Below are 227,984 nucleotides of genomic sequence, written 5' to 3' on the forward strand. Positions count from 1 at the left end.
AAAGAAATGAAATTTTGGGGATATATTCACATTACGATGTAGGTGCTCGCTAAGAGAGGATTTTTTGATATTCCATCGCTAAGGGGGTGAAAATGTGGGTGAAATTTTAAAATGTGCGTATCTATATCTCAAAACTCTAAAAGTTTACAGATGTAAAAATTGGTATTTAGAATCTTCTTTAAAAATTAGGAAACACGCATTTTTTGGCTTTCAGAAAATACCAATAGCAGGGGTGAAAAGGGTGAAAAGAGGGTTGAATGCCTTTAATCAGGATACCGGTACTTATATCTCAGAAACTGAATATATTACAGACCTGAAAATTTGCACTTGTGATCTCTTTCAAAAATAAAGAAGCACGCATTTTTTTGTTTTTGGAAAATCCAATTAATGGAAGGGTGAAAAAGGGGTGAATTTTTAAAATGAGTGCAACTATATCTCAAAACTTTTAAACTTTACAGATGTAAAAATTGGTATTTAGAATCTTCATTAAAAATAAAGAAACACGTATTTTTGTTTTCGGAAAATCCCAATAGGAGGGGTGAAAAGGGGTGAAGAAAGGTTGAATGCCTTTAATGAGGATACTTATATCTCAGAAACTGAAGATATTACAGACCTGAAAATTGGTGTTTGGGATCTCCTTTAAAAATAAAGAAATACGTATTTTTTTCGTTTTTTGAAAATCCAATAAATGGGGGAGGTGAAGGGGGGGGGGTGAATTTTTAAAATGAGTGTGCCAACATCTTAAAACTTTAAACGTTTACACATGTAAAAATGGGTATTTAGAATCTCCTTTAAAAATAAAGGAACACGTATTTTTTTTTCTGTAAATCCCAATAGGAGGGGTGTAAAAGGGTGAATAATGGGTTGAATGACTTTAATGAGGAGACATACCTCTCAGAAACTGAAGATATTAGAGAACTGAAAATGTGTATATGGGATCTCCTTTAAAAATAAAGAAACACGTTTTTTTGTTTTAGGAAAATCCAGTTAATGGCGGTTAAACAGGAGTGACAAATTGGGGTGAATTTTTTGAAAGACTATTTCTACAGAACATCTGAGAAACGTAAAATGTTACAGTCATTAAAAGTGGGTATTTGGAATCTCCTGTAAATGTAAAGGAACACAGGTGATTTGTTTTTGAAAACTCCACTTAAGAGGAACTAAAAAGGGGTGAAATTTCAAAATGAGAATTTCAACAGTATATCTCAAAAACTTAACAAGTTACAGAAGTGAAAAATGTTTTTTATCTCTATTAAAAATAAAGAGACGTGTATTTTTAGCTTTCGGAAATACAACTTGGGTGGAGGGGGGGGGGTAAATGTGACTGAAAATTGTGTTGAATTATTTTAGTTAGGCTACTGATATCTCAAAAATGAAGATGTTACAGGCGTGAAATTTGATATTTGGAATCTGCTTTAAAAGTAAAGAAACACGTATTTTCGGAAAATCCAATGAAGTGGGGGGGGGGTTGAAAGAATTGAAAATTGAATTGACTTAATTGTATGAGAATACATACATCTAATAAAAATTAAAGTTGTTACAGACGTGCAAATTGGTATTTGGATCTCCTTTAAAAACAAAGAAAAACGCGTTTTGGGGGGAACCATCTTGGGGGGCGGGAGCGAAAAGGAGTTTTATTCCTTTCATGATGACACATAAATCAAAAACTGAAGAAGTTATAGTTGTGATAATTGGTACTCAGAAGATCGTTTACTATTAAGGAAACAAGTATTTTTTGCCGGAAAAATCACTTGGGAGGGGAGGAGTGTGAAAGGAAGTGAAAAAAGTGTATTATTTTTATTGGGATACTGATATCTCAAAACTGAAGGTTATAGACGTGAACATTGGTGTTTGGAATCCTTAAACATAAAGAATCACACCTTCTCTTATTTTTTCGGGGGGGGGGGGGGGAATGAACTTAATGGCGGTGAGGTGTAAAAGGAGGTGAGACCAATTGATTTTACTGTTCATAATGTACTTATAAGGAGCCTCTGTTTATCAGGCGGCAGCGCGCCGGCCTCTCACAGCTGGGTTCCGTGGTTCAAATCCCGATCACTCCATGTGACATTCGTGCTGGACAAAACGAATGCGGGACAGGTTCTCCGGAAAATCCGGTTTTCCCTGTCATCATTTATTCCAGCAACACTGTCCAATATTTCATTTCATTTGTCATTCATCGATCATTGCCCCAGAGGAGTACTTCGGCAGCCGGCATAATTCCTATTGTCGCCGCTATATGGGATTTATTCATTCCATTCCTCACCCTGTCGAATGACTGGAAACAATGACAATGGCAGCAGATGTAATTTACCGCCAAGTAGCGCTCTTGCATCTTGCTGTGGTATCCAGAACATCTAATAATAATAATAATAATAATAATAATAATAATAATAATAATAATAATAATAATAATGTTCTGGACAGTCGTCAAATGTGCGGACCGGGCTGGAAACGGGTCCCTGGATGGGTAATGTCTAAGAATTCAGTCCGGCCGCGGGTTCAGTATCGCCAAGGCACCCAAGACGACACCACGCCAGATCTCCTGAAGGATTTGATCCATATTAAAAATGCTTATAGGAAAAGATGACAAAGATTTAGGGACCCAACCGACCGGGTGGAATACCTGGGCCTAGCCCGGGAAGTACGAAATCGATTGCTGGACAAAAAGATTGAAAAATGGGATGAAACTTGCCGTAATCTATTAGAAAACGAGTCAGATCGCGAATATTGGCGGATTCTCTCAGAAAACGAGTCGCATTGCGAATTTCGGCGGATTTTATATAAAACAATAAGCGTCCAATTATAAATTTCAGTATAATACCGTAGCGAAGCACGGGTATCTTGCTAGTCTCTTATATGACTTCAGAGAAGTTGAACATTTATCCAACAAACCGCTTTCTGTGGTAGCTCGTCTCCTCGCTCCCTCCGTCTCCTTGCGTCTCTTATCAACACCATGACTGTCTTCTGTAAGAAATAGTTTCGTGTTACAATAGCACTATCTCCCTTGAATTGCCCTGGGCACTTAATATATGGAATGGACGTGGGCCATCTTTTCACTAAAAAGCAGGTTCGTCTATGTTTCTAAATAGAACGATGCCTTTTTTGTATCCAAATTTGACTAACTGTGGATGACACATAACTTGAGGATTCTTGACCTTTCTTCTCTAGTTTGACTGATTTATTAATACACAATGTATAATAAAAGGGGGAAGTGATTTATTATTTGAGCCTGGATTGATAGGTTAAAATGCAAATTCAATGAAGCTAGTAACAAGCACACTCACACCAGGGGCCTATTCCACAAAAGTATGGTCTTGTACATTACAAGTAAATTCTCTAGTAGCTAGTAAAAATACCACATTTTCTGTTCCACAAAAGAATTTTCTACAGTTGTACTTTACTACTCCATACTTACAAATTACCAGTGAATTTTTAAGGGTGTGTTCCACGAAATTACTAGTACTTGTAACTTACTAGTGAATTGAGAAGTATTCTCTACCAGTGAAAGGACATTAATACGTAAATGTACTAGTGCTATTTAAATATGCTTATTTCAGATACATTTTGATAAATATGTGGTCTAGCAGAAGTGATAGTGATGGTGATGAAAATGAAAACTACCGTCTGTACAGGGAAAGAATAAACTTACAGTTTAACACTGTATTTCAATACAATGAACGTTTTAGGTTAAGCACAATACAAGTGGAATAACTTTTGATAGATATTGGGCATAGGTTAAAACATCCTACGAACAGAAATAAATCTCTCTCTGCTAAACAACAGTTACTAAATAATCTTCGGTCTGTAGGTCAATACATTCTGTGGTAGCTGCAATAAATGATGTCAAATTTCCTCAAATTGTTCGTTGGCCTGAAAATACTGAACAAACATGTTCCAAGAAGGACATCCCTGGAATCATTAATGAGCAGAATATCCCTTACATACGCCCAACTTTTCCCCTCAAAAGCTCCATGAGCTTTTCCGAAGTCAAATATTTCCATCCAACCATTTATTTTGTCTTGTTTTTTCAGAATCTCGCTGAATGCACCTAAACCAATATCTTTCCTTTTTTCTATTTCCTTCAAAATGAATAACTTCCTTTTTCTTGACATCATTTTAACAATTCATGCAGAGTTTGCAATTTCGTAACAATTAAGTTTGGCGGCCGAATATCGTTATTAGCGGCAAGGCAACTGATTCCTAATTACAGACCAAGGTATGTCAGACTATCGTGTAACATATGCGAGGATCACGGAAGAACAGGATGGGTGATAATAACGGAGTAATTTCATATCATCAAAGAAATAAACTGAAAAATAACGTCGTAGCATTAAGAAATTCACAGGAATATTATTTCTTTGAATCTTTGCTGCATAAGTTACCTTAAAATACGATATTACGATAAATGCGGCAAGCATCACCTAATTCAACGAGTGGAATACGAAGATAAACAGCTCATTCATGCTATGAACAAGTGCGTTTATTGATATGTCGTCACTTGTAAAACTTGTAATAATTCACTGGTAATATACAAGAGACTTTCAATCTTTTGTGGAACAGAAATGTACAACTCCATACATTACAAGAACCAACACTAGTAACTTGTAATGTACAAGACCATACTTTTGTGGTATAGGCCCCTGGACAATGGTTATGCTATGAATCTTGCATAACCATTAGGAGTACGGCCCGAGAGAACTCCTAGAATTTATGTTACTCTCGGTACATTAATGAATAGCGTGCTAGACCACACTTTCAAACAACCAAGAATTTTCATTCTAATCTATAAATGAGTAAAAATCCAGGATCTGTTTATTATGTAATGCCCAGTGGAATATCTATGTTGCCTCTATCAGTGTGGGGGAAATAGAATGACCTATCGAAAATGGATTTCAAAAACGAACAGTGAGTACGCTGGTCTGGCCTTACTGCAGTGTCTGCTACAAGTGACGTTCTAGCTAAGCATTATTTTCGGGATGCCTCGTTGTTGAAGAACGGTGGCGCTGTCGGCGGTCCATTCAGCGAAGACAAAAGACGATTAGCACGCGTCTGCAACAGACGCCTGGCGCCTAGCCAGATGATAAAAAAAAGTGCAAGTGACGTGATGCGGCAGCATTTGGGAGCAAATAAGAAGTACAGCAACTGAAATGAATATGGAACTAGCCATTGTATCGTACTGAATTATTCAAAGGTTTGTTACGTGTGTTGTGTGGCATGAGCTGTCCCGTCCAAATGAGGCGAGTCATTTGATGGATTACGTATGAAGTATGCTTCATTCTGTTTTGTGAGCATTGGCGACTCAGCTGCTCTAGTGATTAAAGTTCTCATGTTCTGATAATCTTGTGGTTCTTAAAGCTAAAAATACTACACACAGTGTTCGCGTGTTTTACTATACACTAATTTATTTAAACTACTATTTACAGTTTTTTTTTCAAGTTCATTAGTGTTTGATTTTTCCAGTTCTCCCCGTCAGTCATTCACTCACACACTTGGCCGATCACACGGCATTCCCAGCACGTCAAAATCTTATTCTCCAGTACGGTTTCTTACAGCGTAGTGTCGTTTGACGAACTCCTTACTCACTGAATGACTCATCACGGACTAGCGAACGTCTCGTAACTCACTCAAGACTCACTACCCTCATCGAGTTCGCTCTTTATATAGCCCAGCGGAAGATTCTAGTAGTTTCCACTTCCAGATCATTCTAGGCGCCTGCTCCCTTGTTAATCAGCTTCTAACATCTTTCAATAGCTTCCTTATCACGAGCCTGAACAATTCGCTAGCATTGTCGCATCTCGCCAGATCACCTGCAGTCTTGACCTTCATTGTCACAATAATAATAATAATAATAATAATAATAATAATAATAATAATAATAATGGCATGTGGCCTCCGGAGAGGCCCGGTTCAAGGCTTTCGAGATGGCGCGGTATAGGCAACCTGCGTATCTGTTAGCTACCTAAGATGAATTCCAGTGATGAAGACAGCACAAACACCCAGCCCCCGAGCCAAAGGAATTAACCAATGCAAGTTAAAATCCTCGATGCTACCGGGAATCGAACCCGGGACCCGTTGGTCTAAAAGACAGCACTCTAACCGAACAGCCATGGAGCCAGACATAACGGCAACAAATTACCACAGATCTGCATTTAAGACTGTCGCCCAGGTGGCAGGTTCCCTATCATTTCGCCTAGTCTTTTCTTAAAATTCGAAGAATTTGGAAATGTATCAAATATCCCCCTTAGTAAAATATTTCAATTCATAATTCTTCGTCCTATAAACAGGTATTTGCCCCCTATTTTTCCACTTGAATTCCAATTTTATCTTCATATTACAATCTTTGCTACTTTTCAAAGCTGCACTCTAGCTTATTTGTCTACTAATGTCAGTCAAAGCCATCTCTCCACTGACGGCTCGGAATATACCGCTTAGTCAAACAGCTCGTCTCTTTACTCCCAAGTCTTCCCAGCCCAAATTTTGAAAAATTTCCATAACACTGTTCTTTTGTCAGAAATCACTCAAATATATCGTGCTGCTTTCTTTTGCTTCACTTCTCGATTTCGAATCAAGTAATCCTGGTGAGGGTCATATACACTGGAACCATACTGAAATAGGAGTCTTACCCGAGACTAATACGCCCTCTCCTTTACATCCTTACAATCTCTAAATAGCCTCATAACCATATGAAGAAATATGTAACCTTTATTTACAATGCCGTTTATGTGATTGTATGTCCTTATATAACACTTACAGGTAGTTACTTTCACTCCATCAACAGAGTAATGAAAAGTGACAGGACTTCTACTCTTGGTGAAACTTATAATATTCATCTGATCTCAGCTTAATGCCGTCTGGGTCGTCTGCGAGTCCGTTTCAACGTTTTTGTTTTACTCTACGGTAACTGATATTAATTGTGTATAGTGATTCCGGGAGAGATGGCGCACCGGGTGAGATGGCGCAGGGTAGGCTAGTGCGGCAATCGCCCGCTAGATCGCTCGACCACTGCTTCTCGTGTATACAGTGTGTACGTGAGAACAAAAGCTATGTGTAGGATGTCACATGGTGCGAGTGATTTCGCCTGAAATCCTGAATATTTCTTGCAAGTACGACTTCTCTACCTTCAAAGTTTTGCTACGGCATGATATAAAAGCCCACTGACTGGGTTGTTCAAGCTAAATTAACTTTGCATTGGCACAGGCGGGTGACTAGGTTAGTCAGCGACTATGCTGGTGTGATATACGCCATGTTGGGCCAACGCAGTTCCTGTGTCAGATGTGCGCCAACTCTCCCCAAACGTCGGGTGAGATGGCGCGCTACATTTCCGGGAGAGATGGCGCGGTATTCTTTGAACTCCCAATTAGGTGTAAAATGTGTTTCCATTCTCCGATCAGTTTGTTAATAAAATATAAAGTATATTATATTGTCTTTATGTGTTTTGTTTGAATCTGTGTCAAATTATACTAATTGTGGAGAAGAGGAAGCAGCTACAGCCTAATCGAAGTTTGTGGTACATGCATTCAATGCAACTTTAAAGCGTAATATCTCCAACAAAAGAGAAATCTCAGCGAACCAAAAGAACAAAGTGCAAAGAAAAATTGCAACCACTGCCACAATGAGAAAGAGTAGGGAAGGAGTAAAACCTCATTCCAATGAAACAGCCAAAATTATTCAAGATGGGCAAAATAATGCAATATCTGATGATTGCAACAAGTGTGTGGAGTGCTTGGAGAAAAAAAAAAAGAAGGATGATTGGATTAAGTGCACCGTCTGCAACAAGTGGCTGCATGAATTGTGTTCAGTGTAATGATTGTGGACGAGAGAGAGTAAGGAAAAATATATCCTAAAAGAACTGAGGGAAAAATCTTGAAGTGTAAATAATTGGGTCATTAATGACCAAGGAATAATAGACAAGTGAATGTAAATAAGTTAAAAAAATGTACTAAACCTGTAATCATAGTTTACATCTTAATTTCTTCCCTCCTTAGCATATCAAGTACATAACACCATCTCACCCGGACACTACGGGAGAGATAACGCAGGTGACACACTTTCAAATAAACGATCTCTTTCTGTAATCTACTTACATTAAGACCATGTCCTTCAAAAGTCAGTGAGGAGAGACATAAGGAATGACGTCTAGCATAAAAATAAGCTAATCGAAATGTTGACGAAGACTTGCTGCACGACCATTACAAAATGTGCGCCATCTCTCCCCGACTTACTCTATATAAGTGTGTGACGGCTTCCCACTAAGGTGTCTGTGGCTTAAATCCCAGCCTACATGTGGAATTTTCGATAAGATTATTCACATCCCTGTGATTCGTATTTCATGTCAAGCTGGAGTTTCCGTAGCTATAATCAACAGTCACGCAGACACACAGTCACGTAAAACTTGCTTTTCCAGGAACTGTATGAACATTTCACGTCGGTTCCCTTCGATTTCACAAGTTTTTGAAACGGGTAGCGAAGAGATTTCGTACAACAAAAGGTTGCTTCCAATGGCAAAGCCCAATCGATGCTGTTATTGCGAAGGATTTGCGAAACCTTACGGATGCGTGTGGTAATTTCAGGAATCCAGCTGCGTCTCTCGCCACGCCCCTCTAGTTATTCATCTTCAATATCACTTTATCAACTGTTGCTCTTCTCTGTTTCTTATAGAGTAAGTTACGTTAGACCCAGGGTGTATTGGGTTTACTCACCATTCTTGATATATCCTTTCTTATTCTTATTCTTCACGTTCCATGTCCGGTCCTCAGACGTTGGCAATCACCCTAGAGAGAGCACCCCTTTTCTTAGCTAAGTTGAAGAGTTTTTCAGTGTTGTTGATGCAAGTCCAGTCTTTGATGATTTGGAGCCATAACATCGGTGGTCTATCAGCTTCTCGCTTGCCTGCTATCTCTCCTTGTATTATGAGTTGTAGAAGCCCGTACTTTCTACCTCGTAGAACATGGTCTAAATACGCTTTTTTCCTGACTTCCATGATGTTTACCAACTCGCGCCCATCTCTGGCTCTCCGTTATTGGTTACAAAATCTGTCCTAAGCATTCTCGTATGTAACCACATATGAAAGGCCTCTAATCTGCTCACGCTCACAACTCATCACCGTTCTGTTAATATTAACGCAGTTTATTTGTTTCTATTAAGTAATACAATACCTCAATGTAGTTATGTACTGGTGATCTAATTGGTTCCGACTGTAGCCTTGGAGCTCCAAGCTGACGAGTTCGATCCTGGCTCAGTTGGATGGTACTCAAGGAAGTTAAGAGTACGCTAGCCTGTCGGTAGATTTTACACCACAGAAAATAATTCCCGCTGGTGAACATTCCGTCCTATCGACGCTTCCCGAGACCATAAAAACTATTAATGCAACATAAAAGTAATAACGTTATTATTATAATTTCATACTTCGAGGAAGTGTGAGTCATATGGTAAAGTACTGGTTGAGAGTTTGATCACACCGTATTCCCGTGGTGCTTGAAGGTGCCCACATACGCCGGGCTAGTAACTCCTGTGAGAGAAAATTCGAAATACCTAAGCGTCTCCGAGACTGGTGAATCAAGTTAGAGGGGACGTAGCAACAATAATATTATTATTTTTCTTAATGCATCAATTCATAGATTGGTTTTATTTTCTCCACGCTACCTTATCCTGATATAACATTTTTATTTCTACTACATCCTACATCTATTCTAACCTGCTTATCAAATTCATGCCTTGGTTTACCTCTACTGTTCATGCCGCCTACACTTATCTCAAAAACTAATAATGTTCCAAGATGTGTCCCATCGATCTATCTCCTTCTCATCAAATTTTGCCAACTCTTTATCTCCTCACCAACTCCATTTACTAGCTCTTTATATGGCATCCGTTTCAAAATCTGCTCTTATTATTATTATTATTATTATTATTATTATTATTATTATTATTATTATTTGCTTTACGTCGCACCGACATAGATAGGTCTTATGGCTAGGATGGGTTAGGAAAGGGCTAGGAGTGGGAAGGAAACAGCCTTAAGTAACTGCATTTGCCTGGTATAAAAAGGGGATAACACCGAAAACCATCTTCACGGCTGCCGAAAGTGGAATTCGATCCCCTTATCTCCCGAATACAAGCTCACAGCTGAGCGACGCCAACCACACGGCCATTTCGCTCGGTTTATTACTATTATTATTATTATTATTATTATTATTATTATTATTATTATTATTATTATTATTATTATTTACGGCCATTAGATACTACGTTAGGTAACAGTTACATGTTTCTGGAAGCCTTCTTCACAGCCCAAAACTTTAGCATCCTTTCTCTGGCAGTCTGTCTTCTTTCAGACGTCCACCCGCGGCTAAGTTATGGTTCGGTATGGAATCCCTGGAATTTGTCGATCACTGACCTAAACTTTGTTCAGTTTGAGATGTCTTCTGAATTTAGTCCCACCTGTTTGAGATCCTTTCTCACCTCCCTGAACCATTTGCCCGACACTTTAGGTCTGCTGTCTAGTATTGTGAAAATCCTTTTCGTTAGTCTCCTCTCATCCATTCTAAATAAATGCTCATAGAATTTAAGTCTCCGTTTTTTCGTGAACTCAGCCTTTCATTGTCACGGTAAAGTTCTTCCCTTCCTCGCAACCTATACTGTCCATCCACAATCTTTTGACCCATTATTTTGCGAAGGATCTTTCTTTCGAATTTCGCAGCTTCTCTCAGTAACGCTTTCCCTGTTATTTCGAGGCATTCACCAGCGTTCAGACATTCCGTTTTAATCACTGTATTGTAGTGCCTTAGTTTAGCTCGTCTGGAGATGGTTTTCTTCTTGTATATACGATTTATGTCCTACGAAAAGCTGCAGCCATCTTCTCCCGTCTGGTGTTGTTTGCTTCTCTTTCATTAGTTTTCAGTTGCAATATTTCATCCAAGTACTTAAAGGTATCAACTCTTTCTATGTTACAGTGTTCTGTCTTCAGGTACCGAGGGGCTATTTTGATATTTGTTATATATTTAGATTTTTCAAATGTGTAGTCCAGCTTTTTCTGCTTGTAGTTTTACTACATTCAGCTGTTCTGTTGCTGTGTCAGTATTCCTAGATAGCAGCACAAGGTCATCAGCAAAGGCAAGGCAATTAATCATGATACCACTTCCTGATCCTCCAATGTAAACTTGGTTATTATTCTTATTACTATTATTTTTCCTATTGGCTTTACGTCGCACCGACACAGATATATCTTATGGCGACGATGGGACAGGAAAGGAAGGAAGCGGCCGTGTCCTTAATTAAGGTACAGCCCCAGCATTTGCCTGGTGTGAAAATGTGAAACCACGGAAAACCATCTTCAGGGCTGCCGACAGTGGGGTTCGAAACTACTATCTCCCGAATACTGGATACGGGACGCACCTTATTACTATTATTAGTATTGTTATTATTACTATCATTATTTTATAACTTTACGTAACATTAATTGGTACTTCGGTATTCGTTCATAATATAACACGCCCATCAGTGGACCGAAAAAGCTTATATTTGATCAACTAATCACTGCGGTAAATGACGAAACCATATCACTTCAACAATATTCTCGCTAGAATTCTCATGGACTCCCTTTGGCACTGCAGTGTCATGTTACTTTAAAATAAGACATCGGATTGTTGTAGCAACCGAAAGTGTAAAGTTGTGTTCATGCGATATCCTCCCTAGAGGGTGGACACTCCCCTCATGGCGGCAGAAAGTAACATCTGTTGTACGCTAGTTCACTCCCGTCGAATGCCTTTCACTGTTCGCTAGCACTGGGCAATACATTTCAGATCAAAAATGTTAATGTATATACCCTAAAACTCTCATACCTAACCAATCCTGGACCAACTACTTTCAACGCAATGGTTTTTTTTTGTTTTGTTTTTTTTTTTTTTTTTTTTATAGATCACTTTCATGCGTTTAATTTGAACTCGGCATATCTTTCAGGCTAAATTTAAAACTTGACGAAAGCAGCCCTGAAGATGCCTTGACTGTCTCAGGACAAAAGGCCCAGATGATCTCCCTTCATACCCCACTCTTTGTCAGCTACCAACACTACTATAGTATTCACTGCAGAGTGTGAAGGAATGTTTAGTTCAATGAATGAGATTGTCAGTCTTCTCACAAGAGTGCTCTTTTAGTGAAATACTATCGTAAGAGAAAATACTATAAGGAGTGCGGCGGACGGCATGAGGTTGAACTCTTGTGTGATCACTATACCTAGGATTTTTAGGTGGTAATAGGTTAGAATGCAAAGTAATTTGGTTTGTAGGTAGTGTCATGAACACGTTGTACCATAATGTAGGAAGAGTAGCATAAATTCAAGGAGTTCTATAGGCTGTACCCCTAATATATATGCAAATCTCCTGGCATAACCGTTGTTCAGTGTAGGGTTTACTTGTTACTGGCTTAAATAACTTTGCATTCTAACCTATTAGCACCTAATAATCCGGACTCTAGTGATCACTTACCATTGTTTACTGCTGTGTCCTTCTTGCACATACAATAGTATCACATAGCTTGTCTTCATTCCTGCGAAACATGCAACAGTGTACCCATAAGAAGACACGATCAAAACAAGTCACACGAAAAAAATCTCAAAATCATCGTTTTTGCATTTACGGTAGCTTATAAATATAACGTCCCACGAACCTACTACGCTGGCGTAGCAGGGGAGAGGTGATACTCCCACGTGGCGCGTCCCAGGTGGTGGATAAGGGGGTCCTAACCGGTTTGCCGGCGGACTTGAGCGAAATAAAATAGCTCTCGCGGACCAAACACACATCCACCTGTGGGTGGAGGACGCAGGCAAATAATACACCTACGATATCCCCTGCCTTTCGTAAGAGGCGATTGAAAGGGGCGACCAAGGGATGACCGAATTATAACCATGAGACAGCCCGTACCTTGCTGCCAGTATTCTGATAAACAAATCAGCATATTGTTATAAACACCGGTTATATGTCTCAAAAATATTGTGCAAAATTTCAAGGAAGGATTCATTAGTACGTAAATAAGTGAAAGGGGGCGTAATTAGAAGAGTAGTCCACCACCAGGCAGGGAACACCATGGGTCGCCTTTACTTGCGCGTAGTACCATTATGTTAGGTACACAACAGGTTTGTGATTGGTAGCAACAGTGTGTGAATCAGGGTGAGTTTTACAGTACCTGTGATCAGTGATGAGTGACGTCATGGGTCTGCCTTGCCTATGATTAGTACCCACAATCTGAGGATCATCACGGGATAGTACGAGTCCCTGTGATTAGTACACCTATCTGAGGAACACCATAGGTTTGCGTTCCTGTAAATGGCTCCGCAATGTAAGAAACAACCATAGGTCTGTGTTACATGTGCGTATTACATTACCTGTGAGTAGTACCATAATGTGTGGAATAGCCCGAGTCTACGCTACTTTTGATTAGTACCGCAATATGACAAATGCCAAGGTTCTACTTCCTCTTCTTTATCAGTTTACCCTCCAGGGTCGGTTTTTCCCTCGGACTCAGCGAGGGATCCCACCTCTACCACCTCAAGGACAGTGTCCTGGAGCTTCAGACTCTGGGTCGGTGGATACAACTAGGGAGGATGACCAGTACCTCGCCCAGGCGGCCTCACCTGCTATGCTGAACAGGGACCTTGCTTGGGGATGGGGAGATTGGAAGGGATATACACGGACGAGGGAAGAAAGCGGCCATGGCCTTACGTTTGGTACCATCCCAGCATTTGCCTGGAGGAGAAGTGAGGAAACCACGGAAAACCACTTCCAGGATGGCTGAGGTGGGAATCGAACACACCTCTACTCAGTTGACCTCCCGAGGATGAGTGAACCCCGTTCCAGCCCTCGTATCACTTTTCAAATTTCGTGGAAGAGCCGAGAATCGAACCCGGGCCTCCGAGGGTGGCAGCTAATCACATTAACCACTACACCACAGAGGCGGACTACTCTTCTAATTACGCCCCCTTTCACTTATTTACGTACTAATGAATCCTTCCTTGAAATTTTGCACAATATTTTTGAGACATATAACCGGTGTTTATAACAATATGCTGATTTGTTTATCAGAATACTGGCCGCAAGGTACGGGCTGTATTACTGTGAGCTTGCATATGGGAGATGCCGGGTTCAAATCCCATCATCATCAGCCATTAATATGGTTTTCCGTGGTTTCCTATTTTCCCACCAGCTGAATGCAGGAACTGTAACAATTACGGATACGGCAACGTCATTCCCAGTTATTTCTCTTTCCTATCCCATGGTCATCGTAAACCTAGTCCGCCTCCGTAGCGTAATGGTTAGTGCTATTAGCTGCCATCCTCGAGGAGCCGGGTTCGATTCCCGATCCTACCAGAAATTTAACAATGGCAGAAGGGCTGTTATGTGGTTGAAATGGTACATGCAGCTCACCTCCATTGGGGTGTGCCTGAAAAGAGCTGCACCACCACGGTATGAGGGCACGTCATTGTCCGGCTCCATGCTTAAATAGTTAGAGTTTTGGACTTTAACCCACGGGGCCTGGGTTTGATTCCCGACTGGGTCGGATATTTTAACATACATTGGTTAATTCCAATGGCTCGGGGGCTGGGTGTGTGTGCCGTCGTCAGCATCAGAATTCATCCTAGGCCGGGCTCCATCCTAAAAGACGTGCAAGTCTTCTATACGGCGCCAACCCGTAAGACCTGCACCAGACCTCTTCGGAGGCCATACGTCATTATTACTATCGTAAACCTAGAGCAGGGCCTCTCAGGGTGCATGCACCAGTGCATTACGTGGCGCAAGGTGCAAAAGACGACTTCGCTAGGTTGATCAGAGTGCAGACCCTCCACTCCTCGATTTGTCTCGCCTGTCTCCCTCTTTTCGCTGGCTCCGTAGCACTCCAAATCCTAGCCGAGTTGAGTCGAGCTTAGCTGTGTCGTCCCCAAGACAAAGCACTGGTCCGAGCTGAGCCGAGTGGGACCGATGCACGGTGCACAGAACCTTTGGGCCTCAGTTTGCACGCGTGAGAATTTGAGCGTTTGAGAGGCCAATGACCTAGAGGATCGCTGACCGGTTGTATTTCCTCCTAAAATAATAACCTTTATCACCACTACTAACCTATCTGAGCAACAACGACCTGCTAGCCCCATGGTATAAGGATGCCGTTCCTGCATCTAACCCGAAAGGTCTGGGTTCGATTCCCTACCACTTCAGCTATTTTTAATTCTTCTGTTGCAGAATTTACTCAGCCTCGTGAGACCAACTGAGGGGCTCCCTGACACGACAAGCTGAGCTGGCAGTACAGCATACAAACGCCATAAAAAGGGTTGGGCAATACAAAACCCTAAAGAACTGTTAAGTCACATTTTCGTTTAAAGCGATATTAAATCGCCAGCAAAAACAAAAGTTTATCAGAACGCAGATTGTTCTCTGCTAGGAAAAGAACCTATCGTGGACCCAAGAAGTTCCACAAAAGTCTAATTAGGATAACTCAAGAATTTTATTTCATTTGCTTGTCCCTTGCTGAAGTGAATTACGCTAACGAGAGATTGCGGAAAGTTTATTTGTAAATTTTTGTTCGCTCCATGTAAACTCAACAACTAACAAGTGATTACTTTTCATAAAATTGCTACTGAAAAATCTACTCTTATTTAATAAGTAAAGCTTTTTAAACTTCTAGAGATCTCTACAGTGCGCAGCTCTACAATATTCTACTAATGAGGATATATGACTTTTGTGTGTACAAATGATAACATAGTCCATAGCTGGAACTCTGGGCAGCGTGAATAAGCAACATGCGTTCAATCGTACTCTAATTAGCTAATTAAACCAACACTAACCGAAACTCCAATAACAGCGCCCTGAATGCACACAAATGAGATTATACAGAAATATCTGACCTTTCATTGTCCGGCCCCTCGGCTAAATGGTAAGCGTACTGGCCTTCGTTTCTGAGGGCCGAGGATTCGATTCCCGGCCGGGCCGACGATTTTTAACTGCATATGGTCAATTCGTCTGGGTGTTTGTGTTCGACTTTGTACGCTTCTCTTAATATAAACACAACACACCACAGAAACGTACAGTAATGAATAGGCCTATATCCCTCTACATAGGTTTGGCATCAGGAAGGGAATCCGACCGTAAAACTTGACCAGCCCCACGCCTAGAGCCGACTCCAATAAATTAGGAGAAAAATGTCTGGAACAAGAAGAATATGTGATCTTTAAAAGTCACGAGTGTTCTTTTAGAACCAAGCAAGTGGCTGAGCATTCGGGAGATAGTGGGTTCGAACCCCGCTGTCGGCAGCCCTGAATATGGTTTTATGTTGGTTTCTATTTTTTACACCAGACAAATGCCAGGACTGTAACTTAATTCAGGCCACGGTCACTTCCTTGCCACTCCTAGACCCTCCCTGCCCCGTAAGACCTATCTGCGCCGGTGTGACGTAAATCAAATTGCAAAACAGAAACAAAAAAAATGGTTTACCGGGCGAGTTGGCCGTGCGCGTAGAGGCGCGCGGCTGTGAGCTTGCATCCGGGAGATAGTAGGTTCGAATCCCACTATCGGCAGCCCTGAAAATGGTTTTCCGTGGTTTCCCATTTTCACACCAGGCAAATGCTGGGGCTGTACCTTAATTAAGGCCACGGCCGCTTCCTTCCAACTCCTAGGCCTTTCCTATCCCATCGTCGCCATAAGACCTATCTGTGTCGGTGCGACGTAAAGCCCCTAGCAAAAAGAAAAAATGGTTTGTACTGGTCTTGCCTAGGTAATACTATCGATTAGGTGCCGGCTCAAGGTTGAAGAGATCGAATAATGACGCAGTCGGTTATGTTGAAGAGCGGGTCATCAGTTATACTGAACCAAACGTGTGTGCTTTTCCCGAGGTGGTACAGCCCTACTCAGACACAACCCCAAAGGAGGTAAGCTGCATGTACCGTTATAACTACATATCAGCCCCCCTGCAGTTACAAAATCTCTACACCTATTGAGAATCGAAATAAGCGCCGTCTTATTGAGGTGGACAAGGGTTACAGCTGGAATATGTTAACACTGGTACTCACCTAACGTTCCGGCAATTTCGTCATGGATTCACCAAAGTGAGTTTCGGCTGCCATTTTTCTATTCAGGGTGATACGCTCATCTGCTGAATCGTCTGGAAGACGACAACCTAGTCTTCATACATATAGCAATTGATCGAACTGCTGAAGTGTGTGTCCAGTAGATAACATTAAGTCCGCTACGTATTTCACTAAAACAGCATTTGTAGTAGGAGACACAGTTTTATTAATTGAGCTGAAGACTCATTCACACTCTGCTGTGGACACTGCAAGAGAGTTGGTTGCTGACGAAGGGTGAAGGGTGAAGGGAGATCATCTGAGTATTTTTGTACTAAGACATTCAAGCCATCCTTGTATAGGTAAGAATACTACTTCAGTGGGAATCACAAAACGGAAGGATTTCTGAGACTGTGGAGAACAACGAATAAAAGAGAAAAAATCACATACTTATTAATAGAATATATTCATGAATACGGCGCAGCTAATCCACTGTTTAAGAGTGCATAAATGCTAGATTCGGGTCAGTAGATTTAAATTGTGCATAAATGAACAATTTTTTTTTAGGGAAAGACCTCAACATTCTGGCGTCTCCTAAAATGTGTAACAATTAACGATATGGTGAACACCCTTACATGTTTATTTATTTCTTATTACTTCTTTATATTCTTTTTTTGCTAGTGGTATAAATGCTAGATTCGGGTCAGTAGATTTAAATTGTGCATAAATGAACAATTTTTTTTAGGGAAAGACCTCAACATTCTGGCGTCTCCTAAAATGTGTAACAATTAACGATATGGTGAACACCCTTACATGTTTATTTATTTCTTATTACTTCTTTACATTCTTTTTTTTTTTTTTGCTAGTGGTTTTTCAGTAGCAATTGTATGAAAAGTAATCACTTGTTAGTTGTTGAGTTTACATGGAGCGAATAACAATTTACAAATCAACTTTCCTCAATCTCTCTTTAGCGTACTTCACTTCAGGAAGGGCCTAGCAAATGAAATAAAATTCTTGAGTTATTCTAATTAGACTTTTGTGGAACTTCTTGTCGCACTAACGCATCGGGTCAACACACGTGCTGGGGTCACTTTTGTAGCTACTACAAGACGCTTGGATGAAACATAAAAACAAAGTTATGAGTACCAACGAACTTGAACGAAACATTCCTCTCAACCAGCCAGACAAATCAGCAATACTTGAGCACGCTCTATCGTCGGGTCATGACGTCGTGTTCCAAGATGCTCGAGCTCTTACCATACTAGACACTGTAGGTCCAGGATTGCATGGGAAGCTGCGGAAATACGTAGAAATCCTAATAATTTCGTCAGGGACACTGGCTATCAATTAAGTAATGCCTGGTTGCCAGCCATTATGGATTTGCATAGGTAATTCCCTTCCCTGTCCCTTCACTATTGTTATTTCGTTTCGGTGTTTTCCAAATTCGTACGTTCTTCATCGCCAGATGTTTCATTCCAGGCTTGTGTCAATGTCATACTTTCATATGTGTGTACATCTGTTATGTTATGTGACTCCCTCTCAGACTGATTCTGATGGTTCCGTTAGCTTCCGCTTCGAACGCTAGCGCTGTAACGCGTGCGGTGAGCCATCTGGTGATGAATGAACGTACCACTTCGACTTCTATTATAACGTCTAAATTCAAATCTCATTCTTTGAGAAGCCTTTCTCGTCAACAGTCGAGATGTTCTTCTCAAGACGCAGAGCGAAGTTCTCTGAGAAACGTAAAGAATTTCGCCTTATTTTCTTGACACTGCTTGCCCAAAATCCTAGACCATATCTATTATTGTTGTTGGTATAATTATTTGATGACATTTACTAATTTTATTCACTTCATTACGAGTTATATGAATAATGAACTTTTTCCTTTCTCTTTTCTTTCTTTTTATCTTTCTTTCTTTCACAGAGCTCGATAGCTGCAGTCTCTTAAGTGCGGCCAGTGTCCAGTATTCGGGAGATAGTGGGTTCGAACCCCACTGTCGGCAGCCCTGAAGATGGTTTTCCGTGGTTTCCCATTTTCACACCAGGCATACGCTGGGGCTGTACCTTAATTAAGGCCACGGACGCTTCCTTCCCACTCCTAGCCCGTTTCTGTCCCATCGTCGCCATAAGACCTATCTGTGTCGGTGCGACGTAAAGCAGCTTGCAAAAAAAAAAATTCTTTCTTTCTTTCTTTCTTTCTTTCTTTCTTTCTTTCTTTCTTTCATTCATTCATTTTTTCCTAATCCGTTTAACCTCCACGGTTGGGTTTCCCCTGGGACTCAGCGAGGGATCACACCTCTACTGCCTCAGGGGCAGTGTCCTGTAGCGTGAGACTTTGGGTCGGAGTTACAACGGAGGAGGAGGACAATTACCTCGCTCCGGTGACCTCCCTGTTATGCTTAACAGGGATAAGAAGATTGGAAGGGATAGACAAGGAGGAGATACAGAAGTGGCCGTGACCTTAAGTTACGTACCATCCCGACATTTGTATGGAGGAGAAGAAGGAAACCACGGATAACCACTTCGAGTATGGCTGAGGTGGAATCGAACTTCTCTGCTCAGTTGACCTCCCAAGGCTGAATTCATCCCGTTCTAGTCCTCGCACCACGTTTCAAATTTCGCGGTAGAGCCAGGAATCGAACACTGGCCTCCGAGGATGGCTGCTAATCACACTAACCACTACATCACAGAGGCGGACCACATATTTACTACTTTGTGTAAATACCATTTTCTCGCTTCTAAGTCTCTCTTTATTTTTCTGGGTCATTTTATAGTAATTTTTGGGCATTTGTTAGGTCATCAATATTCGGGTTCTCGTAATCACTCTATACCAGAAGGTGAGTTTATTATGGATAACTATGCTGGAAATAGCCAGTCTTGTCGCGTTAATGTAGCCTAGCTATACAGGATTGTGTTCGATTTGTCTTCCTATTTCACACTCTCATCGTCTGGTTTAAGGCAGTGGATTAGATAGAAGAAAAGCGCTCATGTACTTTTCACTTCACACGTGCTGGGGTCACTTTTTTAGTTATTACACGACGCTTGGATTAAACATAAAAACAAAGTTATGAGTAAACAAGAACAGAAATGTAATTGGTGAAGCGCCGGATAGAAAACAACCGATCGCTGTGAGGGAGTGAGTGGTCTTCCTCATCATCCAGTCAATGGCTTGCATTGGACGGGATTAACCTTCCTGCAGCGAGGACATGAATGCAAAATTCCGTTCGATGCCCATGCTGTATTCCTGAATCATGAAACTGATGTCCACAGTATCGACGCCGGTAAGTCGTTATCCTCATGGGTTTGAATTTGCTTAGGTTCATGGCATTTAAGTGTCTTCGACACATTAAGAAACTCGTACAGGTGTATTCCCTTGAAGTCTATGGAAACTGAAAATATGAAAGAATACATCATCCTTAGTAGTAGTAGTAGTTGTAGTAGTAGTAGTAGTAGTAGTATTTACATTCGTTTTGGCCTTCCATGGACCACGCTTAGATTACCCTTCTGCTTCTCGGCTTCCCGTCTCTTCTGCTCCCGAAACCTCTTCGTGTTTTGACTTCAAGCCTCCATCTATCAGTCTCTTAAATTTCGTTGTTGCCACTCTGGTTTCTGAAATTCCCTGTGTCTGTCAACTATTTTCCGAAATTTGTTTCTGTCCAACATGCTTTTAATGTTTAGACCTAGTTCAGTTACATCTTTGATAACTTATTTCATCCAGGTTATGGTGTTCTTGCATTTCATGGTGTACTCACATATCCTCTTAGCCAATCTGTAGTTACTCACCCGATGAATGTGTCCAGTAAATTTTAGTCGTCTCTTTCTCATTTCATCAGTCAGTTCATTAATCTATTTGTACAGTTCTTCATTCCTTCTTTTCTTTCATATGTCACCTGTCTTCCTACTAATATCTTACGTAAAATTTTTCTATCTTCCTCATCTCCTCATCTTCTGTTTTTCTGTTGTGGATTAGACATTCCGATGCATACAGTGCTTCTGGCCTTATTTCTGTATCGTGATGTCTTAATTTTGTTCTTATAGACAATGATTTTTGTAAGAAGATTGTCTCGTAACATCTTCTTAAAGCCTGTTTCAGCGTATGCATGAGGTGAACCACTCGTGAAACTACCCCAGGAGGTAACCAATCCTTCGTCGACGTATGCAGGAAAGAGTCGGAGCTTCCCGAAACCACGAAACTGACACCCAAGAAGAAACACCTTATGGGCACATTTAATATAAACACGAACTAAAGTTGAGAAACTTAAACAAGGCATCAGAAAAAAAGGATAAACATAACATTATTATTAGTAGTAGTACAATTGGTTCTGTGACCAATTTACTATCTCAAACTTCTCCGGAAATATTACCTACGCTGTTACAAAATTTATAGTACATATTTTTATGATATCGTGTTTCAGACCATATTTCTTACCCTGAAACCGATAAACACCGACATTGGCCTTTAATTAACTCATATCACTCTCTATATATCTCTCTATTTCTGTCTCTATCTCGCTCCCTTGCGTCTCTTCTACAGCAGAGCAATTAATCTCCTAATTACACCTTTTTCCACTCCTCCGGGATTCAAACCTCCGTCATACAGCTAAAGCACTATAACTGGAAATGATTTTTATGTTGTAATAATATGGATTTCAACGAGAAGCGCGTGTCATCTAAGAGGCCGTGCAATGAACATTAGGGCTAAAATCTTTTGAAATCCCTGAAATTTACTGATTTTCTCCACACAATATGAGTAGGTCTACAGCCTACGGGATCCCTAGAGCTACGTAAATATTAGTGTAAACCATTCTGTTATTGCATAAAGTCCACTCCGTTCACTTCCCCATCCTTTAACTTCCGCTCCTGAAATGATTCTTCTTCTACCGCTTTTCCCACACCTTGTGAGGTAGCGGGTGCGAACTGTGTCGCACATGTGTATTTGACCATGTTTTACGACCGGACAACCTTCCTGACGCCAACCCTATGTTTACGGGTGTAACCCCCAATGCGTGTTCCTGTGGCGGTTGGTTGGCTGGTGTGTTGTGTGACTATGAAGCGTAGAGTGTTGGAATAAACACAAACAACCAGTCCCCGAGCCAGAAGAATAACTCACATGTGATTAAAATCCCCGACCCGGCCGGGAATTGAAGCTGGGAACCTCTGAACTGAAGGCCTCAATGCTGGCTATTAGGCTAAATAGTCACGCTCCTGAAATGATTAGATGACCTAAATAATAATGATAAGAAGAAGAAGAAGAAGAAGAATGACATTGATTTTACGTTCTACTATGACATGACTTAAATGACCTGGGATCGAATCTGCCAACCGGAGCTGCCAACAGTCTGAAACACTCAGTCTGGCAATAATAATAATAATAATAATAATAATAATAATAATAATAATAATAATAATAATAATAATAATAATAAAATATTTTGTTTCTTTCTTTCTTTCTTTCTTTCTTTCTTTCTTTCTTTCTTTCTTTCTTTCTTTCTTTCTTTCTTAATCCCATTAAGCTCCAGTGTTGGTTTTTCCCTCAGACTCAGCAAGGGATCCCACCTCTACCGCCTCAAGAGCGGTAACTTGGAGCGTGAGACTTTGGGGCGAGGTCGGGGATACAAATGCAGAGGAAGACAAGTACTTCGTCCAGGCGGCCTCATCTGCTATGCTGAACAGAGTCCTTTTGAGGGGATGGGAAGATTGGAAGGGATAGACAAGGAAGAGAGAAGGAAGCGCCCGTGGCCTTAAGTTAGGTACCATCCCGGTATTTGCCTGGAGGAAAAGTTGGAAACCGCGGAAAACCACTTCGAGGATTGAAATGTGAAATGTCGTATGGCTTCTAGTGCCGGGACATCCCAGGACGGGTTCGGCTCGCCAGGAACAGGTCTTTCTATTTGACTCCCGTAGGAGACCTGCGCGTCGTGATGAGGATGAAATGATGATGAAGACAACACATACACCCTGCCCCCGTGCCATTGGAATTAACCAATTAAGGTTAAAATCCACGAACCGGCCGGGAATCGAACCCGGGACCCTCTGAACCGAAGGCCAGTACGCTGACCGTTCAGCCAACGAGTCGGACATACTTCGAGGATTGTTGAGATGGAAGTCGAACCCCTTCCCGAGGCTGAGTGTACCCCGTTTTAGACCTCGTACCAGTTTTCAAATTTCGTGGTAGATCGGGAATCGAACCCGGGCCTCCGGGGGTGGCAGCTAATCACACTAACCACTAAACTGCAAAGGAGGACGGTTGGAATATTACTCGTATGGTTCATGTTTGTGGGTTACTGTAGTCACGTCCTAGTTCGTGAACCATGGGCAACGGCTGAGTGGCCTAGTAAGTGGTCCTGAGAGTCGGGATACCAGTTGCTATGGAATGGGAGTGGGCATCTCGGACATATTCTGAGTCGTGGCCCTCCTTGTGCTCAGGCGGCTAGGACTATACAATTCACCGGTGGTCCATAACCCGTTAGAGGAGAGATCCTCACTTGGACTATGTGCAAGTAGGGCACCATCCTGCTTCATGAATTTACCGAGCTCAGAACACTTTAAGCAAGCCTCGGACCTATGGGAGTAATGGAGTCCCACTCCCATTTGACAGGCGAGGGACTCCTTGGAAACAACTTGGCGAACGAAATGGAATTCGATGGGGAGCTATCAATATTAATGGGGCTTATGGAAGAAATAAGGTAGAACTGGCTGAGTCAGCAAAGAGGATGCATCTGGATGTGCTAGGAGTAAGTGATATTCGGGTAAGGGGAGATAATGAGGAAGAGGTAGGAGATTATAAGGTGTACTTGACGGGTGTTAGAAAGGGAAGGGCAGAGTCTGGGGTAGGGCTCTTTATCATGAATACCATTGCACGCAACATAGTTTCGGTTAGGCACGTAAATGAGCGAATGATGTGGGTAGATTTGTCAGTGGGAGGAATTAGGACAAGAATTGTGTCTGTGTATTCACCATGTGAGGGTGCAGATGAGGATGAAGTTGACAAGTTTTATGAAGCATTGAGTGACATTGTGGTCAGGGTCAACAGCAAGGATAGAATAGTGCTAATGGGCGATTTCAATGCGAGAGTTGGGAATAGAACTGAAGGATACGAAAGGGTGATTGGTAAATGTGGGGAAGATATGGAAGCTAATGGGAATGGGAAGCGTTTGCAGGACTTCTGTGCTAGTATGGGTTTAGCTGTTACGAATACATTCTTCAAGCATAAGGCTATTCACCGCTACACATGGGAGGCTAGGGGTACCAGATCCATAATAGACTATATCTTAACAGACTTTGAATTCAGGAAATCTTTTAGGAATGTACGAGTTTTTCGGGGATTTTTCGATGATACAGACCACTATCTGATCTGTAGTGAACTAAGTATCTCTAGGCCTAGGGTAGAGAAAGTGAAATCTGTCTGCAAACGAATAAGGGTAGAAAATCTCCAGGACGAGGAAATTAGACAGAAGTACATGGATATGATTAGTGAGAAGTTTCGAACAGTAGACAGCAAGCAGGTTCAGGATATAGAAAGTGAATGGGTGGCATACAGGGATGCTGTAGTAGAAACAGCAAGGGAATGCCTAGGAACAACTGTGTGTAAAGATGGGAAAAGGTGAACATCTTGGTGGAATGATGAAGTGAGAGCAGCCTGTAAACGTAAAAAGAAGGCTTATCAGAAATGGCTCCAAACAAGGGCCAAGGCAGACAGGGATTTGTACGTAGATGAAAGAAACAGAACGAAACAAATAGTTGTTGAATCCAAAAAGAAGTCATGTGAAGATTTTGGTAATAACCTGGAAAGGCTAGGTCAAGCAGCAGGGAAACCTTTCTGGACAGTAATAAAGAATCTTAGGAAGGGAGGGAAAAAGGAAATGAACAGTGTTTTGAGTAATTCAGGTGAACTCATAATAGATCCCAGGGAATCACTGGAGAGGTGGAGGGAATATTTTGAACATCTTCTCAATGTAAAAGGAAATCATCATGGTGGCGTTGCAAACAGCCAAGCTCATGGGGAGGAGGAAAATGATGTTGGTGAAATTATGCTTGAGGAAGTGGAAAGGATAGTAAATAAACTCCATTTTCATAAGGCAGCAGGAATAGATGAAATTAGACCTGAAATGGTGAAGTATAGTGGGAAGGCAGGGATGAAATGGCTTCATAGAGTAGTAAAATTAGCGTGGAGTGTTGGTAAGGTACCTTCAGATTGGACAAAAGCAGTAATTGCACCTATCTATAAGCAAGGGAACAGGAAGGATTGCAATAACTATCGAGGTATCTCATTGATTAGTATACCAGGCAAAGTATTCACTGGCATCTTGGAAGGGAGGGTGCGATCAGTCGTTGAGAGGAAGTTGGATGAAAACCAGTGTGGCTTCAGACCACAGAGAGGCTGTCAGGATCAGATTTTCAGTATGCGGCAGGTAATTGAAAAATGCTACGAGAGGAATAGGCAGTTGTGTTTATGTTTCGTAGATCTAGAGAAAGCATAGGACAGGGTGCCGAGGGAAAAGATGTTCACTATACTGGGGGACTATGGAATTAAAGGTAGATTATTAAAATCAATCAAAGGCATTTATGTTGACAATTGGGCTCCAGTGAGAATTGATGGTAGAATGAGTTCTTGGTTCAGGGTACTTACAGGAGTTAGACAAGGCTGTAATCTTTCACCTTTGCTGTTTGTAGTTTACATGGATCATCTGCTGAAAGGTATAAAATGGCAGGGAGGGATTCAGTTAGGTGGAAATGTAGTCAGCAGTCTGGCCTATGCTGACGACTTGGTCTTAATACCACATTGTGCCGAAAGCCTGCAGTCTAATATCTTGGAACTTGAAAATAAGTGCAATGAGTATGGTATGAAAATTAGCCTTTCAAACACTAAATTGATGTCAGTAGGTAAGAAATTCAACAGAATTGAATGTCAGATTGGTGATACAAAGCTAGAACAGGTCGATAATTTCAAGTATTTAGGTTGTGTTTTTTCCCAGGATGGTAATATAGTAAGCGAGATTGAATCAAGGTGTAGTAAAGCTAATGCAGTGAGCTCGCAGTTGCGATCAGCAGTATTCTGTAAGAAGGAAGTCAGCTCCCAGACGAAACTATCTTTACATCGGTCTGTTTTCAGACCAACTTTGCTTTACGGGAGCGAAAGCTGGGTGGACTCAGGATATCTTATTCATAAGTTAGAAGTAACAGACATGAAAGTAGCAAGAATGATTGCTGGTACAAACAGGTGGGAACAATGGTAGGAGGGTACTCGGAATGAGGAGATAAAGGCTAATTTAGGAATGAACTCGATGGATGAAGCTGTACGCATAAACCGGCTTCGGTGGTGGGGTCATGTGAGGCGAATGGAGGAGGATAGGTTACCTAGGAGAATAATGGACTCTGTTATGGAGGGTAAGAGAAGTAGAGGGAGACCAAGACGACGATGGTTAGACTCTGTTTCTAACGATTTAAAGATAAGAGTTATAGAAATAAATGAGGCCACAACACTAGTTGCAAATCGAGGATTGTGGCGACGTTTAGTAAATTCTCAGAGGCTTGCAGACTGAACGCTGAAAGGCATAACAGTCTATAATGATAATGTATGTATGTATGTATGTATGTATGTATGTATGTATGTATGTATGTATGTATGTATGTATGTATGTATGTATATTTTGGATATGTTTGCTGTTGGTTCTAACACTGATCAAAAATCAGATGAATACCCTCAAGGAACGTAAGTGCATGACTCCAGGGAATGACTCCACGGAACTTGATTGTGGGGTTTGGAGAGAATGACGTAGCCTGTGCTGCTTTTTACTTTCATGGGCCATTATGAAGTTGAAGGTAAAGAAAAGTAAAATAGAGCAATATTCAAAGTAAAGATTACGTTAAGATGATAATTGAAGATGCAGAGAGCAAGGTAGAAAAATTACTCTTATACCAATTCACAGCACATTCTCATTATGAGAAAAAGAAAGCAAGTCTGTCTATCACTAAAAATACTTCCTTTTGAAATTACTAACACTTTTTTTCAATTTCTTTAGCAGAACTAACAAATTCCGTGAAGAGAGCTCTCTGAAGAGCAAGCAGTGAACCTTTTTAACTTTCAGATTAAATGTGATGCACCAGTTCAATATGAGGAGACGAGCAGGGAAGCCTAGCAATGAATGAAAACGCTGGAACTGCGACGAGAAGTTGGAGAACTTAGATTGTCTCCCGACTCTCATGAATGTAGGGCAAACAGAAATGGTCCGTGACCATTTCTAAGCATGGTGGCCAAGATATTCTCGAATAAATATGTTTAAAGTAAATCTTCGATAATAATTTAACTGTATATTCTAGCTCACAAGTACAGCGCGTCCGTTTGGGGTCCTGGCTGGACGAGTGCATGTAAACGTGGTGGGTGGACTGGGACCGAAACACAACACTAGCGCGGGGATTTATTATATTTGGGTAATAATAACATGCGATATAATGAGTACTAACCGTCTCACAGGCGATGTTGAAAGCGGTGTCGTACATTCACACATTCCTGACATTTTTATGTATTTTTTATGTATTTTTACTTGTTTATTCGGGAGATGGTGGGTTCTAATCCCACCATCGGCAGACCTCAAGCTGTAATTCCGTGATTTCCCATTTTCACACAAGGCAAACGCGGAGACTATACTTTAATGATAGACACTACCGCTACCTTCCCAGTCCTAGCCCTTTCCCATTCTTTGCGTCGTGGAATGCTTTCGATGTGTTAGTGTGACATTAAAATATTTATTTATTTATTTATTTATTTATTTATTTATTTATTTATTTATTTATTTATTTATTTATTTATTTATTTATTTATTTATTCAGACATACAAACCTGACATTTCTATTAACACGCTTTAGTTGTGCTTCCGTAATTCTCCTGATTTCTGTTGTTATATTGTCTTTAAGTTTTTCTACAGCAGAGGATCTCACGCAGGATATTTCGTCCCTCGGGCACACAGTACTGAAAGCGGGCGGGCAGGCAGGCTAAGAACGTATTCTGTTCGACCACAGTGACGTTGTGGTTACGTCACAGGCCGTGAAGGTTGGGCGAAGTTCTCCCAGTCACTCTTGATCACTGCGGTCATACCCGACTTTGAAATGGAGGCAGAAAATAATGAGAGAAAGAGGGCAGAAGTATACGTCATAATAAATAAGTTATTTCTGTTCATTGCCATTTATGTAATTTGACCGAGTACAAGCTAAGATTAAAACGTTTGCTATTAAATATTAAGAGGTGCGTTAGAAATATTTATAATATAATACTGAGTTAATGTGCCTGTGTCTTGTGCTTGCTTGGTTTTAAATTATCTGGTAAACTCACTAACTATCCAATCATGCTTACCGGGAATAATATCACTTAGATCATTTATTTGAAGGCATACTCTACATCTGTTTGGTAGATGCATTTACATTGTTGTTGTGCTTTGATCTTGGATAGTAAATATCAATGTCCTCACTAGTATTGAAACTCTCTCGGCTATTAATATTAGACACCTCATCAGTTTTAAATATTGAATGAATGAAAACCTACTACACTTCTTAGTGATAGATTTTTGTACTCAATTGAGGAGTAAGAAGGGAGCACTGCCGGTTCCGGTAGTACTGCCAACTGAATGGAAATGAAATCTGAATTGAATCGATAATTATGATCGATCGATATGAATTTTCTAAACTTGTATTATCTTACGCCAACAACTGTGTCACACACATTTCCCGATGCGAAACGTGTTCCTAGCATGAATTCTATAGTTTGGCTTTGCTGTGTAAACAACAACAGTACGAGTACTTAAAGTGTACGCCAGATGTCGCACAGCGATGATAAGCGATTCTTAGTTTGTGTTTCAAAGGTTGCCAATACGAATCTCGAAGATAACCGAAGTCGACCGATTCAGTACTGGGGTGTAAATCTATCGCTAAAAAGTGCGCAGATAGTACAAACTGTTATCCAGTTAATGACCGGGTCAGGGATGCAATGAATGAAGCCACCATCTTGCGGCGAGGATAGGAATTGTGCCGGCTGCCGAAGACTGTCGCACTCCTCTGGGGCAATGATTAATGACTGAGAGATGAAATGAAATGATAGTGGAGAGTGTTACTGGAATGAAAGACGACAAGGAAAACCGGAGTACTCGGAGGAAAACCCGTCCCGCTTCCGCTTTGTCCAGCAACAAATCTCACATGGAGTGACTGAGATTTGAACCACGGAACCGAGTGGCGAAAGGCCAATGCGCTGCCGTCTGAGCCACGGACGCTCCTCATAAGTTTTAAATATTATCTTCATAAATTTAGTTAATAAGGGAAGTCGCACAACACTACAACGCTGTGCAAATTCAAGCAGTAAACTTGTTGATTTAAATAAATATATAACTTTCTGTTGAATAAAAAATAGGAATTTTACTTTTTTAATGGAAATACTGCCATTCCCATCCAAGGAATTGTAAATAGTAGCTTGTACCTTTGAAAATTGTAACACAAAAATTATAAGGTGTTAGTTTTCTTTGAATGTATAAATATACGAAAATAAAACTGACTGTTTATATCGCACGCAGTATAAATCAAACTGGAATATCTTGAGAAGGTCGATTTTCATGCGATTATAGAGTTTTTTAAATATTATACCCCAGACTGTATTTCATTGATTAGTGGAGGAGAGCTCCGTAATCACGATCGGACGTCATCGTTGCCTTCCTGAAAAGTGTGTTCGCTCTCTCGTTTCACTCTGATGTTTGCTTGCTACGTAAGCTGCCCGCATTTACGTCACGCCAGCCCGACCGCACTGGGCTAGCCTCAGAGGGTGCCCAGTTGAGCACCTCTGTTATACAGTGTTAGGATTATTCGTGTACAATTAAGTTTTTAGGTTTCCCCACAAATAAGAGTCACACGCGGTAAGGTCAGGAGGGGGCTGGAGAACGGGTGAGGGTGGCATAACCTTTAGGAAATGATCCTGTCATGAAAAAAACTTCCTCATATTGTCCATGGAATTAGCGCCATTATGGGCGCTGTAGAATCTTGTTGGAAATATCCACTTTCTCTCTGATTATCTCACAGTTGAAAAATGGTGCAAGTACATTTTGGGGTACCTCACTGATTACAATAGAGTTAAAATAATGTATTAATAAGGTCCACCTTTTCAATGCAAACTGTACAGAGTTTAAATTACATATATGTTTAGGGACTAGTTTCGACCTGATAGTAGGTCATCATCAGCCTAAAACAAATTAAATACATAAGCCTTTCTAGCATCCATATGTTATTACATTTACGAATATCTTAGGAAGACGACGTGAGTTCGGCCCAGTTGTTCTTTGAATGAATAACAGCATCTTTAAGGAGCAAGCATATATTGAATTCCTTGACCAGCAACTTAAGGATTTCTATATTTTTAACAACTTCTTTAATGTTGTACGCAGCACTGGACTTTTTACGTATCTCTATCAAAGAGCTATTTTTTAACATAGTGCAGCACGTCTCTCAAATCTTATCTCAGTTTCTCACATGGTATGTACAATTTTGAGACCTTATGCGTCTTTACATTGTTTAATTTCTTCGATACTTATGTATTTAATTTGCTTTAGGCTGATGATGACCTACTGTTAGGTCGAAACTAGTCCCACAACATATACCTATGTAATTTAAACTCTGTACAGTTTGTATTGAAAAGGTGGACCTTATTAATACGTTATTTTAACTCTGTTGTAATCACAGTTCAATACGGATCTATTACCATGAAATGTATTTCCTTTAAGTACCTCACTGAATTTACTGTATCATTAAGCAATATAGACCCTATTGGCCGTTGGGCTGTTGAAGCGCACGATACTCAACTTTAGCATAATGCAATGGAACTTCATGAATTAACCAGGGATTTTCTGTGCTCTAGCATCTATTGTTTTATGAAGCAACATGATCGCTTAAGCGAAACAATGCCTCATCAGAAAAAATATTATATGCGGATCAACAATTCCGTCAGCAATGCTTTGTAAAATACACTTACAGAAAATGACTCGTTTACCATCGTCAACTGGTCAAATTTCATGGATGATAATCACTCTGTAAGGTTTCAAATGTAGAAGTTCAGCCCATGGTAATGGAGCCATGCCACATCACCAGTCACAAGCCTAGTCATGAAGTCGGCTGGATCTTGATCATGGCGTTGCAGAAGTTCTCTGCACACGTCCACACGCCTCTGCTTTTCGTCTGCAGACAAGAGTCTAGGTACCCATGTAGATGACACCTTCCCCAACTGTAAGTGGCCGTGCACGATCCGCTGCAGGGTGTTTCGGCTAATTCCCGTGGCAGCCTCCGTTTCCGTAAATGTGATGCATTTGTTTCCTTGGATGGCCTGTTCGACCCGGGCAATGTTGGCTGATGTTGACACTGCCACATTCCTTCCAGAACTGGTTCCCTTGTCCACCGATTTTCTAACCTTCCACCCAGTTGTAAACTGTTTCCCGTGACGGTGCATATTCTCCACAGACTGCCATCAAGCGCCGAAGAATTTCTGCAGTGATCACGCCTTCTTTCTATAAGGAACAAAGTCGTATAGCGCTGTCCCTGACAGTTGCTTTCCATGTTGTCTGCTCCTACGCTGGTGTTGTTATGAAATGACTATGACGAGTCCATTCGTTGGCCCCTGTGCGTATGCTGCTACCAAATGGTAGAGCAAGACACTAGTTACACGTCAACACCTTCAAAAGTGAAATGTGAACCATACTTGGTCGTACAAAAAATAAAGTGTAAAACAATGTAGTACGCCCTTCGTGCTAATGTAATGTAATTCACTGCACTACACTCCGCACAGACAAGCGGAGACTGTTTGCGTACGGACATTGCCAGGCTAGGGCTACCTCGGGGGCTGCTCCTTGCCCCATCGTGGTATAGATAACACCTTTTTTCCGCTCAGCTCGCATGCAGGCGATCGTCCGGCCAGGACGGACGCACTGCAGTAGCTGAAAATGCATGGAATTATGTTATGATAACATGATGATGAGAGCCCCCGTGGCCCAGACGGCAGCGCGTCGGCCTCTCGCCGCTGGATACCGTGGTTCAAATCCCGGTCACTCCATGTGAGATTTGTGCTAGACAAAGTAGAGGCGGGACAGGTTTTTCTCCGGGTACTCCGGTTTTCCCTTTCATCTTTCATTCCAGCAACACTCTCCATTCTCATTTCATAGCATCTATCAGTCATTAATAAATCACTTCGGGAGTGGCGACCCCATCGTACTAATAGCCTATATATGATTCATTCATTACATCCCTGACCCGGTCAATGACTGGAAAACAGGTTGTAGGTTATCATTTTCATTCATTTTCAACATGATGATGAATCGTCCAACAGAGATCTGGTTCTTCTGTCATCAGGTAAAATAAACAGAACGTCAAAATTGACACACAACCAGCATAAACTGTGTCAAATTATATAACTACACCCAGTACCTGAAGCCATGATAATAATATTATTATTATTATTATTATTATTATTATTATTATTATTATTATTATTATTATTATTATTATTATTATTATTATGTCCACCTCTGTGCTGTAGTGGTTAGCGTGATTAGCTGCCACCCCCGGAGGCCCGGGTTCGATTCGCGGCTCTGCCACGAAATTTGAAAAGTGGTATGAGGGCTGGAACGGGGTCCACTCAGCCTCGGGAGGTCAACTGAGTAGAGGTGGGTTCGATTCCCACCTCAGCCATCCTGGAAGTGGTTTTCCGTGGTTTCCCACTTCTCCTCCAGGCGAATGCCGGGATGGTACCTAACATAAGGCTACGGCCGCTTCCTTCCCTCTTCCTTGCCTATCCCTTCCAATCTTCCCATCCCTCCACAAGGCCCCTGTTCAGCATAGCAGGTAAGGCCGCCTGGGCGAGGTACTGGTCATTCTCCCCAGTTGTATACCCGACCAAGAGTCTGAAGCTCCAGGACACTGCCCTTGAGGCGGTAGAGGTGGGATCCCTCGCTGTGTCCGAGGGACCCGCCGACCCTGGATGGTAAACAGATGATGATGATGATGATGATGATGATGATGATGATGATGATGATTATTATTATTATTATTATTATTATTATTATTATTATTATTATTATTATTATTATTATTATTTAGCCAGTTTACCATGCAGGTCTGGTTTCTCCCTCGCACTCAGCCAGATTTTCCACCTCTACTGCCTCAAGGACAGTGTTCTGGAACGTGTAATATTTGGTCGCGGAAACAAGTGGAGAAGAGGACTAGTTCCCCTCCTAGGTGGCCTCACCTTTTATGCTGAACAGGGGCCTTGTGGGGAATGAGAAGAGAGGACAGGGTAGGCAAGGCGGTGGCATTTGCCTGGAAAAGAAGTGAGAATCCACAGAAAACCACTTCGAGGATGGCCGAGGTGGGAATCGAAACCCCTCTACTCATTCGACCTCCCGAGGCTGAGTGGACCCCGTTTCAGTCCTCGTACCACTTCTCAAATTTTGTGATAGAGCCGGTAATCGAACCTGGGCTCAGGGGGTGGAAGTTAATCACATTAACCACTTCACCACAGAGGTGGATAACTAACTTGTATTGTTATTATTTTAACATAATCTATCTATATATATATAAAAGTCATTGTATGTATGTGGGTGGGTGGGTGGGTTTGTACCACATCTCCTCCCAAACCATTGGAGCGATTTCAACCAAATTTGGTACACTTATGACTTGGTATCAGGAGACAAACCGCGTGGGGGTAAGACATCCCAAACACCCCTGGGGGCGGGGGGGCGAGGGGGGTCATATATCAAAATAAATGAAAATAGTGTCGAATCCATACTTTTCGGGGTCGCTGAGAAGAATAGTGACACTCCATTTTTTTAAAGTCCAAGTTTAGCCCCCCTTTGGGGTGGGGGCGAGGGAGGAGTGATATATACAAATAATCGAAAATAATGTCGAATACATCGTTTTCGGGGTCGCCAAAGTGAATAGCGACACTCCGGATTTTTGATATCAGGAGACAAACCACGTGGGGGTAAGACACCCCAGAAACCCTTAGCGGCGGGGGGCGATGGGGGTCATATATAAAAATAAATGAAAATAGTGTCGAATCCATACTTTTCGGGATCGCTGAGATGAATAGTGACACTCCAATTTTTTTTAAAGTCCAAGTTCAGCCCCTTTGGGGTGGGGCGAGGGGGGAGTGATATATATAAATAATCGAAAATAATGTCCAATACATAGTTTTCGGGGTCGCCAAAGTGAATAGCGACACTCCGGATTTTTGGTATCAGGAGACAAACCACGTGGGGGTAAGACATCCCAGGAACCCTTAGGGGCGGGGGGCGAGGGGGGTCATATATAAAAATAAATGAAAATAGTGTCGAATCCATACTTTTCGGGATCGCTGAGATGAATAGTGACAGTCCAATTTTTTTAAAGTCCAAGTTCAGCCCCCTTTGAGGTGGGGGCGAGGGGGGAGTGATATATACAAATAAACGAAAATAATGTCGAATACATAGTTTTCGGGGTCGCCAAAGTGAATAGCGACAATCCGGATTTTCAGTATCAGGTAACAAACCACGTGGGGGTGAGACACGCCAGGAACCCTTAGGGGCGGGGGGCGAGGGGGGTCATAAACAAAAATAAACGAAAATAGTGTCGAATCCACACTTTTCGGGGTCGCTGAGATGAATAGTGACACTCCGATTTTTTTTAAAAGTCCAAGTTCAGCCCCCTTTTAGGGTGGGGGCGAGGGGGGAGTGATATATACAAATAATCGAAAATAGTGTCAAATACATAGTTTTCGGTGTCGCCAAAGTGAATAGCGACACTCCGGATTTTTGGTATCAGGAGACAAACCACGTGGGGGTAAGACACCCCTGGAACCTTAGGGGCGGGGGCGAGGGGGGTCATATATAAAAATAAACGAAAATAGTGTCGAATCCATACTTTTCGTGGTCGCTTAGGTGAATAGTGACATCCCGGGAATTTTTAAATTCCAAGTTCAGCCCCCTTTAGGGTGGGGGACAAGGGGGGTGTGATGTATAAAAATAATCGAAAAGAATGTCGAGTACTCTTCGGGGTCGCTGAGATGAATACTGACACTCCGGATTTTTACTATCAGGAGACAAACCACGTGGGAATAAGACACCCCAGGAACCATTAGGGGTGGGGGCGGGGGGCTTGAGATATGAAAATCATCAAAGTACATACTTTTTTGGGTTGCTGAGATGAATAGTGACACTCCAATTTTTTAAAGTCCAAGTTCAGACCCTTTGGCGTGGGGGCGAGGGGGAAGATATATATACATGTAATCGAAAATTGTGTAAAATACGTAGTTTTCGGGGTCGCCAAAGTGAATAGCGACACTCCGGATTTTTAGTATCAGGAGACAAACCACGTGGGGATAAGACACCCCAGGAACCATTAGGGGCGGGGGGCAAGGGGGGTCATAAATAAAAATAAACGAAAATAGTGTCGAATCCATACTTTTCGGGGTCGCTTAGATGAACAGTGACATCCCGGGAAATACTTAATTTCAAGTTCAGCCCCCTCTAGGGTGGGGGGTAAGGGGGTGTGATATATAAAAATAATCGTAATTAGTGTCGAATCCACAGTTTTTAGGGTCGCTGAGGTGAATAGTGGCACTCTGGACTTTTAAGGTCCAAATTAAGGCCCCTTTTGTGGTGAGTGGTTAGGAAGGGAGTTAGATATAAAATAATCGAAAATAATGTCACATCCAACGTTTAAAGTGTCGCTTAAATGAGGAGTGACACTCCGGTTGTCGTTTAAGTCCAAGTTGATCCCCAATTGCCAGGCGGGTGAGAAGGAGTCAAGAACAGAAAATATCCAAATGACCGAGATTAAGGATGTTTTTTTCTACGTTCCAGTATAACTTGGTCACTTATGACTTATTATCAGGAGACAAAGTGCTTGGAGGTATGACAACCCTAGCACACCTACGACGGGATGAGGTGTAGAAATAATCGAAAATAGTGTCGAATCCATTCTTTTCGGGGTCCCTGAGATGAATAGTAACGCTCCAATTTTTTTAGAAGTCAAATTTCTGCCTCCTTTCGCATAGCGGAGAGAAAAAGTGAAAAACAAAATTTCGAAAATGACCGAGAGAATGGACGCATGTGTGTATACTGGACCTACTGTCTCGAGAAATATACCCTAGGGGTAAGAGACTCCTAGCCTCTAAAGTAGGGGCGAAATGTAAATATTAACCGAAAATGACCGAAATTTGTGTCTAATCCATATTTTTCGGGGTCGCTGAGATGAACTGTAACACTCTGGATGCCGTTTAAGATAAAGCTCAGTCCTACTCGGCAGGCGGATGAGAACTGGCAAAAAACTGAAAACGTCCAAAGGGACAGAGTTTAAGGATGTGTGTATGTTTTAGCATATCTCTCAATCAAACTTGGTATACACATGACTTACTGTATAGAAAACATTACTGTGGAGGTCAGATACACCTAGCCCCCGCTGGTGTTGGGGAATGAGAGGGGCTGACGTGCAAAAATAAGGAAAATAACCAATATTAATGCTCGAAATCCATTGCTTATGTGTCGCTGATACGAACTGTGACGCTGTGGATAGCGTTTAAGTCCACGTTCAGCCTCCATCGGGGCAGGAGCTGAGACGGGCTTAAAAGTAAATAGTAAAAAATGACCGAGAATTGTGTTTACTCGAAAATTAAATAATTTAAAACTTGAAGTCAGATACATCTAAATAACTATAAAACTACATGATACCGGGCGAGTTGGCCGTGCGCGTAGAGGCGCGCGGCTGTGAGCTTGCATCCGGGAGATAGTAGGTTCGAATCCCACTATCGGCAGCCCTGAAGATGGTTTTCCGTGCTTTCCCATTTTCACACCAGGCAAATGCTGGGGCTGTACCTTAATTAAGGCCACGGCCGCTTCCTTCCAACTCCTAGGCCTTTCCTATCCCATCGTCGCCATAAGACCTATCTGTGTCGGTGCGACGTAAAGCCCCTAGCCAAAAAAAACAAAAAACTACATGATAAGTCGTAAAATCAACATCTCAAAAAGAATTCTATAAGCATTCACTTCACACTCAACATTCAAAAACTATCCGGGCAACGCCGGGTACTACAGCTAGTATATATATAAAAGTCATTGTATGAATGTGGGTGGGTGGGTGGGTGGGTGGGTTTGTACCACATCTCCTCCCAAACCATTGGAGCGATTTCAACCAAATTTGATACACATATGACTTGGTATCAGGAGACAAACCGCGTGGGGGTAAGACATCCCAAACACCCCTGGGGGTGGGGGGGCGAAGGGGGTCATATATAAAAATAAATGAAAATAGTGTCGAATCCATACTTTACGGGGTCGCTGAGGTGAATAGTGACACTCTAATTTTTTTAAAGTCCAAGTTCAGCCCCCCTTTGGGGTGGGGGCGAGGGGGGAATGATATATACAAATAATCGAAAATAATGTCGAATACATAGTTTTCGGGGTCGCCAAAGTGAATAGCGACAATCCGGATTTTTAGTATCAGGAGACAAACCACGTGGGGGTAAGACTCGCCAGGAACCCTTAGGGGCGGGGGGCGAGGGGGTCATAAATAAAAATAAACGAAAATAGTGTCGAATCCACACTTTTCGGGGTCGCTGAGATGAATAGTGACACTCCGATATTTTTAAAAGTCCAAGTTCAGCCCCCTTTGGGGTGGAGGCGAGGGGGGAGTGATATATACAAATAATCGAAAATAGTGTCAAATACATAGTTTTCGGGGTCGCCAAAGTGAATAGCGACACTCCGTATTTTTGGTATCAGGAGACAAATCACGTGCGGGTAAGGCACCCCAGGAACCCTTAGCGGCGGGGGGCGAGGGGGGTCATATATAAAAGTAAATGAAAATAGTGTCGAATCCATACTTTTCGGGGTCACTGAGATGAATAGTGACACTCCAATTTTTTTTAAGTCCAAGTTCAGCCCCCTTGCCCCCTATGAGGTGGGGGCGAGGGGGGAGTGATATATACAAATAATCGAAAATAATGTCGAATACATAGTTTTCGGGTTCGCCAAAGTAAATAGCGACAATCCGGATTTTCAGTATCAGGAGACAAACCACGTAGGGGTAAGACACCAGGAACCCTTAGAGGCGGGGGGCGAGGGGGTCATAAATAAAAATAAACGAAAATAGTGTCGAATTTTCACTTTTCGGGGAAGCTGAGATGAATAGTGACACTCCGATTTTTTTAAAAGTCCAAGTTTAGCCCCCTTTTAGGATGGGGGCGAGGGGGGAGTGATATATACAAATAATCGAAAATAGTGTCAAATACATAGTTTTCAGGGTCGCCAAAGTGAATAGCGACACTCCGGATTTTTGGTATCAGGAGATAAAATCACTTGGGGGTAAGACACCCCAGGAACCCTTAGCGGCGGGGGGCGAGGGTGGTCATATATAAAAGTAAATGAAAATAGTGTCGAATCCATACTTTTCGGGTATAACGTGCTCCGAATTTTTCTATTGTTTTATGGATTCTACGTTTACTACGCTGCATATGCCGCTACTAACCTGCCTGTGCTCTCTTCGCCCGTCCAGCTTCAACTGCTCGTGCTGCTTACCCTCCCTCTTTCCTTCCCCTACCGCTTCGCTGCGCATTGGGTACTGTATGCTCTCGTCCTTTCTGGACGCTTCTACTTGAATATAAATTGGCCTGCTCTGGGCTTGAGCAGCGAGTTGGGATGAATACGACGATTTGTGTGGAGGGAGGACTTGGTTTTATTTTGCTACCAGCTGGACTGTGTGCAATGTTTCTTTTAAAATGTGCTTTTGTGTACCATTGAAAAGCTACGACTGCTGGACGGGTGAGCGAAAACTTTAATTTATTTCATTTCCATGTTGTTCTTTGAACTTTCTTTTAATGCTGCACTTCCTTAATTTTCAAATTGCCGTTACTGGCTACCAATGACAGTTCATGTTGATAATAAGCTAACTGCAGCTATTGATAGCGGTACCTTACTTTGGAATTTACATTACCATCTCACTCCGAAGTTGGACTTTGTGATACGTCTAGTGATTGCTGCGATATGAACCATTGAAATTCAACTGTTTTCCCGAGCAAACGCATGAATAGAATCAATTGAACTATCACCTAGCTTCTGTTTGCTATTTTGGAATTTCATCGATATTGGCTGGTCCTATTTTCCAAATCCCTGTTGGCAGCCATTGGTACCGTTTTCTTTCACGTCCCTCCCCTTTCCCCACCTTCCTATTCCGCATCCCTTCCCCCCCTTTTTTTTCTTCTACATGTATTATTGTACAGTGGCCCATATGTCTTTCAAATTTTAATGTTTTTTCATGTTCATACGTAAATTTCTGTTTTCCTTGTGTAGGACACTCCTCATGTAAAAGAGGTTGTATTATTATTGAAGGTTTCGAGTCTAGCTGTTCTCTTTGAAAAACAGATCTGAAAATTAGCATGGTTGTCCCATCTGCATTTTCTCTTTTGGAAGTCAGAACTAACTGACCTTTGGATGATTGTTGTTTTCTTTGGCTTGTAAAATGTTTCTTCTGGGTGTTTTTTGCTAATATATTGTTATTATAAAAAAACTATTTCTTCTTTCCCCTTTTTTTTTTGTTGTCATACGCCTTTCCTTGCCCTCAAAATTTGGTACCTACTTCGGTTCCTCTGAATATATGGACTCAGTGAAAATGCTTCCATTATGCGCTCTGCTGAAAACCTTTCACCTTGAAAATTGAAATAACTACCTGTGAACTAGTGCACGGACGGACATATATATATATTTTTTTGGAGTGTTGTTACATCCCTTTTGCTACGCCATCACGTGCGTTGATTGGTACTGCGTCAGTTGGATTAGTATCCTGGTTTATGCCTTGTGTTTTTCTTGGTGAATTGTCTTACCATTCCCATTCTGGTGTATGGCGAGGTCATATTCTGAGCGTACATACTTTATCTAAAATACAACACGACACCTACCCATACCAACCACCACGTCACACGTCACGCACACTCCAATTGACACCACACGGGGTCACTGAGATGAATAGTGACACTCCAACTTTTTTAAAGTCCAAGTTCAGCCCCCTTGCCCCCTTTGAGGTGGGGGCGAGGGGGGAGTGATATATACAAATAATCGGAAATAATGTCGAATACATAGTTTTCGGGTTCGCCAAAGTGAATAGCGACAATCCGGATTTTCAGTATCAGGAGACAAACCACCTGGGGGTAAGACACGCCAGGAACCCTTAGGGGCGGGGGGCGAGGGGGATCAAAAATAAAAATAAACGAAAATAGTGTCGAATCCACACTTTTCGGGGAAGCTGAGATGAATAGTGACACTCCGATTTTTTTAAAAGTCCAAGTTTAGCCTCCTTTTAGGGTGGGGGCGAGGGGGGAGCGATATATACAAATAATCGAAAATAGTGTCAAATACATAGTTTTCGGGGTCGCCAAAGTGAATAGCGACACTCCGAATTTTTGGTATCAGGAGACAAACCACGTGGGGGTAAGACACCCCAGGAACCCTTAGGGGTGAGGGGCGAGGGGGGTCATATATAAAAGTAAACGAAAATAGTGTCGAATCCATACTTTTCGGGGTCGCTGAGATGAATAGTTACACTCCGAATTTTTTAAAAGTCCAAGTTCAGCCCGCTTGCCCTTGGGGGCGAGGGGAGAGTGATATATACACATAATCGAAAATAGTGTCGAGTCCATACTTTTCGTTGTCGCTTAGGTGAATAGTGACATCCCGGGAATTTTTAAATTCCAAGTTCAACCCCCTTTAGGATGGGGTACAACGGGGGAGTGATGTATAAAAATAATCGAAAAGAATGTCGAGTACTCTTCGGGGTCGCTGAGATGAATACTGACACTCCGGATTTTTACTATCAGGAGACAAACCACTTGGGTTAGGGCACCCCAGGAACCCATAGGGGCGGGGGGCGATGGAGTGAGATATAATAATCATCGAAAGTAGTGTCGAATGCATACTTTTGGGGTCGGTTAGATGAATAGTGACACCCCGGGATTTTTTTTAAGTCCAAGTTCATCCCCCTTTGGGGCGGGTAGCAAGGGGGGTGAGATATAAAAATAATAGTATTTAGTGTCAAATATACAGTTTTTGGGGTCGCCGAGGTGAATAGTAACACTCCGGAATTTTAATATCGGGAGACAAACCACGTGGGAATAAGACACCCCAGGAACCATTAGGGGTGGGGGGCGGGGAGCTTGAGATATGAAAATCATCAAAGTAGTGTCGAATAAATACTTTTTGGGGTTGCTGAGATGAATAGTGACACTCCAATTTTTTTTAAGTCCAAGTTCAGACCCTTTGGCGTGGGGGCGAGGGGGAGTGATATATACATGTAATCGAAAATTGTGCCGAATACGTAGTTTTCGGGGTCGCCAAAGTGAATAGCGAAACTCCGGATTTTTAGTATCAGGAGACAAACCACGTGGGGATAAGACACCCCAGGAACCATTAGGGGCGGGGGCAAGGGGGCGTCATATTTAAAAATAAACGAAAATAGTGTCGAATCCATACTTTTAGGGGTCGCTTAGATGAACAGTGACATCCCGGGAAATTTTTAATATCAAGTTCAGCCCCATTTAGGGTGGGGGGCAAGGGGGAGTGATATATAAAAATAATCGTGATTAGTGTCGAATCCACACTTTTTAGGGTCGCTGAGGTGAATAGTGGCACTCTGGACATTTAAAGTCCAAATTAAGGCCCCTTTTGTGGTGAGTGGTTAGGAAGGGAGTTAGATATAAAATAATCGAAAATAATGTCACATCCATGGTTTTAGGTGTCGCTTAAATCAGGAGTGACACTCCAGTTGTCGTTTAAGTCCAAGTTGATCCTCAATTGCCAGGCGGGTGAGGAGTCAAGAACATAAAATATCCAAATGACCGAGGTTAGGGATGTTTTTTGTACGTTCCAGTATAACTGTCAGCAGAACTTAATACAAATATTACCTACTACCTGAAAAAAATACTAAGGGGGAAAGACACCCCTTGAAGCCTTAGATAAGGGTACGAAATGTAATTAAGACTGAAAATGACCGATATTAGTGTTGAATCCATACGTTTCGGGACTACGGGAACAATTTCAAACAAACTTGGTCACTTATGACTTATTATCAGGAGACAAAGTGCGTGGAGGTATGACAACCCTAGCACACCTACGACGGGATGAGATGTAGAAATAATCGAAAATAGCGTCGAATCCATTCTTTTCGGGGTCGCTGAGATGAATAGTAAGGCTCCAATTTTTTTAGAAGTCAAATTTCTGCCTCCTTTCACATAGCGGTGAGAAAAAGTGAAAAACAAAATTTCGAAAATGACCGAGAGAATGGACGCATGTGTGTATACTGGACCTACTGCCTGGAGAAATATACGCTAGGGGTAAGAGACTCCTAGCCTCTAAAGTAGGGGCGAAATGTAAATATTAACCGAAAATGACCGAAATTTGTGTCTAATCCATAGTTTTCGGGGTCGCTGAGATGAACTGTAACACTCTGGATGCCGTTTAAGATAAAGCTCAGTCCTACTCGGCAGGTGGATGAGAACTGGCAAAAAATTGAAAACGACCAAAGGGACAGAGTTTAAGGATGTGTGTATGTTTTAGCATATCTCTCAATCAAACTTGGTATACACATGACTTACTATATAGAAAACATTACTGTGGGGGTCAGATACACTTAGCCCCCGCTGGTGTTGGAGAATGAGAGGGGCTGACTTGCAAAAATAAGGAAAATAACCAATATTAATGTCGAAATCCATTGTTTATGTGTCGCTGATACGAACTGTGACGCTGTGGATAGCGTTTAAGTCCACGTTCAGCCTCCATCGAGGCAGGAGCTGAGAAGGGCTTAAAAGTAAATAGTATAAAATGACCGAGATTAGTGTCTACTCGAAAATTAAATAATCTAAAACTTGAAATCAGATACATCTAAATAACTATAAAACTACATGATAAGTCGTAAAATCAACATCTCAAAAAGAATTCTATAAGCATTCACTTCACACTCAACTAACTGGTAATACAAATATTAAAGGTAAACATTCAAAAACTATCCTGGCAACGCCGGGTACTACAGTTAGTGTTATATTATATCTTAAAATAATGGATTTTAAGGTACAACGGCTTAGAATGAGGAGTTGAAATGGCAACAAAGCAGAAGAAATCATCGATAGACACACGGATAACCGACGATATGTCTAATTCAAAAATCCCATTTTCAGTTTCAACTTTGGTATCATTTAAAAAATGATCATCAGTGTTAAAGTCCGGCTCCATGGTTAAATGGTTAGCGTGCTGGCCTTTGGTCACAGGGGTCCCGGGTTCGATTCCTGGCAGGGTCGGGAATTTTAACCATAATTGGTTTAATCCGCTGACACGGAGGCTGGGTGTATGTGTCCTCTTCATCATCATTTCATCCTCATCACGATGCGCAGGTCGCCTGCGGTCGTCAGCTCAAAAACCTGCAACTGGCGAGCCGAACTTGTCCTCGGACACTCCCGGCACTAAAAGCCATAGGCCATTTCATTTTTATCAGTGTTAAATACTTGCCGTTTGCTCCTAAATATTTTATTCCTTTGTATAGACTATTACCGAGAAAGTGGCTGCGCGGTTTGTATCACGTAATATGTCTACATTCTTAAATTCCTATTTCCCAATCAGCTTGTCATTTCGGTTTATTTTGCTATTATTAAATTATTAAAATTATTATTAAATTAAATTAAATTAATTGACTTTTGCTTCAATGCCTAACTTCATTATTAGAGCGATTGTTAACGAAGATTAAAGAGGTTGATCTGTGTATGAGCAAAGAAAGCTAATATGTTGCACAAAACTCATTAGCCGTCCTGAAAGGTGAGAAACGTCAAAATTTTCTCAGCTGTGAAGTGTCATATTTTTAGGAGATGGATGGCAGAAGAGTCATAGCCTCCTACTTTGAAACCATCAATATTTAGTCACGTCAGCTCAGTAACCATGGCAACATAGATGGATTCCACTCAGTTCCCAATTTCTTAAAACCTCGATCTATTTTAATCATTTCAGCACAGTTAAAATCTTACTATGGGCTGTGCAGTTAAACGTGGTCATAGATACATACAAAGTCCACCAACGTTAAAGGAGTTTCAAGAGAAACTAAATTAAATTATCTCAGAAGAAGATAGGCTTTCAAAGTGGAAAACACTAAATGTGTTTTAGATCAAGATTGCACATAGGTAATTTTTAGAGTTTCCTACAACCTGGCGATGCCCAAAGTTATCCATTTTCTCCCCTTAAAATCAGCGCACTCTGTTAATTGAGATTATAACCGTAATTATAACATCTTGAAACACAAGGTGCTATAATATTCTCCTTTATTCCATTCTTGTTAATGCCATGACACTACTTCACCATCGGAGGCTTTCACTCGCTGGTGGGTATAAAAACTGTCCTCCAAGTGCATCAGTCTTGTCGATTATAAGTTCTTAGTTTGCTTAAGAAATCAGGTCTAGAAACACAAGCTCTGCTACAATACTGGTACAAAAATGCGGGCATTGGTATAATTTAAAAGACTATATCATTGTTAAATACTTGCCGTTTCTTTTGTATAGACATGTTTCCCGACATATTTCCCGTGACTTTTACATGAATTTTATGCATTAATAGGTTAGAATGCAAACCTACTAAAGCGAGAAGCAAGTAGTCTACCTTCACAATAATAACGCTATGGGGTTTGCATAAACATTAGGGGTATGGCCCATCAGAACCCCTATAATTTATGTTACTCTTTCTATATTACGGAAGAGCGGGTGGCCGACATTTCCTACTAACCAAATTAGTTTGCAATCTAACCTATTACCGCATGAAAATCCGGGCTTTACCCATGACTAATGTACTATGTAGAGATATAGAAAATGAGTTTTGACATGGAAATAAAGCGCTTCCAGACTTATGTCCATGCAACATGTTTTCTTCTTCTAAATGTGTCACGAAAGTTTGGTTGTACCTTATTATTACACCTTCATAAACAGCTTACAGTATAGCTGCAAAGTGGTGGTGGTAGTGGTGGTGGTGATTATTGTTTTAAGGGTAAATATAACTGGGTGACAATCCTCTATTAACATTAATCAGACGGAAAAATGTTGAACGGGTCCGACACTTCGAAAAATAAAGATATCATTCAAAAAAGACAAGAGCCGGGAAGGGCGTGAAAATGAAAAACTCCCCAGGCCTCGAATACTCTAATATCGTCAGGGTCGGAAAATAATCAGAGTTGACCATGGCAAGTCGGATAGGGTGGATGAAATTGACGAGCCTGGAACAATTAAGTGAAAGCAAACTCAGGACTCAGCTATGGGCCCCGCGGTAACCAACCCACGCTTCCAAGTTAAGAGCCCCTGGGGCCATATAATTCGAAAGTTATGACCATGAACTTTTTATACATTCCGATGTGTCGCTCGAAATTCTATGCAGAGCACAGAACACGAACAAAATGAAGGACTTATTCTATATCAGAGGAAAATAAAATATGCATGGATGGGTTTTAAGTATATTCCCAGTTGTAATTATGGGGGCATATAGCAGCGCCGTAGTCTGAGAGCGCAGACGACACGTGAACACCTGTCACGGGGCGACGGGTGATATAAATAGTGCACTTCCTTTTAGCTGCTGCTCTGCTCCACCCCACACGGTTTTAGAGGAATTAAATCTATTATTAATGCATCCTTAAAGTGTGAAGAGGGACAACTTTTTTTGTTTACGGCATAGGTAAAATTTCACAGCACAATTCTGGTTGTTTAAAATGATTGCACAAAGGTATTTATGGACATAAATTTTTGCTGTTCTTGTAGAATTATTGAAATTATAGAGTAAAATAAAACTTCGTACCCATACATTTTCTCCGCTACACGGAATAACATGCCGTGGACATGTTTTTCGCCTTAGAAGATACGAGAGCGAGTACGTATTTTTTCTCGTTGTTCCCCACTTAATAGCCTCTTAAGACAAGCAGAAGGTACAGATAATGCATCCTTTGATTCCAACCGCAGGGGAGATAAAGAGTCCAAAAATCGAAAGAATAATGTGTACATCAGCAAAAGAATGGTAAGGTTCATGACTTGTAAAAATAAAGGCATGCTATCCCTCGTAAATACATGTATTATTATTATTATTATTATTATTATTATTATTATTATTATTATTATTATTATTATTATTATTATTATTATTATTATTATTATTATTATTATAAGCCTTGCTAATGTACTCAGTAGTTACCGATGCAGGGTTTTCTTGGAATCAAACGTAACAATGTGGTAAGGACTTTGCAGACTATTGTACTCAAGACAAAAATTCATTAAAAAATAAGCCTTGCAAATCAAGTTGACCTCTGCAACTTTACGTAAGAATCTTAAGAGCAAGTTCTCATGAAAAAATCCACAGCCTGTTTCCAGTCATTCTACCTGGTCAGGAATGGAATGAATGAAGCCCCCATCTAGCGGCGAGGATGGGAAATATGCCGGCTGCCGAAGCCTGTCGCACTCCTCTGGGGCAATGATAAATGACTTACTGATGAAATGTAAATGGATAGTGTTGGTGGAATGAAAGATGACAGTGAAAACCGGAGTACCCGGAGAAAAACCTATCCCGCCTCCGCTTTGTCCAGCACAAATCTCACATGGAGTTACCGGGATTTGAACCACGGTATCCAGCGATGATAGGCCGCCGCGCTGCCGCCTGAGGCACGGAGCTCCGGAGTTCTCATAGACAGCACAAAACGGAACGAAATCTCTCTCACTTTCTTAACAAATCTTTAGACATATATTACCTCACGCAGTCACTGAAAAATGTAACTCAAAATAGTCTAGACTGTTGTGTTATTACTGATGTTGTTTTCAGAGATCTAGAGAAAAATAAGAAACAAAATACGTTCGTACGAAGCATAAACTATGACCTCCCAAGAAGTATTATTTTTACATTCAAGCAAGCTTATTTTCGGTTCAAACGGTTTCCTCTCATCCCAAGATGGTGCTTCGAACCTGGCTCAGTTCGGCGGTGTTCGAAAATGCTTAAATACATAAGAGTCTTGTCGGTAGATTTACCGGCACTTCAAAGAACTCCCGCGTGTTAGAATTCTGATTCCACGGTGTCTCTGAATAACCAAAAAGTAGGTAGTGGAAAATATGAAGCAATGCGAATTTAACTTTCCTTTTTCGTTGCACCGACAGGTTGTATAGCGACGATGGGATAGGAAAGGAAGCGTCCGTGGTCTTGATTGAGACACATGGAAAATGAGAAACCACGGATAACCACTGTCTCCCGAATGCAAGTTGGGAGGCGCGTGACCCAAACCGCGCATCCACTCGTTCGGTCATGGTAACTATTGAACCATGTCTCTAAGTACGCTGTCACGTCAAAGTGTCATGCCATTGACCGGTGCTGCATTGGTGCTTTGTTCATCTGTTTGATTCAGGTGAAACATAAATACCCTGCTGCGTCGCTTGATTGCATTTCCTCGGTACACTAGCCTTTCTCTGAACCGTCTGTCACTATAATGTGTACACAAGCGGATAATTCTTTCGCACGTTGCCCAACCATAAACTGAATAGATCGATTCGAGCCTGAAAGCAGATACTAGCATATTGTTTTCTATAACAGATAGGGAAAGGAAAGAGTCATTACATCAAAATGTTTGTTCTGGTCTACCTCAACACTTCAGAAAGTGTGAGCACAAGTGTTTTGGAAGGACTACAAAATATAAATATTAGTGATTCCATCAGTGCCCTAACAAATTTTGTTGGCTGTAAGATAATGGGTGTTTTCCTCTTACCATCATTGAATAGGCGTTCGGGTAAATATGAGGGGTACATTACTTCAACCGAGAGATTGGCTGCGTGGTTTGGATCACGTAGCGGTCAGCTTGCATTCGGAAAATAGCGGGTTAGAACCACACTATCTCGTCGCCATAAGACATATCTGTGTCGGTGCGACGTAAAACAAATAGAAAAAACCACACTGTCGGCATCGTTAAAAACAGTATTCTGTAGATTCCCCTTTTCACACTGACCTTAATTAAGGCCACGGTCGCTTCCTTCCCTTCCTAGACCTCCCAGCCCTTTGCTATCACATCGTCGCCATAAGACCTACCTGTGAAATTTAACAAGTATTAGAATGATCAAGCCTCCGTGGCTCAAGCGGCATCGTGCCGGCCTCTCACCGCTGGGTTCCGTGGTTCAAATCCCGGTCACTCCATGTGAAATTTGTGCTGGACAAAGCGGAGGCGGGCAGGTTTATTTCTCCGGGTACTCCTGTTTTCCCTGTCATCTTTCATTCCAGCAACACTCCCTAATGCCATGCCATTTCATCTGTCAGCCATTACTAATTGCCCCAGAGGAGTAAGACAGGCTTCGGTAGTCGGTGCAGTTCCTATCCATGCCGCTAGATGGGGGATTCATTCATTCTATTCCTGACCCGAATGAAACTGAAAAAAAGGCTGTGGATTTACATTTCATTAGCATGACTATATTTATGTTTACGGACTAAGCGTGGATTCTTTACTTTGACGTTGTAGGGGCGAATCCTGACTCGGTCATTTGGGAATAAAGAGTAATTATTTAATTACGAAAGATGCATAGCAGGGACCGTATATAAACTCATTTCTTCGTCCCGAGGTGGTGCAGCTCTTTTCATGCATACCACCCCATACCAGCCTTCCTGCCATTCTTAACTTTCTGGCAGTACCGGGAATCGAGCCCGGACATCTGAGGACGGCAGCTATTAGTGCTAACCGTTATGCTACTAAGATGTCACAAGAATCAATAACAACAATAATACCTGACCTATGGCGGTAAAAGAATTGATTTGTTTACATACACACATGCATCTTAATTATAGACTTTTATGCCTTTCAGCGTTCAGTCTGTAAGCCCCCTGTGAATTTACTAAAATTCGCAACAATCCTGGATTGTTTGTTATTTGTCTATACTCGATTATCAGTGCAATATTGTCCTGCTCGATGGCTGAATGGTTAGCGTGCTGGCCTTTGGTCCACAGGGTCCCGGGTTCGATTCCCGGCCGGATCGGGAATTTTAACCTTAATTGGTTAATTCCGATGGCTCGGGGCTGGGTGTTTGTGCCTATTCGGCGTCAACTTGAAAGACCTGCACCTGACCTCTTCGGAGACCACACGCCATTTTAGTGCAATATTCTAGCACTCCGGTGTCCGTGCAAACCGGTACTAAATGAAGGACGTGACCAATAGCATGGAATTTGCGTATTTCTACTTTCTGAACAGATTCCATAGTATAACTGATTAATGTATTGTGGATAGACCTATATATTCACATTATTGCTAAAGTAGTCTCGATACAAAACTCATCAGCCTTTTCCACCAGAAAATTAAGGAAATAATATCAGTAATAACATTATACATTGTGCAGGCTCTCTGTTGTAGTGATGGGATAATCGAATAACCTCTATCCGGTTATTTAAATAATTGAATAAAATAATCGATTGAGTTTCAAACATCATTCAGCTGTATCGCATAAAATAATCGGATACGTCATGAATACATTTTTCGGTTTAAGTGTGGTGGATGGATAATTTAAAATAAGCAAATACAAGGTGGCCCACTTAAACATTTCACAGCAGATATATCTGGAACAACAATAGATATTGAAAAATTACTTTCACGGGCATGAAGGCAGGGAAGGGGCTAATTAAAGTAAATACTATGAGCCAGTCAAAAACGTAGGGAAATGGTATTTTCATCATTTTTTTAAATGGACACCCTGTATTATTTCGTGCGCAATTATTAACATGAAAAATCACATAAGTAATGGCGTTTGTTTCATCGCAATAGGTCAATTACATCCCGAGATATTGCAACGTGAAGTTGACGCTTGTGATAAACGAAACGTTCAGCAGTTGCACATCCCGAGATTCCAGCGCGAACCTCACGGTCCTCTTACTCGCGATATGATTGCCGTACTACGATGCGACAGGCGCTGTACTTAATGCTATTTGCACTGTTATCAAGAGGGATGATAATAAGAGAATTTCGTTACAGTAACTTTGCTGTACGAATTATGCACATTCTGAAGTAGTGCAAGACAGAGTACTGACTGTACTTTGTAGGTAAATAAAACACGTAAGAGAGAAACCGTTATTTACATATCCTATTGCTGTGGCAGGAAACAATTCTCTTATTTTCATCCCTCTTAATAACAGTGCAAATAACATTAAGTACAGCGCCTGTCGCATCGTAGAACGGCAATCATATCGTGAGTAAGAGGACCGTGAGGTTCGCGCTTGACTCTCGGGATGTGCAACGGCTGCGCGTTTCGTTTATCTCAAGCGTGAACTTCACGTTGCAATATCTTGGGATGTAATTGACCTATTGCGATGAAACAAACTCCATTAATTATGTGATTTTTCATGTTAACGATTGCGCACGAAATAATACAGGGTGTCTATTTAGAAACGTAAGTTGTTGTTGAAAATACTATTTCCCTACGTTTTTGACTGGCTCATAGTATTTACTTTAATTAGCCCCTTCCCTGCCTTCATGCTCGTGAAAGTCATTTTTCAATATCTATTGTTGTTCCAGATATATCTGCGGTGAAATGTTTAAGTGGGCCACCCTGTATATGAACTCTTACTAAAAATAGATATATGCCTTATTTCTTAATGAATCTCCAAATGTTGAAACTAAATGAATGAATTAACTGTCCTAATCTTTAATATCTGTATTTCCATACGAGTATCTTAATTACCATCATAGGCGAGTTGCATACGATCGTGTATGCTCGACGATAATTATAACTCTATTTTTTTAATATTCATAAATTTCTGTCGAGATGTCACTTGACAGTTGAGTTTACTGAACAGAACGCAGAGCGCATGCGCTGGGTTATTGATTTTCCGTGAGTGGATCAGAGACCTTGACAATGTCATATGTTTTCAGAGCTTTGATAGAAGGTTATTATAACCTAGCTTTATTTCGAATACAAATTATTTATTGTACAGTTGGTGAAGTGAATTTGCGGGAATGTGCCGTGTGGTTGTGGAATATTGAAAGTAGAAGGTGCATTGATGTTAATATGTGTGTCCGACATGTTTGATTTTGGAAACACGTGCGACGCTAGTGACCTGAGCGCAGATGCGATGCTATCCTTACCTAATTGGTCAAACAGTTGTATTATAATGAAAATCTGAACTCTGATTGGTAGAGAACCTGTATCGTAATGAAACCTGAACTATAATGAGCCTCATTAAGATTCATTTTTCTGACATATAATATTTATATTTCGGCATCGTCGAGCATAAAGTGACTTATTTAACCAAATGCCGTCTTCTGGCCACATAATGAAACTCAGGCCCAGTAATACCAACTGACAATTTCCTTTAACTATAGCAGCAGGCAATATACCTGCTTTAACTTTCTATCGTCCGGCTCCATGGATAAACGGTTAGCATGCTGAACTTTGGTCCAAGGGGCCCCGGGTTCGAATATCGGTCCGGTCGAGGACTTCAACTATCATTAATACCTATGGCTCAGGTGCTGGGTGTTTGTGCCGTCTTCAGCCTTAGACTTCATAGACTTCATTTTAGGTAGGAACCATTTTCAATTTTTTTAACTTTACGTCGTACCGACACAGGTAGGTCTTATGGCGACGAGGAGAGGGAAGGCCTAGGAGTAGGAATGAAGCGACCGTGGCTTTAATTAAGGTACATCCCCAGCATTTTCCTGGTGTGAAAATGGGAAAACACGGAAAACCATCCTCAGAGCTGCTGACAGTGGGGTTCGAACCCACTACCTCCCAGATGCAAGCCCACAGCCGCGCGCCTCTAACCGCACGGCCAACTCGCCCGGTTCTTAGCAAGTTTTTTTGCCATTTGCTTTACGTCGCACCGACACAGGTATGTCTTTTGGCGACGATGGGATGGGAAAGGCCTAGGAATTGGAAGGAAGCGGCCGTGGCCTTAATTAAGGTACAACCCCAGCATTTGCCTGGTGTGAAAATGGGGAAACCACGGAAAACCATCTTCAGGGCTGCCGACAGTGGGCTTAGGAAGATTAAGAAGTAGTGTGTTTCAATAGTTTTCGTAAGTTTCTATTACATGTGTGTGCTATTTTTCAACTTTTATAGTACTTGTTTACCGTATTCATTGATTTTTATAACTTTACGTGTTATTATTTCGATCAGAAACATACTGTACGTTTCATTTCTCTGAAGGTTTTAAGTTTTCAGTGCGTGTATAGTTTCAAAGTTCCCCATGAATGTCATTGTGAAGTTACGGTGTATGTGAAGCTAACGTTCTGATACTGAAGTTATTTGTACAGTGGTACTAATATTTAGTTCCTTTTTGTGTTATACAACAAGTGTATGTTAAATTTACATTTTTCGGGTGCAATGATTGGTTTCTTTGCTTTGGTATGGTTGAATGAATTTCAAGTGTATTCATTGTTATATTTACAAGTTCTCAAAGTGTATTCTTTTTACAGAAGTGTGTGTCTTGTTTTATTGTTTTGGATATGCTAGCATTTGTAGCTCTTCGGTCATTTCTATTTTCTCATTCATACCATCTACCCTTTTCATACAGAAGTGTTTGGACCGGATACACGTAGTTTTAACATTTGTGTTACGTTTCAATAAGTTTCAATCGCGTGTATATGTTTAGAAAGTTTATGTTTTACAGGTTTTTGATAATTTCGTGTGAAATTGTATATCGTATATTTTACGTTTCTGTGAATTTTTTTAACAGCATCTTCGATTCTTTGATTCCTATTTGTTTAAAACTTCATGTATATTCTATAAATCTATTTATGTTTGGGAAACGAAAGGCAGATATTCACAAAAGTAAAAACATATTTTTATTCTTCTTTAATTTAATATTATGTAACATTTGATAATGAGTTGCTGTGATATTCTGCAGTATGAGCTGTTTTTAAGTTAAATTTCAACTTTATCTATTCCGAAACTGCGAGGAGAGTGATTAAAGACTGAGTTTCAATTAGTCAAAAAGCCTAGTTTCCAATATTACGTGGCTTTCAATCTTGCGACTGCAAGCCTCGAGTCACCGTATTTTACGTGGATTTCGAATAACACCAATATGCAATGACCGGCAATCGAACCCAGTCGGTCGTTGTGGGGAGGCAGTGATTACGTCACTGAGCTAATAACGCAGCGTCAATCAGTCAATTCGGTTACTGATCATTTACTTGACAACGGGACAAATCGTTGTTGATTCGATTATTCCTAAGAAACTGTTCATTGAAAAGTCTCATTCGACTGTTCCAGCAGAATCACTCATTCGGCTGGAGCGAATGAATGTTAAAATAATCACTTTCCATTCTATTATTTCCAAGCCATTCACTATTAAATTGCTCTATTCAACTGTCGCAATGATTCGAATGGAGTTTCGGATGAATAAGGGAAAAAATTGAAAACTAATCGAAAGGAAGAAGATATTCACTATTCGATTACCTCATTCATTCTAATGGAGTTTCGAATAAATAATCGAATGAAAAAGTATTCACTATTCGATTACCTCATTCATTCTAATGAACATTGGAATAAATAATTGAATGAAAAAATATTCACTATTCGATTACGTCATTCATTCTAATGAAGTTTCGAATAAATAATCGAATGAAAAAATATTCACTATTCGATTACCTCATTCATTCTAATGGAGTTTCGAATAATTAATCGAATGAAAAAATATTCACTCTTCGATTACCTCATTCATTCTAACGGAGTTTCGAATAAATAATCTAAAAATAATCGAATGAAAAATATTCACTATTCGATTACCTCATTCAATCTCATGATCCTTAGAATTAAAAAAATGGAATGAAAAAATATTCACTAATCGATTACCTCATTCATTCTAATAAACTTTCGAATAAATAATCGACCGAAAAAATATTCTCTATTCGATTACCTCATTCATTCTAATGAACATTCGAATAAATAATTGAATGAAAAAATATTCACTATTCGATTACCTCATTCATTCTAATGAAGTTTCGAATAAATAATCGAATGAAAAAATATTCACTATTCGATTACCTCATTCATTCTAATGGAGTTTCGAATAATTAATCGAATGAAAAAATATTCACTCTTCGATTACCTCATTCATTCTAACAGAGTTTCGAATAAATAATCTAAAAATAATCGAATGAAAAAATATTCACTATTCGATTACCTCATTCAATCTAATGAACCTTCGAATAAATAATCGAATGAAAAAAATATTCACTAATCGATTACCTCATTCATTCTAAGAAACTTTCGAATAAATAATCGAACGAAAAAAATATTCTCCATTCGATTACCTCATTCATTCTAATGAACGTTCGAATAAATAATTGAATGAAAAAATATTCACTATTCGATTACCTCATTCATTCTAATGAAGTTTCGAATAAATAATCGAATGAAAAAATATTCACTATTCGATTACCTCATTCATTCTAATGGAGTTTCGAATAATTAATCGAATGAAAAAATATTCACTCTTCGATTACCTCATTCATTCTAATGGAGTTTCGAATAAATAATCTAAAAATAATCGAATGAAAAATATTCACTATTCGATTACCTCATTCAATCTCATGATCCTTAGAATATAAAAAATGGAATGAAAAAATATTCACTAATCGATTACCTCATTCATTCTAATAAACTTTCGAATAAACAATCGAACGAAAAAATATTCTCTATTCGATTACCTCATTCATTCTAATGGAGTTTCGAATAAATAATCGAAAAATAATCGAATGAAAAATATTTACTATTCGATTGCCTCATTCATACGAATGAATAACTAGTCGACAAATAATTGAATCGAAGAATAATCGAAGAATAATCGAATAATTGAATAAAATGAAATAATCGAATAAGAGATTATTTTGTATTCGATTACCCCATCACTACTACTAGCGCTTTAGCATGGGAATCGTCAGTTTCAAGCAGTAGATTGTTTTTGTTTGTTTTTACAAGTTCCTTTACGTCGCACCGTCACAGATAGATCTTATGGCGACGATGGAATAGGAAACGGCTAGGAGTGTGAAGGAAGCGGCTGTGGCCTTATTTAAGGTACAACCCCAGCATTTGCCTGGGAAACCACGGAAACCCAGCTACAGGGCTGCCGTTAGTGGGGTTCGAATCCACTATCTACAGAATTTAACTCACAGCTGTGCGCTCTAACCGCGTGGCTAACTCTGTCGATGCAGTACAGTGTTGAAAGCAGGCTAAAGTTACTACGAGATATGAATTGAAACTTTGTTCTTACGAACATTTGGAGTTACCTTAGCTAAATAATATTTAATACACAAATCCACATACTGCTAGGGGACGTCCCCATAGACGCATTTGATCCAACAGAGATTCATCTGAGAGGAATACAGCCCATGATCACAAAGATCGAATGCTGTTTTCTCCCAGGTACCTTGGAACCATTATCATTTTCGCAGCATTTGCTGAACAGCCACTAGCCGCTGTAGATTTGGCCATGAACAGATCCAAAGGAAACCAATACGATTTCTTCTGGGTTATTTCCGACGAGAGAACAGTGCTATGAAAATGTTGCAGACTTTGGGCTGGGAAGACTTGGGAGCAAGGAGGCAAGCTGCCCGACAAAGCAGTATGTTCCAAGCCATCAGCAGAGAGATGGCGTGGAATGGCTTTAATAGACGAATAAGCTTGAATAGAGTTAACGACATTAAAAAGGTTCATAATATGAAGATAAATTTGGAATCCAAGGGAAGAAACTGAGACAAATACTTGTTGATAGGAAGAGCAATTCGAGAGATGTTCGTTAAATTTTCAAACTATTTTAAATATTTTTTAATACTAGATAAACAGTTGATGAAGAATATACCCCCTGGGCGACAGCTTTAAAAATAAACCAGTGGTGACTAGTTGTTTTAGGACAGACTAAACTAAAACCGAATAAGGAATTTGTTCCTGAATAAAAACGAAAACTGAAAATGAAATGTACGGACAGAAAGACAAATTTTAATTACAAAAATTAAAATGGTGTTTTCCATAATTAATTAACGACCTTTTTACATAATATATTTATGGAAATGACATACAAGGCTTTACATGACCACAGTGAGAATGTTTCGCGTACTTTAGAAACCTTATAAATTGAGCAAACATGCTTCTGTTTTGTCTTCGCATTTATTAACAAACTTTTTATTTGATTTGAGAATAAATAACGTCTTCAGTTGAATAAAACTGTTAAAACTATAAAGGAATTTAATTAACTCGTACATATTTGAAAGTTAATATCCGGTATTTGATCAGCTCCCAAACTTCGTGAATTAAAATTATTTCATTAATGTAAACACACAGACGCTCATAGGAGTTATCCAAGAATGCCTTCATGAAAAGGGATTAACGTTTCATAAACGAACTTGATGAGCACAATGTCTACCAAGTGCATAGGTTCAATGACGACGACGACGACGATGATGATGATTATTATTATTATTATTATTATTATTATTATTATTATTATTATTATTATTATTATTTCCTTCTTCGTTATGCCCAAGTAAGGAGCGTGATTGAACTTCTTTAGCTGCTGTCGTTGCGTTTTTCTTCTCCCAAAATTTCTTCATCTTCTCGCTGTGGCTTTCCTTGCAATCTTCTGACCAGGTTTTGTTGGTGGTATTGCTTGGATGGTGTGTAAAGTGGTGATTGTCGACTAATTTTCTAAACTCAGATCTGTCTACCACAATGTCATTAACACAATGTCATCTGCGATGCCTATCTCCTGAAGATCTTATCCAACTTCGAGCAACCAATTTGTTATTGGTTTCTCTTTACTTTCAATGATAGGGCAAGGTTCCGAATTATTTTGGCCAATCTCTGATTACTCATTCTGAGAATTTGTCCGTAAAATTTCAAACGTCTTTTTCTTAAAGTGTCTGATATTTTCTCTGAATGTTGGTACAGATCATGAGATGTCCTGATCATCCAGGTTCCCCCTGTATAGACAGGTATAAACATTTTCCTTGAGATTTTTCTTTCTTCCTTTTCTACATCTTTAATCAATGATTTGCTCCCAATAATCGGTCTTCCACATGCATATAGTGCTTCAGGCTTAGTTACAGTGTTGTAATGCCTTAATTTTGCATTTCTGTATATACATTGATTTTTTATTATATCGGTTCCATATGAGTCTGTATGCTCTTTGTAGTTTGGTGATCCTTCCTTTGCTTGCTTCACGATTCTGTCCTGAAGGTTGGATGACTTATCCCAGGTATTTTAATTTAGACACTCTGTATATTTTGTCATATTGGGTTTTAATTGGTTGTCCATCTAGGTACCGAAGAGATTATTATTATTATTATTATTATTATTATTATTATTATTATTATTATTATTATTATTATTATTATTATTATTATTATTATTTGTTAAACCTAGTTTACACGACGACACTAGGTTTCCCAACTAATTTTATGAACCAGATTTCATTGAAGTAATTTTATAGATGGTTGTTCACATGGAGACACTTGCAGATACTAGAGTACACTGTAGTTTCATTATATATTATGAATTTTACTTCAGTATTATCTAATTATTATAGATTTTCACATCCTTGCAACAACTACCGTCGTGGTAGATTTGTTGTTAGTGACTCTAAAGGCTGAGAAAAGAAACAGATGAATATGTAATAGGGAATATATAAATAGAAAGGGATAAAAATAGAGGGGGACAAAAAGAAAATCCAGGCCTTCGAAATGTGGTGTCGCATGCTAAAACTACCCTGGACCAGTGGGGTAAGCAATGAAGAAGTGCTGAAAAGTTTGAATGAAAAGTACCGGTACCAGCTGCTAAAAAGATTAGAAAGTAGAAGGATTAGATTCATGGGTCACCTGATAAGTCATTCAACCTGTTGCAACAATCTGATAGAGGGAAGTATGACGACCAAAAGCAGAAGAGTAAGACCAAAATAAGAATTTATCATAAAGAATCGATGAGCGTACACAACTGTAAAGAAGTTAGCACTGGAGTGAGGATGACAATGCCGCCCACCAACCATGTAAGGCTGAGGAGATAAGAAGTAGCAACCTTACTGAAAAAGAAGGATTGAATCTAAAAAAATATCTAACTCTATATCTTAATGTTATATTTTGTAAAAGTTAATAAATCGTGTATAACAAATTTATGAGGGGCGATCAAAAAGTTTCCGTTCGACAGCCGTACAGTCCTGAATCGGGATGCCATCAGACAAAATAGCCATAAGCATTGAGGCACTCATACTACCGACGCACCAAGTTGAAGATCCCCGTGTCCTGCTGCGTGATGAAGTCCGCAACCGCCTGCTGCACATCCTCGAACTACAGGAAACGTCGAAACTTCAAGGCTTTTTCGAGGGGACCGAAGGCGTGATAATGGCATGGTGAGAGATCAAGACTATCAGGACCGCTCGCTTGTTGCTGTCCATAATGGATGAGGCTGGCCTCCCAGATCGAGCGCCGTCCTGTGTCGAAACGTGACCAGGACGGGACTTGGTGTACCATTCTACAATGGTGGTTTTAGACAGAGGTGCTGCCCCATACACAGTCTTCATTCTCCAACGGTTGTCCACCACTGTTTGTTCTTCGTCAGCCAAGAATAGAATAACGGCACGTTGGTCCTGTTTGGACGCATTTGGTAATAACTCACCATTGTTCACATGACCACATTTAACGCTCGCACATCGGCACGACACGACTGCCACACTAATCCCTTTGCCTACATGTCCGTGCTTACATACCCGCATCAGAGTCGCGCTACGTTACATGTCCGCTGCAGCAACGCCCTCAAACGTAATTTTTTGATAACGCGTTATAAATAACATATTTTAGAAATTATTTCGTTTGGGGGGAGGGGTCAGCATTGTTAACCTAGGGAATTCTCGGGCTTATACATTTATTCCGTGCCACTAATTGACGTCTTACTATTCCTTATTGTGAGTTCATGCGTGTAGGTCAGGGCCTCTCAAACGCCCAAAATCTCACGCGTGCAGAGCGAGGCGCAAGAGCTCCGTGCACTGTGCATCGGTGCCGCTCGGTATGGCTCGGATCAACGCTTCGTCTCTGGGCTACTCGGCTATGCTCGGCTCTACTCGGCTATACTCGGCTCAACTCAGCCCGGATTTGGAGCGCTACGGCGCAAGTGGGGGAGAGGGAGACAGGGGGAGCGAGCGAGACAGGCGTGAGGAAAGAGAGAGTTAGCGCTATTGCTCCAAATCGAGGAGTGGGGGTCTGCACTCTGATCAACCAAGCCAAGTCGTCTTTTGCACCGTGCACAGTGCATGCACCACGCGCATGCACGCTGAGAGGCCCTGGTGTAGGTATTCCTAATAGAATGGATTTTGTTTTTGCGTTCACGAATTGTCAGTCAATCCATATTACTACCTTCCAGAATACATTCAATACAAGTAGTGCATTCGGCATTATTTTTAAAATAACATTGTTGAAATCTCATAAACACGTCCGAACTACGTACAAGTCGATACATTTTACTATTACTTCACATCCCAGCTTCGTTTTAGGGGTTCTGGTAAAGATGTAAAAGAGAAAGCATATAAATCACTGCTAAGACCACAAATAGAGTATGGTTCCAGTGTTTGGGAGCCTCACCAGGATTACTTGATTAGAGAACTGTAAAACATCCAAATGAAAAGTAGAACGATTTGTTCTGGGTGACTTCAAACAAAAGACTAGTGTTACGAAACTGTTGCTAACTTAGGGCTGGAAAGACTTGGGAGTAAAGAGACGAGCTTCTCGACTAAGCGATAGGTACTAAGCTGTCAGCAGCTAGATGACGTTCGGTGACATTGTTATATGCGTAAGATTGAGTGGAATTCTTAAAAAGAAAGGGAAGATCGTGATAAGAATATCAAGTTGGAAATCAGGAGAACAAATTAGGATAAATTCTCGTTTTTAGGAAGAGGAATTAGGGATTGTGATAATTTACCAAGGAAGGTGTTTGATAAATTTTCAGCTTCTTTGAAATCATTAAAAAAAGGTTAAACATTCGACAATGATCCTGCTACCTGGGCTACACCCCTAAATGTAGATCAGTATTTATTTATTTATTTATTTATTTATTTATTTATTTATTTATTTATTTATTTATTTATTTATTTACGACTCATTGTCTGAATGGTCAGCGTTGAGGCCTTCGGTTCAGAGGGTCCCAGGTTCGATTCCCTGCTGGATCTGGGATTATGATCGCCTCTGATTAATTCTTCTGGCCCGAGGACTGACTGTTTGTGTGCGTCCCTACACTTTACTCTTTATATTCAGACAACACACTACACTACCAACCACCACAGAGACACGCAATAGTGATTAACTGACATATTTCCATATAGGGTTGGCGTCAGGAAGGGCATCCGGCCGTGAAACAGGACCAAGTACACATGTTCGACACAGTTCACACACGCAACCCAACAGATGTGAAAAAAACGGTAGAAAAAGAAGAACTACATGGAGTAAGTAAACCCCTCTTACATCTAACCATCCGGGAAAGGCGGACAGATCTGCCTTTTCGAAGAATAAAGCCGATGACGAAGAAAAGGAAAGGTCATGATTTGCATGAATGGATCTTTCTTTAGACCTCACAAACCTAACACTATTCGAGTCTGAAAAGATTAATAGCTGAACAAGGGACGTCTGGAATAAAAAAGTATAAGTGAGGAGTCCACCTCAACTTTTACAAAATAATAATAATAATAATAATAATAATAATAATAATAATAATAATAAATAGCTTTACCATCAGCTGTCGTTAACAGCCTAGCCGTCTCTGAAGAGGAGTACTCGGAAAATGAAAACTGAGGTCATTTATTGTAGCTTCCCACACCGAACTAGAATGTGCTACTACTTGGCAGTGTGCTAGACCCACTGAAATGCATGCACCAACCGATCATATGCGCAGCACCTTCATACTATTGATACAGTAATAGGAAATGGCTGCATACACACCATCATTCATGCCTAAGTTATTTTCATAGCGGTGAAGACAAAGGTCATAGTCAGAGAGATCTATGTAAGTAATATCAAACTTGTTCTAACCCATACTAACAGATACACTGCTATATCTCTAAATCTATCCAGAAATGGATCCTTGCTTAAGTGACATACAGAAATTTTACATCTCTTAGTTTTCTTATAGTTGTGATTGGCAATGTATTTAAATTCAGCCTACAGAAGTACCACGAATACATTTCTTGGTAAAGTGAACAATTCCTTTCGTATACTAACTAATACGTGAGATTATTTTCGTTGCTCTGCTGTAATTGGAGAAACTTCCAGATGTCCAAGAGATTAAATCTAAATAAGTCTACCTCGCCTATTGTGCTTCTGTCTGCGTGATTTACCGAGCGAGTTGGCTACGCCATTTGGGTCATTTAGCTGTGAGCTTGTACTCTGGAGTTAGTGGGTTCGAACCCCAATGTCGGCAGCCTGAATATGTTTGTAGGTGGTTCACCATTTTCACACCAGGTAAAAACTAGTGCTGTACCTTCTATAGATCACGGTCAACTCCTTCCCAGTCCCAGCCTTTGTCTATCCAGTCCGGCATAAATCGGTTGGTAACACTAGTGTTGATTAGATTCAAATTTGAAGACTGTGAAAGGTGATATAGTAGTCTGCGTTGAGCGACCAGAGATGAAATCGAAACCCTAGAACAAGTTAACTGAAAAAATGTTAGCATCAGCTGAGACCCGATGGACTGGAGTGTAGATATAGAGGATTGTTTTCAGAAACCTCTGATAATGATCACTCCCGCGGCTACGATCAGGATGACTCCAGGACGTAAAGGACAAGTGTGTCAAGGACCTGTTGAAGACAGACGATGATAACATGTCTGTTTATTGCTCGTGTGATCATCACTAAAGCATTACGCCAATAAAAGTTGCATCACTACGTTACGGCGGATGGTCTCTTTTAATAAGTAGGGAGTATCAGCAGAACGATCTGCTTCCCGCCCAGATGCATATGCAAAACAACCGCTTCTGAGCGCGGCGAGAATCTACAACAGACGTGGAAAAGATCTGCGTCATAATTAAAAACAGATCATCTGCAGGGCCTCTTAAGGGTGGAAATGCAAATGTTTAGATCTAAGAATTCCACATTTCAACTTTTCATGTTCATTAAAAATGTATTTTCCTCTTTAATTTAGTGAGAAATAATTATCTTCACTTCTTCGAAGTATACGTGTGTAAATATCCATGTATGCCACTTGTGTCCCATTCTTTCACATAATTATTGCTCATATTTCGTAGCTTTCAGTTTACACATGATTTCAACATAATATAAAATAATTAAAAATAGCAATGCCTTTTATAATATGGTAGTATATTTATTTATTTATTTATTTATTTATTTATTTATTTATTTATTTATTTATTTATTTATTTATTTACTAACCAGGGTGAGTGGCTCAAACGGTTAAGGCACTGGCCTTCTGACACCAACTTGGCAGGTTCGAACCTGGCTCAGTCCTGTAGTATTTGAAGGTGCTCAAATACGATAGGCCCGTGTACGCAGATTTACTGGCACGTTAAAGAACTCCTGCGGGACTAAATTCCGGCACCTCTGCGTCTTTGAAAACCGTAAAAATGCAGTTAGTGGAACGGTAAATAAATAAAATTACTATTATCATTGTTACCTATTTATGTATTTATTGAATGCAGTCTACAACAGAGCATTGCTCTAATTACAGTAAACTAATTGAAGAAAAATATTGAGTCAAAATTGCAGAAACAAAATAACAACATAAAAGCATTTATAAAAAGCTAACAGCACTCGTAAAAATTAATATTAAAGGTTGTGACATACACCAAATATATAATACAGTCACATATCATGTTATAGTAACATGCGCAGTCATTTATAGACGATGATTTTTTTGCTATGGGCTTTACGTCGCACCGACACAGATAGGTTTTATGGCGACGATGGGATAGGAAAGGCCTAGAAGTTGGAAGGAAGCGGCCGTGGCCTTAATTAAGGTACAGCCCCAGCATTTGCCTGGTGTGAAAATGGGAAACCACGGAAAACCATTTTCAGAGCTGCCGATAGCGGGATTCGAACCTACTATCTCCCGGATGCAAGCTCACAGCCGCGCGCCTCTACGCGCGCGGCCAACTCGCCCGGTGATGATTAAATTAAGATTCGGTAAGCTACATAGGCCTACATTATCTTTACATAAAGTGTCGCATGGGTAACAAAGAAGAAAAATAGAACATTTCTCTTAAGAAGCACAGTTATATAAATTAAATGAATCAAATGTGCTAACTGTGACACTCGCACAATTTTAAATTCTGATCAGTTGTTTGATCAAAAAAAAATTGAAAATGTAAAATCACAACCAAATCATGTCCCTTAATGTCAGATTATTAAATACTCGTACATTCTCTGCAGTGTGGGATTTTTATGGTAATTTTGCTTCGATTACAACAGAAAAATTGCCTGGTGAGCTAGATGCTTTCGCGTTAAAATTAAACTGTTTAAACAAAACGCTATTTTCCAATATGCCATTCATTTGTACATAAAAACAAACTGGGATATTTCTCTTCGATTCCTTAAAGAAACAAAATCAGAATCTTGAAGGAGGTAATTACAATATTGTATGCAAACATGAAGAACGGTTATATCCTTTGAAGTATAGGAATCTTCACAATGTGTTTTGTATTCCCTCCAGTATGTCAATATGTGATTTATAGTGTGGCACCCAAACTATACAGGCATATTCCAGACGACTTATTATAAAGAAGAGTTGAAATTGAGATCGGCGCTTGTAAATCTCTGCTATTTCTTATAATAAATCCTAGTAGTTTATACGTATCGTTACACATGTTGTCAATATGCAGATTAAATGAAATATTCCGTGTTAACGTAACGTCTAAATCTCTCACGGAGTTTATTCATTTTAATGTTTCATTATTCAACTTATATTCGAAGTGGATCTCATTGCTGATTTTAGAAAACGTTTGTTCATATCAACAACATGCTCTATGCAATATTTGTTGACACAAGAAATTTCACTTTTAAAAAAAATAATTTGTATTTGAACAATGTAATGGCAATTAAAGTAACTGTCATAATCTGGAGCAGAACTCTGAGATGGCTTGGACATATTCTGCGAAATAATATCCTATTGCAACACGCCTTTATTCGACAGCCAGGCTGGAAGAGACTTCTAGGTAGACCGACATGCTGCTCGGGAGATAAAACCGCGCAGGATTTTCAGAATGCCAATGCAGAAGAGAAAGAAGCCTGAGACATGAGAAAATGGGAAATACTTGCGGGCGAGGCTAAAAAGAGTTCCTAGTTTTAAATGACCTTGCTTGTAGCTTCATTGAAAGTTAGGATTTTTTTAAAAATATTTTCTGAGGTTATATCTTAGAGATCACAGAGTACGTTGTTGATACAAGTATTCATTTTTACCGGAAAAGAATAATGAAAAGATTCTATGAATTGTAGTATTTATAGATTAAAATTCACTTATCTCCAAAACATTATTATTGATGAAATATTACGGATGTTTATTAGACACCTATTTCAAAGAATCATACAACATCTCCTGTATAAGGGTTGTAGGACATTTCATCGGAGCAAGAGGAACTATATCAAAATTCTTAGTTAAGTTCTTCAAAAGTGTGGGCATTCCCAAGAATCTGTACTGTGATTTAGCAGTCTTGGACATTAAAGGCTCCGCCCAGATGGTTAGAAATCACTTCTATAATATTGCATACGAGAAGGATTAACTCCGAAAACTCTTCATAGTTTCAAATGTTAAAGTATACTTTGTCAGATTTAGGCAGCCTATATTGCAGGAAGTACAAACAAATAAAAAGTGACGTTATTTCATAAATAGTAACATAATAATTGCGTGTGACTATTTCTAGCCGAGTGCAGCCCTTGTAAGGCAGACCCTCCGACGAGGGTGGGCGCCATCTGCCATGTGTAGGTAACTGCGTGTTATTGTGGTGGAGGATAGTGTTGGGTGTGGTGTGTGAGTTGCATGGATGTTGGGGACAGCACAAACACCCAGCCCCCGAGCCACTGGAATTAACCAATGAAGATTAAAATCCCCGACCCGGCCGGGAATCGAACTCGGGACCCTCTGAACCGAACGCCAGTACGCTGACCATTCAGCCAATGTGTCGGACATATAAATAGTAACGAATGTTTGTTAAAGTGTTCAAAATGTTTGTTAAAGCTGAAATTTTAATTTCTGAGCTCCGATTTTTTTTTTCGATTGTAAATAATGGTTACAGATCTCTTCATATGGTTATGAGAGTATCTAGGGGTTATACTAAGGAGGTACCCGAATTAGGGTACTGTTCTAGTGTATGGGACTCTCACCACGATTTCTTGATTCGAGACCTGGAAAATATTCTAATTAACGATTTGTTCTGGGTTGGTTATTTATGAAAAAATGAATAGTGTTACGTAAATGTTTCAAACTTTGGGCTGAAAAGACTTAGGAATAAGGAGACCAACAGCTCGACTACTAAGTAGAATGTTCCGAGCTGTCGGTGGAGAAATGGCTTGGAATGACATATGTAAATAAACAAATAAGCTTGAGAGATTGTTGTTGGTTAAAATGGCCTATAATCCAGGTCATCGGCCCAGTTGAATTTTTAAAAGTAGGAAAAATAATATGAAGATAAATTTGGAATTCAACAGAACAAATCAATCTGTTAGCATTGAACGGCATTCAGGTACATATTCGTCTATAGGAAGAGAGATCGGATATTAGAATAATTTACCAAGCGAGATGTTCCATAAAACTCCAACTTCTTTGATATCATTGATTGATTGATTGATTGATTGATTGATTGATTGATTGATTGATTGATTGATTGATTGATTGATTGATTGATTGATTGATTGATTGATTGATTGATTGATTGATTGATTGATTGATTGATTGATTGATTGATTGATTGATTGATTGATTGATTGATTGATTGATTGATTGATTGATTGATTGATTGATTGATTGAAGCACATAGCTTTTACATGATTGTAGTTTAACTTTTGGCAACTTTATACGAATAATAATAATAAAAATTTTAAAAAAATAATAAAATGAATGATGATGAATGAAATTGGGTAACGAGTTGAAACGGATCGACTGTGTCCAATGAATAGAAACTGTACTGGCATTTGTCTGGAAGAGAAAATGGAAAACCACAGAAAACCATTCTTAGGAACGCCGACGGTGGGTTTCGAACCCACCTGTCTCCCGGGTGCAGAGCTTAGCTCCATAGTTGTAGTGCGTTGACACGCGCGTCCACTCAGCTCATTGAAATGAAAACCTACAACCTGTTTTCCAGTCATTGACCGGGTCAGGTATGAAATGAATGAAACATACATAGGCTGTTATTACAATGGGGTCGCCACTCCCAAGGTGATTTAGTAATGAGTGATAAATGCTATGAAATGAGAATGGAGAGTGTTGCTGGAATGAAAGATGACATGGAAAACCGGAGTACCCGGAGAAAAACCTGTCCCGCCTCCGCTTTGTCCAGCACAAATCTCACATGGATTGACCGGGATTTGAACCACGGTATCCAGCGATGAGAGGCCGACGCGCTGCCGTCTGAGCCACGGAGGCTCCCGCTCAGCTCATTATTGTGTTTAATTTTTAGTATAAGTTAATATTAAATTAGTATTTCGTATTTTAATAAATTTGCTGCTCAAATGTGGTCATGGATTCTCCTTGCCAACTTCCCTCTCTGAGAGGTGGTTGCCTAATTGTACTTTTAAAACAATAATCACCACGACCACTTCCCTCTCTGACCATTCTTGATTAACTGTTCCATCCAAGCCTACCAGCATTAACGTGTATATGCTTTTAAAAGTCTACATTTTTGCATATCGCTTTGAATCATTGATTTCGTTTACTGTTTTATTGATCATTGGAGGAGTGTCGACTACCGAATTCACATATTATTATTATTATTATTATTATTATTATTATTATTATTATTATTATTATTATTACACCGGCCCCGTGGTGTAGGGGGCAGCGTGCCTGCCTCTTACCTGGAGGCCCCGGGTTCTATTTCCGACCTGGTCAGGGACTACCTGGATCTGAGGGCTTTTTCGAGGTCCACTTAGCCTACGTGATTAGAATTGAGGAGCTATCTGACGGTAAGATAGCGGCTCCGGTCTAGAAAGCCAAGAATAATGGCAAGAAGATTCGTCTTGCTGACCACACGACATCTCGTAATCTGCAAGCCTTCGGGCTGAGCAGCGGTCGCTTCAAGGGCTGTAGTTCCATGGGGTTAGGTAATTATTATTATTATTATTATTATTATTATTATTATTATTATTATTATTATTATTATTATTATTATTATTATTATATCGCCCTCATATTTGAAAACTCCCCTTGACTCATCAACAAAAGTTGTGAACGGCTAATACTTCACTGATTTTTTCTTAAAACGATAATCACCTCCACCAATAGTTCCTTCTATACAGCCACATTTCGAACGCTTGGAAAAAACTCGTGGGAATTATATTGAGGAATGGAATAAATCAATAGGGCGTACCATGTTACCGGGGTGACTGAAATACTGCGACTAATTCAGTGTTGTTGGAGTAACCCCTGCTTCTCTAAAACCCACTATAACCCTAATGAAAATCCCTTCCTTTGCTGAACACAAGCTAGTCCAAAGTTTTTTATCCTGTATTCTTATGTACTCCCTCTGATATTTCTATAGGTGTGCTACGAAGTTAATGTGCACCGCCATTGTATTACCGTATGCCTTTGTATGCATATAGTTGGTTTATAAATTGGTTGCTTATTCTGCTTTTATGAAAGGGAGCAGTGAGGCGTAGTGACTGAACCCATTTGTAACCAGTACTTTGCTTATATTTACCTTAAAAGTATGTAAAATGGAGTGGGAACGAACAGAAAGGGCACAAGTCATGAAGTTTGAAATGCTAATAATTTTACGTGACTTCCCATTTTTACGAGGGATGCGGAACGCCGCGATGTGAGTTTATACACTGGCGGAAAATGAACTCCCAACACCAAGACGGAGTTGTGCACGAAATTCGGTAGGTGTGATTGCACATCTGAGAGATGAAGTCTATTCACATTTGCGCACTAGTCGATGAGGACTGGTGCCAGAAGCGTCACTATGACTTTGAAAATCAAGCTTGCTTTAAATTCGCGCTGTACACCTCGTGAGCATTAGTCATCATCCAGTACTGGCGTTGTCAGATACATGTGAGTCAAACATGCCTTTAAGAAGACGAAGAAGGAGCAGCTGACTGGGCTTAAACGAGGTCTTGTAATAGGGCCACTAGAAGGTGAATGTTCATCCCGCGATATGTCAGAAGGACTTGCCAGGGATGTATCCCCCAATGCATCGGTGTTGGCACAATGGTCACGGGTAGACACTGTTTCAAGAAGACCGCACGCGAGCCACTGCGGAGAGGGAAGACGGCCGTATTCTCCGCATAGCATTGGTGGACAGCCGTCAGAGCTTCGGTTGGTACCAGAGTGACACAGCAAACTGTAACAAATCGATTACTTGAGGACCGAGCTCGATAGCTGCAGTCGCTTAAGTGCGGCCAGTATCCAGTAATCGGGAGATAGTAGGTTCGAACCCCACTGTCGACAGCCCTGAAGATGGTTTTCCGTGGTTTCCCATTTTCACACCAGGCAAATGTTGGGGCTGTACCTTAATTAAGGCCACGGCCGCTTCCTTCCCATTCCTAGGCCCTTCCTATTCCATCGTCGCCATAAGACATATATGTGTCGGTGCGACGTAAAGCAAATAGCAAAAAATAGATTACTTGAGGGAAAGCTCTGAGCCAAACGTCTTGTAGCGTTCATGCCACTAACTCCGAATCAGCGCAGTCTGCGACTTCAATAGTGTCAAGCTAGAGCTCATTGGAAGGCGGAGAGGAGATCTGTTGTGTTCTCAGATGAGAGCCGTTTCTGTCTTAGAGCCAGGTATGGCTGTAGCTTGGTAAGAAGAAGGCCAGGTAAGCGCTTGAAACCAAGTTGTCTGCGGCGTCGACGCACTGGACCTACACCAAGAGTTATGATCTGAGGAGCGATTTTCTTTGACAGCAGGAGCACTCCGTCGTTATCCCAAGAAGCTTGAGAGCGGATTTGTACGTCAGGCTGGTGATTGAAACGTTTGTAATGACATTCATTCTCAGTATTCAAAGAGCTATTTTCCATACCGCTGCTCTCACCAAGTGTCGACCGGTAACCTCGGCCTTCGAGAGCACCAGACCGTTTGCCCATTGAGCACGTATGGGAAGGCAAATCCAGCGCCATTCAATACCAGCATTAACCGCTGCTGATTTGACTGACCAGGTGCTACAGGCGTGGAACTCCATCCCGCGAAATGATATACGGCACCTCAACAACACAATGTATGAACGCTTGCATGCTTGCATTCAAAATCGTGGCTACTACATTAATGTACCACCGTGCGCTTACTTGAACCTGTGACCTGGAAACTTACATTAAATATATACGTTATCTAGACAATTGCTTAGTCTAAATTTCTTCTTCTTCTCCTTCTTTATCCGTTTACCCTCCAGGCTCGGTTTTTCCCTCGGACCCAGCGAGGGATCCCACCTCTACCGCATCGAGGGCAGTGTCCTGGAGCTTCAGACACTGGGTTGGGGGATACAATTGGGGAGGTGGACCAGTACCTCGCCCAGATGGCCTTACCTGCTACGCTGAACAGGGCCTTGCGGAGAGATGAGAAGATTGGACGGGATAGACAAGGAAGATGGAAGGAAGCGGCTGTGGCCTTATGTTAGGGACCATCCCGGCATTTGCTTGGAGGAGAAGTAGGAAATCACGGAAAACCACTTCCAGGATGGCTGAGGTGGGAATCGAACCCAGCTCTACTCAGTTGACCTCCCAAGGTTGAGTGGACCCCGTTCCAGTCCTCGTACCACTTTCGAAATTTCGAGCCGGGAATTGAACCCGGGCCTCCGGGGATGGCAGCTAATCACACTAACCATTACACCACAGAGGCAGACTAATCGAAATTTCATTATTCTAAACTAATGTTTTGGTGGTGTTGCGATTTCATTTTCCACCAGTGTATTTAAGTCCCCATTCATGCATAGGTTGGGAAGCCTCCTTGATGAGAAACCAGCTATTGTACCACTCAGCTGTCACACCTCACCTAGAAGATATGTTTGTTCCTTGGCCTTCTATATATCAGGTTCAGTCCTGGTTGAGGTCAATAAAATTAAAAGATTATTCTAAATTTATAAATACCATCATCATAAAGGACTATTGTGGGAGAAAATTCCGACCCACACCATTGCCAGTTAGGATGAACTTTAAACAAATAACATGAACTTTCCCTTGGTAGGTCTGTTTGAATGAAACTACTATGAATGATTGTCCACTAAGTGAAATATAAAATATGCTACCACCGGGCGAGTTGGCCGTGCGGTTAGGGGCGCGTGGCTGTGAGCTTGCATCCGTGAGATAGTGGGTTCGAATCCCACTGTCGCCAGCCCTGAAATGATTTTCCGTGGTTTCCCATTTTCACACCAGGCAAATGCTGGGGGCTGTACCTTAATTAAGGCCACGGCCACTTCCTTCCAACTCCTAGGCCTTTCCTATCCCATCGTCGCCATAAGACCTATCTGTGTCGGTGCGACGTAAAACCCTAGCAAAAAAACATATATGCATAGTCTACCGGAAATACAAAGCATTTGTTTTCCAATTAACAATAAAACCAACAAGTTTATTTTTACTTCCGAGCAAAAAAGTGCCAATAATTGACCAATTAGAGAGAGGTAGTGGATGATAAATTGCAAGCACCTTCCATACTACATTGTTACAAACTCGCTCAGCTCCGCTGACTTGGTTGAACATCTTAATGATTATTATAATTGGTCCCTTGTCCGCACGTGATAAACCGTTGGGGGCAACTACCTCAGCGACAGGATAAAGCATCCACTCCTTGATATTATTATTATTATTATTATTATTATTATTATTATTATTATTATTATTATTATTATTATTATTATTATTATTATTATTGCCCTCTTTCCCGGTGGACCCGGATTCGAATCCAGGCCAGGTCAGAGATTTGTATCTGGATCTGAAGACTGGTTCAAGATTCATTTAATGTCGGAGAGAAAATTGACGATCTATATCACTTTGAGATAGCGGGCCCGGTCTAGAAAGCTAAGTGTAACAGCCGAGGGGATTTGACGCCCTGACCACACATCACCTCGTACTCTGCAAACCTTCGGGCTGAGCAGTAGTCGCTTGGCAAGTCAACGCCTATCAGCGATGAAGTGCCATGGGGTTTTGTTTGGGTTGTATTATTATTATTATTATTATTATTATTATTATTATTATTATTATTATTATTATTATTATTGTCCGACGCCTTGGCTGAATAGTCAGAATTGAGGCCTTCGGTTCAGAGGGTCCCGGGTTCGATTTCCGGCCGGGTCGGTAATTTAAAGTGATCTTAATGGGGAAACTGTAAATAATACAATGTTAGAAGCCTCTGTGGTGTAGTGGTTAGTCTGATTAGCTGCCACCCCCGGAGGCCAGGCTTCGAATCTCCATTCTGCCACGAAATTTGAAATTTGGTACAAGGTTTGGAACGGGTTCCTCTTAGCTTCAGGAGGTCAACTGAATAGAGAATGTTCAATTCCCACTTCAGCCATCATCAAAATGGTTTTCTGTTCTCTTCTCCAGGCTAATGCCGGGGTGGTACCTCACATAAGGCCACGGCTGCTTCCTTCCCTCTTCCTTGCCTATCCCTTCCAATGTTCACATCCCCCACAAGGCCCCTGTTCAGCATAACAGGTCGGCTGGGTGCTGTACTGGTCCTCCTCCCAGTTGTATCCCTAACGAAATATCTCACGCCCCACGGCACTGTCCTCTAATATTCAAAACGTATGGATGTTTGTGGAATCCCTCATGTCATTTATTTGTACACAAAGAAGAATGCAAAAAAACGCAGTCTTGAAAAGTCGGAGAGTTTCTTAAACAAGTGGGTTACCACTTGCGATTTATTATCTGCCTTGTGTGGCAGGTTTACTTACCGCTAGTGCAAGCACTGTCTGCCAATACTACCTGCTAACAGTACGACTCGTTGACTGAATGGTCAACGTACTGGCCTTCGGTTCAGAAGGTCCGCGTTCGATTCCCGGCCGGGTCGGGGATTTTAACCTTCATTGGTTAATTCCAGTGGCCCGAAGGCTGGGTGTCTGTGCTGTCCCCTTCATCCCTGCAACTCGCACACCACACATAACACTATCCTCCACCACAATAACACGTAGTTACCTACACATGGCAGATGCCACCCACCCTTATTATTATTATTATTATTATTATTATTATTATTATTATTATTATTATTATTATTATTATTATTATTATTATTATTATTACCTGCTAGTAGTCTAGCCAAGTGTGACACAGCCTTTAATGTTTTTATCCTGGGACTCCCTGTGACAAATGGAACACGAACACACCACCTCTTCAATAGAGCTATGCGTCCCTTATGACGTAGCCAATTCGTGTGGTCACGTATAAAACTTAAGCTACACGCCGGATAACGATGCCGTTGACTGAATAATGTCCAAAGTAATATGGTATAGTGGATAATTTCTGCAGCGATTCCAGAAAGTTTTGTAGCAACTTTCGCTGCAAGAGCCTGACCACCAGAGAGCTGTGCCGTGTGTGTGGTTTACCACAACCCAGGAGGCTGGCTCGACCGTACGGTAGGTAACCTGCCAAGTGGAAAGCATGCCATTAGCGCGGTGTTAAATTACACGTCACTTGAAATCACATTCTCTTCACCGACAGAGGAATTTCCTCGTCTGGCTCAGGCACACATTTTGTGACCCCAATGTAAACCCTCCATAACGTGATATGCCTTATTTCCCCACGATGTTTACGTTAATGAAAATTACGTGGAAAGTGGATCTTAATGGTCGTGGAATTATTTATGGCACTCAGATTCTACCAGCTTTAAATATGCCATCGGAAACTCTGTTCAGTACGTAATAAATAATGAATACAATCCAAGGTGAGGAAATCAAAACTCTGAGTTTTGCCTATGACATTGTTATCTTATCTGATTCTGCAGAAGAACTGGAGAAATTGCTGAATGGTATGTACACGGTATTGAAGAAGAAGTGTAAGATGAAAATAAATATATCCAAAACAGAAGAAATGGCGTGCAGTTGCCTGAAGTTAGGTGATGCAGGAAATATTACTGTATAGCAGGAAATGAAGTAAGGAAGGAAGTAAATGATTTTCGTTACATGGGTAGTGGAATAACTAATGATGACAAAAGTAAGGAGGACACAAAATGCAGACTAGTACAAGTACGGAGGGCGTTTCTTAAAAAAGAAATGTATTCACTTCGAATATTGACATAGGAATTAGAAAGACGTTTTAGAAGACATTCGTCCGGATCATGACATTGTATAGAAGTGAAACGTGGCCGATAACGAGCTCAGAAAGAAAGATAATATAAGCTTTTGAAATGTGATGTTAAAGGAAAATGCTGAAGGTGAGATGGGTAGTTCGAATCACGAGGTAATCAAATTAGTGAGAGGAGAACCATTTCACAATTAGAATTAAAGAAGGTTCAACCTATTCAGTACAAAGTATGTTGTACAAGGTGTTCACAACATGTTATTTATTATTACTAGTACCGGTTTCGACGCTTAATGGCGTCATCATCAGCTAGAAATCACAAAGTGGGCAGGGTACATAACATAAAATTGTATACATGATACATGATTGACAGTTTTTACATTAAGAGCTAGATGAATAATGAGTAAAATATGATGGCATAATATAACGCATAGAGGCGTTATAGTCTAATGAGGTAGGTACTGTACAATAAAATTGGTCTGATGAATGAGAGTAAAAGTCTTAGTATAACAATAAAACGATGCGGTAAAATTGTCCACTCTTCTGTTGTTATCAATGGAGATATATAAGTCCAGGTCCAGGGTTGTGTGTGGTAGGCAAGACCATCAAATATTTGTTTAAGGCCGATACGCCTGACGTTGAGTGGTTGAATAAGGTTGAATTTTGAGGTGATGAAGCTTGGTCAGCGTGCTGGTTGTGTGTTGTGAAAAGAGTTGTTGACGAGAAGAACCATTTAGCAAAATTTGACCAGGAGAAGAGATAGAATGATAGATACCCAGGACTTGATCAGTTAGTTTTTGAGAGAAGTGTAGGTGGTAGGAAACGGCAGGGATAGATATAAATAGATTAGAGTATATGCAGATGTACGTAGTAGTTACACAGAAATGAAAAGGTTAGCACATGACAGAGTGGCTCGGGGAGCTACATCAAACCAGTGTATGCACTGCTGGCCTAAACAACAACAATTAAATAACGTCGTGTGGCCTCCGAAGTGGCCTGATACAGGTATTTCTAATGCTGCAGGTGACACACACACGTAGCCCATTAGAATTAACTAATGGAGGTTAAAATCCCCGAACCAACCTGGAATCGAACCCGCGAACTCCTGGACCAAAGGAGCCGAACTTTTTAGTACATGTAAAACAATTACTTCCGAGGAACACTACCTAAAGTGCACACTCCGATTTTGATAAAAATTAACATCATTGAAAATACTTGCACAATGGAGAATCATCAGCGCTCATTTCAGTGAATACAGTGATGAGCAATTGAGTTACAATTACCGGTTTATCATGTAGCACCACTTGTCTTCCAGATGAGGAATCGCCAACCCAGTTCAGTGCTTGGGAGGGGTGAGAACAGCAGAGTGAAAAACGGAGGGGAAGTTCTTAAAGTCATGCGTACCGAAGCTAGGGCTTTTTGAGTGACAATACGTATAAACACACTGATTTTATACAGATATTCCACAAAAGAGAATCTCTATATTGCACAAACTTAATGCAAATATAATGATAGGATCCACATGTTTGCATAAACAGCTGTTCTTAATAATGAAGATTTGTAAATCTAAGCACAGAAGTATCTAAAGCTAAATTATGCATTGCGGCTTGCTAGAATGCAAACAATAGTACCCAATATTCATATTATAAAATATCAAAGAGCCCGAGAAGGTTCCATGTAGCAGATGTACATCAAAGATTGAATTTTAATTTGTTTGTTTAGTTTGTTTCTTTGCTTTCATAATCTTCAATACCAAACATATTTTGAAATTTATGTTCCTTTAAGTATAATATGTAAACAAATTATCAAAAAACTACATAAATTGTATTTTCTTGACGTAAGTGCCCTAATTCTTCTGTTGGTAAGCACAATGACAATAAATTTATTCCTGAAATATATAATGCTATATATTTCCTTTGTCTGTGAATCATTTTCTCGTCCTCTCATATTCGTAAGCTCCGTAATATCTGTCCTATTGGTTCCACATGGGGCATACTCCAAAATATAAGAAGAAGAAGAAGAAGAAGAAGAAGAAGAAGAATGAAAAGTATATGTACAAACGAATTGTTATGGCAGCATTATCTCCGTGTACCAGTACAGTTTGAATGAAAATGACCTAGATAATGTTGTGAGATGGACAGTAGGCAATGGGTTAAAAGTCAGGTTGTGAGTTTCACAAATAGGAAATGTCCTCACAGTTTTAACTGCTGCGTTGATGGGGTGAAAGTTCAGTTTGGGGATCATTGTAAATACCTAAATATTAATGTAAGGAAAGATCTTCATTCGGGTAATCACATAAATATGATTTTAAATAAAGGGTACACATCTCTGCACATGGCTATGAGGGTATTTAGGGCTTGTAGTAAGGATGTAAAGGAGAGGGCATATAAGTCTCTGGTAAAACCCCAACTAGAGTATGGTTCCAGTGTATGGGACCCTCACCAGGATTACTTGATTCAAGAACTGGAAAAAATCCAAAGAAAAGCAGCTCGATTTGTTCTGGACGATTTCCGACAAAAGAGTAGCGTTACAAAAATGTTGCAAAGTTTGGGTTGGGAAGACTTGGGAGAAAGGAGACGAGCTGCTCGACTAAGTGGTATGTTCCGAGCTGTCAGTGGAGAGATGGCGTGGGAGGACATCAGTAGACGAATAAAGTTTGAGTGGTGTCTTTAAAAGTAGGAAAGATCACAATATGAAGATAAAGTTGGAATTCAAGAGGACAAATTTGGACAAATATTCATTTATAGGAAGGAATTTAAGGATTGGAATAACTTACCAATGGAGATGTTCAATAAATTTCCAATTTCTTTGCAATCATTTAAGGAAAGGGTAGGAAAACAACAGATAGGGAATCCGCCACCTGGGCGACTGCCCTAAATGCAGATCAGTAGTGATTGATGATTGATGATTGAAGCCTGCCTGGTGCGGCGCTCCCTCGATAGCCAGCCGTCATGAACGTAGCAAGTATTGCCTTTTCCCTAGAGCAACGAGCTGTTGACCCATGTTCCAGATGACTGCAGCGATGCAGGGTAGTATGAGTTCGACAGGGGACAGGAAGCGCTGGAAAGCCAGGTTCTGGACATTCCTCTCGACAACATCCCAAATTTGTTCAATAGGACTGAGTTCGGATAACCTTGGTGACTAGGTAACCATCCTCATGTTCATCAAGTGTTAATCGAACAAATTGGACACAATTTTTTGCTGCAGGTGTAGTCATTACGGGGTACTGAAGGCGAGCAAATAGGTGGACATTGTACTGGCCTTCGGTTCACAGGATTCCGGGTTCAATTCCCGATTCCTCTATCTCGGGGCTCAAGGTTTGTGATAATCTTGGAACACATCTTTATCCACTTACATATCACACTACCAAGCACCGAAGAAGCGTGCAATAGAGAATACATGTAAGGGTTGGCGTTAGGAAGGGCATCCAAACGTAAAACTGAGCATAATCCACATTACAGTATACTATTTTCAAATCGGGAGTGCGGCTGAGCGGTATAGTCTCAAAATTTCCGAGTCTCAAAATATCCGAGAAGTGTACGTCGCTGCATAAGTGACAGGGGCTTTAAAAACAAACACTTTTTAAGTTAACTAACTGGGTGCCCGTACTTCGGTTCGGTGAACGTAGATTTTGATTAATTTTATTTAATGTTTTCGATGACGTTGTCAAACAATGGCTGGACAATCCACAAATACCACTTGACCTGTGGAACTGTCATGGAAAACGCGACCGATCAAACAATACCGTCGAAGGATACTATTAGGGTCTGATAAAAAAGACTCATCCCTGTTTCAAGGAGTTGGTGTCTTGTTTGAAAAAAGAAGCTGAATATCTAATTTTCAGATAAGCAGGATGGACATGAATCTCGGGGGTTCGAAGAGAAGAAAGCAATATTGCATTTTAGACGAAAGAATCAAATGGTCTACACCTAAATATGGGGAAACTGGGGACAACTCAAAGTGTATAATTCATACTTTAAAAATTGCAAAATAGTAATATAGACAAAGAGCCTCCGTGGCTCAACCGGCAGCGCGTCGCCTCTCGCCGCTGGATACCGTGGTTCAAATCCCGGTCACTCCATGTGAGATTTGTGCTGGACAAAGTGGAGGCGGGACAGGTTTTTCTACAAGTTGTTACGTTTAATAAAACCGGTAATAAATTGTAATTAAAAAATCAAAACACTGTGATATTTATGATATAAATGAGAAAGTATAAAAGCGAAAGCTTATATTTCAGTAAATGATGCATTGTTTGGTGCAGTTTCTCTTGTAAGGGTGTGTGGAATTGATCTACAGTATGATAAACATTTTAAGATAAATATCAAACAAAATAAATCAAGGGTTAATCAGCTGAAGTCCACTGAAGTCCACTAAGTGCCCAATAGGGGGGGGACCGACGTGTCCTAATGCCGTGTGTGTGTGTGTGTGTGTGTGTGTGTGTGTGTGTGTGTGTGTGTGAGAGAGAGAGAGAGAGAGAGGGCCTGACCCTTGCCCAGCGCACTCCCTATTTGAATATAGTGCACTACTTACCCCAGATAATTGGTAGAAAGCCAGGAAAGAACTAAATTTGGAATTGCCAGTTGTGTTATGGATCACAATACTGTGAATGAAACTTCGGAACTACTGAAACTTACTCCTTAGCTACATTATAGTTGACTACAATGTATTTATCAAGGATCATAACTGGTACACTTCGTGCTACACCGACCCAATGGTTACCGGTTCTCAGCAACATACTACCTCCACATATCAGGAGATAGAAGGCCCTTTTTCAGCTATGGACCAGAATGCTAAAGAATGAACGTCTACCTGTTCATGAGGATATCAGACAGAAATGCACACGCCTGAAGTCTCGCCAGCCTGCTTGGAAGACTGCCGTGAAGATAACATCTAGCGAATTCAACCCCACCTCAAAATGGTTAACAGAATGGTCTTTATCCCCACCTCGGGCAATAGTGGATATTAATAATCCATCCACAAAGCTGGCAGGCTTCGATCTGCCACGCTGTACCTGGAGTAGACTAAATCGCATCAGATGTGGAGTAGGTAGAACAGCATCTACTTTACACACCTGGGGCTGGTCAGTTTCTCCATACTGTGACTGTGGGGAGGTTCGACAAACAATGAAACATGTAGTGCAGGAATGTCCACTCCGTGCTTTCACTGGCACCATGGAAGACCTCAACTCAGCAACACCCGAAGCAGTGAAGTGGGTGGCGGATTTGGACATTCACATTTTGTGAGATGTACATCACTCGCACTCAGTGTGTATATATGAACTGTCAGAGTTGATAGGTGGATAGTGATGTAAATATATTGTGTTTTCTTCTTGTTCTTTCAAACTTTGTAAATTGCTTTCTTTGACTGTTTATACATGATAATTTGTATTTACTTTGTACTCATCTTTCACTGGTTGTGTAAATAGTTTATAGGTTGTTATTATTCATCATACGCCAAATAAATACAGTGTAAATCTATGTCTCGTTTCAGTGAGGATATTTTTAAATCTAGATAATGTCCTCACAACCTCACAGGAATCGGGTGCCTAATCAAGGCTGTAAAGGCGCGTTTGGTTTATCCGGAAGGATGTGGGTTCGATGCCCTGACAGAAAGTCGACAAATTTAAGAAACGAAATTTCCTCTTCGGCACATGACCCTGAGGTTTACCCAGCCTACATAAAAAGTGAGTACCAGGTTAATTCCTGGGGGCAAAGGCGGTCGGGTGTAGAACTAACCACTGTATCCCAGTTGGTGCCGAGATTAAGAAAAGTAAATGTCTTTCACTCCTCAAGGGCCTTCAAAGCCCCGGCGTTGCATCGGGTTATACTCCCGACCGATCGAAGAGATATACCGGGGAGAAAAGGTAAGCATGCAGTCTTCTTCCCTCAAACTGGGCTGGGGATGTGATAAGATGAATTTGTATGGCATGTTTTACTGTCGGATGCCCTTCCTGACACCAACCTCAGTTAATAAGCTAATGAAAATTAAATAGATGATGGTGAATGGCATTGGGTGAGGAGGTGGAAGGTGGAAGTGAAAATAGGAAACCACAGAAAAGGATTCTCAGGACTATCGTCGGCGGCGTTTAAACCCGAACGTCTCCCGAATGCGGAGCTTGGATCCATAGCCGTAGCTCGTTAACACGCACGGCCACTCCGTTCGGATTATCGAAGCAAAGATATAAAATAACATTTTAAAATGTAAAAAGGAATGGTTTATGCGTCTAAATAAGCATTTATCACAATGTAGGCATTAAAGGTCGAAACAGGCATTTAAATGCACCAAAAAATGCCTCTTATTCATCATATTTTTTTATCTACCTTGTTGGTTCAGCAATGACTGCAACAAATAGGCATTTTAGGAAATAACTTCAGCTTAGAATACATCATCACCCCAAAGCCGGGAATTCAACCATAAACCATCTAATCCACGCCAAAGCCTTTATTGTATAAAATACAATAAACCTTCTATTAAAATAGTTGAAAAATATGAACTTTTGTGATATAACTTTGTTACCCAGATACGCTCATACCCCGAATTGATTGGTCATAACTCATGCAGAACTGGACAAAAGCATTTGAAAACGTCTGAGAGGAATTCACTATGTCCGCATTGACGAACAAGGCCTTGTTAGGAAGCCACATTTATGGTTACACGGTTCATAATACAAAAGTTGAAGCAGCTATAAATATGAGGTCATTTAATCATGTTCACAAGTGGTTCATCAAGGCTGCGCCTGATCGTGGGTGTCCTCATTTATCACGACTGATAGGAGGGTTGTATACATCGCTAGGCGATCTATCACAGTGCTCGTGTCACCTCCTCTGCGATACATCTTTGGACGAGCTCCATCCTCGGTGATTTTTTATTGCCGTTCACTTGTTCTCTCTCTCTTTGCAGCAATTACTTCATTGAAATATTTAGGAAGCTATATAAAGCAGTTACGAATTATAGAAACATTGAAGTTACATTTCCATTCAACAGAACCTTTTTACCTAAGGCGACTTAAATGCGCTTTCTTTGGCCTCCTTAGCATAATGGTCAGCGTACGAATCATCGGTTGATACAGTCCCGTATTCGGTCCCTGGTAGGGTCAGATTTTTTCCCCGTCTTTATGAAATCTTTCTCCATGCTCATCTGATACATCACTACAACTCTCTGGAAAGAAGTCTAGATGCGAGTCTATGAAATGTACTTTCAAGGACATATTGCACCCTAAATCTTCATAAGCTTTCATCATTTCTTTCAAAACTCTTCATATTTAGGGTCTCTTATACTTCCAAGGAAATGTTGTGTTACTTTCTTTAAACATACCCAGGCTCCCTTTACTTTGTTAGATATACAGTTGAAATACAAAAGAAGAGAATATTCACAGAAATACTCACTTGGTATATCTGAAGAAGCCAAATAAATAAATTTAAATTGGTAGAAATCGTTGCATTCTCGCTGTGAAGTTGAGGTTAACATGCTACACTACCTGAACAATGACATCAATGCTTGAAAGAGAATCAGAAATAGTAGAGTTAATGCTGTCAAATATTTAATTTTCTTTTTATAAAAGTACCATATCCTCCGCAAGCAATGATATCACATATGATATATATGTTCAAATTAATGGAAAACTGTCCCCGATAGCGCAAATCTGACTTCAGATTTGAATTTATTAGTGTAAATTCCGTTAGAATTACATATTTTTCATCCCAGAAATAAAACCTTTGTAGAACAGTGTAGTCGAATTAAATTATTATTACCATTATACGAGTGTTAAGTTTTGAATTATATTTGATTGGATTTAAGTACGTATTCAACAGGTTAGTAAAACCTACTGGTCTGATATATTGGTCTGATGTACTTTTAAAACAATAGCCAGGTAATACTGAAAAACGGTCTCCTTAGCAATTCTAGGCACAAACCCAAAGCATTTAAATACAGTACTCTTCTAGAAGAAACAACACGTGGCGTTATAGCCCTGGTGAGCCTTGGTGAACCAAGCGACCGCTACTCAGCCTGGAGGCCTGAATATTACGAGGTGACGTGTGGTCAGTGCGACGAATCCTCTATTCTTGGCTTTCCAGACCGAGGTCGCCATCTCACCGTCTGATATCTCCTCATCTGTAATCACTCGTACCAACCCTTAGATCTTGGAAAACTTCCTCACCTACCCGTGAATAGAACCCGGAGCCTTCGACTGAGAGGCTAGCATGTTACTCCTAGATTCTCTTAGAAGTACACTATTAAATTTTTCCAATAATGATTTTATTTCAGGTTTAATTTGTATGTACTATATTATGACAATATTTCTTTTCTATACAGGATTTCTATCATGGAACGTGGACAATGCACACGTAGACCTCGAGAAAGAGCTGCAAGCACTCACGAACCAGGCTCCAGAAGGAGAAGAAGCCAGAAATGGTGAGTGTTGCACGTTGTTGTGTTTAAGTTATAGATAGAGGTTATGATTTGTAGCGCTTTTCAAATAATAAATTTGGCATTTTGATTCGTACATATAGTATTTTGTAGTATATATTTTTAATTTAGTGCTTTATACCGTTTTGAAGAGAGACATAGTATTGGAGTTAATTCTGACAAATAGGTAACGCTGATAATATTAGTGTGAAATCAAAATCGCATTCGCATAGATCTAATAGAACTGCGTAATGTATAATAAAATTATACATTCATTAATTGATATTATTATTACTAATATTAAAAAATACTATGCAAATTGGAGATATCCGGGTGCCGATCCTTACTAACAGTACTATAGTATGACAAGGAAGTAAAACTGAAACGAAAATTACATGACGACAACAACCACAACAAAAGTTCAACAAAGAATTCAACTGAAACTAAATATTACAATAATTGATATCGAAACAAGAAATGTCACGATAAAGAAAGGAGAATAAAAAGGAACGAACAAAAAAACAGTCTTGATAATTAGAAATGCCATACGAGTAGTGCAACATAGTAATTAAAAGCAACCGGAAGGAAATTAACAAAAAATTGTCCGCAAAATAACTTAAAATATTCCCTTACAAATATCATAACATATTAACGATGCATTCACTATGAAATTCACCCAAAATTAAAAAAAAAATTGTTACACGTGGAGTGTACCACAATAATGACAACACAATCGCATACAAATTCACATGTAACTTAAATATTTCCACTGTCTTATAGGCTAAAGCATAAGAAAAGAACAAATTTATCTTGATGCAAAATCGCGCCAATAAAAATTAAATATAAAGAATTAACTTAAATCGTGTTCATGAATCAATGACACTGTTTTGAAGGAAGTCGTAGAACTTTTCTGGACATTTTGTGCCGTCATTCGTGTTCTCCGATCACTTACAACATTGGACAGAAATATCTTTCAGCGTCTACAAACTGAAATATATTTCAGAATCTCCAATTATGGTAGGACCCCATTTTTTGCTTAACAGCCAACCGCATATGCAGGCAGTACAAGGGTGACATCACAATCTCCACTAGGTGAAATAAATTTTTGGCTTGTTTAACTACCGTGCGGTGTAATTTTATGTTCGATGTAAACGACAGTTCGACAGTTTTTGAGCTGCAATGCGAAACTCGATCCCCTGATTTCATTATGATTCAGTATAAGAGCAAATTTTTAAATGTATTCAAGATGTATGAAACAATAAAAATACATAATTCCCTATATTTCAAAGTAAATACAGCTATTTTTAGGTTAAAATAAATACATAAACATTATTGTTATAGCAGGTAACTGATGGAGTAGAGGTGATTTCGTAGGATGGATATTGAAGCTCTCAGTGTGCGGGTACACGATGGCTCTGAATCTAATAGAAAGAAATATGTATGTGTATGTTCAGTCCGTCTGTGATGCCGCTGGTGAGACCCTCAACAGCTCTGCCCTCAGCTGTCATAGATGCCCTAGGCATCACTGAGGAGGCGTACTAGGGAAATGAGGAATGAGGTAGTTTCCCGTTGCTTTCCTCACCGAGCCAGAGTTGCTATTACATATCAGTCTGCCAAGCCCACTGAAATGCATACACCAACCGACCCTATGAGCAACATTTTCACATCATTCGTAGCAGGGACTGGCTGCATAAGGACTGGCATTACCAGCAACGCTCATACCTCAGTCACTTTCATATTGTCAAAGCCAAGGATAAGACAGAGACAGATCTATGAAAGTAACAAAATTGCTCTAGCCTATACCAGAAGACATAGTGCACTGTAAACACTAGGTCCTGCCAGCAAAGGCGAAGAAAGAAATATACGCCATTAAAATTTATAGATACAGATCATCGATTAATTGTAGGTAAAAAATCAAATGTTTCCATAATTCACATCACGTCACAGGGATCGTCTCATGAAATGCGTGGAAAATTCTTCATCATAAACTTCACGTGTTAATCCTCGTTACTGAATGTGTCAACTCACTAATGGTCAAATAGATAATCAGCAAACTTTTAGAACTACTTTGTCTGTAATCATTGGATTTCAGTCCAATTAAAAGATAAAAATTATTTGCCATGGTGTAAAGTTAAAAACCTACTACTTTTTACGATGACTTAACTTAAGCATCTATCACTGGTATGTAAGCTGAGATAATTAAACTAAGGAAATACAGTATGGCCAGTGCCGGATTACTCATTAGGCAGAATAAGCTGCTAGTGGCCTCAAGATAGCAGATAAAATTCACACCCCGTACAGTAAATTATGTGTCTGTGAGATCTGCGGATACGTTTACGAACAAACTTCCGAGTAGTTTCTGAATTAGGATGGCGAGCTGAGTTTCTTTAAAATAATGACTGTCGTGCGAATAGCACTTGTCTCTCATGCAGTTCATGAATTGTAGATATGAAGAGTAATAAGCATGCAGATTGACACATAAGGATGCCCTTAGAGACCTGTTTTTCCGTCGAAATTTCCTTCGGTATCATACACCATCATTTTTTTAAACAAAGTGGAATCAATATTTCCAAATGTCATGACAGCATTCAGGAATTATAGGAGCCCCGTTAAAACAAATATTTCTGCTGAACGGACATTTTTCAACTGAAACTACTCAAGGGTCGTCATCGAACTTCAATGGCACAAGAACGATTGATTTACTGAATATGAAACATTGCAAAAAAATTAGACTTGCGAGATAATTTCAATGATTTTAATGCAAGAAACAGTAGAATGTTTAAAGCGATGTTAGTTTGTTTAGATTTAACATGTTATTTTCTGTTCTGTTTGCTTAACCATGTTAATATTAAGTAATACTGCTTGCATTTGAAGTAATTGCCATGTAATAGAAACTTAATTATCCTCATAATATTGGCTCTGTTAGCTACTTTATTAAAATTTGGGGGTGAAATACGATAGCTGTTATGAGTTACTTATGAAGGATTCCCGAAGAGTTCAACTGCCTATAGGCCCATTTAGTATTTAATCCGGCACTGAGTGTGATTTATCAAAACAACCGAAGTGAAAAAATAATTGTCAGTTTTTAACGCTGATTGACAATAAGTTAAAAATATATTCAATAACGACATTTAGATAATAATTTTACTTGTTAAAGGGCTATTTAATGACGGCACTGAGCAATTTTCAAATGTATTTGCCACAAACGTCATTGGACATAAGTGATTGAAATCGACGATGCCAACATTCAACCCTTCCTTCCCAATACCGTGCGGGAGCAATGAAACCTTGAGCAACAATCACAGAAGATCCTCGCAACAGGCAACCTTGAAGCCGTATGAAGTGTAGCTGCAGGTGGAATGGGGGGCTCTGTGAAATTTGCGGGGACGATGTGATTTACGGATAATATACAATAGGTCGACTTAATTATGGTGGCAAGAACGTTTTCATAATATGGTAATTAAATGAGGCGCAGACTCAACTTCAAAACAGACAGTGCACCGCTGTTTTCAAAATGAAAGGCCGATGACCTATGCGTTAGGCCCCTCTAAACAACAAGCAAGTAAAAAAGCTTCAAAGAATTTGTTTCGGGAACCAGAGTCTTCAAGATGTGAAAGGCAGAAGACACAAGTCAAAATTGAATAACAACGCTTTAACGGCACATTTGGAGGGTCATCAACAAACCACTGTTAGGGTCCGGGGATAGGGCTAACCACTCTAAACCACGTATTGCCCTAGAAGCCTTTACCTCCCACTCATCCATAGAGCTTCATGACGGATATATGTATTTTATTTTTACTTTTTTGCTTTACGTCGCACCGACACAGATAGGTGTTATGGAGACAATGGGATAGAAGAAGGAAGTGGCAGTGGCCTTAATTAAGGTACAGCCCCAGCTTTTGCCTGGTAAGAAAATTGGAAACCATGGAAAACCATCTTCAGGGCTGCCGACAGCGGTGGATTCGAGCTCATCTGCTGAGCTATGTGGCGTTTATTTTCACTCCAGCCAAAATTATTTTCTCCTTAAATCCACAACTTATTTCCTGTCATCCAGGTACTTTTCGGCCTGTAGGAAGTTGACGTTGCTTATTTATTGGACCAACATTATCAAAGGAAGTATTTATTTATTTATTTATTTATTTATTTATTTATTTATTTATTTATTTATTTATTTATTTATTTATTTATTTATTTATTTATTTATTTATTTATTTATTTATTTATTTATTTATTTATTTATTTATTTATTTATTTGTGTCCTATCTAGTATCCAGGAGAGTAGGAACTTCAAAGAAAAAAAGAGCAGTGAAGAACAGGAAAGAGAACTACCTACCCAGACCTCTAATGGCTACCTACCAGGTATTGGTTAACAGGTAGCCGGTGTTCTTGTGAAAACTGGTGGGATTTTTGCGTATTTTTTCCGCTTCCCGTATTATCTTACCTACAGTACCGGTATCTATATGTGAACGAGTAGATTTATTAAACACACTGTGTACAAGTAAGTAAAATTAAACACCTAATATTTACACAAAATTCTCATCGTTTCCATAAAAACTCAGGGACAATGTTCTTTTGGTGCAGTCGAGCAGGTGATACAGGGAGCAGTGCTGTCTGAACAGGAAACGAAGTAAGAGGGGATCCACGTTTCCCTATCACGTCGCAGGCAAATTCTGTAATGGAATCCGTGGATAGCCGTTCTTGTGTATAGATGAAGTTCAAAATTGCTGTCTTTCCACATTCCTGTAGTCATGGCTGAAGTTGAGCAGAAAGCATTTCAGGTAAGGCGTAGACTAAACGTGATGGAGCTAATTTCGAAACTCTGAGGGCTCTTCGAAGATAGGCCGGAGAAGGCCATATTGTCTTGATGGCATATGAAGCAATAAGAGCTATCTTTAGTTTAAAAGTGCACATGCTTTTTCTAATGATAGCTGACCAAGTTTCTTAATAGCCCATATGGCTCCTATTATCGCTTTCTCTTCAGTGCGGCGAATAAATATTTTGCCTGTCACTTGGATGCTAACCCTAAGTATTTGAAATGATTTACCATCTCTAGACTTTCTTGACCGTATGTAAAGTAGTCTGCGTTGGATATACGTTTGCTCTTCTTGAATTTCCATCTATCTGTTGATATATGCGTAAAAACTCGAACATCTTAGAACACTGCATCATGACTCGCGGAGAGAGCGTGCTCTTCTACTGTTCATATATCTGTCTGGTTGAGAGGGAACCACCAAGGTGGCCACAGTTCGAAGCAAAGCCAAGTCCATGTGGAACTTTTTAGATTAAAAGTGATGACACTATGGTTCGGATTTAGGGATGAACTGAAGGCCCCGTGACAGTGATCATGTTAACGACATTCATATAGAACTACAAGCTTGCATTTCTTACTGCGACTGGTTGAGATGGATATTCCTTTCGTGTTCTTTGATGCTAACCTCAGTGTACCAGCATATTTTGCCTTTTTACAATCGCTCAACAAAGAAATGAGCGCACAGAATTGTATGGTCCTACTCTTTAATAGCTCAACACACAAATTTATTTACAGTGTTATCAAAATCCAAATTCACCTCCGCTGCAGATATAAATACTCTGGATACAAACAACAAAAATGACATCCATAGGTTCAATTACCGGCCCCACGGCATAGGGACAGATTGCCTACCTCTTACTCGGAGGCCCCGAGTTCGATTCCGACTAGATTAGGTGTTGTTGTTCATTTTGTTGTTATTGTAGTGGTGGTGGTAGGGGTAATTTTAAGAGAAACTACAACTAGGCAACCACCCTCTATTAACACAAACCAGAGAGGAAAAATGAAGGAATTGACCAAAGAAATACATGGGGCACGAAGGGCGTGAAAATAAAAGACTCCCTAGGTCTCCATACCTAGCGAGTTGGCCATGCGGTTAGGGGCGCGCAGCTGTGAGTTTACATTCGGGAGACAGTGGGTTCGAACCCCCGTCGGCAGCCATGAATATGCTTTTCCGTGGTTTCCCATTTTCACACCAGGCAAATGGTGGGGCTGTACCTCAATTAAGGCCACGCCGTTTAATTCCAACCCCTAGCTCTTTCCAATCTCATTGTCGCCACAAGACCTATCTTCGTTGGTGCGACGTAAAGCAACTTGCGGAAAAACCGAATACTGTCGGACTCGGAAAAGAACAAAAGTTGACCAAGGGAGGTCAGATAGGATAGATGAAAGTGAATATTCCGGCACAAGTAAGTGGAAGCAATGCCATGACTCAGCTGAGAACCCCGTGGTCGCCAACCCACGCTCCCAAGTTAAGAGCCCCTCGGTCCCATTTTAGTCACCTCTTACGACAGGCAGGAGATACCGTGGGTGTTATTATACCGCCCCCACCCACAGGGGAAGGCCAGGTCAGGGATTTTTACTTGAATCTGAGGGATGGTTCGAAGTCCACTCAGCGTACGTGAATGCAGTTGAGGAGATATCTGACGGTGAGATAGCGAATCCGATCTAGAAAATAGAGACCACACGACACATCGTAATCTGCAGGCCTTCGGGCTGAGCAGCGGTCGCTTGGTAGGCCATGGCCCTTCGGAATTCTTGCGCCATGGGGTTTGGTTTTATATAAGTTCAATGCGAAGAACTTTTACAATACAGTACCATACACTATTATTATTATTATTATTATTATTATTATTATTATTATTATTATTATTATTATTATTATTATTATCTGTTTGTTTTCGCATTAATATGTCTTACGGCTGGGGGTCATCTAAAAATTTGCGTCGCGAAATTAGCGATATGAAATGTGTGACGCGGTGTTACGTAGCAACCGTGCAGGCTGTCATGTGAAGTATTAATGGATGACCATGACTGGGAGACATATTTTCAGAGTAGCCTTAGCTTACAGATGGTCAAAATGATCTTGCAAGCTGTGATGTGCAGTATTAAGGGGCATATTTATGATCATTTGATTATCCCAAAGGGAAATTTGACACCTTTATTTGATTTTGTTTGCTGACTGCATCTCGCCTCAGTTGAGTTATTTATTTATTTATTTATATGAGCTTCCTAAATATCGGCCTCTCGTTTCTTCAAGAGAAGCCTATTTAGAACGCACTATTTTATGTCAAGGAAATATCAACATTTCTCCTTGGTTATGGAGAAACGTCCCATTTACATACTGACATCTTGTCGTTCATTCCATTTTTCCACCAAGCATTCCATTCCATCACTCGGAGGTAATGTGAGACTAACTAGTTCTGCTACATGTGTATAAAGTACAAACTATGAACCAGTTTTCTGCTTTGTGCGAATATGGTGGAAGTAATTATATCTGTTAACCGTACAGCTCAGTAATTAACTTAGTTTTATCCGAAAGAAACTAATTACAAGCCCCGAGTGAACATTTGTCGAACTGTGTTGCTTATATTGTTACCGATGTAAATGGCTTCGCAATTAAATTATAGTGTTCCTTTGTTGTTTCCTGATTGGACTGCCGTGCGCATGTGCTGTGCTCCATCCTAATATAAAGGACTGTTGCGCAAATTAATTCAATTATTAAAATCTATATTGCGAAAGTTCACACTCCGAATGTGTACTGACATCAAATTTAGTTACATGCGGTGAGATTACAGATGTACAGAAAGGCCACACTTCCATCCCTTTTATCATTCGACTGTACTTCAACGAGAGAGAATATTAATTACGTCAAACTGACCTTGAACAGTAAACGGTGTCGATGACAGAGTGATTAGAAGTCTTCTGTGTGTTTAGGATTGATCTTGATTGACTGTAATTTTTTAATAAGTAAGAGGAAGGGAAAATATATGGATATCGTCGTTATTGTACGTCCATGTGATATAACATAACACATTCCCACTCGAAAATTCTTCTTTTTAAATTCATCTTTAAAAATATACTTTTGGGATGGATCTACAAAAATGAATAAACACTAAAATAATTATTGCTACTACAGTGAGTCTCTCCCATTTGGCCGGCAGACGCGCCCAGCTTATGTAATTGCCACTTCGCGCCATATCAACATGGACAGCACTTCGCTCACTTTATCCGTGCATTACATGAGATAAAAATTAAAATTAAATCATAAATAAGAAAATAAGAATTAAGAAAATTAGTAATTATGAAAATAAGCTCGAACCTTATGACAGGAGATGTTAGAAATGTTCTCCTTTTGCATCCACATATTTCTGGCATTGTGTTAGGAAACTCTGATTCACACGCATAAGTTTTGTAGGCGTATGTTCTAATTTTTCTGCGATATAATTTACTTTTTCCTCGTTATTTACACGTGTTTTAACACTTCACTTCTTTTCGAATAAAGATCCAGTTTCCGCAGTCTCCCTATGTGGAGGGCGTACACCTGGAAATTATGTTACAAATCGCCAAACGGCTTTCTTGCAAGACTCTGTTTTCTCATAATTGTCGTACATATATACCCCTTCCTCCACCGTGTACACATGTGGAAGCATGAAGAGAATTATACCCCGAAGTAACACTTCACAACTCGAGAACAATTGGAGCGACTGATCGACACTTAATAAACGTTTTGAAGCACGGACCTGAACGGCGAAGTGCGGGCATTCCCGTGCTGTCACTGCGCTGTGTAACGGGAGGTGATTAGTCAACGTGAGACAGATAAGCTGGGCGCGCCTGCCGGCCAACCGATGAGAGAAACTCACTTGTCCTGGGTAGCAGCAAATTTGTACTGGTTGGAAGTTCATTGTGCAAATTTTCCCATTATTTGACATAAAACAACGATAAAACACATCTATTTTAAATGGCTCATAACTAGACACCCGGACTGTTGGGCAGTAATGGGTTAAAATGCAAACAAATAATTGCTATTTTAGGAAGTGTTGCTTAACTCGCTCCTTCGTAATGTAGGGAGAGTCACATATATTCTAGGGGTTCTGAGGAGCCGTACGCCTAAAGTTTACGCAATCCATTGTGCAGCCTAGAGTACGAAATTTCACTCGAATCAGTGAGTTTGCATTATTTATAACCTATTACTAGCTAAAAACCCAGGTTCTACTTTATAATTAATTATTTGAGGAGGAAATAGCGCATATTGTGAATAAATTTTCCTTCTGACAATTTTTAACATCATCGGAGCAATTTACATGAAAATGATTCACTCAGGCCCAGCAGGTCATTTTCCAATATTACTCACGTGTGTGGAATATTTTAAAACAGATAGTTTCCTTGAAAAGACACAATTAGACATCACACTTCACACATCAATTTTCGTTCTTCTTTTGCATTTTTTTAATGTAGGCCTGGCACCCACTGGCCAATCACAGGAATCAAAAAACAATAGAAACACACCCTGCAACACCCATACAATTATTGCTGTCCGGATTGAGGTAGCAAAAGCGACTCGTTATTACGCCAGACTTTTAAAGTAACCCGCACTATCATGCAGGTCAGGTGAGAAAGAAGGCAAGGGAGATGCTTTTCTTTGCCTGCAGGGTCTTAGTTCGATTTCCGGCCATTCTAAGTATTTTATTCCTGGACTTAAGGCTGGATTGGGGGTCAGATAGCCTTGTGAGACCAACTAGGGAAATGAATGATACAAGAGCCAGTGTACCTGGTCAAGAAAGCCAAGCAGAACGACTGAGGATACTGTTACGTTAACCATGGGGCACTCAAGTATCTGCAGGCTATCTGGATTTTCCTTCTTCGTGGTGTAGGACTTTCGAGCTGACGTCTGATCCTGCGCATCTGTGAGAATGTTACGATGAATGTTAATGCTGAAGGCGGCACAAACACCCAGGCCCCGAACCATTCAAATTAACCATTCAAGGTTAAAATCCCCCAAGCAAGCCAAGAATCGAACCCGGGAACCCTTGGACCAGAGGCCAAAATGCTAACCATTTAGCCACTGAGCCGCACGACTATTTGGATGATTAGTACTGAAGTCATCCCAGAAGCCCAAGACCCTAATGTGCTGTCGCACGGCAGGTTTAGCTATTTTTAAGAGAACTCCAGTGGAAGAAATTTTTGCACCTCGGCGTCCAAAAACCGTAAAGTTTAGAAAGAAGTAAAACCAATAATTCCATTCTTATTCTTATTCTTCCTACCTTTTCCCAGTTACGTAGCTCAGTTTTTGCCGCCGGATGCCTTTCCCGATGGCAACCCTTTGTGGAGGAATGTATCCACTATTGTGCGTTTCCGTGGTGGTTGTGAGCGTGATGTGTCTCATGCACTTCACTTCATGAGGATGAGTATTAAGACGAACACAAGAGCTAGAGGAATTAACTACACGCAGTTAAAATCCACGACCCGGCCGGAGATCGAAGCTGGGACCTTCTGACCATTCCGTTAAGGGGCTGGAAAATGCATAAGAAGATTTAGTAATATTTACTTAATCCGTTTACCCTTCAGGGTTAGTTTTCCGCCCACACTCAGCGAAGAATCTTACCTCTGCCACCCCAACGGCCGTGTCCTGGGCGTGAGACTTTCGGTCGAGGATACAACTGAGGAGGAGGACCAGCATCTCTCCCAGGCCACCTCACCTGCAGTGCTGAACAGGGACCTTGTGGTGGATAGGAAGATTGGAAAGGATAGGCAAGGAAGTGGGAAGGAATCGGCCGTGGTCTTAAGTTAAGTACCATCACGGCATATAGCTGGAAGAGAAGTGGGAAACCACTTCGAGGACGGCAGAGGTGGGTATTGAACCCCCTTTACTAAGTTGACCTCCCTAGGCTGAGTGGATCCCGTTCCAGACCTCGTACCAGTTCTTAAATTTCGTGGAAGAGCCGTGAATCGAACCCTGGCCGCCGGGGGTGGCAGCTAATAATACTAAAGACTGCACCTCAGAGGCGGACATTTGAAATTTTAGTGAGCTCAAATTAGAGAACTGTATCATCACATTTACCTCCACGTCAAAGAGACATTTTTCCGGGCAAAATTCCGGCACATGAACAACTCCTAGTACAATTGAAGGTACCTTTAAACGTACAGTAAAATTATTTGGTATTTTCGTAGTGTAGGCTAGTGTTTTTAATGTGGGAGGTGTACCAGCGAATGTCACTATTTGCTTCTTTAATCATAGCGGCCCTGCCGAACGTGTCTCGACGGCCACGATAGAGATTGTGGTACAATATTGAACACAAACAAGCGCGACCTGCTCTGTCACGTTCGAGCTTCACAGCGTCCCAGTTCCCAGATTAAGAACACATTGGTCATGGACCTGTCTGGAGAAGGGGAGACAGGGATGCAATCATAGTCATTCATCGTATTAGGAGGTATATTACAGCAATAGATTTCTTATTAATGATGGTCTGGTGAATCGCTGAGAACTAGTGCTTCTAGCGCCCGGTTCAACGGCTGCGTAGCCAGCGTCTTGGTCTTCAGTCCTTAGGGTCCTGGATTCAATTCCGGGCCAGATCGGGGGATTTCAATCTTTAAACATTTCATCCTCTTGGTGGCGGTGATGGTGGTGGTGGTTATTGTTTTAAGAGGAAGTACAATTGGGCAACCATCCTCTATTAACACTAATCAGAAGGAAAAAATGGAAGGGTTCCGACACGTCGATAAATGAAGATATTGGCTAAAGAAAGACAAGGGCCACAAAGAAACCCTAGGCCTGGCGAACCTAATACCGTCGGGGTCAGACAAGAACAAAAGTTGACCAAGGAAGGTCGGATAACGTAGATGAAAACGAGGAGTCTGACAAAAACAAGAGGAAGCAATGCCAAGACTCAGCTTAGGGCCCCGTGGTCGCCGAGCCACGCTCCAAACTTGAGAGCCACTCCGGCCCCTTTTAGTCACCTCTTTTGACAGGCAGGGTATAGGCCTACTGTCGTTATTATTTTATATCTCCCACCCGCAGAGAGATAATCCTCTTGGCTCGGGGACTGAATTTTTGTGCTGTCCCAAACATTCCTGCTACTCTCACACCATTCACAACATGTTCCTCCACCACACTAACATGCAGTTTCCTATGGACTGTAGACGCAGCCCACCCTCACCAGAAGGTCTGCCTTTCAAGGACTGCGCTACGATAACAGTACCCTATAAATTAGTAGTAGTAGTAGTAGTAGTAGTAGTAGTAGTAACTCCTTGATTCATTCATTCATCGATACGGCCATCTGTGGACCACATGTACATAATCTACCTGCCTTTCTCTTTGCACTCTCGCCAGAGATCCTTAAGTCTTTGGCTTCTCCTTTCTCGCTCTTCAGCCGAGATGTTTCGTGACTTCGCCAGTGGCTTTTCGGGTGCATCACTTACTCCCGAGACCTTTTTTCCTAAGTATTTTTTGCTGCCCTGTATCTCCTTGTAACTGACATCCACTTCTGACTAAGAGGAAAATTTAGTGCGCGTAAGATTTGCCAAGAACTAGAAAGCAAGTTACACAGATGTGAAAAGACCTCCAACATCTGCGTAAAATATGGAATGAAAATAAACAAAAGAAGTGTAAGTGGCGATCAAAATAGTTTCCATTCGACGGCCGTACAGTCCTGAATCGTGATGCCAATCAGGCAAAATCGACGTGGGCACTGAGGCAATCATCCCACCGACGCACCAGGTAGAAGATCACCGTGTGGTAAAACACCGTGACCTGCTACGTGAAGATGTCCGTAACCACCTGCTGCACATATTCGTCCGATATAAAGCGTCGACTCTTCAATGCTGTTTGAGAGGACCGAAAGCGTAATAATCGCTTGGGGAGAGATCAAGACTATCAGTACCGCTCACTTGTTGTTGTCCGTAATGGATGAGGCTGGCCTCCCAGATCGACAAGCGTCTTGTGTCGATTCGCGACCCGCAAGGAACTCGGTGCACCATTCTACAGGTCAGACATGCTTCCCCATACAAAGCCTTCATTCTCCCATGGATATCCACCGGTGTTTGTCCTTCGGCAGCCAAGAACAGAAAAACAGCACGCTGGTCCTGTTTGGACGCATTTGGTAACAACGTCACCAAAGTTCATGTGGCCGCATTTAACGCGCGCACTCCGGCGCGACACGACTGCCACACTTATCCCTTTGTTTACATGCCCGTGCTTATATACCTGCATCGGAGCCACGCTACGTTGCATGTCCGCTGCAGCAACACCCACAAACAGAAACTTTTTGATCACGCCTTATATTATCATAAGAGGAAAACAGGAAAATATCGCTATTATATTACAAGATAAGGAAATTGACCAAGTTTTTAACGTGGATTTGGAGGAAGATGATGGAGAGAGGGATTTGAAAGATACACCGAGAAACGAAGAGGAATTAAGAAGAGTGACAGAAGAAAAAGAGATGCTACGAAAGATCCGAAGGTGAAAAGATGAACTGGCTAAGGCACTGCATCAGACGAGACTGCTAGATGGAAGGGATGGTGCATGCAAAGAAAGAGTGAGAGGAAGAAACTTTTCCCCACTGGTAGGCAACATTAAAGTAGGAAGAAGACATGAGCTCACGAAGAGATAATATATGCTTAAGGCCCGGAAACATTAAGGGACAGAACTTGAGAATACCTGCCAACCGGCAGAACGACCCATGAATACGATGATGATGATGATGATGATGATGATGATGATGATGAATGTCAGTGCTTTTCAAATATCGTTTCTCCTTACATAGTTTAGTCATGCAATTCCAATCGAAGATCGCATGGAGTGACTCTTCCACAAATGAATACGAAGTACAGAAACAGAGCTAATGTACAGACATATTTTCGGTTCGAGTGACTACGCTTGGAAAACTGCAGCATCCGTCCTATTTATCCAACAACCGCAACAAATGATTTTTTCAAGTAAGTTTCCAGATCCAGATTGTTGTATTTATTAGCCAAGTGTCACACTGTTTTATAATTTCTGTGCATGTGTAAAGTATCTTCATAAAAATAAAGTCAAATTAAACTCACAAGGGAAGTAAATATTAGTCCTAAATTATACGAACTAAGCCATACATTGTATCAACGTAAATAAATAAATAAATAAATAAATAAATAAATAAATAAATAAATAAATAAATACTGGATTAAAGCCACTATATGTATTTAATGAATCAGAGCTTTCAGTCAAATTGCATTGGCCTTCATCAGGGCATGTTAACTTCTGCCACCGACAGTGAGCAAAGGAATTCTAAGAAACGTGGAAGTCATGACCGTACTATCCACGGCCTACCCCACTGACTAGACTCAAGGATCGTCGTGCTGCGTTTCAGCGCCCTCTGTCCACGGTTTCGCGACTGCGTCTCGCTGTTCCATGGTGGTGTTATGCATGTATTTCTGCAGTACAGGTCTCCATGTATTTGAGAACTTGAAGCCGTCTTCCCTGTTGATGTTATTTGGGCGGAGCTCTATCTCTATGGCTTCCCTTACCAGTCGAGCAAAGAAGTCTTTTACAGGCGTGATAACCTTCGCCTGGTCAAAGATGGTGATATGATGTTATTTTGTACAGAGTAATAAATAAATTGCAAGATTGTGAGCGGCTGCAGGGTGACCTCGATAGTGTTGTGAGATGGACGGTGGGCAATGGTATGATGATAAACGGGGATAAAAGTCAGGTTGTGAGTTTAACAAATAGGAAAAGTCCTCTCAGTTTTAATTACCGTGTTGATGGTGTGAATGTTCCTTTTGGGGATCATTGTAAGTACCTAGGTGTTAATATAAGAAAATACCTTCATTGGGGTAATCACATAAATATGATTGTTAATAAAGGGTACAGATCTCTACACATGGTTATGAGGGTATTTAAGGGTTGTAGTAAGGATGTAAAGGAGAGGGCATATAAGTCTCTGGTAAGACCCCAACTAGAGTATCGTTCCAGTGTATGGGACCCCCACCAGGATTACTTGATTCAAGAACTGGAAAAATCCAAATAAAAGCAGCTCGATTTGTTCTGGGTGATTTCCGACAAAAGAGTAACGTTACAAAAGTGTTGCAAAGTTTGGGCTGGGAAGAAGTGGGAGAAAGAAGACGAGCTGCTCGATTAAGTGGTATATTCCGAGCTGTCAGTGGAGAGATGGCGTGGGAGGATCAGTAGACGAATAAGTTTGAGTGGTGTCTTTAAAAGTAGGAAAGATCACAATATGAAGATAAAGTTGCAATTCAAGAGGACAAATTGGGGCAAATATTGGTTTATAGAAAGGGGAGTTAGGGATTGGAATAACATACCAAGGGAAATGTTCAATAATTTTCCAATTTCTTTGCGATCATTTAAGAAAAGGCTAGGAAAACAACAGATGGGGATTCTGCCACCTGGGCGACTGCCCTAAATGCAGATCAGTAGTGATTAATTGATTTGAAAGAGGATTTCATGGTCTGTACTGTAGAAATGTTCTGCTATGGCAGACTGGCTTATGGCATTCTCCGTGGAGGATGAAAGAGCGAAATTCCTTACCGACCTAACGTGTTGTTTCACACTGGTGCTAACAAGCCTTTTCGTCATGCCAATATATGAGCAACTACAACTACAACCACAACATTGCGTTAAATATTCGAAACACTTCTTACAGAAGTTACGTGAGCTACAAGAGGACGAAGGTAACATCCTGGTAAGCTTTGATATTACGTCACATTTTACTAATATACGAGTAGAAGAAACGCTTGCTTACATCAGACAATACCTGTCTGAGGACTTGACCAATCTGGCAGCAGTTTGTTTAAAATCTACTTACTTCTACTACAAAGGGGATTATTACGAACAGACAGAAGGAGCAGCAATGGGTTCACCTCTGTCACCAGTAGCTGCTAATATGTTTTATGGAACACTGTGAGTCTGCTGCATTACCTACAGCGGCATTGGAACCTAAGTCCTTCTATCGTTACGTGGATGACACATTTTCGGTCTGGCCACATGGAAGGTAATCATTAAATGAATTTTTGGAACACCTAAATTCCAAGATCAAATTCACGATGGAAGTAGAAAATGAAGGTAAATTACCTTTTCTTGATGTGCTAGTACACAAGAAGAATGATGGTACACTAGGCCATGCAATGTACAATAAACATACACATTCTGAAAGATATCTTCATAAGTCCTCACATCATCACCCTTGCCAAAAAGCATTTCTCCTTCGAACGTTATTTACTAGGGTGAATAACGTTGCAGACGCTGATAACCGCTCTAGTGCATTAAGAGAACAGACAACACCCATGGAGAAAAACAGCTATTCATCAGGAGACATATGACGAGTTGTGAACTCAAGGAGCCTAACAGGGATGGTACCAACCAGGACTACAATAAAGAGAAGAAAGTATTCCTTCCTTACGTGGCAGGTATAACTGACAGAATAGGACGCATTCTTAGGAAGTACAATATAATTCCAGTTTTCACCACAGACCGGAAGCTCAAATCCCTGTTTCGACCATTCAAAGAAAAACCACGTCTTGAAACACCGGGCGTGTATGAAGTTCCATGTGGTTGTAGTTGCTCATATATTGGCATGACGAAAAGGCTTGTCAGCACAGGGTGAAAGAATACATTAGGTCAGTAAAGAATGTCGCTCTTTCATCCTACACGGAGAATGCCATAAGCCAGTCTGCCATAGCAGAACATTTCTACAGTACAGACTATGAAATCCTTTTTGACCAGGCGAAGGTCATCGCGCTGTAAAAGACTTCTATGCTCGACTGGTAAGGGAAGTCATAGAGATAGAGCTGCGCCCAAATAACATCAACAGGGAAGACGGATTCAAGTTATCAAATACATGGAGACCTGTACTGCAGAAATACATGCATAACACCACCATGGAACAACGAGACGCAGTCACGAAACCGTCGACAGAGGGCGGTGAAACGCAGCACGACGATCCTTGTGTCTAGTCAGTGGGGTAGGCCGTAGATAGTACGGTCATGATTTCCACGTTTCTTAGAATTTCTTTGCTCACTGTCGGTGGCAGAAGTTAACATGCCCTGATGAAGGCTAATGCAATTTGGTTGAAATCTCGGCTTCATTAAATAAATATAGTTGCTTTAATCCGGTATACATTTTTTATTTACTTTAATACTATGAGCTACGAAAACCTACGTTCATACATGGTATCATTACAAAATTATTTTTTTCCTTTATACTAAATTCAGTGTTATGTTTTGTGGCTAAGGGGTTTTTGGACATGCTCAGGGGGCCTCAGAGAAACAAAGCTTGAGAAACCCTATTCTAGAGGAATAAACATAAACTAAGAAGTCCATGTCCCATCACTCCAAGTGTATCTGTGCTTTCGAATGTCAGTCTTGTTTATCATTCTGCGGGTGAAGATCAGTTTTACAGCATAACTATAGACCTATAAACATCTTTATTTGCCTGTGTAAAAGTTTATGAGTACGAAAATGATCCTTTCCTCCAAATGACTGTCTAGACTCCGGATATTTTTAAATAGAGCGTTCTCGTTTCCTGAGCTCTTTCTTGCCATTAAAATTTCTTCTGAAGTCATGACGGAACACTTGAATTAGTCATAAGTGTTCCGTCCTGCCTTCAGAAGTGATATGTAAAAATACAAAAAAGGTAATCTAAACAACATTTATTACTGTTTTATGAAACATGAAATATTTACAGCCGCAATTTACCAGGACTGAAAATACCGCTAAAACAGTTGTCATATTATCATATTATATGGACGATTATCCCGTGTGTCTTAATCAGAGTGGCATTAGTATCAGAGCACTCCGTGGAAAAGAAATTAAGGAATCAAAGTTATGCCCTGCAAAGAGAAAAATATGAAACGAAAATCCACAGCCTGTTTTCAATCTTTCGATCGGGTCAGTAATGGGATGAATGAAGCCCCCATCTAGCGGCGAGGATAGGAATTGATCCGGCTGCCGAAGGCTGTCGCACTCCTCTGGGGCAATGATTAATGAATGACAGAAAAAGGGGCAATTATTAATGAATGACAGATGAAATGATATTGGAGAGTGTTGCTGGAATGAAATATGACAGAAAAAACCGGAATACACGGTGAAAAACCTGTTCCGCCTCCGCACTGTCCAGCACAAATCTCACATGGAGTGACCGGGATTTGAACCACGGAACCCAGCGTTGAGAGGCCGGCGCTCTGCCACCTGAGCCAAGGGGGCTCTTCAAAAAATAAAAATGTATACGTGTGTGAAATATTACAATCTCTGTTACAATCTATTGATTTCTTTTTCAGAAGTTGAAAATTAATTCTTATGATATTTGACAATAAGAATGGAAATATGAGCACTTTTCTTCGAAGTAATAATATTAATGTCTTGGGCTCTCTCTACTACCAAAGACCAACTGTACAGGTTTTATATATTCTAAGTGTGTCCTATCGATCTCCCTCGGCTTTTTAATCATTTGTTGTCAAACTTTCCTCCTCTCGTCAAATTGTTTCAGTATTTCTTCATTATCGTGACTCTGTCTACCCATCTCACGTTCAACATACCGTTTAGCCTTTGACACATTTTAGTGAAGACAGGGAGGCGAAAATCTGGCTTATTATTATTATTATTATTATTATTATTATTATTATTATTATTATTATTATTATTATTATTATTATTATTATTATCTTTCTCATATCTCGGTATCTTGCTCTCACAATGATCTACTACGGAATCTGAAGTGCCTTTGTTCAGGCCTTCGGGCACGCCGGATACACTGTTCATGAGGAGGCACATGGTCATCAGCTTAATGGGAGCAGCCGAGTAGTCGATATGATAGCATTCAAGAATAGAATAATAAGCCTTAATTATTGGTGCTACTGTTCGGTTCGAATCCAACTCAGATCAGCCAAATGGAGTAAATGAACAGAAGAATAATTATGATATACAAGCCAACTATTCCCTTCTAGCACCAGAAGTATGGTACTGCAAACACTGAAGTTATCGGCTTGTTAATCGGAGCAAGAAATCATACCGAAGAGCTTCGCCACCTTCTATCAACTTTTTAATATACATTTGTCTTTTGTTGTTTGTGTCATCATCCATAGACTGGTTTGATGCAGCACTCCATGCCACCCTATCCTGTGCTAACCGTTTCATTTCTACGTAACTACTTCATCCTATATTTACTCTAATCTGATTTTCATATTCATAATGGGTCTATCCCAGCCGTTTTGCCGTCTATACTATCCTCAAAAACTAACTGATTGCCTTAAGATATGTCCTATCATTCGGTCTCTTCTTCTGGTCAAATTTCGCCAAATCTTTCTCCTATCACCAATTCAACTCAGTACATTTGTGATTCTATCTATCCACCTTACCTTCAGCATTATTCTGTAACACCGCATTTCAATAGCTTCTATTCTTTGTCTTTCTCAGTTCGTTATCGTCCATGTTTCACTTCCATGCAATGCCACGCTCCAGACGAAAAGATTCAAGAATATATTTCTAATTCTTATATCAGTGTTCGAAGTGAGCGAATTTCTTTTCTTAAGAAAGACCTTCCTTTCTTATGCTAGTCTGCATTTTGTGATTTCCTTACTTCTACCAATATTAGTTACTCTACTACCCAGGTAACAATATTCATTTACTTCCTTTAAGGCATATGCCCAGAAAATGTAGGATGTTATTCTATAGCAGTTTAAAGCTGTACTTTGTAAGTTTTTCTGCGAAAATTACTTCGGTGGACTCAGGATACCTTGTCTTTTTGCAGCCCCATTCTGGGGGAGGTGTTTATTCGTCTTACGAATGCATTTTATTATTATTATTAAATCATTACAAAGAACATTGTAACAGACTAGCTTCTCCCTATATACAGTAGAATGATGATATACCTCCCTCTCCTTTATATACCGTATATATTAAAGTAATACGATTCTCTTTCGAACCCATTCAATAACGAACTTTCCTTTTTATAACGTAGAGCTCTAAAAGTATTGGGAATCGCTGTAACTATTATTCAGGGAGAGAGAGAGAGAGGATTTCCTATCGATATCTTGTTGAACACATCATGCGTTTCAAATCCTCCTAGCTGGAATAATGAGGATAGCGAGATCGTATATTCTCTGCAGCAGCGCGATGTTGAGCCCGTTTTCCCAACAGCTGACTAAGAAACGCCGTCTTGACTGATACAGTTCAAAAGCACATTATGTATTTTTCTTCTCTTTTACTAGTATTACGTCGCATCCACTCCAATTGCTCTAACTCTTGGGAGACAATGACGTGTCGGAATTATGTCCTGCAAAAGTTATTTAACGTGGTGAAATCCAACGACACGAAGGTATATCATTTATACACCCTAAAATACCCTGCATGTCAGCCGGAATCGAACCCTCTTTTTTGGAAACAGAAGGACAACGACCAACAGAGACTTTCTGAAGTCATCTTTTCTCAAAGAAATGAAATTATCTAGTGAAAAAACAAGTCCGTTCGTATCATCATTTAGAACGCCTGGAAGGTATGCATATGTACGTAACGACGCGGACGGACAAGTTGCCGACTTAACTCCCAGCCATTCCAGCTCAAGCACATCTGTGTTATCGCTGCTGTAGAGCAGATTGTAGCCTCGCCAGGCTAAATATTCCTGCTGTGTGACTTAAAATGCGAACGGATTTACTGTACGTCACCACCAGGCAAAACGTCAACTTCGCAAGGAACACAATATATTGGTGTTCGTTTTTTTTAACTCTTCATCTGAAATACAATGTGTATTCTTTTAAACTATCGATCAGAGTTGAATGAATTCTACGGCAGTGTTTGAGTTAACTTCCAGTAAGTCTAGCGGAGCTCACTAAATTGTGACAGAAAGAGCTTCTTGCTTCTATAGCAGCTTGACTGATGGCCAGCCAGTAGCTCATATCTCCATAGCAGGGGCCATAAATCTTGTGTGTCTGCTGCTTTCAGACTTATCTTCAACACATTAAATGTCAGGTGATTAACACATTTCTTTGCTGAAACTGGGGTTCACTTTATCATCTTCGCGCTATGTTGTGATATTACTTTCGCCCGTCCAGTGAGCCAATTCTCCTTCCGTATCAAAGCATCCTCTCAGTATTCTTCTTCTTGCGGATGAGTGGCTCAGACAGTAGGGTACTAGATTTCTGAGCCCAGGGATGCGGATTCGATCCCGGCTCAGTCCCGTGGTATTTCGAGGTGCTCAAAAACAACAGCCTCGTGTTTGTAAGTAAAGATAACTTCTATGGAACAAAATTCCGTCACCTCAGCGTCTGCTTAAGCTGTGAAATTAGAAGGAAGTAAAACTAATAATACGTTTTATTTGCTATTTTTTGTTGAATGCCTCACTAACTTAGAGAGGTTTATGGTGACGATGGGATACGAAGCAGGGAAGGCAACAGCCGTGGCTGTTCATTACCTAGTGTGAACATACGAATACCACAGCTTCTTCTTCTTCCTATGTCGATCCGTTACCATATTTTAGCAGACTACGTGGTAATTATGCGTTTGTTCAATGCATTCAGAAATAGATCGTCAAATGAAGTGTTTGAAAGAAGTGCTTATATTTTTCAGACAGGAAACGTGGCGTCGTCCAGTTCTACTTTTACTACTAATTTTGCCATGTAGTTGGCTCTTAGTCCACATCTCTCACCATGTCTCATAGTATTAACCAAATATTCAACTTGGCAATTCTCACAATTTCTACGTGTTCTCTTAGATTATTTAACACTTAACGATGTCAGTCCAGGACATTGTTAATATAAGTCTATAGTAATAAAAAGGCCGTTCCATGAATGGGGGTTAATATTATTATGGAATTTTAATGATGTAGTTTCATGTTGAAACAGAGGCCATGTTTGTCGAAGAACTTTTTCAGGAGACGCCTCTGATGCGAAACTGTATTCCATTTTCCTTGAAAGTTTTTCTAGAGAGGTGGCTGACAAAGTTCTTTATTTTTTTTAAATATATTTATCGTGTGGCTTTCAGTACCGGGGGTGTGCGAGGACATGTTCGGCTCACCTTGTGAAAGCCTTCCTATTTTGACGCCCATGGGCGATCTACGCGTCTGAATGTATGATGATTAGGGTTCGGATGTGTAGGATCGCCCAGATGTTCAGGCAAATATGCTCTTAAAAAGTAGCTAAATATGACGCAAGAATGGAAAAATATGACCAAACATATATGCTTCCACAAAATGTTTTTTCACTAGTTATTTTATACTCAAGATACAGTCTTATTGTACTACTTCAATTAATTTCCCTAATATTTCTTTCAACTAAATTCCACTAGTCTCTATCATAAATTCATTATCAATAATTCTGCTGTGGGCAGTACCAAAGAAATTTTAAATTAATATTGCAGTCTTAGACAACCGGGACCAGAGATCACACCGCTGCTCCTGCCGACCTATGCAAATCGTATTAGTTATCAGAATTAAGAATGCGGCGACAGCCACAGTGGGCACAAAATATGTATGTATGTTCAGTCTTCAGCCCTAAGGCTGGTTGGATCCTCAACAGCTATGCCATCAGCTGTCATAGGTGGCCTAGGCATCACTGAAGAGGCGTACTAGGGAAATGAGGAGTGAGGTAGTTTCCCGTTGCTTTCCTCACCAAGCCAGAAGTTGCTATTACATATCAGTCTGCCAAGCCCACTGAAATGCATGCACCAACCGACCCTATGAGCAACGTTTTCACACCATTCATAGCAGGGACTGGCTGCACAAGGAATGGCATTACTAGCATCGATCATACCTCAGACAAAATATGTAATTGGAGTAAAATATAGAAAGTAAACAAATACATACCTCTTATTCTCCATTCATCTCAGCATGTGTGTGTCTAGTAGTGTAGCTATGCTGCCGGACGTTAAAATGCCTTGTAGCACTAACTTTAACTTCGCACACTTCGCTGAATATTTTTTCTTCGATAGAGCAACATTCCTCGAAAATTATCTCTCTAGACATTTTTAAGAAAGGTGAAATGGAGGAAGGTAATTCAGGTGCTACCTGGAGTGGTCAGGAGCCAGAAGTGGTAAGACATAAAAGAAGATAATCTCTTGTGGTTTTTCCTTCTCTCTTAACAAGGGTGACAATCCAATATTCGCACTGTAAGTCTTACTCTAAAGGAAGTTATTCTCAAACTAGTGATGCAATCTCAGACGAGATACAATAAACATGAACTGTTGTGAAGTCAGCGCGCTACACGGCGAGTCTTCAAGAACACGACGTCTTTCCCGGCCAGCACGCTGACGAGACTGTGTAGTCCGCTCGTCTACATATTAAAACATTAAAATATGTTAGTATTTGTTTGTCGTGCCACAGAAGACGTGTTCACGTGTCACCTAATGACACGCGTGTCGTAGGTTCGCCATCGCTGCGAGTCTAGCCTGTCTATCATCTGTCCTGTTATTCAATACATTTGGATAATGCGCGGACGATGGAAAGCCAGTTCAGTGCATTGTGAACTCTCCGGACCAGTTGTATGAAGACCAGTAACTACTAGAAATCATGCCCAAAGAATAAAGAGCATTTACAAATATTCTACTTCAGCAGTGGATATTTGTAGAACCAAAGAGGAAAGACAAGTATTTACCATAGTATGCTATAGTGTGTATATATGCGTGCATAAATTTCTGTTTTTAGTACATATGAATCAGCCCTCTAATAACGAGATAAGGACAGATGATTTAAACCCGGTACGGCCACATAGCCTGGTCCTGTCCAATAAAAACAAGGGGTCTGCTCTAGGCTTAACGTCCTAATCAGACGGACGAATCACTATTAAGTGAGAAGTTTGTAATTAAATACACACTTTTGGCTACAGCATACTCCCGATTATCCAGATGCGGATTATCTTGTTTGAGGGTTATCCGAGCATCCTCGAGGTTTATTTTATTATTACAGTATTTTTATTTTCTTTCCTTTGTTGTTTCTCAGTGTTTGAGTAGGAGTAACCTGCGCGCTTGGAATTCGAGCGCTCTCGAATCCAGATATGCTGGCGTCATGCTTTGTCCTAGAACTAAACACTATACTGTATATCAGTTCTTTGTTGGTGTTCTGTGATAACAGTTGTGGCTACGAAAAGAAAGAACGTGTTTTTAACTTTAAAACAAAAGCTTGAATTCATTGAAAATTTCGTGAAAGGAAAATCAGTAAAGACATGAGCGAATGATTATGGAATTAGTGTTTTAGACATTTCGAAGCATTAAAATAGCAAATTAACTGACGTTTTGTGAACCTTTTACATCTGTAGTATTTTATCAACGGTAGACGTTGTAAGTAATTTTATATTAGCCTACTTTATTGATGAAAAAAATGAAATGTCGTATGGCTTTCGGTGCCGGGATATCCTAGGAAGGGTTCGGCTCGCCAGGTGCAGGTCTTTCTATTTGACTCCCGTAGGCAACCTGCGCGTCGTGATTAGGATGAAATGATGGTGGAGACAACACATACATCCAGCCCTCGTGCCATTGGAATTAACCAATTAAGGTTAAAATCCCCGACCCGGCCGGGAATCGAACCCGAGACCCTCTGAACCGAAGGCCAGTACGCTGACCGTTTAGCCAACGAGTCGGACTACTTTATTGATAGAAGTGGTTATTTAATTTGTCAATTGTTTTATATTATTGCATTTTCAAACATGATTGTATTTTCTGTATTATTAAAAGAGTCACTGTGCAATAAATTGCAAAAATCGTATAATCCGTGTTTTCAACTATCCGTGCGAATTTTCCCGGTGATTATCCCGGATAATCGAGAGTTTGCAGTATAATGTAGAGGTTAGACATTGTATAACACCACCTCTCTCACCACGCCGGCCAACATTCTGATGGTGGAGTTCCTTTTATTTTTATCAACGGGACTCAACCCGGTTTACCACGGTGTGTCAGACCATTATAGCCTGGTGCATTAACGGTCAGGGCCACCAGGCGAGCTTGGCTGATAAAGTAAGAAAAGTGTTCAATATTGTGTAGAGTCTCGCCATTTACCGTGATGGAGGGAGTTTCCTTGTTGGAGTTTACTGTGAAAAGTAATCACAATCTAATTATGACAATACTCTTCACCATCAACAAATGGACTGAAGGAAGAAAAGATCAATACCTTTTATTAAATTGTATTATCCTCCATTCCTACCCCTCACCTCATAGGGGCACAACAGAACGATACATTCAGAACTGGAAACTATGATCCTGCATTGCCCTGTATGAAGTAAAAACTATTTTCCATCAGCTGTGTATCGAAGCATGAAATTGTGTGAACCACGGTATGATCATAAACGGGGTTAAAAGTCAAGTTGTGAGTTTCACAAATAGGAAAAGTTCTCTCATTGTTAATAACTGTGTTGATGGTATGAAAGTTTATTTAGAGGATCATTGTACAGTAAGTACCTAGGTGTTAATATAAGGAAAGATCTTCATTGGAGTAATCACATAAATATGATTTTAAATAAAGGGTACAGATCTCTGCACATGGTTATGAGGGTACTTAACGTCGGCAGTCAAGAATATTGACACTTCTGAGTTGTGATTTATTTCACTGAAACTCTGTGAAAATAAGACTATGATGAAATTGTGATGTAGAAGTAGCCTGATAAAATATGATACGGTGTCCAAAAATTGTAAACTTTTTTTCTCGGAAACGTTCATTTTTGAGTAGTCACTATTCTTGCGGACTTCAGATATGTGGCTGTGAGTAGTGACTATACAGGAAGAGCATTGTCAGATACGCAGAAATGCTAATTAAAATGCAGAATTTTCAAAATTTCTTTGAACATAGCGTACACGGATGATGATACAAAGTTAGGAATGTGCTTAATGGATGAAGCTATTCGTACAAATAGGATTCAGTGATGGGACCAAATGAGGCGAATGGAGGAGGATAGATTCTTAACGGAATAATAGATTTGTCCATTTGTGGTAAACGATAGGTAGAGGAAAGGCAAGGCGAAAATTATCGTTAAACTCAGTTATTATTTAATACGAGGAGTGCAACTTAACGAAGCCGCAGAGTAGAGGATTGTGGAGGTGCATAGTTAATTCGCAGAGGCTAGCAGACTGAACACTGAAAGTTTCTAGGTCTTTTATGAAGGTGCGTGTTTGGTTAATGTTCATTCTATGCATAATTTTTATTTTTAAATCTTATAATAATAAATATAATGATAGTAATAATGTTACTGGTTTTATATCTCACTAACTAGTTTTACGGTTGTTGGAGATACTGACATGCCGGAATTCTGCCCCGCAGTATTTCTTTAACGTGCCGGTAAACCTACTGACGTAGTTGGACACCTTGAAATACCACCGGACTGAGCCAGGATCGAACCCGCCAACTTGAGCTCAGAAGACCAGCTCTCTACCGCCTGAGCTCTCAGCCCGGCTTTTTAAACTTTTATTTCCTATTTATTTTCATTTAAATTCTATTTTCTATTTTTATTACTTATTTTTAGAAATATTACAATTTTATTACTAGGCCTATACGATTTTATTACTATAATTTTATAAAAACTAAATGCAGTAATCACAATGTCGCAAATTCTTTCATTTTATTCTGTTTTTATGGCTTCTTCCCCTCATTAACAAATCCTGCTACACACAATAAAATTTAGCTGCGATCAGCAGTATCAAAATATTCGAAGATATGATTCATAGACCTTGTGTGTCATAGTGTCCCGTCGCCTCGTCCCCTCCCTAGCAGTGATTTTTTGTTAATAAACCAATTACTCGACGAGGCATATTACCGACTTCTAATGAATTCCCAGCTGAAGCTTCTGATGTTTCACATTCATCCTCTTTTATCCCTTCACAGTTTCTCCCCTTTAGAGACTGCAGGCGCCAAATATTTTTCGTTGGAGCCAAACCGTGACCGCACATACGTTCTGCCAGAAACTCCATGATGTTTCTTCATTGCTATTACGCTATTAATTATTCTAAAGTGATATTTATCTTCCTCAGCGGTCTTTTCTATAACCCTTAAATTCATGAATTGCCACTGTGGCCTGCGTTGGTGCTCATCTAAATTCTTTACGTAGTTTGCCCTTTCCCAAAAGTAACATTCTTTGCACCTCCATTTGTTCTTCCTTTTTGCACTGCGGGAATATAGTTTGTGCAAAGAACGGGATCACGGAATATTCACTGAATCCCCCTTCTTATTCTTATTCTTATTCTTATTCTTATTCTTATTCTTCTTGGAGTCGCTCATTTTTACGTCTAGATTTCTTTCTTGACGTCAACGCTGTGTGGAGGGATATATTAACGATGACATACAACACACCTCACTGCAATCCATCACAGAAGTACGTAATCGTGAAAACATCCCTGTACATTGTGTTGTCGTCAGCAAGGGCTTCTGAACTTAAAACAGGGGCAAATTCACATTTGCGACACAATTCGGATCCGCGACCCCAGAGACGTGGTAAAATCGGTAGAAGGAGAAAAAGCAGATCCCCGTAAATATGACACTTTTAGTCCCTTCAAAGTGGGAACTTGAGTATTCTTTTACTGATGTTGCTTAGGTCATCAGCCCACACACTGCTTTGATGCTGCTCTCCATGACATCCTATCCTTTGTTAACCTTTTCATTTCTCTTCCTGATGATTGCCCCGGAGATCCGAATGGGGACTATTTTACCTCCGGAATATTTTACCCGGGAGAAAGCCATCATCGATGCATCATTCATTCGTACAGAGAGAGCTGCATGTCCTCGGGAGTTAGTTACGGTTATAATTTCCCGTTGTTTTCAGCCGCGTAGCTATATCAGCATAGCTAATCCATGTTAAATATTATTACAGGGCCATGTCAGTCAATCATCCAGACTGCCACCTTTGCAACTTCCGAAAGGCTACTAACAGGACAGGCTTTTACTGATATAAAACGCAATTGTATGTTTATTTTGCAGTCTTTCAAAGGAAAGGTAACTTAGGAAGACATTTTAAAGCAACTCATTGGAAAGTAAATTTCAAGTGTCCTCCACACAGCAACATCAGAAAGAAACAGGTTAATCAGGTTAAAAATCGAATGACTGGCCAATGATCACTTTTAACGAGAATTACTGACAAAAATAAATCACCGAGCTCGATGGCTGCAGTCGCTTAAGTGCGGCCAGTATCCAGTATTCGGGAGATAGTAGGATCGAACCCCCCTGTCGGCAGCCCTGAAGATGGTTTTCCGTGGTTTCCATTTTCACACCAGGCAAATGCTGGGGCTGTACCTTAACTAAGGCTACGGCCGCTTCCTTCCCAGTCCTAGCCCTTTCCTGCCCCATCGTCGCCATAAGACATATCTCTGTCGGTGCGACGTAAAGCCACTAGCAAAAATATATATATATATATCTGCCACACTTGCTGCCTGTAAAATATCTCAGGCTACTGTAGAGAGAAAAATAAATTCTGACAATGGGAATTCCTGTACGTTATATTAAAGTATGTAAAATATTACTAACACAAAAATGAAGAGACCTTGGAAAACCTGTACTCTTCCTACAAGTAACACCCTACAACATTTAGACAATCACTTCATACATGAGCTTAAACTAGTTTTGTACAACAACAGAAATAAAAAATCGGCAGTGTCAACCTTCGGATTGCTTTAAAAACTACGCCTCTTCTTCTTCTTCTTCTTCTTCCCTAACTGGGGATCAGAGTCAACTGGAGTAAACTAAGGTGTTGATCTCAGTTCGACTTTTTCTTTATAACGGCGGTGTGAGCGAAGGGACTTTTGAGTTCGTGCAAAAATTCTACATCCACTCTTGACGGATCTTAACGTTGCATACCACTAGATGTGGAGAAATGGAAGTTTTCGCAACATAACTGTGACAAGACGTCGTGGAGGCTTCTTCTTGAGGTATATGAACCGCAAACCTCGTCTAAAAAGACATTTCGTAACTTTCCCCATTTGAATCTGATGAAAATTACGAGTTATAGGATTATTTATTTATTTATTTATTTATTTATTTATTTATTTATTTATTTATTTATTTATTTATTTATTTATTTATTTATTTATTTGTTTATTTATTTATTTATTTATTTATTTATTTATTTATTTATTTATTTATTTATTTATTTATTTATTTATTTATTTATTTATTTATTTATTTATTTCCGGGCATTATTCCCAAATATTTGTGTTCAGAGTCACAAGTTATAATTTGGTACAGTTCGTATGCCTTCTTTTTACAATTTGCTTTACGTCGTACCGTCTTATGGCGACGATGGGATAGGAAAGGGCTAGGAGTGGGAAGGATGCAGTCGTGGCCTTAATTCAGGTACAGCTCCAGCATTTGCTGGTAGAGGTTTACGCCTGGTTTCCTTTCCTGATGCAAGTCTATGCTGCTATTATTATTATTATTATTATTATTATTATTATTATTATTAATAATAATAATAATAATAAATGCATTGCATTTAGGAGATATGCCGTTGGCAATGCCTGCCTACAGTAACAAGAAAATTAAATGAAAACACGAATTATGTAAAAATAACAAAATATTACGTGAAAACAAAATATTACAATAAATTGTAACAAAACAATAAATTCCCCAATAATGAAAGTATACATAATATATAATGAAGAATACAAAAGAAATAAATTTCAACAACAAACAAAGAATACATGTAGAGATGGGATCTCTAGTGTTTGGTAGTGTGGTATATACTGTATTAATGAAGAGATGGGTAATAAGAAAAGCACAAACACGTAGTCCCTGAATCAGAGGCAGTCCGGAGAAAGACATGTTTATGTTGAAAAATAATTACGATTTATTGAAATTTTTGCATATATTTCTCAGTTTGTCTAGTTTTATTTCTGGTTTGTTTTTTAATGGTAAAATATCGTGCGCTGCTTTTCGACCTTCCCTCGTTATTCATCATCGAGCAGGGTTAGCCTTCACAAGAATAACAAGACATTGGGTATTCAAATTGAAGAACGGAGGGTCCAGGCAAGGAAGAGAAAGGCCTAGGAGGGGGAACTCCACCTTTCATATCCCCTTCTCTACATATCGTGCTCACGGCTGGCGGTATCTTCTGAATGACCTTTGACAGATCAACTTTTAGGGGTACTCAGTGTGTGTGGCGATAGTGTCAAAGGTTAGTTGGGCGCTATGCTGTGATCTTTGTGATGGAAGTTATGAACCATACAACGACTACGTGATCTGCTTGCCCTCCGTACATCGCCCTGAGAGGGTGCGTGCGACATTGTTATTCCTTGCCGTGCGCGGACAAGTGGGGTGCAGTAATGGCTACTCCTCTCGAAGGGCGAAAAGAGGGAAAGAAACGCTGCCGACCAGCTACCATCTTAATTCATTTTCAGTCAGTTGTAGAATTCCCTTCCAAGATCTCAGACAAAAGTTTTCAACACTTGAATGTGAACAAGATGACTAACGAAAACGGGCCGCTGACCTAGATGTTAGGCCCCTTTAAACAACAAGCATCACTAATAAAAACGTTCTAATTTGAGTAAAATTACTCAGTATGTTTGGAAACAAGTTTGTATCCAGGGGGAAGGTTAGAGGGGTTCAACCCCCCGCCGCCCCCCCCCCGGAAATAAAGGTGAAATACAATAAATTAGACATATTATAAAAACAAGCATTTGCAAAATAAATAACTGAATAAATCCTGTGCCATCTTGAAATGTTTCTCTATAAATATTGTTAACAAATTTACTGAAAATCTAAATGGAACTTTTAACATTGTTGAGATATACGGATTGTTAATTTCTTTATGTCCTTAATACATTTTGAACCATAAAAATACATTTCAATAAACATTTAGAAATATTTTTTTGCTATCGAGCCGCTAGAAGATTTTTTAAGTGAATAACAGTGAAACATTAAACAAATGACAGAAATCATTGTGTCGCATTGGACGCACGTGTTAAAGCGTGTTCTGTCCACCAGACGCTATGAACGTACCTTTCTACTTCACCCGTTCAGTTGTAAAAGGTACTGCTCTGAAACTATTTCAAACTTTTCTTTCTGTAAATTCTATTTGAAAGTAAAAAAATTAAAAGTATAATTTTTGTTTTCAGGTGTCTCCATCCCCAAATCCTAACCCCTTCCGCGAAAAATTCTTGGGTTCGGCCTTGTCTAAAAATATTAAACTGAGTGGAATAATTTGTAATATTTTTAGTCACGTTCGATTGTCCCCTGCTAAAATTGTACAGATAAGACAGTTTTCCTCTCTCGAAAGCATAGTCACCATTGACTACAGAAGTATCCATGAGGTGAAAATTTATTTATGATAAGAGTTTCTTTGAGAGCAAAAACCATCTGCTTCCCAGTAATTACATAAATATCAAAATAAGGAAGGTATTTGTGAAGAGCTTTGTCTGGAATGCAGTTACATATCGATGAACTAGTTCTAATACCACGAAATGATAATGCTCTTCCTATCCATTATTTTCCTTAAGACTGGTCACGCCTCCCAGCCACATATCGATATGCAATCCATCAGAACAATTTTCTTTGTGCTCATTTTCCTATGAGTAAGTATAAAGGAAAATAGACCTTAAATACAGTATTCTGTAGGAGCGGTTGGCGTGCTGGCTTTGGTCACATGGGTCTCGGGTTCGATTCCCGGCATGGTCGGGAATTTTGACCATAATTGGTTAATTCCACTGGAACGGGGGCTGGGTGTATATGTCGTCTTCATCATCATTTCATCCTCATCACGACGCGCAGCTCACTACGGACGTCAATTCAAAAGACCTACACCTGGCAAGCCGAAATTGTCCTCGGACATTCCCGGCACTAAAACCAATATGCCATTTATTTTACTATAGGAGTGCGCAAAAACGTCATGCAAACATACATTCCTACATATGGATCATTGTTTTAAAAAGGAAGTACAACTGGACAACCATTCTCTATTAACACTAATCATAGGGAAAGTTGAAGGGGTCCGACACTTTGAAAAACGCTCCCAGGTTTAGAGCCAAAAGGGGACTTTCTTGGATGAATCTTAACCATACATTGAGAGATACATACAGTGAAATTTCCTTTGTAACACAACATCGACGGACAAAGTTCGTCATTGTTAGGATTATCGCTACAAATATTCATAAATGAGGAACGGGGACCCACAGTAGGGAAACTGAATGAAAATTGGTCAGTTAATGGATTGTTATTTGATAGTACGAGAGGTATTACAAAACACAACCGAAATATATTAAAAGGGTGAGGTATCCCCGAAATACAGCCAACAATATCATAATAGGCATTATCAAAGACTCATTAAGCATTCTGCTGTATAACCTCTATTTTTTGTCAATCTAGGCAATTTCGTCTAATAATCACGCAATGAAAATGTTGCAAATTCCTCCATTAAGTGTGAGATTTAATTGCGTCCAAACAGGTGATTTATTTTTGTATACGAATAATTGATTGTTTTTTCTAATTGTAACATACGGGCGTTGCTGTAAAATTCAGGAAACTTATGGTGACACACAGTTCGTGAGCTGATATTCTTATGAAAATAAACTGAAACAGGTGGCCTTCCAGCCCCTTACTTTCTTCTTATAAGTGTCCCGCATGCATTAATGATGAATGGGATGCCTCGTTGCTGGTTTACAAAGGAGCGCTACAACGTGTTGTATTTCGGTTGTGAAATAAATAACAGTCATTTTACTACTGTACACATGTTCTGTAACCGGGTGTATCTGTAAACACGCCAGAGGTACAGATGCAGAAAATTAAGTTTCATAATGCGCCAAACACATGTAAAGATATTCCACTCTATCAAAAAGTCCCTTGTTTATGTGCCTTAAATGATCCATTAGCTCTTAATTGCACATCTGTTCGGCGAAATACGTGAATATAAGGAAGGTGGCTATTTGGAAACTCCTGCACAAACCATCTGCGAGCTTCGGCTGCATTCGGACCAGATTCTCCGCAGATTAAAATTATGTCTACGCATGCGTCGTTGCTGAACACACCAGCGATTGTCGAGATGTTGACAGGAACTTTAGTGCTACTGATTAGACGGGAAGCGCTCAGGAACATTCAGCGACCGCCCAGTTGTTATCTCTTCATATTCTGACGTAAATACTGTAACCTGCAGGCAGTATTAGTGGTGCCAGCCCCCGTGATGTAGGGGTAGCGTGCCTGCCTCTTACCCGGAGGCTCCGGGTTCGATTCCCGACGAGGTCAAGGATTTTTACCTGGATCTGAGGGCTGGTTCAAGGTCCACTCAGCCTACCTGATTTAAGGAGCTATCTAACGGTGAGATGGAGTTCCCGGTCTAGGAAGAAAAAAAAATAACGGCCGTGCTGACCACATGACACGTCATAATCTGCAAGCTTTCGAAATGAACAGCGGTCGCTTGGTAGGCCATAGCCCTTCCAGGCTGTTTCCCTATGGGGTTTGGGTTTTATAGGGTGGTGGTGGTTACTGTTTTAAGAGGAAGTATCTTCTATTAACACTAATTGGAGGGGGAAAATTGGATGTGGTCCGAACTTCGAAAAATGAAGATATTGGTCAAAGAAAGGCAAGGGCCACGAAGGGCTTGAAGATGGAAGGCTCCCTAAAATGCTCTAATACCGTCGGAGCCGGAAAAGAACAACATTTGAACAAGGGAGGTCGGGTAGGATATATGAAAATGAGGAGCCTGGCACAAGTGAGTGAAAGCAATGTCAGGACTCATTTAAGGGCCCTGTTGTCGCCAAACCACGCTCCAAATTTAACAGCCCCTGGTGCACCTTTTAGTCACCTCTCGCGACAGGCAGGGTGTTATTCTACCACACTCACCCGCAAGGGAAGCAGATAGTAATACCCTCGTGAAAATCAGTTATTAGATTCCCCATTAATCATTACTGCATGCGGGACACTTGTAAGTAGAAAGTACAGTCTGGCGGGCCTCCTGGTATATATGCAACATTTAGAATATTTTGATTACAGAGTTCTCAAAACGTCATACGTTTCCTCACTGGATGTTCGAAAGTGTTCTCCATTCCTCCGACATCACATCATTTTCTGTTTGTTAGGTCATCAATCGGGAGGCTGGTTGGATCATCGAAATATACCACCAGAATGTGATTGATTGATTGATTGATTGATTGATTGATTGATTGATTGATTGATTGATTGATTGATTGATTGATTGATTGATTGATTGATTGATTGATTGATTGATTGATTGATTGATTGATTGATTGATTGATTGATTGATTGATTGATTGATTGATTGATTGATTGATTGTTTGTTTGTTTGTTTGATTGATTGATTGATTGATTGATTGATTGATTGATTGATTGATTGATTGATTGATTGATTGATTGATTGATTGATTGATTGATTGATTGATTGATTGATTGATTGATTGATTGATTGATTGATTGATTGATTGATTGATTGATTGATTGATTGATTGATTGATTGATTGATTGATTGATTGATTGATTGATTGATTGATTGATTGATTGATTGATTGATTGATTGATTGATTGATTGATTGATTGATTGATTGATTGATTGACCAGAAACATTATTATTATGGCCACTCGATTGTTGATCTAAGACAAAAACAGGGACATGGCGAATGCAGGATGCTCATAAAGAAACACGATACCTGCCCTCTGGCTCATTTTTTTATGTAAAACTCTTGGCCTTGTAATCTGTGATCACAGAACTAAGGACTGTCGAAAACAACACTATTCATTTTTTTTAAAGTGTCCCTAAAATTAAGAGTGAAATGCATACTTTATGCTCTACAGAAAGGCAAGACAACCTTCTTTGAAAATTTCATACTTTTTGCTTTAGGGACTCCATTTTGTTACAGATAAACTAATTAATATTATTTAGTAACAAAACTTAACAATCCATTAAGAACTCTTAAGGAATTTCGTGAAATAAATGGATGAAGTGAGCAAAGGGGAGACTGCTTTATATGACCATTATCATGTTATAATGTATTTATGCATACATCTTCTGCTTACAAACGGAGCTATATGCAGTACGTTTAAAGATTGCGTTTCTTCAAAGCTAAAGAAAAATCTTTATAGCATTTAACTTACTCGCTAACAGGCCGCTGCATTAAATATCAGGTCATTTCTCCTTCGGTAAAATAGTGCCAGGGAAATAAAAGAGAAAAGAAGAGAATGTTTAATCAGGTTTAAAAAATATCCTGGTCCTCTCAAAGTTGTGAAGTCTGTGAGGAAAGTTTCAGGGAGATATACCATTAGAAGGGTTTACTTAGTTCTATTCGGAAGGTTAAGCTCATAAAAAAGAAAGCGTTACAAGTTACGTAAAGAGTTTCTTCGTCAATGAAGAAATTCTTCTACTTTCTAAACTTATTACTTTATTTACTATTCCTTGTATTTAATTTGCTTCCGTTCTTGCCCTTTTCCTTATCCCATCAGGAAAGAAAGACGGGGGAACAGGAAGTTCCTTTCGCAAATATGAGAATACTTCAGTCTAGAAGGAAGCAATAAATGCTTTCGATTGAGAAAATTTAACATTTTGTCAGATATTTGATTATTCTCTGGAAATATTCCTTTGGGGTTATTTTATACTGCTTATTATCCTACGTGGCTTTACCCTCAGAATCAATGAAGCATAGTTATTCCTCAGCCCTTTACATTTTATTTTCAACGCTATCCACTTCACCCTTCAATTTCCTTGTGTTAGGCTGCTGCCCGCAATGCAGAGTCATATACAAGGATAGTATAACTTCTCTGAGTGAGGCGTAATGTCCAATTGTACCGTCATTGTGCGGGTAGTTGTAAACAGGTAATTCATGCGTCTCGAGCAGATCTCGTTGTTGATATCGCCACAAAGCACACATTCATAAATGAGCTCCGTGCGTCAATAGAAGCATCTGTGTCATAACTAGGGACAAATACTGTATACCCGCTTTTCAGCTGGAAGATACATCATAACACAGTCCTATCTGTATACAGTAATATCCTGCTAACCATATCAACTTCAAGGGAAATGAATAACTCACATAAATGAATGTCATATGTCCCGTTACATAAGTTTGTATTATTTACATAATTCTCTTTTAATTCAAATCATTTACGTCCTCAGCTTTCAACAATCTTCATTTTTTTCCTCTCAGTGCGCTGGTTAAATGGGATTGTATTTGTTTGTTTATTTATTTTTAATTTTATTTTATTTTCTTGTATTTTATTTTATCTTATTTGACTTATTTTTCTTGCCTTAGTGCAATCTATGAAGCCTTCTTTTACGCTAAACCAAGGTTAACAAATACCGAATCTAATTCAATTTATAGTTACCAGGGAATGATTTAAAAAATAACCTATATAATAATTACAACTGTATTAGGAATTTGATAATAATAATAATAATAATAATAATAATAATAATAATAATAATAAATAAGAAGTAAAATAAGAATTCATATCCTTTCCCCAAGTTATTAGGTTCGGCACTGGATGTAAATTTGTTCCAGTTTTACAACCAGATACCCTCCCTGACGCCAATTACCACTGAGTGTTGTTCTGTAGTAGTGTTCCACATATGTGTGTAATGTTAAGAAATGACCTGCTGCTAGTAACAGATTAAGTAAAGCGTTTGACTCAATCGTCCTCCTATACATTTCTCCAATTAGGTTTGAAATTTTCAGCAGTATAATTGATTTCATTATTTGGTACTCCCTTCGCAAAAAGTTACGAGCCATTTAAAGTACGTTACTTGTATCGTTCTTTTGTGTCAAATAAGGGGCAATTTGCTCAACCACCAGGCAAATGCTGGGGCTGTACCTTAATTAAGGCCACGGCCGCTTCCTTCTCACTCCTAGCCCTTTCCTGTCCCATCGTCGCCATAAGACCTATCTGTGTCAGTGCGACGTAAAACAACTAGCAAAAAAAAAAATTGCTCAACAAACAGCTAGAGAATGCGAGTTTGATGGAATCTTTCCGGAACACGTATCCCAGAAGAATTTTTAAGAATAATTTCCCTATTCCAGATCATGTACTCGTCCCAAAAAGTGTACTTTCGGAGAAAATATTAAGAAATTTTAAAAAATGTTTAAAGAAATCGATTTTATTTTTGCTAATGATTTAAGCTCGCACTGACACATCGAAGGTGTTTGGTGACGCAATGATAATAAAGGGCTAGGACTGGGAAGGTATGGACTGTGGCTTTTATTTTCTAGGTGTGAAAATGAAAAACCACGGAAAACTATCTTCAAAGCTGCCTACGGTGGAATACGAATCCACCATCTCGCAAATGCAAGCTCGAAGTTACGGGACCCAAAACGCACAGCCAATTCGCTTGAAAAAGAAATAGAACGGAAAGAAGCCAAAACAACTAGGATCTAAATCTTACACAAAATAATTATAATAATTGAAATATTATAATAATAATCGTAATAATATTCACAACTAAACAGAAAGTGAATATTTATAAAACTGTATTTGAATGAGAAAGTCGACATCTGGCTCCGTAACTCCCTAACGTGAAGGAGTGGGTGTACCGTTTAGTGGTGTGTGTAGGGATGGTCAGGAAGTTCCAGTTGTGAGAACGGATATTTAATTGATAAGTTTCTGAGAGATTAGTAAACGTGGATCCTAGGTACTCAGGTACAGACATACTTCGATGTTGTGCAGTAAACACTGGGCATGAAATTGTTTTTTATTTGCAGATTTACTTAACATTTTGTTTCATAACAAAAATGAAATTAATTCAGGCATTAAGAGCCTTTTTTATCCTACTGTCTAACTGTGAGCTAAGGTCGTTATACACAATACTATACAAGTATGGAAATTAGTATCCGACTCCATAGCTAAATGGTTAGCGTGCTGGCCTTTGGTCACAGGGTCCCGGGTTCGATTCCCGGCAGGGTCGGGAATTTTAATCATAATTGGTTAATTTCGCTGGCACGTGGGCGGGGTGTATGTGTCCTCTTCATCATAATTCCATCCTCATCACGACGCGCAGGTTGCCTACGGGTTGTCAAATGAAAAAGACTTGCATCTGGCGAGCTGAACTTGTCCTCGGACACTCCCGGTAATAAAAAGAAAGCCATACGCCGTTTCATTTGAGGGGAATTAGTAAAGTGTTGATTACTTTCTCGTGATCAATAGACACCAGTCACGTCTTGATTTATTTTCCTGTCCCCAAACCTAGGTTCATCAGATGGGTGTGGAAAACTGACAGTAATCATAGCCTCTTTCACTAGGAGCCCATCTAGGACGCATATTCTTCTGATTGTCGTGATATGGCCATAATAACTCAGTCGTATTTATGAGCATCTCACTTTCGTACACATGAACTTTCTTGCGAGCCCAGAATTCATTCAGGTTGTCACTCGGTGCCCAACTAAATATACACGGGCCATGGAAGATATGATTATATGACGAAGAAAATGGGAATGTCAAGAAAGTGGCACTTGTGATTGCGGTGCAAACGAACAAATAATCCTGAATATTGTAGAAAACTGTTCACTTTAGGCGTTTAAATGTGAAATTGAGACATAAACCTCAGACACGGTCTAAATTAGATATGAACTTTTAATTCTGTTTTACTGTTTGTACGCAGTGTGCTTGGTAAGTCATAGGACGACGATGATAATAATTATAACAATAATAACATTCGAACTGGGCTGTGACAGATGGTGATGGTGGTGATTATTGTTTTAAGAAGAAGTACAGCTAGGCAACCATCCTCTATTAACACTAATCAGAGGGGAAAAATGGAAGGAGTCCGACTCTTTGAAAAATGAAGGAATAGGCCAATGAAATACAAAGGCCACGAAGGGCGTCAAAATCAAAGACTCCGTAGGCCTTGAAAACCTAATAACGTCGAGTTCAGAAAATAACAAGAGTTTACCAAGCGAGGTCGGATAGGATATGTGAAAGTGAGGAGTCTGGCACCATCCCCACCCAGAGGGGTATGTAATTCTACAAATTGTACCTAATTATAGAAATCAATGCATATTAAACGGTACACACATGACGTGCTACCACTCCAGAGCTATACTACCTCTAGCCGCGCAGCACGGCGAATTTAGTTCCCTAAAATGGTGGTGCTACTGTATCGTTTGATGCCGTCATACCGAAGGCAGACTCTTGTTGCTAGGTGTTGTCTAGAAAATATTTTCTTATGAATACTTTCATGTTTGGAAAGATCACCGGCCCAATTACAGTAGTTCTTATTCTTGTCGTTGTTGTTTAATCAATGTTCATATTCCGTATTTTTTACTCACCCTATGTTATGCAGCTATGCGCCGTGACTGCTAGGATGGTAAATATATTGGAATGTGTCGGTAGAATAACCGTAGTAAATGGATCATGGTCTGGCCCCATTCGTTACCTCATGTAATGAAATTGCTGCCGACTCTTACACTTTGTGACCCTGCGCTCCTGCGTTTCCTTTTTTCGGCTCTCGAGCCTGCTTCCTCGCTCCTCTGCATCAATAAGTTAGCACGCAATTCTCCTGACGTCAGCCTCCTCCGTCTTTACTAGCACTTCATTCCCTGCGATCCTTCACCACGTACAAACATTTCCTTAATATAGTGATTTATTCAGGTAACGCTCTGAAACTTCTCACCAGGCGCTACTGCTAGGTATTCGAGCGTAGCTTCTCATTCAGTAATCTGAGTGTTCTTGTACCGTTGTATTATTAATTCCTGTTCTGCTCTCCTCCTTAAATGAATGGTCAGTGACACGGCCCTCGGTTCAGAGTGTCCTAGCATACCAAGATTTAATATTACGCACTGGGAGATAGGAATATTAATACCACAGTTCAAGCACCTGTGTCCCGCTGTTAGTAATACTACTTCCAAAAAAAATTGCAAATACAGTGGCATGAAAACTATTCACGTTATCAGTTCGATTGGCCGACTCCATGGCTAAGTGGTCAGGGTGCTGGTCTTTGGCCCAAGGGATCCCGGGTTCGATTTTTCCTACACGTAAACAACTCCCTTATTTCGTCTACTTCCCTCAGGGCACTTTCGTTTTACTTTTTCTCTTCCCAGCTTATTTTCAACATCCTCCTCCATACACACATTTACATTTCCACTGCGTTTTATATCCTGTTTTTAAGACCCGTGTTTTGCAGCCACACAACAAAACACTCTACACAAGCATTTTGAAAAATTATTTCCTAATTTTAATGTTTGTGTTCCTGCTTGTCACAAGCTGCTTATTGTTAATGAAGGCTTGTTTAGCCAGGGTAATCCTCCTCCTAATTTGTGTGGAGCACTTATTGTTCTGGGTGATACGATCAAATTGTATAATTAATTTTCTTTTACTCTCTTGTTACTAGTCACAGAATCTTTTAACTGTGCCATGTCGAGGTAAGAGTTATAAGCTACACTTTCTTGACTGTGTGACTTGAATTTTGTAGAAACTAGACATGCACTATCCTGAACGAAAGTAAAGGCTTCAGCTGTTAACAGTGTGAGGAATAAATACTGAATCTCATTAAAATATTTATAATGTTTATTTTGTGCTGAAAAGGGATACAAAACAAATATCAACTAACAAATGTTTTCTTTTGAAAATTGTTCTTTAAAATGTTCAAAAGTTTATTTGTATAATAAACGTCCGGGTTCAAAACAGAAAATGAACAGACAGTTACCTCAAATAATTCTCAAGATATTAACAAAGATGAAGCTCGTTATTTACAGAAATATATCTGGGTGACGTATGTAGGGGAATCTAAGAGATAATCTGACACTAAAAGATATGTTAGTCACGGAAATTGAACTAGGGCCAGCTGGGTGGTAAGCAACTATCGTAATTCGTAGTCCACAGCACGTAAGGAGATTTCTTCAGAAGCTAGAATGATGAGAATTGGTAACTACGGGTCTAGACAACAGAACACTGAACTCGCTAAACTATTACATAACCCGAAGGGAGACGACTGTTTTAATCCTTCCTTCATCCAGGAGCCCCAACAGGTACGCAGAGAGTGAAAACAATAGTCTGGGTCACAGCGCACTTGACAGGGATAATTCCTGGTAATCCTCCACTGCGCCACTCTACAAGTGTGCACGCACCAACACACTGTAGCTCCAATATAGGCCGTCCTCTAAATGATCCCTGCATTGTGCCCTCACATGCTCAGCGTACACGCTTCAGTTAAACAAGTAAGCGAGCAAGCTTGCAGTCTTACATAACAATGATAATTACAGCCACGATATGTCTGTCTGTCTGTCTGTCTGTCTGTCTGTCTGTCTGTCTGTCTGTCTGTCTGTCTGTCTGTCTGTCTGTCTGTCTGTCTCTCTGTCTGTCTGTCTGTCTGTCTGTCTGTCTGTCTGTCTGTCTGTCTGTCTGTCTGTCTGTCTGTCTGTCTTTTAAAGCATGTTGATTTCCAAAACATTGAATGTTACAATATGATTAGACACTAAAACAATCGAGCCCCTGACACAACAGCCCTTTACGACCTTGGTTTGCCGAGGCGATTTCTGCTCAGCATCATGATATCCTCAGCAGTCTGGTTTGTATCTTCTTAATCGAATCCACTACATCTCGTATTAGATAGCTCCTCTTGAGCCCTCAGTCCAGAATCATAATCAATATACTGGTCACGAACCGAAACCGAAGCCTCCGAGTAAAATTCTTTTAACAACTGTTAGGTTCTTCAGTCTGCTGAAACTAATTTCGAATAAATAAAAATATGAACTACCTGAGAAATAAACAACTTAATTAAAGTAGAATGACATTTTTCGTTCTTGAGAGAACATCATCAGATTCTATAAAATCACACTCAAAGTACTTAGAAGTGTATAAACATTTTGGCTATGTTTATTTCTGTTTAAATCTTTTAAAACCTAAAAGTACCGGTATTGCAATATCTCGCATTCTATGCTGGAGTGGAGAGAAGTGAGGACTTCATTAAGACAAGTTCCAAATTTCAAGTTTTAAGGATTTAAAAAGCAATAAACATAAATGTTTAAACATTTCTAAAAATGTTGAGTGTAATTTGATAGAATCTGATGATTCTTTTAATAACGAAACATGTTATTGTATTTTAATTAAGTTGTTTCTTTTTCAGGTAATATTAATTTTGGCAGACTGAATAAACTAGCAGTTAGTTAATTTATAACTGTTAGTATAACTGTTAACTAACAGTTAGTTCATTTATAACTGTTAACTAACAGTTAGTTAATTTGTAACTGTTAGTATAGCTGTTAACTAACAGTTAGTTCATTTATAACTGTTAACTAACAGTCAGTTGATTTATAACTGTTAGTATAACTGTTAACTAACAGTTAGTTAATTTTTAACTGTTAGTATAACTGTTAACTAACAGTTAGTTAATTTATAACTGTTAGTAGGCCTATAACTGTTAGTTTCTTCAGTCTCCCGAGACTAATTTTGAAGCTGAAAAGGGATGGCTTCAAATATCACCAAAAAATCTGGATAAGAGACAAGCACGCTACGCTTACACCACTAAGCTGAAAAATTACACACTAAAACTTGAATTCAGAGTAAACTTCCCCAATTTAGAGGCTGCGTAGAAGATAAAGTATACATTGTACCAACTTAAGGTATGTAATGGAAAAATAAATAAAACAATATAGTGAATTTTGAAGAAAATCACCGAATATGGTTCATTAAAATATTTATGGACGATTTTAGGACAGAAAGTACAATGTCACTAAGAAGATTTTGTAGGTGGGATATCTTGCAGAACTCAACGACCGAGTGATTTGCGGGTGCGGTTTGGGTCGCGCAGCTGTTAGCTTGCATTCGGGGGTTGGTCAATTCGAATGGCACCGTCGGTAGCCCTGAAGATGATTTTGCGTGGTATCCCAATTTTCACACCAAGCAAAAATGTTGGAGCTGTACCTTAATTAAGGCCACGGCCGCTACCTTCCCAGTCTTATTCCTTTCCTATCCTTGTGTCGCCGAAAAACTTCGATGTGTTAGTTTGGCATTAAACCGCTAGAAGGAAAAAGTAAATCAATGAATTTTCGAGGTATTGTTCCCCTACTTCCGATCAGAAAACCTACGACTTCGATCGCTTTCCGGTTATATGCGTGCTAGTAGATTAGAACTGTCGGCACATATATTTCGTTTGACGATCTACATTGTCAGATTGACTCGTGGAGGATTTCTTCAAGTGCTTCCATTCTCTGCCAAATCATGAATTTCTTCATGACCGGTGAAACCAGTTCTTCTGAGGGACTGCACGATGGATGTTTGATAAAGGATGTCTCTTGGTCTCCTTCATAGACATTCATGTTGAAATCTCGAGTAGTGTGCTCGACAGTTTGTCTATCAGCCCAGCATTCACACTGTGGACAAAGAAATTATTCCACTTGTAGGGCAGATCCCCACAAATTCACAGGCGTATCAAATTGTGATGTTTTTTTCAGTGATACATGTCTTTTTACTAAATAGTCCCGACAATGTCTTTGCTTTAATAACACATCAAACCACAATCTTTAGGTTGTGACATGGAGTTTTATGACATAATCTGGGGCTCTCACGGGACGAACATAGGTCATTTTATGGAAACGATAACTTTATACTCTATAACCATGGAATTAACTACGGTATATGATCCGCGTAAAGTTGAAAAGGAGGATATCTGGAACATAGCCGTCCAAGACACATGCCAGTAAAATCTTCACGAATGGGTACGTGTTGGTATCCTATGAGACAAGTATCTTATGTATCTTATGCTAACAAACAATGCCATCTCCGTACAGTCCATGAAGGCCCTTGGAAAGGTGGACGATTCCACTGTCCGTAGCGTCGGATAGAGTGGTTGGCAAAACGCCCGGCTGCCTATGCTCCCAGGAATGAACCTGGTGCTCATCTTGGTGTAGGCTTAGTGAACCTCAGGAACATATGCATCTCCGGAAGTGGAAAACTCATTTCTTAAATGTTCTACTTTAGTCTGAGACCTCTAATTTCATGTGAAATCCGAACCGATTACATTTCCAAAATTCCACATACATTAGCCAGGATTCGAAGAATGTTTTGCCGGGCTGAGTGGCTCTGGCCTTCTGACCCTAACTTGGCAGGTTCGATCCTGGCTCAATCCGGTGGTATTTGAAGATGCTCAAATACGTCATCCTCTTGTCAGTAGATTTAATGGCACGTAAAAGAATTCCTGCGGGACTAAATTCCGGTGCCTCAGCGTCTCCAAAAACCGCAAAAGTAGGTAGTGGGACATAAAAACAAATAACATTATTAAGTTTTTTTTTTTACAATTTTGCTTTACGTCACACCGACACAGGCAGGTCTTATGGCGACGATGGGATTAAAAAAAAGGCCTAGGAGTGGGAAGGAAGCGGCTGGAGTCTTAATTAAGGTATAGACCCAGCGTGAATATGGGAAATCACGAGAAACCATCTTCAGGGCTGCCGAGAGTGGGGTTCGAACCTAGCTTACAGCTGCGTGCCCGTAATCGCACGGACAGCTCGCCCTGTAACATTATTAAGAATGTTCCCAATGTTTCAAATGATAAGCGTACATTTTAAGGTAATATTGGAAACTACTGAGAGAAGAGTACATTCTGAGTCTTGAACATCGAACAGAGTTGAACGATGTTAAAGGTGACATATGAAAAGAAAAGGTTTCTCTTCATCTTTACCAACCCTCCTCGTCAACCGTTGGTGAAAGATATCTTAATATTTCACTCTTTTAGAATTATTCATACCTTACCCTTTTTTATTACTCGCAGCGGCGGCTCGTGACCAAATTTTTAGAGGGTTCACAACAAAATTTTGTGTTCAAGTCTGAAATATACCAAAGTTGAATTGAAATAAGTATAAAATCACTTACTTAAATCATTTCGCTAAAAGTTCCTCGCACGGTTGCTTCTCTACTCATAATATGGTAGAACCCTTATAACCAAGGATGTATTTTCCCGAGACTAATCTGTGAGTGTACAAGAAAAGTAAAATTATGACTGCCGGGCTGAGTCGCTCAGGCTTTGGTGAGGTTCTGGCTTTCTGATCCCGTGATTACGAAAACCCGTTCAGAATTAGCTACTAGCGAAATCTTTCGGCGATGTAATGCAATAGGACCCCTGGGAGCTGTGGCCAACAGTAACAGGGGAGGTGGCGGACCCTTGTGGTCAAATGTAATACTATCTCTGGTTTGAGGGTGATTGTAGACGGAAAGGCACACTCTTCGCTCCTCGCTTATGGATATAACTGTGCATAAACCATGACGTCATCTCCATGCGCATGCGTATAGTCTTAAGGTTCGTAGCAAAATCTCCAGTGTGCTCCCTGCCATTGTCAGTCGAAACGAACAGCTGTCAGTGTAACTGAGCTTCGATATAAGTCGAATGCTTTCGATCGATTGACGAAATCAGTTCGAAAAAAGGAAACAATTTTGAATTGCCGGTATCCATGAATGCGTGAATATGCGTTACAACTCGGTGTTCACGTGCTCATGTGCTCCTGAGAGCCCACCACCCCTGATTACTCGGTCTTACCAGCATCATATGCGCGGTTACGAGTGAACCGATTGTCTTCCAAACACGTCAGTGCTGCCATACATGGATTCTTAGATGGTGAAAAGAGCAGTTCCAGTGATGAACCAAAGTGACGCTAGTACATCAAATCAACTAAACCTCTTTGTTGTTGAAGAACCTGGAAGTCATTCCTTCTCTCACTTTCTCGTTCTTTTCTATGCCAAGTTCAATCCTTGCTCAGGCCAGTGGTATTTGAAGGTACTCAAATACGTCAGCACCGGGCGAGTTGGCCGTGCGTGTAGAGGCGCGCGGCTGTGAGCTTGCATCCGGGAGATAGTAGGTTCGAATCCCACTATCGGCAGCCCTGAAAATGGTTTTCCGTGGTTTCCCATTTTCACACCAGGCAAATGCTGGGGCTGTACCTTAATTAAGGCCACGGCCGCTTCCTTCCAACTCCTAGGCCTTTCCTATCCCATCGTCGCCATAAGACCTATCTGTGTCGGTGCGACGTAAAATCCCCTAGCAAAAAAAAAGTACGTCAGCCTCGTGTTGGTAGATGTACTGGTACGTACAAAACCTGCGGCACTAAATCCGGCACCTCGGCGTCTCCAAAAACCTTAAAAATAGTTCGTGGGACGAAAAACCAATAATATTATTTCCAGATTCGTGGTTGATTGGTCAGCGTCTTAGCCTTTGGTATTCGGGGCCCTCGGGATTCGATTCCCTCTCAGGCTGAGGGACATTTAATCATATAGACTACGGTTAATTCTCTTGGCTCCGTGACTGGGTGTTTGTGCTGTCCCCAATATTCCTGCAACTTATACACCACGCGCAACACTGTCCTCCACCACAGTAACACGCAGTTTCCTGTACACGGCAGACGCCGCCCACCCTCTTCAAAGAATCTGCCCCACAAGTGCGTGCCAGGCTACCAATAGCCACACGAAATTTAATAATTCATATTATTATTATTATTATTATTATTATTATTATTATTATTATTATTATTATTATTATATGGGTATTTCATAACTCGTCCCTCGTCGGCCATTCCCTATGGGCGTTAGGTAGTAGCACGCAACCATGCTATAGAGCATCCAGCGTTAAGAAAAGACTACAGGCCTTATGGGCTTTTACTTCTGTTGGTGTTACCCACTTTAGTTCTACATGTATATAAACATTATAATGAATTCCTATCAAAAGGTATACTTTTTCTTATGAAACAAGGATTGGTTGTGCCATACAATACTAAATAAGACGTAAAATCATTTTGATATCTTTGAGTTTATCCTTTTAAATATCGTATATGCGGTTCAGTACACGGAACAGCCGGCCATGCTTGTCGCATTGCGCGCCACATTTCAGCGTGTAGTGCGGAAGTGTGTACAGTAGACAACACGTGTAATAACTCAGCTTAACCACTGCGAATCATCATTGGTGAGGTCAGTGCGGCATGTTTCCCTTTTTGTGTGTGTCACTCATTACAATGATTGGGAGATATTCGGCAGAGTGAAGTGATCGTCTTCCTGGGGCGCATAGTGTTTTGTTATAAATACAGTATAATTTATTGTGTTTCATTTTTCGTGTATTGCATTGCTTTTGGTTGTGTGTATCGTGTATAGTTTTGTCTGTTTAGTATTTTTTATATAATCAGTCAGCGAGTAATACATTTAAATTATAGCTGAACATGTGAAAAGGATAAGTAGTGAAGTTGTCAGGAGAAAGGAACGGCAAATGGTGCTTAATTCATTTTCATATTTGAAAACAAAGCATCCAGGACGAAGTGTAAACTGGGTAGTAGATAAAGCCGCAAAGTTTTTAGGAATTTCGAAGACTTCCGTCTTCAAAATAAAGAAGGAAGCCAGCGAAGGGCACTCCAGAGTCCCAGCAAGAAGCGGGAAAGGAAACAGTTAATTCGCAGTAATTCCAGACTCATTAAAAACCATGATTTTGTCAGAAGTGGAATACGGCGCACTGTTCATGAATGCTATTTTAGAGATGAACCGCCAACTCTGAACACAATCCTCACTTCCGAAAAACAGCAACTCCGAACTACCTGATTTTAAGAAATCATACGAATAGGTCATTCAGCATTCCGTATTTTATGTTGCGGAAGAATATTTAAGTTATCGTATTTTGTGATAAACATGAAGCCCTTGCATCTGTTGTCACTTACGAGTAAATTTATCTGAAATGGGCTGAAGGATACATCACCGAGACAGAGATATCTCGCCGTCAGCTTCCTGTGTTGTAACCACACAGTATATGCCTTAATGAAATAATGAAATGTTTGCCTTAATGAAATAATGAAATGTTTCTGGGGGCTAATAGACTCAGCACTGCGCTCCCTTAAAGCAACAACGATCATGAAACTTTCTCAGATATAAGAAACAAGACAATCATTTCGGTTTCTGGATATGCATATTATTATTATTATTATTATTATTATTATTATTATTATTATTATTATTATTATTATTATTATTATTATTATTTAGTTCGCATCCCTGCATGTTCAAACTCTTCCTCTATTTCGAATGATACAGTCAGTGGGTTATTATCCTTAGAAACGTTTTGGCAAAACGAAATTTCATTAATGACTGGAGATAATCTGGCATTTATATTATTATTAGTCTTGCAACAGCTGTACCAAGCGTTGTATAATTTTATGTCATGACTGTATTTCGCAAGCAGTGTCCGAGCCGCGCTGAGTGAGCGAGTATGGCAACAGTGGAAGGCAGCAGGCCCATAAGGCCTGTAGTCTTTTCTTAACTCTGGATGCTCTATAGGGGTACTGACCACTGGCCATTTATGAAATTCGTGAATCGGATAACGATTTACTGCCACTGATAGTCGGAAATTACAGCCGTATATCACGAGATTATTAAAACGTAACGGGATTTCTTATCACCATGACGTGACTTCTACTGACCCTGTGGAATGTTGGATATTCTGCATGGAGCGGAGCACAGTAGCGAAGACGGACTACAGTAAATATAATTCTGCCGTTGCCCAACCGCAAACTAATTATGACAATTTAAAGATCTCTGGCTAAGGTTAACCATTTGAAGATATTTTTCTTCTGTTAGTCGTTTGCTGCGACGCATGAATTGGGAACATGGTGGTGGTGGTCATTACTGCTTTAAGAGGAAGAACAGCTGGGCTCTATTCTCTCTTAATAGTAATCAGAGGAGGTAGTGGTGGTGGTCGTGGTGGTCGTGGTGGTCGTGGCGGTGGTGGTAGTGGTGGTGATTGTTGTTTTAAGATAAAGTGCAACTGCGCAACCATCCTCTATACAACACTAATCAGGGAGAAAAATGGAAGGGGTCCAACACTTCGGAAAATTAAGGTATTCCAAAGAAAGACAAGGGTCACGAAGGGCGTGAAAATGAAAGACATCATGGGCCTACATACATAATACCGTCGGCGTCGGAAAAGAATAAAAGTTGATTAAGGGAGGTCAGATAGGATAGATGAAAGTGAGGAACCTGGCACAAGTAAGTGTAAGCAATGCCAGGACTCAGCGAAGGGCCCCGTGGTCGCAAACCCACGTTTCTCAGTTAAGAAACCCTGATGCCCCTTGAGTCACCTCTTACGACAGACAGGGGATACCGTGGATGTATTCTACCGCCCCCGCCCACATGGGAATCGGAGGAGGAAAGGGAAGAGAGGTAATCCTTCTAAAAATGAAGGTATCGACAAAAGAAAGGGACAGGCTACAAAGGACAAAAATGAAAGACCCCCCTAGACCTCGCACACCTAATACCGTTGGTGTCGTAAATTGTCTAGAGATTACCAAGCAAGTTTATATAGCAAAGAAAAGATGGAAGTTAGGAAACTAGCACAGGTAAATAGAAGCAATACCAGATTTGGCTGGAAAACTCATGGTCACCAACGCACGTTCCCAAGTTGAGTGCCCCTGAGAGTTGCCTCTTACGACAGGCAAGGGATGCCGCGGAGGTAGACTACTCTAACACTCCTACCCACTAGCGTTGGCTACTGAATGTATGATTCGAAGCAGTGTATCGATTCATTCAAGTGTCCGAGTGAATCGATTCACAGGAACGGCGAGCTCACGGCACATGATTCAGCTTACTCCCAGCGAACAGTGCTGAGTGGCGCACTCACTGGACGTTGACGGGGAGCCGAGCTTCCGCTGCAGCGAGACATACAGTGAATCATGGCACATCGAAAGAATCGTGAACGAGCGCGGCTCAGTGAGACACATGATACACACGGCTCCTTATCGGCTCACTGGACACGCGGAGAGCCGAGCTTCCGCTGCAGCGAGACATACAGCGAGCCATGGCACATCGAAAGAATCGTGAACGAGCACGGCTCAGTGAGACGCAAGATACACACGGCTCCTTATCGGCTCACTGCAGCGAAACATACAGTGAGCCATGCTACACTGAAAGAATCGTATGCTATAATGGACTCTCGAGCTCAGCTCATTTGAAAATAATACCCATTTGCACTCACTGTCCTCTTCTTACAGGGAAGTTTAAATAATAGATGGATTTACTTGCAGTGTTATAAAGGTAGTCACAACATAATTCTGAAGTAGCTAGTAAGTAGGTAGGCTATTAGGTTATACTATTTATTAGTTTAATGAATCTTAGTATTATAACGTAGTTGACATTTAACAATTATACTCGACTCTAGCCTGCCCTATGACTATGAGTCATGCTCATGACCACTCAAAAGTACCTGTTTTATATTGGGAAGAACGGCTCAGTATTCTCTCAGTTCATATGTCACATCGTTGCACAAGACTTCAATCATATGCGGACAGACGCAATAACAGTATGTTGAATCAGAAAACCAGCGGGCTACTGTACATCTCGGGTAGCCTATACAAAATATGACTATTAAAAAAATCCTCAGCTGATAGAAAAATACTGCGGTTAATATCGCGTGGCTGTGCGCTTGCATTCGGGGGATGGTGGGTTCGAATCCCACCGTCGGCAGCTGTTAAGATGGTTTTTCCGTAGTTTCCCCATTTTCACACCAGGAAATGCTGGGACAGTACCTTAATTCAGGTCATAGCTGCTACCTTCCTAATCCTAACCTTTCCCACCCTGCATCACCGGGCACCTTCGATGTATTAGAGTAACTAGCATTTTTTCTAAGAAAGGAGTTCATAGTATGAAGATCAGATGGCAGCTGCGAGCAATGAATGCTGTTGCTGCTGTCTTACCAGCACATACTACACAGGTGCAGTAGGAGCGGTGAGCAATGAGCCGTGAATCGGATCACTGTATCGATTCAGTAACGTGAACGGAATCAAATGAATCGATTCAGTAAAATGAATCGAATGTCTCATCACTACTACCCACAGGGGAAAATTTGGAAGGTCCAGGGAGGAAAGGTGCAGACGTGGATTCAGTTGAGGTACAGCCTCGGTATTTGTCTGGTGTGAGGTGGCCAAAAATCCACCCACCATCTCCCGAATGTAAGCTTATAGCTGTACGACCCATACCGTGTGACGGATCCACTTAACGGGTATTTGTTATGGCAGGATACTTGTATACACGGAAAGGAGTAACTGTTCTTTTGCCATGTGCATGTTCCTAATGCAGTAATATCTCCCTTAGTGCTACCTTCGTACCTTGTACAGAACCGGTTCGTTATAGTACTCCTTCATTTGTAATACTAGCTCACACTATGGATCTGTAGTAGAGTGTCGGCCTCTGAATCGAAAGATCGCTGGCTCGATCCCGGCAAAGGTAGTCGTATTTATAAAGGATGGAAAAGAATGCATTCGAGATTCCATGTCATATGATAAAAAGATATTTGGTGTAACATTTGGTGTTTACCCGACAAATTTAATTAAAAACTCATCCATAGATGAAATTCAGCAATCCCTAGGCTCGATTAAAGAACTGGTGTTCGGTGGAAGAAACACTAGGTCGACAGGAATAAATAATAACATTTTTTTAAATTTCGTGTGGCTATTTCTAGCCGAGTGGAGTCCTTGTTAAGCAGACCCTCCGATGAGGGTGGGCGGCATCTGCCATCTGTAAGTAATAGCGTGTTATTGTGGTGGAGGATAGTGTTATGTGTGATGTGTGAGTTGCAGGGATGTTGGGGAAGGCACAAAGACCCAGTCCCCGGGCCACCGGAATTAACCAATGAAGGTTAAAATCCCCGACCCGGCCGGGTATCGAACCCGGGACCCTCTGGCCCTAAGGCCAGTACGCTGGCCATTCAGCCAACGAGTCGGACATAATAATAATAATAATAATAATAATAATAATAATAATAATAATAATAATAATAATAATAATAATTTCTTTACGTCCCACTAGCGACTTGTACGGTTTCCGGAGACGCAGAGGTGCTGGAATTTAGTCCCTCAGGAGTTCTTTTACATGCCAGTAAATCCACCCAGACGAGGTTGACATATTTGAGCACCTTCAAATATCACCGGACTGAGCCAGGATCGAACCTGCCAAGTTGGGGTCAGAATGCCAGTGCCTCAACCGTCTGAGTCACTCAGCCTGGCAACAGGAATATGGATGCTCAGGTGCATTTACAATGTGAAGCAATTCACTGGGATCTAAACCCCAACCCTTACAATAAGCTTCCACTGTTTGGGCAAAATATTAATTATTATTAAATAATTTATCTGAAATACCCAGAGCCATCTATCCCCCTCCATTTAACTTCCAAATCACAGGCAGTAGATTCCGGTCTGGAATTATTTGAGTGGTAGACAACATTTTTTTTTACAATTTGTGAAAATTTGGTGTGAAAATGGGAAAGCACGGAAAACTATCTTCAGGGCTGCCGACAGTGGGGCTCGAACCCACTATCTCCCGGATGCAAGCTTACAGCCGCCCCTAACCGCACGGCCAACTCGCCCTGTCACAAAAGGTTTTAGCTTGAAATCAAAAATGTATGCTACTGTGGCATTTCAAACATTATAGTTGCAAATACCGTGACAACACGAAAATTATTATTATTATTATTATTATTATTATTATTATTATTAGTATTATTATTATTATTATTATTATTATTAAATATATGCATCTTCATTGTAGATTGCTATGCCTCTCAGCGTTCAGTCTGCAAGCCTCAATGAATTTACTAAACGCCTCCAAAATCCGCTGTTTGTAGCTAGCTCTGTAGACTCGTTTTACCTCATACCTCTTATCATTAGATCATTATAAACTTAGTTTAACCATCGTCACCTTGGTCTCCCTCTACATTTCTTACCCTCCATAACAGAGTTCATTATTCTCCTAGGTAACATATCCTCCTCCAATAGCCTCGCATGACTTCGCCACCGAAGCCGGTTTATGCGTACAGCTTCATCCATCGATGAACATATCCTTTATATCCTCATTCCGAGAACCCTGCTGCCATTGTTCCCGCCTGTTTGTACCAGCGATCATTCTCATCACACATGCAAAGTTTGCCTGAAAATAGAGGAATGTAAGGAAAATTTTGTCTGAGAACTCCATTCCTGTAGGATCTGAATTATTTCAGCACTTACCGTACGTGCAGGCGGTTCATGTACGACCACATAATATTATATAATGTATGAGACATGATTTTCTAAATTTCAGAAAAATTTGCAATTTTGCTACTTTAATCCTGAAAAACAGGAATGTTAATATAGTTTGGAAACTCCATTTCTCTAGCATGAATTATTTCAGCAATGGAGTGCATAGAGTAGGTACGTGCAAGACCGCATAGTAACGCAAAATGCATGAGCCAAGATTTTACAAAGAGCTTAGAGTGTATTTAGAGAGACTCACACGAGTAAAATACCTCTTTTGACCTGATGACCCTTGAAAGATGTGAAGGTCAACATTTCTTTTATCTCAGGTGCTGTAGATGAGAGGTCATCACCACACCTCGACCGAACTTTACCCCCAGAGGAAGGTCTCCAATGGAGGAAGAACCTCTCGTATGCACCAGTCTCGATCCAAGGCCCACTGGAAGGTAGAGCTCCAGGTAAAACTCCTTCCCAGTTCCTAGGGGGGTCCTTCCTGATAGGAGGTTAATACTAATTCTAATTCGTCTATAAATAGTCTGTGTTAAAGTTGATCAGTGTACACAATACAAATATTAGATGTTCATTGAAAACATGTCCGAAAGACGAATATTTAGAAACATTATCACGATTAGGCACTAGAAGACAAACAAACAGCCAATTAAATATTAAATTCAAAAAGTGAAATTAAGAGTCACACAGTTAAAGTTGATATATCTCAAATCGTGTTCGATGACTCAGAAACCTAAGTTGGGTGATAGGTCTTACGTTACTCCCACCTGGAAACGAGCTTCTTACGGTAAGAGAAACTCGTTACTTATCAAATAAAACTAACGGCAATATCCCATCTACTTAATACAAAACTAAACATGTTCTAGAATGTCAATTGCGATTTTGAAAGATTCCTTCCAATGTGTGCAAACCCATCTGCATAATTTAAAGTAATCGCAATAAAAATCCATCCGGGGTTAGCTGCCGGAAAAATAACTAATATTGCTATTCATATTCTTTAAGTTTCAGTGAAAATAAATGAAATATATTTTAATTTATATCGTCTGGTGGTGATGATTACTGTTTTAAGATCAACTGGCAACAATCATCTATTAACACTAATCAGAGGGACAAAATGGAAGGGGTCCGAACTTCGAAAAATGAAGGCATCGGCCAAAGAAAGACAAGGGCCACTAAGGGCGTAGAAATTAAAGACTCCCTAGGCCTCGCAAGCTTAATATAGTCGGGTCGAAAAAGATCAATAGTTGACCAAGGGGGGTCACGTAGGATAGATGAAAGTGAGGAACCTGGCACCAAGTGTAAGCAATTCCAGGATTCATCTAAGGGCCCCGTGGTCGCAAACCCACGTTCCCAAGTCGAGAGCCCCTGGGTCCCCTTTTAGTCACCTCTTACGAGAGGCAGGGAATACCGTGGATGTTATTCTACCGCCCCCAACCACTGGTGGTTTCTATCTTCTTCGGTTCATCGGTAGACTGAACCTTCGTGGTTTCTCTGTTATAGGGGTAGCTATCCAGAGAGTCTCTCTTTCTCTTAGAAACACTCTATCGCTAAAGAAAATCAACCAGTGTGCCTCAAAATGATTTTTCATGAGTCGGTTTGAAATGAATATGCAGGGTTGTTCACCTAGGATGTCCACCTCAAACAATTCGTGAACCGTTAAAAATATCAACATTCTAACTTCACTTTCAGCAATCATGGAGCTCATGATCGAACTTGTAATCGCAATAAAAATCCATCCGGGGTTAGCTGCTATGCTATGGCGTCAATGTCTCCTGAGATAGGTTCTCACTTCATTCATTTTTGAATGGATCTACACTGACTTCTACACCTAGCCATAAGCTTACGGATATTACAAAATCAGTGTTGTAGTTATTTTCAAAATCGGACTAGTACTTCTCGACAAAATAGAATATATTCAAACATGCTACCGTTGTTGACATACGGAGTTCCTTCACCTTCTTCTGACAGCTAGGCACTCGCCCTTCTGTGCCCATGAATATATTTTAGCATACTAAATATTTCTTACCCTGTATGGCCAAGTTCACTATTCTCCTGGTAACCTATCCTCCTCCATTCGCCTCACATGATCCCACCATCAAAGTCGGTTTATGTGTACAGCTTCATCCATCCAGCTCATTCCTAACTTAGCCTTTATTTCCTAATTTCGAGTATCATCCTCTAAATGTTCCCAGCAGTTTATACGCTACCAGCGATCGTTCTCGCTACTTTCATATCTGTTACTTCTAACTTATGAGCAAGATATCTCGAGTCCATTCTACTTTCACTCATAGCGGGATGACACGAGATAAAAGTGTGAATGAAACCCGTATGTTAAGAACACAATTAGCAAGTCAACCTTCATTAATAATAAGACCTGACCAAGTCTCCAGAGAACTACAACTCCACACCAAGATCTAACTATTGTTGACATTTTGATTGATTGATTGATTGATTGATTGATTGATTGATTGATTGATTGATTGATTGATTGATTGATTGATTGATTGATTGATTGATTGATTGATTGATTGATTGATTGATTGATTGATTGATTGATTGATTGATTGATTGATTGATTGATTGATTGATTGATTGATTGATTGATTGATTGATTGATTGATTGATTGATTGATTGATTGATTGATTGATTGATTGATTGATTGATTGATTGATTGATTGATTGATTGATTGATTGATTGATTGATTGATTGATTGATTGATTGATTGATTGATTGATTGATTGATTGATTGATTGATTGATTGATTGACACTTCACTGTTGTGCTATTCTTCTATGAGACTATCGCACTTCTTGGTCCAAGCAATGATTTAAAACGTGACCGTGACACACTCTTCCCCCACAAAATACACACAGCAAACTTACAACGTTCATGCTGTTGTGCACTGCTGACAACCGAATAAGTTCCAGTGATACAGAAATGAGTTCCTCTTTGTGATATTTTCGGTGTAATATTAGAACTGCTCATGGGAAAGAAGCTGACTCCGACAGCTTGCACAGTGATCTCGCGATTAATATGAGAGACATGAAGTAGAGTAGCCTTTTCAGCTAGCAAGATACCCTACCCAATCGACCCCCCACATATCGAGATGTGAGCTGGTGAACAAAAATTACATTAAATTGCAAAGTGGTATGAATATTGGCCCCCGTCTTGAAAGCCAAGAAAAACGGCCGAGAGGATTGGTCGTGCTGATCACACGACACCTCGTAATCTGCAGGCCTTCGGTCTGAGCAGCGGTCGCTTGGTAGGCCAAAGCCCTTCAAGAGCTGTAGTGCCACGGGGCGTTTGGGGTGTATGAATATTGGCAGAAGGTAATGCCGAATAGTTTCAGGGAGCGGACGGGAAGAATGTATTGACTTGTAAGTGTCAAGTACCGGTATGCAAATATTTAACATAATATATGCAGAATTGTATTTTATTTTATTTTTTACACTCTGCTTTACGTCACACCGACACAGATAGGTCTTATGGCGAGGACGGAATAGGAAAGGCCTAGGAGTGGGGAGTAAGTGGCCGTGGCCTTAATTAAGGTACCAGCATTTGCCTGGTGTGAAGAATTGTAATAATTTCGAAAAGATTGTAACAAGAAAAAATTGTTCGTAATATATTTATACGTCTATAAATTGATCTTACATACCAGAATGTAATTTTGTAAAATGTAAAATCTACATTCGTGTATTTTGATATGAATAGGGCCTACATCAAGAAAGCATTCTCCAAGATGAAATTCCTTTCATGCAATTCAAATATAAAATTTTGCAAAATGATCACTTTCTAAAGTCATCAAACTATCCCTAGTAAGCTGTGAAACATACAAAAGCATGAAGAACATCCGATACCGGTACAGCACTTTTAAAATTCTCAGACAACTTACAGCACAAAATGAATTACATCTCTAAAAGCAGCAATATTTAGACATTATTGTAACTCCTAGAATACCAGGTCAAAGTCAATGTAACCCGGTGAATATATGTAATTAGACACAAGTGTTCAGAGAAGAAATCACTAAGCTTCAAGGGCAAACTTTTAGGTATAGATGACATTTTATGGCGTTTGAATGTGATATTAAACTTTTTACTGATACTGCACTATAGACTGTTACAGTGTCAGCGAGGAAGTATAAAAGAGCTTGGTTGGAAATCAGTCATTTCCTTAGTCAGGTTTTGATGACTGCATGTAGAATTATATCAGATTATCCCCAGATCTTTCCAAGTTCCGAAGTGAGAGAAGTGATGGTGGTGATTACTGTTTGAAGAGGAAGTACAACTCTCTTAACACTAATCAGAGGAGAAAAGGTTAAGAGGTCCAATACTTCGAAGAATGAAGTTATCGGCAAAAGAAAGGGAAGGAACACAAAGGGAGTGAAAAGGAACGCTCCCTAGGCTTTGCAAATCTAATACCATCGAGGTCGGAAAAGAGTAAGAGTTGACCAAGAGAGGTTGGATACGCAATTTGCTTTGCGTCACACCGACACAGATAGGTCTTACTGCGACGATGGTACAGGAAAGGACTAGGAATAAGAAGGAAACGGCCGTGGCCTTAATTAAGATACAGCCCCAGTATTTGCCTGGTGTGAAAATGGGAAACCACTGAAAACCATCTTCAGGGCTGTCGAAAGTGGGATTCGAATCCACTATCTCCCGGATGCGAGCTCACAGCTGCGCAGGTCGGATATGAAAGAAAAGGCGAGGAGCCTGACAGTGGTAAGTGGAAGTAACTCTAGATTCAGCTAGGGGCCCCGTAGTCGGCAACATATGCTCCCCAGTCGAGAGTCACTTTCAATCGACTCTTACGACAGGTAGGGGATACCGTGGATGTATTTTACAGTCCCCACCCACAGAGGGTTCCAAAGTGAGAAGAAAGAGGAATTTGATGAGAACATTTACAGTTTCATGACAAGTGGCGATAGAAAGTTACAGCTCGCAATCAACGTTGCGTGATATCAGGCATAAGGCCTGACTTAGAGCCATTCACATGCCTTTGGAACACTATTGTGTTATAGCAAATTCCATGCTGCTCTTACATATTATGCTGGAGTGTGACATAAGCTGTGCTATTATCGTCTTCTCAAAAAGAATGGGAGAAGTGGATCCATCCAAAGTTGTATTTTTTTCTAAATTATACTTCATTATCCTTCATTAAATGGTGTTTCTATACTCTGAATTTTCTTCCTCTCGGCTTAAAGCAAGCCAAGTCTGGTTTCATCTCTGTATCAACAGTTGTGAAGTAGTGATGGTGGTGGTGGATGTGGTGGTGAATATTGTTTTAAGAGGAAGTACAACTGGACAACAATCCTCTATTAATACTAAATAGATGTAAAACATGGAGGGGGTACGACACTTCGAAACATGAAGTATCGTTCACCACATTCCCGCAACTCGTATATCAAAAACAATACTATCCTCCATTACAATAACACGCATTTTCTCATACACAGTAGACGCTGGAGGATGGTTACGCAGTTTTACTTCCTCATAAAAGAATAATCAGCACCATCACGACCACCATGACCACCACGACCACCACAAACACCACCAGACAACTGCCACGAAGGCGTGAAAATGAAACAACTCCTAGGACTCGATACCAAATACTCATAGAGTATGACTGCCACAAATATTCCCCTTATTTTGACCGTATCAGAGACAAATATAGAATAAAGAAGTTTAAAAACATAATAAATTTCATCATGAGCAATTTTCCTGCAATACCAACCTTAAGAGACGTGCCGTAAGTTGTATGGTGTGCAGAAAAATGCATACACGGAAATTTGCGAACACATCATTGAAGCGGAAATTCCCGCACACTAGGGATTATTACTACCTGACTAGGGTTTCCCAGGTCTTGGTAAATATTTCGTTGCCGGAAATTTGCGAACACTATCTTTGAAAATAAGAAACAAGACATGTAATGTAAGCGACCCCTGTAAATAAAATAAATCTTTAATCCATACAACTTATCGAAACTGATTTCTGTCACACTTTACACAGGATTTGTACTGTCAAAATGATAATGATCATCTTACGATTTTGGCGTGTTTAAAATCAGCCTTCATAGGCTTCATCCTTTTTTCATACATTTGTCGTTTATACACACGTAACAATACTTGGTTTTGTTTCTCTATACTTTCGGTAGGCGTGGTAGCAATCTCCATACTTAACATTGCTAAAGCTATGAAGGCTAAAAGCGAAGTAAACAAAAGTACGGGTATGCACCCCGAACCGTCGATGGAATCGGCCGCAGCGGAAATCTCCACTATTGTTCGCCTTAGTTACAAAATTGCCTGGTAGATGTTTGTGACATGGTATGGGAGGTTACAAATACAATGTCGATGTTAAAATCGAAAGCTAATCCAGGGTAGATGAGATTCTCACGATAGTGTTCGCATATTTCCGGCAACGAAATATTTACCAAGACCTGGGAAATCCTAGTCAGGTAACAATAATCCCTAGTGTGCGCGAATTTCCGCTTTAATGATGTGTTCGCAAACTTTCCGTGTTCGCACTTTTCCGGCATCCAGGTTTTATATTTCAGGCTCTCTCTGAAGCCCCCGCCTCTCCCCCCTCCTGGTGGTTGTTTCTTTAGTAACATATAGCTAAGATCCAAATCACCCTTATCCGAAAATTCACCTATCCGTATTACCCTGATGCCGAAACTGACAAATTGACAAAACTTGAGCTCAACCCGTCATAGGCCATTATCTGTCCTTTCCGACGTAAAAACCAAATGCTGTATAAGTTTAATATTCAGAAAGTAAAGATAGACAGAAAGACAATTTTATACAACTTACTATTTACTTTTTGTTGAGAAGGAAGCCATATTTCTTCAGTGTCAACTCAGTTAATACACCTTTAAAGCTTTTCCTTCTGTATGATCACTAATAAATTATAACAGTATAAAATACCTGTAAAACACACTAGTAAACAAAGAATGGCATGTTTCGTTCCGCAAGAACATCCTCAGATTATATCAAATACATATGACCATGCGTATATATGTGCAGTATTATTTACGCTACGTGTGGACTGAAGCCAATTCCCTTGCTCCGGTCGTGGTTTGCTGTGTAGGGAGTGAGGTGAAGGTGATAGGCAGAAACACTGTTCAGCCAAGAGGTGAGGGGAATTGATACTTGATTATATTACATACGTCTTGACGTGCAATAGAGAGTTAATGCATAACAATGTCTTTTTTTTTTAAATAAAAGTGCTAAGAAAGATTAAAGAGTACCTTGCAAGATATTATTTTGAGTGATAAATAATAACGTACTGAAAGGTCTCAACTGGTGAGTGCGCTGCCTAAATTCAGGGAATGTACTACAGATAGAAATAACCTAAACCACATCCAGACGTTTAGCGTCAATGTAGCCTCCTGTGGAATTCATTAGCAGCTACAAAAATAGAGTGCAATGTTATCCTACTCTTGATTAGTTCTGTTGGGGATGAGGAAAAGGTCTGTTTTACAAGTATTTTGTCGCGTTATATGTGTTATAATTATTGTTGTATTATTTTGTTGCTAGTAGTTTAACATCGGACTAACACATGGATGGTTTTCCGATGAATCAAGGATGGGAAGGTGGTGATCGTGTCTTTAATTAAGGTACATCCCGAATATTTTTACCTAGTATGAAAATGGTAAACCGTCGGAAACCTTCTTTAGGTCTGCTGATGGTGGGGACCGAACCCATCATCTCCCAAATGCAAACTCACAGCTGTGGGGCTCGAACCGCGCACTGAACTCACACATTATTTTTACTATTATTATTATTATTATTATTATTATTATTATTATTATTATTATTATTATTATTATTACCATCATACAAAATATGTTCTCTGTACTATTTCGTCGTATTGATGGACTCTTATTCATTTCTCCGTTATTGGCTTCTATTGTCCAGTTCAGTATTCCTTCACATACGCCGTATGGAAATCAAACGTAATGGAATGCCCTCACGGGCTCTCAATTACTTGCTGGTGCCCATGCAGGATGTTCGAATTTTAATTACAGTATGATCGGTTATTTATTTTTTCGGAGACACCCTCTGATGAGCTCATTCCATTCTCATACCTGGGAAATGGGATATTTAATCGAATGTGGAGACTAGAATAAGCTCTTACTTTATTCATCAAATGAAATTAACACGCGCCACGTTTGAGAACACGTGTGCTGCCTCGTTTTGGATCCCCTTTAAACTCGAGGAGTGGTGCTGGATCAATGTGCGCTCCCCAAAGCGAGACCATCGCTGTAGCACCTTCAGCTGCACGAAGAAACCTTTATTTCATCTTACGTAGACGAGGAAACGACTCCTTGTTCATGTGGCGGAAAAGAAGTAGTAAAAATCTCTCTAATGAATTATTTTCGATCAAATTTCAGCTCTTGCGAAATGAATCATGATGTCAAGACAATAGTGACATGACTTAACTCACTAATATCAGTTATCATGTTTGTAGATGCCTAAGACCATTTGGAAATTTCTTTCATAAAATACTTATCCTGTTTAAAAAGTATGAATAAATTATCATCAGGAATATTGTAGTCGATTGCATTGAATAATTATTCAGTGGCATTATTATTATTATTAGTAGTAGTAGTAGTAGTAGTAGTAGTATTCCGATGGTTCGGGGACTGGGTGCATGTGTGCCGTCTTCATCATTGAAATTCATCACAGGCAGGGCCCCACCCTCATAGACGCGCAGATCGCCTATACGGCGTTAACTCGAAAGACCTGCACCAGGCCTCTTTGGAGGCCACATGACATTATTATTATTATTATTATTATTATTATTATTATTATTATTATTATACGTTATATAAGATATTATAATAAGATTATATTTTTGCTACGTTATGGTGTTATTGTCATTTGTTATTTAGTATATTAATTAATACAGTAAGTAGGGCTTACTGCTTCATTTTTAAATTAATTATATATGACATTATCGAATTGCTATTTTTAATTAACATTTATTTTAACATTAAATAATTCTATTATAATTCGGGAGCCATCCCTGTCATAACAAAAGCAACTTCCTAGAGTGCAATGCTATGTTTTCTCATTCATCGTTTTACTGTGTAAATGTTTATAATGAATTACTTAGAGTGAATTTTATGGTAAATATCGATTTCAGTAGCCTAAATGTGTATCTTTAGTTAACAAACTAATGAGCTGATAGTATTGGAATGTTTATAAGTGATTTCAAAATATCCAAAGAAGAAACTGAACCAAAATCGCAACAGGAGATGAAATGAATGACGTGATGTATGATACCAGGAAGGGATAGGGTGAATCCCGGTGGTGACACATAGCCTACTCCTGTCGAATAGCACCAAGGGGTCTGGTCAAGGCTTAACGTCCCCATCCAATGGACGAATCACCATCAACAGCGTCATATGCCCTCACTCCATATGAACACTGCGGTAAGGTTTGGAACTGAATCCAGGCTTTTGGCACGCAATCGAGTAATCAGAAATTGCATACTACCACCTCCACTACCCTGCCGGCCAATATTCTGGTGAAAATGTTTTCGACCAACGAGACTCGAATCGGATAACCACAGTATCAGACTATATAGACTTGACGCCTTAATGATCATTGCTGTCAAGCGGGCTGTAATAATAATAATAATAATAATAATAATAATAATAATAATAATAATAATAATAATAATTTTACGTTCTACTGATATATTTTACTGTTTACAGAGAAGTCAGAATAAAAATAAAATGCCATCGGAATGAAACTCTTGATTGATTATTAGATATGTTAGATGTTTGCATTTTAAAAATTAAATGTAACATTTTGAATCATTATTAGTCTTCCTTTCCTTAGCGTTTTACTACGGAAGTGGCTTTTCGAATGGAAAATTTGGTGTTAAAATATCAACGTATCAATTGGATTTTCTAGAGTTTCCAATTTAAATTGAAAATTAAAGAAAAGTGATATATTCGGTTGATTTCCAATATCTTTGAAATCATTTAAGAAAGGATCGGGTCATTTATTGATAGGAAATCTGCCACCTGGACGACGGCCCTAAATTGCAGATCTGATTGATTGATTGATTGATTGATTGATTGATTGATTGATTGATTGATTGATTGATTGATTGATTGATTGATTGATTGATTGATTGATTGATTGATTGATTGATTGATTGATTGATTTGAAGTAAACTTAAGAAAATAATCAAAGTGACATAAAATTGAAGTGAAACTGCGAAACGTGTAAATTGGACCTGTTTAGTCACAAAATATATCTTCTGCACATGTATTTGGAAATCAGCATTTTGTCGTTTGAACACACCCTTTACTAACACAACTTGTTTCAATTTTATTTTCCATACCTCCTTAGGCTGACATTTAGTGAAAACATGACTGTTCATGTTATATGAACTTGAAACATCCACAGAAAGTTTAACAGAAAGCAAACTTCAACATTGCTCTCTTTTATTCTGTGCTAGCTGGCCTTCTGATTTAAAAACGACTGAAAGTGCACAAACAGCGTACATACTGATCATGGCTATTTTCTTCTTATGCACGTAAATGACTCACAAAAATATTATTTCGCTCCTATTTTGCGGAAATACATTGTACACAATTCAGCATTTTCTAGCGGAATAAAAATCCACAACGGTACAAGTAATATACGTCATATACACTTACTTTTCCAAATTTTATCACATTTAGCATTTACCGCGATTGTGAAAATGCACCACCTCTAACGTACTGATGATCTTCATTGTGTTGTCCCGTAAAATAATCGCCACCATCGCAGAACCCAAAAAAAATAAGAAAAAAGTATTCTTCTATCTCGTAAATAACTGACACAGGCTGGAAGCTCCTTTTTTAATATTTACTGTAATACTGAGGGCATGTGCATGCAGTTTATGATATGGAAATGAAGGTACTTTGTGTCAGAAAAATAAATTACAGCCTTCACTGTCTGTGCAGTTAAGCAATATGGTTCATTTTGAACATCAAACGAACACATATGGAACATCGTTCACAACGAGTACGCATAATATAATATCACTATACATAGCCAGCATCAATAGGGTTGCCAGGGCCTTCCTAAACGATAACAGGGTTGCAGAAACGTGAACAGTATGTAGCCATAACTTAAGGTGGCATTTATTACCAAATGTTAAGAATAAGTATTAGCTGCAGTGTCTACGCGGTATTATTATTATTATTATTATTATTATTATTATTATTATTATTATTATTATTATTATTCACGTTTCACTCGCCGTGGTCGTTCACTGATCAGCAGGAGATGGACTGTTGTCGAGTTTTCTTATCATGCAGCAGGCGTTCAGAATGACAGCCTTCTTGCATAGTATAGGTGATGTTCAGATCCCGCAGGTGTTATTGAAGCTCATTGTATACAAGTCTTGTGGTCTAAAGCCTCACTGTTGCCAGGTTAATTTCCTACGGTTTTCGATCTTCTACTGCCAGGTCAGTGTACTTTTCCATCTTATGGACATACGCCTGGTAGACATTGTGATCTGAAAGGACTGTCACATCCACGAAGATCAGTCTTCGTAAGGTGTATGACAACTGTATGAAATAAATTTCATGGATAAAATCCCGTATTGACAGTGCTAAATATGTATATTTGAAATAAATTTCACCTTTTCAATACTTTAAGAAATGTATTTACCTATTAAAATAAATTGGATTAATTTATAGTGGAACATGTTTTGTCTCTTCTTTTGGAACATCTTCAGCCTTTTAATGGATGAATATCATTCCAAATGCAAAATACATACATCAAGTTAAAATCACATTACGCAGTTCGATGTTCATACCAATCACAATTAATCCATTAAAATCCTGATAGCAGTAAACAGTCAAAAAAAGCCCTTGTGAGGCAGTGAAGTTAATACAATTTGACAAATTTGTTAACAAAACTGTGTCCTTAAGTAATTATATAATTTAGAATATAACATTATATAAATAAATAACTTATATTGACTGCGACCGATTTTATAAAGTAGTCTGTGGTAAAATGTCCATTCAAAATGGAAAATTGCAACAATTTCAAATGAATACATCAGAGCGTTCCTAGGAGTGATGCTGTAAAATTAGTAAGTGGGCCAGTATGGATGTAAAAATATTGAACAGAGTTGGCAGGCATGCGACTGGTCTGTACTTGGACGGATTACTGGTATCTTCGTCCTTAGGTAGCAAGTAGGTGATACCTTTTGTTAATAAGTCTGATGTACCTTCTTTGTTCTTTATTATTATTATTATTATTATTATTATTATTATTACCGTCCGACTCGTTGGCTGAATGGTCAGCGTACTGGGCTTCGGTTCGGAGGGTCCCGGGTTCGATTCCCGGGCGGGTCGGGGATTTTAAACTTCATTGGTTAATTCCAGTGGCCCGGGGGCTGGGTGTTTGTGCTCTCCCCAACATCCCTGCAACTCACACACCACACATAACACTATCCTCCACCACAATAACACGCAGTCTTTTGTGTGAAGTATTTGTGCTGTAACCACCTTCATTGGAGGGTCTGCCCTACAAGGGCTGCACTCTGCTAGAAATAGCCACACGAAATTTAAAAATATTGTTATTATTATTATTATTATTATTATTATTATTATTATTATTATTATTATTATTATTATTTAGGACGTTCAAAAATGATGACATTCCCTCCATATTTTGTTAAGAAGTAAGTCATACTTTCAGTGCCGACTTAGTTTGTAACTTCAAAGTTTATAGTTTGTCAAAAACATTAATTATAACACTATAATATACCTGTAAAATAACATACATTATTAAATAAAGAATGGCATGTTTCGTTCTACAAAAACATTCTCAGGTTCTATCAAATCACGTTGAATCATGTGTATACAGGTACAACCTTCTTTACGTTGCGTAAACTTGTCAATGAATTGTGAAGTGGTGATTTTATGAACAAGCCAGATAAGTTATTATTTAAGTAGTCCTCACTGCCACCTTAATAATGTTGAAAACGTTTCCTGTACTTTACCTAAGTAGTGGCTGAGGTAACGGACGACAGCAGCTTACAGTGTTTTCAACAGACTTCGCGCAGTCGTCCAGCAGTGGCGCCGGGATCCCTTCAAGAATGGTTTGCTGTGGAAATACGCAAACCGCTGGAACAATGGCAAAGGTGCATAGACATCGCCGAGGAATACTTCTAATATAACCTATAGTTATTTTGTTGCTAGAATTCGTTAGTGTGAAAATAACGTTTAGTTTCAATCATTTCTGAATGTCGAGTATTATTATTATTGTTATTATTAATGATGTAAGGTCGTTATTTCGTATTAAGAGGATAACTTTAGAATGTGGTGGTGATCATTGTTTTAAGGGGAAGTACAACTGGACAACCAACTTCTAACGCTAATCAGGAGGAAACAGCAGAGTTTAGACACTTCGAAGAATGAACAAAGACAGACAAGGGCCACGAAGGGGGTGAAAATGAAAACCTCCCCAGGCCTGTAATGCTCTATACCGTCGGGGTCGGGAAAGAACAAGAGTTGACTAAGGAAGGTCGGATAGGATATAAGTTGTGGTGATGGTGGTTATTGTTTTAAGAGGAAGTACAACTGGACAACCATCCTCTTTTAACATTAATCGGAGGGGGAAAATGAAAGGGATCCGGCACTTCGAAAAATGAAGGTATTGGCCAAAGAAAGACAAGGAGCACGAAGGGCGTGAAAATGAAAGACTAGGCCTCGAACGCTGTAATACCGTCGGGGTCGGAAAAGAACAAGAGTTGACCAAGGGACGTCCGATATAATAATTAATAATAATAATAATAATAATAATAATAATAATTAATAATAATACTAATAATAATAATAATGTTTTGCTTTACGTCACACTAACTACTTCTACGGTTTTCGGAGACACCGAGGTGCCGGAATTTAGTCCAGCGGGAGTCCTTTTACGTGCCAGTAAATCTACCGACACGAGGCTGACGTATTTGAGCACCTTCAAATACCACCGGACTGGGCCAGGATCGAACCTGCAAAGTTAGGGTCAGAAGGCCAGCGCCTCTACCGTCTGAGCCACTCAGCCCAGCTCCGATAGAATAGATAAAAGTGAGGAGCCAGGAAATCGAAGATAAAGATGGAATTCAAGAGGAAGAACTGGGGCAAGTATTAATTTATAGGAAGAAAAATGAGGGATTGGAAAAATTTATCAAGGGAATGTTCGTTAAATTTCCAAGTTCTTTGAAATAATTTAAAGTAAACAATTGATCAGCAATATGTCACTGGGTGCAGATCATGATTTATTTATTTATTTATTTATTTATTTATTTATTCGCTCAGTAGAAGGACCACAGAGAAAACACGAATGAAATCACAAGTATATACAGGTGGTGTCACATTAAAATAATATAATTAGTAAAACAATGTTTTCATTCCAAAATATGGTTTTGGAAGATAAATATTATTCAAACGTTCGCTATTAAGCAAAAGGAGAATAACTGAGTGCCAGCAATACTCCAACTCGAAATCCTCACTCTGCTGACGGGTTGGTTAATCATTTCACCTAGAGCGGTCCATGCACAGGAGATTCTCTTTTATTGAATAGCTGTCACTGTGGTGATCTGGATAAGGCTCAAATTGCTGCAAATCCCCTTTGACGACACACCAAACTGACCTGACAGTTACGTCAAAACTAGACTAAATTTTTAGTATTTCAGAATTGACGTTAGAGGATACTTCTCGCGGTCGTGAATTAAAACGAAAAAGTTTAACCAAACTCTTTTTTTTAATGGCTGCATTAATCACTTCTAGGTGAGACGATCACATTTCGACTAAAATGTCGAATAGAATAATTGGTTAAGTGTATTATACCAAACCAAACCCGATGGCGCAACAGCCCCGAAGGGTCATGACCTATATACCTGGCGACCGCTGCTCAGCCTCAAAGCCTACAGATTACGAGGTGTCGTGTGGTCAGTACGATGGATCCTCTTGGCCGTTATTCTTGGTTTTCTAGACCGGGGCTGCTATCTCACCGTCAGATAGCTCCTCAATTGTAATCACGTAGGCTGAGTAGACCTCGAACCAGTCCTCAGATCCAGGTAAAAATCCCTGACCTGGACAGGAATCAAACCCGGGGCCACCGGGTAAGAGGCAGGCACGCCACCCCTACACCGCGGGGCCGGCTGCATTATATTATAAGGTTTGGAAATTCAAGATTTCCATTAAGTCATACGTCACCCGGATTTTGGTAAAGAACCCAAACGTTCCCAGGATGGGTCTTATATTTGTTTTAATATAAATTTTACCATGTCCAAAAAACAAATATGCAAACATTATGGATTTTTCCAATTGTTACGGATTAAACAACGTATTATATTATCTAAATTTAGCTAATGGAATGGGATGTTAGCCATATTTCTGACGCCATAAATCATATGGTTAATCTACCCATATGGAATAGAGGCAACCATTTTGTTCTTTAACTTCACAAACAGCAAAGAGGATGGTTGCCTAGTTGTACTTCCTCCTAAAACAATAATCACCACCACCACCACCACCACCACCACCACAAACAGCAAAATGTCAAAAGAAAATACTGAATAGGCCTATAAGACTATCTGAAGGCGTTTAAAAACTATTCAACCGCACGTATAACCCTCATAAATACTATCGTGATGCTAGAAAATCGTGCAGAAATACTGATAATCCTGTATATGTTCAAAACAGTCCGATCTCAAAACATTTTTAAAAATAAACTACGTACGATTTTCATAAATAACATTATATAAAGCGACTTGACATTAAAAGCCTTTCTTGTATATTTAAAAAAAAGTATTGCCTAATTGTTATTCCCAGTGGAAAATTGCACACTAACAACGATCTTTCTTTTCATTTCATATACTCTCCCTAAATGAATTTCATTACATGAAGTTACGTACTTACACGGTAACTCCGTAACACAATTGTAACACTATACATCGACTAATAAAGTTCTCTACTGTCAAATCAAATGGGCTTCGGAAAATTGACAAATAGGAGTGCGGATAAATGTACCAACAGTATTTAATAACATATCTCCCGTTTCCATGATCTTTTACAAAATTCGTACCGTATGTGCAGTAGTGAAAATTCGGACTTAATTCTTCGTATAACGACACTCTATGGCGTCAAGTGGGACGTCATAACTCTTCTTTCATCCTAAAAATAATGTTGAACGAGCGAGTTGGTCGCGCAGGTGTGAGCTTGTCCGTGGTTTCCCATTTTCACACCAGAAAATGCTGGGGCTGTATCTTAATTAAGGCCACTGCCGCTTCAACCCGACTCCTAGCTCTTTCCTATTCCATTGTCGCCATAAGACCTATCTGTGTTAGTGCGACGTAAAGCAATTTGAAAACCAAAAATTTGCGTGAACGCAGTATTTTTACACCTTAACTCGTTCCTCGTACCTTAACGAGTATGTCTAATAGAATTTTAAAGCGCATATAAGTAAAACTGGTAACGATCTGTGAAACCACGGAAAACCATCTTCAGGGCTGCCGACAGTGGGATTCGAACCCACTATCTCCCGGATGCAAGCTCACAGCCGCGCGCCCCTAACCGCACGGCCAACTTGCCCGGTGATCTGCATTTTTATCCGTATCCGTAACATGTAAGCTAAAAACAACCCACTGCAGAACATAATTATGTAATGAATTATTAAATAATTCATAAACATAATAACTCCGATATAACTTTTCCTTTAGTGTCAAGCGTGACAATTTTCCAGTTGAAAGGAATTTTATTCTTACTCTCTATGTTTATGCGTTGCTGTTTACAGTACATCATTGCTTATCTCCATAAACTTGCAAGTTCAACACTCGGTTGTGGAAGTTACGAGAAGGCTTCCCATCTCTACCACATACATTGGGTTATTGATCCAGCTCCCCTTTGATGTTCTTCTTCCTATTTTTTCGCCGCTCCGTGTCTCTTGATCAATGATCAAGTTTCCTTTGAATAGCCTGGTGCAAATTGATGAGGGATTTGCTTGTGGCGTTTGAATATCTTTAGCATTTTCCCAGCAGAGATGGTGGGTATGCCTCTATACTGGTTGTCAAATCTTCATAGCAGTCGGATTCAAGATCTAGAACCTTCGTCAGTAAGAATGTTACGTCAAATGTAATGGCATTAAAAATCTCAGAGCTTCGGTGGTCGTAAACGGAACACAACGAGATGATCAGCCCCACGAAAGATTCATCTGGGGAGAAAATGGAAATGGTCTGGCCCTTGAAAGAATGGGGGGAAAAGGAGGAAAGAGCCACCAAGGACGTGGTAGGCATCACGAACCTAATGCCCTAGGAGTCAGAAGAGAACAAGAGAGCCAATGGAGTGGTGGTGATGGTGGTGGTAATTTTTGTTTTAAGAGGAAGTACAACTAGATAATCAGCTTTTCTGAACAAATTAAGTGGAAAATAAATTTAAAATGAAACAAAACAATTCATTCAACAAAGCTATTTGAAAATGGATTTTTAAAATTAAACAAAAATTATTGTATTAAGCCGAAAATGTCACGAACGCATCAAAAGGGATCGTAAGTTTCCTAAGTAACAGAACACTTGAAATCTACATGACCGTAATTAATCCACTCTCACACATAAAGTGGATGACGAGATCAGCAGTAGTCTCATCATCGGCTAGTATGAGTTCAAGTGTTTCCTGCAGAGATCCGCGCGCTCAGTGAGGATGTGGGAGAAGTCGGCACCACAAGAACACACTGGGGGCGGGTGTCTTCCCTCTTTAGGAGGTAAGAGTGCGTAGATCTTCCGTGACCTATCCGCTGCCTACATAAAACTACGGCCTCTCTCCGTGAAGGCGGACCGCCACATGTAGTTGTCTTCTTAATTGCTTTCAGCTTGGGAGTACGGATAGCTAGCCACTCCGATTCCCAGGACAACAAAATGGTTCAACGTAGCTGAGAACAGTCTCCGACGTGCAAGGACCTGGATAAGATAATCAGAGCCTTTGACTAAGTCCCTTAATGACTCCTTTACAGGAGTTCAAGGACTTACGCTTTTGCACCTTATCAGGCACTGATCCAAACATCGTACCTTCCAGTAACGTCTTGCTCTGTACGACAGAAGTGGTCTTGATAAGCACCACTCTCACCACTCTCATCAACCACTCCACCAACAATATTCTCAACAGCATTACTAATTAGAAACGGATTTTGTGGAAGGAAGCTCTGTCCATCGACCCTGGAGGCAACCAGGAATCGAGACAGAGTATCCTCAGATGTTTCTAGAGTGAACAAATCATTAGCACGATTGAAACATTCACGTTTCTTACACGAACCTTTGAAAGAAGCCGTTTTAAGGCCGGCAGCCTAAGAAGAATCAACACCAGAAACCATAAGTGGTGGTGGTGGTTATTGTTTTAAGAGGAAGCACAACTGGGCAACCATCCTCTATTAACACTCATCAGAGGAAAAAATGGTAGGGATCCGACACTTCGAAAAATGAAAATATCGGCCAAAGAAAGGCACGGGCCACGAAGGGCGTGAAAATGAAAGACTCCCTAGCCCTCGAAAACCTATTAGCTACGGGGTCGGAAAATAACAAGAGAGGTCAGCTAGGATTGAAAAAAGTGAGCAGCCTGGCACAAGTAAGTGGAAGCAATGCCAGGACCCAGCTAAGTTCTTCGTGGTCGCCAACCCACGCTCCCACGTTAAGAGCCCCTCGGGCCCGTTGCAGTTGCCTATTACAACAGCCATACGGATACAGGGGGTGTTATTCTACTACCTCTATCTACAGGGGGTGACGAGCAGGAGATACCATGACTATATTCTACTACCCCCACGCAAAACCTACAGTTCTAGCGATGTACTATTGGTGAAAGTGCTCTCACAATCGATTTATGCGATCTCGACGGAATGAAAATCGATATGTTGTTTTTCGTGTTTACGTTACGTGTCGCAGCAAACTTGACCGATATTTATGAAAAACGAATAATCGGAAAATTCGCGTCCGGTTATCGGAATACCAGGACACTTCATTAAAAGCCGGAACTGTCCCAGGAAAACAGTGACAGTGGGATCATTAATAGTCAATAATATGTATGGGAGTCGGCACCGGAGGATCTAGTGAAGGCTTATTGAATTTTGATTAATAATAATTTACTTCACCTTGGGAGTGGCGTCCCCATTGTAATAACAACCTATATATGTTTCATTCATTACATCCCTGACCCGGTCAATGACTGGAAAACAGGTTGTAGGTTTTCATTTTTCATTCAACGATTTACTGTCCGTTTTCTTGACAAATAAAGATGTCGAAACACGAAATGGAGAAGTGGACAGAAAAGCTTATAACCCCCTAACCCCATGGCACTACAGCCCTGAAGGACCTTGGCCTACCAAGCGACCGTTGCTCAGCCCGAAGGCCTGCAGATTACGAGATGTCGTGTGGTCAGCACGGTGAATTCTCTTGGCCGTTATTCTTGGCTTTCTAGACCATAAGATAGCTCCTCAATTGTAATCACGAAGGCTGAGTGCACCTCGAACCAGCCCTCAGATCCAGGTGAAAATTCCTGACCTGGCCAGGAATCGAACCCGGGGCCTCCGGGTTAGAGGCAGGTACGCTACCCCTACACCACGGATCCGGCAGAAAAGCTTATAATTTAGATTATATTAACTGTGTCGACGAGCGCTATGTCTTCTGGTGTGGGCTAGAACAAATTTGTTATTTTCATTGACCTATCTCAGTAGCCCGCCTGATGGCTATGATCGTTAAGGCATTGAAGTATAAATGGTCTGACACCGTGGTTAGCCGGTTCGAGTCCCGCTGGTCGAAAAAAATTTTCACCATCAGGGCCAGCAGTGTAGGGGAGGTGGCGGTATACAACTTCTGATCACTAGATTGCGTGCCAAAAGCCTGGATTAAATTCCAAACCTCTCCGCAGTGCTCATAGGGAGTGAGGGTGATTCGTCCGTCGGATGGTGACGTTAAGCCTTGTGCAGACCCCTTGGTGCTGTTCGACAGAGTAGGCTATATGCCGGCATCGGGTTTTACCCTCTGAACTCCTCTGAAGAGGTTGATTTCAGGAAGGCCTTCAGGTCATAAAAAACCGCCATGACAGATTCATCTCATGTCATACCCGACCCCGTAGAGAAACGGGACAAGGGTTGAACAAACAAACAAACAAACTCTGACCTGTCTCAGTCTCATCCTTGGCTCCGATAATATGAAAGTGACTGCGGTATGATCGATGCTAGTAACGCCACTCCTTACGCAGCCAGTCCTTGTTATAAATGGTGTGAAGATGTCGCTCATAGTCGGTTGATGCGTGTATTTTGGTCGACTTGGCAGACTGATATGTAACATCAAATTCTGACTTCACTCATTTACTTAGTACGCCTCTTCAGTGACGCCTAGGCCGTCTGTGGAGCTGATGGCGGAACTGTTGATCAAACCAGCCTTCGGGCTGAATTCTCAGTATATATGTAAATATAACGTCCATACATACAACTGTATCGACAATGAAAACAATGGCTTCCTTCTTTTAACAAAACAAAACAAAAAAGAAAAATTGACATAGTCAGTCATAGTCATAGCCATTAATAATAGTTCCCCACAACAAACCTCTTAAAATCTCGCAGTACCACTTAATAAGGAACGCCATGGGTCTACGTAGCCTGTGGTTGGCACCACTTTGTGAGAAAAACCACGGGTTTGACTGGCGCCCATGATAAGTACCAATGTGATGAAAACCATGGGTCTGCGTTGCCTGAGAGTAATACCGTTACACCATGGGTTTGTGTTGCCTGTGGACGTTACCATAATGTGTTGCACCGTGGGTCTACATTGCCTATGATTAGTAGCACTATGTGAGCAACACCATGAGTACTGTATACGTGGCCTGTGATTCGTTCCACTACTCCATGGTTTGTGCTACCTGTGAGTGGTACCATTGTGTGTGACATACCATGAGTCTACATTAACTGTGATTAGTACCACTATCGCAGGAACACTATGGTTCTGCTTTACCAGTGATTAGTACCATTATGAGGGGCCGGTGACCTGAATTTTGGACCCCTTTAGATAAGTATCATCCCAGTATTTACAGAATTGTGAATAGGATCCCCCCGCCTATGGCACAACAGCCCCCGTAAGGCCATGGCCTACCAAGCGACAGCTGTGAAGCCTGCAGATTACCAGGTGTCGTGTGGTCAGCACGACGAGTCTTCTCGGCCGTTATTATTGTCTTTCTAGACCGGAGCCGCCATGTCACGGTCAGATAGCTCTTCAATTGTAATCATGTAGGCTGAGTGCACTTCGAACCAGCTTTCAGATGCAGGTGAAATCCCTGACTTGGCCGGTAATCGAACCCGGGGCCTCCGGCTAAGAGATAGGCACGCTACCCCTACATCGCGGGGCCAGCGTGAATAGGATCCACTGACTGTTTTTGTTTCATGATCAAATTTTCATCGTCACTCGTTTTAGACTCTAGTCAGTGGATACATTTTGAAGTTTTAATTTTCATTTCGTTCACCTCGTACCATTAGCTGCCGATGACCTAGCTGTTACGCCCCTTTAAATAGCAATCATCATCATCATCATCATCATCATCATCATCAAAATCTCACAGAAGTAAATAAACATACATATGCATAGTATATATAAGATTTCCGCGCTCCAACATGCGTGACCATGTGCGTGGCCGCACACGCCATTGATGATTTTTCAAAAGTAAAGGGAAGAGAACTTCAAAGGCCTGGTATTTCTCTATTTTCTTGCGTTATGAAATGAGAAGGTCCAGTTCCGGTAAACTTATATTTAGATAGAAAGTCCTGCATATATACATAATCCAATTTACCTCTAAGTCGCATAATGTACCACGGAAGTTTTCATTCACAGCGTGTAACCATTAAAGAACAAGAATAAAAAGACATTGGCCTTCGATACAAAATAAGCTAAGATTGCAGGTTTTTTTACGCTCGTGCAAAATGACGTCAATGCTGACTGCCACTAGAATATTTTTTTAATATTTTTTACCTCCCTCCTCTTTGTAATACCGTTGTGTTCGGTTCGAGCCCAGTCTCAAATAACAATGCTGCTCCCACTTGAGAAAGGCAGCCGCGCCGCTTTCTATAATGAGCGACTCCAAGAGTTCTTTTGTATTCCTTCAGCAACGAAAAATATTTTACTACGAGCACACAAGTCACAGTTGAGCTATTGTCTGTACTGCACGGAAGTTTATCTTTCATTGTATATTCACATTTATTTATTTATTTATTTATTTATTTATTTATTTATTTATTTATTTATTTATTTATTTATTTATTGCTGTTTGGTTTTTTTAATGTCGCACTGAAACATTTAAAGTTTTCGGCTATGCAAGCATGGGAAGGGTTGTGAATGGGAAGGAAGCGACCGAGGCCTTTATTAAGGAACAGCACCATCATTTTCCTGGTGTGAAAGTGGGAAACCACGGAAAACCATCTTCAGGCCTCCCGACAGTGGGGGTTCGAACCCACTATCTCCCGAAATCAAGCTCACAGCTGCGTGACCCTAACTGCACAACCACATCGTTCTTTCCATCGTACAGCACTTACTAACTTACCTACAGCACCGTACGTAGCAGCGGCTTCTATACCGCTTGGTTACCAGGTCAAAACACTGTGTGTTAAAGAGAGTAAGGTATAGACAGCACTTTCAAAAGTTATATTTTTGAAGCCTAATTAGTGTGTCGAAAGCAATTTTAGATATAGAATAATTAATAACTGTATGTTTAATAGGAAATTTGCTTCATACTTATAAGCCGAGCTGAGTGGCTCAGACGGTTGAGGCGCTGGCCTTCTGACCCTAACCGTGGCTCAGTCCGGTGGTATTTGAAGGTGCTCAAATACATCAGCCTCGTGTCGGCAGATTTACTGGCACGTTAAAGAACTCCCACGGGACTAAATTCCGGCACCTCGGCGTCTCCGAAAACCGTAAACGTAGTCAATGGGACGTTAAGCCAATAACATTATTATTATTATTATTATTATTATTATTATTATTATTATTATTATTATTATTATTATTAGATGCGAAAAAGACCAGAAAACTGATCACGCACAGCTCACTTAGAAGCTGTGCATTTCCTTATTTGCCAGGCAGCCTTCAATTTTTGTCTCATCGTGGTTCTTCGTTCTTCTGTCCATTTGGCTCCTGTCTTCTTTTTGTGGTTTCCCTCTGATTGTACTTCCCAATTGCTGATTTTCGTTCTGTAGCAGGTACGGTCTGCGATGTCGGCCACTTTGATTCCTGATTTTTCTAGGTCTTGGCGGATTTCCAATGTCCACCTATTTGTTTTGATCTTTTCTGTTGCCTCTAGTAAGATTCTTGTCAGTCTGTTTTCTGGAAGGCGTTTGATGTGTCCGTAAAATTTCAGGCCTCTTTTTCTGATGTCGGCCGCAAGGTTTGAGAGCTCCTCAGTTTTTGTATGAGATTGCAGTCGGTATCTCTCGTCAGTCAGTTTTGGGCCGAGAATTTTTCTGATGATTTTACGTTCCTCTTTTCGGATGTCTTCAAGTACTGTTTTTCTCTGGAGATCCAGTGTTTCAGTCGCGTATAGTATTTCAGGTTTGATCACAGTGTTGTAATGTCGAATTTTGGTGAAGATTGAGAGGCATTTTTTGTTGTAAATGTTTTGCGTTCGGCCGAGGGCTCTCTTCATTTTCTGGGTGCAGACCTCGAGGGCCTTCTGTTCTTTTTCTGTTGGCACTACAATTTCTGCAAGATATTATTATTATTATTATTATTATTATTATTATTTAAACGATCAGGTGTATCTGCCGAACTCAGTGCAGAGGGGAATTTTTTTAGTTCATGTGGGCCGCCTGGGGACCATGGTGCTTGTGTTTTAGCTGTGTTGTTGTTGTTGTTGTTGTCGATTGTTCCCGCTTCTGATGTTCTTAATGGTAGGTTTGGCTGCTGATTTCTTCTTGGTACCTTGACCTTTTCTGCTGGCCCAGTATTCCTTCATTTTCTTGCTGAACTCTATTTTGCGTTGCTCGGACCATTTCCTGGTCTCATTGTGGTTATATTCTTTAAGGGATATTAGAAAGGGCCTGGTTCTGATAGTTGAACGGTAGTTGCTTCTGTTAATTATGATGGCATTATTAATATTAATTTTTGCCAGATCCTTCTCTACTTGCTGGATCCACAGCGATCCAGTGGCTTTACCCTTGCTTTGAAGATCTTATAGGACAGCCTTGGTTTGGTTTGTACCATCACCTTCCATCTGATAGGATCCTTGGTCCTACGATCCTGCTCAGGAACTTCCTCTTTTGTACTTCAAGAGCTCTTGGTGGGGTATTCTTAGTTAGAGGTAGGCACTCTGCTGCGTAGAGGACTACGCTCTGACTATTGCATTACAGTGTCTTAGTTTGACATTCATCAATAGGTGTTTTGAAGCGTACAGTTTCCTTCAGGCATGGTATGCCTTATCTACCTTAATTACCCTCTGTTGGAGAGTAACCATTTCACTAAGGTCTTCTAAAATACACTCTCCAAGGCACTTCCCAGTTTTTGCTCGGTGTTACTGACTCTTATTGTTCTAACGGCATCTTTGATATTGGTAATGAACTCGCTTTTTCCGATGTTGATCAGGAGACCTGTTTTAGCCGCTTTTGAGTGTAGTGTTTGGAGTTTCGTAGTAGCCTCTTGAATGTCGTTTGCTAGTAAGGTCAGGTCATCAGCAAAGGCCAGACAGCAGATCCTTAGGTTGTCTGCTTTGACCCCCATTCTTAATCCGATGTTCACTGGTAGGGATCTAGTCCATTCCCTGATGATTTTTTTTCAGGACACAGTTAAATAATATACATGAGGTTCCAACTCCTTGTCTCACTCCTGTTATGATTGGGAAGCTCTCCGAGAACTGGCCTCTAAACTTTACTTTGGAAGTATACTGTTTCGCAAGGTAGCTTGCACCAACCTATTTATTTTCTTGTTGAGTCCTAGTTCCCTAAGAGTTTTGAAGCGAGTTGTTCTATCAACGTAGTCGTATACCTTCTGGAAGTCGACGAAAGAGGATGGTCTTGAGGTTTTGTATCTATTCAGAATAGGATCTCGATGCTCTGAACCCCGCTTGGTAATCTCCTAACTCCTTATCAAGCTGCCGCGTTACATGCCGTTCTAGGATCTTGGAAAAGATTTTATGTGACCGCAATGTGTAATATTCCTCAGTAGTTGCCGGGGACTGTTTTGTTCCCTTTATTGTGGATCGGATGGATAACAGCTGAGGTCCAGCCATCTGGAAGCCTCTCACTTGCCCATATTTATTTATTTATTTATTTATTTATTTATTTATTTATTTATAGCGTCGAGATACGGAAAGTGGAAGCATTCACCTTTCACTCCTCCAAGGGCCTTCATGGCCTGTACGGATATGGCTTTGCTTTGCTTTGCTTTGCTTTGCTTTGCTTTGCTTTTTACATATTAGTCTAAATGACTTAGATTTAACTTTCATATCATGAATTATTCATTTCACGGAACCGCTGTAATAGAAGTACCCCAATATTTACGCTGAATTACAATAATCTGAAATGTGTTTCTAGAACACTTGTATTATGAATGCAGTCGTCGAGCAGGAAGTGTGAGAGAAAATATTTTAAGGTCACAGCAATAGAGTATACAAATATAATTTTACCGAAGACATCTTGTATTTATGCTCCGTCTTGATATTACTGAAAGTTTCCCTCCTGCATGGCCTTTATCCGATGTAATTTACAAATGGCGTATATTTCTTGAACTCAGCGGTCATATTCATGTCATTGATGTGATTCAGGTTGCACACATAACCACTTACGTAATATTTAAGAAACAAAGGTGTGCATTTGTCAAACTTAGAAGCTCCCCCTTGTGGGTCAGAGGTAATGTGTCCACCTCCGGATCGGGAGATCGTGGATTCAAACCCTGCAGTGGTATTTGGATTTTTGAAGGGCGACAAAAGCTTCATTCGTACGATGTAGGCATTGTTTTCTCTTACAGGTGACACATTTAGTGTTTACGCGACAAAACTAATTAAAATTCATTCAGAGATCGCCCAACAGTGATCCGGTTTACACTGCCATCTGGTAAAGTAAAACAGAATGTCTAAATTGATGCCCAGGCAGCCTATGTGACGTCAGATACAAATCCGTACACACAGTAACTGAGGCTATACAAATAATAATTTTATCGAAGGCATAGTCCGACTCGTTGGCTGAATGGTCAGCGTACTGGCCTTCGGTTCAGAGGGTCCCGGGCTCGATTCCCGGCCGGGTCGGAGATTTTAACCTTCATTGGTTAATTCCAATGGCCTGGGGGCTGGGTGTTTGTTCTGTCCCCAACATCCCTGCAACTCACACGCCACACATAACACTATCCTCCACCACAATAACACGCAGTTACCTACACATGGCAGATGCCGCCCACCCACATCGGAGGGTCTGCCTTACAAGGGCTGCACTCGGCTAGAAATAGCCACACGAAATTAATTAAAAACCGAAAGCATATTGCTGCTATTATTATTATTATTATTATTATTATTATTATTATTATTATTATTATTGTTGTTGTTGTTGTTGTTGTTGTTGTTGTTAACCTATAGTTTTAATAGACTAAGACAGCATGGCGTCGGTAGAGAACAAGAGTTGATTAAAAAAGTTGAATGGAAAAGACGGAAGTCGTCTCTGCACAGGCCATGAAAGCCTTTGGACGAGTGAAGGGTAAAATCTTCCTCTATCCGTATCCTTGGCACTAAGTCGGATAGAGTGGTTAGCATGGGTTGCCTTTAATGTCCAATAATTAGCCTGGAACTAATTTCTTGTGTAGGCTAAATGAATTCGAGAAGAAGAGCTGAATCAGAGTGCGATGAAACCAACTAGAGGGGAAAATATTCTAGATGTGGTGCTGATAAAGCCAGATGAGCACTATACAGAAATAGAAGTGATAGAAAATATATAAGTTATCACAAAGCTGTTCTAGACGTAGTTAAAAATAAGTGTGATAGAAAGAAAGGTTGTAAAATTAGGACTATTAAACAATACAACGTGGTTGATAAGAGAGGCTTGGGGTAGTTTTTAAAAAGTAACATTTTGGTCAATGGAAAATGGTAAGATAGAAGAAAATATGGGAGAAGAACAGTTTGATTGTGTGTCTGAGGATGATGACAGAACAGGTTTCGGAAGTAAACAGACAAATGTATATCTGTTTCCTTGACTGGAAAAAAAGCATTTTACAGAGCCAATTGATGTATGTTACTGAAAAGAAGACTTTTTAAGGAGCGAAAGGGATGGAAATTGCAAAGGAAAGTTAATGTATTAGAGGAGGGAACGGTGCTGGAACAGGTTAAGTGGTTAGTATTTGAGACGTTTGTTGACTTGAGATCGAAGCTGCACAGAGGAAATAAGAAGCAGAATGTCTATGGGAATGAGAGCTTTTGGAAGGGTAAAAGGTTCGCTGACTCTCTGGAGCATCCTAATTGAATTAAGAAAGAGGTTTGCTAAGTGTGGAGTGTGATGTCTTATGGCCCTGGAACGTGGACACTAAAATAAAGAAGAAACATTACTTGGGAAGCTTTGAAATGAGGTTATGGAGAAGAGTGAAGAAAGTGAAACGGACAAACAGAATGAGGAAGTACTGAAGATGGCAGCAGAAGTGAGGAGAGGAACCTGGTGAGAATGATAAGGAAGGGTGTGAGTCACACATTTCGAAGAAATTATCAACTGCAGAGGATTATAGAGAGGAAAATGTTTGTTGATGGTAACACATATGAAGAAAGGAACAAGTTGCCAAATAATGAAGGAAGATACTTGAGACTGAGAAAAATGGAGATAACAGAGCGGAAAGTTCCCCCTTCAAGAGGGCACGGCCACCCACCGCAGGAACCCGTCCCCCGGGGCCACGCATCCACTGTCGGTTCGCTGGACTGAAAGGACTGATCTTCACCAAACAAATACATGATCCATGCCACTGGACAAAACCATCTTGTGTAAGTCTGTCCTTAATCCTGTTTCTTAATTTGGGTGGGAGATGATGTGATTTGAATTTATATGACTTTTCATAGGTGGTAATTATAATTTTAAGAGGAAGTACAACAGGGCAATCACCCTCTAACACTAATCAGAGAGGGGAAAAATGGAAGGGGTCCGACTTTTCGAAAAATGAAGGTATCGGCCAAAGAAACACAAGAGCAACGGAAGGCGTGAAAATATAGGACTCCCTAGGCCTCGTAAACCTAATACAGTCGGGGTTGGAAAAGAACAAGAGATGATGAAGAGAGGTCAGATAGGATAGTTGAAAGTGAGAAGCCTGACACAAGTAAGTGGAAGCAATGACATGACTCAGCTAAGGGCCACGTGGTCGCCAAAACACACATACAGTAAGAGTCCTTAGGGCCCCCTTTTAGTCGCCCCTTACGACAGGCTAGGGATACCGTGGGAGTTATTCTATCACCGCCACCACCCTCAACGGGCATGGTTGTACAGCCAGATGCCCTTCCTTGTTTTGGCTAGTAGCTTTAAGTCGCACCGACACAGATAGATTTTATGGCGACGATGAGACAGGGAAGGGCTAGGAGTGTGAAGGAAGCGGCCGTGGCCTTAATTAAGGTACAGCCCCAGCAGTTGCCTGGTGTGAAAATGGACAACCACGGAAAACCATATTCAGGGCTGCCAACAGTGGGATTCGGACCCACTATCTCCCGGATGCAAGCTCACAGCTGCGGGCCCCTAACCGTACGGGCAACTCGCCCGCTAATGCCCTTCCTGACACCAGCCTCAGTTGGGAAGTGAAAATGGGAAACCACAAAAAATAAAGCATTTCAGGACAGCCGACTCCACTCAGTACTTATCCATGTATCTCCCAACTACATCAACACTGTGCCAGATTGGACATTTTTGCAGCAGCCTGCGTATTTTATCAGTTTTAAATTTACTGTTTTATTATCCCCGTATTTATTTGAAATGAAGTTAATGTCAAAAAAAGTAAGAAATGCTCCAGTTATATTCCTCCAAAATAGAAATAATGTATTCTGATTTATGTTTCAGGCGAACGACTGATCCAATATGCTACTGAGAACCTGGTTACGGAAGTCTTGATCCATCCGCAACTGAACACGTTACTTCAATGTATTAGGAATCTGCTTTCGAGCTTCACCCGACATAGACACCTCATTCATGCTGGATACACATTCGCTGGCAATGGTTCCTGGATTCTTCAGGTGAAAATTAACTTTTCTTTCTCACACGCATGCTACAACAATCGCAGTACAGGAGCGGATAATGTACTTGAAAGTAAATTCCCTGTGAACTGGCTTCTCTTTCTTTTTCACTGCTTTTCTCACACACTGGTAAGCTCACAGGTGCGAGCGGTGTCGCACATGTGCATTTGGCGCAGTTTCATGGTCAGATGCCCTTTCTGATAATCAGCATTCTATGGAAGGAAGTGTACAATTAATAAGGGTTTCTGCAGTGTTTGGAAGTGTGCTGTGCTATATGTAAATGTGTGTTAGACTGTTAGACCAGAACAAGGAACACGTATTTGAACCAAATTATTTTTACTTACTTACTTACTTACTTACTTACTTACTTACTTACTTACTTACTTACTTACTTACTTACTTACTTACTTACTTACTTACTTACTTACTTACTTACTTACTTACTTACTTACTTACTTACTTACTTACTTACTTACTTACTTACTTACTTACTTACTTACTTACTTACTTACTTACTTACTTACTTACTTACTTACTTACTTACTTACTTACTTACTTACTTACTTACTTACTTACTTACTTACTTACTTACTTACTTACTTACTTACTTACTTACTTACTTACTTACTTACTTACTTACTTACTTACTTACTTACTTACTTACTTACTTACTTACTTACTTACTTACTTACTTACTTACTTACTTACTTACTTACTTACTTACTTACTTACTTACTTACTTACTTACTTACTTACTTACTTACTTACTTACTTACTTACTTACTTACTTACTTACTTACTTACTTACTTACTTACTTACTTACTTACTTACTTACTTACTTACTTACTTACTTACTTACTTACTTACTTACTTACTTACTTACTTACTTACTTACTTACTTACTTACTTACTTACTTACTTACTTACTTACTTACTTACTTACTTACTTACTTACTTACTTACTTACTTACTTACTTACTTACTTACTTACTTACTTACTTACTTACTTACTTACTTACTTACTTACTTACTTACTTACTTACTTACTTACTTACTTACTTACTTACTTACTTACTTACTTACTTACTTACTTACTTACTTACTTACTTACTTACTTACTTACTTACTTACTTACTTACTTACTTACTTACTTACTTACTTACTTACTTACTTACTTACTTACTTACTTACTTACTTACTTACTTACTTACTTACTTACTTACTTACTTACTTACTTACTTACTTACTTACTTACTTACTTACTTACTTACTTACTTACTTACTTACTTACTTACTTACTTACTTACTTACTTACTTACTTACTTACTTACTTACTTACTTACTTACTTACTTACTTACTTACTTACTTACTTACTTACTTACTTACTTACTTACTTACTTACTTACTTACTTACTTACTTACTTACTTACTTACTTACTTACTTACTTACTTACTTACTTACTTACTTACTTACTTACTTACTTACTTACTTACTTACTTACTTACTTACTTACTTACTTACTTACTTACTTACTTACTTACTTACTTACTTACTTACTTACTTACTTACTTACTTACTTACTTACTTACTTACTTACTTACTTACTTACTTACTTACTTACTTACTTACTTACTTACTTACTTACTTACTTACTTACTTACTTACTTACTTACTTACTTACTTACTTACTTACTTACTTACTTACTTACTTACTTACTTAGTTTACCCTCCACGGTTGGTTTTTCCTTCGGATTTAGTGAAGGATCCCACCTCTACCGCCTCAAGGGCAATGTCCTGGAGCGTGAGATTGTGGGTCGGGGGATAAAACATGGAAGGAGGACCAGTACCTCCCACAGATAGCCTCACCTACTATGCTGAACAGGGTCCTTGTGGGGGAATGGGCAGATAGGAAGGAGGAATAGATAAGGAAGAGGGAAGGAAGCTGTGTAGGAAACGACGGAAAACCACTTCGAGGGTGGTTGAGGAGGGAATCGAACCCACCTCTATTCAGTTGACTTCCAGAGGCTCAGTGGACCCACTTCCATCCCTCCGTACCACTTCTCAAATTTTGTGGCAGAACCCAAAATCGATCTCGGGCCTCCGGGGGTAGCAGCTAATCACATTAACCAGTACACCACAGAGGCGGACTATTGTTACCTAAGAAATATTTTACTCAATTACACATACGAATTATTTTGTCAATAACTAACCAATAAAATTACAAGTACAAATACTTTACAGAATGCTAGTGTTAAGGATATCAACGACATTTTTTCGCATGGTGGTGGTGGTGGTGGTGGTGGTGGTGGTGGTGGTGGTGGTGATAATTGTTTAAAGAGGAAATATAACTATGCAACACTAATCAGAGAGAAAATACGGAAGGGGTTCGACACTTCGAAAAAAGGGGGAGAAAATAAAAAAATTCCCTAGGCCTCGACACCTACTACCGTTGGGGTCCAAAACGAACAAGTGTTGACCAAGGGAGGTCGGATAGGATAGATGAAAGTGATGAGCCTGGTACAAGTAAGTGGAAGCAATGGCAGGACTCACCTAAGGGCCTCATGGTAGCCAGCTCACGCTCACAATTAAAAGCCTCTGAGGCTCCTTTTAGTCACCTCTTACGACAGGCAGAGGATACCATGATTGTTATTCCACCGCCCCAACTCATAGGGGAACCAAATCGTCCCATCCGACTGCCACATAGGATAGAGTGATAACATTACTCTAAATCAGTCATCCACAGACCAGTGACGGTGCGCTTAGCGTTCACTACCGGAATGTGCTGTGTTGGAAGCATGGAACCCATTCCTCACAGTCATCCTGCCAGCTGCACAGTTAGTGAGACTTCAGAATTGACTGATGATAATATCACACAGTGTCATGCGATATCCCCATGTCACCTTTCGCAGTTCTTGACGGTCCCTGTTTGTCGACACACGTGCCTACAATGGTCCTAGTTTTATTGTGGGTGTATCTTCCCGTTTCCAGTTCACTACCCCATCGCTGACAATCAATTTTGAGCAACTCAAGAAGGGCAGCAATGGTCCTGATTGATTGATTGATTGATTGATTGATTGATTGATTGATTGATTGATTGATTGATTGATTGGATTTGACGGCCAATGACCATTCGTCGTTCAAAGTTACCAAGATCCCTTGCTCCACCCATTCTGCAGGTATCTCATGGCACTAAACAACGAGCACACGGGTGCCTTTTATAGCAACAGCTGCAGTCATTGTGACAATTGGGCCGTGCACCAGGCTGTGTGTTGAGACTAAAACTACCTCTGATAAAATATAGCGTGCGTATAACTTCTGGTATTGGCTAATACAAGTTCCTTACTTTCAACAACCTGTCTCACACTGATCTTTCGTCTTCGAAAAAACTAAAAGTGCCTGACATGTGAGGCATTCTAGATGTGTTTTGTAAAAATTGAACAATAAACAATGAATCATATTTTACAGGTATGATATAGTGTTCTAAGTGTTATATTTCAGATTTTAGCAACTGAAAAAATTATTTCATTCTACAAATGTCATTCCTTATACAGCCAGTCCTACAATAAATGGTGATGAGTGGTGATTATTGTTTTAAGGGGAAGTACAACTAGGCAACCATCCTCTATTTAAACACTGATCAGAGGAGGGAAAATGGAAAATGAAAGTATCAACCAAAGAAAGACAAGGGCCACGAAGGGCGTGAAAATGAAAGGCTCCCTAGGCCTCGATACGTAATACTTTCGGGATCGGAAAAGAACAAGAGTTGACGAAGAGAGTTCAGATAGGATAGATGAGAGTGAGGAGCGTGGCACAAGTAAGTGGAAGCAATGCCAGGACTCAGCTAAGGGCCACGTGGTCATAACCCACGTTCCCAAGTTAAAGAGCCCCTGCGGTCCCTTTCAGTTACACCGAGCTCGATAGCTGCAGTCGCTTAAGTGCGGCCAGTATCCAGTAATCGGGAGATAGTGGGTTCGAGCCCCACTGTCGGCAGCCCTGAAGATGGTTTTCCGTGGTTTCCCATTTTCGCACCAGGCAAATGCTGGGGCTGTACCTTAATTAAGGCCACGTTCGCTTCCTTCCCATTCCTAGGCCTTTCCTATCCCATCGTCGCCATAAGACATATCTATGTCGGTGCGACGTAAAGCAAAATAGCAAAAATAGCAAACCTTTCAGTTACCTCTTACGAGTGGCAGGAAATACCGAGGGTTGTTATTTTACCCCCACCCACAGGGAGGGAGGAGAAGACAAGGGCCACGAAGAGTTTAAAAATGAAAGACTCCCTAGCCCTTGAACACTCTAATACTTTCGAGATCAGAAAAGAGCAAGAGTTGACCAAGTGAGGTCGGATAGGATAGATAAAATTGAGGAGCCAGGCATGAGTAAGTGGAAGCAATGCCAGGATTCAGCTAAAGTCCTCGTAGTCGCCAACCCACGCTCCCAAGTTAACAGTCCCTTGATCCCCTTTTAGTGCCCTCTTACGACAGGCAGGAGATACCGTGGGTGTTATTCTACCACCCCCACCCACAGGGCAGCTGTGTCCCATTGGTGGAAAAATACTTTCACTACCAGAATGTTGACTAGCAGGATAGGAAAAGTGGTGCTCTGCAATTTCTAATCACTCCGAAATTTTCGTATGGAGTGAGGGCATATGATACCAATGATGGTGATTTGTCCATCACATGGGGATCTTAAGCTTTCGGCAGGCTTCTTGATATTATTCAACAGGAGTAGCCTGGGTCACATGCCAACATCAGGTTTCACCCTCTTCCTACCTCATTATCATCATCCCACATCCCGATGCACAGGTCTCCAATGGATGTCAAACAGAAAGACCTGCATCAGGCGAACCAAACATGTCCTCAGGCACTCCTGGCACTAAGAGCCATACAACAAATAAATAATAATCCTTCCAAGGTTAAGAAAATATTAGTCCCTCTGGCTACCACCTAATTATTATTATTATTATTATTATTATTATTATTATTATTATTATATTATATTATATTATATTATATTATATTATATTATATTATTATTTAAAGAAGCATTAAGTTATGTATTATCATATAAAGGTCTTGACACATATCATAATCAAATTCTTTCATTTCTTTTCAGGATGGTACCTTCTCGCTAGCCGACTTCATCGACGCCTTCCAGGAAACGGAAGTGCAACGAGTCCTCCGAGCTTACGAAAACTGTATTACTGTCGATGTTCACTGTTCACCCGAGGGTGATTGGAGCACTGAGCGTCTCTCCAAGGAGACATTCAGTCGCATGTGTAAAGTTCGAGTAAATCCAGACGACTGCCTCACTGCTGGAGGCACAGCTATTGGCAATTTTATGAACTACATGTCACCATTCCTTAGACCTGCCTCGATAGAGCAACTCCTAGAACCTTCAGATGTGGTTGGAAACATTCGGTTTAGTCATCCAACACTCTATGTCTTCCCAGGTGGCCAAGGAGATGCTGCTCTGTTTGGCATTAATGGTTTCAACATGCTAGTAGATGGTGGCTTTGCTAGGAAAGCGTGTTTTTGGGACTTTGCAAGACACCTTGATAGACTGGATGCTGTGTTAATGACTCGTTTGAACAATGGCAATATCAATGGTATTGCTGCAGTGTTAAGACGGAAAAAGATAAGTCACGTTTATCCACAGATCGGACATTTCTTCTCCAATCTTCAGGTATTGCTTTACATTTAGAAATAACAAATTTAGTATATCATGATGTTATAATAATACCCTTAATACCTTTTCATATTTACTAAGAGCATGAGTAAAACTAATTTCTAAAATCTTCCCTATAGAACAACCACAAGTTACTTCAGCCTTCTGATGGTTTTTTTTGTTTTAAATTGAAGTCATTCATTTCAGTGTCAGCCTACAACCTTCCATCTGTAAGTCTCCAGTAGGAATGTTTTATTCAGCCATATCAAAATTAGTCATCCATTTGTGTATTTAGCACCCATTTTGGAGTGTCAAAATTTGCTCCTTTGCACACTGCATAGAAAAGAGTGAGCGCCAGGAATCAGAGGCGAAGAAGCCAGCCAGTTCATCTGCCACGCTCTCTCTCTCCCCCCCCCTCTCTCTCTCTCTCTCTCTCTCTCTCTCACACACACACACACACACACACACACACACACACACACACACACAACTTCCCTAGCCTCGGCAATCGCTGCCACTCCATGAGGCAAACGGGACCATGCAGCCCTCAGTGCAAAATTTTGCAGTATTTGTGGAAATACCCCATCTTCACGACTGTGTGACGTGAACTGGATGTGTTTAATTACAATGTACTGTATATGTGAAATAATTACTTGCTGTGGCTGTTTTTACTCGTGAGTACTTATGGTTGTTTTTAACTATGAACATATTTATTGCATCCTGCTGTCTATTAATGGCTGGAACGTTGTTCAAAGCCCAATGGCAATATTTGCCGAAGAAGAACGGCAGGAAACTGAAATAAACAAAGCAGAGGCTACCTAGATTTTGAGATATACAGTCAGTTTTCTGCACATACTCATTTAACAAAAACAAGGTGAAATGAATTAATGTAGGCCCCTAGTTAGTTAGTTAGTTAGTTAGTTAGTTAGTTAGTTAGTTAGTTAGTTTGTTTGTTAGTTTTTATTTATTTATTTTGTTATTTATTATCAGGACCTATACAACGTGCTAAGGAAAATGTGTCCATTGACGTAATTACAGAAGATTCACTAGGCTACATTAAACCATTAAACAAATCTAGTTCACGTCATACAGTCACAGTAGCATAGCCTGGATCGGCGATGTGGGGGGAGGAGGGGGGTGTATAGTTACAAAATGCTGATAGAACATAATGAAGGTGCTTGAGCACGCACGCACGACTTGTCATTATAAGGACACTGCCACAAGTGAATTATGTTGACATTCAGATTGCAGTACACTAAAGAATCTTATGTTAAAATACAGAACAAGAACAATACAATCAAGATCAACAGTTTTGTAGTGAAATGTATGTTCAGTTTACAATCTAAAATCCAATTTTCTAGGCTTCTTAGAAACCAGAATCAACAGATCTTTCAGTTTTACAATTATGTCTCTCTATGTTTGTTTAGTTTATTGCCAGTTACTGTTTATTTTATTTTTGTAAAAATTCCATGGCAGGGGGGGGAGTTCTAACCCCCTAGTAACTCTACCCCCTGGCTAGACCGCTGCACGGTCATAAAGAAAAGAGCATTTCCACAAATATCAAAAAATTTTGCATTGAGGGTCACATGGTCCCTTACGCTACATGGAGTGACAGTGATTGCCGAGGCTACGAAAGTAGAGAAAGAGAGAGGGTGTGTGTGGGAGGGGGGGCAGATGAATTGGCACCGGCTTTTCCTCTGTCTGCTTCTTTTTATGGGCGCTAAATATGTGACTGGGCATCTTATTATTTATTTGGCTGAATAAAATGTTCCTACTTAAGTCGTTATACCAAACCTCAATGAGATCAAAGACTTACAGTTAATATAACCTTTAAGTATTTCAGTCTTTTAAATACAAAATACAAAGTTATTAAAAACTGGTAGAGAAAACAGGAGAACATATTTTGTTCTACAAGAACAACCTCAGATTCTACCAAATCTCATAAATAATGCATATATACTGTATGTACAAAACTCTTTTATATTGTAGACATTTGTCACTGGCTAGGAATGGGTGATATTATAAACAAGTACAAAAAGACCATTTGAATGTGTTTCAACAAACAATAAACATTATATCTATAGGTTCACTTGTTTCTGAGAAAAGCATACTTACAAGAAAATTACACAATGCCATCTGCTCATTCTTTTTCAAGCAATTTTACATTGGCTTAATTACCAATACTCTAGCCAGTATGCTTGTAAAACTCACAACAATGCTCTTCCTATCCTTATCCACATCCTCCTGGTTCCATGAAATCACCATTAAATGTCCTTAATTACCCATATCTTCATCTTCCCACCTTCCTGGCCTCAGGCATTCTAAAGGTGTATGTATATCAGAAATCCTCCAACTCTCTCCAGTTAGCAGATTTATCCTTAAATACACAAATACATAAATAATTAAGTTACCAACCATGTTACCATGGTCGCCCATAATAACTGCGGACTCGTCTGCAGTGTCAATGTTAAACCAATGAATTCCGTCTCCACTGCCATTGCCCTCAAAATAATAAGGCACTTGCCTCGCTTATACTGTTGGAGCTCAAGCCTAGGAAATCCTGTTTACTTTCTGAATATTGTGATATACTTTAAGAATAGAAGCTTGAAAAGGGCAAGCTTGACATTTGTGTTTTCAGCTCCGTGAATTGACCTAAGACGACAGGTGGTTTATGACCTAAGTCCATTAAAACAATTACCATCATAATCAGACTAAAGACAAGTCTGGGACAAATTGCTGCCTTCCTTTAGATAAAGATACCCAACAAATTCTTTAATTTAATATGTTGATGCCATATGATCATTCATGGAGGTTGAAAACAAATATTGTTACAGAATATACTACTATTTGCAATAATGATTAGACTTTCATTGATTTATTTTTAGTGACAGCTCTCACTGAATCGGGGTTATTTTGTGAGACCAGCTCGAATTACTCAGAACCTCGAGCTACACGGGCTCATCTGTATTTGTGTTAGTTTTACAGTATGTACAATGTGACAGTTATCATTAAGGACATTTTTGTAAGGTTACACACACAAGCCACACTGTAGCATTTTAACAAACAAAATTTAAATAAAAATTGTGGCTTATCTTCAATTCACTACAGTATGTTGCTTGCATTCTCCCTTCTTTATTTACAATACTGGATCACTTATATTGTTGTTGTACTTTTCAGGAGAGACGCCACTGCACCTCCCCTGATGGAGACAAGGACCGCGACCCCCTCCTTGTGAACCTCGCCGATGAAGGGCATGAAATGGTGCTCAACCTCCGTCACTTACAACTCCGCCCACATCCATGTTATCGTGATGGTAGTCATATAGAGCCTGTGAATTTGTACCACAAAGTTGGCCATGGCAAACTAGACATGTACATCATCAGTCCTGCTCGGGACAGCCGAGAAGTTAAAGAGTTTTTAATGAAGTGGAATTCTAATGATCCTCATCTCTTCAGTAGTCATAGCAAGAAGGACGTTAGTAAAGAATTTCACTTTCCATTACAAAATCTTATATCAATCTGTGCTCTTCTTGTATGGCAACCTGCAAATCCTGCAGATACCATTACAAGAATCTTGTTCCCTGGAAGTACACCACAACACAAAATATTTGAAGGATTAGATAAATTAAGGAATCTTGAATTCCTAAAATATCCTGTATGTTCCGCCCGGTCTCTTTCGCCGTCCGCGTCTACTGTAGGAATCAGCAGTCGTGTAAGCAGTAAGCAGAGGTCTGCTCCTGCTGTTATAGACAAACTTCTTCCAGGTGAGGGAGTTAAGGCTTCTTCCAAGACTGGTGCATCTGAGACAAACAAACAACCACCGACCCCAAAAGCAGCAACCATTCCAGTAGCCAGCATCACTGAGGTTAAGCAAACTAAGCCAGCTACTGCTCTTGTGAGTACTCCAGTGTCTCTAACAAAGACACAGCCTCAAGCAAAGCCAAAGCCTGAGAAAGTTACATCTAAACAAGAACCAACAAAACCAAAGACTGAAATTATTAAATCAATGGAGGGAGAAAAGACTAGTACCAAAATGGAGAAGGTCACTAAAACGTCAGTGGAGGTAACCAAAACCAAAGTGGAACACAAAGCTAAAACTGAAACAAAGACTTCAGTAACAAAGACAAGAACTGAATCGAAGCCCCCTCGATCAATAGAAAGGAAATCACAGAAAGTGTCAGCTACAAGCACTGCAAAATCTTCTCCAACAACACCAAAGAAAAGTATAGAAGCAAAAGTAAATGGCGTAGTTAGTAAAACTGAAACAGTGAAGACAACTAGAACATCCAGCAAGACTAGACCATCACCTACTGCAACACCAGCTAAAAGTACAAAGGAGGCCAATAATCGAAAAGTGGTTGAATCAAAGTATCATGTCTCTCGAGTTAGCAGTGTATCACGGACTTCTGCTTCAAAACTAACAAAGAAAGAATCTCAGGAAATTACTACAAAGTCTGAGCGTAAGCCAATCAGTAGACGACCTAAGACTGGGTCTCCGAGTAAGGCACCTGCAAGTCGCCCACCAGGCTCTCCTGCTAAGTCATCATCCGCAAAAAGTACACCAACACCATCTGTCAAGTCAGACAAGGATGGTGTTATAAGGAAAGCAAAAGGTGAGGGAGAAAAAATTACCACTGACTCTTCTGCAGTTTCTACTCCATCAACAGTTGATCAAGATACAGCAGCACTTAAGGCAAAAGGCATTGAAGCTGATGAAAAGATTCCACAGCTTATTAATGGAGATTTAACAAAAGAAGAGAAATCAGTTGTTGAAGAGATTGAAGATGCAATTGCCACAGTAGAAAGCAGAGTAGACACAGAAGAAAAAATTGAAGTTACAGAGCCTGTTGCTACAGTATCAGAAGTAGTTGAATCAACGACTGAAGAAGTTAAAGAAATTGAAAGTACTGCTGAGGAAACTGAAGTAGAAACCGAAGAGGTGGTTGAGGAGGTTATTGAGGAGGAAGGGAAGGATATCGAGAAGGAGTCAGAGGCAGGTGATGAAGAAGATATAGAACAAAAGAAACTTCTACAAGAAAGGGATGATCTGGAACCAACAGAAGAAGAAAAAACTGAAGAAATTGATGAAATTGAAGAAATCGAAGCAGAAAGACCTATTGATCTAAGGGAATCTCTCCAGGCTGAACTGCAGCTTGAAGAAGCAAAGCAAGAAGGAAAGGAAGGAGTAGAAGAAGATGAGGAAGAATACCTCATCATTGAGAAAGAGGAAGTTGAAGAATCTGTGCAAGAACCAGAAAGTATAGAATCACATGTTCCAGAAGAGACTGGACAGCAAGAAGTGGAGACTGAGGAAGAGGAAGGAGAACTACAAAAACATCTGAGGGATGAAGTTGAATCTGAAAAACAACTGAAAGAAATAATCACAGAAGAACAAGAAATTAAAGTGAATGGCATTCAGTCACATGATGAGGAAGAGGAGGAGGAGGAAGAAGAGGAGCATGAAGAGAGGTTAGAGCATGAAACTATAGAAAGAGAAGACATTCTGGTGGTAAAGAAAGAAATTAGTCCAGTACTTGAAAGAGAAGAGCTCTTGAAAAAGGTAGAAATAGCAACAAAAGAAGAAGTTGAGAGACAAGCAAAAGAGATTACTGAAGGACCAGCTCCAACCACAGCTCAACCAGAGCATGAAGGTCTTCCTCCAGAAACAAAGGAACAACTTGAAGAAGAAGTTCAAGAGATAATAACCTCTGCCAAAGAAATTGTAACAAAAAGTAAATTGGAGGCTGAAGGAAAACTAGAAGAAACTCAAGTACAGCCACAAAAGGACAAACTTAAAGATCAAATTTCTGATGAAAGAAAGGACACTGAAGAAACTGAAGATCTCAAAGAAATATCATCCACAAGTCCTGAAGAGAAACTAGATATTTCTTCTGAGAAGAATAAGGAAGCTACTGAAGATACACGAGATACTGACCAGAAACTTGAAGAAGAGCAGGATGAAGGTATAGAAGTGAAAGAAACTGGTTCCAGAGAAGTACCTGATCAAAGGTATCCAGCTGAAGAGAGTCAGCCTGACGAGAAATTTTCAACAACCATTGAATCTGCTGCAACAACAGCTCCTACTTTACCAGAAGATGAACGCATCCCATTGGATGAGATTAAGGAGATTGTAGAAGAGAAATATGTTAAAGAAGAAACAAAAGAAAAGGAAAAACCAGTTGAAGTGCCAGCCCGTCTTGAACAACCCACAACACTACCACAAGTAGTTATGCCACCTGGTGTTGGAATATTTGATCCTCGTGTACCACATGTAATAATGCACCAAAGAGACATAGTTAAAACCCCAGACGAAGTAGCTGATTTACCTGTTCATGAAGAAGTTGACCCTGGAATGTATGAGAGCGATGACTTTGCCAGAGACTTCCAGAAACCAAAAGATGAAATTGTTTCATTTAAAAAGCATCAGGAGTTTGAAGATACCAGACAACAATCTCCAGAACAACATATACAAGGTGAATTACAACTGAAGTATGATGAGGTTGCAAGACCTGTTGATGATAAGACAGCTGAAGCAAAACAAGCAAAAGCCCTACCAGTTTCAGACTTAGAGATTAAAGAAGGTGTTGCAATAGAAGGAAAAGAAAATTTAGATACAAAACCACTTGTTTGCCCTACCACTGATCAGGAAATTCCACTGGAAAAAGTTACAAAGGAAGTACTTGATTCAGAAGAACTGGCTGAAGAAAAAGAACCAGAAATTGCTGACCAACTTCCAGATCAAGAAATCATAGCTGTTGATAAAGAAGTAACTGACAAACTTCAGCAAGAAGTGGATAAACAAGAGAAGCTTGATGAACATGCAAAAGTAGATGACAAAATCAAAGAGGATACAGAAACTCAAGAAGAAGAAAAGAGGGCAGAGCTTGAAGATGCAACAAAATCAGAGATTACTGATATTGAATCAAAAGACAAAGATACAGAAAAAGAGTTCCTAAGACAAGAAATTATGAAACCTGATACTAAAGAAGTAAAAGATATTACTGCACATTTCTTGGAGGCAGAAATTAGCTCTGTAAAGGCTGAAGTTATACCTGTAGAAAAAGATGAAATTATGCCAAAATATCTTGAAGAAGAAATGAAGGACCAGCAGAAAGATAAGGCACTTGAAGGAGCAGAAATTGCTCTTAAAGAAGAAGTGAAGGAGAAGCAACTAGAAGAAAAGAGAGAAATTAAACTTCCTACATCCAAATTTGATGAAAAGCTTCTGCCAACGTTATTCAGTGGAATTGTAGAGGTTATGGCTGACACAGTACTGGATACAACTGAAATTAAGGTTGACCAAATGGAGGAAGAGAAGGATGTAAAAGATACACAAGAGAAGGACAAACTTCAAACTGAATTATCCAAGGAAGTACATACTTCTGGTGTCATAGAGAAAGATGTTCAGGAAAAGGAAGATACTGGTACTCATCTTGAGGAAATTTTGCAGCCACCTAGTGGTCTGTCAGCAACTTATCTTGAAATAATTGAGAAGTTACAGAAAGATACTCCAAGTCCAGTTGATGCTAAGCCTGATCTGGCTGGAGCTGAACCTCAAAAAGGTGTGGATGCAGAAAAAGAAGAATCAAAGCCAGAAATTGTAAAAATAGAGAAATCACCTACTGAGGAAGTATCCTTGCCAGAAGAAAAGACCATTAAAGAGGCAGAAGAAACTTTGAAAACAGCTGCTCTGTCAGAACCTATAATATCTCACATTGACCCATCAGAGCCTGAAGAAGTTCCTGATGAAATTGAAGCTAAACCAGAAATAGTGCCAGGACAAAAGTCACCCGCTAAGGATATTGTTATGCCAGAGGACAAGTCTCCTGAGTTAATAATTGAACACAAAGAGGAAGAGATAACTGTGTCAGAATCTGAAATGCAGAAAGAAACTGATAAAATAGAAGAACTACGTACATCAAGTGAAATATTATCAAAATATTCTGAATATATCCAAGATCTAGAATCAACAGAAGAGAAGGATAAGCCAATACAGGAGGTAGAAAAAGACAAAGACTTTAAAAAGGAGGAAGAAGTAGAATTTACTGCCAAAAAAATTGATGAAGTGACAAAAATCAAGGAGAAAGAGCTAATAAAAACAGAAATTACTGAAGTGAAAATGGGTCCAGAAGAAAAGGAAAGCAAAATTACAGATGAAGTAGAAGAAGCTCCGTGTGTTGTAGAAAAAGTACCTGAAGTTCAAGAACTATTAGTACCGTCAAAGTCTGATGAAGAGGAGAAACAAGCAGCTGAAGCAAAAGGAAAGGAGAAACCAGATGAGCAAGAACAAGAGGAAGAAGAACCAAAGGAGAAAGTAATTCATAAAGAAGAAGAAAAAGAAACTATTATCAAGTTGGACAGGGTAATATTAGATACTGAAACCAAGAAGGTTGATGAAGTAGAAGTAAGTGACATTCCAAAAGTATCCACAGAGGAGCCAGAACAAAAGGAAACTGAGGTTAAGTTGGTGACTGAGGGTAAAATATCAATGGAACTTAGTGAAATGAAACCATCAGAAATCACTCATGAAGTTCAAGTTAAACAGGACACTGAAGAAGAATCCATCAAAATTGAAGAAAGGGAGCCTACTCCAGAGGAGAAGGAGAGGATAGAAATTGATGCAGAATATCTCACTAAAGAAGAAGAGGATGTTCAGTTTCATGATGACAAAACCCTTACAACAGACAAAGAAGTTACTAAAATAGAGGTAACGAAAACTGAGAAGAAATCTTTGCCAGAGAAGGAGGAGGCTATTGAAGATAAACAAGATGTTGAACTGCATAAGGTACCCATATCAGTAGAAGAAAAGGAATTGCTTAAAGAAGAGCCTATCAAGACTAAAGATGAGAAGGTTAAAGATGAAGAAATGATTAGTGGTAAAGAAGAAGAACCCCTGAAAGTCAAAGGTGTTGAAACTGTTGAAGATGAAGAATCTGCAAAAATTAAACAAGCAGAATCTATCATTATAAAAGAAGAGAAACCTGTTAAAGAGGAAGAACTTGTTAAAGATGAGAAAGAAGAACCCGTTAAAATCAAAGATGAAGAAACTGTTAAAAGTAAAGAAGTAGAATCTGTTGATATTAAAGAGGAAAAACCTGCTAAAGTGGAAGAACCTCTTAAAACTAAAGAGGAGGATACTACTGTAACTGCCAAAGTTGATGTAACTATTAAAGAGGATGAAGCTGTTAGAATTGAAGAGAAGGAATCTGTTAAAATCAAGGAGGAGAAGCCTGTTACAAAGGAGGAACCTGATAAAGCAAAGGAGGAACTCCTTGACATTAAAGAGGATGTATCTCTTCAAAAGGAAGAGGATGAAACTATTAAAATAAAAGAGGATGTATATACTAAGCCCAGAGAAGAACAACTGAAAGATGAGAAACCTTCTAAAACTGAAGAGAAGGAACCTCTTCCAGTTCAAGATTCTTTCAAAATCAAAGATGATGGAACAATTAAGATTAAGGAGGAAGTACCAGTACCAATTAAACCTACAGAAGAGGAATCTTGTAAAATTAAAGATGAGGAACCTGGTAAGACTGTAGAGGAGGAACAACTTCCAATAAAAAAAGGAGAACCTCTGAAAATCAAAGAGGATGAAGCTGTTAAAATAGAAGAGGAAGTATCAGTTAAACTCACTGCGGAGGATCATCTAAAAATTACAGGTGAGGAGCCTGTCAAAGTCACAGACAAGGAACCTGATGAAATTCAGGCTGCCACAGAGCTTGATAAGGAAGAGCATATTTCAATCAAAGAACAGAAACCTACTGAAGCTAATGCTATAGAACTTATAATTTCAAAGGAAAGCTATGAAGAGGTTGAAAAGAAAGAACATGGTGATATAGAGGAAGTTGTAACAAAAATAACAGATGAGAAACTTACCAAGTCTGAAGAGGTAGAATCAAAAGAGAAAGAAGAGCATATTATGGAAGAGCAACTTCTTGATGCTGAAAAGGAAGGGGCAAGAAAGGAAAAGAAAGAAGAAATAAGTCTGATTGCTGCTGTAGTAAAAGAGAAAGAAATTGGAAAGAAAGAGACTGAAGAAAAAGAATATCTTAAAATGGAAGAAAAAGAGCTCCCTGAACAAGAAAAGAAAATCCCTACCAAACCATCCCCTGATTTTGAAGAGAAAATTACAACTGACACAAAACAAGCTGATGAGGTTTCAGAAAGAATATCAACTGAGGAGCCTGTACATGATCTGATGAAAGATGAACATAAAGGTGTTATTGAAACTACAGACACAGAACCTTCTGCTGACACAAGACAACCTGAGGAAGTTTCAGAAAAAGTATCTTCAAAAGTTTCTGAGTATGAACCTGTCAAAGATGACCAGGCTCAAAGAACAAAATCTCCTGAAATTGAAGAGGAAGTCTCAACAAGTACTAAAGTTGATATTGTCACAGGACTTTCTCCCAAGAAGGAAGAACCAGCAAAATCAGATCAGACTGAACGAACACAATCTCCTGAGAGTGAAGGACTGAAGGAATCTTATGGAACAGAAAGAGAAAAAATTGAAGACTCTACTAAAATAATGCCTCCAATAAAAGATGTTATTATGGAAAAGTTATTATCTGAGGCAGAAATGGAGATTTCTGTTGATGCTGGAGTGAAGGTAACTCTAGAAGAAGAAGAAATATCACCTGAGCCCAGTGCTGAAGTAGAAATAAGAGAAGAACCTACAAAAATTCTAAGAAAAGAAGATGAGACTCTCCAAAAGGAAACTCCCAAACCTGATGTAAAGGATCAGTTTAAAATGGAGGAGGTAAAAGAGTCTGAAACCATTGAAAAGAAAGAAATAATCACAGAGAAAAAATTGACTGAAACAAAACTAATACCTGACACTGATGAAACTAAGGAAGAAGTACATGATAAGAAATTTGTCAAAACTGATGATAAACCATCTTCAGAAATGGAAGATGAGAAACCAGGTAAAAGCATGACACCTATTAAATTAGATGAACCTGCTCATGCAGAGGAAATAAAAGAAAAAGATGGGGAAACAGTTCTAGCAGAAGTGAAAGAATTTATAACAAAGGAAATAGAGAAAAGAGTGAGTGAAGAAGAAGTAACTGATGTAAAGAAAGATGAGACAATATCTGGAGTAGAACAAATAAGGATTCTTAAAACAGAAACTGTGATGGAGGAATTACTAGCAACCATTTCAAAGTTAGAGGTGAAATTATCTGACAAGGAAAAAGATACTGATGCAAGCAAGTTAGATGTCACCAAAGAGGAAAAGTTACCTGAGAAAGAGAAAGAAATGGAACCTACTGATTCAAGCAAATTAGATGTCACCAAAGAGAAGTTACCTGAGAAGGAGAAAGAAAGGGAACCTACTGATTCGAGCAAAGTAGATGTCACCAAAGAGGAGAAGTTACCTGAGAAGGAGAAAGAAAGGGAACCTACTGATTCAAGTAAAGTAGATGTCATCAAAGAGGAGAAAGAGGAGAAGTTGGCTGACAAAGAGAAAGAAAAGGAACCAATTGATTCAAACAAAGTAGATGTTATGAAAGAGGAGAAGTTACCTGAGAAGGAGAAAGAAAAGGAACCTACTGATTCAAGCAAAATAGATGTCACCAAAGAGGAGAAATTACCTGAGAAGGAGAAAGTACAGGAACCTACTGAATCAAGCAAAATAGAGGTCACCAAAGAGGAGAAGTTACCTGAGAAGGAGAAAGAAAAGGAACCTACTGATTCAAGTAAAATAGATGTCACCAAAGAGGAACAGTTACCTGAGAAAGGGAAAGAAAAGGAACCTGCTGATTCAAGCAAAGTAGAAGTCACCAAAGAAGAGAAGTTACCTGAGAAGGAGAAAGAAATGAAACCTACCGATTCAAGTAAAATAGAAGTCACCAAAGAGGAGAAGTTCCCTGAGGAAGAGAAAGAAAAGGAACCTACTGAATTAAGCAAAATAGATATCACCAAAGAGGAGAAGTTACCTGAGAAGGAGAAAGAAAAGGAACCTGCTGATTCAAGTAAAATAGATGTCACCAAAGAGGAGAAGTTACCTGAGAAGGAAAAAGAAAAGGAACCTGCTGATTCAAGTAAAATAGATGTCACCAAAGAGGAGAAGTTACCTGAGAAGGAGAAAGAAAAGGAACCTGCTGATTCAAGCAAAGTAGATGTCACCAAAGAGGAGAAGTTACCTGAGAAGGAGAAAGAAAAGGAACCTACTGAATCAAGCAAAATAGATATCACCAAAGAGGAGAAGTTACCTGAGAAGGAGAAAGAAAAGGAACCTGCTGATTCAAGCAAAGTAGATGTCACCAAAGAGGAGAAAGAGGAGAAGTTGGCTGACAAAGAGAAAGAAAAGGAACCTACTTATTCAAGCAAAATAGACATCACCAATGTGGAAAGTAAGGAGCCTCCACCTCCAAAGCCTGCATCTCCATTAGAACAGATGGAGGTAGAAAAAGAGGTCGAGGATCGCAAATCAGATGATGAACGTTTAGACGAAGATGCAGGAGATGGTGAGCCGCCTCCTTCTCCTGGCGAAGAATACATTGATTCTGGACTAGAAGAGGAACCGGTGTATGCCAAACTTGAGGCTCCAGAACATCCTGAGTATGTAACTGTGACACCAGATTCTACACCTGTGTCTCCCAAACCCCTACCAGGGTTCAAACCTTCTTCACTAGCACAAGAAGAAGAGGATATTACAATGAAAATATCAGTTGCAGACAGTAAGCCTTCTGCCCCTGTGATGGATTTAAAGGAAACAAAATCAATTGTCATGGAGGAAACTACCCTATCATGGGAGAAGGGGCCAAGTACGACAGAGGAAGATGCACAAATCACTACAGTGCTAAAAGGAAAAGTGACAGAACTTAAAGAGAAGGTAAGTGATGAAGTAAAAGATGTTCATGAAGTTCTAGGTGAAGCTAAAGACAAAGTAGATATTACTACTGTATCAGCTGAGGAATTGACAAGGGGTCTGCCACCTAGTCCAGTAGGCAAAGCTGATGTTCCATTGAGCTCAACAGAAAAAGTAACTACTTCAGTTACAAAGCATGTTGAAGAATTTCTCCTGGCTGAGAAAGGAATGGAAGAGTCATTAAGAACTGAAGTATCATCTTCTGAAAGCATGAAGCAAACAAAATCTGATCCAGAAAAAGAGAAGGACTTATCTTTTGTCCCAGAGAAAGAAACTACTGTAGAAAAATTAGTAGATGAAAAAGTAGAAAAGGATGAACTGGATGAACAAGCGAGCGAAACAGCATCTGACTCCGAAGAAAAATTATCTCAAGGGAAGATGTCTATTATTACATCAACAAAGGAGTCTGTAATTGAAGCACTATCTACAGCTTCCATTTCTACATCTGTAATTACTTCTTCAGTTGTTTCTGCAGTGAGTTCGATGGTAACACATATTTCTAGTTCAACAAAAGATGTAACTTCTAGTTTAACTGATGGAACAACTGAGGAGAAAGCTGATGTGGAATCTTCTGAGAAGGATATTATTTTAGCTGAGAAAATCATTAAGGAGGAAATTCCCAGACTTACTTCAACTATATCAGAGGACAGTCTTGAAAGGAAAGTTTCTGCAAGTTCTTCTGTTACATCAGAAGATATTGATATTACCAGTGAGAAAACCTCAGAAAGTATCATTAAAGAAGTATCATCAACAATTACTGCCACAAGTGCAGTAGCTGCAACTGCTACATCATCAACTGTATTCACCTCTAGCATTACACCATCCTTGTCTTCTATGAAAGATGTTGTTACCAAAGAAAGTGAGAAAGCAGCAACAGTGACAGAAAGAGTTTCAAAGACTGAAGAAAGAGAAGTTTATGACAGTGATCTGTCAACTTCAGTTACTGTGAAGCGAATGGTTGTGACAGCCAGTAGTGAAGATGGAGGTACTGAAACAGAACTTTGTCCAAGTGGCAGCATTTCATTTCCTTCCTCAACAGATACTCAACTAACAACTCTCTCATCTGAAACTTCAGAACAGGACATTTCTACCACAACGGTAACCTCTGTTCCAGATCTCAGTTCTACAACTACCGTGCAAAAGGATCAAGTTCAGCCAACTACAGAAACAGTCTCGACCAAAACTATCACAAGTGTCAAAAAGGTTGGTGATAGAAATGGGGATGTTCATGTAAGTGATCAAGAAGTTCACTCTAGTGGTGATGAAGAGATGGTTGGAGGAAAAGTTATCACCAGGAAAACAACTACTACCACTACAACAAGAAGGATCATTAGGAGTGTCAGTGATAAAGAGTCAGAATCAGATGATGATCACAAAGACTCAGTGACTGAAGAAACAATTACGGGAGAGGATGGGAGGACTATAACTCGACGAATTACTAGAAGATACATCACAAAAGTGATCAAGAAAGATGGTGAATCAGATGATGATGATAGGTCATCAACAGGGTCTGTCATAATGGATGATGGTCCAGGATCTCCAAGAATTACAACAACTAAAACTAGCAGAATAGTAACTAAGAAAGAAGGCATTGCTCCTGATTTAGAACTTGAAGGTGATGATTTCTCAGAAGGTAGTGATGGTGGAATTGTTACAACAAAAACAACTAGAACAACAACAACTGTCACTAAGAAACAGTCTTCTGATGCAGATGGAGAAGTAATCTCTACAACAACGCAGGAAGTTGTAACAGGAGATGGTGCATCTAAGACAACAACTATTACTGTGAAAGATGAACATGGAGATGTTTCTGTGAAATCTCTAACAGAGCCAATAGAGGATTTCACTTCAGCAGGAAGCAGTAGGTTTGTAGATGATGTTCTTAAAGACAGTTTGTGTGGGGTGATATCTAGTGCAGAGAAAATGAGTAAGGAAATAATGGAAGAAACAACTTCAAAACAGGTCACAGAGGTCGATAAGATAGGCAAGTCTTCAACAGAGAAACTTCTCACTAATGGAGAATTACATGAAAAGGGTACAGAGAAAAGTAAAACCACAGTCACTACTAGCACTGTGGAAATAACTAAACATCATGATGATGTACCTGGGAGCCCAACTGTGTTAGGAGGAGCAGTCGCAGCAATGAAAAAAGAGGTAAGCGAACTTGCTCGTAGCACAACTCCTGGCTCAGATGTCTTAAGTGATCGTGATCTGGATATCGGTGGTCCCTCGACTCCACACAGTGACATCAGCAGTGGCCAAGTTTCACGAGCTGCAACAAACATTTGGGGTGGAAGCGAGGGCCGCCCAGATTCACGTCACTGTGATAGTGATGAAGAAGATGGTCCAGTTTCACCTATGAGTGTCACTTCTCAAGTAGCACACTCCCCACCATCTCATTTTGACTTTGAAATGGGAGATCCTCATGGACTTTCAAAAGACCTCACAAAACATTCATCAGCCCATCATGAGTCGTCAGATATGCACAAAAAGACACAACATATTATGTCAACCTCTATGACCAGTTCCCTGTATGGAAGTCTCCCTACAGAACAAGAACAGGAATTACTAGAACACAGGAATGGTAAACCAGATAAGTCCATAATGTCTACTTCTTACATATCAGATTTAGGATCATTCTCTCAGAAAACCTCTAGTTCACATTTTAGCTCAGAAGGACATACGATGGATGATGACAGCGTTGATTTTGAAAGAGCTCTGTACGAACACAGAGCTGCCAGAGGTGAAGATCTGGCTGCATCCTCAAGTCCACTGACTACTCACCATTATGAAATTAAACAGACTGAAGCAAACGGTTCCCCAAGCTGCACAGTAAAATACGAACATCACTATTCATCATCAGGAGTAAACGGACAAAGATTAGCTGGAGAGCATAGCCTCCGTGAGTTTACTGAAGATTTTGGTAATGGGAATATTGCTGGTGCAAAACAATTTGAAGATGTGATGAATCGAAATCGTGATATAAAGCATGTATTAGAAGAAAAATATAATGGAAAATCTGATGATGGTTTTGCTAAATTTGACATGCCCCTCCCTTCAAGTTACAAGAAAGAAACATTCACTACAAGTTCCATAACTCCTGGTACAAAACTACCAAGTGGTACAGAAGAAAGAAAAACCACTGTCACTACAACTACGGTCATATCTTCATCCAGTGGTATGGAACATGATCCAATGTTCCATCATCAATTTCCAATGCCTTCTATGACTGGACAAACTTATCCCGAGCCTCCACAAGAATTTGGTCAGTCATCAGCTTCAAAACCCGAAGTTAAGAAAGATCCCATTGAAGGATGGGGCAAACCCTTGGGACTTCCCGCGCCTGCACCACCGCCCATTACAGATACTCAGGGTGATGTTAATATAGGTAACACGAACAAAACTACTCCCAAAAAGGAGAAGAAGGCAATGCAAATTAAGAAGAGTATGATTATGAATGAGAATAACAAAACATCTGGAGGACAAACAGGGAAGGATTCTAAAACAAAAAGTCCAGAATCTCCAGTTAAACAGAAAGGAGGTTCTAACAAAGAAATAGGTAGAAATACAAAGAGTTCAGTAAATCCTATATATGTAGACCTAACATACGTTCCACATCATGGAAATTCATATTACACTTCAGTGGAATTCTTCAAGAAGGTACGAGCACGATACTACGTCTTCAGTGGAACGGAACCCAGCCGAGAAGTCTACAATGCTTTACTTGAAGCGAAGCAAACCTGGGAGGATAAAGAATTAGGTAAGTACCGAAATAAAATATGTTTCTTAATTATTTTTGAGAGTGGTGTGTGTTTCTTCACGTGTGTGGATGTTTTTCATGGAATGCCTGTTTCTTTTCTAATAGTGCATAGAATTCTCAGTCAGTCACAAATGATCTGCATTTAAGCTGCCAAAGGTGGCAGATACCCTATATGTTGTTTTCCTAGTCTTTTCTTAAATGATTTCAAAGAATTTGGAAATTTATCAAATATCACCCTTGATAAATTATGCCAATCATTAATTCATCTTCCTATAAACTAGTATCTGCCCCAGTACACTTGAATTCCAACCTTATCTTCATTTCATGATCTTTAAAAACTCCAGTCATGCCTATTTGTCTACTTATGTCATCCCAAGCCATCTCTCTACTGACAGCTCGAAACATTCCACTTACAATTATGTAATGGGGATAATTCCACCCAATTAATACTACTTGTTACTTGTTGTTGTTATATGCATTAAAAATACACCATCTGCAAGACCAGTTTTGATCTACAATTGATCATCCTCGGCTGCTTGAGAACATAAGATAAATTAACATATACAAATCATTGAACATCACTTAATCCAATAGTGTAGTTAAAAACAGTAAACAACAATGATAACAGGTTAAAATCAATAAAATTTGATTGTCATGACCATAGATCCCTGAAGAAGTTTGTTACACTTTTGTGTTGGAGTTCTATATCTTCTTCATCATTAAACTGCGTTTGAAAGGTCCTGGTGTGTTACCAATGGAACACTTCATATCTTGTGTGATGCTTATGCTAGCAGGGCTGTCATGAAGCCAAAATGGATTAAATTGCCATTGTTTATGCTTCTAAAGTGGTACATATTGGCTTATGGAGATTGGTTGTCGTGTTCTATTAATTTAAGTTTTCTTGCTTAGGTAGTTGTGAAATTTGGTCGGTGAGGCCGGTGCTCAAAATCAAGACTATTATTCCATAGGATGATTCCACCTATTTCATCTGCATAATAAACAGCAAGAAAACTTACATTAATAGAACATGACAACCAAACAGAACAGAAATGGCCTAGGCCACCATAGCTCAATTGGTAGAGCAACCGACGCAAAATCGGGAGGTTGTGGGTTCGGATCCCACTGGTGTCCGGCTGGCCATTTTTGTTCTGTACTTAACATCTCTTCAACACATATTACATGTACATAACACGACCTAATACGTTGAAAGTCTGTTTCGATGACAACCAATCTTCACAAGCCAATCTGTACCAATTTAGAAGCATAAACAATGACAATTTAATCCATTTTGGCTTCAGAACAGCCCTGCTTGCACTAAATGTAATGCACCTCATTACCATATTCGACAAGTTTGCACTTCGCCAGCATAAGCATCACACAAGATATGAAGTGTTCCATTAGTAACACACCAGGACCTTTCAAATGCAGTTTAATCATGAAGAAGTTACAAAACTCCAACACAAACGTGTAACGAACCTTATCAGGGATCTATGGTCATGACAATCAAATTTTATTGATTTTAACCTGTTATCATTGTTGTTTACTATGTTTTTTCAACTACATTCTTAGATTAAGTGATGTTGAATGATTTGTATATGTTATTTTATCTTATGTTCTCAAGCAGCTGAGGATGATCGATTGTAGATTGAAACCGGTCGTGCGGATGGTGTTTTTTTTAATGAAAATATATTGTACTTGTAACTAGTAGTATTGATTAGGTAGAATTATCCCCATTATATAATTGTGAGATTCATCAATACAGACATGAAAATAATTAACTATAATATTCCACTTAGTTGGACTGTTCATCTCCATACTTCCAAGTCTTCATAACCCAAAGTTAGCAACATTTTCATAATACTACTCTCTTGTCCAAAATCACCCAGAACAAACTGTGGTGCTTGCCTTTGAATCTTTTCCAGTTCTCATATCAAGTAATCTTGGTCAGGGTCCTATACATTAGAAGTATACTCTAATTGGGATCTTGCCAGTAACTTATTCGCACTTTCCTTTACATCCTTACTACAACCCCACACCCCCAAAATACCCTCATAACTATATGAAGAAATATGTATCCTTTATTTACAATCATGTTAATGTGATTAGTCCAATGAAGATCTTTGCTTATATTACTGCCATTACTGTCATCCCATCAACACAGTAATTAAAAATGAGAGGACTTGTCCTATATTTATAGAAGGGTATAAAGATGTTTTCCTCAGTTTAATACAGCCTACAGTAGAAAACCAGTTTGCAAAACTTCAATCTATCCTTAGAATCAAAAGGGAAGACCATGTCACCAACATTGCTGTACTCGAGAAAGCGCATGCCAAGAGCATAGAATCATCCATCTTTGGTCATCAGCTTAGATGGATTGGCCATGTCCATCAGATGAGTGATACCAGATGTCCACGTCAAATCCTGTACGATGAACTTTGTTCCGGCACCAGACCTCATGGAGTCCCCATGAGGTGCTACAAGGACCAGCTTAAGCACGCTATGAAGATGACAAGTCTCAATCCACAAACCTGGGAAACGCTTGCTCAAGACTGTACAATTTGGTGCCGGATCATCCCTGCTGCTGCCAGTCTGTTTGAAGGGGAATAACACAGATGTGAAGAGGCCAGGAGGGAAGTAGGAAAACTCCATGCAGCACAACAACGTCCTCCTCCAACAATTCTATGCAATCTGTGTTGATGCTTATTCCATGCTAGAATTGGTCTGTTCAACCATCAAAAGTATATCCACAGACAGGAGTGAATTTATTGGAAGAAGTTCATTACTCAGAAATGAGTGAAAGCCACCGACGACAGCAACGATGACCCCTTGTGTGGGTTTCTAAATGTGAGCTGCTTAGTGGTAAATGCAGAACTTACTGAAAATATTTCTAATGCCATGGTATATTTATATACCATCACAAATCAAAAATACTGTGAAGTGGTTTGGAATTGAATCCAGGCTTTTGGCACATAATCTATTGATTATAAATTGTATACTACCACCTCCCCTACCCTGTTGACCAGCATTCTGGTGATGAAACTTTCTTCCATCAACAAGACTCAAACCAGCAAACTATGTTGTAAGAGCATAAAGACATGATACCTTAACTATCAATGCCACAGGCAGACTTTAAGAGGTAATTTTTTAAAAAATGGACTGGCACGTAACTGTTGAGTAAAATTGAGTTAAACCTAGGAAATTCCATATACTGTATTTACTACTTGTTACTGGTTTAGAACTAACTTCTTTTTCCTGTTGACTTTATGTCGCACTGGCTCAGAGATTTCATATATGGGACAGAACAGGACTAGGACTGGGAAGGAATCATGGCCTTAATTAACTGGTGTGAAAATCTGAAACCAAGGAAAAACATCTTCGGGGCTGCCAACAGTTGGGTTCAAACGAACCATTTCCTAAATGTAAGTTTGCAGCTCCATGACGCAAACTGCCCAGCCAACTCGCTCGGTCTGATTTTACTTCCCCTTTTTATTTTTAACTTGCTTTACATCGCACTGACACACATAGGTCTTATGGCAATGATGGGATAGGAAAGGGCTAGGAGTGGGAAGGAAGTGGACTTGGCCTTAATTAAGGTACAGCCCCAGCATTTTCCTGGTGTAAAGGTCTGATTCAGACAGTTGTGCCAGTTCCACTGAACACCAAACACAGACACACAGTTGTTAATTTCACATGAACTATTATAAACTATATCAACTAATTTGTTAAAATAGAAAATGAAAGAGAATGGCCATTCACATGAGAGAATGTTACATTCAAATGTACATGGCAAAACATCCGTCCATCCAAAGGTAACAGAGTGCAGCACCCCCTAATCAATCAGTGTGAGGAAAGGAAATTCACATCTAATATTAGATCCGAGAATCAGGTTAAGTGAAATTACAAAGCTAGGAACTAAGCATACTTGGAAGACCATTATTTTACAGTACATTGTAGTGTAGTCTTTTAGAAGCCATTAGGACATGTTTCTATTTGTTAAAAGACTAACAAAAATGCTAGATTTATAAAGGCAAATAAATTGTACGATCCTATATATACTCTAAGCAATAAAGTAATAATACTGGGCTGTATCTGTGTTGTGCAAAATAAACATATCCTATTTAATGATGTAATTGCTGTAAGTAATAGGTTAAGCATAGAATCCCCACAAGTCTCACAGGTACAAAAACTAGTGTTACTCTCTGATGTAATTGTCCCCTGTCCGTGGGGGTGTTAGAATAACACCCATGGTATCCCTGCCTCTCCTAAGAGGTGACTAAAAGGGGCCCCAGAGGCTCTCAATTTGGGAGTGTGAGTTGGCAACCACAGGGCTGAGTCCTGTCATTGCTTCCACTTACTTGCGTCAGGCTCCTCACTTTCATCTATCTTAACTGACCTCTCGTGATCAACTCTTGTTCTTTTAGGACCCTGACGGTATTAGAGCACTCAAGGCCTAGGGAGTCTTTCATTGTCACACCCTTTGTGGCCCTTGTCTTTTTTTGACTGATACCTTCAATTTTTGAAGTGGTGGATTCTTTCCATTTTTCTCTCTGATTAAGAAGATGGTTGCCTAGTTGTACTTCCTCCTAAAACTATAATCACCGCACCATCTCTGATGTAATTTCACTGCCACTTTCACTAAGGAGCACTTCATCATATCATTTAAATCTATACTTTCCTCATCATTTTCACACAAACAGTTAACTATCTGAGACTAGTTATTTATGCAGCAACCACGGAAAATGATCTGTTACATTATGATTGAGTTGGTTGAGGCAAGGTCGGACTTTCGAAATGAGTAACATAAACTCATCAGTTAGCCACGTTCAATCCGTACACTAGCTGCCTTTGCGGATCAGTGGTAGATTGTCAGCCTCTGGATCCCAAGATGGGTTCAAACCGGGCAGAGATAGGGATCCAACACTTTGAAAAAAGATATCACCAAAGGAAGAGAAGGGCTATGAAGGGCATGAAAATGAAAGACTCCCTGGGCCTCAAATGCTCTAATACTGTCGGTGTCAGAAAAGAACAAGAGTTGATCAAGCGAGGTCAGATAAGATAGATGAAAGTGAGGAGTCTGGCACAAGTAAGTGGAAGCAATGCCAGGACTCAGCTAAGGGCGGTATGCTCTGCCAACCCATGCTCCCGATTTAAGAGCCCCTTTTAGACACCTTTTTTGACAGGCAGTGTATACCGTTGATGTTATTCTACCACCCCTACCCACAGGCGGATAAGAGTCCCTCGGGCAATCACTGTAAGTGTTAATATGATGAAAGATCTTCATTGGGGTAATCACACAAACAGGATTGTTAATGTAAGTTACAGATCTCTTCATATGGCTATGAGAGTATTTAGGGGTTGCAGTAAGGTAGTAATGAAGAGGGCATATAAGTGTCTGGTAAGACCCAATTAGAGTATCATCCCAGTGTATGGGACCCACACCAGGACTGCTTGATACAAGAATTGGAAAAGATTCAAAGGAAAGCCGCATGACTTGTTCTGGGTGATTTCCAACACAAGAGTAGTGTAATGAAAATGTTGCAAACGTTGTACTGGGAAGACTTGGGAGTAAGGACACGAGCTGTTGGACTAAGCAGTATGTTCTGAGCTGTCAGCAAAGAGATGGAGTGGAATGACTTTAGTAGATAATTAGCTTGAGTGGGATTTTTAAAAGTAGGGAATCTCATAATATGAAGATATAGTTTTAATTCGAGTGGAAAGGAACTGGCCACCCTACTGTATGTAAACTCTGGCTCGGGCACACCTCTGCGGAGGTTCAGACCTGCCTTCAGGCAGAATATACCCTTTAATTGTAATTCAAGAGAACAAATTGGACCAAAGGCCAGCCTGCAAATGATTTAGCCATGGAGCTGGTCAAACGTAAACTCGCGTCCTCGCCCCGAGGTGATGCAGCTCTTTTGAGCCACACCTACAATGGAAGTGAGCCACATTTTAACCACTTACCAGTCCTCCTGCCATTCTTAAATCTCTGGCAGTACAGGTACCAAACCCAGGCAACAGACGATAGCAACTAATAATGCTAACCATTACACTATGGAGGCAGACAATCGATTCACTGATACTGTTAATTAGAAATATTATTATGCAGCATTGTGTTTTCAGTATGAAATATTTTATTTTATTTTTTTATTTATTTATTTTTTTATTTTTGCTTCAAGATAAGCAGCCAAATGTGAAGCATCAATGTTTAATGTTCCCTCTCCCACCCTATAATTTTTGTACTGACTACTCATTGAACCAGCCATCTGTGGCAATCTCCACTTGGCTTGTTTACTCACTGCTACTTCACAGATTCCATGTACAGATTTTACCTATCATGTCTTACCAGTGACACATATAAAATGAGGTAAAGTAGGTCCACCTATTCAGTACATAACATTATTGACAAATATTACCATATACATAAAAATCAGTTATATTGTCATTAAGACATTGATTAATGTTACTAGTTCCAACCATGCTTGGGTCATCGCCGGGCTGAGTGGCGCAGACAGTTGAGGCGCTGGCCTTATGACCCCAACTTGGCAGGTTTGATCCTGGCTCAGTCCAGTAGTATTTGAAGGTGCTCAAATATGTCAGCCTCGTGTCGGCATATTTACTGGTATGTAAATGAACTGTGGGACAAAATTCCAGCACCTTGGCTTCTCCGAAACCATTAAAAAGTAGTTAGTGAGATGTAAAAACAATAATATTATTCTTCTTCTTTCTTCATTATGCCCGTTTACAGAGCGCATTGGAACTTGTTAACCGTTTTTCTTTCTTCTTCTCCCAAAATCTCTTCATGAACTCGCTATGCTGTTTCTTGCTTTCTTCCATCCATTGTTTCCCTGTAGTTCCTTTAGCCTTTTCCATGAATGTATGCTTTGCAACCAGAGTTCCAAAACCCTTGTGATCCCTGATGGTATCTTCTGTGATGTTCATTTCTTTTAAGTCCTGCTTTTTTCCTCTAACCAGCTGATTTTGACCTTCTTTGAATTAATTATACCAAGCAGTGTTTTTTGCATGTCTAGTGTCATTCATTCTACAGATGTGGCCATAGAATTTCAATCATCACCTGTGTACGGTATCTGTGAACTTGTCGACTGCTTTGTACAAATCTACAGTTTTTCTTTTCATCCATATATCATTTACATGAAATGGGCCATATATTTTCCTAAGAATTTTTCGTTCTTGTTTTTCAGTTTCATCAATTTTAGAGTGGCCTCCTAGAAATGTGGTTTCTGAGGCATACAAATCTTCTGGAAGAACAACAGTCTTGTAATGCTGAAGTTTTGCATTTCATGACATTACTCTTTTAATGTAGTGATTCCATGTTATTCGGTATGCTTTCAGGAGTTTGGTGGCTCTTTCTAAATTAGCCTTCCTGTCCAATCTGGATGGTACAATGATTTCTCCTAGATATTTGAATGAAGAGACCTGTGTGATCATTCCATAATTTGTCTGTAGTGGGGATCTTTGGATATTCTGGTGTCCATTAGCCATGATATGAGTCTTCTCATACAATATTTGAAGGCCTGTCATTGATGCTATCTCATGTAACTTCTGTACGGCATACCTGGTTTCTTCACTAGTCTTGTTAAAGATAGCTAGGTCATCAGCAAAACCTAGGCACTTCACATTAATTCTTTGTCCCCGAGTACCAATGTTCAATCAATCAATCAATCAATCAATCAATCAATCAATCAATCAATCAATCAATCAATCAATCAATCAATCAATCAATCAGTCAATCAATCAATCCTGATCTGCATTTAGGGCAGTCGCCCAGGTGGCAGATTCTCTATCTGTTGTTTTCCTAGCCTTTTCCTAAATGATTTCAAAGAAATTGGAAATTTATTGAACATCTCCCTTGGTAAGTTATTCCAATCCCTAACTCTCCTTCCTATAAATGAATATTTGCCCCAGTTTGTCCTCTTGTATTCCAACTTTATCTTCATATTTTATTATTGTAAAATATTTGTGTAGTACTGGTATAGTAGAGGTATCCGTAGAAACTCTTACTAAAATTCTGTTGTTGTAATTAGGATAGGCTTAATTGCAGTTTGGAATTGATTTGTTCTTGTGTATTACTTTTGATATTCAGTAATTATACCTTTATACCTTTGATTTCTTTTCCCCATTTCCTGATAACTTTGTCTAACACTAAGTTTAAAAAAATCGGGGAGAGGCCATCTCCTTGTCGAACTCCTGTATGCACTTCAAAAGGCTCTGATAGTTCACCTAGAAACTTCACTTGAGATATTGTGTCTTTGAGAGTCTGATGGATTAATTCTGTGGTCTTCTTGTCCAACTTAGCTCTCCTGGGATGTCCACAACAGTTTGTCTGTCAATAGAGTCATACACCTTCTTAAAGTCCACAAAGGTGACAAATATGGTGGTACTGCGGCATGTGCTTAATATCATTTTCAGACTCCAAATTTGTTCAGAACACGATCTTCCTTTTCTGAAGCCTGCTTGGTATTCACCAATCAAAAGATCTGTTTGTTGTTCAACTCTGTTCAATAGCGCTTTAGATAGAACCTTGTATATAACTGGTAAAAGGGACATGCCTCTGTAGTTGTCGGGGTCCTCTCGATCGCCTTTCTTATGTAAAGGATGGATACTGACTTTCTTCCAGTCCTTCGGAATCATCATGGTCTCCCATATTTCTGTTAAGAGTGTATGAATTCTTCTGATGAGGTCATCTCCTCCTATTTTCAACATCTCTGCAGTTATACCATCGTTCCCAGGGGCTTTATTATTGTTGAGCAATTGGATTATCTCTTTTATTTCTGGAGTAGTTGGGGGCTGTGAGTCTGAGTTTGGTGGAGGTTTTTCAAACTGTAGTCTTTCAATTGGTGAATCGCAGTTCAGTAGATTTTGGAAATAGTCAGCCAGTATCTTGCAGTTCTCTTTACTGTTTGTCTTTAGTGATCCGTTACGTCAACGAAAACTTAATGTTGGTGGTTTGTACCCTGTAAGTCCTCACAGAATGTCTTGTAGAAATTCTGAGTGTTGTTTTTCTGGAATTACTATTATTATTATTATTATTATTATTATTATTATTATTATTATTATTATTATTATTGCTATTGCTATTGCTACTTGGGTCATCCTCAGCCATTACATAGTCAAAATTGGCACAATTAAAAATATCAAAACATATAAAACATCTAAAAATGATGACACTTTAAAAATGAGTCTGTGGTGAAAAAGTATCTTGAAGAATGTAACCAATGTCCATCAGTTGCAGTACTATATACAGGAGAAAATGTTGGAATGCTGTGATTTTCTCATAAAAATAAATAATACCATACATACATCTCTTGTGTTAGTTGTAAGAAATCTATATTAAGGTTATATGTTGGTAACTAAGGTGTATTATTCCTTGAAGAAATTGAGTCGATTGGTTTATCTCGTTTTTTTATTCTTTGAACTGCTAGATGTGTGTGCTTGGGCAATTGTTGGCAACAGTTCGCAATAAAAGATATGTGTGATGAAGCTGGTGTTTTTATCGTAAAATTTGCTTGCCTAAACTGGTGTTATGAGCTAAAATGAAGAGGTACCAACAGGTTATGGGCCCAGAGCGCCCAGAGCACCAAAACGCAACAGTACATTCCGAACAATATAAGATGAAATGGAGTAATGAGAATTAATGGATGAAGCAAGTTGTGACATTATTAATGAAAAAAATGGGGACCTCGTGGACCGGGGAAGAAACACTGAATAGGAATGTGGCTAAGCTTACAGTGAAGAACTATTTCTCGTGGGCATTGAAGGTGAAACAAGAATTGCTGTTGAAAGATGTGTAGGAATCAGTTTTAGGGTATGAGGATACGTCAGGTTGTCAATTGCCTCAGACAGAAACGAGACGACGAGCGCAAAAAAATGTGATTGCGTTAGCGGTTATTTTCAAATAAGTAGGAGAAAATTTTGAAAGTGATATTGCAGATATTGAATCAGCGATAAAAGGCATGAGAGAAACTGGATGACTTGTGCAATGACAGAGGGCTAGGGAATGGTATTATGACCTTTAAACAGTTAACTCATTTTGTGAAGCCCAAGGACATGAATGTACAAGAATACTTCGCAAAAATAAATCAACTGTGAAAGAGAACGAGTAAAGACGGATATGAGTTCACAGATCAACAAATTGCGGGAATTATCATTGAAAATCTTACAGAGGAATATGCAGTTTGTATACCTTCCTTGGAAGCTGATTTGGCGAAACTGACAATCTCGAAGGTGAAGGCGAGATTACTCACTGAGGAAAGCAGGAAGAAACTTCAGAAAAATGGAGGAAAGGCTTATGACGCTGGGAAACATGAGGAGGATGAAGCTCAACCCATGGCTGTGCAACAGAAATGATATATCAAGAAAGAAGACATGGGACGAGGGAAACAGTATAGTTGTTACAATTGTGGTAAACAGAGACATGTATCTAAATATTGTCGCAGTACCCAAAAGTGCTTCAATTGCGGTAAGTTGGGACATTATTCTAAAGTATGTCAAACAATAAAGAGTGACGACTCATCACAGGAGAGTAAATCAGTGAATGTGAGTGGAAATGTGGTAAGCTCGGAAATTATACACGTAGTAGATAAAGCAATGAGCATGAGAGTTTCTGTAGGAACTGAGAAAATTATAGATTGGCTGTTCAATTCATGTGCGTCTCATCACATGTGTCCAACAGAGGAGATGTTTATAGACACGTCAACAAATGTGACTGGGAATGTAGAAATAGGAGATAACAGTAAGCTGAATATTAGATGTATAGGTAAGGTAAAATGAAATGGCGTATGGCTTTTAGTGCCAGGATGTGTCCGAGGACTTCGGCTCGCCAGGTGCAGGTCTTTTGATTTGGACTCCCGTAGGCGACCTGCGCGTCATTATGAGGATGAAATGATGATGAAGATGACACATACACCCAGTCCCCATGCCCGGGGAATTAACCAATTATGTTTAAAATTCCTGACCCTGCCGGGAATCGAACCCGGGACCCCTGTGACCAATGGCCAGCATGCTAACCATGTAGGTGTTTCACAGGCATCAGGCAAAGGCAGAAAAGTTACATGGCGTAGGAATTAATGTAGTACAATCTGACAGTGGTACAGAGTACACATGTAGCGGGTTTCAAGCACAATTGCAAAAATGGGGTATTACTCATAGGAGGTCTGTACCGTACACTCCACAACAGAATGGATTAGCAGAGAGGCAGAATAGAACGATATTTGATACTGTTAGATGTCTATTGATCCAGTCTGGGTTGCCAAAGGAATTTTGGGGAGAAGCAGTAATGACTGCAGTCTATTTAAGAAATAGGTGCCCATCCTCAGCAATAAATTTTCAGATACCGTATGAACTGTGGTTCAATAGGAAGTTGGATGAGGAAGAAATAGGTAGATTGAAAGTATTTGGATATCAAGCATGGGCTGTGAGAGTAGACAGCAGGAAGTTAGATCCCAGAGCAGTGTCATGCATTATGATAGGGTATGAGGCAGGTACTAAAGATATTTAGATTATGGAGTCTTGAAAGGAAAAAAGTAATAGTGAGGAGAAATGTGGTATTTGAGGAGCAGATATTTCTCTTTAAAGTGGAAGGTCTTGGAATCGATATTATAGAAAAGATAAACATACCAAAGGCAGAGGGTAGTGAAACATACTTTGACATATTGTGCATTGAAGATCCAGAGATAAAATTAGGGACTGAGTTAGACACAGAGTAGGATGGAGAGGAAACATTCACTGATGAGTAAACGACCAGGCAGGAACAATTAGAGGTTGAGTCTATAGCAATACAAGAGCCAGGGAATAATCTGAAAAGGTCAATAAGATAGAGGAAAGGAAAGACTTGTGCAGTTTGTAAGGCAGTGATGGAAGTTAGACATGGGAGTGTAGTGGAACCTAGAACAGTTGAAGAGGCTATGTCAAGCCAAGAGTCTGATAACTGGATGGAAGACATGAAAGTGGAGATCAATGAGATGAGAAAGAAAGATGTTTGGGAAATTATAAAAATACCAGATAATATCAAGGTAATTAGTTCTAAGTGGGTGTTTTCATTGAAATATGACAGTATGGGTAACATTCAGAAATATAAGGCCAGGCTGGTTGCCCAAGGTTTTAAGAGGCAGATGAACCTTAGTTGCGATGAAACATTTAGTCCTGTTATAAACAGGAAAACAATGAGACTGTTGATAAGTATTGCAGTACATAAAGGTTGGACTGTAGAACATCTAGATGTAACTAGTGCTTACTTAAATAGTGAAATCAGTTGTACTGTATACATGGAACAACCAGAATTGTTCATAGAAAAGGATGTCCAAAACTATGTACGTAAATTGAAGAAAAGTATCTATGAACTACCGAATTTGAGTAAAGACTGGAATGCTTGTGTTGATACTATAATAAGAAGGCTAGATTTTAAGAGATGTGTCAAAGAACCATGTGTGTATGTAAAGGAGAGTTGTATCATTAGTTTGTATGTTGATGAAATAATTGTAATAGGTAACAAAGAGGTTGTTAAGATGGTAAAAATAAGGCTGGCAGATGAGTTAGAGATTAAAGATCTAGGGAAAGTGACAAACTTACTGTCAATAAAAATAGAACAGACAAAAGAAGGGGTTATGTTGAGACAAAGTCTGTACATAAGCAAATTACTTGCTGACTTTTCCATGAGTGACCGTAAACCGAGTAAGACTATTTTAACAAGTAGATATACAGCAGCTGAAAATGATGAGCAGGAATTTGATTGTACCATCTATTGCAGTACAGTAGGAAGTTTGCTATATTTGTCAAGTAATACTAGACCTGACATTGCGTTTGTGATAAGTAAAGTTAGCCAAAATTGTCAAAAACCTAAGATTAGAGATTGGAAAGAGGTGAAGCATATCATGAGTTATCTATGTGGTACTAGAGATTTAAAGTTATGTTTTAAAAATTGTGTAGAGTCCGTACAAGTATTCTGTGATGCGGATTGGGGAGGAGGTACTGAGTCAAGAAGATCAGTGAGTGGGTATGTAACCACAGTGGCAGGGGGAGCAGTGTCTTGGCACAGCAAGAAACAGAGTTGTATTAACTTGGATGAAAGATTTGCTGGAAAGGTTTATGGATACACCTTGTCAAGTTTCTGCTGACAATGCAGCAGCAAAAACAATAATGTGAGTGAAAGGTTAAAACATATTGACATCATGTATCATGTATGTAGCAAACTAGTAGAAAAGGGGTTCAGTGAGTTTATATATGTAGCATCAGAGAGATTTTCTCCAGACTTGTTCACAAAGAATTTTTTTTTTTTTTTTTTTTTTTTTTTTGAGAAAAGGGGGAGTGTTGGAATGCTGTGATTTTCTCATGAAAATAAAAAATATCATACAAATATATCTTGTGTTAGTTGTAAGAAACTTACATTAAGGTTATGTGTTGGTAACTAAGGTGTATTATTCCTTGAAGAAATTGAGTCGATTGGTTTATCTTTTTTTTTTTTTTTATTCTTTGAACTGCTAGATGTGTGTGCTTGGCCAGTTGTTGGCAACAGTTCACAATAAAAGACTTGTATGATGAAGCTGGTGTTTTTATCGTAAAATTTTCTTGGCTAAACTGGTGTTAAGAGCTAAAATGAAGAGATATCAACAGAAAATGTTTGTTAAATCGATTGGATCCAAAAGACAGTCAAGTGGGTGTTATTATCCCTGTTGAAATATGTATTCGAAGAAATGATCGAGTTTTATTGGCAACATCTCCTACAAGATGTCGTTTCAACCGTATATATTTTAACACAGTTGATACGTCATGTTATGGGTGTGGAATAAATATCCCTCTTGGATGATTGTGCTTTCACACTCAAGGCCGTCATAGTCCTAATGGTGTATAAGAAGAGGATCCATTTTGGTTTTAAACACTCAAATATTCGAGATTAACCATGTTATAATATTCAAAACTGTTAATTTACAGTATTTTTAACATACTTTCTGTGCATTGTCATCATTTTAGATGTTATAGTATAACATTTTATGAGATCATTGTTCAACATTTTATTCTATAGTTTATAAGATTAGAAAGATCCCATATCCAATAATTTTAAGATTGATATATGCTGATGATGCCCATGAAAAAGGTGAAACATGTACCTATAACTTTTAAATATTATGTATAAATTTTAACCACATGAAATAGTGGATTGTATTGTATTGTATTGAACAGGTGGATCTATAAATATTATTATAATATTTGTGATATACTTAATCTTCAATATGGAACCTGGATGAGAATAGTTACTTGTAACATACCACTTAGTCAAGCAGCTCACCTATTCTGGATATACACATTTGATCCATTCGTAGATGTCCCCTCAGCGAATTTTTAAGTTTGCCAAACATTTTTCATTACAAGTCATAGTATAAATCAAGATTAAGACTGTTTCCTACAGCATGAACCATACAGTACCAATTTAACAAACATTTTCTCACTGCGCCTGATGGACAATGTGGACATTGATATCAATCTTCAAGATATTTTTTACCACAGACTCATTTTTAAAAGTGTCATCTTTTTTACATGTTTTATATGTTTCAATGTTTTTAATTGCACCAATTTTGACTATGGTATGTAATGGCTAAGGATGAAACTAGTGCCATTAATTAATATCTTAGTGGGAATATAACCAATTTTTACAAATGTGCATATTTATATTTATCATTAATATTATGTACTGAATAGGTAGACCCATTTTACCTCAATTCACATACAACAACTGTCAATACGGATCATTATGAAGTTTATATCATATGATAGAAGACTTCAGTCATCATATTGGCAATCTCTGGTTTAGAATTTTGAATAGATGCTCGAGTAGGTAATTTTGAATTGATTGTGTAAATGGTAGAGCTGGATGTAGCAATATATAACCATTTATCATTTGTATTAATGTGTGTGTGTTTCTGTACAATGCTTTATCTCTTTTCAGAGGTAACTATCATTCCCACTTATGACACGGACACTCTTGGCTACTGGGTTGCTGAAAATGAGGACCTTCTTGCCAAATGCAAGATCGACTTATCTCCTTCCGCCAGCCGATGTACCATCAACCTTCAGGACCACGAGACGAGTTGTTCAGCATATCGCCTGGAATTCTAAAGACATTATCTGTGTATGAATCCAAACGTCCTTTTCCATCAATTACTTTAAGGAACTGTCCATTTTTTCATCTATGAACATTTCATACGTGCTATTCATCATGCTAATTAGATATAATTTGTATCATGATAAAAACTAATGCCCTCCAGTATGCAAAAAGACACTCCATCACCCAAAAATGAAAATATGTTCTTGAAAATTTGTCACACTGATTATCATACATATAATAAGCATACTTAAAATTAATATCCTTTAAATAATTTTGGAAAAATTTTAATGTGGAACCTGAAAAATGCCCCCCAATTTTATTATTTTCAGTCCAAGTAACAGTCAGTCATGTTTCAGATGTCATTACTGAACTGTCAGCTCCAGCCTATTGTTAGTATTCTTTTAAGTCTTTTATGAGAATAGTTGCAGAACATTTTGTCAAACACAAATAATAAATTAATAAAGCTAAATTTTAGCAGTACACCATTTAAGCTATGCTGCGGACAGGAAATTTGACAAACTATAGAGATTAATTCATTTGGAGTGCAAAGGACATACTTATCTTACACAGAAGACTTTTTAATAGGATAGAACTTTTCTAGAGAAATTAGAAGACTGGAATCCTTACACTATCAAGTGTTAGTAAATCAGTGCTAATGAACAATTAATTCTATAACATTATGTCATTGAGACTATCATTTTGAATCCCGATGTGTAAGTTAATAACCATTAGAAAGACCTCAGAGGTACCATAAGGAAATGTTTCTATTTTAAAGCATTATGGTCTCTGCAGTTGGTACATTTTAGATTATAACATGAATGGACTTCATGAGTGTGTTTAATAAGACAAGTTTTTACATTACAACACACATCTAGTACCTGATATTACCTTACATAGTAACTACCATCAACTCTGATGGAAACATTTCATTTACATCAGCAATTATACACAAATACCAGTCCTTCACATGTCTAAATGTCAGTGTATAACTCCATAACTTCAGGAAATCAAATGATATAGCCTAAGAGAAAAATATTAATTTAATATTTTTAAAAAGAAGTTCTAATTGTTAAAGAACAAGGTGAAAAAGTTACACCATATTGATGGCTTCACTGATAGTATCACAAGCACAAAAGATAAAGAAAAAAACAGTTTCTTTACTGCAGAAGAAAGAAACAATATGATCCAGACATAGAGATACAGGTTGCTTCTTCCACGGAGTATGTAACCAGCTTGCATCAGGGCAAGGATGGCAAGGAATAACCTCTGTGAGTGTTGTTAATGTGTGTCCTCCCACGATGATTTTCATTTGCCTACGTATAACAATACATGTCAACATAAATGGATATACAATTTCCTAATTGTTCAACATTGTGTGGTGCTGTTTCCTTGCTGACTACCGAGTGCTTGGTCGACATCTTAAAAGGAGAGAGCTGACTTATTTACAAGAACACATTAAAAGAAATCACATGTTATACGATTCACCACTTTCACATCATGTACTTCAAGAGAGATATTTATTTGTGCTGTAGTACGATAATTAAAAAGTACTGTTTAAAAGAAAAGAGTTCACAATGGACAACAGAGAGAAATCAAGGGCTTTTATTTTAAAATCAAATATGCCATCTTTATGCATGAATTAATTTGATGGTTTTAAAATAATATGTACAGTACATATTTTTTTCTATGAAGGCAGCCATTGTGGGCACTTTTCATCTTATATACTCATTATTATTAATAATTACTTGTTCCTATAAATTGGACCCCCATTATCCATGAAATTTATGTCTAAAATATTATCTATTTGAGAAAAGTGGAAAAATGTCACATAAATATAATAAAACCTAGTTTTGATCCAAGTGTAAAGAATCATAATGAAATAAGAATTTTAAGAAATGTTCTGAATCCTGTTTACTTAAATTATTGGTATACAAAATCTGTTAGCAAATCTCCTTAATGCTTTATTATGTGTTCAGTACACTGTTTGAACAGAAGATCCCGTTTTTCCCCGGAGACAGAGGTATTCCTAACTCGAAGGGTATTAAGTTTGGTTAAATGTATTGTATAAAGTATTTAAACTTAGAAATAAATCATGTAACTACGATATAATAAGTACCATAATTAATTAATGAGATTGATTGATGAATTAATTAATTGTGGAGTGACTGTGTATGTATTTACTGTGTTGAATCTCACCCTGAACTCCCAAAGTATCATGTACTTAAAAAAATGAACATTTCCAAGAATCCCTTTAAGAAAAAGGAATGAAAGAATGGTGAACAATGTTTATTAAATTTTATTTTGCTATATTATAAGATGCTCTTTAATTTAAAAGACAGTAGATTTTGTGTGCATTTATTCTATACCACAATTTATTATAAGTATTATTTTAATACTAGAATAACGTTCTCTATTTTTAATCTCTCTGAAACAATTAAAGTGAAATGCATAGTAAAATTTCATCCTTTCTGAATTGATGACAGTTATATGTGATACAGAAGTGAATAGTTTATTTTACTATGTTTTTTCGAGAGGGGGATTCTTTCTGAATGGAACAAGTATTGGTTTATGAGATGAGACGTTGTTTTAAATGAAGAAACTTGTTAAGTGTTGAGACAGAATAGAATTTTTTATATCGACTGTGAATGAACAGATGTGAACTTAGGTTTTTGAAGCGTAATTAATATTTTACAAAACTGTATATTCAGAACTATAATGTTGCTAAGAAATGCTCAAAATGTAATGTTTTAAATTTGGACCTGTGCATAGAATTTTGGTGCAGACGGATAAAGGGCTTGATGTTGATTGTTTCTTATATTTTAACTTTCATACGGAGAAGATATTATTCAATTAGAGGGTAAATTAGTCATATTTACAGTTGACTAATGGATTTTGTTCAGGATTTCACTCCTCAACAGAACACATTACTTCAATATATACTCATACCTCTCTTTAACACATTGAAACCAGCTGGTAAAATATCTGAAATAATCAACATCAACTTTTTGATAACAGAAAAATTAATAACAGCAGCAGTTAAATACTTCACTTGAAAATTTTGAATTGAGCGAAATTAACAGTCCAGACTATTAGGTACCATACGGTATAATTGGAAATCTTCCTGAGGAGAATAATTACTCCTTCTGAATTGTCAGGATATCACATAGTGAGTAGGTGAAGAGATTGAAATTCAATATAAGATGGAGAAACGAATTATATCCGAAAGGTAACAATAATAAATATCCTAACCTTTTTTGTACTTAGTGTGACATGTTAGATGAATGATGTGTGCAGATCCATGTTTTGCAATATATCAAATGTTTTGTTTTCTTGTCCTTTTGTTTTTGATGTATTGTCAGTGTATTTATTTAACAGCTATGTCATATTCTTTAATATTATTTCAAATATCATTAGACATATTTTAATTATACTGAACCCATATGCATCATCATTTTGAAGGAGGCCTAATTTAATATACCTACTTTAAGTATCCAATGGCTGGTAATAAGTGATTTGGGATCATAAAAATGAAGTATATGAACATATCTCATGGAGACAAAGCATGACAAAATGGGAAAAACTACTTTAAGTTAGAAATATCAGCTGAGAATTTAATGCTTTGTTCCATTTTATCTGGAAATATACTCCTGTAAGTTTGTGAGAACACCTTGTTTAAAGTCATTTTATGCTTGTTTTGTTTTTCCAAGTAACAATCATTTGAATTAAGAGGGAATTTATTTTTTCTCCCTCACCCTAGACTGCATAGCATTTATTTTTTATGTATAATATGTAGTTTAAGAAAGGTACTTCCATAATCCTTTTATAAGACTTCATTATTTATTTGAGTGATAGTATGATTGGATTGCTTGCATGTTGGTGAAGACATTTTAAGTCTTCAACACCAAATAAAAGAGAAACAAAATCAACTGTACATTAAAATTGAATATATTAGAAAAGTGGCTGTTATCGTGAACTGTTATAATTCTAGCGTGGAATATCCTCCCACTGGATCAGGAAGAACGAGCTTCTTATAAAATAATAATGTTAATATTCTAAGCTGAATAAAGCTAAGTTAGGATTGAAATGGTGCTAAGATTACCTAATAAATGCCTTGTTAAAAATAAAGAGATGATCTCTGTAGATCCTACATGGAAGTATAGGGCTACTATTCCCTATTTTATTCCTTCTAATACATAATCTTTGCAATATTTACATTGAGAATGACTTCCTTTCAAAGACTTATATCCTCTTGAAAACTGCTCTTTCTGAAAGTGATTTCACTTTACTTTTCTCTATACAGTACTCTTAAACTTAGATCTCCTATTGAACTTTAAAGTCCTTATGAAACAGGGAAAACATCTATTTACAGTAATGTTCCCCCTTCAAATATTAGCAAGCAAACAACATCCAGTTGGCTTTAATGCCAGGAGCAATATTCTATTCATGACAGCTTCCATAGAAAATGTTAACAGAACTTAAGCTAAATGCACATCAAGTACATCCTGCCAAAGAAATTATGGACCACATGTGCCAACAAACACCCTCCCAAAGCAGGACTTCTTTTAAAAATAATGACTTTCTGAGTTCAGCTTTATACCAGAAAAATGATATTTTCTGGACATTCTAAAACCTCTTCAATAAAATATACAGATTTTATCATATTTATCACATTTTGGGCGTAAACTAAAGGAACTATTTCTTATAAATATTTTTTATTTTATGAGTTCAGTTGGTCAGAATCTATCCCATATGTCAACACTTACTATCAAATACCTCCTTTTAAGCAAAATATATTAACTTTTGAGCAAGATTTTGTGGAAAAAAGATTGCTAGTTCTTTGCTGAGTTGTTTCCTTGTTAACAATGAACTGGAATCAAATCTACAACAATATTTTGTCACCAAACAGAAGCATCTAAATAAATATCTGTTATAAATTTAATCAAACGAATTTTTCCTTTAAAAGAAAATTATTGAACCAATCAGGTAAAACATGGGCACATATTCCCTTCTTTTTTTTTTTCTTTTTGGCTAGGTGTGCATTAATAAGTGAAATCCTTAGCAGTTCTTTCCAAAAAAGAGCAAAACTAGACATGCAAGAGAGATTATATAAAATTCAGAAGATCTAGTTTCTGTGATTATTTGTGTTAACTCACTGTGATATATTTTTTTCTTTTAACCATATTCATAGGACTATATTATTAATGTAGTTTTCTTTTAAAGTCATACTTCAATAGAAATTTAAAGAAATCTTTAAAATCTTTGATTCCAATAATATTAGAAAATTTAATGATTAGTACGGAAGAAAATTGGGAATCCTAGTCTTAGACATTAAAATGTTAAGATTCTCTATGAGAATTTGCCATGTAAAATCTTCTCTGGTCTTGAAGTGAGAACAGACGTCGTGTAGGTGTTAGAGGGGAGACTTTACATTATCGCTGGCCTTGTAGGTTTTAAGTAAAATGTTTCCTTTTTTACTCTCATAATTTATTATTTATTTTGGTTACTTCCATGGTAAAAGAAAATAAAGCCTGTCTTTATTCTTGCACCTCGCTTTGTAATTTAAGTATCTTCATTCTTTTGCCTACATTATTTGTTATTTATTATTCAAAATTGATAAGAACCATTTTGGAATAATATTATGTGAAATGCCACAGCACATATATTTGCTTAGCGTTGGAGCTTCTAGTCAGAAAGTTTGCTCTGTGCTTGTTCTGAAGACACTGCTGTGTAATGTATGGGTAATGTATGAGAACTAAGTAAAAATGGAATAAATAAAATAAAAATGGCAAAATTATAAACTTGTCTTGTTTATATTTATTTCTAGAACATTCCATTTCCAACCTAAAAATAATTAATAATGTTAAAATACTAAAATATAAGTCTGTCTTCAACAGTTGAAGTCAGTATGCAAAATGTAACTGAAATGTTGAAATGACCATGTGTTGTGGTAGTGCTGGTGGTAATTATTGTTTTAACAGGAAGTACAACTAGGCAGCCATCCTATATTAACATTAATCAGAGGGGGAAAATGGAAGTCACTTCACAAAATGAAAGTATCGGTCAAAAAGGACAAGGGCCCAATAACGTAATAAACAACAATAAATACATCACAACATATCACTTTTTTTAACATAATGTACAATGTCAATGCTACAGAAAACAAGAAGAGATAAGATCCAGGATGAAGAGATCCGTCATAATACACGAGTAAAGTAGTTGCTGAGCGAAAATGTAAGAACATCAAGACTCAAACGGTATGGCCATGTAAGAAAGATGTATCAAATGAGAACAGCTAGAAAATGGCTAGAAAAGGAACAGGAAGTCAAAAGACCAAGAGGACCAAGGAAACTGTGGATCAGTCAAGTAAATCAGGAACTGGTAGAAAGAGGAGTGGAATGGCACCAAGTGAGAAGGAAGAAATATACCTGGATAGACAAAGATGGAGAATGCTCTTGTACTGCACCCGGGTGACTGGAGACAGTTAAAGGATGATGATGATGATGATGATGAATGTACACTGTACTGAACAACACTTGCCTCTAATGATACAAAAATCATAGTACTTAAATGTAGACATGCCTTGAAACTGAAGAACTACCCATGACCTGCATCTTGATAATTTGTGAATATAGCTTTAAATGTTTCCAGTTGAGAAGTTTCTTGGACAGTGACTTTGCTCTCTCATACTTCTTGAAATGATTTGCAGCAATACTATTTAACACTGCTTTCAAGATTTTTTTTTTTTTTTTGAAGCAATGCAAGCTCATTACTGCACTTATTACACTTCTCTACCCTTTCAAATCTTTCTCCTAAAAAGATTATGCGGTTTGTAGACATGATATGAGCTTTCGGGCTTATGTTGTGCCAAGAAAACAAGGTGAAACTCTTCATGTTTCACACAGAACTTCGCTCTGCAACTTCAGAAGGAAATCTCAACTGTTCACAACATAGTAATCTACAATAACTAAACACTCCAGGTCTAGGATTATACAGAAAGCTGTGGAAATAATTTAAAATCCTAACAATTTCAACAGGGACACTATCAATTAAATAAAACGTGATTGCCGGCCATTAAGAATTTACGTTGGTAGTTCTCTTCCCTGTACTTTCTATATTGTTATTTTGTTTCAGTTTTTCCAAATTCATACATTCATCAACACCAGTTGGTTCACTCCAAGCTATGTGTCATGTGTTAACCAGTGTGTACACCAGTTATACCCCCACCCTCTCTCTCTCTCACACCGTCTCATATCATTATCATCCTCTGGTTCTCTGTTTTCTCCACATACTTTCTTTCCATTCTTTAGTTCTGTTCTATTCTATCCTGGTGTCTTTCATTGAACTTTTTTTTTTAGTTTCTATTTATTTCTTCTACCACATTTGTCCCTGATTCGTCTGATGTCCTCGCTGATACTTCTCAAGCACACACGGTGTGATATAACATCTTAATTTGCCGGGCTGAGTGGCTCAGACGGTTAAGGCGCTGGCCTTCTAACCCCAACTTGGCAGGTTCGATCCTGGCTCAGTCCGGTGGTATTTGAAGGTGCTCAAATACGACAGCCCCGTGTCGGTAGATTTACTGGCACGTAAAAGAACTCCTGCGGGACTAAATTCCAGCACCTCGGCGTCTCCGAAGACCTTAAAAAGTAGTTAGTGGGACGTAAAAACAAATAGCATTATTATTATTAACATCTTAATTGGAACTTAATGTTGTTGTCAGCTCCTGCTTGTAGCGCTGTGCCAGCATACAGTGAGCCACCTGGTGACGAACGAGCGTACCACTACAGCTCCAATGGTAAAGCATTCATAAATTCAAACCCTCATTATTGCAGAGGACTTCCTTGTGAACAGTGGAGGTTTTATTCTGAAGACATGGAACAAAGTTCTCTGCGAAACGTAAAGAGTTTCACCTTTTCTTGACACAGCATAAGCCCAAAAGCCTACATCATGTCTACAAGTATGGGCCGTGAAAGCATCAATGTTAATATAAAATCATGAGGAAGGAAACTGCAGCTACCACAAAATCAGAAACAATTTTCAGGGATGCCACAAAATATGTCTGTGGATATCACAGTCCTCCTCAGTCCTAGAAGCAAATCAAGCTTAAAGTGGGAGTTGTTCCAGCTGGAGAAGAAATCCATTGCAAGCAGCTGTCAAAATAATTTGTTTCCTCTTCTGCCACATGTACCAAAAATCCTGCTACCATTGCTGTGGAAATGGTTGGTAAGGTGGCCACCAATTCTGAAGGTATTAAAACAGTTTAGCACTGTTGAAATTCTAATCGAAGTAATTATTGAAAATAATTATTTTTCTTTTACCTTCAATAGGCGTATCCAATATTTGAATGACATGATCAGGAATGTCTGGGATGGATGGTGCAGTGGAATCTCTAGCTGTTTCGCATTATTTTATGAACCCTGTTTTGGTATCTGCAGGTTCAGAACCAGCTCTCAGCTCAACATTACCATTCCTTGAAGCTGCAATAATACCAGTTTGAAGTGTCTTTTCAATTGCATACATGCAAGATCTTATATCCATTTCATCTTTGTACCCTCCTTTTGTCTCAAATGACCAAATAAAAGCCTGATGTCATCGCTGGTCAAATTCCTAGTCAAGACATAATGATATCCAGTACGAATTAAATACCGTATATGATGCAGACAACTATAGACAAAGTAGTTAATTGTAGCACCTTGTGGGACTCTCTGGTAAATCTCTGGACATTTTCAGGTGCATAGGACAGACAATCATTCGTAAGCCAATTTAGTCTTTCATCATAGACTTTACAAAACACAAGCTAGTTTTCATTCCTGGAGTGGATGCCATGCTTCAGACTGCAGATGTCATCTAGGTCAAACCACTTGTGAAATCTTTCTCCGAAATTGATTGTTTCATAAAAACTGCCCTGATCATTCATTCTCACTGAACAGATAATCTCTAAACTCTTCATACCTGCAATTGTTTCCAGGAAAAATACAGCCTTGGTTCTTGCAACATTCTTCATCTTCTCCAGATTAGTTGGATAGTTAGTTGTGTTCCTCACTAGCTTGAATAAGAGCCCTTATTGTAGCCTGCACAACAGTTTGTCACTGGTGATAATGTTTCCATTGGCTTTAAAGCTTTTACTAATGCTGTGACCGCACATTCTTCATCACATGGCTTGGATGAAAACTCAAAAAGAGTGGTCTTTCCTTGTATAATGGGTGTAGTATTTCATGAGTCAGTGTACCATTTGCTTTACATAGACATTCAAACATTGAAATGTTAACTGGTAATTATCAGCCACAATGTGTAAATCACTGAAAGCACTCTTTTTAACAGCTCTAATAGCATCTAGCATCAACCATTCTTGTTGCTCCACAGTGAGACCATAAGTGAAATAATATGACACTGATAATCTGTAAAAATGTTAATATCCCTTTAAATAATATGCATAGCAACATGTTAACCAGTTTGTCCTCAATGCTGATAGAAACTTTCTCTGTGTCACTCTTCGCAAGAAACAAATCCTATCGTATGGAAGAGCCGGTTTTATTGCCAACTCATCAATAATCAAAGAGCCTACCTTCTCACAGGCATTGCTTAAAGATTTATTTTCTGCTGTCAGCCTAGCTTTAACCAGAGATGTTATGCCTGTTTCCCCATGAGAGTACTCAGTTGAGGGTATCAGTGCCTTTTGATGAGGTAGATGCAAATTTCCCATCCCCCTTAAAAATCTATAGCTTGATGGTCACCTTGATGACAATAACACACACAATTTTATGGTTTGGAATATCAGTTGGAGTTTTATGATATTTTTTTGAGGTTTGAACACTTGCATGGAGTGACACTTGCACAGAGCCTTTCACTCTACCTGATAGTATGTGATGAGTCAGAAATAGGATGGTGACACTTGCTTGGAACTGCGATTTTCATATACTCTGGTACTAAAAGACATGTACAGTACATCAAGTTTTTCTTTGTAATCGCAGTAGTGAATTTAGATGCAATTTATAAGTAACTGTTAATTTTATAAATCGTAAGAGACATTTAGCCAACTTTGCACCATTTCCAGGAAACACTTAATGTAAGTTCGTCAAGTTATTTCTTTATAATGCTGATTCAAAATATTTACATATTTACATGATTATCTAGTGATATTCTATTGTCAAGATTTCTTTCTTTATTCTGATTCAGAATATTCTTAGAATATTCTTAGAATATTTAGATGATTTACTAGTCCAGTAACATTCCTGTTATAGTTTCACTGCAGTTTCTAAGCATAAGACAAGCAAACAAGGAATGATCTTAGTTTGCCATAAACTTCAAGTTTTTATGGCCTTTGAAATCCTCTCATTCACTCCTGATTTATTCCTTCTTTTCCCATCAATATTAAAAACTATCCTGTCTAATTGGGGACCACAGTATTTTGCATCATTTCGAATCATTTTGCATCAGTGAATATAAATTTGGGTTTCTTACAAAATTGTACAATGAGATTCATAGCCTGTAATATAAATTTGGGTACACTTTCAAAATGTAACTATTTTATTCTTTGATTCCAGCCTTCAGAAACGTTATTGTTCCGGTACTGCCTTCCACAACAATTCCACATACACCTTGGCATATGCTCATTATTCAGTCACTGATAGATGACATACTCATAAAACACCTGTAGATTCTGGTATTCAGGCGTGCTGTCCTGAATATATAGCCAACTATCATCAGTCATTTCCAGGGAAACATGCACTAGTCCTGAACATATTCAAATGTGAAGTTGAATTCCTTCATTTTCTCTGTATGCAGCAATATAAAAATATTTACATATTTACATGATTATCTTGTGACATTTCTTGCCGAGTTTTCTTTATTCTAATTCAAAATATTTATATACTTAAAATATATTCATGATTTATTAATCCAGTAATATTTCTGTTAGAGTTACACTGATTAAAATGGCAGTTGCAACCAAACAGCTAGGCTTCAGGAAATAGTGTTTTAGCTGATTAGATGATGGTGATTTTGAAGTCCATTGTAAGTGTCCCAGGATTCCAATCTGGTACATTGTTTTTAACAGGTTTGAAGAAATCATTCATTTCCCGTTTCTTGTTTGATAACAGTGCATAGACATCATGTTGGTTTCTTCCCAAGAACTTCCAAGATCAGTGTGGATGATAAATAGCTGAGCTGACTGCTTGATTAAACTTTTGAAGGAATGAAGGACAACTTGATAAATCAGATTTTCCTTTATTGCTGGGAAACACAAATATATTATGTTCAAGCCCCCCTGTTGTTGTATTTCCACCATCGTTCATGGATATGTTGTTTTCCTGTAGTATCCTGTAGAATCGATTGGGTCTTTTGAAGGTCCCAATCTTTTCCATCAGATGCGATGTAATGATTGTTTGGCATTTCTATGCGATGGCAGCGATATCACATGGTCATAGCCTTGATTCAAGAGATGGCTTACTTCTTCGGTGTAAATTGTGTAAATCATACTGTATGTTTTCCTGGCATATTTTTTTCTTCTTTTTTGCATTTACTACACTTTATTGGTATTCTTTTACTTTTACTTGAGATTCATGTACTTAGGGTTGCCATAATCTTGAAATCCAAAACCAGGACAAAACTTACGGTCAGCGTTATCAATCGAAGGAAATGGAAATATGAGGAATAAGAAGTCCTCATGCCCCTAAGCTAAGGGAAATGTGCATTTAATTAATGATCCAGAGTTGAGGAAGGACTGCTTCATTAAGAAAGCATTTATTACAAAAAATGAGAATATGCATTAAATTATTCAGTACACGAAGTTCCATTGTCATCATTTAAACTTTTCTTATACCAATCGTATTTTTCAGAACCTTGAACAGATGAAAGGAACTTCATCTGGTTCTCAATCAGTTTATGAAATACACTGCAACTTATATTTTTCATATTGTACTGTATTTGGAACATTGCATTAACTGATTTTACTGTTAACCTATTCCTTTCTTCTGTTCATTGAGAATTCATGAGGGAAAAGACTCTTTCTACATTGGCATTATGACCGGGAATGGAGAAATAAAATTCCACAATTTTCAGCAACTCTGAATACTGCTCACTAGAAATACAATTATGAATGAAGAAAACCCATTTCTTATGTAACATCAAATTCTCAAAACTTTCATCTTTGACTTCCCCTACAACACACTTTAATTTCAGTACTTGGTCAAAGAGAAGGGACTCATTCAATTTACAGCTTGTGTTTTCATGCATCCACTTGAATGTCTTTTGAACATTTTCCCATGAAAAATCCAGTCAAAATGTTTAATATCAGACAAGGGCTTACTCCATTTTATCAAGTAATCAATCATAGTTTGATAGAAAAGAGACACTTCCTCTAGAAATGTAGACTGCTAATATTGTGTAAGGTCAGACATTAATTCTTTATCTTTAGACGTAACGAAAACACACTGTTTTCTCTCTCCTAAAATTTGCAGTATATTTTCTACTTCCAATCTTACCTCATTCACTGATATGTCTTCCCTCTCAATACTGCTAACTGCCCTCTGGAAAGGATTCATTTGTGCATTCAAGAAGAGCAGATACATTTCACCAACAGAATTAGAAAATAATTTCTTGAGAAAGGAGTCCGATTCGTTGGCTGAACGGTCAGCGTACTGGCCTTCGGTTCAGAGGGTCCCGGGTTCGATTCCCGGCCGGGTCGGGGATTTCAACCTTAATTGGTTAATTCCAATGGCACGGGGGCTGGGTGTATGTGTTGTCTTCATCATCATTTCATCATCACGACGTGCAGGTCGCCTACGGGGGTCAAATAGAAAGACCTGCACCTGGCGAGCCAAACCCGTCCTGGGATATCCCGTCACTAAAAGCCCTATGACATTTCATTTCATTTCTTGAGAAAGGAAGGACACGTATCAAGTGAAAGAACACAAGTAATACAAAAACCGACTCATCTCAATAACTTGCTAGATGTATTCTTGGTTAAACCATGGGAAATTGTTGATAAAACTGAGGTAATTGAAGGAATATGTGACCATAAGGCTATAAGAATGGATATAGGACTCGTACCAAAAATGCTTAATAAGAGGGTCACACAAGACAAGAAATTATACAGAAAAACTAAAGTCGATGAATTTGGGACTTACCTTAAATCACAATTCAGTTGTTGGATAAATGAAGGGAGTGATGTGGATACACTTTGGGTTAACTTTAAAGGAATCATTTGGGAAGGAGAGAAGAGATTTGTTCCTGTTAAGAAGGGTAAAATCAGTTAATACCTGCGTTACACCAGACCAGAGAAAACCTCGACTCAACATATGGAGTTACTCTCCTGCTATTGGTGGTATTAAAGTTGATGTATGTCGAAAATTCATTATGGCACTATTTCAGGCATCAGTAAAGAGTTTTTGAGTAATTGAAGCAAAACATTTTAACAGTTCTGACTTTCAAGAAAGACATGGTTGACATGAAAATCACCCACACAAGCTTGTAAAAGATGTACTTGACCTAAGGTCATCCCAATCAACAACCATTTGACATGACACAAGCCATTATTAACCACACAAAATGTCTCTCCTGTATTTTGATAATCTTGAATTAAGAGTGAAATATCTATATCGGGTGGTCCACCTGCCCTCTGTTATCTGGTTTTAAGCCACCCACCACATTTACTACACTTCTCAAATACATCGGTCCCCTCTACCTAAACCATGGTAATATAATGAGATGTGTGGTTACAGGCTAAAAGACAGCAGGAATCGTGACTGCCACCATCAATTAATTAATTCGTTAATTAATTATGGGTACCCCAAATGAACCCTCAAAATGAGCACAGATTCAAAGAACATGTACCTTACAACAGGAGGTGCACACACAGACCAGAAATAGGTACTGTATAGCTGGGAACTGCCCTGTGCACGTCAAGCTTTGCAGTAACAGAAGATTTGCACAGAATAAGTTATCTTATTTTCCTTTTCTTTTCCTTATTAAGTAAAGAGTAGCTAAGGAGTGCAAGTGTAGGATCTAAGAGTGTGGCCAGGCATTAAGGAGTTTGAGGGAGATAATTAGGATTCTCTCAAAGGACAGAAAGGAAAGTAGGCCTCCCTCAAAAAATGTATATGATAAAGTGGGTGTAAAAGAGGGATGGGAAGGAAAGGGAGGAATTGTAGAAAACAGGTGGTCTAAAGTTAAGGTCTAAGGGCTTCATTCAGGATCAGAAATCAGGACAGGTGTCTGTGAGAAATCGGTATGAGTCACTGCAGGTAGAACAACCGAGGAAAGATGAGGAACAGGGAACTGTTGCTGAGAAGTGTTGAAGAAGGAGGAAGGGAAAAGGTACAAAAGGGAAATGTGGAGTAGTGGATAGGAAAAGACAGCTGGAACAGCTGGAACAGAGTCATGGGATGGAGAAAATGGAGGAGGAAGTAGTTTCTGCAGCTGTCAGGAAAGATACGACTGACCAGGAGGGGAGGGGATCAAATGAGGTGGGTAGGGTTGAGGCTCTGGTCATGGGGGATTCCATCGTTAGACACGTGGGGAAAGTGTGTGGAGGAAAGGGAACCAGGGTAGAGTGTTATCCAGGAATTAAGTTAAAGCAGATATTGAGGAAAGTAGGAGAGGAGGAGGAGGCAAAGGAGAAGGTGGTAGTGTTTCACATTTATACTAACAACGTAAGACAAGAAGGTATAAGTACCAACATGTAGTTGGGGATGTGTGAGATCTGGTAAATGGAGCACGGGTAAAGTTAAAAGAAGCAAGAGTTTGTTATCAGTGGAATACTGTGTAAGAGGGATGCTGACTGGAAGGTGATTGGGGATTTAAATGAGACTATGGAGTATGTATGTGGCAAACTGGGAATGAGATTTCTAGATACTAATAGGTGGGTAGGAGATAGGGATATGTGCTCAGATGGCCTTCACTTAAACCGCAGTGGTACATATAAGTTAGGAAATTTGTTTAGAAGTGTTATAGGGAGGTACATTCAGGGAAACAGGGTGGCCTAGGGAGCGGTGATAAGGGAACAGAGAACTGGAAGTCAAGTAGGGATGACATAAAAATGTTAGTGCTGAACTGTAGAAGTATTATAAAGAAAGGAACTGAATTAAGCAATTTAACAGGTATACAGGGTGAAGCGAAATTCGCGCACTAGGGCGTCGCAGCGCGACTCCTCACATGCCAGCAATAAAAAAATGTCTCTCACAAAAAATTCGTCCTGCGAGTATATCCAGCAGAAAAAAGAAGTTGAAGAGTGGCAATCTGGCAACACTGTAACCACATGTAGGGTAACTACCTCTGACAGCACATGTTAGTCGTGCTGTAAAGTTGGTGCAGTGGATAGAGTTCTGGGTTAGCACTGACACTCATTCAGATTTATTTGATAAGATAATCAGCTATGTAGGAAACGATAAGGAAAGGAACGTGATTGTAGTGACTGATATCAATTTACCAAATGTCAATTGGGAAGCATGACCAACAAATGGCAAATAAGTTAATATGGGAAGGCCATTTGATTCAGAAAGTGATGGAACCAACTAAAGGGAATGTTCTGGATGTGGTGCTGGTAAAACATGATAAGCTCTATAGAGAAACTGAAATAATAGATGGTATCAGTGATCACTAAGCTGTTTTTGTGGTAGTTAAAAATAAATGTGAAAGAAAGGAAGGTATTAAAACTAGGACTATTAGGCAGTACCATATGGCTGATAAAACATGCATGAGGGAGTTTTTAAAAGTCATTATGAACGGTGGATAACGGTAAATAAAAATGTGAACAGACGCTGGGATGGGTTTAAAGCAATTGTTGCGGAATGTGAAAATAGATTTGTACCTTTAAAGGTGGTAAGGACTGGTAAAGATTCACTATATTATAACAGAGAAGTAAAGATAGAAGGAGGTGCAGGTAGGAAAGAAATAGTTAGAAATGGCTGTGGAAGTAAGGAGAAATTTAAGAAACTTTCTAGGAAATTGAATCTAGCAAAGAAGGCAACTAAGGATAACATGATGGCAAGCATAATTGGTGGTCATACAAATTTTAGTGAAAAATGGAAAAGTATGTATAGGTACTTTAAGGCAGAAACAGGTTCAAAGAAGGACATTCCACGAATCATTAATGAACAAGGGGAGTGTGTATGTGAGGATCTCCAAAAGACAGAAGTATTCAGTCAACAGTATGTAAAGATTGTTGGTTACAAGCATAATGTCCAGATAGAGGAGGTGACTAATGCTAAATAAGTATTAAAATTTACCTATGACAACAATGACATCTAGAGTAACATACAAAAATCGAAAACTAGAAAAGCAGTTTTGGGGGATATACTAAAGACAATGGATTGTGATATAGTACTATATCTGAAGTACTTATTTGATTATTGTTTGCATGAAGGAGCTATACCAAATGAATGGACAGTTGCTATAGTAGTCCCTGTGTATAAAGTAAAGGGTGATATACATAAAGCTGAAAATTACAGGCCAGTCAGTTTGACATGCATTGCATGTAAGCTTTGGGAAAGCATTCTTTCTGATTATATTAGACATGTTTGCTAAATTAATAACTGGTTTGATAGCAGGCAGTTTGGGTTTAGGAAAGGTTATTCCACTGAAGCTCAACTTGTAGGATTCCAGCAAGATATAGCAGATATCCTGGATTCAGAAGGTCAAATGGACTGTATCGTGATTGACCTATCTAAGGCATTTGATAGGTCAGATCGTGGGAGACTACTGGCAAACATGAGTGCAATTGGACTTGACAAAAGAGTGACTGAATGTGTGGCTACGTTTCTAGAAAATGACGATATAGTTGGAATTCAAGAGGACAAATTGGGGAAAATATTCGTTTATCGGAAGGGGTGTTAGAGACTGGAATAACTTAAGGGAGATATTCAATAAATTTCCAATTTCTTTGCAGTCATTTAAGAAAAGGCTAGGATAACAACAGATAGGAAATCTGTCACCTGGGCGACTGCCTTAAATGCAGATCAGTAGTGATTGATTGAGTTCTTGTGTGTTTAATTTAAATCTCTTTAACATCACTTAACACTGAAAGATCTAGGTTACAAATTACAAATCTTGTTTGTGGAATTACTGAAATTTCATTTTGGCCTGCATTTCTATTTTCTGCAATGCTATTACTTGACACAGGCATCTCTAAATACCAGGGACAGGGGATAATTTTCAGATGTTTAATATGAAGAGAAAGTAGGAATTCAAGAGGACAGATTGGGGCAAATATTCATTTATAGGACGAGGAGTAAGGGATTGGAATAAATTATCAAGGGAAGTGATCAATAAATCCCCAAGTTCATTGAAAATATTGAAGAAAAAGCTAGGTAAACAATTATAAATAAATGTAAACATGAGGTAAACAATTGATAGTAAATCTGCCACCTGGGTGACCGCCCTAAGTGCAGATCAGATTGACTCGACTCGATTCGATTCGATTGAATTTGATTTGATTTGATTTGATTTGATTGACTTGGCAGGGGCATGGTCAGAGATGTGATAGCAGACAGTACTTGCGAATATGGAGGTTTGAATTACAAACATTTTTTTTTAATACCACCAGTCGCCTGGAATATAGCATGATTGCATACCTAACAGTTTCCACAGACTGGTCTGTTTATTTGGCTCTGTATTGGTATCATGGCATAGGGTATGGAGCTGGGTTGGTGATGATCTGTGGGAAGGACACAAGAAACCAGTTAGCTACATTAGTCACAACACAAAGCTTATTCAGTGCCTCGTAATGTATTCAAGTGATCATTACTCATCTATGGATTAACTAGACAGAATGCATATCAGGCATAACTCCTGTATCAAGAAAGCTATCCAGAGAGATGACATCCAACAGGCATGACATTTCCAAGTGTGGAAAGATGACTGCGAACTACTGTGCCCCTGGGAAGGACATGGCCTGTTCAAGATCATCCTGTGGTGTCTCCACACAATGAAAAGGTTGTGTTGGATACTATCCAGCATAACTCTCACACTAGCACATGGGCCATTGCACAGGAGACTAACATCAGCCAGGCATCTGTTATCCAGATATTACATACCCCGCGGTTTCACCCGTACCATCTGCACTTACATCAGTAGCTCCATGGTCGTGATTTTGAAACCCAGGCAGCATTCTGTCAATCAACCCTACAGTACGTTGACACTGATCTTGCCTTTCTAACGGCAATCCAATTTATGGACGAAGCACGGTTTCACAACAATGGAACTGTTAATCGCCATAATATGTACCACTGGAGAGTGGATAATCCCGCTGGGTACGACAGGCAGCTTTTCAGGTACAGTGGGGTGTGAACGTATGGTATGGCATTGGACCTCACAGGCCCTATTTCTTTGAGAGCCATCTGACACAAGAAGGCTATCAGTGGTTTCTCCAAGATGAACTTACTACCAGGGGCGAATGCTGGTCATGAAAGTCAGGCTTGCTCTTCCATTCTTGAAAGTTGGTGGGGTGGGACATGCATAGTTCTGAATAAATAAAATTTATAAACCCAATAATCGGTAAATCACATGAACATTTTAATCATCGGTTACATGAACATGCATTCAAACTGGTTATGTCACACCTTCAAGAATGGCCAAAAGAATAACAATCAGACACATTTTATAACTATTAACAAATCATGACAAGCCAGTGATTATATAATTTAAACAAGTAAACGTCAACCTATGTGCACAGATTAAATGCAACTATTTATTAGATCTTCCTACTTGAAAACAAACTCTACTCGCGGCTTCTCTTTACAAAACCATCAATAACTTCATCATAGAAAGAGGACTGTAATCTAATTTTTGCAAGCAATCCTTTTTCAATCGACAACATAGATGATAGCCTCTCCTGACCTTGGGTCGATCTGCAATATGTATTAATGCGTCTCAGTGTTGAAAAAGAACGTTCTGCAGAGGATGCAGTAGCAGGAATTGTTGCTACAAGTTTGATAAGCTTGAAAATTTCTGGCATACCCATATACAATTTATTAGTATGCATAAACTGCATTAAGTCTGAAACACTTTTCTCTTTAAAATCAGAAGATGAATACATTATACTTAATTCGGTTTTTAAGCGAACAATGTCGAATAGGACCCATAGGTCCTTTCTAGGGCAGTAACATCACTGTCTGGAAACCTATTTCTGTGCTTCTCAAACAAATAATAATCCAACAGCGAGAAGAACACAAATTTCTTTATGCATGTAAAACGATCTCCTATTTGGACAAGTACATTGTCAAGAATTTCATTGAATAGACGTTGTATTTTGATTTTTCTGGTTCATCACTAATTCTTCGATTTTTAGAGCGCGGCTGTTCTCCATAAAAATCAATTTCAGTATCAACATGTCCATACACACTATCAAAATCTTCATCTCTCATAGACTGGATATTTAAAAAGAGCTCCTCAACCTTCTTGCCACAGTACTGAATATCCAGACTTCTTGTTTGTAAAATATTGAACACAGTATCGGAGAATGAAAAAAATCTTGGAGAACACTGCCAGCAGAAATCTAGTGTTGAACTTAAGTAAAAAGTACACAAATCCTTGTGCTTTCAATGTAGTGTCTTCATCCCAGTCGTCTGAAGTATCCTGTACATGTTGAAAGAATTTCACCAGGGTATCAGAATATACCTTCACAGTATTAATAAGACGTGAAGCAAAATTCCATCTCTTTGGTGCTACTGTTGGCAACTTCTTCTGAACAAAATCTCGAAGAGCAGCTGTTCCCTTTGTAGACTTTGAAAAAAAAAGCAGCAAGTTCTGACATTGTTTGGAAGAAAATTGTACATTCTTTGATTTTTGAAGCAGACTGCTGTAGTGTTAAATTCAATAGGTGGCTATAACAATGCACAGATGTTGCATATGTAACAATGCACAGATGTTGCATATGGATACTGGTCTTGAAGTAGTTTATAAAGCCCATTCACATGGCTGGCTAAGACAGCAGCACCGTCATATGTTTGAGGCACAATCTTTTCCTCACAACTGAACTCTTTTAAAATAGCACGAACATGATTTAAGAGGGCTCCAGCAGTGCGATCTTTACTAACGTCAGCAAAACCAAGAAACCTCTCTTGAATTTCACCACTTTCATCTACAAAACGGAGTAAAGTAGAGAGTTGTGACTTATTAATAATATCGGACGTTTCGTCCAACATTATTGCCACAAAAGTTGCTTGTTTAAGCTCCTCCTTTATTCTTCTCACAATTACTGAACTTATTTCTGCTATTAAATCATTTTTGATTGCATACGACGCCCCTCTAAAAATGGTGGAGTCTTTCAGATGAGCTGCCAGAAGAGGATCATACTCACTTATAATTTGTAGAAGTTCTATGTAATTCCCTCTGTTTACGGAAGTTGCAGACTCATCACATCCGCGAAATGGTAGTTCCTGTTTTGCTAAGAAAAACACACTGCATCGATCAGTCGTTTAAGTATGTCACGATTTTTCTTTACATTTTCATTATGAAGTTGGTCACTGGTGCGTTTTTTTTCATCCAGCTGGTGGTCGATCCTTGTACGCCCAAAGCTATTTAACTGCAAGAAACACTTCATATGGTTTGCAGATTTCTCATATCTTTTAATGGACAGTGTCAAGGTGTTCAAACTGTCAAAGCCTCTTTTACACCATACACCGTTATCAGCAGAAAGTAGTAAACACGGCCAGCAAAACAGTCTATTCAGTTTCTTAGACCCTGTCAACCAGTGCGTATTATTATATTGAGATACAGAGAACAAACGTACATATTCTCTATTTTTCTCCCTGTGCTGAGTATTTAAATCTGACAGCGCCGGACAGGGCCTGCCATTCTTAATAATGTCTGTTTTCTCTTGGATAGTCCTCCGAGAAAATGGATTTGATAATAAGCTGTCAATAATGCACGGTTCGGAACCCATTGCAGCACGTCAAATCATTCAGAATAGATGATCAGGAACTTACAGTACACTACTCACTGACAACACACTAGATTGTAGCTCTCAGACCAGAGCTTCCAACTACACATTACAAATGTGACAGCTTGCAACCGGCCTTGGAGAGAAGAAACCTGCGCGCGCATATATTTCTCGCTGTGTCGACAGCTCCGCTGAAGCTCTTAAGACACGAGCAAGCCTCGCTGGACTCGCCAAGATATATGCAACATGCGATTTGTATAATGCAGATCTATTACAGATACGGTAGGCCTACATACTGTAATTTTTTAACTCGTCGCCTGCTTTAGAAAAATATTGCGCTTGCGCAGCAAGCATAGCATGCTCGGAGAAATCGCCCCTGCTTACTACTGTTGTTGGAACAAGTGCCACTCCTTAACCATAGCAGGACATGATTTCAACATGACGGTTCTCCACCGCACGTGGCAGTGGTCGTCCAGAACCATCTCCATGTGACATATTCTGGTAAATGGATACGAAAGGGAGGACCTGTCCCTTAGCCCGCCAGATCGCCCCTGGATTTTTTCCCTGTGGGGCCATATAAAACAACTGATGTATGCATAGGAGCCGGCCAATCCTGGTCATCTTAGAGAGCTCATCACCGAGATATGCTGACCTGTGATGCCGCAAATGTTGCAATGTGTTAGACAGTCCTGACAACATCGCGGGCAGCTCTGTATCAACTGCACCCCTTGTGCGAGGGGACAGTAGAATAACACCTACGGTATCCCCTACCTGTCGTAAGAGTTAACTAAAAGGGGCCTCAAGTGATCTTAACTTGGGAGCGTGAGTTGGTAACCACATGGCCCTTAGCTGAGTCCTGGCATTGCTTCCAACTATCCTATTTGACCTCCCTTGGTAAACTTCTTCTTTTTTGACCCTGACAGCATCAGGTGTCAAGGCCTAGGGAGTTTTTAATTTTCATGCACTTCATGGCCATTGTCTTTCTTTGACCTTCATTCTTCAAGTGTCAGATCCCTTCCACATTTTTCCCTCTGATTAATGTTAACCCTTAAGTACCAAGGTCCGGTCACCAAGACCACTATGGTATGGTTGACTCTAAATATCTGGAAACTCTACTGTTGCAATAACTTGTGCTGCTAGCTACCTTATCATTGGGTTCTGAAAATAACTTCACCCCTGTAGTATGACTGTAACAATTTCAAGGTTACAAGCAAACGTGATTGATGTTCAGGAAGCGGCCTGTGTGACCGGACCTCGGCATTTACGTTATCAGTGGATGTGAACTGTCTCAGCGATCAGTCGTCATTCATCGCATTTGCACGCGGCCCGTGAAACCGGATCTTGCTGTTTCATTTATCAGTGAGTGTGAAGTGAATACTATCAATGATAACACTTCCTGAAGGAGGTTATGGTATGAACAGTCCTGCAGGAACTAGTGACACAAATAATACTGCTATGGATACTTCCAGGACATGTGTTACAAGTGAAAGCTTTACTAAAGTTGTGCAGAGTGACTTGAAGAGGACTGTAGTGATGGAGACAGTTGTAAAGACAATATCATTATTCATAGTGATCATAGTTAAGATTCAGAAAATAGTGAAAATCACGAGGAAGTGGTAGTTAGTGCAGTGAACAATGTGATAGAAAATAGTGTGATTGAATCTTATGAGGAAAGTAATGGTGACACAGTTCAACCTCATTATTATTATTACAGGAAGAATCGATATAAATGGTCATCAAAACCCTGCATCCCTAAACATTTTTGGACACTGAAACACAATATGTTAAGACTCTCAGCTTTACGACATGCAGCTCAAATTGGTAATGAAGCTGATTCCGTATCTGTGTGGAATCTTCTTATAACGGATGATATTCTCGGTATCATTCTTCGATGGACAAATGTAAAACTCACCAGAGGGAGAAGCAAGTGCAAATTACAAACAGACTTGAGTAATGTAGATATGATGGAGCTGAAAGCCCATCATAGGTTTGTTATTTTACTCTGCAGGTTTCAAATCCAATCAATTTTTGCGACAGATGGTACCAGAAGGGAGATATTCCACTGCATGATGAGTAAAAACAGATTTGAAACTCTTCTCTCAAACCTTAGATTTGACAACCCTGACGACAGAAATGAATGCAAAGAGATCGATCCTACAGAAGCAATTTCTGGGGTATTTTACGCATTTGTATGGATGAGATGCTGGTCAGCTTCAAGGGAAGGTGTAGATTCAAGATGTATATGCCCAGTAAGCCGTGCAAGTATGGACTAAAACTAATGTGCTTTACTGACACTAGGAACAATTATTTCTACAATGGGTACATCTACCGTGGCAGGAACTCGGACAGGTTAACACTGAGTGTAGAAGAACATCGTCTTTTGAAAACCTACTCAAGCAGTACTTCGACTCAGTGCTTCCAAGTTAATAATTTTTTATTCATTTCCATCATTTCTGGTTAGTCATGACTGTGTTCTAAGTGACTGCAGTAGAATTTTGCATGTTACTTAGTGATATATCGTATTGTTCCTTAGTTCCTTTATTGTTGTAATAATATTTTTCTGTGCTGCAACCTTTCCTTGTAATTAAAAAGATTTGTCATCAAGTGGTAGAATATTCCATTAATATTTGTGTATTTCCCCATCAGCGAAGGTCACAATTGAGTACTGGAAACGTTTCTAGACAATGTTAGAATGTATACATGTATTAAAATGTAAAACATTTTCGGGGTCTCACTGGCCAGACCTTGTGTTTAGTGTTACAAATCAAGACCTTGGTTTTTATGGGTTAATAGAGGACAGTTGCTTAGTTGTACTTCCTCTTAAAACAATAATCAACACTACCATCACCTGTATCAACTGCTGAGGTCGTCAGTTAAAGCAGGTGCTGTGTTACATGACGTATATATCCCTCCGTTCATTTATTTTTTTGCAAATAAGTTATTTTTTAATTTAAAATTTCCCCCCCCCCACCGTAAAGAATGGCTAAGGAGCGCGAGTGTACTTATTGTGGGTGTGGTGAGGCATTGACGGGTATGAGGGAGGAGTTGGAAAGTTTGAGGGAGATAATTAGGATTCTCACAGAAGACGGGAAGGAAGATAGGACTCCCTCAAACAATGTACAGGTTACAGTAGGTGTACAAGAGGGAGGGGAAGGAAAGGGAGGAGTTGTAGAAGACAGGTGGTCTAATGTTCTAAGGGGAAGGAGATTGCAGGCCAAGGGCTCTATTCAGGATCAGAATTCAGGACAGGTGTCTGTGCGAAATCGGTACGAGTCACTCCAGGTAGAACAACAGAGGGAAGATGAGGGACAGGGAACCGTTGCTGAGATGCGTGGAAGTAGGAGGAAGGGAAAAGGTAGGAAAGGGAAATGTAGAGTAGAGGATAGGAAAAGACAGGTGGAACAGGGTCATGGGAAGGAGAAAAGGGAGGAGGAAGTAGCTTCTGCAGCTATCAGGAAAGATAGGGCTGACCAGGAGGGGAGGGGATCAAATGAGGTGGGTAGGGTTGAGGCTCTGGTCATGGGGGATTCCATCGTTAGACACGTGGGGAAAGTGTGTGGAGGAAAGGGAACCAGGGTAGAATGTTATCCAGGAATTAGGTTGAGGCAGATGTTGAGGAAAGTAGAAGAGAGGGAGGAGGGGAAGGAGAAGGTGGTAGTGCTTCACGTTGGTACCAACAACGTAAGGCAAGCCGATATAAGTACCAACATAGTTGGAGATGTGTGGGATCTGGTAAATGCAGCACGGGTGAAGTTTAAGAAAGCGGAGATTGTTATTAGTGGAATACTGTGTAGGAGGGATACTGACTGGAGGGTGATTGGGGATTTAAATGAGACTATGGAGTGGGTATGTGGGAAACTGGGAGTGAAATTTCTAGATCCTAATGGGTGGGTAGGAGAAAGGGATCTGCGCTCGGATGGCCTTCATTTAAACCGCAGTGGTACGTATAAGTTAGGAAATTTGTTTGGAAGGGTAATAAGGAAACGGGATGGCCTAGGGAGCAGTGATAAGGGAACAGGGAACTGGAAATCAAGTAGGGATGACATAAAATTGTTAGTGTTGAACTGTAGAAGTATTGTAAAAAAAGGAATAGAATTAAGTAATTTAATAGATATATATTTACCAGATATTGTTATAGGAGTTGAATCATGGCTGAGAAATGATATAATGGATGCAGAAATTTTCTCACGGCACTGGAGTGTGTATCGTAGAGATAGGATAGGAAAGGTGGGAGGGGGAGTTTTCATTCTGGTGAAAGAAGAATTTGTAAGCTACAAAAAAGTTAAAGATGAGACACATGAAATTCTAGGTGTAAGGCTCATTTCTAAAGATAATAGGCAACTTGATATATTTGGAGTGTACAGATCGGGAAAGGGTAGCACTGATGCGGATTCGGAATTATTTGATAGGATAGTCAGCTATGTGGGAAACGACATGGAAAGAAATGTGATTGTAGCGGGAGATCTGAATTTGCCAGATGTCAATTGGGAAGGAAATGCGAACGACAGGAAGCATGACCAACAAATGGCAAATAAGTTAATATGGGAAGGACAGCTGATTCAGAAAGTGATGGAACCAACCAGAGGGAAAAATATTTTGGATGTGGTGCTGATAAAACCAGATGAGCTCTATAGGGAAACTGAAGTAATAGATGGTATTAGTGATCATGAAGCTGTTTTTGTGGTAGTTAAAAATAAATGTGATAGAAAGGAAGGTCTTAAAAGTAGGACTGTTAGGCAGTACCATATGGCTGACAAAGCAGGTATGAGGCAGTTTCTAAAAAGTAACTATGATCGGTGGAAAACGGTAAATAAAAATGTAAACAGACTCTGGGATGGGTTTAAAGAAATTGTTGAGGAATGCGAAAACAGGTTTGTACCTTTAAGGGTGGTAAGGAATGGTAAAGACCCACCTTATTATAATAGAGAAATAAAGAGACTAAGAAGGAGGTGCAGAATGGAAAGAAATAGAGTTAGAAATGGCTGTGGAAGTAAGGAGAAATTGAAGGAACTTACTAGAAAATTGAATCTAGCAAAGAAGGCAGCTAAGGATAACATGATGGCAAGCATAATTGGCAGTCATACAAATTTTAGTGAAAAATGGAAGGGTATGTATAGGTATTTTAAGGCAGAAACAGGTTCCAAGAAGGACATTCCAGGAATAATTAATGAACAAGGAGAGTGTGTATGTGAGGATCTTCAAAAGGCAGAAGTATTCAGTCAGCAGTATGTAAAGATTGTTGGTTACAAGGATAATGTCGAGATAGAGGAAGAGACTAAGGCCAAAGAAGTAATAAAATTTACGTATGATAACAATGACATTTACAATAAGATACAAAAGTTGAAAACTAGAAAAGCGGCTGGAATTGATCAGATTTCTGGGGATATACTAAAGACAATGGGTTGGAATGTAGTACCATATCTGAAGTACTTATTTGATTATTGTTTGGTCGAAGGAGCTATACCAGATGAATGGAGAGTTGCTATAGTAGCCCCTGTGTATAAAGGAAAGGGTGATAGACATAAAGCTGAAAATTACAGGCCAGTAAGTTTGACATGCATTGTATGTAAGCTTTGGGAAGGCATTCTTTCTGATTATATTAGACATGTTTGTGAAATTAATAACTGGTTCGATAGAAGGCAATTCGGTTTTAGGAAAGGTTATTCCACTGAAGCTCAACTTGTAGGATTCCAGCAAGATATAGCAGATATCTTGGATTCTGGAGGTCAAATGGACTGTATCGTGATTGACATGTCTAAAGCATTTGATAGGGTGGATCATGGGAGACTACTGGCAAAAATGAGTGCAATTGGACTAGAAAAAAGAGTGACTGAATGGGTTGCTATATTTCTAGAAAATAGATCTCAGAGAGTTAGAGTAGGTGAAGCTCTGTCTGACCCTGTAATAGTTGAGAGGGGAGTTCCTCAGGGCAGTGTTATCGGACCTTTATGTTTTCTTATATATA

The 227,984-nt window shown here is 39.5% G+C and overlaps 1 protein-coding gene and 1 non-coding gene across 2 annotated transcripts; both read left to right on the top strand.

The window, feature by feature from the left end:
• Window positions 1-73,085: 73,085 nt before the first annotated feature.
• On the top strand, window positions 73,086-206,939 carry LOC136863500 (microtubule-associated protein futsch). Its single transcript, XM_067139896.2, has 8 exons — window positions 73,086-73,185; window positions 81,771-81,869; window positions 163,554-163,726; window positions 168,845-169,414; window positions 172,574-174,799; window positions 174,842-184,850; window positions 184,944-186,026; window positions 200,983-206,939. The coding sequence occupies exons 1-8, from the start codon at window positions 73,086-73,088 to the stop codon at window positions 201,150-201,152; spliced, it is 14,430 nt and encodes a 4,809-aa protein (XP_066995997.2). The 3' UTR covers window positions 201,153-206,939.
• Window positions 187,085-187,161, top strand: TRNAL-CAA (transfer RNA leucine (anticodon CAA)). Its single transcript has one exon. It is a non-coding gene; the product is annotated as a tRNA-Leu (tRNA).
• Window positions 206,940-227,984: the final 21,045 nt, after the last annotated feature.

Source organism: Anabrus simplex, chromosome 1 (genome assembly GCF_040414725.1).
Source record: "Anabrus simplex isolate iqAnaSimp1 chromosome 1, ASM4041472v1, whole genome shotgun sequence".
NCBI lineage: Eukaryota > Metazoa > Arthropoda > Insecta > Orthoptera > Tettigoniidae > Anabrus > Anabrus simplex.

What these genes read in the sequence shown, in the direction of transcription:
- LOC136863500 (XM_067139896.2), top strand. Translation starts at nt 73,086, where the DNA reads ATGAATACAATCCAAGGTGAGGAAATCAAAACTCTGAGTTTTGCCTAT. An exon ending in ATGGTTCCTGGATTCTTCAG is followed by an intron (nt 163,727 to 168,844) that starts GTGAAAATTAAC and finishes ATTTCTTTTCAG; the next exon opens with GATGGTACCTTCTCGCTAGC. An exon ending in CTGGGAGGATAAAGAATTAG is followed by an intron (nt 186,027 to 200,982) that starts GTAAGTACCGAA and finishes ATCTCTTTTCAG; the next exon opens with AGGTAACTATCATTCCCACT.